Below are 266,849 nucleotides of genomic sequence, written 5' to 3' on the forward strand. Positions count from 1 at the left end.
TTCATGCACAAAATAAGAAGGGTCATGACATGATAAGACTGGAATTTCACAAAGACTGGGTGGTTTGACAGGGCATGTCAATAAAATTCTGCAGGGAGCTCTCGTTCTTTAAAACATATTACTAAGTATTTTACAGTAGGTAAGAACTTTGAGGCAGAGACTATCTTTTTGTTCTCTGTTGAACAGCACCTACTATAATAGGGTCCTGGTCCAAGACTAGAGATCTTAGCCATTTGTGCAAAACAAATTTAAAACTTTATTAATGAATGTTAAAAATTATAGTTATTTACATGCAGGAGCCTGTGTGTGCCAGCTGTATGAAAAACAGTTGGTATAAACTGATGCAATCCAGAAGGTGCAGTTGGTCATGTAGCCTACATTAGCCCAGAGTAAAAGGGGTGAAAATGTTTCCATGTGATAGTCTGTAGAGATGAGAGAACAAGATCCCATGCATGGCATTGGTACAATTGTAAGGTGGCAAAACATTCTTAGACAGCAGTTTAGCATGCAGTGGACAATTGATGGGGTGGGGAATACTCCAAGGTATAAGAAGTCTTTGTTATGTGATGGTGTGTGGGAAGGATCCAGTCTGTCCCCTTGGTCTTAATTCTGGCTGGTAGTCTCAGGCAGTTCTCTTCATGTTAGCGATGGCCTGTGATGTGCTCAGCATAGATGTTTTTCAACCATCAGATGGTATCAGATACTATGAGAATCCTCGTCAGTTTTGACAGTACTTTTCAGGCTCGTAGGATGTTTGTGTTGCTTGGGTCCCATGCTTCAAGGCCTACAGTGATTAGTACCTGCACCATCACACATGCATTTTCTCCCTCCGTGTATCAGTGTGTGGCCTGTATTTAGCCAGCTTGCACTTCTGGGTTTCGGTGAAATGGAATGGTCAAAAGAATACTGGTCCGAAACATGGTATCTTATGAAGGCAATAATATATAGTGTATTGATTACTTAAATATAGGACCATTTTAATGAACAGCCTTGCTTTTATGTTTTGTAAAGCTCAGGGTTACAGGTTTATAAATTATAATATACAATTTTATTGAACGGTTCAAGGAATGGTTTTAAATTTCACTCTCTTGGTGTTTTGAAAGTGCCCTATTATTTCCTTATTAGGATATTTTATCTGCTTTTATAGAAAACAAGTAGATTATGACAGCTCATAATGTTGAAACAAAAAGTTTCTAAGCTGCAAAACACAGTAAAAAAGTAGCAATATACTTAACAAAAATATATAGGGGGCAGAAAAATGCAGTCTAAAGGGACAGGACGCTACTGAATGATGTGAACCTTGAGCAGAGGGTAGGGCTGGGTGGCCCCAGTTCAACACTTAGAACCCTCTGAAGTCAGTGGGAGTAAAGCACATATTGAAGTAAGTTTTTAAAGCTGTGCTGAATTGATCTATCCGTCTTTGTGTTAGGGTTTCATACTGCTGACCATGGCATACATAGCTGAATGCCTTTACCAGGCACCTTCACTTCTAATAATTTAATGGAATAGCTGCTAGAAGCCACTGAAGCCTTGCCTGCCCTAGCACTCCCATTAATGCTCCCTCCAGTGGTAGCACTGATGGGAATTTTTTTGTAAAATTGCCAAGGATAGGCAGGGCTAGAAACTTTTGCCAGTTAGACGTTAGGGTTTATTTTTAATGTAACGTCTCTGGTTATTGCCAGGAAAAACACAAAAGTTGTTTTAAAAAGATCCTTTCAGACCCTATTTAAACAAAAAAAAAAAATCTCTTGTGTGTCATTTTTTAAATCATGTCACAAAGCCTAGATACTGTGGGGATTGGTGCATTACAAATATGTCTAATAATAATTGCCATTTTGCTGTATGATTAAGCATATCACTCCATAAAGACTTCGTTTAGAGAAACAATTCACAATACTGTCTCAAGAGGACATCTGTGACACAGATGCTGGGAGCAGATATCACCTCCAAATTCCAGAATGTCAAGTTGCTTTTCAGATGGGAGAACCTTTGCATCTGCTTTAGGTCCAGTACAATAAACAGCTGCTGGGTATTAAAAAATTGCTAGTCCTCCTACCTCTGGGGTCTCCAGATTAAGCCTTTTATACCATATGCCCACATTTTCGTGAGTCTCAGAATCAAGGAATGCTAAAAGATACCAGTCAAGCTGACCTGCGAATGCTTTCCAGACTTGGGAGCAGTCTGGTACAGATAATGCTAAATACCATCAGAAATGCATGGGTATCATTTTTAGTTCTCTGCACAGGAATTCTACCAAGCTATATCTTGACAAATGTTGTCGTTGTTATAGGAGAGTTTATTTGGCTCCATATTCTCATTCCCCCACAGCCTTTTTAAAGCTTTTTACTTAAAAGCTGCTTACTGTATCTAAACATAAACTCAGTTTTAGTGGACACTTAGAGAAACAAAAGCTCTAAGCCATCTGCCTTTTGTACCTTTGTCTTCTATTCCATTTCCTTCACTGGTCTTCTAAGTTGATTCATGATTGTTGTCACATCTACTAGAAAGATGATTTGAATGAGAGTGTAGATAATCTGTTTTTAGTTTCCTTGATGGTAAAATCCTCTTTTGACCAGATTTTCTTCTCACAGTAGTTAAGTCAGGCTTGCTTTAAAATCATCTCCAGAAGAAGGAAAGAACAGGAAAGAAAATGAGTGCTAATGTTGGTTAATCCCAGCCTGAGTAATGCTCAGAATCTGTCTTTAAAGGATTCTGGTAAAAATCACCCATTGTCAGTCATTCACAGAGATCTAAAATGGGGTTTGAAGCCCATATCTGCATTATCTTGCTGAATTACCTTTGATAGTCCTTAAGATTCTAAAGTAAAGGTACAGTAGGGTAGAAAGATTGAAATTTGTCTTGTGATCAGCTGCTTGGGACTCGTTATCCCATTAGCTATAAAAAATAAAGAATTAAAAATGATGCTCATTTTTTTGGTAGAACAGGGTTGTGTTTGGTCATTCTCTGTTCCTTCATTTTCTTTGTTGTACTATAAATATAAACATCATTTTTCCAAACTCATATTTGTAAAATCAATGGCCCATTTTTTCCAAAATTCATTTAGAAGCCAACATTTGCTTGTTGAAAAGTTAACTTTATTGATGTTTCATATATTGGATACCAAAACCTTCATAAATTAATATTTAAGCACCTGTGTGTACAAATGAGTAAGGCTACAGACATGATAACAGAATTAAAAAATAAATTACTTTCTAGTTACATTTGCTAGTTTGAATTCCACTGCAACTTGAGTGCCTATGAGCTTGAATTTTAACCAGTCAAAGGTATTTGTAGGACTAAACTCTGAAAACATACATTTACCAGTCCATTTTTTTGGATATGCTCATAGACTTGAGGGAATGGAGGAAGAGAGGGACCTAGGTGTATTTGTAGATCATAGGAAGACCACAAGCCATCAGTGTGATGGAGCTATAAAAAAGGCTAATGCAGTTCTAGGTATGTTATGCAGACTATTTTTAAGAGACTGAGAATTATTACTACTATTGTACATGGCATTATTACAGGCAGCTTAAGTTACCTATGTCTAAAAGAGATTAAATTATACTAAAACAGCTACAAAGAATGGTTAGGGGAAAGAAGGATCTATATTACTAGATTAAAAGAGTTTGGATTGTTTAGCTAAGCAAAACGAAGGTTGACGGGGGCTAGGATTATACACATATTCATGGGGTGAATATTAGGGAGAGAGAAAAAATACTGGCAGAAGATCAAAAGAACACAAACGGATCACAAACAAATTTAGACTGAAAATGGGAAGAAGTTTTCTAATGAACAGGGGAATTAAGTTTTGGAATGGCTTTCCAGATAGTGTGGGAAAGGAACCCGAATCATTTCAAGACGGACTTGACAAGTTAATGGAAGTGATAGTATGATAGGATATATTTTTTGAAGAATCAGAGTTTGTGATGCATAGATTCAAGAATCTCTATAAAAAATGTTTGTGTGGTAAGTGTCTGGTAATCCCATTCTTCAGTGCTTTTGATCACCTGTAAAGGCTGGATTTTTTTTTTCTTTCACCTCATTAATGCATTGTTTGACTTCCAGGGAGTTTGTTTGTTTGTCTTGAGTTTTAGTCTTTGTCTGAAGCAATGGGCGTTGACCACAGCTAGAGGAGGCAGTGCTGCACTGGTACTCTAGTCTAGAAAGTTTAGAAACCTCCTAGGTACCTGGCTGGAGGGTCTCATTCATGCATTCAGGATGAAGCCAATTGACAGATTTTGGGTCAGGAAGGAATTTTTCTCCCAGGTCAGACTGGCAATAATGGTAGGAGGCGTGCTAAATAATTGCTTTCCCCTGTAGCATGGGGTATGGTCCTCTTTCTAGCATCATTTTAACATATTTCAGCCAAGCAAATTCTCTGTCATGGCAGTGGCAGGCCATTGAGGATGTCCTTGTCCCACCTACTCTTTGCCTGTGACATATGGCAGGAGGGCTTCCTAGGGTGCTTTATGGCTGTGGTGGGTGGATGATCATGTGTATCCTTTTGAAAAAAAATGTTTGCCTGCAAACACAGGGAACAGCACTCAGTGACTCAGGAGGTCCCTTTCAGCCCTGCTTTCTTGTTTTATAAACCAAGTCCATGATATCCTACTACAGAAGGGACCAATCTTTTTGGCCTGCCACAAATTAGCTTTTTACCCTCTTGAGTACCACTACCCATCTCCTTTTCCTGTCCAATCTGTTGCTTTGCTTTCTGTTACTTGCACTATGTTCCCTACCCATCCTGTTGCTCTTCTTTCTGCCTCTTGCCCTATCTGCTACTGTGCTGCTTGTCCTCTTTCTGGATCTGCCATGTGCCACACTCACAGGCTGCCCACACCACTTGTAGCACACATGCCACAGATTGGCCATCTCTGCCCTGCTAAGTAATTCGAGACACAATTACAGTGAAATAAATTATTTTAATCTCCTGAAAAACTAAACTAGAAGTTAGGGAGATTAGGCTTGTACTTAAAAGCAGAAAGCCTGGAGTCAAGAAACCAGGAATGTACCCATGGTTCTGCCAAAGTCCTACAATGGGGCCTTTTGTAAGTTTTTTAATTTCTTTGTCTCTGTCACGGGGTGGGGCGCAGGGGCAGCCGTGATCCCGCTAGCGCCCCCTTGCCGTGCCAGTTAGAGTGATCCGGCACCCTCTACTTGCCTGCCTTGTCTTTGATGTTGAGGTTCAGAATGGGAGGCTGCCTCCTTACACCTATGACACCTTGCTGGTATCACCTCCGTTCCAAAGTGGGGTACTCTCACCCCAGCCTTATGGGCAGTGCGTGCCTCCAAACCTCCCCTTTAGCACGCCCCAAGCCTCGCAGCTGTTTGGGGACGATGTCTGGTCCTGGTGTCCCTATGCCCTGTCTGGTGCCTCTGGGCCTGTCTCCCCACCAGCGCCCCTAGCCTGGCGCTCCTGGGCTTGCCTTGCCCAGGTACTCTTTCCACACCTCACCCCCTCAGGGCCTTTCGGCCACCTCTGGGCTTTCCCGCCCCTCTCGGGGTCTCTGCCGCACCTCTAGTGCCTCTCGGGGTCTCTGGCCACACTCACCGCACTTGCTGCCCCTCTCGGGGTCTTTGGCCGTGCTCACTGCGCTTCACCCACTCTGGGGCCTTGCCTGCTCTGGGGCCTATACTGCGCCCCTCGCGCTGCGCCCACTCTGGGGCCTATACCGCGCCCCTCGCGCTGCGCGTTTCCCGTGCTTGGGGCTTTGGTGGCCATAGCCGTGCCTGGCCCCTTGACCCTTTCTTGGGTCGTTTGCCCCACCGGGCAAACTGCCGCCCTCATGGGCTGGGGTCCAAACCCCGTACCCCGTGCCACTCCAGCGCAACACCGCGCCTCTCCAGCACAAACAGTTGTGCCCCACTGGCACTGTGCCCCTGCTGGGCACTGGGAACCCCCAAGCTGCTGGGGAGCTCCTGTGAGGCCTCCTCTCACCCCTACAGCCTTACCCAGTCCTCCAGTGTAACTATAACACAAGCCAAGCCCAAACGGCTGTAACAAAACCAACAAAGAGCCTACCTGCTCGTAATGCAAACTCCAAGCCCCTCTAGGGCTCCCAACCCTACCTCTCATCAGGGTGTTCTCGTCCCTAGCATCATCGCAGCCGGTCAGCAAGGTAAGACTGCGACCACCAACTCTGGCCACTCAGCTCAGCCACAAAGCTCCTGCTCCTGCGGCTGCCAGAAGGGAACTGCTAGCTAGGCTTTGGCCTAGCTGTTTATAAGGGCCTGGCCCTGCCCCCTCCTGGCCACATGACCTGCTGGGTTGCCCTAGCAACCCCCATCCATGTTGCTCCACGCCGCTTCAGCAGCCCTATTCCTCCTGCTAGTAGCAGGCACCCTGGTGCCCTGCTACAGTCTCCCAATGTGTAAATAGACAAAATACCTCACAGACATGATGGAGCTAATTTAAGTAATATTTGAAAATGGGTCTGGTGATCCTCAGATGAAAGGCTCTTATTTTAGGTACTTTTATATTTGACCCCTAACTTCAGAGAATGTGTCATTTTATTTATGGTCCAATTTGGTAAATCACAATTCAGAAGATGAGAGATTTGTTCTATACCAGATTCTGAGAGCTTAAAGACCTAAGAACTTGTTCTTGACATATGAATTACAAAAACCAAGTGTCTAAACTAAAAGAAGTCCTATGTAAGGATGTGATCATACACACCCCTAATTTTGATGAACCATTTATGTTACAGATGGATGCCTCCAAAACCACTATCAGGGCTGTACTAACCCAATGAGACACGGGCATGGAATGACCTGTAGCCTACGCCAGTCGGAAATTACTGCCAGCAGAAACAAGGTATGTGATAATCGAAAGAGAATGACTTGCTATCCGGTGGGCAGTGGAACACTTTCGTTATTACTTACTAGGGAGGGAGTTTACACTCATCAATGATCATGCACCCCTCAAATGGCTCAGCTCTACCAAAACCATAATGTGCGAATAATGAGATGGGCATTGGCGTTACAGCCTTTCAAGTTCTGTATACTGAACCATTCAGGGAAAGACAATATAACGGCTGACTTTTTGTCTTGATGTGATGAGGGCTCGAGACGGGCCATCCATCAGTGAGAATGTCAGCCCACAGGTACGATTACAGGTAACGGAGGCATGAGCCTCATGGAACCGCCACAAGGCAGCTGGCGGGGGGGGCGGGGTTATGTCCCAGGAAAAGAGAGGGAAGAAGTAATGAGATGTGCTCACCAGCAACAGGAGACGCAGGACAGCAGGGGTGGAAAGAAGAGTCCACGTGGCTCGTCAGCCGCCTCTTTATTCAGTTAAGGTTGGCTGGTGACGTTAGCGCCGAACGCGGCCGGCGGGGATAAAAATGGCGGCTGATGCCACAGAGGAGTGAGGAGGAGAGAGCAGCAAGGAAAGGGGGCTGCAGCCGCCTTTGGGAGGGAAGAGGACCTTCCCCACGGGACCTGCAGATCCCGACGAGCCGGGGGCAGATCCAGACAGCGTGGGGCAGAGCACACATTGGGAGCACGGATGGAAAGGCGGATGAGTGGCAGGCACTCTGGGCCCAAAGACAGCCAGAGATGCAGCCGACGCTCAAGCAGATTCCAGAATTGGGACGACCAGGGTGAGAAGGGAGTCACACCAGAGGAAAAGACCCTGAGGAGAGCCCTGAGGGGGTTATAATCGGGGTGGGAATTGCCGCCAGTCCCAGCTGGGTCGATGAGAGAACGGAAGCAAATCTTGGAGGTGATGGGCAGTAAGAGGAGCGTCCCCAAGCGACAGTAAGGGGAAGAATAGTAAAGGGACAGGGAGTGGCCATGTCAGGAGGTGGCCCATCCCTTTAGTGTTTTGTTGACGAGTCTGTTTTGTTGCCCTGTGTGAAGGGGAGGAGTAGAGGGTATTACGAGTATCCCCGAGGAATGGGGCTAAGGGAGATCCTCAATGGGGTTTTTTTGTGTTTCCTTGAAAGAAGGCGTGGAGTCAGGGAAGGCAGAGGGAGCCCGGCGGCCACACCAAGTTTCAAAGAGAAAGGCAGTGTTGTCACCTTTTCCACGACAAAACAGAAGTTTATGTAGAAACCTTAATATTAAATTCTAGAGGTGCACCAATATATCAGTCCACATTGGATTGGCACCGATAAAAGGAAAATTTACATAATTGGCAATCAGCTTTTTTTGGCTGGTGTAGCTGCTGATGTCACCAATAAATGCCGTATGCATGCATGCAGCCGCAGCATGCATGCAGTCGGGAGTAAAGCTCAGCAGCTTGGAGAGCAGCATCTGGCTGGTAAGTCTGTGAGGAGGAAGGGATGTGGGGGAGGGAAGGGCCAGAGGGGGCAGATCAAGGCTCCCCACAGTAAGAGAGGGCAGGGGCAGGGCAGGAACAGAATAGAGCCGTGGGTATCTCGTCAGGGAGGGTACAGGGCGGTGGGAAGGGGGGCAGCTCCCCACCACTGTGTGCACCCCCAGGCAAAGCATAGGGGACATGTGCCCCCTGGATTTGTGTGCAGGGTGAGGATGGGCTCAGGGGCTGCACTGGCTTCTCCCTGGCAGGGGGGCTGGGCTGGGCTGGGGCTGCACTTGGGACAGACAGGCAGGGGTGGGGTGGGAAGTGGCAGCACTGTGGGGGCTATGACAAACTTTGGGGTGGCTGTAGCCACCTCTCCCAGGTCCATTGCTGCCCTCCCCACCCCCACTTGCCTGTCCCAAGTGCAGCCCCCCTGCTAGGAAGAGGCCAGCACAGCCTCTGGCACTGAACCTGCAGCCGGGCAACCTGCCCTCACCCTGCATGCCCCCCATGCCTCTCCCAGAGATGCGTGCAGTGGCAGGGAGCCACCCCCCCATCACCCCTGCCCCCCTGGACAAGCCACTTGCGACTTCTTCCTGTGCCTCCCTCTGCCCCAGATGGGCAGCACATGCCCCTGCCCCAGCCCCACTCCTTTCCTCACTGTGGTGGCCTCAATCTGGCTCCCCATGCCTCTTCGTCCCCACAGACTTACCGGCCAGACACTGCTCTCCAAGCTACCAGGCTGCATATTAGCTTTCAGTTCCGTATCGACCAATATGGCATGTTAATAATCACAGCAGTTTAGGGCTGGAAGGGACCTTGTGAGATCATTGGGTCCAGCCCCTCTACTCTGGGCAGGAAAAACTGCTGAGGTCAAATCAGGGTCATCTCTGGGGGGGGCCGAATCAGGGCAACCACTCTGGGTCCCATGCTTTGGGGGGCCGCACGGAGCTGAGGAAAGCAGCCATGGTGTTTCCACGCTGCCACCGGCTTCACATCTGGCCACTCGGCTTCCCCCCACCTCCTGCCTCCAAATTTGTCGCCAAATCCAGCGCATCCAGCCATGCACAGGTTGATTTGCCCCAGGCCCCGCACCCTGCTCGGGTCATCTCTGCGTCAAATAACTCCAGTATGGTTTGCGTACAGTCTCATTTTGAAGATCTCCAGGGTATCAGCCAAAATTGGCCGTTGGTATCGGCCAAAAAAGTCTTTATCAGTGCACCCCTATTAAATCCAAAAATCCCTGCTAAAATCCAGTTAGCTGCACACAGTCAATATCAATACTTGAGATCTGAGAGTTTATTCAGCAATTTATTTTTGTCTCCATCTGTCCAAAATGTTTTATAAGGATGTACTGTATTTTCAAGAACATTAAGGGACCAGGTGAAGACCATATGGCCCTTCAAAGACTGCTTTTATAAATCCAGGAAATGACAATCGGCCCACTCTACATCACATCAGTTTTACTCTACAGAGTGGCTAAGTCAGCTACTATATTCTCTTTCTCTCTTGATATGTGTCTGGCTCTCTCCTAAATGTATTTATACAACCAACTTCTGTTGCTGAGCTTGGCAGCTTGACTAATATTCAAATCATCTTCTTGGATATATTTTGAGCCTGATTTTTAAAAATCCAGGGAGCCCAGTGCTCCGTGAAGAATTTTGGCTACAATTATTATAGATACACTCTTAAATTAAGATTTGTATATGTAAATGGCTAGTTAGTTGTATTTAAATAATATAAATATAATTAAAATTGAATAACTTAAATATAATTATTATGTGTGTTACATGAAAAAATGTAATGCAATAGGTGATGGCATGTTTTATCAGGTACAAAATAACAATCGTAGGAATCCAGGCGAGAGAAACAGAAGGTCAGACTGGTTGGCAATCCCTTGGAACTGTGGAAAAGTTAATGTCTTTAGAAAGGAGTGTGAATGGCCATAGGTATGTGGCCCAGGGAGGGACGTGTGAATAAACACTCACCCACGACAGGAGGCACCGAGCAGCAGGGGCAGAAGGAAGAGCCCACGCGGCTCGTCAGCCGCTTGTTTATATAATTATGGCTGGCCGGTGATGTCAGCTCCAGACGCCGGCTGGCGAAAATAAAAATGGCGGCCGACACTGCAGGAAGGGAGGGAAGAAAGAAGAGAGAAAGAGAGGACCCCAGCCGGACCCAGGAAGGGAAGAGACCCCCACAGCTGGTCCCACTGGATCCCGTGGACCACTGGGAGCTGGAGACCAGAAGACGCCGGGCGACAGGGATCCTGGACCTGGACAAGGACTCAGGAGCAGACTGAAGGCTCAGCAGGATCACAGGTAGGAGAGGCAGAGTGACCAAGGTGAGTGGGGACTCACGCCAGCAGAAAGGACCCTGAGAGGAGCCCTGGGGTGGCCGCAGTTGAGGCGAGTATCGCTGCCTTTCCTGGCTGGGTCAGTGGAGGAGAGGGAAGAGCTCCCAGGAACACAAGGACATTCAGAATTAATATAAAAGAAATAGGAAAAGGGTAGGAGCTGGGTGCAGTTAAGCCTAAGAGCAGGCTTGAACGTAGGTTCTCTCAGGCGATTGGTTTCTTTTGTTTTCCCTGAGAGAAGAGGCTGAGGAGAGGTGGGTCTGTGAGATACCCCGAGTACTGGGGCTGAGGGGAGAGCCTTGGAGGTTTTTTCTTTTGTTTCCCCGAGAGAAAGGGCGAGAGGGAAGGAGGAAGGCAGGGTGGAGATAGAGCCGAGAGGGCTGATCCCACGTCGGGCAGTCACAACAGGCAACCAGCAGAAGGGGCCCAACCCCACAGAAGGGCTGAGGCCAATGGAGAATATCATACACATGGTGGAGTGAGACTGGGGTGTAGGGGTGGTGGAGCCCCGTGAAGGACTGTCAGGTGAACCGCGGGCCACCGAGCATGTCCGATGGTCATACCCGACCACTGAGTAACCAGCAAGTCATGGCAGGAGAGAGTGGGGAAGGCAAGTCATGGAAGGGACACCTGCTCAGCCAAAAGGGCAAGCCCAGAGAACACCCAACGTCCATCACACAGGCGAGGGCTGCCCAAGAGCAGATAGTCGAAGTCCAACGGCCACAGATTAGTGCATTAGCCAGGAAGGTCTTGGAGGGTTCAGGCTAAATAGGCTGGATGGAAATGCAAATTGCCGAGATGAGTCAAAACCTGCAGGCTCTGACCCAAATAGTGGAGTGGCAAGAAGACATGATGTGGCATGGCATGACTACCTTCAAAATGCCGAAAATGACAGTGGAAGATGACCCAGAGGCGTACATCGAGGCCTTTGAGCGCCAGGCGGTCATCACCGGCCTAAATGAAAGACACTGGGCCAGCCAGCTGGGGGCTTTGGTAGTAGGTAAGGCCCAGGTGGCCTACATGGCCTTGTCGTGGGAAGAGGCCCTGGACTACGAGGCCGTTAAAACTGCAATCCTCTACTGGCTGGAGGTTAGCCCTGAACATTACTGGCAGCTCTTTCAATCTAAGAAAGGTGCAGAAGAGAGGCGGCCACTGCTGTTGTTACAGCGACTACGAGATCTGTTTGGGAAATGGATTAATTTGGCAACGTGTACCCTGGTGATGCTCATGGACAAAGTCATATTGGAGCAGTTCTTGAATGATTTAGAGAGGGCACAACGCTGGGTGTGACAACATTCGCTGAGGTTATGTGAGGAGGCACTGAAGCTAGCTGAAGCTTTTGCAGCCTCAGAAGCATACTATCCATGGGAAAAATGCAGGACAGCAACCTTGACACTGGCGCCAAGAGAGCCAGAAAGACGGAAAATCGGCTACAGGCCCTAAGGGGGGGACATGGTATGTTATCATTGTGGCCAAACAGGGCATTTTGCATGGGAGTGTCCAACCTGTGCTTCTGAGAGATGGCGACTGCACAGTGCCCCACAGAGGGTGGCCAAAACACCTAGGGAGACAGCTCCGGTACAGCCGATGGATTGTAGTTTTGGAGCAGGGGGCGAGAGCCCAGTATGGGGGCACCCGGAAATGAGGGCCTGGGTCGAGGGCCACCCGGTGTAGGCCGTGTTAGATTCAGGCTGCGCCCAGTCACTGGTCAGGGCCACATTGTTGAAGGATCCCCTGGTTGTCAGGGAGAACCTGTGAAGATATCCTGCCTTCGTGGGGAGACACAGAAGATCCAACGAGTATGGGCGAGCCTTTGGGTCTTGGAGCATCAGCGGGAGCTATTAGTGGGTCTTGTGCCCCACCTAGCATGTGACATGCTCCTGGGGTGGGACTGGGCCCCGATATATGACATCCTGGATCGAGTGCAAGACATCATGACAGCTCGCAGGATGCTGCGAATGAAGGAAGGGTGGCTTGGAGACTCAACCGATCAAGAAGAGCCTGGTGAAAGAGATGAGGATACCCTTACAGACATACAGGACATCGCCAGCCGCCAGCAGTTCTGACAAGCTCAGGAAGAGGATCCTGGACTACAGGAGCTTTGGACGTGGGCCAAAGAAGATAACTTCCAGCGACCAGCTACAGCCTCCGACCCTGTAACTCACTTTGAGGTAAGGCAACGCCTCTTGTACCGGCTTCAGCCAGGCGGGGCGAGCGAAGAGGGTAGAGCACAACTGGTGGTGCCCTCTTGCTTCTGGAAGGCTGTATGGCAACTGGCACATGCCAGCCCTCTTGGGGGACATATGGAGAGGGATCGGACCCTTGATAAAATATCCCAGTTGTTCTTCTGGCCGGAAATGGGAGAGGACGTGGCGCGGGGATGCGCAGAGTGTCCCATATGCCAAAAGGCAACAGAGGACCAGCCACCTCGGGGCCCCGCTAAGGCCGATGCCTGTAATTGACCTCCCCTTCTCACGGATTGCCATGGACTTAGTTGGGCCACTGCCCCGCAGTAGTGCCAGGTACCAGTATATCTGGTGTTTGTTGATTACTCGACTCGGTACCCCAACACAGTGCCCTTGAGATCTGTGACGGCCCCTTGGATTGCGGAGGAGCTGGTAAAATGGATAGTGCATATGGGCATTTCGCATGAGATTCTAACAGACGAAGGGCGGAATTTTATATCCGGAGTACTGCAGGGCGTGTGCCAAACTTTATGAATCAAACAGCTTTGTACATCAGTTTGCCATCCACAGACCAATGGATTGGTTGAGTGATTTTCATAGATTTCATAGACATTAGGGCTGGAAGGGACCTCGGGAGATCATCGATTGAACGGGTCCCTCAAGAAAGTACTACAGCAATGTATACAGGGTGACCCACGACAATGGGACCTTATGCTCCCATTAGCCCTGTTCATCCTCCAAGATTCCCCGTCTGAATCTTTGGGGTACTCCCTTTTCGAGTTGGTGTTGGGCCATCGACCTCTGAGAGGATTGGGAACACCGCCCCGCTGACGTTTTAAATCCGTCAAGGTACCAACAGGCCTTCCAACATTGCATTGAAAATGAGAGGGAACTGGCTTCGGGTAGACTGCGACAGGGCCAACAACAACAGAAAAAGAGAGATATGACTCCCATGCTAAAGAATGGGAGTTCTGGCCAGGGCAGAAAGTGCTGGTCTTGTTGCTGACCTCACCCAGCAAGCTACTGACCCAATGGCAGGGACCATTTGAGATCCTTCGCAAGGCAGGCCCAGTCAATTATGAAGTCTACCACCCAGGGGACCAATGAACACAACAAATCTACCACGTTAATCTACTACGGGAGTGGCAGTAACCTGAAAGTTGGGCCACATTTGCAACGGAGACCGAGGATGACCTCGGACCCCAAGAGATCAGTACAGGCCCAAGAGTCCCAGAGCCATTGGATGAGATCCACGTGGACAGCGAGTTAACAGTGAGACACGAATCCTCCTCAAGGAGTTTAAGGAGGTATTCTCTGATGATCCCAGTTGGGTACGGGATATGTACCATGCTATTTGTATGCCCAAAAGCGCAATCATACGAGATTGGTGGTGGCCAATACTGCACCATCTAATGGGAAACACGGAAGGAGCTCGAAAAAATGTTGGCACTCAGCATCATCAAGCCCTCTTGAAGTCCCTGGAGAATTTCCCTAGTGCCGGTCCCAAAGCCAGACGATGGGACCTTATGGCTTTGTGTGGATTATTGAAAATTAAATGAAATAGCCACGTTTGATGCCTTCCCCATGCTGTGCGTGACAGAGTTAGTAGAGCGAATTGGAGTGGCTAGATTTATAACCACGTTGGATTTAGCCAAGGGGTACTGGCAGATCCCCATGCAGCCCTGTGACTGCCCCAAAACCGCCTTGGAACACCATGGGAGCTATATAGATTTATAAAGATGACGTTCGGACTGCATGGGGCTGCAGCTACATTCCAACGGCTGATGGAATGCCTTCTGGCACCGCACTCAGAATACGCAGCAGCATATATTGACGATATCGTCATATTCGCTCGATCATGGGACCAACACCAACAAGCCCTCAGAGTCATACTAACGGAGTTGAGGGGGGCCAGCTTAACTGCAGCTCCCCACAAATGCACGGTCGTGCAAAGACACACTAAATAACTAGGATTCCTCATCAGGCAAGGAACCATACGGCCTTTATGTGACAAGGTTGAAATCATTTGTAACTTTCAGGCCCCACAAACATCCAGACAACTGGGATCCTTCCTTGGCCTGGTAAACTATTATCGTAGGTTCCTCCCATGGTTTTCAGAAATAGCGCCGCTCTCAGAGGCCCTGAAAGGGCTGAACTGAAAAGGGATCAGGCGGACAGGGAAAATGTTACCAAGCTTTCAGGTATGAAAAAAAGTTCTATGTGAAGACATGGTCGTACACACCCATAACTTTGACAAACCATTCATATTACAGACTGATGCCTCCGAAACAGCTATTGGGGCCATCCTAGCGCAACAGGGTGCAGGCATGGGGTGACCCGTGGCCTACGCAAACCAGAAATTACTGCCAGCAGAAACATGGTATGTGACTATAGAAAAGGAGTGCCTTCCAATCCTGTAGGTGGTAGAGCATTTTTGCTATTATCTACTGGGGAGAGAGTTCACGCTTGTCACTTATCACGTGCCTTTCAAGTGGCTCAACTCAGCCAGGACCGATAATGCGTGTATAATGAGATGGGCGCTGACGTTACAACCTTTTAAGTTCAGCATAGTGTACCGCTCAGGGAACAACAATTTAACGGACGACCTTCAGTCCAGATATGGCGGTGACTCAGGACGGGACATCAACCACAAGAGTGCCTGACCTTACTTACGGTCTCAGGTAAGAGAATTGCAAATCCAATGAAACCGCCCCAAGGCAGCTTGCAGGGTGGGATTATGTCCCAGGGAGGGACATGCAAATAAACACTCACCCACAACAAGAGGCACAGAGCAGCAGGGGCAGAAGGAAGAGCCCGCGCGGCTCGTCAGCCACTTGTTTATACAATTATGGCCGGCCGGTGACGTCAGCTCCAGACGCCGGCCGGTGAAAATAAAAATGGCAGCCGATGCTGCAGGAGGGGAGGGAAGGAAGGGAGAAAAAGAGAGAGAGGACCCCAGCCAGACCCAGGAAGGGAAGAGACCCCCACTGCGGGTCCCACTAAACCCCTTGGACCACTGGGAGCCAGAGGCTGGAAGACGCCAGGTGACAGGGATCCCAGACCTGGACAAGGACTCAGGAGTAGACTGGAGGCTCAGCAGGATCACAGGTGGGAGAGGCAGAGTGACCAGGGCAAGCAGGGACTCACGCCGGCAGAAAGGACCCCAAGAGGAGCCTTGGGGTGGCCACAATTGAGGCTGGTATTGCTGCCTTTCCTGGCCGGGTCAATGGAGGAGGGGGAAGAGCTCCCAGGAATACAAGGGCATTCAGAATTAATATAAAAGGGAAATAGGAAAAGGGTAGGAGCCGGACACAGTTAAGCCTAGGAGCAAGCTTGAACGTATGGTCTCTCAGGCAATTGGTTTCTTTTGTTTTCCCCAAGAGAAGAGGCTGAGGAGGGGTGGGCCTGTGAGATACCCTGAGTACCGAGGCTGAGGGGAGAGCCTTGGAGGTTTTTCTTTTGTTTCCCCAAGAGAAAGGGCAAGAGGGAAGGAGGAAGGCAGAGTGGAAATAGAGCTGAGAGGGCTGATCCCACATTGTCAGGCAGTCACAACAGGCGGCCAGCAGAAGGGGCCCAACCCCACAGAAGGGCCGAGGCCAATGGAGAACATTGCACACAAGGTGGAGTGAGGCCGGGGTGTAGGGGTGGCGGAGTCCCGTGAAGGACCGTCAGGTAAACCGCGGGCCACCGAGCATGTCTGATGGTCATACCTGACCACTGAGTAACCAGCAAATCATGGCAGGAGAGAGTGGGGAAGGCAAGTCGTGGAAGGGACACCTGCTCGGCCAAAAGGGCAAGCCCAAAGAATGCCCAACGTCCATCACATGGGCGAGGGCTGCCCAAGAACAGATATTCGAAGCCTGATAGCCACAGTATGCTAATTTAGGAGGAAACAGGATAAATGTTGCCAGAATTATGTATCAGATATTAAGGAAGTCCAGAGAAAATTTCATCAAGAATGGGCAAGGGACATTTCATTGTTTTGTGGGAAGGGCAATATAAGCATGTGTGAAGTTTCCAGCTATTTCTGAGCTCAGGAGACTATAGTGTAATGACTGAGAGTTCAAGGGGATATAAGAGGATTTCTCTTTTCTAGTTCTCTTTCCTAGGGATTTGTTGCTAGTGTGAGTTGATCTGCTGGAGCCAACCAGCATGGTACATCTAAATTCTCCTTTGCTGATCTAGTTGCAAGTATTCTGATCCAAAGCTTGTAATACATGTTCATTTATTAGTAAGTGTTGTAACATTGCTATCTAAAGTACAGGCAATCCTCGGACTTACAACACAACTGGTTCCTGAAAACTGCGTCTTAAGTTGAAACATTGTAACTCGGAACCAATTTTCTCATAGGAAACAATAGGGGATTGGTTCCTGAATCAAGGCCTGATACCCTATTTTCACCCAAAATAACCCAGAATGTTTTACTCAATCAATTATAGACGAGTAATATACCTCATTCTACATTCATGTATATATATTGTAAATAGCAATCACATTAATTTGGAAGGACTTCTTTGAGGTGACTTTGCTGGACTTTTTGAAGGGCTCTTGGTTGCACTTTTTGAAGAGCTCTTGGTTGCACTTTTTGAAGGGCTCTTGGCTGCAGGTATTGCTGGAGTCTTGTCTGCTTTCTTAAAGAAAGTGTCTAAGGAAGTTTGGACAGATGTTCTCCAGGGAGATGGGCGATGCAGGAAACTTGTCCACTGGTGTCGCATTGCGTCGGATCAAGCATTGTAAAGCCAAAACTGACATCTGAAAGTTGAAACAGGGTGTCAATTTAGAAACATTGTAAGTGCAAAATGTTGTAACTTGAAACGTTGTTAAGTCAAGGACTGCCTATATAGTTAATACTTTCTTATGGTATTTTAGAGTGCTCTTTTAAAGTAACTGTGCAACTGCCATTGGCCTTTGGATTTAATAAAGGCATTTTAACTGAATTACTGACTCCATTTGTTGAATTCCAAAAACAATATAGAAAGCGCTAGGCCAATTCCATTCCTGTGGGGGGCACTTAACTCTGGCTATGTGCTGCAAAACAACTCTAAGAGGGGAGTTAAATCAGCAAATACCACCTTCATCAGTGAGAGGTGATTAATAGGATATCGGCCCTCACTTAATATGTGACTTTTTGTGTTGAACCATTCAAGTATAAATTAAGTGGCTTGAATGTGAATTTACGCATCTCTAAAAGAAAAAAAAAGAGTCAGCAAACATTTTATCCAAAGGCCCTTTTTGTGGTCATTCTTGGATTTTAATTACTGTGGTCAATATTACAATTTAAAAGGCCTGGAATGAATAGTTGAGTATCAGGCATGTAGTGAAAGCTAACTCATCATCACTCCGTGCATGTAGAGAAAAAGCACCTTTAATTAAATGATTCATATAATACAAAGTTAATAGCATCGTCTGAAAAATACTTTTGATTTCCTATTTATAGTATTTCCAAGAGCACCAAGCTGCATACTGGAATTTAAATTTGGATGTTAAGTCAATTTTTAAAAATATACAGGTTTTCAATTAATTCAACAGTTCAGTGTAAGTATTTGCAGTGTATAAGTCCCGCAATATTGGATTATCTCAAACCCATGAGTGATAATAAAATAAGATAAAAAAATGCAACTAGCATAGCCTCTAACTTCATCACCATATGAAAAGGGCATTCTGGCAGGGTTCCATAATGTAATGTTCACATTTTATTCCTGTCTTAATTTCATCTTAGTTTCTGTGAGGTTTTTTGACAGGATATGAGCCATTAAGCTAATGTCTTAAAAAACAGGGAGGTTAATTAGCAGCTCCAGGGAAGGGGTGATGTGGGCAATCAATATGCAACTGTGGGTGAGGTTTGAGAAGAGAAGAATGTGGAGTGTTGGATGAAATTAACTCTGTTGGTATGAGTCAGGAGATAATGCAGTTATTTTATATGTATATTCATTTTTCCTATTAATGAGACTAGCTAATGAATCAAGTAAACAAGAGAACTAAGCAATTTTAATTTAAAGCATGTGGAAGTGGCAGGTTATATTTTTGGGAAATGGGTAAACTAAGGATAGTCAGTGTACAAGAGCAGGGGAACTTACTAAAGAACAAGGGCCTGATTTATATGTAGCTGGAATATGTTTAGCATTGTTCTTAGCCTTTCCCTGAAGACTTCATTATTGATTCAATGTCAGTTTATAAAACACCTACCCATAACTATCGGGATGATTTTCAAAGGTGAAGTGGAGAGTGAAGCGACTAACTCATTCCAAAAGGCAACAGGAGTTGCCTACCTTAGGACTTTTGTGTTTTTGAAAATCTGCCTGAGTTTTTTTTTTGGCGCACACATTTGCACATGCAGTACCTCAAAGCTGTGGAAATTTTTGTCTGTACTATATATATCAAAACATCCTAAGAATCTATCTATGCATTTGTAATCGGTCTGTCACCATAGTAACTAGGCTCACTGTTGATGAGTGATGAAGAGATGAACCTTTATAGAAAACCTGGGGTTAAAAAGGTAAGAAAGCTGATGTATTTTGTATAGGACCACTGAGAGTGCCATGAAGTAATGGCAGAATACCCTTATAGACTAATTAATATTTTCTATGGATTTTCATCATGTGTGGTCACAGAGCTGAGCTCAAGCCTCCTACCCAGATAATCTCAGGCTGATCTTTGGCTTGCTTACATCCTATCTAATGACTAGGTACAACTCAATGTTGAAAACACATCTGTTTATTTCATGACACAATTATATGACCCATAGGGATTCATGTTTATCACATAGGGAGGAAAGAAGAAATACACTGAAGTCCCAAGTATAAAGCAGATTAGAAATATTGCTGAATATTTCATCTCATGTATTCTTTTTCTGTCTCTCACTCTTGCTTGTAACATTGCCAAAATGAAACCAGTAAAGGTAAAGAACACTAGTACATTAAAGGATCAATATCTAACTGAGTACTGCTAGCAAGCTTGACGTAATAGTTTTTGAGGACTGCAGAGCTGTGGAAACTAAGACACAAAGTACTGAACTTGGAAATAATTCCTAGGCAATGAATTTCTATTTCTTATTACGCTGGCGCCACTCATGCTGTTATCATTGAACTCAAGTCTATATTTCTATTGTGTTATAAAGAGGTTTTCACTTGTAGACCAAAAATATAGTCTAAAACTCACCACTGACATTTCATTCACCTCTGCATTTAGCGGTCAATATTTTTTATTCTCTAGAAAAATGCTGTGAAAGTTATTGATCCTCTGCAGCTTTTTTTCAGACCGCCTTGCTCTGCTCCTAAGTTTTTACTGATGACTGCTACCAAATGGATAAACTGAAGAAACTAGACAACAAAGCACAAACTTTTTAATTTAGAATTCTTGGCTATAATCACACAATTAAAAAATACTAATTTTCTTTATGTTAGTTGTAATAGTTCCTTATTGCCTAGTATAAATGCTGGCCCTGATCTACTGTAGACTCACTCTGTGTGAGCATGGGGGTCTGTCCATGGTGCACTTATGGTCAGACTGAAATTTCTAAAAGGGCTCACCTATATTGTGTTACCTGTCCTTTCTAAACCCTACTCTGCATTCACCATTGTGGATCAGACAGGGTTTTCCAGGCTGGTTTTGTAGACCTCAAGAAATTGTAGTCGCAAACTCAGTTTCAGTTTTCCCAGATTTAGGTAAGATTCCTTAAGAGAAAACTTGTGTGATACCATTCATCTTGCTTTCCTTAACCCATATTTACTAAACCACACGATATTTATACAGGCAGTCCTTGGACTGATGACACAATTGGTTCCTGAAAATGGCGTCTTAAGTCAAAACCTAACTTGGAACCAATTTTTCCCATAGGAAACAGTATTATAAATTGGGGGTTTGGTTCCTGAATCAAGGCCTGATACCCTTTTTTCACCAAAAATAACCCAGAATTTTGTAGTCAATCAATTATAGATGAGTAATATAGCTACATTAATGTATTTATATTGTAAATAGTAATCATATTGATTTGGAATGACTTCTTTGAGGTGGCCTTACCTGGACTTTTTGAAGGGCTCTTGGTTGGACTTTTTGACGGGTTCTTGGCTGGAGTCTTTTCAGAGTCTTGGCTGCAGGTTTTTTTGAAGCCTTGTCTTAAAGTGTCCAAGGAAGTTTGGACAGATGTTCTCCAGGGAGATGGGGGACACAGCGAATTGTTCACTGTCATGGTGTCACATCAGATCAAGCGTTATAAAGTCGAAACTGATGTCAGAAAGCTAAAACGGTGTTAATTTAGAAATGTAAGTGTGAAACATTGTAACTCAAAACGTTGTAAGTCGAGGACTGCCTGTAGTCTTATGTGCTCATTTGACAGAGAATGGACTTAGTCATTCTTATACTGTGCACAATGGCAGCATCAAACAAAGCTACTGGAAGTTGAATTCTGTTCGTAGCTTAAAAAAGATAAAATGGGAGTATATACATAGCTGTTAATGTTACTTCTCTAGCTTAATTCTTAAAAGACCATAGCTACAGGAGATAAAGATGAGGACTGAAGTCATTCTTAGAACTCTAGAAATTAAAAGTCTCTATGACAAATCTTTTTGCCTGAATTGATCCTGCCAGAACTGGGTAAATTCTTTTATATTCAAAGAATGCTGACCTGATTCAAGACAGCAAGTCTTTTGCCTTTAACAAGTTTGTGGTTGTTTATATCAGATTTGAATTAGCTAGGTTTCCCCAATTTTATTTAATTTACAGTTCAGACAATGGATGTTTTTTCAGTTGTGTTCCTGCTGCTATTCCGTTCTTAAATTTCTTTTAATCAAATTTCATGTGTCAGTTGATACCACCTCCAGGACTAATCTATAAAAGTCAGTTATTGAATTAGGTATCCAGGTTGTAACCATATTGGTCTAGAGGAAAAGGCAGTCAGGATTCATAGTAGAGTCCTTTAACTAATAATCTAATAACTAATAATTAATTATAATATAATAACTAATACTCAGTTATTGAATTAATAATTTATTTTAGAATTTTTTTTATCTCTTTAGTTACAATTTTATCAGTTTAAGATGTAGTTAAGGTACAGGCAGCCACTTAATCATCAGAGTTGATCTACCTGAATATTACCATGTTAGTGTCATACAGGATTGTCAACCATATGATCTGTGGGACAGATTTGGCCTGTGAAGATGTTTCATCCATCCTGCTGGTCAATCAGTGGGCTACTGGAAGCTGGGGCATGACCAGAGGGTTGCTGCAGAATGCAGGGCCCCCAGTTCCTGGCAGATATGGCTGTCTGGCAGCAAGTGGGTGAACTAGGGCTATGCTGACACAACCCTGCTCACCCTGGGGTCATTTGGCCCACTACCACTTCCCCTACCATGGCCAGTCCTGCTTTTGTCCCCACTGCAGCTGCTGCTGTTTCCATCACCATCATCCCTACTATCATTCCCACTGGTCTTACCACTCCTGCTGTCTCTGGTCCCATCCTCCCCACTGTCATCTATGCCAGTTCCAACACTGCCATCCTGTGCCCTGGGTTGGATCTGGCTGGTGACAAGCCCTGCAGTCTGGATCTGGCCTAGGGCATGTGGTGAGTCTGCTATAAACCAACTCTGAGAGGACTCATTCTTTTACTTAAGTGTGAAAGGCTAATATTCGTAAGCCTTTATACTCATTAAAGTTAATGACTCATTATATTTGAGGTTAAGCCGGATCTTTCTTGCTTTATTCATACATATAGTTCCATTTGACCCTATGCATTTACTAAATACCAACTGGGGAAAAGCTTTCAAATCATGGAAAGATCTCTACTGTGTTAATAGTAACTGTGCAATCTTATAGGAAAAAGTAAAAATAACTTTCACCAGATCTGTTTTGGACATATTTTACAATGTGAAATACAGAAAATGTTTAGAAATCAGCTGTCATGAAACCATATTTAAAATAGTATTTCATTTGGATCTTCACATTAGAAAGACAATGTGAATTTGAAAATGGTTTTCCATTTGAACATTTTGTATCAACTATTATTATAAATAATAGCAAACGCTCTGACTATATAAACACATATGCTTATCCAAAAGCATTTGTATGTAGTGAAGCACATGCATAAAGTATTTGCAGGATTAGAGACAAAGATTACTATAATGAAGAAATTAGAAAGAAAAATATTATTTTTTTGGTGTATTTAATATCATTATGTGTATGGCTAGTGCCAGTGTTCTGTTGACAGTCGACTTGCTCTTATTTCTAGTACAGTGTTGTCAAATGTATGACCCATGAATCTAGTCCCTTTATACATGCAAAGAGTATTAAATAGTCAGATTCTGTGGAATGTCAATTTTCATTTGAGTAAAGTATGTTTCTGACACTGTTATTTGAAAAAATAACCTCACAAATGTAAAACAAGCATAATCATGATGGTATTGTTTGCCTGAGTACATAGACAGCTTAAAACAATAACTTGGAGAAACATTAAATGGAACACTTATTATTCATCTCATTGATTATTGTTTTAACAGGTAGTTTGGTGAAATCAGTGGGAATAAAACCCGCAAGGGGGACGCTAGAGGTTGTTGCAGGAAAGGGTACAGAAAAAGGGAAAATTGGGGGAAAATAGAGACACAAAGGCAGGAGAGGAAGAAAAAAAGGAAGATGAAGAGGGAGAAAGGAAATAAAGGATAGAAAAAGCAGTGGTCCTAAAAGTGATTAACGTCGCAGTAAATGATGCTGACTGTGAGGATAAAGTAATAAGAGAAAAATTGTAAAAGGATCTAGGTCCCATTTTTAAGCCATCAGCTGTGCCTAAAGAGGCAGACAGAGGCTTAGAGTTACTTCAGCCCCAGAAGTAACTAGGTGCTGAACCCTCATGGGAAATTTTAAAATGTTTTTCTTTAAATGTTTTTTTTCACCCTAAAAAAATGTAGCTAACAATTTTATCCTTGATTTTGCAGCTACATTCTATTGACAGCTGTGGACATTCTGCTGAGGATTGGTGGTTGCTTGTTTGATCCAATCCACCATCATAATCAAAAGAGTATTTTCACTCATTAATTTTTAATGAGTTTTGCTCTCTACTGTTAGCATGAAGACATCCCTTTCATGTGCTTTTCTTGGGGAGTTCACATTCATAATTCCACTGGTATGGCAAGAGACTTTATGAGTTACAGCAGAAACTAAAAAGGAAGAGACAGCAGGAGGATAGGCACAGAAAGAGAGAGAAAGAGAGAGAGAGAGAGAGAGGTTTTAGGAAGATGAACCAACATGTACTTCAGGTCATTCAAGCCTGTCCCTAAAAGACCCTTCTAAACATCAGCAGAAAAGTAGAGATCTCCATATAAAGGAGCTTGTTTCAAAACCTTACCCACTACTAAAGAGTATTCTACAAAAAATGTATGTTGTTTGAAGTAGTCAATTTATTTTTAAAAAATCTGATAGTTTCTATTTAAATTAGTATAAGTATGTGTGTTTTATTTTTATTTTGCAGTGTACCATGTATTTGGCATTGTACTGAATGTAACAGTTAAAGACAAGCTCAGTGTCAAAGTTCTCATATTCTAAAAGCCAGGCAATGCAGAAAACAAGACAGCAGATGACCTAGTAATTTGTTGTTGTTATTTTTGTTTGTTTCTCTAAGTTAATACTCTTACATCATGTATGCACTATTGAAAAATGTTTTTTTTTTTCAGAAGGATTTCACTGAGGAACAGAAGAGAAGGAAAGTCAGGACTGAGCACTATTAGCAACTACAATAAAGAATTCCATAAATGGTTTTCTGATCTTCATTAAACATTTAGGAATTACTATAGGGAGCAGACAGACCATCTAAATATACAGAATGGGGTTCTAGTTCTAGTACATTGTAGGAAAGCGAATATAAAATTATTTGTTCAATGGAGTCACTGTAGATCGTTTTCTAAACACATCAGCTCAATGTGCAGCAGTGTCCAAAAAAGCCAATAAAATGTTGAACATCATTAAGAAGTGAATAGAAAACAAAACAGAGAACATCATCGTATCATAATACATATCTATGGTGCACTAACATCATGAATACCATGTGCAGTTCTGGTCTATAAATCTCAAAAATGGTGTAACAGATTTGGAAAAAGTATGGAGAAGGGCAACCAAAATGATCGAGGGTAATGGAGTAGTTGCCATGGAGAGATTAAAACGACTAGGACCCTTCAGTTTGGAAAGGAGAAGGCTGAGGGGGGATATGACAGACGTCTATAAAATCACGAAGAGTGCTGACCAAGTAGACAGGGAACTTGCTGTTCACCAAGTCCCAGAATACTAGAACTAGGGGGCACACACTGAAATTAGTAGGAGACAGGTTAAAACTAACAAGAGAAGTACTTTTTTATGCATCTCATAGTTAACTTGTGGAATTCATTACTACAGGAGTTGGTGGAAGCAGACAGCATAGCCAGGTTGAAAAAGGGTCTAAACAAATTAATGGATGATAGATCTATTAATAGCTGGATGGAACAGTTGGAGATGCTTCCTCTGGCATCTCTAAACCAAAAATGGTAGATGCCAAGGAGGATAATGGATAGGGGGGCTGATCACACTTGTTCTATCCAGTTCAATGTTCTTCCTCTAATATCTGCTTCTGTCACTGTCAAAGATAGTGAGATGAATCAGGGGTGCTTAATCCCTGGCCCATGGGCCAAATGTGGTCTGCAGAGGCTTAGAATCTGGCCTGCAGAGCTCCCCATGGGAAATTTGGCAGTGGGGAAGCAGTAGCAATTAACACTGCCCCCTCTCCACTGCCAAAATCCCAAGCCCCACGCTGGGCCATGACCCTCCTACCACATGGGCAAATCGGAGCCAGGCCACACCCCTTTCCTTCCATGTGTCCAGTCTGGGGTCAAGCTGTGCCCCCTTCTCCCTGTGAGGCTGGGCCATGTCCTTTTCTCCTTCCATGCAGGGCCATGTCCCCTTTCCCTCTGCCCAGCCAAGTTGGGACTGGGCCACACTCCTTTCCCTTGTGATGCTGGTGAGGGACCAAGCCAGGTGCCCCCAACCCTGCCCTGCCTGGCCACATTGAGAGTGGGCCATGCTCCGTTCCTCTTACGGGCAGAGCCACATGCCCTTCCCCTCAGGGTTGGATCAGGCCCCCTAGCAGGGCCAGTTTGGGGCTGCCTCCTCCCAGATCTGTGCAGCTGGATGGGGCCCTGCTGGATGTGGCCTGTGGAGGGATCAGGTGCTGCCCATCTAGCCCTTCAGCCAAATAGGTTGAGTATGTTATATCTGGGCTAGATGAAGCATTGGTCTGACCCAGACTGGCACTTCTTAAATTCTTATGTCCTTAACTGTTTGAGATGTCCTATACTAAATTGTACTATAGAAGTGGGGAGATTTCCTTTATGACTACACTTGGTGATCTACTTATGCTTTCCAAGAATGAAGACTGATAATTCTTTTAATTTTGATTGCTTTTTATGGGGCTCTTGTTCTCTGGGCTCTGCTTAGCTAGTATCCCCTAAGAGTCTGTAAAGCTCTCTTTTCCTTTCTTGAAGTTAGGATAAAAGGAAAAGTTAAATGGGATTAAAATGTTACAGTAATGACAACCACACACTAGTAGTAATAATTATTCTAGTTCTGTGTTGTCTTAATGTTGCAATTGTTGGGAAGAAGTGGTTAGTTATTTTGGAAAGCTTTAGCTTTTAATTGCCTCTCTGTTTTGATTTGTTTTTTGCTTTAAAGGAGAATTCTGTTTTCATTCTGCTGGATTAGACAGAAATATCCATGGGCTCTGACTTCTGTTCACATAATCAGAGAACTCAAAATTACAGGATGGAAAACTATAGAAATGCTGCCTGCTTTAAATCATTAATCCATTTCAGACCTTTAAAATATAAACCCACTGTGTTTCTAGTGGATCAACATTGAAAAAAACACAATGAGATTATATGACATGATATGATGTTAACAAGAAAAGGATAAATGTAAATAAAAACTTGGTTTTAGTTTCCAGTGGTTGCTGAAGGAAAGTTTTTCTGTTTCCTCCTGCTTACTTAATTGGCCCATTATAAAGGAAGCAATGTGTAGTATTCTGTAAGAAAAAAATTGCTAGACTACTGCTTTTGCAAAAACATAGGGATTAGGAAGGGCTGAATAGCTTTCTGGATCTATCTAATAGTATTGTATTATACTAATAAAAACCTTCTGGCTGTTTTTTTTGGGTTTCTTGAGGATTGTTTCTTGGTGTACATTTTAATACTTTTTTGCACTGTTTAACACATTATTATCCAGCCTATGGGAGTTACTACATTGACAATGTTAAACAGAACTATCTTTGGAAGAGGTGGCTACCCTCTAATTAATGATGAAGTTGCTAATAACATCGGTCATTCTTGCTACTGGTACCATGTTTGTGTGAATAACTGGTTTCTTAGTTTTTCTTGGCAAAACAAAAATTGACAAATAATTTTGGCATGACTGAACTATGTTGGTCATCCAGAAGCATTTCATTTTTTCAGGGATCTTTTTATTCATTGTTTTTATAATAAATAGGCACATTTTGAAACTATTTTTCTAAATAAAAATTAAATGTTTATGTTAAAAAGTTTAAATAAACAGTTTCTATGAATTTGCAATGTATGAAAAACTATGCCAAATTAAGCACAAATTCCTCACTAGTTTTGACTTACACAGAACTGCATGATTCAGTGAATAAACTGTTTGCCTGAAAAATATCACCCAGTTCTAACGGGTACCAATACAGTACTGAAGAGAGATCAGTGGAGGCCAAACAGTTGAAGTGACACTGGCAGAGTGAGTGGAGGAAGTTATTTTTGAACAACAGTAAGCAAAAAAGGGGAAAAAAAGTTTGGTCAGGAGAACCCTGCATTTTATAAACCAGTTAGCATTCTATGAATGCTGCTGATGTTTCATAGATTTCATAGATAGATTTCAGAGACATTAGGGCTGGAAGGGACCTCGGGAGATCATCGAGTCCAGCCCCCTGCCCAAAGGGCAGGAAGTCAGCTGGGGTCATAGGATCCCAGCAAGATAAGCATCCAATTTACTCTTGAAGGTGTTCAATGTAGATGCTTGAACCACCTCCACTGGCAGACTGTTCCAGACCTTGGGGGCTCGGACAGTAAAGAAATTCTTCCTTATGTTCAGCCTGAAACGGTCTTGCAGGAGTTTGTGACCGTTCGACCTCGTCATCCCTTGGGGCGCTCTGGTGAACAGATGTTCCCCCAGATCCTGGTGGTCACCCCTGATAAACTTATAGGTGGCCATCAGATCACCCCTGAGCCTGCGCTTTTCCAGGCAAAAGAGTCCCATGGCTCTCAGCCTGTCATCGTAAGATCTGTTTTCCTGACCTCTGATCATGCGCGTGGCTCTCCTCTGGACTCTCTCAAGCTTCTCCACATCCTTTTTGAATTGTGGAGCCCAAAACTGGACGCAGTACTCCAGCTGCAGCCTCACCAAGGCCGAGTTGTTTATAGAAACAAAAGTATGACTTTCTATGGTATTCACTCCATCTGTTTCTTATGGACAAAGTCTACCATGAAGGAGCTGGTATCGATCACACAAGTTTTTCAATATTTAGTTTTGAAAACTTGGAGAATGTGTCTAGGGCATGTAGGTAAAGATCCTACTTCCTTCCTTTCCCCACACCCATTGATGAAGTCAACAAATTCAATTCAACAAACTCAACAAAAATTCAGTGCATACAGCTTCATTCTTGGGATGCTGGTAACAACACAGGTGGGTGCCTGGGGCAGCTGACACACACCGGGCAGTAGCAAATTTCGATTGCTGCCATCACTGGCATGATTGTGCAACTGCAACAGCTGCCATTTTTTTCTGCCCTTCCCTGCCAAATCATCACCTGGGGCAGCTACCCCATTTGCCCCATTCTAATAAAGAAGGAAGGAAAGGTGGGGGTGTGGCGCTCTATGTCAAAGAGCAATACATATCCTCTGCTGGCAGAACGGGGTCAGAGGAGGGGCAAGCTGAAGTGCTCTGGGTCAAGTTACAAGGGGGCCGTGGGGAGAAGGATCTAACGGTGGTGGTCTACTACAGATCCCCCAACCAAGGGGAGGAGTTGGACCAGGAATTTTCGGGCCAGCTTGCACTTAAGGCAAGGGATGTAGTTGCCGTGGGTGATTTAAATTACCCAGACATCTGCTGGGAGGAATGTCAGCCAGGTCAGACTGTTCCAGGAGGTTCCTAGCCGAGATACAGGACCTCCACTTAATTCAGGAGGTGCACAGTCCCACCAGAGGAAATGCCCTGTTGGACCTGGTCCTGGCCACAGGCGACGACCTGGTAAGGGGCCTCCAGGTCCTTGACCACCTGGGTGATAGCGATCATCACTTGCTGGAATTCACCATCCAATGCAGGGAATCAAGGGCCTGCAGCAAGGCAGTAGTCCTTGACTTCAAGAGGGCCAACTTCAATGACTTGTGGAGATTAGCGGGAGAGGCACTGGGGTTCTCGAGAGCAGGGGAACTCAGTGCCCAAGATGAGTGGTCGTTCCTTAAGGAGACGATACTCAGGGCCCAAGGGGTGACCATCCCAACAAGAAGCAAGGGGGGCAGGAATACCCGAAAGCTCCTCTGGCTCACCAAGGGCATCCGGGAATGCCTGATTGCCAAAAAGGCGGCATACAACTGGTGGAATGGGGGTGCTATCTCCAAAGAGAAGTATACCTCCTCTGCTCGGGCCTGTAGGGGTACTGTCAGGAAAGCTAAGGCAGACATAGAGCTAGGACTAGCGTCCAAAATCAAAGATAATAAAAGTCCTTTTTCAAATATATAGGGGGGATGAAGAAGGCACTGGGAAATGTGGGGCCCCTGCAAGATTCTCTGGGCAATCTGGTGGTTGCGCCAGAGGAGCAAACAGACCTCTTTAACCAATTCTTCACCTTTGTTTTCTTGTGCAGGGACTGGGACTTCCCCACTGTGATGCAAGACGGACTCGAGGGGAACGCCTCCAGACCTCCGGCTGGGGAGGACCAGGTTAGAGAGCTTCTGGAGGGGCTGGACGTGTTCAAATCAGTGGCTCCAGATGCTCTCCACTCCAGGGTGTTGAGGGAGCTAGCAGGGGTTATTGCAGGGCCTTTGGCATGGCTTTACAAGCGCTCATGGTGTTCTGGCCAGGTGCCAGATGATTGGAAGATAGCCAATGTGGTCCCCATCTTTAAAAAAGGGAGGAGGGAGGACCTGGGCACCTATAGGCCCATCAGTCTTACCTCAATCCTAGGGAAACTCTTTGAGAAGATCATCAAAGAGCACATCTGCAATGGGCCGGCTTCAGGGATGATGCTCAAGGGCAACCAGCACGGTTTCATTAGGGGCAGGTCATGTCAGACCAACCTGATTGCCTTTTATGATCAGGTCACAAAAGCATGGGATGCAGGTGTTGCCGTGGATGTAGTCTTTCTGGACTTCAGCAAGGCCTTTGACACCGTCTCCCACCCCATCCTCATTAAAAAACTAGGCGACTGTGGCATTGATGCCTACACCGTCAGATGGACTGCAGATTGGCTGAAGGGTCATACTCAGAGGGTGGTGGTGAATGGGTCATATTCGACCTGGGGAGAAGTGGGCTTGGTCCTTGGGCCCATACTGTTCAATCTCTTTATCATCGATTTGGACAACGGGGTGAAAAGCAACCTGTTTAAATTTGCTGCTGATACCAAAATTTGGGGTGAGGTGAGCACGTTAGTATGGAGGGAAAGACTGCAGCAAGACCTGGATAAGTTACAGAGGTGGGCTAACAAAAACAGGATGCATTTCAATACTGACAAGTGCAGGGTGCTGCACTTGGGCAGTAGTAACCAGCAGTACACTTATAAGATGGGAAACTCCCTTTTTGAAGAGCACGAAGGCAGAAAGGGATCTTGGAGTCATTATTGACTCCAAGATGAACATGGGCCGACAATGCGAGGTCACGGTCGCCAGGGCTAACCGGACCTTGTCGTGCATCCATAGGTGCATCTCAAGCAGGGCCAAGGAGGTGATCCTCCCCCTCTACATGACACTGGCCAGGCCATAGCTGGAGTACTGCATCCAGTTCTGTGCACCCCATTTCAGGAGGGATGTGGACAACATTGAGAGGGTCCAGAGGAGAGCCACCCGCATGATCTGGGGACAACAGGGCAGACCCTACAATGAGAGACTGCAGGGCCTGAACCTGTTCAGCCTTCACAAGAGAAGGCTGAGGGGAGGCCTGGTGATGTCTATAAACTCACTAGGGGGGACCAAAAGGGTTTGAGAGAGACCTTGTTTCCCCTAGTGCCCCCTGGCATAACAAGGAATAATGGTCGTAAGTTGTTGGAGAGTAGGTTTAGATTAGACATCCGTAAGAACTACTTCACAGTTAGGGCGGCTAGGATCTGGAACCAACTTCCAAGGGAAGTGGTGCTGGCTTCTACCCTGGGGGTCTTTAAGAAGAGGCTTGAAGCCTACCTGGCTGGAGTCATTTGAGCCCAGTTTTTCTCCTGCCCAGGCAGGGGGTTGGACTTGAAGGTCTACAGGGTCCCTTCCGACCCTACTTCTATGATTCTATGATAATCATGCCACTGCCAGCTGGAAGTGAAAAGATACTTGTTTATCTTTTACAGCATAGGATGTTGGGAACACACACAGCACCTTGTGCCCAGAGGGGTCACAATGTGCCATCCATTTAAATACTTTGATATATGTAAAACAGGAATCAGGAAATTTCAATATGTTGAGACATGGTCACAGATTTATATTCAAGGCCTGCCCTTATGACACCTTTGCACTGCAGATGAAGTAATAGATAGCAGCTTTCAGCTTTCCATTAGCATTTCTCCCACACTAAAATGATAAGATATTATTTTCTGTACACCAACCACATGTTTCTGTGCAACAAGTTCAGCTGTCACATGACATCTGAATAAAAAGCAGGAACAGAATTTAAAGGAAAATGATTGTGGTACATTAACTTCCAATGTTCAATGTTATTGCTAATATCTATGATTTAATCATTGTAATGCTTTGCACCATTTTCATTCACAATGTGAAAAAACTTTGACTAATGCCTCCAAGAACTAGGTTAAATTGTTTGGAAGGTGAATTGTAGAAAACCATTTTTTGGGAGAATTTCCAGATGTTAAAGGTAAGCTTTTAAAGGGAATGTAGCTAAGTTCTAAAATGATGTTTGAAAAAGGATCCCAACAGTAGTGTAAAGTGCAACTTGTAGATGAATCAGAGTGTGAAAAGGGAATGGTGCTCTTCCAGCCTCATCCCAGAAAATATACTGAGTACTCAAAATTAAATACCATTCATATTCAATTGTACAAATGTTTAGAATATAATTATGTTTGCTTTCTGAGCTCCACTGAGACCTGTAGTTGGAGCTTGGCTCCCACTAAATGAGGCTGGAGTTTGCCCACAGGTTCTGCTAAGTAACTTGGGTTTGTGTGTTTAAGAAACAAGCTGTGCTATCAATTGCCATATTTGGGGTCAAGAAGGAATTTCTCCACAGATGAGATTGTAAAGGACCTTTGTTATGTATTTATGGCCTCCCTCTGTAGCATGGGGCATAAGTCCACTTCCAAGGATTATCTAGGATATTTGACTTAACAAATTCCCTACCACCACTGGAGTCCAAGGCAGACAGTGCTTTTTTTCTCACTTCTTCTTTTCCTGGCACACGGTAGCTTTTAAGGTGCTTGTCGCATACTTCTGTATATTGCACACATACTACCTAGCAGTTGTGTTAAGACAATGAGAAATCACACACAAAGCAAGTGACCTGTGATCATCCTTCTCTTCTCTTGTCTTCTCTTCTCTTCTCCTCTCCATAAAATAGATGAGAATGGTGGCACTTAAAATAACCATCCTTAGGTGTCTGAGTTAACAATTCATTAAGACAAATTCATCTTTCTCAGTGATTTTTCCAGGCTCTGTGCACATAGTTACTTCTCTTGGTCCATGTTCTTGAGGTTTTCTTTGCAATCAGATGCATAAAAAAAAATGAAAACAAGCAGATTTTGCAGAACAAGGCAGCAGCTTAAGAGACTGTTTGGCGAGATGTTTGTGCATGTGTGGCTATTTCCAAGCCCCACTTGCAGAGGTAGAGTAGACAAGGAAACGTTGCTCTCATGCCCCAGAGGTATTCCTGTCATCTCACAAGAGGCTATATTATGTTACAACACAATCATTCATGTTGTCAAGCCAGTCATGAGAGATCTCCAGCAGTGTGTCTGCTGACAAATAAAAAGGTCTGTCAAGGCCCCACAAGAAATGGTGTCTCCAGGTGAATGGTTGCATGCACTCATGCTGTGCTCATGCAGGAAGCATGAGAAGCACTTGATACTTTGAATAGTAATAATACAGGCACACCTTGTTTTATTGCGCTTTGCTTTATTGCGCTTTGCAGATATTGCGTTTTTTACAAATTGAAGGTTTGTGGCAACCCTGCGTCGAGCAAGTCTATCAGCGCCATTTTTCCAACAGCATTTGCTCACTTCGTGTCTCTGTGTCACGTTTTGGTAATTCTCGCAATATTTCAAACTTTTTCATTATTATTATATTTGTTATGGTGATCTGTGATCTTTGATGTTACTATTGTAATTGTTTTGGGGCGCCACGAACCGCGCCCATATAAGACGGCGAACTTAATCGATAAATGTTGTGTGCGTTCTGACTGCTCCACCGACCGGCCGTTTCCCCGTCTCTCTCCCTCTCTTCGGGCCTCCCTATTCCCTGAGACACAACAATATTGAAATTAGGCTAATTAATAATCCTACAATGGCCTCTAAGTGTTCAAGTGAAAGGAAGAGTAGCACATCTCTCACTTTAAATCAAAAGCTAGAAATGATTAAGTTTAGTGAGGAAGGCATGTCGAAAGCCGAGATTGGTGCAAGAGGCCTAGCTTTCGGCCTAACAGTTAGCCAAGTTGTGAATGCAAAGGAAAAGTTCTTGAAGAAAATTAAAAGTGCTACTCCAGTGAACACACGAATGATAAGAAAGCGAAACAGCCTGATTGCTGATATGGAGAAAGTTTTAGTGGTCTGGATAGAAGATCAAACCAGCCACAACATTCCCTTAAGCCAAAGCCTAATCCAGAGCAAGGCCCTAACTCTCTTCAATTCTGTGAAGGCTGAGAGAGGTGAGGAAGCTGCAGAAGAAAAGTTTGAAGCTAGCAGAGGTTGGTTCATGAGGTTTAAGGAAAGGAGCTGTCTCCATAACATAAAAGTGCAAGGTGAAGCAGCAAGTGCTGATGTAGAAGCTGCCGCAAGTTATCCAGAAGATCTAGCTAAGATAATTGATGAAGGTGGCTACACTAAACAACAGATTTTCAATGTAGACGAAACAGCCTTATATTGGAAGAAGATGCCATCTAGGACTTTCATAGCTAGAGAGGAGAAGTCAATGCCTGGCTTCAAAGCTTCAAAGGACAGGCTGACTCTCTTGTTAGGGGCTAATGCAGCTGGTGACTTTAAGTTGAAGCCAGTGCTCATTTACCATTCCGAAAATCCTAGGGCCCTTAAGAATTATGCTAAATCTACTCTGCCTGTGCTCTATAAATGGAACAACAAAGCCTGGATGACAGCACATCTGTTTACAACATGGTTTACTGAATATTTTAAGCCCACTGTTGAGACCTACTGCTCAGAAAAAAAGATTCCTTTCAAAATATTACTGCTCATTGACAATGCACCTGGTCACCCAAGAGCTCTGATGGAGATGTACAACGAGATTAATGTTGTTTTCATGCCTGCTAACACAACATCCATTCTGCAGCCCGTGGATCAAGGAGTAATTTCGACTTTCAAGTCTTATTATTTAAGAAATACATTTCGTAAGGCTATAGCTGCCATAGACAGTGATTCCTCTGATGGATCTGGGCAAAGTAAATTGAAAACCTTCTGGAAAGGATTCACCATTCTAGATGCCATTAAGAACATTCGTGATTCATGGGAGGAGGTCAAAATATCAACATTAACAGGAGTTTGGAAGAAATTGATTCCAACCCTCATGGATGACTTTGAGGGGTTCAAGACTTCAGTGGAGGAAGTAACTGCAGATGTCGTGGAAATAGGAAGAGAACTAGAATTAGAAGTGGAGCCTGAAGATGTGACTGCATTGCTGCAATCTCATGATAAAACTTTAACGGATGAGGAGTTGCTTCTTATGGATGAGCAAAGAAAGTGGTTTCTTGAGATGGAATCTACTCCTGGTGAAGATGCTGTGAACATTGTTGAAATGACAACAAAGGATTTAGAATATTACATAAACTTAGTTGATGAAGCAGCAGCAGGGTTTGAGAGGATTGACTCCAATTTTGAAAGAAGCTCTACTGTGGGTAAAATGCTATCAAACAGCATCACATGCTACAGAGCAATCTTTCGTGAAAGGAAGAGTCAATCGATGCCGCAAACTTCATTGTTGTCTTATTTTAAGAAATTGCCACAGCCACCCCAACCTTCAGCGACCACCACCCTGATCAGTCAGCAGCCATCAACATCGAGGCAAGACCCTCCACCAGCAAAAAGATTACGACTCGCTGAAGGCTCAGATGATGATTAGCATTTTTTAGCAATAAAGTATTTTTTAATTAAAGTATGTACATTGTTTTTTTAGACATAATGCTATTGCACACTTAATAGACTACAGTATAGTGTAAACATAACATTTATATGCACTGGGAAACCAAAAAATTCGTGTGACTCGCTTTATTGCAGTGGTCTGGAACCGAACCCACAATATCTCCGAGGTATGCCTGTACTTCTTTCTGAGTGGTGAGGTAGGAAGTGCAGTGTTGGCAACTAAGGGTCTTGTTGCACCTTACGCTGCAGGTTGCACAAATGTTGGTCGGCTTAGTGCTACCTTGAAATTAGGAGCAGCTACACCTTCAATTTGAGCAGCACATCTGTGGGGAGTTGCCACATCTTAATGGTCCGGGACTTGGGTAGCGCAGATCAGGAGAGAATCCTGCCCTGGAGCGGTATAACTTTGAGCCACATACTGAATGCTAATGTGAGGACAACCCCGGGATTAAGACGTCCAGGAGCCGCCCAAAATTACTGTGTAACAAGGCCCTAAGGCATGGAGGAGGAGAAGGGGGGGGCTATTGTTGCAGCTTCTCTCTGTGCCAATGGTGGATACCCTCAGCTCTGCAAGAGTAATGCCTTGTATGCCACTGCCATTGTCCTCTATGTAGCTAGAGCACGAGGGGCACTGATTGACCTTGCTGAACATACTATTGATGCCAGACTCAAAACTTCTTGGCTTTGGGGATCAGCTTGGGTAGCCAGGATGGGGCAAAAGGAATGATTATGGCTCTTGATAAGCCACACAGGGCCATGGGACCACCTCAGGGCAGTTTGGCAGGGACCAAGTGGCAGGGCTTGGTCCCACGTGGGATGCAAGGAGGGTGGACAAGGACAGGAGGTGCAGCAAAGGGCACGTGCTCTGCCTCCCTCCAGCCCTGTCACAGGGCAGTGGCCCCTCCTAGGGTGAAAGTGACCCCTAGCCAAAGCAGAATCCAGGCGGGCATCAGACCCCTGCCACTCGCGGCGCTGAAAAAGGACGAAGCCTGGGAAAGGGGGCGGGGCCAAACTCCCTTTTCCTCCAGCAGCCTGCTGGGACTTGCAGTCCCCACCACCTCAACAAAGGGGACGGACCCACGGGACTACAATTCCCAGCAGGCACCACGCGAGGAACAGCACCGGGAGACGGACCCGCGGGACTACAACTCCCGGCAGGCATTGGGCGGGGTGAGGGGGACACTCGGAGAGAGACCTACGGGACTACAACCCCCAGCAAGCATTGCGGGCCCTACTGGCCGGGCAGAGGCGGTGCCTGAGGGAGTCGGGCTGGTGGTTGGCCCCGCCCCCCGGCACGCGGCGACCGTTAGCACCTCCCAGCCGTGTCGGGTGGAGGGTTGGGCGGTCTCCGCCCGCGGAAGATGCAGAGGCGGCTGGAGCTGGAGCTGCTGTTGGAGCTGCCGAGTGCGGAGAGCTGGGACCGGAGCCACCCGCCGGCGCCCGCGTGTGGGATGCGGGGCCGGCCGCAGCGGGAGCCGCTGAGGCGCGGGAGTCGCAGCCCGCGGCGCTGAGGCAGAGGCGGCGATGCGGGAGGAGGTGGCGGCGGGGCCGCCCCGCTGCTGCTGCTGCTGCTGCCCGGGTCGGCGCGCGGCCCCTGCCGCCTAGAGGCCGCCGTGCCCCGCGGGGCGAAACTTGGGAGGCGAAAGGCAGCGGCAGCCCGCGATGACAGCCGGGGCTGGGCGGCCGTGAAGGGCGACTCGGGCGGGGGCTGCTCCGTGTTTGTCCCCCAGCTCTGCCCCGGGGGCCCGGCCCCCCGCGCCTGCAGCCCCCTTGATGAGTCCAGGCGGCGGCGGCGGGCCCATGAAAGACTGCGAGTACAGCCAGATCAGCACGCACAGCTCCTCCTCGCCCATGGAGTCGCCCCACAAGAAGAAGCAGGCGGGTCCCCAGAGGAAATGGGAGGTGTTCCCTGGCAGGAACAAATTCTTCTGCAACGGGCGCATCATGATGGCCCGGCAGACCGGCGTTTTCTACCTGACTCTGGTCCTCATCGTGGTCACCAGCGGACTCTTTTTTGCCTTTGAGTAAGTGACGCCAAAGCCACCTGCTTCTCCTCCCACCACCCACTCATGTTTCATTTTCCTAGAAAGAAACCGGCCAGGTTGCAGGATCTGTTGTTTCGTTTTCCCTCTGCTGTGCCTGGCTCCTGCATGCTAGGCATCAAGGGATGCAACCCTGTTTTGGTTAGCAGGTACTCTGGGTAATCGCAGGTGCATGCAATAAAACACTGCTGTCCCAGGTTTTGTGCCCCTGGCTGGAGGGCTGTGTGACAGCTGGGGTCAGGATGTGCACGAACGGCTGTCACTCTGTCAGGTCTGGTTTTTGACCAAGTAGAAAGCACCGAAATGCCATCCTTCCCTCAAAAAACTGACCACAGGAAAGGTGCCCTCTCTTTTTTTTCAGTGGTTTCTGGCAAGCATTATGGCTTAACTTTTGTGAAGGAGGGTTGCAGGCAGCAGTTGGGATGCCTCTGCTCTTGGTATGAAAGATGAAAGGAGGGAGTCTTCCTGTCACTGAAAGATGGGTGGCTCCGCAACTGTGGCTATAGAGTAGCATTTAATCCGTGTGCAGCTGGGTCACATCATCTGGTGTTGACTAAATGCACCATATCATGGGGAACTTAAATCACAATCTATTGTTTTGAAGCAAGATTTTTCTATGCCATTTTTTCTACTAGTCTTTAGGGTCTTATTCTCTATTGTCCTGAATCTAGCACTGTTGTCTTTCCATTCCTGAAAAGCCAGTGCACACAGCTGCCAAATCAGTGCTGCTCCGTCTGGAGTGGTGAAGCTAACTGCAGAAGGTGGAAGATGAAGAGGAATTGAGCAGCTAGGCCTACTTTGTTTACTCTTTTCAGTACAAATTTTACCATTAGGACTCTATCAGGTTTTTTAACTGAAAAAACAAGCGGCTGAACCTCTTAGTGTGTTTGCAACTGTCTAAGGATGTTTGTTGATGCATGTGATTCTTCTAATTCTTTGGGGATCACGTATTCCAGTATAAGAACCTCTTTAGGAAGAATTATCACCAGTATGTAGGAAGATGCCATATTGCTTTAACTGTGGTGGTGTCAAACTGACTGTTTATAAATGAAGAAATGGCATAGAGATCAGTCCGTTCTCCAAAACTTTATCCCACAGCTGCTGTCCAGTCTTCAAATTCTGTAGAAAACATTAAATCATACGGAAGTTTAGCTGTTGCTTCTAAAAATGCTATTCTATAATTTCAAAATAGACTAGTCAAGCAGTGCATGTTATTTTACTGCCTCAAGGAAACTTGGTAGTGGCTTTTAATTGTTTCTGAATTGAATCAGGTATGTGCAGAAACCCTAACTTACTCGTGGCAGTTAAGATGAAATCAAGGTAACCAGACTATATCTGAGCTTGCATAAAGGATTTTTGTGGGTTGTTGTTTTTTATGCTTTTTTTTCATCTCTTTCAGTTGATTAAAGGTGATTTCTTCCCCCTCCCCTCCACTGTTACTGCCTCTAGTTGCCCCCCAGGTTTGTTCACTCTGTCTTACTACAGGTGTGAAGCTTTTTGAACCTCTTGAAACTGAGCTAACACAGTGAATTATGATTATCTATTGGCAGTATGTCATCACGCTTCCTCTTCTAGTTCTAAGCAGGAATTTTATACATTTTGAATGTATATAAAAGAAAGTTGGTGCTACTCTGTTGTTGGCTCTGGTTAGTCCCACATTCTGTATTCTATTCCTTGGACCTCTGTGCAGCTTTGACTTCAATAGTTCTGTATTAGGTGCATATTGGCTTTTTGACAAAGAGCAAATTGCTTTCCATAAATTACTCCTTAATTAATTTTAAATGCATCTTTAAATGCTGTCTTCACAAGGGAAGCATGTCTTAATAAATAACATTTTTGTTTGGTTGCATGAATTAGAACAGTTGGGGCTAACTGTTTATTGCTATCCTGGTCTTTCATTATTGGTGTTCTGGTGATTAGTTTTTCTCTGGGACCCATTAAGTAATGTAAGCTGAATTGCATGTTTGAGCCTCAGTGATGTTTTACAGTAGGCAAGGTATACTGAAGATTTAAGTCTAAAACTAAGTTACATCCATTTTAAATAACCAGCTACATGTTATTGGGGCTTTGAAACTAGGAAAAAGGTTTGACTTATGCATGCAAGTATGTATTGTGCAGGTGCATATTGTGCGAATAGCTGTGTAATATAGGATACTGTGTGAGTCATTCTTGCATGACATTCACTGTCTTTTCCCTTGAAATACATACAAAGCTTGGTAAACTGTGAACAAATTCTAATTAAATTAACTTAAACCTTTTGCTGTCAAGGGGAGGGAGAGTTACAAAATGTTGTTCCTAACAAGTTGTTACAATTGTGTGGTAGATTATGTTCTTGTTCAGGAAAATGAATGTAGTCAAATTTAGTCACGAATCTGAAGCATTATTTATTGCTAGTTTACATCTGGCAAAACTTAGATGCTTGTAAGGCTGATAACATTTAAAAAGTAATTTTTTGTTTAAAAGTGTTGTTTTGGGGACAGATTCTAAATTGAAGGTCAAGTTTCTTGCCTGACATCTCTGCAAATAATTATCCTTTCCTTTTAAGAAATAATTGTTGCTCTCATGTGACCAGTAAGCAGCAACTGTGAAGAACAGAAATTAAAAATATTCATCTTCACTTTGATAAAGACACTGATTCTTTTAGAGGGGAGAAAAGGGTTACTGTCTGCAGAAAAGAGATTTAGAAATTGGTATTCTATCATGCTCTGTGTGCCTATTAAATCTCAGTGAGGTTTAGGTATTTCACACAGATTGGTATATGAATGCAGCTAAACTGAAAGTTTTAGAAACAATTAAAAGATAGCAAAATGTTACTTACTATTTTAGGAATTTTGTGGTCTTGGTATTGCATTGTCTTTTTTTAAACATGGAATGAACTTACATTTGCTCAGAGTAACAGACTTCATTTCAAAGAATTCAGCTGCCCATCCCAATTAAAGGAGATGTAGAGAAGAGGTAGTTTAGTAGCATGTTCCTGGACGCCCATATTGCTTCACTGTGGACACTTGTCCGTTATCCTTTTGATGTTATCTATTCCTCTTCACTTGTTACAGTACCAGGCATCTTTCTTTTTCCCATGATATTCCCTTTACTTGGAACAGACTCTTCTTCTTAGTTGTTCTGTAAATCCTTCTGCTGAAGTTCTGTGACTCCCAAATAGCTAAAACAGGGATGTCCAATTCATGCCAGGCCAGATCCACAGGCAGGTGGGAGTGGGGCCAAGTGTTTTAACTTAAAAAGACAAGGTTCCTTGGGTAAATCTGATATCGTTTATTAGACCAACTCAAATAGTTGGAAAAATTCTTCTTTGCAACCTTTCAGGTACAAATACCCTTCATCGGGTTAAGGAAGCATCTGTACCTGGTGTGTGCTCCTCCTGGATGGACTGAATAGTAAAGAAGCCAGAGGCTGATATGCATGCAAGAAAGGCAGTCGGTGAAGATGTAAACTGAGGAGTCAGTGGGTAAGAGACAGGGTGGGGATAGGGACTGACTGAATGTAGTTTGGTAAATAGTGCAGAGGTACTGGGGGAGTCAGATGTTAGGCAGGCTATAATCTGTCAAATCTAATATTTATATTTAGTCCATGATTTTTTGTATAAGTACATTGATAAAGTGAAGTTCATAGGCTTGTCTGTGAAAGGTGTTTTGTAAGTTCCCTTTGAGGATTAGAACTGAGAGATTGGAGAGAGAGAGTGATTTTTCTTAAGAACCAACTATTTTTGTGACAGAAAGGTCAAACTGTAGGGGACAGTAGTAGTTTTGACAGTATGACCGAGAAAAGTGAACAGGATGAAAGGGATATAAGCAGAAGGTAAAGGGGAAATGGGGCGGTATTGATTAAAACAAACCAACCAACCTCTCTCTACCCCCCACAAAAATGATCTGATTTGAATTCCTTTGGAAGGAAAGTAGAAAACCAAAACAAACATGTCCTTTTATTGTTGGACTGACAAAGTTCTTTGGGTAGTAGATGTGATATCTTCTATTAGACCAACTGAATAGTTGAAAAAAATTGTTCTTTACAAGCTTATGGGCATAAACACCCTTCTTCAGGCCCAGGGAGTGTCTGCTGGTGTTTTTGTACTCTCTTGGGTTCAACAGTAGAAGCTTACGCCAATATGCAAAATGCAGGTCTGTGAAAATGCAAACATGTGGCAGAGGAGATAGGAGTTAATGGGGAGGAGGGAGAGGGGAATGTTGACAGGTGATTACAGTGTAGCTGGTAAAATGTGGAGAGGTTAGCTGGGGTTATTGGATGGCAGGCAGGTTATAATGTGCCATAAATCCAATGACTAGTCCATGATTTTTTTTATTACCAATGGATTTATGAAGTGGAGTTTGGAGGCTCATTTAGAAAAGGTGTTGTATTGTTGTGGTTTTTGTTGTTGTAATTCTTGTCCATATAATTTTGTTCTGATTGTTGTGTTGTGACCTTGTGTGCAGCTGTGCCACCTCCATTATGGAAGCTGTTCTGCACAGGCAAATCTTTGTGTTCATGTGGCACCTTGCTGGTTTTTGTGGAGGTCCATACAGGTGAAAGGATGACTTTGCATGCAGTAGTTCTTATGATAGGAGGCCTAGACTGCCAGCCAGTAACATAAGGATGGGTGGGCAAGTGGGGCACAAACTGGGTGGTAAGGAGGGTGTGTGCCAGAATGGAACTGCAGACACCTCCACTCCCCCAAAAAACCTTTCCTGCAGCAGCCCTGCTGTTCTGCCCTCCTGTTGCCTGAGCCAGGTGATTCATGGCATGCATAACGTAGAAGCAGTGGCCAGAGGGTTGCTGCTGTGGTGTAGGGGTAGGCATGTTACTTCTGGGCTTTGCTGAAAATTAGTCTTTTAAAGGCTGCATGATGTGTGTGGGGCAAAAAATAAAAGGCGTGGGGAGATAGCATCTTTTTCTCCCTGACCCTGAGAACAACAAACCTCCAGAGGTGCTGCCCTGGCACCATTCACTGCTATGGCCAAGGTCACAGCATTGACCAGTTAAGGCCCTTGTGCCGTCCTTTTGAGGCACACATCTTGATCCACAGTCTTAACTACCTTTTGTTTTTTTGTGTAACACCTCTTGCCATCCTTCCTTCTCCTCCCCACCCCCAAGAACTATTTCAAAACCAAGACTCTTGAGGCGATTTGAGGCTAATCAGCTAATCAGCTGGTACCTTGAACCTTACTTCTTTATTTATATTTAAAACTACATGGGGTATTTTATTATAAAATTAGCCAGGAGAGGCCAGCCTGACGCACATGTGGCACAATCAGTCTCTGTGTGGCACCTGGCAGATTGGGGAGTGAGCAGTGAACACAGCAGCAGATATAGCAGAGAGCCTAAAGTAGAGTAACAGATCAACCCAGGGAAGGAGATCAGGGAGGGTATAGGTAGTGTTCTGCATTTTCAGTTTTTACTGAATTTCACTGGTAAATTACCAGAATATTTAAAAATTATTTGGGTTTTACTGATTTTTTTTTTTTTTTTTTTTTACACCCATTTTTCAGTGTAAATCAGTAAAAACTGAACGGGGGGGTGGTGGTGGCAGCCACACATGGAGCAGATGGGGCAAGGGGAGTGGTGGTGGCCACACAGAGGCCAGGGCAGGGTGGCTGGAGATGCTGCCTGGCGGCATGGGACTCCTGGCTCTGACCCTGGGTGAGGCAGGCCTCAGGAATTGCTCCTAGAACAGGCCACTGCTGTGTTGGGCTGGACCCATTGCTCTCCCCCCTCCACCCCCCCCCACCTGCATCAGGCCTGGTCCCACTCCCCTCCTTCTACCGCTGCTGCTCTCTCCTCCCCCCTCCGCTGCAGGGTTGGCCCTGCAGGCAGCGATGGCAGAAAGGGGTACCATGTTCTCACCCCCTCCCCCCCCCCGGCATCCCAACCTCCACTCCCCCCATGCCACCGACACTGCCATTACCTCCAAGGAGCAAGAGAGGAAGCGAGGCCAGCTTTGGTGGCCTTGCCCCCCCCCTCCCCCCATCGTCATCACCTGCAGGTTCTGTCCGTTCCATTGCCTCCAGGGAGCAGGGCTGGGCGGAGGCCAGCTGTGCTGGTCTTGCCACCCCACTCCATCCTCTGTGTCCCCACCATCATGGCAGTGCATTGCCACCTGTTCGAACACCTCTTCACATTCTGATTGGCTCTTTGTCAGCCAATTAGAACTCACATGTTCATGCCAGACAGATAGACTGAAGCTTTTATAACATTAGAATATTCAACTTAAGTGCCACTTATGAAGATGGTACTCAATATCTCTTCCAAGTCTGTCATGTTTGTTCCTTGACCTACTATAGCAACATTTTCAGTGTACGTTTATTGCCTTAAATTACCAGTTCCTGAACTGTGGGTTGTGACCTCAAATGCAGTTGCAACATGAGCAGGTGGGGTTGCAGGCGTGGTGGGGCTGTGGGTTGGGAGTGAGGGGCCATGGTGAGGAAATGGGGCTATAAATGGGATCATGCTGAGGGAACAATTTGGGAAGCACTGGCTTAGATGTTGTATGCAGGAAGTCTGAGGTGTCTCTATTGAAAAGTATTGGTAGTAGCACTGATCCTTGGCAAACTCCATTCTTCAGAGTTTGTACACTGCTTTTTTCTCCTTGTCTGGTTGTGAATTTGAATGAACAGCTGGCGATCATGTTCATAATGAAAGCACATAGCTTGTGGTCAGGTATCATAGTGTAGTTTATATTTGAGGCCTTGTGCCATATAGTGTCGTAGGCAGCTGTAAGGTTGCTTCACATAAGTCTCTTATAATTGGAGCAGACGCAGCCCTGAGCAGCCTAAGTGCAAGCTTCTTCACCATGACCTGCCAGTTGGTACCAAGGGTATTGCACATCTTTAAATTGATTTATTGGTGAAACTTCGGTAAACTAGGCTTAATAATGTGGTTTTAACTGGTTACATGCACAGAAAAAAAGGAAAGCAAACCCCTCTGCTTTAAACTTCATCATGGACAGTATAGTGCCTTTACAGAGGGAAGCTGAATTATGCATTTAAAAATAGCATCTTGTTACAAACTGGAGATCATTAGGCTTTGTCTAAATGCATGCTGTAGCAGTTTGACTAAATCTTCTTTTCATAGTCCAGTTGAACCTGTTCAAATGTCTTTATGAGCACACTTGGAAGTTGGGTATAAACTGATTTTTTTTTTTTTTTTTTTCCAAATGTGGCCATATATAAGATTTCATTTCCCTCTCACCCCCACCTCCACCCCCAAGATGTGTCTTTTTTTGGCTGCTTTAGGAATTTAAACTGATGCAACTTCTGGGTGTGCAGACAAGTCCCCATGTTTCAACTACTGTTGTAGTAGTTGTCAATTTGTTCTGTATCTTCTTACTCCAAGAACTAATGTAACTGGAAGAGTTTTCGTAACTCATGCCTGTTGGAATTTAGATTGTACAGTAAAAGCAGTGCTGCTTCATTACAGTGTGTTTAGTAATACTTTTGACACACATCAGAGCAAATATTTTGTGTATAAATACTCATGTTAGCAAGCTAAATGACTGCTCGATGAAATTGCTTAATCACTTTTTTGTGACAAATGCTTTCTACTATTTGGAAAGATGGAATCTTTGCATGTGATAATGTAGCATTGGTAAAATGATCGTAATATGTCTTCTCTGATGAACTTACTCATCTTAAAAGCAGGATAAAAGATAACTTGTTTACATTTCTAATTTTTAGTCAGTCCACACACAAAATATACTGTATTTTCCTGTCTACCTCAGTGATCTGGTTACCCTTTTGTGCTATTCCGTATATTTTAGGTAATCAAGGGAGGAGGGATATTGTCTTAAAGCTAATTTAATCCTAGTGGTGGGATCTTGTCTCAAAGCTAATTTATTAGTGTCCTGCACCCCTCGACCTCCCAACCCCAATTTACTGTCAGACCTTGCTCTTCTTGAGTTGCTGGAAGTGAGAGGTAAATTTGAGAATGCTGACCTTGAAATAAACATGCCTAGAGTAATTGATTTCATCCAGAATTGATGTCTTTTGTTTGTTTATTTATTTACTTCTCGAAACCTGCAAGTTTTAGCATAGTACTTTAACTTTCCCTAAGCCCAATGAAGGGTGTGTGAGCCTGAAAGCTTGAAGGAAAAAAAAAATATATTTTTGCAATTTCTTAGTTTTTCTAATAAAAGTTGTCATCTCTGGACCAAGAGTTCTAGATTTTTGCATTTCTTTTTGTACTCCAGAAACACACTTGTAAGCAGCATTTCAGCACCTACTTATATAGTACAAACTATGCATGTTATTAGTTCAAAGTTAGAAGGCTCATGATTTACTGTACATGTTCATTGGGCTGGGCCCCAGCAGAGTCAACGGTATTTCAACCCAGGGTGACCCCATAGCTCAGTATGTGTACTCCAGATTTCTGGCTCTGTCCCTCAAAAGAGCCATGTGTTAATTAGCCCTCTATGCATGATTGGAACTGGGTGTTCTTGTCATAAGTCCTGGGATCCTCCAAAATTTTATATGCAGGTAAAGCACAGGGCAACCTGATCTGACTCCACCTTATTATGGAAGGCAAGGCCACACTGATCGTATATGACAGGCTGAGAGAGAGGGCAACAGGGTTACTGGGTGAACTGTTTGGGCCCCCATTTTGTGATGTTTGCCAGATATTTAAGGCTGATGAAGAAACAGGAATAATTGGAAATGGCAAAGAAATGTGAAGCTCAGCTGTGGGACTGAAGAGGAAGCTGAAACGTATACAGTGTAGTTCCTCATTTGAAAAAGAGTTGGTGCTGGGGGGGGACCAAGCGTAACAGGCACATATATCTTATTCAGATAAGATGCACTAACCTATCCTTGTGGTAGGTCCCCATCAGTATGTTCACCCAATATAGGCCGTGCGTTTTATAGTCATGCTCAGTGTTGGCTGCATTTGATCAACTTCATAGTTGGTTTCCGTTACTGAGCACGTGGTGCTTTAGATAGTGTATTTAATGAGGTTTCCTTGTACGCTAATGTCAGATGAGTTTTTTTCCCTAAGCTAATGGGTATGTGTGTGTGGGGGGGGAGAACTTTGTCTTTTATTCAAGTAAATATTGAAATATATTATCCAAGCATGTGCCTACACATTTCTGCTGTTCACTAATATACTTTGCAACATAAAGCAATTGAAAAGTATATAGTAAACATTATGGCAGGCAAAGTTCTTTGGGTAGATTGGATATAGTTTATTAGAGTAAGTAGTTGGAAAAAAGTTCTTAGCAAGCTTTCGGGCACAAGTACCTTTCTTCAGGCATAAGGAGACTCTGCTTGCTGTCCTTAGACCAACACAACAGCAACTAAAAACCTAGTAAATGCTATGATATGCAAACTAAAAGGATTACATTACGTACCGCAGAAATGTGTCTTCTGCTATGTACAGTGTAGTAGCTGCTTAATAATGCATAACAAAGTGGTCACCTGCAATAATGTACTGAAGGGCCTTTCAGATCTCCATTCATCAGCTTAGTGGCAGAATTTTCAACAGAAGAAATAAATTAACTTAATAGTGGCAGGATAGACTCTAAAATCTGCTTTTTTGTCTCAGTCTGATTGCTATTTTTGTAATAAAAGGTTCAGGTTGGGGTTTATAGTGAAGCATGCTTCTTACATTTAGACTGTCAATTTGTGCCAGCTGTTGGGTGTTTTCCTTGTGGATGATATCCACCCAAGCATGCCCTTTTCTTTCTTTCATCTATTTATCAAATTATCCCTATTAAAAAATGTTAACCACCAAGAAGCTGAAGATAACTCTCTTTCTGGCATGAAGTATAGTTTGTGTTTTATTAAGCGAATTTCCCTTATCCCTCATTTGATGGGCTTTACTTGAACACATTAATGCATTTTATGTGTTCTCTCTACGCAAGCATGCATAGTGTAGTTTTCCATGGGCTGAAAGAGAATGACTTTGTATCTGGCTGATCTTTAAATTATTGGCAGTGCTTTACTAACTAGGTGTATATTCAAAATGTTTTGGAACATACTGTGGGTGCATTTTTATATGTATTTGTGCTTAGTGCATATGTGTACTTATGCAAATACTTTCCCATAGTATTTACAGTTAATGCACACACTCCTTTCATTCAGTGCTCTTAAAAAATGGGAGGGAGTATTCAGTGCAGACATTCACAGAAAGAAATAGTTCTTAGTAGCAAGGTAAGAGAGAAAATAAGGTTTTTAGACTCTTGCTGACTCTCCTTTCTACAGAATCTTAGCTGCTTTTCTTTTTTTTTTTCCCCTATAAATGTTTCACTCCTACTTTTTTCCATTACAAAGTGAGTTGCACTTTGTTGGTATTCACTGTGTGGTATTAGTTGAAGGGGCAAGTTTAGAGCATACTTTTAAATCTATCTTCTTTTATTTTGGTCCCATTTTCCTTCCTCTAGCTGTTAGTATTCCTTTTGGCTGCTGCCTTCTCCCCCTCCCCCCCACAACAATTGTGAGAGAGTGCTTATGCTAAGCAAGGCCTAGCATTAAAAAAAATGCACTAAAACTTCCAGAATGCTTCAAGGAGGTTGAGGAGTCAGCGATTGACATTCTGGTAATCACTTTCTGACCCTTAGATGAAAATACTGAACTTCTGACCTTTAAACAATGATAAAAATAGCAGACAGGCCGCTTACATTGTTAAGAATAGGAAACTGCATGGCTAAACCGCAATGACGAAAAAACAACCGCATATTATGTCAGTTTTGACATTTTAACCCTGCAAAAACCAGCAAAACATATAGATGAATAATGTATTTAGGTTATAGAAAATTAGCATAAGAAATATAAAGGTCATTAAGAATTAACATAAGAAGCGTAATGATTATAATACAAAGTGTATCACCTGATATTATAATATAGATAAGTTAACTAAATAACCAATAGAAGTAAGAATTAGAAAATGCATATGTATAAGTGTTATCATATATAACTAATAGTAAAGTTATGTTAGATGCCTCACTTCCACCATGGGGACAGTTTTGTATCTTTTGCCTAAAAAAAGATAAGGGACTCCTTTTAAATGAGCTGTTGACCAGTTCTGAGACTACTGAATCAGGCAGCCGCACCTAGCCTCCGGGTTAGAGAGCAAGGGCTTGATTTGGGAACCTCGTGAACCAACAGACCTCCTTTAGTTTATGACTTTGTGAAACAATAAAAGTTTTAAATTGAACAGGTCTGACCTGTGCTTAATTCAGTCCTATATAATTCGGCATCGAGCTCACACAACAATGAAGATAAAGGTTTTGTTATTATTCTTGGGGGAAGAAATCTTACTCTACATTTTTGGGAGTTGGCATGTGTACATGATGACATAGAAAATGTCAACTAACTGCTCAGCTATATATAAAAGAACTGTGGGGAAAAACTGAAATGTGGATTTAGGGGCCACAAATGTACAAAAGCCATACTAATAAAATGGAAAAGCCAGGCAGCTTCCTTTGCCTGGTGTCATTTCTCCTTTTTGGATATTTTTCTTGACCTATCCATTTTAATAAGGCCATAAACTAGCTTCCTTCCTGAAAAAAAAAATCTTTTCATTGGCAGAGAGAATCATTCTGACTACACTTCTGTTTGTTAAAATAACTGGAGTTCTAATAAAGAACTAGAGCTTTCTATTAAAAGTGTAACCATTAGTGTTTCTCAAGCCATAAACAGCATTCAGAATGCAAGAGAGTATGATGAACACTAGTAACTCAGTAGACTAATATAATTTTCTAACACAGACTGTAACAGAGGTTTGTAGTTTTATACTACATGTAAACATTTGCTCTCTGGGCCACTTACAATTTTAAATCCTATTTCCAAGACTGGGCACTAAATCCATTCAGCAAAAAAGGGACATATTCACTGCATTAATGAATCACAACCCAAGCTCCATCTAGTCCAATATCCTGTTGTGGCTACTGTCATGAATGCTTTAGCAGAAAGCAACTCTGTGGGATAGTCCGTTCCCATATTAAGACTTATCCTGATTATTATTTGTTAGAGATCAGTATTTGAGCCAAGAATTAATATTCCTTCCAAAATTTCTGTTAAAATTAATAAATGTGGCTGTTATCCAATGCCAATGGTCTTTTGCTTTCCTGATCAAAAGGTCTCACAAGTGCATTAATTCCTATTGCAGTGCTCTTTATCACACCCTCTGATTTTGTGTAGCAATATGTCTTGAGAGAGAGAGAAACTTTTCCAAGTACATTTCTTTTGCTCTATTTCTTTGGAATCCCCTCAAGTCACAGATGTAGATAAATTCCTATTTAATTCTTACCTTGTAATTGTCATGCTAGAAAAATAACAATTCTAGAAGACCAGTCATCACATGATTTATGACTCTTCATATTTTCAATTTTCTACAGAGTTAAGTGTGCACATGGTTTTTTTCCTTCATTACGGCAGGAGAAAAACACTCATTTACATAGGAGCTAGGCAAAAATAATGGTTTATATCAGAGACCAGTAACGTTTTTGAGCAGAGTGCCAGAAACACCTGCAACCTGGACTTGTAAGACAGTGGTTCCCAACCTTTTTTATACCGTGGCCAGACAGTGTGGGATGGGGCACATGGAGCCAGCTGCCTCCCTCCTGGGGCTGTCTCACTGTGTAGCTTTAGCCCTGGAAGTTCAGATTTAACCCAGGTAGCTTCTCGCTTGGGCAAACAGACGGGGGTTCAAGCAGGGGGCTCATGCCACGTCCTAGCAGCCAACCCTTTGCGGCCCGGGACTGGGCTGTGGCCTAGTGGTTGGGAACTTCTGTAAGATGTTGGCATGCCAGGGGCAGAAGGCAGGGGAGCTGTGAGGGGCCTGATCCTTTTTGTGGCAGTGAAGCCTCAGACCCTTCCCAGAAGTGCGAGTGCCAAGCAAAATGTCTTCACATGCCACACTCTGGCATGTGTGCTGGGAGTTGCCTAATCCTGGTTTATATTGTTTATGACACAACTTGATTGATAACACCCCCAAACCCGACTGTGGGAGTGGCCTCCCAGCTTCATGCGTGTTGCACAAGAACTGTAAGCCCAGGCAGTGAACTTTTTACACAACCTCCAGTAATGCTGCCCAGCCCTGAAGACTGGCTACCATTCACTGAAACGGAAGCAATGGGGGTGGAGGTGGCTGATTGCAAGCCTGTAGGCCACACTTTAACCCCTTGCAGGTTACATGTAGTCTGTGGGCTACCGGTTGGACAGCCCTGAGTTATCACATGAGAACAAGATAGTAAAACTTAATTAAAAAAAAAAAAAAAAGCTGGGAATATTTTATAATTGTATAAGCTGTGTGACATAAATAAAGGAATACAGTTAGAGGGAGAAATGTGGTTTTATTTTTAAATATTAAAAATGGCTCTGATAACATAGTTAAGGAAATGTCTTTTTTGTTAACCTGATAGTAGTCTTCTGTTAGCTGTCAGCACGTGTGTAGTTTTTTGAACCAGATGATAGAGAGGCGACAGATTTGCAGATGCAACAGTGCATGGTGTTTTTCTTATTCAAGGTAGTAATACTGAGGAAGAGTTCCAGTGACACTAGTGGTAGCTAACCATAAAAAGATAATAATATTGCAGCTCACTTTCTTTTAACTGAGCAGATGCAAAAGCTTATCAGTGAAACTAAGAAGTGGTAATTACAAAAGAAAGTGCTAGCTGAAAATCATATTTAATATCAAAATAAGTTTGTAATTATTCAGTTCTGGTCCTCAGCATACTTTTTTACTCCACAACAATATTTGTTTTCAAAATAAATTTTCAGATCTTTAGTCTAAACCTGTTTTCAAGGCAAAAAGGTTTGAAGTCAAAATGTGGCATTATAATGGAAACTAGTTACAATTTAATTATGTACAAGTTACTATTTTAGTAAGGCTAAATTAAAGGTTTTGAATGGTCTTCCTTTCCTTTAGTGGAGGGGGTGGGGAGATGGGGGTATTAGGAACTTTGGATGAAATCCACAACTTTTTGAAGAATGCCCATGACAGCTTTCCGTTTGATAAATGTGGTTTTGAATCTTTATGTATTTTAGTGATTTCCTTCTGATTAGTAACTGTAAAGTAGTTGCACATTGTGTCAAAGATGCTAATGAGATCTTTACATAATGAACTCTAAGTAATGAGATCGTATCTGCTTTTTCCACTCTTAATTCAAATTTCACATAGCAGTAAATATTGTAATCGGTATGCAGCATTCTCTTTTATCCTTTTATTAACACCCCCTCCCAATCCCCCAATTAAGGTTTGAGACAAAAATGACCAATTCAATATTGACAGTTTAAACTATATGTCACTTTATATGTGACCTGTGTGGCAGCATGTCTGTCCCCAAAAACTCTGCTATGTGACAATTTGGTTAATGTGGTCACTGCAGAGGGCAGACATTTCATCTCTTTAGGTAACCCTGAGTTATAACCTGAGCTGGATACATTCCTGAGGGAGGTGGGGGAAACTTGCTTCCTCTGCCTATGTGACTAGCATCATGTACCTGGGTGGGGGGCTTAGGTTCCCTATTGTTCTAAGGAATGCCAGTCTACCTGGCAACCAGTGATGCATTTCAAATTGGTTGGCTGGCAGCCAAAAGGTGCTGGCCTCCATTGGGCTAGGTAAATGAGGTCATAAGGTCAATATAAGTTAAGGACTGCCCAGGAGGAGAGGCAGTAGCCATGATGTAAAAACTTAGGGAGAAGCTGGACCATCTGAAACTTGCTCTCTCCCTTGAAACCCATGATCAATGAGCAGTCTGGGTCCAGAGGGACTCTCTACCTGCCTCTGGATGATACTCGTGAGTAAGCTACCTGAGATCTAAGTAGATATATAGCTTGCAGTAACTCAGGTGTGCGATCAAAAGCTACCCAGCCATGCCAGTTCACTCTGTGGGATTTCTCTGATATTGCTCAACCCTGTACCCTGTTCCAAACCTACTCCTTGTAACCAATAAAGTTTTTTGTACCTAGCGTGGGAGACTTATTGGGAGTGGGTCTAGATTATGCCTCAGGGTTGCCTTGGTTCAGTTGACTAAGGGAGACCACTATTTGTGCTACAGACTGAGGGAAGCACCCTAAGGTCTTGGAGTGGGTCGGGTATCCTCAAGGACTTCTAGGTCTGTGTTTCCCAGGGGGCACAGAGCCAGGATCAGTCCAGACCCAGTGGTGGTGGCATTAACTCAGGCTCGTGGGTGTGCTCCAGGAAGAGGGTCGGCCAGACATGACGTGCCCCCAGGGAGGCACTTGGAGCCTGGAAGGTGGTTGGGTGCAGTGAGGTAGGTGGCCCAGCACAGAAGCACCCCCTAGTGGCCCTCCACAACCCATGGAAGAGTACCTAATACCCAACTAAACAGTTTGTCCAATACAAATATTGTCCACAAAAGTCCTCACCCCTCACAGTTTTTCAGGATCATTATGGTTACAACATTATTCTAACCCTGCCACAACTTTGTTTTGAGTTATTTACACCATCTACAATTTGTAAATTCTGTACTTTGAATACTTAAATATAACATTGCATTAGTATATTTTTTTCCTACTGAATGCAGACTTTATATACTTGAATGGTTGAGTTGGCTATTCCAAAGTGAGAGGTACATTGTCCCCAGCTGACTTCCTGCCCCTGGGACAGGGGACTGGAGTCAATGATCTTCCGAGGTCCCTTCCAGCCCTAATGTCTATGAAGTCTGTTGTTGCCCTGTGGGGTGAGGCCAACTCTCAGGATCTCAATATTACACTGTTAGACAGGAGGGTATGACACAATTGCACATATACAAACACACAAATCAGTTAGGTGCATACACACACTACCAGCTCAGGCACATACACATCCAAACCAGCCTAGGCACATGCATACCTATCACCAATTCAAGCACATACACTATACACCCCAAAAGTTAGACACAAATCACCAATTCATATATCATACACACAGTAACATATACATACATACTCACCAGTTTGCAGACATACACCCCACCTACACATACACACAGGTGAGTTCCTAACTTGGATGGTACAGTATGTATGTGTGCACTTGGGGGAAGGTTCAAGTGAGAGAGAGAGTTAGTGTAGGGAGTGAAAGTTGGCAGAACCGGGATTAGAACCAGGGGACTTCAGAGAAGCTGGCTGAGGAACTAAGGTTTGGGTTTACTTAAGATAGACTGGGGCTGGAAACTGAGGTAGACAGCTGAGATACAGGCATACCTCGGAGATATTGCGGGTTCGGTTCCAGACCACTGCAATAAAGCAAGTATCACAAATAAAGCGAGTCACACGAATTTTTTGGTTTCCCAGTGCATATAAATGTTATGTTTACACTATACTGTAGTCAATTAAGTGTGCAATAGCATTATGTCTAAAAAAACAATGTACATACCTTAATTAAAAAATACTTTATTGCTAAAAAATGCTAACCATCATCTGAGCCTTCAGCAAGTCATAATCTTTTTGCTGGTGGAGGGTCTTGCCTCGATGTTGATGGCTGCTGACTGATCAGGGTGGTGGTCGCTGAAGGTTGGGGTGGCTGTGGCAGTTTCTTAAAATAAGACAACAATGAAGTTTGCGGCATCGATTGACTCTTCCTTTCACGAAAGATTGCTCTGTAGCATGTGATGCTGTTTGATAGCATTTTACCCACAGTAGAGCTTCTTTCAAAATTGGAGTCAATCCTCTCAAACCCTGCTGCTGCTTCATCAACTAAGTTTATGTAATATTCTAAATCCTTTGTTGTCATTTCAACAATGTTCACAGCATCTTCACCAGGAGTAGATTCCATCTCAAGAAACCACTTTCTTTGCTCATCCATAAGAAGCAACTCCTCATCCGTTAAAGTTTTATCATGAGATTGCAGCAATGCAGTCACATCTTCAGGCTCCACTTCTAATTCTAGTTCTCTTCCTATTTCCACGACATCTGCAGTTACTTCCTCCACTGAAGTCTTGAACCCCTCAAAGTCATCCATGAGGGTTGGAATCAATTTCTTCCAAACTCCTGTTAATGTTGATATTTTGACCTCCTCCCATGAATCACGAATGTTCTTAATGGCATCTAGAATGGTGAATCCTTTCCAGAAGGTTTTCAATTTACTTTGCCCAGATCCATCAGAGGAATCACTGTCTATGGCAGCTATAGCCTTACGAAATGTATTTCTTAAATAATAAGACTTGAAAGTCGAAATTACTCCTTGATCCACGGGCTGCAGAATGGATGTTGTGTTAGCAGGCATGAAAACAACATTAATCTCGTTGTACATCTCCATCAGAGCTCTTGGGTGACCAGGTGCATTGTCAATGAGCAGTAATATTTTGAAAGGAATCTTTTTTTCTGAGCAGTAGGTCTCAACAGTGGGCTTAAAATATTCAGTAAACCATGTTGTAAACAGATGTGCTGTCATCCAGGCTTTGTTGTTCCATTTATAGAGCACAGGCAGAGTAGATTTAGCATAATTCTTAAGGGCCCTAGGATTTTCGGAATGGTAAACGAGCACAAACCTTCAATTTGTAAACAAAAAACAAAAAACCACAGTATCTGTGAAGCACAATAAAGCGAGGCGCAATAAAACGAGGTATGCCTGTATTGGGGTGGGGGGCAGATAAGTAGTGGCAAGGAGGAGACAACCAGGAAAGAAATTGAGGCAGAAACCTGGTTGCTCAGGGGAAAAGGCAGCGGGTATAAGACAGTGGCAAAGAAACAGGGGGGTTGGAGGCAGAGAGGAGCTTAGGACAGGTGTTGGAGGTGGCAGTGAGCCAGAAGCAGGAGAGGGAGAAATGAGAGAAGTTAGAGGGGCAAGGAGCAGAGATTGGAGCAGGGCTGAACCATAGTAAAGGAAAACCCAACTCAGAGGTCCAAATAACAGGTTTATTAAACAGACAACATGCAGCACAGTCCCATGAAGTTATTGGTGCATGTATGCATGCACGTACGCACAATGGCAGCAGGAGAAAGCGACTCAGTGGAAGGGTTGGAGTCCAGGTGGGGAAGAGAAGCAGAGTCCAAATCCTTGGTTGAAGAGGGAGTGGGAGGTAATAGCTACCTATCCAGGCTGGAAAGGGGTCCTTGTCCAGTAGATGTTGTCCAGAGGGGGTTGCCGGCAGGGCCTCTGGGTGGATAGGTGGTGTGGCATGGTGCTGGTCCAGATAGAGAGGGTATCCAAGGAGTCAGCCTTCACTGCCCCTTTTATGGGGCAAACTACCTCTGATCTTCTATGGGGAGGGCATGTCCAGGCAAGGTCAGTCCTGTTCCAGAGGGTTCCAGCTGTTCTTATTGAGCATGTGCAGCCTTGGCCCAATGGTGGGTTGCCTTATCTTTTGTTTCTTGAATGCTGAGGGTGGTTCCAAGGGCTGGGTCTTTGGTCCAGGTATTGGTGTTGATGGTTTGGTCATTCAGAGAGAACTATTTTTAGACCTACTGCCATTGTCTCTCAAGCATCTTTATTTATCCCCATTCATTCAGGAGCCAAGTTACATAGGAGGGGTAGGTGTGAGTCATGGGTTACACAATTGGGCCTGGGGACAGGATGGAGGCTTGACAAACAAAATGGAAACTTGGCATGACTTATGCTAACTTACATATGTAGGCGTAAATCATATAGTACCAGTAAAACAGTAATATAGAACAGTAAAAATCAATATCAACATAATTATACAATATAAAGAAGGAGAAAAAGCAAAACAAATACAACTTGCTACCAAAATAAAATGCTAAAGCTTATTCTATGTCTTAGCTCACTTATACTTATCTATAGGGAATAGAGAGGGAGAGAACAAGTCAGAAATGGTTGGGGAAGGGGAGAGAATGCATTAAAAAAAGAAAAATAAAAACTGGGGGTTTTGCTACAACACTGCTACTTTATCATGTCAGTCGGTTGACAGAAAAGGAGTTTTGATCACTTCTAATGCTATTTGCCACATTCAGGAGCAGTCTATCTTTTATCTGAAAGAGGAAAAAACATGAATAGTGGAACCTGTCTTTTTTATGTGAACAGCAACAATTGTTGTTCAGATTGACTCATCTTAATAAGAAATGACCCATAAGGATAGAGACAGATATGGACACGGAGTGTTTTGGGTGAGGTGTATTGGTCAGAAGTGGCTAAAAACTTAGATATTCTGAGCACCTCCCAACCCCACCCCAGCGTCATTTGAATATATGCACTAAGCTGTTGTTTAGTGTACTCAATACATATTGTACTGGTGGCAATGATTCTACTTCATTGTTCAATGTGGTGAAATGACTCTAATGTTCACATAAGGGTGAGAAACTACTTAAGGCTATGTCAACACATTGTGCATGTGCATTATAGGCTTTAAAGATAGAGCTATGCCAGCAGTAGTCCTACTGCAGATGTTGTTGTTTGGCAAAAAAATATTTTATAATATGAAAACAAAACTGGAGACTAAATATCTTGCAAATATGAAACCATTTCACACAATTAAACCCACTCAAAGAAAAGAGAGAATTATATTGATAGTGACTTTTGTATAATTGTAGCATTAATATTGCAGGTGTATAATGGATCAAAGTAAGAACATTTGGTTTGTGGCTTTTTGAGGGGAGGAGGGTTGAAAATAAAGGAAGGATTATGAATTTGCACTGTTTTTGCCCATGTTTTGAACAAGACTTGAACTTTCTCCAAGGCAAAGGAAACTTTTTAGGTGTGGAACCTGTTAAGATAAACTTTTTAATCATTTTACTTGACAAGAGTAGTACATAAAAGCTCTTGTATAACAGTATATTATGTAAAAGGCTGGAACACACTGTATAACGTGTATCCATTCCTGTTTGGCTCAATGAATTCTAAGCATTTTCCCTCAACCCATCACCCCCAAGGCAATTATTATCTTCATGCTGCTGAGATGATTGTAGTGTTATGCTGGACACACAGAACCATTGGAGTGCTCATTTCTTAATGACAATGTTTGCTGTCTAATATTTCAACTATTTCAAATTGTATGAATTGAATTTTGATGAAAGTGTATCAGGAAAACTTTTAAAACTATTAAGCAATTTGTATGTGCACCGTTCATAGGAATTCGTGGAACTAATCTGTGGAATATTTTTAGTTCTGGAGAAATCAAGATACTTTTTATTAAAGTACCTTTTTCAGTTAAAGGCATCCTTGGCAAGACTTTGAGAATTCTCCCTATAACACTCACTACTTTTATGCATCGCTTCTCACCCTTGCATTTTTCTGCCATCCGCTGAAACATTAAATACAACTTACTTTAACCACCCTTCTCTCCCCCCCATGTTGCATTTTACCTGAATAATAGTAAACCCGGAAAATATATGTATAATAATAAATTGTGGAATGATGCCCATGTATTTATTTCAGAATTGCTCTATAATGGTATAGTTATTGTTCTATAGATGTACTCAGTTTTTCTGTTAGATAAACTCCTAATTTTTTTGGCCTTTCCTTTCTTCTTCTTTAACTTTCCTAGCCTCTTCAACCTGTTCCTGCTATAGCTCAGCAGAGCTCTTGTCTCCAGACTATACTGAAAGGATTTTAAAAACTTACTGCCTTTCCCTTTCAACAGGCTTACAATCTTGTGGCACACCCTACCCCTGGGTACAGCTGGGGTATGCCTCTGAGACATACTCCAAGGTGCTCTGGCACTTTCAGAGGTGTTCTTCTGCTCTATATCCCTCTCTGCTGTCCAGTGGTAAAGCATAAGAGGTGCACAGGAGTGCACTTGCACCCTCTGAGAGTGCTGGTGCACCTCCTGTCAGGCTGCACTCCCCACTCAGGTGACAGACAGAGGGGCAGGTGTGAGTGCCAGTTGCCCCCTTCCACAAGTGCCGGCCAGGGAATGCAAGTGCCAGATGTAAGTTGTGACTGCTTACCAGTTGGTAAATTTTGCTGTGGGGGGACCCCACTTCCCCTGGTTGTGCCCCTCGACTAAGGTGGCACCAGTTGCCCATGCTGCTGTCTGCTTGGTCTTTGGCACCTCAGCCTTACTGGTCTCCCAGGCCTTGCCAGCCTGGGGATTCTGCCAGATAGAAGAATCACAGCCTTGGCCAATGATGCACTCAGAAAGACGGATCCCTTTTTCTATAGAGTGGGCAAGCTTGTATGATCAAATGCTCCAAAATCAGTTATTACTGACCATAAGTGGGTTAAAAAGGATAACAAATGAATTTAGTAAGAGCTGGCATAAGTCAGTAACCATACAGTCTTTCTGCTCCATGGAGATAAAGTCAGGAATTTGCAGTCATCTATTATCCCACGATGTACTGCTGCCACCCTGCCCGCTTCCCTCCATTCCCTTTGCCCTCCCCTTCCCACTGCCTCCCCACAAGAGCACAGAGGGCACCCCCAAGTGTTGTGGCTTCTACCCATGCCACAGTTTACTAGACCTCTAGTGGCAAGTCACAGCTGTGTAGGCAAGAAACAGTAATAACTCTTAATGTACAACTGCTCACAGCATGTTCCAACTTCAGTAGTGCTTAAATGATACCTTTAGATAGAGACTACGCATGCCATATCAGTAAAACAAGGACAGGAAAACATGCAAGATGTCACATGACCTTGTTCGGTTTGTGACCAAGTCCATACTCTAGTGTTCTATCCCACTTGCATCATGTAATTTTTGGAATTTCAACTTGAATGGTAGAGCGGGAGAAACTTGGGTGGTATGTAGTGCTGGCAAACTCAGCAGTTTAAGTGCAGAAACCAGTTGGATGAGACTGCAGTATATAAGAGAATTAGTTTTTCAAAATGATTTTGTATCTTTGGGCACTACCATTAATTGCAGCACAAAACATTGTCTCCTGAGCGGGGTGTGGGGAAGGAGTTATTAATTAGGAAGTGTTCGGTCCCTGCATTCTAACACATCCATTTCCTTATAATGATCTGAAAGTAATTCCTTTTTATGAGGTACAAAATTTATGGGTTCTCTTTAGATAACAGCATTCAACAGATAGGTCTGGCAAATGTGTGTGTTTGTCTTAAGAAACAAAACATTTATTTTAATTTATTTGAAAATAAAAGCTCCTTGTTCCTTTTGAGGTCAAGCTGCATTATGCATTTTTTTTAATGACGATCCCTATGAAAATATTAGGTAAAAACTTGCATCTTTCATTCACTCTTGCATTAAAGTGGGGGAGGCATGGTGTATGGTTCTCAGCAAGAGTATGAAGGTTTGGTGGGCTAAAGCAGATTTTACTTGTTCCAACAACTGCCCCCCTATAAATGGCTGTAAGTAGAGAACCAGAAAAAGTCTGGCCTTAAAATAGCAACTGACACACTTTGATCTCTGGATGAAAACCTTCTGTGAGCTAGCTTTCAGCTTGATCGGAAGATAAACACAAGGGGTGCCTGTAGATGTACAGGGAAGCTACTCTGACACTAATTACAGCATGCTAATTAGTGCACCTCTGGCAGCCTCCATATCTCGTGTATCAGTGTCCCCACACTTTAAAATGGCAGCGGGGGGGGGAGGGTGGGAAGCTTAACTAAAAGTCATTGAATGAGATCTAGTTAAAGTGGCCCCATGACATTTTGAAGTATGGGGACACTGATACTGCAGCCCTGCTGAAGCACGTGAGCTATATAGATGCTGGAGAGCTGGATCAAACTCATGTGATTCCTTTTTCAGTAAAGCACTGGTTTTGGTTGCTTGCTTTGTTATTCTTCATATCTGCCAGCACGCACTGTGACCCTCCCCAGTAGATTACATTTTGCTAACCAACACTTAATGTTAATGATTTTAAAAACACACCCAAACAATTTTGCCTTCTGTGGGGGGGGAGGGGAGGGGTTATAATTTTTAAAAAAAAGAACAGCCCTTAAGAAGGTACATTTTCTATAGAAACTCTTTTTAAAATTTTCTTGTTAGTAGTCCTCATTAAAAGAAGAACATTACGTTTTATGCATAGGAAATTAATTTGGGCAACATTTACTGATCAAGTATTTGTATCTGTCGAAATAATTGTAGGCTTCTCAAGTGAGTGTTAGCACAGATATTTCATGGGCATTGATCCCTTCAGGTCCGAGTGTGGGCAGCTTTGCAGAGTAGCTGCTGTGTAGTTTGTGCTCTGTGAGAGAGAGGAGGACTTTCAGTTTTGCTCCCAGTGCTGCTAAATGTTTAAAGATTTTTTTTTAAATGTACACTAATGCATTTTCAAAATGCATATTATAGTAACTTTACTGCATTTTTTAAAAAGTCCTGGTTAAATAAAGGGCAACAATAAATACAGGAAGCAGGACTCTTTTTACAAATCTTTATTAAATTGGTGGGGTGGGGGGTGGGGCTGAGAGGGTGGGAGTTGAAATACCGTGGAATACAGAAAAGGGGAAAACTGGAATTATTAAAGGCAACCCTGACAGGTCAAATATTGCCCAACATTTTAAGTTGTGTAAAAGGTTGTTTTTTTGTTTGGGTTTGTTGTTGTTGTTGGGTTTTTCTGTTTTTGTTTTTTTGTACATGACCAATAGGAAGTGTTTGCAATCCAGATCTTGCAACATTGTCTGGGCGCATGAGTTGAAGATAAAAGCTTAGTTTCATTGTCTAAGCTGAAAGGAACATGCAAAATAGAATAAAACTGGCAACTCAAACAAAAAACCCTAATGCCTAGTGTAATAGGTTATTAGGGTCTGATACCATTCTTACAGAGGAAAGGATTAAGTGGATTTTGGGTAATTTATTGCATATCATGCTGGCTATATAGAGGATGGGAGTGTGGGGTATGAAGACAAGTGGGTGACTGGGGTGAGATGGACATATGTGAGGGTCTGCTCAGAGTTTGCAGTCTTAAGACTTGCCAAGTCTGAGGGGATGATCAGATGCAGTTTCTTAACCAAGCTAGAGAGCATGTGGACTTTGTTTTAGAGCATGTTGGTACAGGCAGCTGGTCAGAAGAGTAGCTTGCAGTGTTCTTTGAAAATACTTGGAAAAGTACAAAGTATGTACAGTTTTTTTTCTGCTCTGGTGCTCAGAAATTTCCTGTCAGGTCCTTTTGTTACCGAGCTCCCTTCTGAATGAGGAAAACTGCCTGGAGGGACTTGCTTACTCTGTTGTTGGGTAGCTGTGCAAATGGTCCCATAACTTTCTAGACTCTGCCTCCAATCATTGTCCCCTCTAATGTGAGACAATGACAGTGTACCTCTGTAGGATCCAAGGATAAAATATTGTCCTGGGGCAAACCAGTCATCTGTTTTTAGTTTTAGTGCTCCCCTTCATGGCAGGGGCTGATGGAAACCCAGAAACTTCTTGTTAACAAAAGTCCAACTTAATCAGTTAAACTATTATTGCCATACCTGAGTAATAGACACAGTTTGACCTTCTAAATTACTTTAAACTTAAAAAAAACCCCAAACCCTTCTCTTCTCTGCCATTTTGGCTATGCTTTCTTTTACTAGATTTCTCTAGCTCCCTTCAAAAGTTGTTGAATTTCTTTTGCTCCTGTACAATGATCATGATGGAATAGAACAGAAAACTAAGATTTGCATGAAGGAATAGAACCCTCCAAAATGTTATTCTCCAGAGACAGAGCACCACAAATCTCTCGCTTCTTCCTCCCTTCCCCCCCACTCTTAAGTGAAAAGTTCATTTCTCACCCTAAACATATCAAGAAAGCTGATATCCAGCCAAGCCCTCAGATACTACCGAATTTGCACTGAGAACACCTGTGATTGTCACCTTACAATTCTCAAAAAGACTCAACAAGGATGCTCCTCCAGAGGGATTGATCACACTTTTGAAAGTCATCCAGATACCATGTGAAGAATTGATGTAGTACAGAAGGAAAATCACCATGAATCACACACCACTAGTTAAGACATTACCCCTCCCTGGAACCTATACAGAAAATCCTCAAACAATTGCAGCTAGTACTAGAAGAAGACCCAATTCTTAAAGAGTTTGTTCCAGAACCATCCATCCTGGCCTTCAAACAAACACTGAACCTAGTTAACCTCATCACCAGGATCAAACTTCTTATGGCCCAAAACACACCAAATGGATCCAGACCATGCCATGACAAGAAATGTAAAACCTCCCAACACAGCTCCACCACTCCACAATTACTGCATCCCACAACAGAACCATCAGCATTCCTGGATCTTACCACAGCACCTCCAGAAATGCAATATATCTCATCCAATGCACCAAATTCTCTGATGGAAAATATGTAGGAGAGACCAAACAACAACTGGACACCAGAATGAACACACACCGGAAAGACAAGAATACCCAGTTACCTGTGGGGGCACATTTCTCACAAAAAAACATTTCTCCATCCAGTCTCTCAGTTCTAAACATCAAAGGGAATTTACAAAATGCCTCTCACAGAGGAGCCTATGAACTTCACTTCATCAACCTACTGGATACAAAAAAGCATTGGCTAAGTATAAACATTGGATTTATGACGCATGCAACCTGCCAAACATCTGACTCCCCAGGTACCTTTTCACTATTTGCCACAAGGGTGGCCAAAATGGCAGATCTGGCCAGCAGCCAGACTCCATTTCCTCTTTACCCCAAACTGTAGCATAACTAAGGGTGTGCAACTGGGAGAGAGACCTTAGAGGAAGCAGCTGCATAGATGTTTGAAAGTGGGCTGGGTGAAGGCTGGCTGCAGGAGAAAAAGTACTTCCATGGATAGAGGCATAAAAAGCAGGCTTTATGCCCTGGCAGCATCAAACACAGGGACAGTGGTGGTGGCTGCCATTCTCATACTTCTTTTGAGTCTGTGTCTGGGCCTGGTGTTCCAGTTGTACACTCTTAGTTATGCTGTGGTTTGGGTCAAAGAGGATTTCTGTAGAGGTTCTGCACACAACCAGGGAAGACCATCTTTCCATAAATAGTCTCAGTTTTTTGTCTTCTGCACAGTTCAGTATATCTCTGTGGTACAAGGCTGGGTGACTGCTACATAATCTAGGTAGAACATTTTACATGGTATGTGGAACCTGGGCAAATGGGGCTTGGATATTGCTTATTGAGTAACTGCTACAAATAAACTTCTTGTAGTGTTAAAAACCCAGTTTGTCTTTCCACTTAAAGATGTTGCATAGTGAAGGGCTACTTAATGGAAGGAACAGATAGATGTGTGGGCCATCAAAAGTTGTTGAGGCAGCAAAGTGACCTACAAAACTGATTGGATCTTAGAGAAATTGTAAATTTATGATCATCACAGTCCACAGGTTAAATATCAGTGTACTCAATATTCATTTAATGGTGACTTTAAATATTTGCTCTTTGCACACTTGCATTAAAGAATATTTATTTTGCATAGGACTAATCTTTATGGAACAGGATATTGAACGTTGCTTCTGGGAATTAATTTGCTAAAGTGCCTTCCTTGTTCTGTTTTGATGGCATTTATTTCTCTATTCTTGAGTTTCAGAATGCTATAGTATGTGACTATGACAGAGTGAAGTGATAACATGGAGAATATTCCATACCAATTTATAAGAGAAAATTACTTACTTCAACATGAACGCAAATTAATTTAAAGGATACTTCTGTGTTGATTACTATATCCTTATGTATATATCAAACAAGTTTATTTTCAGTGTTACTTCTTTAAGAGAAGATTACCTATTAAACATTTCCCTTTAACAGTAATAAGAGATTTGGTTGCTGCTGATTAACTGAATCATGAAACTAGAAGATTTAATATTTGTTAGTAGACAACAGGAGCTTCAAGTTGCTTGCAGCTTAGTCTATGGCATTTATTTTCTTAGACTTTTGATTTACAGTTATGAGAACAGTAAAAGCACATATGCTATGTAAGCAATATTTTTTAAAATTAATAAGATAACTTTTATGCAAATTTAAACTAGCTTGGATTTTCCTACCCCCTCAACAATTTCAAAATGTCGGTAAAGAAATATGTTAGAGATAATGAATGCAAGCACTTTTGTTCAACTAAATTAAAATTGAGATTCTTAATACTGCCCCATTGGCTTTGAACAAGAACTGTTATAAATCTGAATTTCCTTTAAATTTGAAAGGAGGCCTCCTCGCCTTCTGGGAGCTACGAAGGTCTATTTGGCTTCCGAATGTGTATATTGGAAAACTTTGGTGTTCTTATGGGAAACTATGTCTGTAATTGTTATAGCTAAAAGACTGAATGTTGATTGGAAAGCTGAGGGTACTTGAAAGGGGTTAGCCTTGGTATGCATTTGAGTGGCCATTTAAGATAGCCATTTGGTATGACAAGCTTTACTTTGGCCAAGACTCCTGGCAAATACAGGTCATTAGGAGGGATCCTGGTTTTCCCTGATAAAATCAGAGAATTTGTGACTTTTTAAACCGCCCCAAATCTGTGACTAATATTAAATGCCTCCCACAGCTCCCCTGGCCCTGCTGGTGCCTCTAACTCCCCCTTCCCCTTCCTCTCCCCCAAACCTGCTGGTGTCCTTCACCCCCCACCCACAGTCCCTGGCTCCCAGCTTCCAGGGCTACAGGGCCAGGGACCTGGGTCCGCAGCCCCCTGCCCTCAGCAGGAGGTGACAGCCACTGCAGTGGAGCAAAGCCCAGTTTCCCCCCTCCCCCCCAGCTGCCTGCTTGCTGCAGGTTTGGGCAGGGGAGGCCTGCCGGGGTGTGCACTCCCCAGAGGGCAGGGGGGACCTGCAACCCCGACATCTGTGCGCAGGGTGGCAGGCGCAGGCTGTGGGCTTGGGCTTCCACACTGCTGCCCTTCCCTGGGGCCTCTGCAGCTTAGCAGACATGATCCGGCACGGCAAGGAACAGTGGAGCCTCACGGAGAAGATTCCTGCCACTGCAAGCTCCATGCTGCCCTGGCAACGCACCCCTTGCATGCGTGGCAGATGTGCAGGGTTGCACCCCTCAAAGTTGCCACGCATGCAAGGAGCATGTCATGAGGGCAGCATGGAGCTTGAAGCAACAAGCATCTTCTCTGCATGGCTCTGCTGTTCTCTGATATGCTGGGTTGCAGAGGTCCCAAGGAAGGGCAGCGGGGCAGGGAGCCCAAACCTCAACGGGCAGCCCTTCCCCCACCCCTGCCCCATGCACAGATCTGGGGGGCAGGGGTTCCCCCTCGTCTCTGGGAGTGCATGCAGCGGTATGGAGCTGGCCCCAGCCCCCCAGACAAGCCACCTGTGGCCCCATCCCGCTCCCTGCTGGGGCCCTGTAGCTGTGCATTGCAGTCCTGGGCCCCAAACCCCATGCGCCTCCTAGCTAGGCAGCAGCCCCAGTCCCAACCCCAACCCTGCCCAAATTCCTCCCTCCTTCTTTTAAAGGGGCTCAGTTCCTCCCCTTTCTCCCGCCCCATTTCTTACCTGCGGGAGCTGCACTTGGAGAAGATTCAGATTTGGGCAATCCCCGCTCACTGTCACATGGAGCTGGACCTGGGCTCCGTGCCAGTAAGTAAGGAATGGGGGGGTTAGAGGAGGGGGGAGGGGATCATGGGGGGGACCCCTGCCTGCTCGCTGACCTCCGCCTGCTTCCGTAGCCCCATCAATGGCTGCCACAGCCGGCCTCAGCATCCCGGCACTTAAAAAACAAAAATAACAAAAAAACAAAAGCCTTGTCTGGGCCTCTCAGAGCTTGTGGCAGAGCCGGGCTTTTTTCTTTACTTCTCCATTTTTTTTTATTTTTTTTTAAGGTGTGGGGATGCTGAGGTAGGGCAGAGCCATTGACGGGGCTGGGAGAGAGGGTGGGGGATGGGGCCTATTTGATTTGGAGATTTGGCCAATTTGGCAGTGTCCGAATCTCCAAATCAGTTTTGGTCGAATCAGTTTGGGGTTATGATTCAAATCACTGTTCCCCAAATCAGCCAAATCTGAATCCAAAGCAAATACTACCCCGGGGCTATCATGAGCAACTTGGCACAGAGGTATAACAGCAGTTCTGTACCCTGAGCAGCATCTCAGTGGCATTGGCTGTCATGCTACCTGTGGTGGCTCTTTGTGCTCCCTTCTCCCTCAAAGGTGACAACTCAGGCATTTGTCCTAGTTGCTACCCCCACCCCCCATCTCCAGTTATGCTACTGGCTTGGAGGATGGACAGGGCAGAATCATTTTTGTTTCCCTGTTTAATTGCAGTCAGCAGGGAAGATTGGTACAGGCCACTTCCTCAGCATATTACCAAGGCTTCCTACCATCTCTGGTTTATTTTTCTTGCACAAAACCCTGGAACAGCCTGGGAAAATAAATGAGCCTTGACCTGAAGGTCACAATATCCAAGATTTCTATTTCTGACCAGTGAAAGGAGTGCTGCATTTCAAAGTTGTGCATATTCCTAACAATATACTCTGCCATTAGTTGCTCTAGTTTTAAACCAAAGAGCTGTAGGACCCCTAGATCATTCCTGTTATAGAATTCCTTGATGGCAGATAGTCTTTAAGGTAGCTGCAAACCAACCCATAATAATATTATCCAGTGCAGTCTAAATCTTTTAAAATAACCACCCAAAACCAAAATTCTCTGCTATGTAAAGAGGATAACATTTTTAAATGGTTATTTAGTTTTTATGGTATGGAATCTGCCCAATTCATTAAGTATAATGCTTTTTTTTTTTTTTAAACTGGAATTGAGGTTTTTGGAAAAATCTAAATCCCAGTCTTTTTTCCTTGGCCTTATGTTTAATTTACAGACAAAATTTGTATTTATATGCACACTATTGAGGCAAATGTTGTGGCAGAGGGGAAGCAGACAGATGGTTGAACACCATCACAAAGTTAAAAAAGGTCACTGTGGAGTACTTTTTAATATTTTTTTGGCAAAGAAAAAAGGATCCATGGTTTCTGAATTCTAGTCATGTTCTAGAAATGTGTTGGTATGCCACAGTCTGTATTGTAAATTAAGGTCCAAAACTGAAATGATCTTTATTACAATTGAAAACTCTTTTGAAATGCAGTATGTTTAAATAAAAGCTTATTAAATGTAGATGCATAGACTTCATCTTCCTGGTGCTGAATGTAGTATTAGGTATGCTTTTTTTATTGCTACTGTATTGCTAAGATAATATTTTTTTTTCTTATTTGCTAGGAAAACAAATGGACAGTGAGAGTCTGTGGTTTTTAATACTATAATCAATTCTATTTTAATGCATTGAGTAATTTAATACATTTAGATACATTAGATATTTGTAGTCCTCAATAGGGATACAGGCTTCTCTTGGTGTTCCACAAACTCTTTTTTTTTAATTCAGTAGTATTGAAAATACAGTCTTTGAAATTTGCCTTTAAGTAGTGGCTTGATGTATGCTTTTTTTTCTGTTTTATCTTTATCCTTCCTTTAATATGATATACTTATTTCTTTGGGGCTTGACAGTATTTTGTTGTCAGGAAGATTTTTGCAGTATTTTTCTCCTCTATCATCCATGCTAAGAGCCTCTTGTTTTGTTTTTAATTGGTTGTAGAATCTAACCATTACTCTACCTCTTAGGCTACGGTGTCCTTTTTCTGTTTGTGCCACTGTCAGTTTTTCTTTAGCACAAAACCTGACCCTTTCTATTGGGAGAAGACAGAGACTACAAAAGCTTTAACTACTGATTGAAGATACTTATTTCAGTAGAAAGTAAACAGCATGATGGGTTTAAAGAGTATTTTGTAATAATTTCATTAGGCAAGTGGTTCTCAATGTCTTTTGGCTCAAGGTACCCCTCATGGAGCTCAAGGAACCTCTCCATAACATCTGTGAATTGACTGGCACAACATATTAAAAATGTATTTATTATAGTGCTTAGCTTCTTGCAGATGGGCTGGACAGTAAGGGTGTGGGGGTAGGGAAAAGGCCAGGCATGGACTGAGCATGAATCTGCACTTATCTGATTATCTCCTTACACTTGGGTAACCAACTCTTTAAAGGATCTTGTGGCTCCACTGGGTGCCCTGGTATCCTGGTTGAGAATAATTGCATTAGAGTAACATTTTGACCTTTTAAGCATTTTCTTTATGATCTTCTTAATTTTTTTAACTCAGTCTACACAAAAGGAATGTAATCTCAACAGATGAAAAGGCAAAAGAAAATTAATTTCTTCTTTTAAAACAAAAACCCCTTGTCATACTTGAGAAATTAGAGCATGTTAACTACTTCCCATGAACACTCTATCAAGGTATTTGTAGTGTATGTTAAGTATAAAGCTTAAGCCTGTTCACATGGGAAGTTAGTGTGGAGTAGCTAGTGTGCTTTAAATTCACGTTCTGGCTTACTTGACATTTACTTATTAGGCCTGTGCAAAGCAGCAAGTATTCACTTTGGATTCAGGTTCAGCCTGTTCGGAGGGACAGTGATTCGATTTGGCCAATTCAGATCTGAAGATTCGGCGCCGATTTTGGAGATTTGGCCATAGACTAAATAGGCAGCAGTTCTCACCATGCTGGACACAGCTGCCTCTGGCTGGTAAATCTGTTGTGGTGGGCAGAGGTGGGAGGGAAGGGGTGTAGAGGGGAGATCAATGCCTCCTCAGAGGCAGAGGGATTGGGGCTGGGAAAAGCTGCCCAGCCGGGGCAGAAAAGTGCAGGACTTGGGGAGCAGGGCTACCGCCACTGTGCACCGCTGGTCCAGGATGGCATGTGAATGGGTGTGTGCCCCTGGATCTGTGTGGGATGGGCTGGACTGCACTCTGGATGGGTAGCGGAAGGCGCTGGGAGTGAGGGCTATGCTTGCCCAGCCTCCCCGTGCCTACCAGACAAGCCCTGGATCGGGGGGGGGGGCATGGCAGGGGCTCTGGGGAATTTTGGGGTGGCTGCAGTGAGGGTGAGGGCAGTGGCACCTCTCTGTGGGGCAGGGAAGCTTGCACATGGCAGTGGCTGTCACTACCACACACCAGCTCAGTAAGCTTCCCTGCCCTTCCCCTGTCCTGTTCCTGGGAGGCAGCAGCGCTTCATGCCCATGCACCATCCCTGCTCCATATCTGGCTCCACGCTATCTTCCCCCCCACACCTCCCTGCTCAGCATTCAGCCACGCACCACCTCCCCTCCCTGTCAGTCCCCCAGCGTTTGGGCACATGCTACCTCCCCCCGCCCCTCCCCCTGGCGTTCGGCGGTGTGCAAACCCCTCCCCCTGCTGCTCAACATCCAGCCACCAGGGGACTTGAACGAAAAAAGATTGGTAACCCCTACCTTAGACCAACACGGCTACAACCTACACCCCTGTACAGCACTGAGCATTCTCAAGTCTATCTCAGCTGGGCTCTCTAGGGGCTGCCATATAAACAAGCCAGATTCCACACACTTGTGTTAAAACTAACCTGAAAATTGCAACTATCCTGGCCACCTCCCTCATTCATTGTGGGATCTTCCATCAACTCCCAAAGAATAGCAAGGCAAAAATGCAGTGGGAGTGGTTGTGGAGCTGCAGCTGGAGGTGTCCTACAATAGTACTAGTTCAGTACTAGCAAACAGGTGATTGCGGCGGGGTGAAGGTTTTGTTATTGTTTACATCCAATTGTTGCTCGTTTTAATCCAGCACAAGTCCTACTGCTGTTTTCTGTGGAAAATCTTCAAATATGGAGGAACACCTGATTTGCAGTTGGATAGTAATTATGTTATCTGTGAATTCACACCTGAAATGTGTACATTAAAAAAGTAACTGAAATGCTTTCATTAAAAAGGGAATTTAAAAGGGCCGTCAAACAGGGAAAAAAAGCTCAGTTAGGCTCCGGAGCGGTGAGAGACGTGCGGGTGAAGCCCGCTGCGCCCCTGCTCCCCCGAAGCTCCCCAGACACCCCCTCAGCAACCGCAGAGCCCCCTGCCGACCCCCAGCACAGCCGGAGGTAAGCGGGCTCGTGGTGGGAAGGGGTTAACTCCTTGCTCCCTGGGAGGAAGCGGCTGCGTGGAGCCGGGCCAGGTCAAGCCTCCACCCATGCCCCTACTTGGCCCAACCCCCCAGGGAGCCGCGCGAACAGGCTGCGTAAACAGGCGCTCGAGTTAGCGCGGAGTTCGCGCAGGAGAGGGCGTGGGAGGGCACGAGACCCTGCCTGCGAACCCCCCAGAGTAGTCAGTCCCAGCCGTAGCCAGCCTATCAGAGGCGTGACATGGATGGGTATGCGCTGCACCCCGAGGGTCCCCTCGGGCTCTGCGGCCCCACCATTAGGTGCCTCAGAGACAGCCACCCAGACGGATCCCATGGTTCTGGGCTCCACGCAGATGGAGCCCCTGGCTCTTGGCTGCAGGGGCTGCCTGTCCCTTTTTCAGGCTCTGGGGCCCGGGAGCATGGCCACCACCCCTTGTGGGGTCTGCTCCCTACTGGGGACTCTGGTGCACCAGCTGGAGGAGCTTAGGGGCCTGGGAGCTCAGGTGGTGTTTTCGTCTATCCTCCCAGTCTCGGGCTATGGGCTGAGGAGGGAGAGGAGGATCCAAGCAGTGAACCAAAGACTGCGGAGCTGGTGTCATCGGGAAGGCTTTGGCTTCCATGACCATAGCCCGCCCTTTGGCGACAGAGGCAGCGAACTGCTGGGAAGAGATGGCCTCCACCTCTCCCCCCTGGGGAGAAGGCTCTTCTCAGCCAGGCTGGCTGACCTGCTCCACCGGGCTTTAAACTAAGCCTGCTGGGGGATGGGGGGGACTACTGCCACTGCTGGCCCGCTGAGCAACCCTTGCAAAGCCAGCAGACCAAGACACTTAAGGGAGCCCACCCCTGCCCCAGCCCTGGCACAATCTGTGGGCAAGGCAAGAGCCCCCAAGGGGACATTTGCCTGCCTCTACGCTAATAGCAAGAGGTTGGGCAACAAGCAGGAGGAGCTCATCCTCCTGCTCAGTGCAAAGAATTATGACTTCACTGGGATAACGGAGACGTGGTGGGACTCCACCCATGACTGAACCACGGGTATAGAGGGCTATACCCTGTACAGGAGGAATTGTGTTGACAAAAGGGGCGGGGGTGTAGCTCTCTATGTGAAGGAAAGCTACATGTCCCTGCGAGCTGATGTTGGCGACCGGCATGGACAGCTAGAGACCCTCTGGGTAAAAATTCGTGGGGAATACGGCACAGGGGACACAACGGTGGGAGTCTACTACAGACCTCCCACTCAAAGTCCTGAGCTGGACTAGGAGTTCGCCCGGGAACTGACTGAGGCCACTTGCTCCAGGACCTTGGTTGTCATGGGTGACTTCAATTACCCGGACATCTCGTGGGAAGATCACTCAGCAAAATCCGAGCGGTCGCAAAGCTTTCTCTCGTGCGTGGATGACCTCTACCTGACTCAAGAAGTCTGTGGGCCAACGAGAAGCAAAGCGCTGCTCAACCTGGTACTGGCTACGGGGGACAACCTAATTGGCGATCTAGTGATCGATGGAAGCTGGGTGACAGCGACCACGAGCTGATCACCTTCACCATCCGCCGTAAAGCTGGCAAGTCAGTCAGCAACACAGAAGTCCTTGACTTCAGAAAAGCTGACTTTGACAAGCTCAAGAGGCTTGTCGGTCAGGCCCTTAGGGACCATGACCCCAGGGAGATGGGAGTTCAAGAAGAGTGGTTGCTTCTCAAGGAAGCGATCCTCAATGCACAAGCTAAATTTGTTCCAACACGGAGGAAAGGCAGCAAGAAGGCACAGCAGCCCTCCTGGCTCTCCAGGGACCTAGTGGACCTCCTGCGGCTAAAAAGGAAAGCCTACAAAGGATGGAGGATGGGATTCACCTCCAAGGAGAATTATTCTGCACTGGTCCGGTCCTGCAGGGAGCAAACCAGGAAAACCAAGGCTGCAACTGAACTCCAACTAGCTTCAAGCATCAAGGACAACAAAAAGTCCTTTTTCAGATACGTGGGGAGCCGGAGGAAAAGCAAGGGCAATGTTGGACCCCTGCTAAACCAGATGGGGCAACTGACGCCCAGGAAAAAGCCAACCTATTAAATAGGTACTTTGCGTCAGTCTTTCATCAGTCCCATGGGACGCCCATGCCTGCTATGGGACAGGGAGATCCGGGTGATGGGGATCCCCTACCCTCCATAAATGCTGACCTCATGAAGGAACACCTTGAGGAGCTGGATACCTTCAAGTCAGCCGGCCCTGACAATCTGCACCCCAGGGTACTCAAGGAGCTGGTTAGCATCATAGCCCAGCCCCTGGCACGGATATTTGAAAACTCCTGGCACTCTGGTGTAGTGCCCGAAGACTGGAAGAAGGCCAATGTGGTGCCGATCTTCAAGAAAGGGAGGAGAGTGCATCCAGCTAACTATAGGCCCATTAGCCTGATTTCTATCCTGAGGACGATCTTAGAAAAGTTTATTAAGGAGGCCATCCTTGATGGACTGGTCCAGGCTAACATCCTAAGGGATAGCCAGCACGGGTCTGTTGCGGGTAGGTCTTGTTTGACCAATCTCATTTCCTTCTATGACCAGGTGACCTATCACCTGGACAAGGGAGAAGAGATTGATGTCATATATCTCGACTTCAAAAAAGCTTTTGATCTGGTATCCCATGATCACCTCTTGGCCAAACTGCCCAGTTGTGGCCTTGGCTCCAGCACGATCCGCTGGCTGGGAAATTGGCTCCATGGTCGGACCCAGAGGGTTGTAATTGCTGGCAGTCACTCATCGTGGTGCCCTGTGACCAGTGGGGTCCCTCAAGGCTCTGTCCTTGGACCCATACTGTTCAACATCTTCATTAATGATGTGGACTTTGGAGACAGGAGTGGACTGGCCAAGCTCGCCGATGACACCAAACTTTGGGGCAAAGCATCCACGCCAGAAGATAGGCGGGTGATCCAGGCTGACCTGGACAAGCCCAGCAAATGGGCAGATGAGAACCTGATGGTGTTTAACACCGAAAAATGCAAGGTTCTCCACCTTGGGAGGAAAGGTTCGGCAGTGCTACGTTGGATAGCACTACAGAAGAAAGCGACTTGGGGGTCATCATTGACCACAAGATGAACATGAGCCTGCAATACAATGCTGCGGCTAATAAAGCGACCAAAATGCTGGCTTGCATCCATAGATGCTTCTCGAGCAAATCCCGGGACGTCGTTCTCCCCTTGTACTCGGCCTTGGTGAGGCCGCAGCTGGAGTACTGCGTCCAGTTTTGGGCTCCACAATTCAAAAAGGATGTGGAGAAGCTTGAGAGAGTCCAGAGGAGAGCCACCGCATGATCAGAGGTCAGGAAAACAGATCTTACGATGATAGACTGAGAGCCATGGGACTCTTTAGCCTGGAAAAGCGTAGGCTCAGGGGTGATCTGATGGCCACCTATAAGTTTATCAAGGGTGACCACCAGGATCTGGGGGAACATCTGTTCACCAGAGCGCCCCAAGAGATGACGAGGTCGAACGGTCCCAAACTCCTGCAAGACCGTTTCAGGCTGGACATAAGGAAGAATTTCTTTACTGTCCGAGCCCCCAAGGTCTGGAACAGTCTGCCAGTGGAGGTGGTTCAAGCACCTACATTGAACACCTTCAAGAGTAAATTGGATGCTTATCTTGCTGGGATCCTATGACCCCAGCTGACTTCCTGCCCTTTGGGCAGGGGGCTGGACTCGATGATCTCCTGCGGTGCCTTCCAGCCCTGATGTCTATGAAATCTATGAAAAAAACAAACAGACAAGCACTTCTTGGCTTTAAACTTCATTCTGACATACTTGCCACCTAGGTTTTAGAATATAGTATTTCATAGTAGAGGCAAATGACTAACAACAGAAGCAGAATTAGTTTTATGCTTTTTGTTGTTCAGGCTGAATGAGAAGCTAAAAGGAAGCAAGTGAACTGATGGGAATGTTAAGTTTTTGCATTGTACATTTCTAAATCTGAGCTGCATTTTAAACCAACACAAATTCTTATCAGTTTTACTAACTAAAGATGGTTCTTAACTTGTCAGTGTTCCTTCAAAATATGATACTTTCTTTCTTCCAAATTTATAAACAAGAAAAAAAAAATACGTACAGTATGCCTCGTGATTTGGATAATTTAGATCTGAAACTTGATAGAAGCAGTTGTCACGAAGTGCCAAATAAAATTCTGTTGTTAGTTTAAGGGTGCCTTGGTAAAGGAAAAAAATTCTTTGCATGAAAATTACTTGTAAAAATTGGATTTCTGGAAACCATTATTCAGAGTAACACGGTCTAAGCTCTAATGCAGTGATTCTCTATCACTGTGCACGCTGCCAAAGGGTGCTGCAAGGTGTGGGGAGATAAGTAAGGTGTGAGGAGATATGCAGATAAACTAAGTAAATAAGGGCAGGCTCAGGCTTATCCCTACCTAAATAATCCCCCACCTGGGTTTCCCAGCCCCTCTGGAAGAAGGTAAATACCATAGTGTGCAATTTTTTAAAAATTGGGTGCCACAATTCAGAAAAGGTACAGAGATGCATCTTGGGTCCAAAAAGGTTGAGAACCCCATCAAAAATGTGTTAGCTTTTGGGAAGGGAGTGAGTAATGGAAATAGCAGCATGGTTATGAAATAGCTGCTTTAGGGAAATAGTACATTTGAATATAATGCATTTGCTAATAGAAACAGTAAACACACTTTTTATGTTGTGGGGCAGGGATCATAGCCTGTGAGTTGGATCTGGTCCATGGAACCACTGGATCCAACCTATAGACATGGGCTGTGAGCAGCATTCAGTGATGGGAGACTTCAGCTGCCAGCTTTTCTTCCTGCACTGCTGAGGGGAAAGGCACCAGCTGCAGGCAGGTTCCAGAGCCCCAAGGTGGGCCATTCCAGCCTGCATCCAGAAAAGGGTGCCTATCCCTGTTGTAGGAGTAATCACTGTTCTTTTATAGTTTGTGGCTTAACCTTTAATGGTGATAGGTATTTTTTATGAGGCTATACCTGCACTATGCAGATTGTTGTAGCCTTAACTGTTGTGGCCAGGCCCTTTTGTGTGGACACACCTCTGCTCGTTGGAGGAGATATTTGCTGCTGGTGCCACGCCAGATCACTTGAACAGCAGTAACTGTTGGTGGTACTGTGTCCATAACCTGGGTGCCCCGAGTTTTGCCAGCTGAGCTTTATCTGCCATAAGGTGCAAACTTCTTATGCCCTAGCTCAGGAGTAGGCAACGTTTTTTGGTTGGAGTGCCGAAAAACACCACAATGCCTACCTCGAAAGGTGCCAGAGTGGTGGCATGGCAGAAAACCAAAATGAGGGCAAGGGGTACATGGCAAGATGCCCTGCTTGTGCTCCCCACCCAAAGCCCCTGCCCCCCAGCCCAGGCTCTGTGGCTGTCAGCAGGTAACCCAGCTCTGGGTAGCTGCTGGAGCCTGGGGAGCTCCCAGCAGGGCTTGCAGCATCCCAGCTGCCTGCTGGGAGCATCCCAGGCTTCTGGCTGGCAGCAGCTCCCCAGAGCCAGGCCCGGCTGCAGCCAGGAGGCTCCAGACTCCGGCATCAGCTTCACACAGGCTCCTGCTGGGAGCTGCCCAGGTTCCGTTGCTGGGAGCAACTATCTAGAGCTGGGGCTGGCCATGGTGTGCCAAGCAAAATGGCCTCTCATGCCATGCTTGGCATACGTGCCGGAGGTTACCAACCCCTGCCCTAGCTGATGCATATCTGTTGACAGGACCTTGTAATGAAGACTGGACCTGTTGGGTGCCATCAGAGCTCGACTGTGTGAGACTGATGCTGCTCTAGGCTGCTTGAGACTGTTGGGATGCCCCCCTCGTGAAGGTCCCAGGGGTCACGGTGGAACGGGGTGGCAATGGGGAAACCGACGAATAGGTTGGGATTAATGGCGGTGGAGTTCTGAGCGGCACAGAGGTGTGTTGGTAAATAACAAGGTGGGTTTATTAACTTATGCTTTGTGGAGCGTAGACACGGTGTTTCTTCAGTTACAGTGATAAATGGACAAACAATGAAGGGATCTGCTGGCCCATGGGGTTCCCCAGCAAGCCCTTGCTATCTACCCCTGACGGGATAGGTGAGGCTGCCTGTTGGCTAGTCTCAGGGCTTGTCAACAGCTCATAACAGGGTTATAAACACACAACAACTGTAACACGTCGCGATGAAACACAACCGAGATGCAACTAGTTGAGGTGAGTAGAGATGAACCGTAGTTAGTGCACAGAACTGAGGTCAAATGGAAATCAGGTGAGTACTGTAATTGGCTGTATAATAATACACATCTAATATATTTTTTATTATCAGAAGGAAAAGTCACTCAGCACTAGTAAACATATTTATGATGTACTTATGTGATCTGCATAATGATAAATTAAGTTGTTCATAGGTTCATTTTGATATACATGAGAAAGTAAAAGTTACTCAAAGCATAAATTACTAGCCTGTCTGCTGGCTGACATGATAGCTCAGAGGTGTGAACTGTCCAGCTCCCCAAGTCAGGTCTTCAGTGGCACTGTAAAGTCCAAAGTTGCCACTTAAATTACAATATTAACTATTTTATTATTGTCTATTTTAGAACTGGCATGGAGGGGAATGAAGTTTTCAGAGCCAGGAATTTGAAATTTTCCCTTAAATTCCCTCCCTGGGAATTTAAGCAAAGTCAAAGATTTACAGTTGGCTAAAGACAGAGTGAGAAACATAAAGAAAGGAGTGCAGCAGTAGTGTCTGAAAGAGAAGAGATAGTCTTTCTCCCTCCATGCACTGTAGTTCAAGGGGATTATATAAATTTTTATTTAATCACTGATCTTCATCAAAACTTTCCCTAATGTCACTGGGAGGTCTGCTATCAGTTGAGGAAGGAATGAAGTCTTTGAGCATACAGAGTGGCCCACGGAGCATAAATACATGTGGATTGTTGCTTTCTTTAAAACGAATTAAATGCTTCCAATGAGATCTTCAGTGCTGAAGATCTGAATTATGCTCTAATACAACTTATAAATATTTTTTTTTAGCATGCTGCAGTAGTCTGATGATATACTTAGAGTGTGGAAATCTCAAATTAATGCACTTCCTTTGAATAATGAGTAGAATTACACTTTTGAAAGGAAATGCGTTAGCAGTAGATTTGTGTATGGTATGGAAGAATAGACTGGTTTAGGGTAGGGCTGTATATCTTTTAAACTACAAGAATATTTTTGTAGTTAAAGGCTACAGGGTTGGAGAATAATTTTTAAAGTCATGGGTGCAGCAACCTGACTACAGATGTAGTGAAAAGTTTAGGTTCTTGTGAGAGAGTTTACATACAAAACACTCCCTTTGGTACATTAAATCTGTGCATTTTGGATCATTAGACAGGTACCCATCAGTTGTTTTTTTTTTTATGTCATTTACTTGAATTTTTAGTAGTCCTCAGCAGCAGCATGAAGTAACATCAGTCATCTTTGACAAACTCATGATAAGTTTATTCCCATCAAATCAGATCACTTATGTTAAATTTTGTTATACTTGCCACCACACACAATCCCCACCACTACTCCACTATCTTATCACCCATCTTTTTTTGAGCAAAGAAGAAACTGGTAAATGTTTCTTCAAACACTTGAAGCTTAACAAATTGCTCAATACAGAGCAGGCTTGAGTGACTTCCAAAGGCTCATCTGGAGGACACTATGCCCAGGATCTATTCCTTGTAAATTTCATAGATTTCATAGACATTAGGGCTGGAAGGGACCTTGGAAGATCAAGTCCAGCCCCCCACCCGAAGGGCAGGAAGTCAGCTGGGGTCATAGGATCCCAGCAAGATAAGCATCCAATTTACTTTTGAAGGTGTTCAGTGTTGGTGTTTGAACCACCTCTGATGGCAGGCAATTCCAGACCTTGGGGGCTCGGACAGTAAAGAAATTCTTCCTTATGTCCAGCTTGAAACAGTCTTGCTGGAGTTTATAACCGTTCGACCTTGTCATCCCTTGGGGCGCTCTGGTGAACAACAGGTACTGGTGGTCATCCCGATAAACTTACGGGCGGCCATCAGATCACCCCTGAGCCTGCGCTTTTCCAGGCTAAAGAGCTCCATAGCTCTCAGCCTGTCATCGTAAGGTCTGTTTTCCTGACCTCTGATCATGTGTGTGGCTCTTCTCTGGACTCTCTCAAGCTTCTCCACTTCTTTTTTGAATTGTGGAGCCCAAAACTGGACACAGTACTCCAGTTGTGGCCTCACCAAGACCGAGTACAAGGAGAGAATGACGTCCCAGGATTTGCTTGAGAAGCATTTATGGATGCAAGTCAGTGTTTTGGTCACTTGACTAGCCACAGCATCGCATTGAAGGCTCATGTTCATCTTGTGGTCAGTGATGACCCCCAAATAGTAATGGGGTTTCTACCTGTGCATCTCTGCTAGTGCTAAATTCAACAATATACCTATCACAAGGGGAAAGGAAGTCTGGTGGAGACCAGGTTTAGGGCAAAAGCAACACTTTAAGATCATCCCAGGGACTAGTAAGGAGTGAGTGGAAGTCACAAAGCACAAATGTTTATAATTTTTTGGAAGTTTTGCATGCAAGCGATCACATTCATGCCACCTGTGGTTTCTGAATAGGCTTTAAGCTGTAGCCCCATGTAGAACTTGTTGCAGTCGTCTTATGTGGTTTGTGAAAAGCTTGGGTGATGCTTGTAAAAAAAATTATATATTTCTGCAAAGCTGGGGGATGGAAAATGTATGCTTTGTCCTGAATAACAGCATGATTGTTTTCTTCAGGTTTATGGTCATTTTCTGTTTTGGATATTTTGATATACTGACTTTTGAGTGCTGCATCTAATTAATGCCAACATTTCAGCCAATGGTCTAGTTGCCAGTGGGCAGAATAATTGATTTTTGGTAAAAACTGGGGAAAAGTGAAATGATTTTAAGGGGGGGACATACAGCCTGTAGCATTTGGCTAGCAGAACTAGAATCTTCAATTACCTATAGATATGGGGTACAGATGACAATAGCCATTAATGCAGGGAGGATGCAAAATATGTCCCATGGCAGGTCCCTCGGTCCTGCCTGTGGCAGATCCCTTGGTCCCACCTGGCCCAGGCACAGTCGGGCCCATGTGGCATCCTATTGCCCCCAGATGTGCAGCAGCTCTGCAGCCAGACTTCATTTCCCAACAGTCCCGATGGCAGTGGCCAGGGTTCAAATTACAGGAGAGCCTGGGGGAGCTAAACCCCCCCGCATACGAGATGACAGCCCATCTGTGGCCCAATCAGCCCCTGGCCCACCTCATGCCTTTCTAAGCAGCCCAGGTGGTAGTGATTCCTTCTCGCTGCCACTGCCACAGACCCTCCCCCAAGAGTCAGAATGATCATTTGAACCCTGGTGGCAGCTCCATAGAGACCCATAGGCAGGGCCCAAGCCCCAAGCTGAGCATGCAGGCCTGGCCCCAGCCCTGGCCTGCCATATGTGGGGGGGGGGGGGGGTCAGGGTGTCCCTGCAGCACCTGCTCTAGACCCACCCACCTTAACCATGGTGAGTGGTGACTGCAGCCCCAGCATGGACTCCAGGTCCTGCTTTTTCCCACTGTGACCGCTGCTTGTAGTGGCTGGTTTGGGTGGGTCCAGAGTGGGCACTGCAGGGACTCCAACCCCCTACATGGGGCAGGCCCGGCCCAGGGCTGGGGCCAAGCCCATGTGCTGAGCCTGGGGCTTGGGCCCTGCCTATGCTAGTCTCCATGGAGCCAGGGTCAGTGGTGATGGCAGCCAGAAGAAGCCCTGCCAAAGCCAGGGAGCAGTTCTCCCCTCCTCAGATTAGAAGGGCGGCCCAGAGGCAGTGCTGGTGGGGGGAGGGGCCTGGGAGTAGAGACAGCAACAGCTCGTTCCAGCTGCTGTCACCACCAGCCCCTGCACCACAGAGACTGGTACAGGCAGGTCCCAAGCCCTGGACTGAGTGCACAGCCCTGGCCCACCCTGCATCTGGGATTGAGGTCCCTACAGCACCTGCTCCAGACCTCCCTGCCCTGGCCACAATGACTGGTAGTGGCAGGAAAAAGCTGGACCCAGCACCTGTACCATTGGTGCCACCTCTGGGCTGCCATGGCACCCATGCCAGCTCCCCACCTGCCTGTAGCCCCATCTCACATAGGGAGATTTGATGAGCTGTTGCACAGGGAGGCAGGGTGCTGACCCAGCTTGTGACAGCCTCCCAAACCTCCCTATGTGGCCCACGGGCCCAAATAATTGCCCACCCCTGCATTAATGCATTTCAGTATAGCAGAACTGCTTTAATTCTTTCCATCTTCTCAATATAGTTCAAAATTGTGCTTTTAAAATGAGAAAAGAAGGCATAAAAATAGTATGAGTCAAGGGGGCAACAGAACCATGACTGCTGGTTATTTTCTCTAGTCTGTTTGCTGTTACCTTACTTGAATGGGATTGAGACTTGAACAGTATGCCACCCATGCTTCCATTTACCTAGGATACTAGGAGCACATGTCTACATGGAGCAATGCAGTGTAGTGATATGCAGGGGTGCATGAGTGATCTGCAGATGAAATTGCTCAGGTCCCAGAAGTGGTACTGGTATGGCAGTTCACCAGGGCTAATATAGCCTGCTTCTTAGTGAGTACAGCACTAACTAGCTTATACTGCTTCTAGCAGGTATTTCTGCACGTTGCTTCCTAATGCGGCTGTACACTTGGCTACTCCAACTGGGTCAGTAGAGAATTGGAGATGGCAGTATAAAGCCCCGCACATCTGCCTTAGGACACTTAGGAATTGTGTGTGTTTGTGTAATGGTGTGGGGAGGGGATTCTTTTAATCATAGGCTAGGCCAGCCAAGACCTGGGCCAGCAATCTGGGCTGGGTCTATGTGGCAGGGGGGCTCCCCCCTCCCATCCCACGGCATCAGCTTTGATGATCCCCAGCTGGTGGTGGGGTGGGGCTGGGAAGAGATCACTCTTTGGCAGCCTCCTGGGAAGCATGCAGGAACACCCCCTTGCTGCTGGCCTCAGCCAGTACAGGCAGGCTTCAAGCACCCCTCCCCCACCTCCTCACTGACTGGTAAACACGTGTTGAGTTCACTCCCATTCTAACTTATAGTGCTTTAAGTAAAGTATGATGGTTAGAGCGCATCTACCAGTGGCTTTTTGAATATCTGTGCTTAGCCATAATGATTAGAGATGCAAGATCACTCTGTTACACCTTAAATATCTTTAGGTTTCTTAATATCCATTTCTATATTACCTTGTGGTTCTAATGTACAATTTTGTATTTTTTATGAATATCAAAAGAGACTTATTTGGAATTCAATGGAATATACCGGAATTGCATAACTGCAATCTGAAACTATGTAAAACTTTTTAATTTAAGTAATGAATGTTGAACGATTGATGGTAGATCAAAATTACCCAACATCCTGGAATCCTCCCATGTAATAGATCTGAACTGCCTGTACTCACATCAGAGCGAAGCCTAAGTGGAAACTTTCTTATTTATTTTACTAGTATTTAAGAAGTATAAATTTTTAGAACTCCAACACTTCTCTTACAAACCCAGCTGAGAGCTCCAGACAGTGAACAAACAGCGAATCATCACTGTGACTAGCTTCAAATGAGATCCAGGTCCCTTTTCATTCCCTCATGTCATTCATAGTTGTGATAGGCAGATCTCCCAAATCTTTCATAACTTCTTTGGGCATGTCTACATGCGCATATTAATGTGATGTAATAAACTCTGGAATTTTTTGCACTAGAGCTTACGGGTCCCAGGCACCACATTTACACATGCACCCAGGATTGCCACATGTTGAGCTGGGTTAGAGCTGCCTCAGCTGGCAGGGAGCATGGAGTGGGGAGGGTCACCCTGCTAGCGTGGGGCTGCTCTGACTCAGCAGGCAGCCCTCACACTGAAGCACCTTGATGCCCCGGCCCAGTGTCTACACGTGCGGTGTGGTGAAGTAAAAAAAAAAAAAAAAAAAAAGCCCCAAAAAACAAAAAAACTCTGTAGCAGGTTGGTACTTGTATTTATAGTAAATACAAGTACTAACCTGCTGCCGAGTTTATTAGTTTACTCTAGCTTAGTAGCTCTGCACGTGTAGACACCAAAATGTTTACTGCGGAATTAGTTAGTCTACTCTGTAGTAAATGTCTCACGTAGACGTGCCCTTTGTGTCCTAAAATTTACCCGTCAGACTTAACTTCTAGACTGAGCTAGAACAGTTGTTTTGTGGCACTATAAAGAAATAAATTACCCATTGCTATGTCCTTCAAATGGGTAAACTTTTGTCATGCCTCTGTTCTTTTGAAAAATGTAGCCCAAATCAATAGTGTAATTATCTTTTAGATGTAGCTTGAAAATTAGCAAATGGAAGAACAGAGACCTGGTTCTTTATGCCTCTTACCTATGGTTCAGTTTACTGCTCATGAAAAATTCCATACGCATTAATATTAATTAGTGGAAAACTGTTCCCATTAGCCTGCCATTCTGGAAATAGTTCTGTGAACAAGAAAAAGAAATGTAAAGCACAGTTTATTTAATACAAGGATTTCTTATTTAGGTAGCTTGACTAGAAGCTTGGTTTTAATAAAGCTATATTAACATTAAGTTGGTTTACTTTTATACCAACCCAGAACATAATCTCAGTGCTCTATAATTGAATATCTTTCATTCTTGCTACCTGAAGGAGCTACCTTAATCAGTTTTGAACTTAGAAATTGCCCATTGGTTTCAATAGAACAAAAACAATTGCTTATGTATTAAAGACTATCTGACCATGAGAAATATTATCTTTAGTAAACAAAAAGAAGCAGCTAACTTATTACAGTCTGAAAAAACCCTTAGTAAGTTTCTAATGAAGCATTTTTAAATGCACAGCTTTAATATTTGATGGTAGGCTCTTTAATCCTTTCAAACCAAGACAAACAGAAATGAACAAATAGTCTTTTTAACCTACTATTTATATATTGTGCTTTTCATAATACAAGATTTAACTGTGGATCAAAACTAATGTTCTGGCCTGTATGTCAGCAAATATGACTTATGTACATTTGGCTCTTATTCAGAAGAATGCAAGAGTTCAAACCTAATTTATTTTTCTAGATAAACCATTGTTTCAACATGCTTCTTTGCAACATTAAATTTATTGCAGTCAGTGGGGGTGCTTTGTATCATTATTTAAATTTTGGTTCACTAGGCAAACTTGTTTTTTCTTCTCGTCGTTTTGTAGTGACTGAATGTTTACTTTTTGGTTACTTAAGGTTAAAATCTTTTGCTGCTGTGTTTTCAACCCCTCCTTTCACAATCTAAGTGGTTTGTTTTAGGGGGACAAACTAGCAAATAAAATGTACTTGTTTTCATTTTTGTTGTTGTTTGATTTAAGAAGCAACAAAAAATGTTAGCAGGTATTTTCTAAAGCCTTGCAATTTTTATTTTTGGTCTTTAATAACTGCAGTTTTTGGTTTTGAGGGAATGTTATACAATAATTGTTGCAATGTTTACACATCAGTTTTACTACTGTCAGATGTCACAATAGATTCACAAGTTATTTTTATGAGCATTAGTCATCTCAGAGTTTTGCAGTTGAAAAGAAACTGTGGTAACTCCTAAAACCAAGGTAATATGGTAGGTCATGAAACACTCTTCATAGTTTAAAAAAAAAATCTTGTCAGAAATTGTAAAGGGGCTGGGCAGGGAAGTGCATATAATGTGTAGTTGTCAGTAGCTACAGATTATGAAAAGCAGGACCGTGAACATTTGTGGACAGAGAGCTGTGGACTGTTTTCTTAGTTTGTTCCCTGCTCCTGGACAGGACTAATCTATATCTTGGCAAATAACCAGAAATAAACTTCTCAACTGGATCCATTCTAGCCTTACATTTTTTTTTATATTATCCTTTTCTCTTTACATGTTTCCTGAAAATCTTCTTTTGGATGCAAAAGAGCTTCTAATTTCTATCTGTAAACCAGTCCTTTTTAATATATTTCTGTTTTGCGCCTGTAACTTCTACAGTTTTAAAATGCTCTTTCTTACAATATTGTTGCAGCTTATTAAAGTGTTGCTTAAAAGTCCCACTCTATCCAAGATAATTATAACAGAAAGGAGAAAACCTACTTCCAGCCTTTCTTTTTGGTGTCATCCTACAAGACTGATTTTTAGGTGGTATCCAGTACAAATAAAGAGATGATTTGACTTCAATGTGCCTTGTTTACACTGTTTCTTGAGCTGAAATGAAGTTTCAGAAGTTGGAGGAATAAACCATCATGGACAAGTGATCATTTGCAGAAAGTGATAAACTTAATTTTTTCAAAATTTCTGTTCTTTGTTCTTTTTTGTATCTGCAGTCTGAATTGTTGTCATTCTTCTGAAGGTCTTGAGAAGTTTTGAGATGCATCTGCTCATTATTTTTATAGTCCAAGTCAAAGACTTGATTAATCTTACTTGGTTCTTGAGTGGCTGGAAAAATTTGTGCTGTGGGAGTGTTTTCATAACACTGCTGGCAAAGTAGGTCATCTTATTCAACAACCCTGCTTATACTGTATTTGGATACTGGTTAGCTATTATGGAAGTCCTTATTTTAAGGTCAGAGAACTTTGATAGGGTTGCTGTTAGATGCTGGATTTTTGAGGTGTATTTAGTGGACAGAGATCACTGTCTGCTATGCTCAGAGTTTATTTTGTCCACATGATACCCTCCATTTATGTCATGCCTTGCTTAATCTGGTTCCTGTCGCTTAAACACACATCCCTCACAGATGTTTCTAATGGTCAGTATGACATTAATCTCATTGACCTATCAGCAACATCCTTGTCCATACTCTTCTTAGACACTTATCCTCCCTTGGGTTTCGTGACTCTTAATTTCATCCTCCTTATTTTTTCTAAGGTGGGTATCCTAACTTTCTGGGGCTTCCACAAGGCTCAGTTCTTAATCATTGTCTTTTCTCCTTATATACCCAGTCTCTCAATTACCTCATCCATAAACACACAAATTCAACTACCATTTTTGTGATAACTTCGATGTCTACCTCTCTACCTCATACCCATCTCCTTCTGTGCAAACTAAAATCTCAGCATATCTCTCTCACTCTTCTTCATGGATGTCAAATTATCATCTTAAACTCAAAATGGATAAATCAGAACTGGTAGTGTTAGGGCAGAACAGCAGTAAATAATACAAGGAGCAGAAAGAGAACAGGGAAGCCAACAGAAAGCACAGCAGAAGATTAGGTAGAGTGGTAGGGCAAGGCTTAATTTGTGGCATGCTAGCCCAAAAGGTTGGTCTGTACTGCAGGAGTGACCAACCTGCAGCATACATGCCACAAATGGCATGGAAGGCCTTCGTGTGTGGCACATGGAGGATTGGGGAGTGACAGGCAGCACAGTGGCAGATATGGGAAGCAGAGCAGGTGGGGGAAAGGGATCAGAGTGACCCTTAAGGAGGGTCTGGGGCTAATTTCATAGACATTAGGACTGGAAGGGACCTGGGAAGATCGAGTCCAGCCCCCCCCCGCCCAGAGGGCAGGAAGTCAGCTGGGGTCATAGGATCCCAGCAAGATAAGCATCCAATTTGCTCTTGAAGGTGTTCAACGTAGGTGCTTGAACCACCTCCAATGGCAGGCTGTTCTTAGACCTTGGGGGCTCGGACAGTAAAGAAATTCTTCCTTATGTCCATCCTGAAACGGTCTTACAGTAGTTTGACTGTTCAACCTCGTCATTCCTTGGGGTGCTCTGGTGAACAAACGTTCCCCGGGATCCTGGTGGTCACCCCGATAAACTTAAAGGTGGCCATCAGGTCACCCCTGAGCCTTCGCTTTTCATGGCTCTCAGCCTGTCGTTGTAAGGTCTGTTTTCCTGACCTCTGATCATGCGTATGGCTCTTCTCTGGACTCTCTCAAGCTTTTCCACATCCTTTTTGAATTGTGGAGCCCAAAACTGGACACAGTACTCCAGCTGCAGCCTCACCAAGGCCGAGTACAAGGGGAAAATGATGTCCCAGGATTTGCTCGAGAAGCATCTATGGATGCAAACCAGCGTTTTGGTCGCTTTACTAGCTGCAGCATCGCATTGCAGGCTCATGTTCATCTTGTGGTCAATGATGACCCCCAAGTCGCTTTCTTCCCTAGTGCTAGCCAGCGTAGCACTGCCGAGCCTGTAAGGATGCTGCAGGTTTTTCTTCCCAAGGTGGAGAACCTTGCATTTTTCAGTGTTAAACACCATCAGGTTGTCGTCCGCCCATTTGCTGAGCCTGTCCAGGTCAGCCTGGATCACCCGCCTATCTCCTGGTGTGAATGCTTTGCCCCAAAGTTTGGTGTCATTGGCGAACTTGGCCAGTCCACTCCTGACTCCAATGTCCACATCATTAATGAAGATGTTGAACAGTATGGGTCCAAGGACAGAGCCTTGAGGGACCCCACTGGTCACAGGGCACCACGATGAGTGACTGCCAGCAATTACAACCCTCTGGGTCCGATCACGGAGCCAGTTTCCCAGCCAGTGTATCGTGGTGAACCCAAGGCTACAATTGGCCAGTTTTGCCAAGAGTTGATCATGGGATACTAGATCGAAGGCTTTTTTGAAGTCAGGATATATGACATCAATCTCTTCTCCCTTGTCCAGGTGATAGGTCACCTGGTTGTAGAAGGAAATGAGGTCGGTCAAGCAAGACCTACCCACAACAAACCCATGCTGGCTATCCCTTAGGATGTTGGCGTCAGCCAGTCCATTAAGGATGGCCTCTTTTTAATAAACTTTTCTAAGATCTGCCCCGGCATAGAAGTCAAACTAATGGGCCTATAGTTAGCCGGATCCACTTTCCTCTCTTTCTTGAAGGTAGGTACCACATTGGCCTTCTTCCAGTCTTTGGGTGCTACACCAGAGCTCCAGGAGTTTTTAAAGATCTGTTCCAGGGGCTGGGCTATGATGCTCGCCAGCTGCTTGATTACCCTGGGGTGTAGATTGTCAGGGCCGGCTGACTTGAAGGTATCCAGCTCCTCAAGGTGTTCCTTCACGAGGTCAGCATTTATGGAGGGCAGGGGGTCTCCCACACCCAGACCTCCCTGTCCTGTAGCGGGCATGGGCGTCCCATGGGTCTGATGAAAGACCAACACAAAGTACCCATTTAATAGGTTGGCTTTTTCCTGGGCGTCAGTAGTCAGTTGCCCCATCTGGTTCAGCAGGGGTCCAGTGTTACCCTTGCCTTTCTTCCGGCTCCCCACATATCTGAAAAAGGACTTTTTCTTGTCCTTGATGCTCAGAGCTAGTTGGAATTCAGTGCAGCCTTGGCTTTCCTGGTTTGCTCCCTGCAAGACCAGATCATTGCAGAATAATCCTCCTTGGAGGTGAATCCCATCCTCCATCCTTTGTAGGCTTTTCTTTTTAGCCTTAGGAGGTCTGCTAGGTCCCTGGAGAGCCAGGGGAGCTGCTGTGCCCTTTCCTTCAAGATGGAATAGAGTTAGCTTGTGCACTGAGGATCATTCCCTTGAGGAGCAACCACTCTTCTTGAACTCCCATCTCCCTGGGGTCATGGTCCCTTAGGGCCTGACTGACAAGCCTACTGAGCTTGTCAAAGTTGGCTTTTCTGAAGTCAAGGACTTCTGTGTTGCTGACTGACTTGCCAGCTTTACGGCAGATGGTGAAGGTGATCAGCTCGTGGTTGCTGTCACCCAGCTTCCCTCGATCACTAGGTCACCAGTTAGGTCATCCCCTGTAGCCAGTACCAGGTCAAGCAGCGCTTTGCCTCTTGTTGGCCCATAGACTTCTTGAGTCAGGTAGAGGTCATCCATGCACGAGAGGAAGCTTTGCGCCCGCTCGGATTTTGCTGAGTGATCCTCCCACGAGATGTCCGGGTAATTGAAGTCACCCATGACAACCATGGTCCTGGAGCATGCGGCCTCAGCCAGCTCCTGGGCAAACTCCTGGTCAAGCTCAGGACTTTGGGTAGGAGGTCTGTAGTAGACTCTCACCATTGTGTCCCCTGTGCCATGTTCCCAACAAATTTTAACCCAGAGGGTCTCTAGCTGTCCATGCTGGTCGCCAACATCAGCTTGCAGGGACATGTAGCTTTCCTTCACATAGAGAGCTACACCCCGTGCCCCTTTTATCTACACAGTCCCTCCTGTACAGGTAGCCATTTGTACCCATGGTCCAGTCATGGGTGGAGTCCCACCAGGTCTCCGTTATCCCAATGACATTTTAATTCTTGGCACTGAGCAGGAGGAGGAGCTCCTCCTGCTTGTTCCCCAACCTCCTGCTATTAGCGTAGAGGCAGGCAAATGTCCCCTTGGGGGCTCTTGCCTTGCCCACTGATTGTGCCAGGGCTGGGGCAGGGGTGGGTTCCCTCAAGTGCCTTGGTCTGCTGGCTTTGCAAGGGTTGCTCAGCAGGCCAGCAGTGGCAATAGTCCCCCCAGCCCCCAGTGGGCTCAGCCTGTCCAAAAAAAAAAGTTGCCCCCCACTGCTCTACTGCATCAAACAAGTTGCGTCTGATTGCTTCTCAGGCTTTTGACCTCTTGTCTCTAACGTGTTATCCCTCATTCACGATTAAAATATCTACTCCTACCCTGAGTTGGTCTATATGCCAGTCAGCATTTCTCACTTGTTCTGACAAGCACCTACATGCTCTTTTCTTTGGTGATGTTTGTACTTGGGAGAAGGTTGTTAAAAGGGCCATAAACCTAATTCATACATCTCCTTCAGGTGGATGGTAGGCAGGATGGCACTGCAGTTCAGATTTACATGAGGTTTCATAGGCTTACTTTTTCAGGTGCTATGAAACAGCATTTCCTTAAAATTTTTCGTAGCCATTAGGGCAAGTAAAGCTCCTGGATTCTCTTCAGAATTCTATGGTTATCAAACACAACTCAAAAGGTTGCCGTTGTTTATGGAAATAATTCTTTTGTTCCATTTGAGAACAAGCCTTAATATTGTAAAATCCCTACAAATCCCTTTTGCTAGAATGCAACAATTGTTTTTAGAGGAGAAAATAAAAAAATGCAGTTTTCTATTTCAGGATTCTGATCTAATCTTTGTGTCCTAATTTATGCCAGAAGGATGGAGTAAAAGAAACTGATCAAAACGTGAAAAGAGAGAAGAAAACATAATTTTACTTTTCTGAATTCCACCCAAATTGCTTTTATTAGTCTTTTATATGTGTCAATCAGTTCTTCTTTTCTACTATTGAAAGACTTTTCCTTGCACCATGCCAAAAAACACCTTATCTGATGACATGTTGCTTCTATAAGTGTATTTTTACAAAAGGGAGACCTTTTTATCTTCTGAGCTTTGCAAGGCAAAACATTAATTTTCTGAGCAGAAGAACAGTATTTGTAGAAGAGATTAGGCACTCTCCTTTTAGACTATCTAGTGTCTTTAACTAAATAGATCATTCAGAAATTATTTTAATACTGGATGCACATTTAGCTATATAAACAGATGTCTGTGTACACAATCAGTTTCCTTTGTGGTAAAGGTTATGCCTAATTTAGATAAAATGGTTTAATTGAAACAAAATCTCAATCTGTCCATTTTTGACAGTTTTTAAATATCCAAAATTATGTGTCTTTACTATATTTTTATGTAATAGATTGGGATTTAGAATCCATGAAAAGGGTTGATTATGTGGGACACATTTTTGGCTGGGATTATAGAGTTGTTAACTGCATAATTTTTTACTAAATTGGCATATCTTAACCTTGATTCTAAAATCACCATGTTTTGCTGAGGTAAAAGATTTTGTTGAATTCATGTGCACAAATTGTTACTGCAATGTTGCAAGCTATTTAAAAATTGAAACTCTACTCCTGTAATATAGACAACGTTAGCATTTTCTATGATATTACTATTCTGGAATTTTCTTTAAAAAAATCCTAGAAAAAGCAAACTGAATTTTTATTTGGCTTTTTAATGAAATAGTTTTTTCATTATTTGAAATTAATACTCTTTCATTTATCGGTGTACTTAATATTCTGCATCAGTTAGAAAACACTGCGTAACTGTTTTTCATGTCTTTCTCTTCCATGTTGCAGAGTCAAGACTAGTCAAGTAATTTTAATTTCAATGAGTGTTCTCTAGGTAATTCTTTAATAGGTAAATGACTGACTTACATTTTTTTTTTTAAGTTTCATATTTTTTTCTTCCAAAGATCTTTTGGATAGTTGTTTATAATATTGAAACACAAATGGAACTTTTAATTTTCTTTTCTTTTTGGAGATAACAGTACAATTATGATTTCAATCTCAACCTCTTGATTACTTATTCAAAGAGGCATGAGCTTGTGCAGGCAACAATCTGCTTTGTCTCATGCTGGGAATGGACAAGAAAGTGTTCCTAGCAGATTGTTGCTTGTAAAGCTCATGTTTCTTAACCAGCTAGTTCCTAAGGTGCCATCTTGCCTTATCTTCTGCCTGACTTCAGACTAAAGTGGCTAACCACTAGGGTTGTGTGAAATTTCGGCAGCTGTTTTGTTTTGGAGGTTTTTCAGCCCATTTTGGCGCCCAAAACACTGAATTTAAAATGAAACAGAAAGCTCCGAAGTATCTCTGAAATGAAGCCATCCAAAATGTTTCAGATGTTTCGGATCTAGGCTTGCAGGGAAACAGAAACTAAGAAGAAGGAGGGGGAAGAGGGGCAGAAGGACTGCTTTGATATTGATGTCAGTAGCTGGCCAGTGTCTGCGATCTGTCCCTGAGGTCCCTTCCAATCCCAGTGTTCTGGGGGAGGGACGGGAGCCTGCTGTCATCCCGCGCGCAGATCTGCAGGCCCATGCCCTCTAGGAGGAGTCTGGCACAGCCCCGCAGCCCTCCCGGGGGTCACGGACCCCCAGATTTGCATGTGGGATGACAGCATGCTGCTGCTGGCTAGGGCCAGCGCCAACACCTGGGTCTGCTTGGTGCAGCCTGTGCCGAGCACAGCCAGGAGAGAAGGCCCCATGGCTGCTCTGCCTGGCCCCATCCCCCACCCAGTCCAGCCTCTGGACACTTTAAAAACAAAAAAAACCTCCCTCCATACCAGCTGTGGTAGCAGGGATCAGAGCCTCTTGGAGCTTGCAACCACCTGGCTGTGCCTATGTTTCCCCAGCGCATCTGAAGCTACGAAACAGATTGGGCCAAATCAAAATGGAGCAGTGATCCGAAACACTGAAATGAATCACTGTCCTCTGAAACAGCCGACTGAAATTGAAATGAAACATAGCCATTTCACACAGCCCTGCTAACCATCTGTGTTCATTAACTGCTTGTGAAAGAAATAATTGTTGTATTTGGACCACTTGATTGCTGAACAAAACCAGCTAATTGAGGAGTTCTAAGTCTGTAACCACTTGGTTGTTGTAGCTGAAGATGATAGCGCTGCTATGAGGATGGTAAATGTAAGGGTGGGACTGTGTTATTAATGCTGTGATAAACATACAGGCAGCCTGCTGCAGGACTTCTGTCATCCGTCAGCTGGTTATATTGCCTCCCTTGGAATAGGGTGTGTCTGGTGGAAGTTTTCCCGGTGTTGAACATTCTTTCTATTCAGTATGCAAGTCTCATACCCACACAACAGTGTGATAAACACAACTGCTTTTTTCACCTTTTAATTTAGTGGAACACTTGACTGGCGCTCTCATGCTGACTCCATACTGGCTTTGTAAGTTGGACAAAGGCCAAGCTAGATTTCTGGATGCTGGGGACTGCTTCCTTTTCTATAAGAATAACATCATTCAACTACTTCCTAGGTAAGGGAACACACACAAGCCCAGAAGTTCACTTCCACCAATGATGACAAGGCTTGCTAAACTGTTTTCTAGGGACTGGTTGACGTACACCCTCAGTTTTCATCATACTGATGGTTAGCCTAAAGTTGATATCAGATGCAGCAAAACAGTCTACGAGCAACTGAAGAGCTTCACTACAGTGGGTCCACTCTTGCACAGCAAGGTTCCCTCTAAGCTGCATGCGTGCGCAGCTCTGCACAATAAAAAAATCTTGCCATGCAGTAACTTTCTAATGCTGCACACCGGGGCTGGCATGGGACACTTAGCACTCAGCTGTGCGGGGGGCTGCTCCACTCCACTCCTCACCACGCCAGCATCACCATGGGGAGAGAGAGTACAGCCTGCAGGGGGATGGGCTGCTGATCAGTGGGCAGTCATCGCCACCACCCCTTCCTCCTCCGTGCCCGTGGTGCGGGGCAGGCAGTGGCTCCTTCCTAAGGCAAGGCTGGGGCTGGGGCTGCTGGGCACCACTGGCTCCAGGGAACTGCTTTGCTCCCCAGCTCCTTCAGGTGAACTTTGCCCCAAGCCCCACTGGCTTCACCCTAATCCTAGCTTTCATCCCTGCGTTGCAAGCCCCACAGCTCCCATACTAAAGTCCAGCAGCCCCACTCATCTTCCGCGCTCTGCCTGCTCCCTGCCTCCGCGCCTTGCCTGCAGCCTTTGAAAATGATGCTATGTGCCTCATTGCCTGGTCTGCCCAGCAGCGGGATGCACGTGGAGCCATGCTGCTTTCAAAAGTGGTAGTGAGGCATGGAGGCGGGGAGCAGGCAGAGTGCAGCCTGCATGTGGGTCCAAGAGACATAACAGGGAGGTGGTGCACACATTTCATGTAACAAAGATTCGGGAGACAAAGTCAGCTCTTTGGTAACTGAAGACAGAGAACTCAAATGCTTGCCTAATTTTAAGTATTAAGTCTTAATCCTGACCACAGAGACATGGTTAAAAGGCAGCATGTGGGTATTACAGCTAGTTTCTTCTTTTATTTGCAACAGTGCAAATTAAAAACAATTGGGTTTTTTAAAGAAAAACAACTAACAAGATGATAAATAGATTGAGACTAATATTAAAGAATGCATTTGGTACACAGTATAATATTAAACATTAAAGGGGGAGGTGGGACCAATTCAGGAATGGACCGAAGCGGTGCGCTTATGGATTGCTACACCTTAGAGGGAACATTGGTGCACAGTCATTGGCATACAAGAATTCCTATGTAGGCTGTTTTGGCAACTTCAGTCTTAATGCAGTCTGGAAAGATTAACTAGCCCTGTTGCAGTTTGGAAATGAATCCTGATGCCTGTGTTAAGTTTCTAGTGTATCGTCTAGCACTGCTGCATAGAACAGTGTGAACAGGATTGGCCCTAAGATTCTTATTTGATGCTACTCACGCCCATCATGGAAGAAGTCAGATGGGATGCAGTCTAGACTGTTCTGCCATTCAGACAATCATGGAGCAGTTTCAGGTCCAACAAATTTATTTTTAAACAGCAGAGCTCTTGTAGGAGGCTCTAAAATCCAGGTTATTTCTCAGAAGTTTTGGTAATTTATTTGGTACTTTGATGAACTCAGTGTTTCCTAGTTAACATAGTATCTTGCTCTAAGGGTTACAGGCCCAAATTGATCTTAATACCACTGAAGGTAACATAAGACATTTTTCTTAGACATTTAGTATCTTCAGCCAAACATTTAGCAGATCATGCTTTTTTAAAGTTATTTAAGTTTGCACCTTGCTCAGATGACTTTGTACTGAGGGGGCTAGTGAGATGTCCATAATAAGAGACTGACAGGCTGTACATTAAGACTGACTGATGGGCTGTACAGTCAAATGATCTTTGACTGTGCCAGACATATCCAGGAGAGATGGGGATATGTACTGATTACTTCATTCTTAAAGTAAACTGAACAGTACAGTGTAGTATTTCCTAGTTTAATTTAAACCTTTTCAATTTGGAATCAAGGCCAATAATAAGGTTGGAATTTCCAAAGAAGTCTAGAGGAACTAGGAGCCACCATCCTAAGGAAATTTTAATGGGGTTTTAAGTGTCTTATACCTTTAGGCTACTGTCATTAATCCCAGTTTGACTCTATTCAGTGAGAAAGTAGTGTGCCAATGAATCTCCTTGCAGCCTGTACTTTTATGATGTATATGTTGAAGTGAGAGAGTGCTACTATATGGTGAAGGCTTTTTTAATTATGAAAATATTTTATTTATTTAGAAATGGTTTGTTTTTGTGGGTTAGTGTCTCAGTAGTATCCTTAATGCACAAAAAAACATGGATGATGGCCAACTGTTTCAGCCAAATATCGCATGAAAGTAGACATAAAAATAATGCATTAGTCTCAATAAACTCTATAAACACACCTTTGTGGTCGCAAGGTTTTTTGAAGTCTTCCTGTATAGCCTCTGAAACTGTTCAGTGCTTTTATTTTTGGCAGTGACACTACAGATTGATTAAATAGAAAACTTCTAATATATGCTTTCTAATTGCACAATTCTCTTAATTAGTAATGAGAAACAATATACTACCTTGCCACTGTGTGCGGATGGCTGACGCTCATCTCCCAAAGCAAGTTCCGTCTTCTCAACTTAGTCATGGTAAGAGGGCCTGCAGAGGAACACCCTGAAAGTATACCTTAAAAAGGGTATACTGACCCTGGCATTGACCCTACAAATGGAGAAGTGCTGGCTGGTAACAGGTCTCAGTGCTGCTGCACCATACATCAAGCTATATGAAGAAAGCAGTCTTGCTCAGGAAGCCAAGAAATGGCAGAGGAGGAAGGAAAGCGTACAGCATCCTGGCCAACAGTTGTCCTGTGTCCTCTTGCCCCTTCCCCCCCCCTACACTAGCACCACTTGTCATATCTGCTGAAAAATTTAGAGCATGCATGGATGGGACTCCTCAACCACCTTAAGACTCACCAGTAAAACCCCCTGGCAGACATCATCCTCGTATTGAGTGATAGCCAATGAGAGGTAGAAGACCGTTATAGTGAATCATAAACAACACTTAAAATTTGTTTTGTACTAATGGACTTTTAAAGGTGTGTATTTAAGCAGAGACCATCCTCTCTCTGCCTCTAAGGAAAATGTGCACGTGATTGAAACGGAAACTGTTTCCTGACTACCACATTGTTTGGTTTACATTAGAGCCACACGCCCATTTCTGACTAGAGCAGGTAGCAAAACATGGAGTGGCTGAACTTGCATGCATAACATCTCGTTGAAAACCTGATTGCATGAATAACACGTGCTCCTGGCAGCTGCGGGGGGCATGGTGGCAGCAGGAGTATGGCAGCGGTAAGCTGGTAGCTCCTGCAGACTCCACTGGCAGTATCGGCGGCAGGGGTGGCAGGTGCCTTTTTGTAGGGGTGGGCACCGCCACATTCAGGGGGTGCACATGCACCCGCATGCACCCCCTACACATTGCCAGTGCCTGATTGTACTGGAAGCTAAGTAACATGTAAAGGCTTTTGTTCCTTGGACTTAATAGCATTTTTTTTCTGTAGAGCACAAAATAGCATCAGTGGAAAAATTATTTTCAACAAATATTTTTGATTCTCAGTTCAGATGTGAGTCTCTGTTTACTAGTATGTTATCCTCTAGGTGCATATGTTGGGGTATTGAAACTCCTAGTTCAGATACATTAATGAGTTTGATTTAAAAGACAATCACTTAAACCAGGGTTGTCATAGATACAGCTCACAGAGCTGTGTCATTCTGCACCTCCAAGAGGTAAGGAATTTGGGAGCAGGTTTAGTGGGGATGGGGCCCACTGCCAAATTCTGTCATACAAAACTCTGTTGAGGACATGTTCCTTGACACCACTTGCCCTGCCACAAGAGGTAGGTTAAGATATGACCCACAAATCTCCTCTGATCTGGCTCACTGGTCAAAGGGAGTTTGACAACCTTGAGTTAAACTATGGTATTCAGGGGCAGATCCAGAGGGGGTGCAGCATCACTGTTGCACACTCTTTGGCTGTGTTGCATGTGATTTCTTCCCATTGGGTATGGTTGGAGCCCTTGCTTTTTCCTTGTTTCCCTTGCTGTTGAATTTAGTGGGGAAAGGCAGGAAGGGGAAGGGCAAACAGTAGCATCTCTGGTACCTGGGCTCTGGAGCCTCTCCAGCCAGACCCTGTCCAGATCACCTGACAAGCTCAGAATTTACTGCTGCTGCAGGAGTCTCTGCTGATTAGTCAGTAAACATGGCACTGGCTATGCAGCCTTGTTGTTAGATCTTGCCTTGTTGTTAGATCAGGTACTGATGGCATTACTGTTTTCATTTCATTTCCATAGCAGCAATATTTACTGCTGCATCCTGTTCTTCAGATTGATTTATAAGAAGCGGTGTATATACATAGGCCCAAATGCAAAGAAGTATTTCTCTTTGAAATCAATAGGGATTTGGGGTTGTATCCACAAGACTTTAGGCATCTTCAGTATTTTACAGCTGAAAAGATATGGTTTCTGCTTCAAGGTTTTTAACTCATTTTGACCCAAAAAGGCACTTTACAAGAGAGCAATCCATTTCCAGTAATGTTTCCATGTATTATGGTATATGTAGAGAACAACTTTTATGGCATATTTCATAATATCCTATATAATAGAGGCAACTACTATGTATGAGTGTTTTGCGCTTGCCCCTAGATTCAGTCTCTTTGTTAGTATGAAAAATGGCACATTTTCCCCTGAAAATGATAACTCAAATTCTTGCAGTATTGATGGAGTTTGCTGACAATTAACACACACATCCATTGATTTAATTGGAGTTTTGAAATGTTGATCATGTCAGACCAGAACAACTGGTTCAAATCAGTAATGCAACAGAAGGTTGGTGCACATAAAACACTTCCAAAATGACTGAAACCAGTTTAAGATAACCTAGATGGATGACTTAACTGATTTTGGCTTATTGAACTTCTGTCCCAGATCCCCTCTAGACTCAAGTTAACTTGGTCCTGCAGCATTCCAGGATGCTTTACATCACCCCTGCAAACCCCCTCCTACCTCACAGGGTGGGCGGGCTAGCTTTGGCCCAAGCTGTCTGTTCTAGCTGAGCAGGGAGGCATTCTCTAGTACCCTCCCCTTCACCCCCAGCTTCTGACCTGGGCCACTGCAGGCATATGGCTGCGTTTCCAGGATCAAAAGCGAATGTCTGTTCACTTGCTTATCAGTTCAATCTACACATCTTAGATTAACCTGCAAAGATTGAACTGATTCAGCTTGGTCTTTTTTAGTCTGTACTTAGCCTAGGTGACAGTGGCCATTTGGGCACATAAGCATAATTTGAGATGTAATGTTAGCAATCTGCTCACAGATATTGTCAGGTAATTAAGAGTAGTATCCTACCATTATCTATTTATTTTCAAGATTTGCATGTTTCATCTGACCTACTTGAGAGAGGGCAGACGGGAGGAGGAGGAGGAGGCAGAGGCTTTTGTAGGTAGCAGCAATCAAATCACTCTGCTTCTTCCACATTTTTATAGGGGTGCACAAAAATGTGGAGGAAGCAGAGTGAAGGGGATGTCTTGTTTTGTTTTTTTTCCTTCAGCAACATCATAGGAGGGAACAAAGAGTAATAAGTGTGCCTGATTTTGAGGACTGAAATACTTTATCATACTTGCATGGTTATTATGTGGGGTCAGTAGTGGACAGGGTTTTTTTTCATAGAGTTTAAAGTTAGAAGGAACAGTCATTTAATCTGACCTCCTGTAGATCATTCATTTTTTATGTTTCACTTAGATGAATGTAATATCAAGCCCAGCAACTTTTAGCAAGGTATCCAGGGCTGATCTGAAGACTGTACAAGATGGTTAATCTACCATATCCCTTCCAAGGTCATTCCAATGACTAATCAATCCTCCTCACTATTAAAATTTTAGTACATTAAATGCTTTTCTGTAATATAACGTTTCCTTTCATTTTCACTGTAACTTAATTTGCTGGGTATATAATTGTAATATCCCTGCAAAGGGGTTGCCCTATAACCTACTGATTTATATTCTCAGACTTAACCATCTTAAGATAATTTTTGCTTGGGAATTCAATTACATCTCTGGCACTTGCATTCAAAATATAAATCAAGAACAAAATTTATGAATAGATGGAAAACTTTACCTTGCATAAATCTACCAAAATAAAAATTTTATGAACTTCCAGAGATAAATGAATGGTGAGTTATTAATACTATACTTCAGGGCCTTCCTATTGCATTAGTTGCACTGATCTTTGCAGGCGCAGACCATCCCCAAATACAGAAGTGTGAGCTATCCCTTCTCCTTTCTGAAAACGCTTAAGATGTGAAGCTTAATCTACCCTATCATGTGCACTTTCCTTTTAAATCCAAGAAGACACTATATTAAAATCTGGGACTCCTAAGATCCTTTTAACCTAAACTTTCATAGTCTGATACTGTTTTCATCTTTGAAAAGCAGGGGTATGTATGAATAATATACTTTGTGGTCCTTAGCCTGCAAGTAGAGACCAATATGTTGCCTGTTAAGCCCTCTGATCTTGCTTTTGGCCAGAGAAAGATTTTCTTTTCACAGATATGTGTTTCCTGAGGTACACTGGGAAAGAGAAGTTTCTTGCAGTACATTATTTGCTCAATTGCCACTCTGCCAGCAAAAAATTGGGGACCCATGCTGTATCCATACCCAGGAAAAATACTCCATTGGTGTAGGTCTTGCATGTCTACATTTTATCCTAGGCTAGCTCTTTGTGTAACCAGGTTATCTTGCCACCTAGTGGTAAGACAATATAATAGTGTCTGCTGCTATAGCTACATGGGATGGAAGAGCTGCTAATTGAGCTGCTCTGGGTTCTAGTATAATTTATGTCAGTGTCTCTGTGTAAATTCCTCAATGTAAATGGCATCTGTAAAGGCCTTGAGCCTTGCCATTCATCCCGTGCCAACTAAAATCTGTGAAATCTGCTGGCAACTGTCTCATTCCCCTCTTAATGCTGGTCTATAGCAAGAACAATAGCTTACTGCTGCTGTCTGCTACTTTGCTAGTTCCAATAGAAGTCTGCATAGTAATTCTAAAAGGTTCCAACCCTGCTGATAATTCAGAGTGCAGTATGCTGCCATGCCATGCAGTTTGTTGTTTTAATTTAAGGAATTATAGACAAATTGTAAAAACCTTTTTGAGTGATTGTTTTTTGCAGCCTTGGAATATTAGATTTAAGATTTCCTGCACAACCTACATGTAGTTCTATTGTGTATATTCATTATGATGCAGTCTTTAGTTACCCGATATCATGCTACTATTTTATACAGGACTTCTGCCTCATTCAGTACATAAAATGCTCCTGTTTCCTGTATGAATCAAGGCTGTGCTGTACTGTAAAGAAGTCTGACTATAAAACTCATTTGCTGCAGAAACTGGAAGGTGTACAGTAGAGGGGACTTGGGGTGATTGGAAGAAGAGAAGGGAGTCTGCTGGTTAAAGCAACTGAAAGCTGGACTGGAGAATAGGTTTCTTCTTGCCTCTGTGTGTGATGCTAAACTGATCATTTAAACTGAATTTCCACTGGTGGTCACTAATAGTATGTCTTTTGATTTCTGAGTGCTTAGCTTCGGAAACTTCATATCTTTTTAAAGATACTTTGTGCATAATTGAGCAGAGTCCAAGAAACTCCAGGCTAAATTGTTAAGCTCTTGCCTTGGAATAAATTGTCTATATAACAACTTCATGAGCACTTCAAATTTTTTAGAAATGTTATCTTCACCTTGTTCTTGATGCATTAATAGATAAGATGGCCACCTTAATGGAATAACATCTATGCAAGAAAATGACCTCTAGCCTTTTTGAATCCAGAACAAATGTTTGTTACACCAGTATATTTGCGAAACAAATTAAAATCCAGCCAAAGGCAATCTCCTTAATTTAACTGCCATGTAGGGTAGGGGCAGGGGCAGGGGCATGACATTTCCTACTGAAAATTAGCAATCCAGTGTGGGAGCTGTTCATTATAGTCTGAAAGTCACAAAGGGTCATGGGAAGAGATTTGTAAAATTTTCATAATTCCAGAAATAACTCCTTCCACATCCAAAAGAGAACTTCTGTGTTTGGAAAGGAACCCCTGGTATGTCTTAACCTCCTGTGGAAGGGTGAGTGAGCTTCGTAGGGCATTGTGTTCATTTGCCTATGCACATTCACATTCTGCATGCTCTTGCTATGAAAGGGGAGAAGGAGAATACTAACCACCTGTTTCCTGTGTGTATGACCTTATTCCTGGTTTTCCTTCTGAAAAGTTCATGTTGCATGCCTCTGTAGATTCTGCAGGTCTATTCAGTTGAACAAAGATGAATTTTCAGCAGTCTGGCATTCTTTTAAGTTTTTATGTGCTTATGTCTAATATCAAAACTCAAAAGATTTCCCTTTGTCTTTTTAAATATTTTCTGCTTCTCCAAATAAAGATGGATTCCATTTTCAGTTCCTATATTACTTGCCTACTAGTTATTCCTAACTGTTGGGAAAATGTCTTTTGCGTTTATTAACTTAATATCCTCCCCATAAATTTCTGTTGATCAAAATGTCCTGTTAACCTACTCTAGTAGCTAAAGTAGAAGTTACTTACTTTTTCTTCACTATTTAGTATTTGAAAGCCCTTATGTTTCCCCCTCAAGCCTCTCTCTTTTAAACTGAATAGGCCTATCCTCTTTAGCCTTTCCTATGGAAGACCCTCCATATATCTAATCATCCTAGTTGCTCTTGCCTGTACCTTCTCTAAAACCTACAGCCAATAATCTACTTCTTAACAGCAAGTCTTCCAACATAGGGATTGGCAACTTATGGCCTGGGGGCCAGATATGGCCTTCAGAGCCACTGAATCCAGCTCATGGAGCTGGAAGGCTTTGCGGAGGCAGTCAGGTAGGAGGGACAACACACAGAAGGGAAGCAACAGCACTGTAGATGCTGCTGCAAGCTGCGCAGCCCCAGTTCGTCCCCACTGGCTGAAAGCTGCATCCCTGTGGAGGGGAGGAAACAGGACATGGAGAAGCAGCGGTGCCATAGGTATTGGATCAGAGCCGGGTTGTTCCAATCCATGGCTTGTACAGGTTGCCAGCCACTGTCCTGACAAATTACTGGTCATAATTGTCTAGCTTTCCCCACAAAAATCTTGTTTGACTCTTGGATGAATCTTATTAGTGACGTGATGCTCTGTAGGGGTGATGAAAGAAGGAAAGTGCAGGGTGGGGAAGTTCCTTCAGGAACATGATGGGATCCTCCCTCCTGCTCCTTGGAGATGGAAAGGAGCCATTGTAGATCTGAGGCACTTTGGTGTATTACAGATCAACATCTCTCCCTAGCTGCTGTGTGTAGTAGCACAGTGACTGGCTAAACGAAGTCAAATTGGACAGCTGTTTTGGGCCAAGGTACTTCTGAGACCAAGCTGAAATTGCATAGAAAGCAACTTGCCCAAGGTCACATAGGAGAGCTATGGTGGAGATCCCACAAGTCTGGAACCCAAATCTCCCACTCCCTTCCACTGACTTTCCTCTAATCTTTGTGCAGAATGCCTGCTGTTGAATAGATTTGTTTGTTGCATTTACGTTGTGTTTCGATTTCTAATGCAGTACAAGCTGGTGCATTTTTTTTTACCTCTTTGGGAGAGCTGCTTATGGTGAAGTTCTTAAGGTTTAATTAGAGTGTTCTTAAGTTTTAGTTGCATACAGGTTTATGCAGAGGCCAATTTTAATTTTAATAGTGTTTGGAGTTCTGCTCTTTATTTAATCATCGTAAAACGGAAATCCACAATTTTTTCAAAAGGTGTTACTGGAGCTTGTAAACGCCACATAATACGTGTATGTTACACTAGCATTTTATTGTTAATCAAAAGAAAACCAATACTTCACAACCTGTCCGCGTTTGAAAAACTACAGTAAAAAAGGAAATAAAGGGAGCATTTTAGGGTGCGGCATCCAGGGAACTGTTAAAACATCAGCTACAGGACTCTGGTCTGGCCCTCTAGGTTGGGGGTAGTGCGGGGGGTTGGTATCTCACCCACATCAAAAATTTCTATTATAGCCTACAAGAAGAAACCAGATGGAAATGATGGTCTGAAAGCTTTTGAAGTTGGAACAGGCAACTAAACATAAACCACAAAGTGAAGATGATAGTGATTATTATGGCAAAATATTATTTAAAAAAATCAAGTTTATCTTTTGCAGAGAAGCACAGGTTCAGTTAGTAGATCATGGAACATAGATCGCTAGACCTGCTGATTTGAGCAAAATTAGTGGCCCATGTCTGAGAGAGTGATCTGCTACTGACTTGTGTATACTGGTATTTTTCTGTTCTTTTTTCATACTGCAGTGGTAAATTTCCACAAAAAACCTATATCCAGGCCTTTCTGTCTTATCTGTGTTCTATGCCAGTCTCTCTTTAACATGAAGGCCTGTGTAGCCTAAAGTAACTTCCCTTCTCTGGAAATCAGGGAGATCTTCTCCTTGACCTCATTGGTCTCTTGCCTTTCTTAAGGCATCTGCACTTTAAAGGCCAGACTTCAGTTATGTTTCCCTGGTTGGTTCAGTGATTTGAAGTGTTACTTGGCATTGTAGTTGAGCTTCTCTACTTCTGGTTTCAAATGACACCTGGAATAAGCCTATTGTAACTCCTAAATCCTCTGTATGACTGGCTAAAAAGCTGTTGAAATCCTTAGTCTAAAGCTTTCCAAAGTACTATAATTTTCCACCTGAGCAGCAGATTGATTTTTTTTTTCTCTTCCATGTGTCAAACTTGGATTAGTATTGGTTTTCTATAAATTAAATAATCAGGTTAGGTAGAAGTAGTTCCGTTTGCTAAAGGCTTATATATTTGAAAAGTCAAATGACCAGTGATTTGCTTTTTGTTTGCTTGTAGAGACCATTTTTATTTTTGTCTTAACTACACAGCAGTTGTTATGTGTTCATTCTTACTTTTACACTGAGTCCGTAAATCTCTAGACAAGGGTAACCCCCCTCTCCCATGTATTTTGTAATTGTGTATTTTATTTATGAGAAATATTGGGCTTTAAATGTTTTAGGTGAATATGAGAGCTATCACTTTATTTTAAAATAATATTTTGTTTTAATTTGTTATATATTATGAATTGCTCACTAAAGTCTCAGTACCTTTCCATTCATAAGAGACTTCATCATTTTCTCAATATTGGATTAAAACAGCTGTTCATAGTGCTGTTAATGCACGTACCTGTTTAAATCAACCATTTCAAGGCAGAGCTGTGGATAATTAGGAGTATTTAGTGCCCCATCAGGGATTAGAAATCTATTCTGAGAATGTGTACTAATTTGGGAGCAAGTCATTTGAACATGGGTCAGGAATTTGCATTAGCTTATGATTTTGAAATAAAATAAATTAAAATTGCAGACTAGTAAAATTGTAACTAGAAAAGTAGTGGTCCTGCAGGCAAATCTATTGTAAAAAAGGCTTTGGGTGGGTAATCCTGTGCTGCTGAAGGAATGAAATCCCTCCAGAAAACCCTCAAAAGCTGTAAGCGGTTTTTTTTGTTTTTGTTTTTTTGTGTGTTTTTTAAGGGCTACCTTCCCACAAACATAATAGCTCACTGAATCAGACATGGATTATCCTGCTGAGTTGAGAGAACTCCCTCCATTTTATAGCTGGCTGTAAAACAGCTATGTACATCTTTACACACACTTTCCCAAGCAGTTGTACAAACAACCTGCAGTTTTTAGCTAACACATTTAATACAAGGGTGATACTTTCTCCAATTAGTTGCCATCCTTAATCTGCATGTGTAATTTACGTGAACCTAATTGCTTCTGTGGAGAGATTATTTAACTTTCATTGGTACACTTCAATGAGGCTGGTAAACAAGTAAAAATAGGGGGGTGGGGGGATGTGACCTACGTCCTTTGGAGTGTCTACCTTATTGTCCTACCCTTATATTGGTTGTGTTTACATGAATGCTGTTTTGAATGGTCACCTCCTTGTTTTGTTCTTTGTTCTATTTTGGTTCCCCTCCCATGCACATCACCCTGTTATCAGAGTGCCTAAATATTTTTAAGGCCAGTTAATGGGACTAGAACTTAAAGTGTCTTGGCTCTCAGCCCCCTGTCAAGTTCACAAAGCTGTGGGGCCTTTGTCCTTGCACACTCTGTACAAATATAAAAAACCAAACAAAGTTGTTTTTAATAGTCTAGCCAGTTATCATTTGTCACTGTCGTAATTGTTTATCAAGTTCCAGCTCTGGTCCTTATTATGGTTAGAGCTTTTGGAATGTTTCTTCGTGGCTGGTAGTTCTTCAGGAAGTAAACTGTTAGCTGTTGTCTCACAACCTGGGCTTTCTCATCAATAAGGCAGAGATAATGCTCTGTATTCAAAGACGCTTCAAATGGTGGGGGGAGAAGAGACCAATATGTAAATTATATTTCTCTGTGTGTATCTTTATAGCCACAACTCATCATGACTACACAGTTGCTGTTCAAAAGTGTATGGTGGGCTTGCTTTAAAGAGTGAACAGAGAAGAGGCCCTGCCCTGTCTTTTGGAATGCTACACTTGAATTATTTGTCCACCTGCTCAGAAGCACCAGTATATATAAAGAAAGAAACTGAATCTCTTGCATAGAAATTACCTTTGTAATCATTGTATAAATTAATAACATTGTTTTTCTTATAATAACAGGAAAAGTTTTACAAACATATCTACAGGGATTCCAGCATCTACTCTTTGCAAGTCCATTCACAGTATTTCACAAAGTATTCTACGATCTCTGAAAACATATGCTTCTCTAAACCAGTTTCTCTATGGCAGTGGTTCACAATTTGTTGTATGCTTACCACCATTGGTACGTAGACAGCCTGTCAGTGGTGCGCGTTAACGGATTTATTATAATTACTTTATATGACAAAAATTTGCTGGTTGTACATAAGGTTGTACTGTTTTAAATTGGTGGTGCGCAATCTGTCAAATTGGGAACTGCAGTTCTAGGATGCCACCCTACCCTGCCTTCTTCCTGACTGCAGACTAACATGGCTAACCATACCTCCCTTGTCTTCTGGAAATGTGTTGAAAAGCTATATTTCCTGTCCTAAGATGGAACATATTCTAAAAACAAAACAAAACAATTATGTTGGGTACAAAGGATAAAATTACATGTCTACTGAAATAATTATTTTATTAAATAAATGGTAAGGTCCTGTAATAGGGTTACCATATTTTCAGGTCCAAAAAAGGACACCCATGGGGCGGGGGCAGGGGGAATATGATGGGGGGGGCTGCTCTTTCTGTTGCTCCTCACTGACAAGCCACAACCCAGGGCCCTGTTGCTGCCCCTCACTCCTGACCCACTGATCCTAGCCCTGCCAGTGCACCTCACTCCCAAAAAGCAGTACCCCTCTCCCGACTTCCACTGCTCCCTGTTGGTGCCCCTCACTCCTGACCCGCAGCCCCCTGGTGCTGCCAGTGCCCTCCAAACCTAATCCACAGTCACCTGCCCTGCCCTCCCCTCCCCTGTGCCCCTCAATCCTGATCCACAACCCCCTGCCCCCCTTCCAGCTCTGCTGGTGCCCCTCACTCCCTACCTTCTGCGCTCCCTGCTGCCTCCAATCACCCTCCCCCTGCTCTCCCTGAGTTCACAGTTTTCGCAAAGCAAAATCATGAACTCGGCTCCTGATTGCACACATGCCACACTAGGTATTTTGGGAGCTAGTTCTACCTAGTGGCAACTATGTTAGAAATGGACCGGAGGAAGGAAATCCCAAACCTTTTGCTTGCATTTAAAAAACCTGCCCGGACACAGCACAACAGGCAAAAAAAGAGGACATGTTTGGGAAAACCCAGATGTATGGTAACCCTATGCTGTAAACCTAAAACACACAACAGGAAGACCTGTCAGCATGTGCCCTGCAGTTTTGATGCTTCCTGAATTCACAGTATTGTGCAAATGTTAATCTGTCATCTTAATGCTCAGAAATACTTCTTGACATAAGCCTTCTAGGTCTCTGTCTTTGAAAAATGTATAACACTAAAGGTGGCATACCTCAATTGCGTCTCAGTTTCATTTTGAAAACTTACATAAGCATTTGGATACCTGAGTGCCTTTGACTTTTTTTTTTAATGAGAATTAAGCATTGAAGTACCTACATTCCTTTTGAAAATATTACCCCGAATCACCTAACTTGTGTATATCTACCAAAGAAGTTATTTGTTAGGATTATCATAGGCAATTACTATCTGTCCCTTCTTAATTCTTGTATTCTGTTTGGCAAGGCATCTTGTTTAGACTTTTATCATATCATTTCTAGGGTTGCTATTCTGTCGATCCTCTAATCCCAGTTTGTTTCTTATGGAATGACAGTGTCTCCTCCCACCCCACCCTGTCTTTTGCAGTTGAACAAATAGACTTCTCCAAGTATTGCCCCATTCAGCTTTTCTATTCTTTTTTCCCCTCTGAAAATGCTTCACAGAAAATACAAAATTAATATTTAATTGGCTGGTCTTTTACTTACAAATTTTAAATCCTAGAAATGTTTTTACTACAAGTACTTGTTAAAACAAATGTATTGCTTTTCCATAAGTACAACATAAACACTCAAGTAATTTGCAAATGTATAGAAACTGGAAAATGAGACGTACTGTCTATATTAAAAGTTGCACTGATTTAACTATAAAAATTCGTTTTTGTACTAACATCCTCCTTTTGTTTAAATATGTCTTCTCCTTCCCTGATATTTTCCCCCTTTATTGCTGAATGGTGATCATATCCCCTCTTGTCTTTTTGTTGGTAAAATGCACAAGATAAGTTCTTGCATAGTCTCAATTTCCCTGATAATCCTAATACTCCTTCTGTGCACCTGTTCAGGCAGAAATTGATCTGTTTTGAACATGGATGATCAGACCTGTACATGGTACTTTGGAAGAAGCCTTACTATGCCTTATACAATGACATTGATTTTTACTTATCTCTGCTTAAAATATTTTTTTTCTGATGCATTGTAGGATTGCATTCCCCTTTTTCCTGTTGCCTCACGTTGATGGTTAATAGCCATGCTTTGATGCACAGTAGTTTCCAAAAGAAAAGCTTGCAGTTAATAGCAGAAATTGTTGCTATAAATCTGTAAATGTATGAATACTCACTTGGACCTATTAATTTAAATTTAATTTCTATTACTCCATTTCTTAAAGTTACAGTTATTATTCTAGTGTAATATTCTAAACCTCATCTGTATAGATGATGCTTCCCAACTGTCTTTTATGAGCAGATTTCATGAGCACACTTCTAAGGTTTTATACAAATAAGATTGGTCCTGAGATGAAGCCTGGAAGAATTCCACAGCCAACCTTACTCTAGTCTTACAATCTTCCTTTTACCTATTGTCATTTTCTGTTACAGCGTTTCCCAACCTTTTTTATCCCATTGCGCACTTACCTAAATAAAGCACCGCAGCACATGGGATGTGGGGGGCTGTGAGGCCAGCCTCCTGCCTGGCTGGAGCCACAGTCTGTCTGTATCCACAGGAGCAGGAGGCAGAGAGGGTGGCTCCAGCCCAAAATGCCTTGGCACACCTGGATGTGCCTGGTGGCACACCAGTTGGGAAATGCTGTTCTATTAGCCAGTTTCTTACCTGCTTTCTGCTTCCTGTACTAATCACCTCACCCAGCTTAGTGAATCTTCCTTGTGACACTATTCATATGGTTAATTGAATTCCAGGTTAGATCCACCAGGTTAGATTTCCTTTGCCTAGAAAATCTGATATTTCATCAAAAATAGATAATTCTTTCCTTTTTAAAAGCCTTGCATGTTACTAAGGTCAGTGTAACAGATTTGTATGTCTTTCTGTTGTTTCCCTTTCTTAAATTTAAGTACAGTGTTTTATATTCTCCAGTCATATAATGTGCCTATATCCAGCTGGATAACTTTATTAAAAATCCCTGCTACTGGACTTGATACTCCTGCCTTCCGCCAGTTTTTTCAGTATTCTGTGTTCTTGAACTCACTCCTAGACCTAGCACATCAAATTTGCACTTTTGTTTCCACATCAGATGCACTAGCTTCCATGAACTAATCCTGTCTTGGGCCATATGTTTATTATCATCATCCTTATTGAAAATAGAGGCAAAGTATGGTGTGAGGCCACACCTAGATTATCTGTAATTCACCTTTTAATCTCTACCCCATCCTCATTGTATTTATTTTTTTTGCACTTAAATACTTTTTTAAGTTTCTCAAACTAGTTCAAACTTGGGGCAGTCCTCATTTTATTTCCACCCTATTTAATGTCTAACATGCCCTTTTTGCACTTCTAGTTGGCCCTCTGCTTGCTTCTAGTAATTTCCAAGGTGATTATTCATTCAGTTAGGTCTGGCACCCTCTCTTTTAAGGATACATATTCTAGATCAGAAAGTGGCAACGTTTTTGGCAGGCATGCCACAGATTAAGTTCTCTCTGAGTGCCTCCCCAATTCTGTTTTTCCACTTCATCTGTTGCTCTGCTTTCTGCTTCCTGCCCTATGTGCTGCTGTGCCATCTGCCATGTCCCTGATCTGCTGTGTGTTATGTACAGAGGCTGCCCATGTATGCTGCAGTTTAGCCACCCCTGTTCTAGATAGTTTTGCACCTTTTGATTTGACCAAATTCCAATACTTCCTCTATATTTAAGTTAGCATTCTTCAGTTCAGCTGATTTCATTAGCTGGTTTCCATAATTTATCAAGGTTTGCCCTTTGAAATAAAGCCTTGTGTGTAACGCGTTTTTCTTCTTCTTTTTTTATCCTTTCAATTTAATTTAAATAACTTGTGAATACAGGATCTGTGGTTATTTTCTATGGGCACTTCTATAAAATAAGTTCTACTTGGCCAAACCATGTCTGAAATAGTTTTGCTTCTTGTTGATCCAGTGATTTGTTTGTTTTTTTTTGAGACAAAACAAATTAGCTAGCACATCCAGAAATATCAGGGCACTATCATTATAAGTAGCATTTGTTCTGCAATATATATATGGGAACATAGTTTTTTATAATGCCCCAGAACCTGGTATGACTTTATATTTTTGTAATTTTATTTGTTCATATCTAAATATGATTCTGGGAGTCTAAAGCAAATCTTTAACACTGCCCAAAGTGAAATATTTTATTGTAGGGTATTAAAATCAGTCATGAGGACTACTAGTCTCTAATTGCTTTTGCAAATAGGATGATAAATCACTTTACCACTTAACCTCCTGCCTCTCCCCCCCACAAAAAAAACCCAAAAAACAAAAACAAAGTTGCCAAGAGGTCTTCCTACATGTTCCTACACTCCCAGCCTTTGGGGAAGAAGGATGTGAAATCCCTGGGGCTGGGAGATCATCTGATGGCTTTCAGCTACAGGGGAGATCCTTTTACATGTCCAGTTTAAAGCTGGATGCCCTATACCAACTAGCTATAAAGTTAATGCACATTTTTTAGGTCTAATTTTGTAGTTTGGTTTGAGCTTTTTGGCTAAGTACAGACATTCAAAAAACCTGAGTCTGAATTGATTCACTCTTTGTAGGTTAGTATAATCTGTGTAAATTGAACTGATTTGCAGGTGAATAGACATTCACTTTTGATTCTGGAAATGCAGCCACATGCCTGCAGTGCCTCAGGCTAGAAGCTGGGGGTTGGTAGAGCAAATCCCTCCCTTCTCTATGGCAGCAGCCATAAGGCTGAAGGAAAGCAGACCTGCAGGGGGTAGGGTGGTGTGGCCAGGCCCTGGCAGGCTGCTGAGTATGATTGTGGAGGGGTTTAAACCCCCACCCAAGCAGGCTGTGCCTGAAGGGGGGAATGGGGAAGCAGCCCTTGCTGGGTTTGTCCCTCAGGTGGGGTGAAGTGGGGCAGGGGGATTTAACCCCCCACCTCCCCTGACTCTCCCACTAGCATGGTGCTGCCCAGGCAGGCTCTGGCTATGCCTCTCACTGTGTGAGTGGCCAGTGGGGTGGAAAGCCAGACAGACCCTGGCTTGGTGGGAGAGAGTCCCTTCTCCCTCTCCTCCTTTTTAATCTCTGTTCCTGCCTCCTTCACTTGAGGTGCTACCCAAGATGGCTCTGACTTTGCCCCCTGCCACATGGGGAGACTGGGGGTTTAATCCCCTTTCTTCTCCCCTGCCCCTTCCCTTGAGGCTGCTGCCAGGGTAAGGTCTGGTCATGTCCCCTGATGCTAGAGAGGTGAGCAGGGGGGAAAGCTGAGCAGATCCAGGCTGGGGTCCCATGTGGGTGGGAGCGGGGAGGCAGAGAGATTTAATCCCCCTCCTTCCCTCTGAGCCTGCTGGCCCACGCCCCTCCCCCTTTCCACGCCAGTGGGGAAAAGTCTGGGCAGACTGGGCTGTGCCAGCTGGTTTCTCACCATGACCCCCCTTGTCAGCCAGCCCTCACTGCTCTGGGGCCACCCCTGCTCTGCTCTAGCAGACAGCACAGCTTAGTCCAGGGCTGCAAAGCATTTTGGGATGCTGGGGGAGTGTTGTTTAACTTGAACCAGGAAGGGGTCTGGGACAGAAGTTACATAAACTGGTTACCTCAATCAGTTAAGTTGGATACTGTATTCACCCAGGTTTATCTTAAACCAGTTTCAGCTATTTTGAAAGTGGTTTATGTGAACTGAACTTTTGTTACAGGTTTAAACCAGTTTCTGATCACTTAACCTAGTTTTCATGTAAGTTCTGTCCCTAGCCCTTATGGCATGATGGGTACTTTGCACGTGTAGCTGGTATCAAGGTAATTGCACAATTAACCAGTTAATTGTGTGATACCTGTACCATGCAGAGGGGGCCTTATAAGGGTTATGTTTTAGTGTTAAATCAGGTTTAAAGCTAAGATTCTATACACGCCAGATTTAAATAGATTTAATTAAATCTGTTTAAATCCATACCTTTAATTAAGTTAGTGCAACTTTGATTTTTGTTCAGGACTTGTATATATTCATAGTGCAGTGAAGTAGTGTGTTTCCATTGTCTGGGTTTTTTAAAATGTGAAAAGTAAATAATAAAGTAAATTTGACTTAAATCCTTTCCGTTTTAGTAAACTGAAGCATTATGTGAAAGAACATATACCATTTTATGAAGCATATTTTTGCAGACTTTGACAGGGAAAAGTCCATGTCTGGTCACTCTTGATTTTTTTTTTTTTTTTTTTTTTTAATCTCATTTACTGAACATTGTATCACTTAACTTCCTATATTTCATCACCACTATTTTATCATTAAAGATACTAAAAAGTACAACATAAGTACAAAGGCCCTCTGTTCAGTGTTTGCATTTGTTCATAACAGTTTTTTGTAGCTTGAAGCTAGACAAGATCACTTTCCTTGTTAGGCACACATCATCATTCACTGTACTGCTTTTGTATTCCCCTCCTTCCTCTCCCCCCCACTCCCCATTTCTGCATACTTTCCCTCTCTCCGCATTTAGACCTTACCATCTTATTGCATAGTGACTGACGGAGCTTCAGGGCAGCTTAAGAAATGTACTTTTCTGTCACTCAGAATTTGCTTTCTATTGGAGAATGCAGTGATGCTGAGAGGAAAGAAAATGAAGCATTCAATACTACGTTGCAAATGTTTTTTTAGAAAGAAATACTCTTCTCTTCATTCTTCTGTAATATTCCTGATAGTAGGGTATAGTTCTTCCTTGCCACAGACTGATCACTTGAAGCCTTGAGTTATGACATTCCAAAGGGCCTCGCCGGCTCAAGCTCTTTCATTGTTTCTTTCCAGCAGATGGAACAACTCCCTGGTTGGCTGAAGGCTGCATTTCTGGAGGAATCCAACAGTTTCTCAAGTATTCAGTTGTCAAGTATCTTGAAAGAAAAAAGAAGCAGTTAGAGTTCTGTTTCAGGCTATCTTATCCTCAGGGTACTTCTATATGTAATTTTATAGCTAGACCTTACACCACGGAAGCCGCCATCTCAGGTTCTTGAGCCTATGTACTCTAAGCAGTGACACCTGTGGCCTGCACCTGTACTGAAACCCATGGCTTCTACATTCACAGGAGTAAAAGGGCAGTATCCAGGGTGCTCTAATGCTAATAAATCAGAGCTTATATTTTGTATATGAGCCAGTAAGTCAGAGCTATAAAGAGAACTACAAGTACAGGAAGCAATATCTAGTGATCAGTTTCAAGACTGGCTTCTGAACTTGAGTGATCATTTGGTTTCACAGCACATCAAGATACAGATTTTCTTTCTCAGCCTTCACCAGTATAACACAGTCCTTGATTCCATTCCATTTCTACAATGTCTTGGCCACTAAAGGCTGATATTGTCTCTGACAGGGTCCTCATTAGTAAGCTAAAGAAGTACAGTTTAGAGCAAGGGCAGGCAATTATTTTGGGTGGAGAGCTGCTTAGTGAGTTTTGGCAAGCTGTCGAGGGCTGCGTGGGTAGCCTCACCCCTTGACAGGAGCCCCACCCCCTGGTCACCATCTTGGATCTGGAAGTCCTGCCCCTGACCTCTGACCCTTGCCACTGGAAGTTCCTCCCCTTGTTCCTGGAAGTACTCCTTCAGGGAAAAGGGTTTGCTATCTTACAACCAGAAAAAAATCAAATTATATACTAAAAATCAGATACCCATAATATTATATTTTAATTCAATTAAAATATATATTTTGTCCTGATATGCATGTTTTTCCTTTTATATGTAGAAGTGATTGCATAATAGCTCAAAATGCAGTCTTACTCTTGTATAGTGTGTGTGGTGTGCTGTGGGATATGGATGGGTGGGTGGATGTGGGGTTTGTGGGGAGCTGTGTGTGTGTGGTATTTGTGGGATGTGTGGTTGTGTGTGGAGGAGGGTGTGGTTGTGGGGTATGCAGGAAGGGTTCGATGATATGAGGTGTGCATGGGAGCACACTCCCCACTGAGCTGGTCTGCACCCGCCCCAGCTCTGCAATAGCCCAGAGCCTGAGGGCAAGCTGCCAGTGGGCCACCGGGCCTCTGGTGTGCAGGGGGGCCCTTGCAGGACGCGATGGGAAACTTGGTCGTCGCACCAGATGGCAAAGCTAACATGTTTAATGATTTCTTTGCCTCCGTCTTCCTAAGTAGGGACCAGAACAGCCACCTCCCTGCTGGGCCCCCCTCAGGCCCCGGGGCAGGCACACCTGGGCCAAGGGTTAGCAAGGATTTAGTTAGGAAGCTTCTGGAGGGGCTGGACGTATTCAAGTCAGCCGGTCCAGATGATCTCCACCCTAGAGTTCTGAAGGAATTGGCCAAGGTCATTGCAAGACCCCTGGCATGGCTTTATGAGCACTCGTGGTGCTCAGGAGTGGTGCCGGAGGACTGGAAGAGGGCCAACGTGGTTCCCATCTTCAAAAAAGGAAGAAAGGAGGACCCGGGACACTATAGGCCCGTTAGTCTTATCTATAAATCCAGCTGTTTGAGCCTCTCTCATTTCACCTTTTACTCCTTTACCTTTCCTATTATATTTTTTTCCTTCTTGCCAATTCTCAGTAAACTTTTTATTGCAGGCTTGAGTTGTACAGGCTATTGTTATTCCTGACAGCAATAAACACTTAATATACAGTTACTTTAAGCCACAGATGCATTAGATGTTCACTGAGACTAGGATTCATCCTTATGAAAATATGCCCTTGAAATGATGGGATTATTATAGAACTTGAACACACCATAACAACATTCACTCTTACTCCTATTCTTTCAATCAAGTCCCTTAATAAAGTGGTAGATATTTTTCGTTCCCAGAACTTGAAAGTCATTTCCTGAGGAATATTGGCATAAATACATGATAGACAAGCATTGTCTACACTTGAAAAGTACTGTTGTTGAAAATGGTTTCTCATCATAGAGTTCCCATTAACTATTATTGAAAATTGTTGAAGTGCTTTTGTAAACCTGATTCAGTACCCTTTCACAAAATAATTCAGACCTGCAAAAATCAAGGGAGAAATGACTCATCTGTAAAGGTTTCATGTAATTCTTTTCATTTTTTGTATCCTGAAGTATTTCTTAGCTTTGTAAAACGTGGAGCTGCTATTTTAAAATCTCCCATATTTGTGTTTTCCTATCATTCTAATATTATAAAAGCCTTAGTCTGCCTGTCCAAAACGTTTTATTCACACTTTACAGTGCTCCAAGAGCATTCCAGACAGGAGGAGGTGGCAGTGGCATGGCGGGGTGTCACCATGATGGCAGCAACAGAGCAGATGGAACAGGGTAGCAAGGCTAGTACCACTGGCCTTGCAGCCCCCCCAGCCCTGCTCCCTGGAGGCAGTGGCAGCAAGGGGTGCTGGCTGAGGGGGACAGAGGGGACAGCTGGGCAAGCTTCCCCCCCCGCCGTGGGGCACTGAGTGTCAGCTGCAGATGCTGTATGTAAGCTTCGTCCCCTCTCCTGTGGCCGGGAGGCAGCAGGACAGTGGGGTGGAGTGACGGGGGGTGGCAGGGCTGGATGTGGGGGTGCACGGAACTGGAGGCAGAGCGGTGGCAGCACAGGCCAGTGGGTGGCGGCGCTCTGTCCCTGTTCCACTCAATCATTCTTGATGGGCAGTTGGCTAGTATTTTATAAGAGCTAATTGAAACTATTTGCTTACAGGTACATACCATGTTGTTAGCAATTATTTATATTGCATTTTACATATCTGTATATGCTATCTTTAGTGTATTGCTCGTTCTCTTACCTATAGTTATAACCCTCAGGCTAGGGACAGAAATTACACATAAACCAGTATAAGCAACTGGAAACCAGTTCAAATCTATAACATGGCAGAAGTTCAGTGGACATAAGCCACTTTCAAAATGGCTGAAACCAGTCTGAGAACCTGGATGAATGTATCAGACCTAACTAAGTTAAATTGCTTTATTGAACTTCTGTCCCAGTTCCCCCCCAGATTCAAGTTACCTCGCAGTCCTCACCATCCTAGTGCAAGCCCTTCTCCCCCCACTCCCTTCCACCCTCCAGGGTGGTCAGGCTAGCCTTGGCCCAAGCTGTCTGCTCCAGCCGAAAAGGGAGGTGTGCTCTGGCATCCTTGGTTTCTGGCTTGGGCCACTGTGGGCATATGGCTGCATTTCTGGAATCAAAAGTGAATGTCTGTTCTCTTCATAGATTCACAGAAGTAGGGTCAGAAGGGACTTTGTAGATCCTCTAGTCTGACCTCTTGGCCTGGGCAGGAGAGAAAACTGGGCTCAAACGACCCCGGGAAGGTAGATGTCAAGCCTCCTCTTAAAGACCCCCATGGTAAGAGCCATCATCACTTCCCTTGGAAGTTGGTTCCAAATCCTAGCCGCCCTGACTGTGAAGTAGTGCCTTCAGATGTCTAGTCTAAACCTACTGTCTAACAGCTTGTGGCCGTTATTCCTTATTAGCCCGGGGGGCGCTCGGAGGAGCAAGGTCTTTCCCAAACCCTCCTGGTCCCCCCCTAGTGAGTTTATAGATGGCCACTAGGTTCCCTCTTAGCCTTCTCTTGCAAATGCTGAACAGGTTAAGGTCCTGGAGCCTCTCTTTATAGGGTCTGCCCTGCTGTCCGGATCACACAGGTGGCCCTCCTTTGGACCCTCTCAGTGCTGTCCACATCCCTCCTGAAGTGCGGGGTCCAGCACTGGACACAGTATTCCAGGTGCAGCCTGACCAGTGTCACATAGAGGGGGAGGATCACCTCCTTGGTCCTGCTTGAGATGCATCTGTGGATGCATGACAAGGTATGGTTAGCCTTACTGACAGTGTTCTTGCATTGTCGGCCCATGTTCATCTTGGAGTCAGTAGTGACTCCAAGATCTTTCTGCCACCATGCTCTCGAGGAAGGAGTTTCCCAGGTTATAAATGTGCTGCTAGTTCCTACTGCCCAAGTGCAGCACCCTGCACTTGTTAGTATTGAAACCCATCCTATTTCCATTAGCCCACCCCTGTAACCTGTTCAGGTCCTGTTGTAATCTGTCCTTCGCTACTAGTGTGTAATCTGTCCTTCCCTACCACCTCCTCCCAAATCTTGGTGTCATCAGCGAATTTGAACAGGCTGCTTTTGACTCCTTTGTCCAAGTCACTAATAAAGAAATTGAACAGTGTGGGCCCAAGGACTGAGCCCTGGGGGACTCCACTGCTTACTTCCCTCCAGGTTGAAAATGACCCATCCACCACTACCCTCTGAGTATGACCCTTCAGCCAATTTGCAATCCATCTGACTGTGTAGGCATCAGTGCCACAGTCAGCTGGTTTTTTAATGAGAAAGGTGTGGGAGACCATGTCAAAGGCCTTGTTGAAGTCCAGAAAGACTACATCCACTGCGACACCTGCGTCCAGTGCTTTTGTGACCTGATCATAGAAGGCAATCAGGTTGATCTGACAGGAGCTGCCCCTAATGAAACCATGCTGGTTGCCCTTGAGCATCATCCCTGATACTGACCCATCACAGATGTGCTCCTTGATAATCTTCTCAAAGAGTTTCCCCAGGATTGAAGTTAGACTAACGGGCCTATAGTTGCCCAGGTCCTCCCTCTTCCCTTTTTTAAAGATGGGGACCACGTTGGCTTTCTTCCAGTCATCTGGCACCTGGCCAGAGCACCATGAGTGCTCATAAAACCATTTAAACTAACCAGTGAAGACTAAATCGATTCAGCCTCAGGCTTTTTGACAGTCTGTACTTAGCCTCAGTGACTTAATTCAAGTAGAAATTCCAGTTTTATTAGCTTTAATTGTTCTAACTGGCATCAGGCTTTATTTTCCTCTCCAGTGCAAGATTAGTCCCCTATAGGCATGTCTATACATTCATTAATGTGCCTTTGCACATTGTTTAGTACCGCTAATATGAGGTACTTGATAAAGTGCAGTATCTGCGCTAATGCGCAGTAGCAAAGGTGAATTTTTTTGTGACGCTTAATGTGCGGTAGGCTAATTCTACTATGCATTAGCACGGTTTTTGCTGTGATGCATTAACGCACAGTGGAATAATCTACTGCACTTTAGGACATCACATGTAGATCCGCTCTGAGCGTTTTTGTCAGATCAGGAAGTGCAGATCAGCTGTTTTAAGACAAATGGCATTGTCTATTGAATGTCAAGGAAAAAACTGAGCCCTCTAGTTCGTGTCTGAAATTCTGCTTGAAAGAATGATGCAAGTTAATTTTAAAGTATTTATTTTATTTGTTGTTCTTCATGACTATTTCTTGGAATCTCCAGGGAAGGCTGTTACAGATTTTTCTGTCAGTGTTGACCTCTGAACACATTTTTGGTTTCATGTCTTTAACATAACTGCCATTACATAGCTTTTTCTGTTTATTTCCTCCTTTGTATATTGACAATGCTTGCATAAATTGGTATACATTGGCCATCTTCTCCAGTAAAGAAAACATAAATTCTTCTGGCAGGACTTCCATATAATATGGCCCTTGTACATGTAACGGGGGTTTAGTCCTTAGGGTTGCATTCTGTGCCCCCTAAATTGAAACAGCAGGCTTTTAATTGAAACGGTAGGGTTTTATTTTTCCATCACTGTTACAGCGAGCGGCCAGATCATTTTCTTTTTCGGTAACGGGCCCAGTCTTTTTTGGCGGAGCCTACTCATTGCTGAGCTGCTGATGAGCTGAGCAGCCCCTAAGCTGTGAGAGGGCCCCAGTCCTTCCTTCCATGGTGGTGGGGTCACCTGGGCAGGCTGTTGGCAGGCCAGGTACTGCCCCAGCTTGGAGGCAGCACCCAGCCTCATCCAACTCTTCCCCGACCCCAAGCTGAACCAGCACCCGGCCCACTAGTAGCCCTCCTAAGCAACCCTGAGGAGTGCCACCACTGCAGAGGGACAAACTATGCCCTCCCCCCGCAGCTCACCCCCTGGGCCACAGGAAAGGCAGGCAGGCTCCACTGGGGAGAGAAAAGAAGAAAGGATCAGGTCCCCACTTCTTCCTTCAGCAGGTGCCTGCTGAAGGCAGAAGCAGTGAGGGGCTCAATCCCTTTTTTCTGCGGAGCCTGCCCGCCTCTCCCATGGCCAGGGGCCTGAGCTGACTAATAGCTGCACTGCATCATTGCAAACTAAACTACATTGAGATGTAGACTGAGATGTAGTTTAGTTTGCAGCGATGCAAACTCATTTTAAAACCCCCAGAATTCTTGCACGTGTATAGTGCAGTGCTGTTAAACCACACGGTGACAATTTCATCACTTGTAGATGGTAATAGTGTTGCGTGTAGAAATGACCATTGTCCTGTGTTTAGCATTCCACTTAATTTCATAAGTCAAATTGTGGGCTGGAACTTCTGGTGTGTTTTAATAATTTTTTTATTGTCATCATTATTCCCTCATTCCCCCCAGCTCCCTCCCCCTACAAACTCCTTAATAAAGATGCGTTCATTACCTAATCACCATGAGATGATTGCTGTCCTTGTTCTTGATTTCATTGTTCATCATTTGTGACTTTTCATGGTTTAGATACTAATGAAAAGCCTGAAGTCAATATGTGGTAATGATCTCTTACATACAGAGACATCACCCTTAAAAGTAGGCTTGGGAGGTCAAACAACCAATGGAAGGGTCAGGGAAAGGAACACAGCTATACTTACAACTTTGCTTAGTTTTCTAGAAATATAAATTCACCATTGCCCCCTTCTTCCTCCAACATAATCTGCAGGTGTCAGTAACCTATTTTGGTCATTGAAATAACTTTGCCACAGTAAAATGTACTGCTTAAGACTTTTTGGAGGGAGGGATGCTAATCATTAAAGGATTATTAAAGATTTTTGAATATACAAAAAAATTGAAATGATTCATTTGCACCAAGATCACATACAGTTGAAGACAGTGCCTTTTGTTTGTAAGCTGTGTTTCTTTGATTTTTTTTTGCCCTTCCAGACCAATCTTATTAGAACCATCTGTCTGCTAGTTAAGAAATAGCATTGACTGGAAAGGTAGAATGGAAGTGAACATGACAAAATGATGTCTAGCAAGAGCAGAATGGAAGTGGTCACTTGGCAACAGAACAAGGATATTTTAGTTTATTACCTTAAAGAGTCTTCATCAGAACATTGAGCTTAACTTTTTCAAAAGAAAAGGTCAATTAAGTATTTGGCACCGCTTTTGGTTTTTGATAAGCAGATTCTTCAGAATGAAATGATGAATTGGTTAGTAGGTTCTCTGTAGCAGTGAACCCTTCAGTGCTTTGATGTTTTAAAAGCTAGTGAGAAACAAAGTACTATGGTACTTTTTAATGGACACGCAATATTAAGCTTTGTTTTAGTGTCAGAGGGGATAAAATTACTATTGCAGGGAACTGGTATACATAATATATTCTTCTAAGCTCATAATGTCAAGTGCAGTAGACCTAAAATTAGACTTACAGCTGTGTTTTGGTTTCAGGGTGCTTATGATCTATTCCATCCATTCTTCCTCTGTTTTCTTATCAGAATAGACAGGGAATTGAAGTAAAGAATAGGGCTGTGTTTTGAATTTGAGTAGGATTTTACATATTTCAAAAGCCTTTGGGTCAGGATTAAGGTACATTGCTGAAGTGGAAAGCTATGCTGGTACTGCTGCTTGCACTGTAAGTGGTTTTTTGTAGATATAAAACATTTAATTCCCTGAGGTTGGAATTCACCATCCAGTGCAAGGTGGCAAAGGCATACAGTAAGGCAGCGGCCCTAGATTTTAGGAGGGCAGACTTCAACGAGCTAAGGAGGATAGTTGGAGAAGTGCTGAGGTCCCGGAGGGGAGGGGAGCCAGGTGTCCAAGGAGAGTGGTTGCTCCTTAAGGAGATGATCCTCCAAGCCCAAAGGAAGGTAATCCCAACGAGGATCAAAGGGAGCAGGAGAGCACACAAGCCTCCGTGGCTCACCAAAAGCATCCGGGAATGTCTCCTTGCTAAAAAGGAGGCTTACACCCAATGGAAAGAAGGGGTCATCACCAGGGAGGACTATTCTGTAGTTGTTCGGGGATGTAGGGGGGTAGTTAGGAAGGCCAAGGCAGAGATGGAACTGGGACTAGCTTCCCAGATTAAGGACAATAAGAAGTCCTTTTTTAAATACGTAGGGGGTAGAAAGAAGGTCCCGGGTAAAGTGGGGCCCTTGCAGGACGCGATGGGAAACTTGGTCGTCGCACCAGACGGCAAAGCTAACATGTTTAATGATTTCTTTGCCTCCGTCTTCCTAAGTAGGGACCAGAACAGCCACCTCCCTGCTGGGCCCCCCTCGGGCCCCGGGGGAGGCACACCTGGGCCATGGGTTAGTGAGGATTTAGTTAGGAAGCTTCTGGTGGGGCTGGACGTATTCAAGTCAGCCAGTCCAGATGATCTCCACCCTAGAGTTCTAAAGGAACTGGCCGAGGTCATTGCAAGACCCCTGGCACGGCTTTACGAGCGCTCGTGGTGCTCTGGTGAGGTACTGGAGGACTGGAAGAGGGCCAGTGTGGTCCCCATCTTCAAAAAAGGCAGGAGGGAGGACCTGGGAAACTAGGCCGGTTAGTCTTACCTCAATCCTAGGCAAGCTGTTTGAGAAAATTATGCTGGCACACATCCAGGAGGGGCCAGCAGGGAACTGCATGCTTAGGGGCAACCAACACGGGTTCATCAGTGGCAGGTCCTGTCAGACCAACCTGGTGGCCTTTTACGATCAGATCACCAGATCGTTAGATGCAGGGGTGGCAGTGGATATAGTCTTCCTGGACTTCCGGAAGGCTTTTGACACTGTCTCTCACCCTGTTCTCATTAAGAAATGGGGGGCTGTGGTATAGACACCCACACAGTCAAATGGGTTGCCAACTGGCTAGAGGGCCGCACCCAGAGGGTGGTAGTGGATGGGTCCTTCTCAACCTGGAAGGACGTGGGCAGTGGGGTCCTTGGGCCCGCACTGTTCAACATCTTCATCAGTGATTTGGACGAGGGGGTAGAAAGCACCTTGTTCAAATTTGCTGATGACACTAAGATGTGGGGGGATGTGGGCACACTGGAAGGATGCAACAGGCTACAATCAGACCTAGACAGATTACAAGTGCGGGCGGACAAGAATTGGATGGGTTTCAACACAGACAAGTGCAAGGTGATGCACCTCGGGAGGAACAACCGGCACCATACCTACAGGTTAGGGAACTCCCCTCTTGTCAGCACGGAGGCGGAAAAGGATCTGGGGGTCATCATTGACTCCAAGATGAACATAGGCCGGCAGCGCGGGGAGGCAGTTAGGAAGGCCTACTGCACCTTGTCATGCATCCACAGATGCATCTCGAGCAGGTCCAAAGAGGTGATCCTCTCCCTCTATGCGGCACTGGTCAGGCCACAGCTGGAGTACTGCGTCCAGTTCTGGGCGCCACACTTCAAGAGGGATGTGGACAGCATGGAGAGGGTCCAGAAGAGGGCCACTCACATGATCAGGGGACAACAGGGCAGGCCCTACGAGGAGAGGCTATGGGACCTGAACCTGTTCAGCCTCCAAAAGAGAAGGCTGAGGGGGGATCTAGTGGCCTGTTATAAACTAGTCAGGGGGGATCAGCAGGCATTGGGGGAGTCACTGTTCCCTCGAGCACCGCCAGGAGTGACCAGGAATAATGGTCACAAGCTGGCTGAGGGTAGATTTAGGTTAGATATCAGGAGGCGCTACTTCACTGTCAGGGTGGCTAGGGTCTGGAACCAGCTTCCAAGAGAAGTGGTGCAGGCTCCCACCCTGGGGGTGTTTAAGAGGAGGTTAGATGAACATCTTGCTGGTGTCGTTTGACCCCAGTATTCTTTCCTGCCATGGCAGGGGGTCAGACTAGATGATCTGCTCAGGTCCCTTCCAACCCTAGAAACTATGAAACTATATTTCCCCCTTCATACATTCCCACCCTTTTCTCAAAAGTACTTGTGCATTTAAAGTTGGTGCATACATGGTGAGAAGGATGGCAAGAGAATAGTGTGGACCCTGTTTTAGATGGTTATACTTTTGGCATGAGGGGTGGATACGTGTAAATTTTATCTAGATCCTTCTAACAGATATCAATAAAAGTATTTTATGCCACATTTACATGTAGCATGTACAGAACACACATGAAATTATTTTGAAATATTTTTAGAGAGTGTTCAATAGTTTTAAGGTTTAGGTACTTTGAGGTCAACTACATATGACTTAAAAGGAGAGAAGAATGGGGAACACTTCCAAAGACATTAAGCAGTTTTCTTTTTTTGATCCCTTTAAAGTTTTCAACATTTCATCCTTTTATATTCAGACTTTCTAGGGCTAGAAGCAAGTGCTGGGGTCTACCTAGGTACTGGGAATCTCTTCTTTCTAAATGGTTAAGTAGCTAACTCAGTAAGTCCCTAGCCAATCAAACTTTAAAGGGCTGGCACCTGGCAAACATTATACTTAAGAAGCAATTAGCCTGTTAACTGCCAGAAGTAGTAGCCCTGTTCAGGGAATTAGTGGTACAACAAAATGAGAAACTACCCACAAAAATGTTCCACAAAATATGTGGAATAGTTTTGTGGCTGGTTCCAGTTATATCCTAAATTGTACATATGGCAGGTTGGCCCCACCACGCAGCCCTGCCCCACAGCTCTGGGAGAAGGGAAGCCCTGAGCTGGGTCATGGTGAGCTGTGGAGCTCACTGTGGCCTGTCATCTAAACCTGCTTTGCTCCATAGCTTCTAAAAGGGCTGCAAGGGCAGGCAGACAACCAGCTGAGCTTGTCTGTGCCCAGCTGGCCTGCCAGATGCAGGGAGAAGATTCAGCTCCCTTGCAGAGGGAGCCCTTGGGCTTCCCCCTGACAGGAACCTTTCTAATCCCAGTTGGGTTGCAAAGGTCTCTCTAAAATAGTGGCAAATTTGGGCGCTTGTCTCTTCTCCTCCCACCCAGCAAGAAACAATAAGTTGTCTCTTTGTTCAGTGGTGAACAGGTGGGGAGGGGGGGGCACAGAAAGAAAGCAGAAAAAAATAGAAAATGAAGTAGGAGGGAGTTGTCGGGGGGAAAGGGAAAGGAGGATTAAAGAAAAGGGATGCTAGTGGCATATGCAGAGAAAAAGAAAATGAGCCCAAAGATAACAGCAGCCACGTTGGGACGTCACATATGAAAATGTGTGGGGCCCCCGACCTCACACACACACACTCCCCACCCCCATTTTGAAGGGAATCTTCACTGTGAATTTGGCTATGATACTAGTTACATTCTGTAGCGCTGCCCTTGGTTTCTCTTGATAGAAGTCTGTGATCCTGAAGTTATGACTGCTGTGTTCTTGTGGTCCAGGGTTACTTTAGCTCTTGTGGCATTGCTGATATGTACATGACATTTTCACTTATATTCCACAGCATTAAAAAAAGCAAACAAACTGCTGAACTGCAGACTAAAAATTGCAGTGGTATTTAACATGGCTGGGTGAATTATTTACTTTTTGCCATCTAATACTGGGAAAAAAACAGGTCTGGATTTTACACTGCAGTCTCATAACAAGAATCTCTTGCTGTAGTTCCATAGAGCACTGGTTTTCAACCTTTTTTTCATTTGCAAACCCCTAAATTTTTTTAAATGGAGGTGAGGACTCCTTTGGAAATTTCGAATGGAGGTGTACTTTGAATTGTAAGTGTGGGTATTCACATACTTTTGATGAATCCTAATAATCTTTGGCAGACCCCTTTAGACATAGTCTGTGGACCACCCCCCAGGGTTCTGCAGACCACAGGTTGAAAACTGCTGTCATAAAGGATACTCTGGGAAGCTAATACACTAACCAAACTTTGTCCTGTTTTCTAAGCCTGGCTTGCTTGAGTGGGGACTGAGATCGCATTATTTTACTTGTATAACCATATAGCAAAGTGTTAATATAGATAGTGAAAAGAGAAATCTCTTTGGCAAAATTTGGAAATAGTACCAGGCAGTCAATAAAATTACACTTTTTTTAAAAAAGGTTTTTAAAGTTCTAGTTAGGCAGGATATTGTTTCACCTTCTTGTGACACATTTTTTTTAGTTATGGCACCCTGACAAAACCAGAGACAGATGTTAAATTGAAGAAATAAATTACACTTTCTAGGAAAGAGAACTGTAATATCCTGCGTTCATTCACCACTACCTAAAGTATTGGTTCAATTTACATGGTATTTTGAGTTTCATGGTAATTACTGAGCAAAATTACAGTAATAACTCAATCATGAAAGGATTGGAAATTGTAATGAAATATGCAGTCTTTGCCTTCTGATATGAAATAGCTTAGGTATTTTACTCAATTGTGTAGGTTTTTTAAGTATCTTTTTTTTAGAAGATAGTGTGTGTATGAGCAAAGGGTTGGTTGAATAGGCATTTCTTATTTTCTTTAGGTTGTCATTCTCCCTTCCTTTCATGTTGTATATGTAGAATATCAGGTAAAATATTTAATCTGCCATGATTATTGAACCTGACTAATCTTTTGCAAGAGGCAAGGGGGTTTTGGGTGATGACTTTTATTAGACTGAGTGTTTAGTTGGGATAAAAATAAGAGAAGCTTTCAAATGCAAGAGATTCCTCTTCAAGTCTGAGGAGAGAAGGAAGCACAGTGATATATATATTTTTCTTTTTTAAAAAGAATAATGGGTAGAGCTGTGAAATTCAAGATGGAGAAATTTTCAGGGGTAGTAGACCAACAATTAGCAAAAGAAAAGAACCTTGATTACTGGGATATCAAGACCTATTGAAAGGGAGGAGGATCATTATTGTCTGTAGTGTGTAGAAAGAATTTCAGGAATAGGGTAGATTTTTTATTTTATGATGCAGTATATTGATGTTCAGTCTTTGGTTCCTAATGGCCAGCCAGCTTATGAATTTTTGTTCTCAAACTCTTTTGAAGGTATTTGGTTGATGTCTCTTGAGCAGGAGAGTAGTGAGATCAGAAAAGAAGTGATTGTTTTGTGAAAAATGTGCTCCTACTGATGTACGTCTCTCCTTTTTTTCTACGAGTTTATTCTGGTGTGTAGTTGCTGTAGCTTCACCCATGTAGTTACCTCAAAGGCATTTGGTATATTGGATCATATATATCACATTTTGGGAAAGGCATGTATGAGGTCTGTAGATTTTGATTGGTTCATTGTGGGCAGAGTGTAGATTGTAGCAGCAGTGAAGATATGTTGGCCAGTTCAACATCTGTTATTAAGGCAATATTACTTGATGTCTGTTGAGCAGCAGGGGGTTTTGCTTCTCATGATGAGCTGAGCAAGGTTAGGGGCTTATCTAAAAGCCAGGAGTAGAGAGGCTGAGAATATATTTCTCAGAGTTTGATTATTGTCAAGCTTCAGTTGTTTGAGGATTCTTCTGTGGTTCCAATATGGGGTGGTACATGACCACTAGGCCTGTGCAAGTAGGCAGCTATTCGATCCAGCTTCGGATGTCAGGGATCCAATTCAGAGCTCCAGACCAGGTTCCCGCTTCAATCTAGCCAAAGCAGCTCCGAAGGTTCAGAACTGCCTCCAAGATCCGGCCATAGGACATAATGGGGAATCAGTCAAATATCTGTAACTTTGTTGTTTTTTGTCTGATTTGGATGAAACTTACAGGGGAGGTAGTCTCTGCTGAGAGCAGGAAGCCTGCCAAGATTCAAGAAGATCAGTGCAGGGGTTTGTGGAGAACTGTACCCAAAATTCTTGAAAGCAAAACTCATGTCACATGCATGTGTTAAGGTGCGGTGGGATGAAAACTGCAGGGGTGGTGGCCCCTGCTGAGGTCACAAAGCCTGCCAAGTTTCAAGGTAATAGGTGCAGGAGTTTGGGGGGAACTGCATCTCAAGCTGCTGACAGGCAAAACTTGTGACATGGGTGCTTGTGCAACTGTGTCTGCTAAGTGGGCAACACAAGTTCTCAGAACATATGTGACAGTATCTGAGGGACTGATTGTAGATAACAACTTTTGGTATGTTTAGGATGACTGCTAGTCTTGGGGACGTAAGTATGGTGGTCTGCTTTTTGTATATGGTGTTTTGTAGAGTCCCATCACAGATGTGGGTCACCGTGCCTAAAAATTTTAATGTTGGCATAGGTATTCGCATTCAAAAACTTGTCTAACTGTATCCCAGCTATACACTTGTTCTAATAAAAGATATCGCCCAAAATCTTTACTTCTCGCATAATTTATGTTTCCAGGAATCATCGCTGCTACAATATTACTCAGTGCTTTGGGATATTACTTAAATTTAACTGAATATCAAGAACATGCTGCTCATGCATACCAGTTAACTCCCTTGGATATTATTGTTTCTTCTAACTGTCCTTGATTTCCCTGATTTAATATTCTCCATTATTCCTAACTTTTAACTATTATTAAGGTGGATTTCCATTTAAGATTTAACACCCCTAACATTAGAAAAGCTAAGTAGATGAGTAGTATCTATTTATGTAATGCATATGTCTTATGATAGTTGGGTCCACCATAAAATAGTACAGAACTGCTCTCTTTATTAAATAGGATGATTATAGAAAATAATAAAAAGTAGAGCTGGAAGGGACCTCAGTCTAGTCCAATCCCAAACGAGATTATCCCTGTGTAAACTATTTTAGACAAGCATTTGTCTACATTGATTAAGATTGGGTATAGTGAAAACAATTTTCAGTTGAAGATGCAAGTGTCTTATAGTGAAGAGGAAATTTGTCATTTCAGTCTTTTTTTCAAAGTGATAGTGACTGTTAGTGTTGTATTATTTGAATACTAGAGAATGATATCTTCATAAAAAACACCGATTGAAATGTCCATTCTCTTACCCAATACTATTTTAAAAATACTGCCTATTTGGATTTCAGTAAATGCATAGACAATACCTATCGTGAGCTTCTAAGCGACTTGCTGCTAAATGAAATTTACAGAGGTTTAAAGTATTGCAAAACTAAAATAGCACATTCTTCCTGTCCTCATCTCTCACAAGACACACTTGCAATATACTATTATATCCATCTATCTACCTATCTAGATGGTTAGACTGTCTACAAACATACAGATATAAATAAATTATTATGTATAATAATACTATATACACACTACCTATATATTTCTGTAATATGTATATATCGATATCTGGATAGTGTGTGTATAGTATTTTTATACATAATACTTTATTTATATCTATATGTCTGTAGATAGTATATCTATAGATAGATATCTATATCTATAATGAATATGGCTATAGAGAGATGTATGGGGTCATATATGTATAATTTCAACAGTTTGTATTACGGGAAAAGGCTCTGCAGAGTTTCCCATAAAAGTCAAGAAACTTTGGGTGGTTATGCACCAAGGAATGAAGTTCACAGGGAAGAAAACCTTGTGGAGAGCTGTCCACTTGAAAGGTGAATAAAGGAAAAGCTTTTTATCAGAATGTTGCAAATTGTTTTTGTTGGGTTTTTTAAATTTTTGAACGTGGTTCGACTTTGTTTGGCCCACCTCTTGCAATGAGTTTCTTTCTGGGAGAACAGTCTGCTCTCTAGCCTGGAATTCAACTGTCTAGTAGGTGGCTTGTTTCTGATGTTAGGATGAGTTAGTATCTAAGGCTCTTAGATTTTTTTTTTTTTAATTGATTTAATGCAGTTAAAAACACTCTTAGTTAAGAAGCAGGCTGAAACATTTGGAAGTTGCATTAGCTAATGATGGTGTATTCTGAGTGCAGGTACAGCACAACTAGAGAGGTGTTGATCAAGAATAAGAGGGTTCTTTTTTTAATTGTGTTCATTGAAAGAAAATAATCTTTAGATGATCAAGACCAGGCCTCAGGTGGTCAGATCCCAAACCTTGAAGACTTTATATTTAGATCTCAGATGATAAAGAAGCCAGCCTAGTTTGTGAATTGTGTTTTACTGTTGCAAACTCAAGATCTTTTATGCATTTTGCAATATATAGTAGTTTCTTAAAGCTGCAGTTCTTGGACTCCTGTATTGCACATTAGAATTTCAGGTTTTTAACTCAAGAAAAATGTACTAGTACTATCTAATTTCAAACATACTGCTAACCAAAATCCTTGTACCAGAAGTGTTTGGTGTAGACCAGGCACAAACTCTATAAAACAAATAAAGATCCCAAACTTGCGTGTTTGTTTATAATTTCCTGGTTCTGTCACTCATAATTTTTCAGAAACAGACTCATGATTTTGAGTATTTAGGGTTGTCAGTACTTTAGCACAGGAGTTAGCAACTGGCCCTACTAGATCCAGCCAGCACCAAGTCTAAGCAGCACAGAGCTGCAATTGGGCAAAGCAGTTTCCTAGCTGCTGCTGCTTCCTTCTCCCCCTTCCCCTTCACTCACAGTACAGCACAGCTTCCAGCTGAAGGGGAGGTGCACCAGGAATGGACAGCTGGAAGCTGCATCTATTCTGCTACCACTTCTCTCTTCCTCCCCTCCCCCTCCTTCTGTACCACAGCTGCGAGGAAGTGGCAGCAGTGTGGACACAGGTTCTAGCTGCCCAGCCCTGGCACAACCCCCCAGTGACTGGAAACTGTGCCTGTGCCACAACTGGGGAGTGGTGGCCTGGGAGAAGCAGCGGTGGTATGGACACAGCTCCCAGCTGTCTGGGCCCAGTGCAGGAAAAGCACTCCATGCTGCCAATGCACCCAGGCCACACTGGGCTGGAGCCATGTTGTTTCAGTCTGCACCTTGAAAAGGTTGCAAGCTGCTGCTTTAGCAGTTCCTGTTACCTTTCTGAAGCAGGCTTACAGTTGCAGTCTTCTTTTGCTCTCGTAATTGTTTATCCCCCAGGTAGAGAAGTTGCAGGAATTGGACCAGGCAGCAATAAGAGAGAGTGCTTGAGAATGCTGGGTACTCATTTTTGGCATAGATTTCTCAATATGTGTGGAGTCCCAAGCATGTAAAGTTACCAAAAACGTGTGGCCCAAGACTCTAGAGGAAGTGCCACTGATTTTTCTCTACTCCTTTTCTTGGGTAAAGGTTAAAGATCCATTTCACTTTTAAGCTCATCTCTGCCTCACAGCTGAGGAGTGCATACATCCCCTTAAGCTTTATTTCTGACAGTTAAATTTTTTAGGTGGTTAGTGTGCAGCAGGGGTAGGCAAAATACAGCCCATAGGCTGGATCTGGCCCGCAAAGCCATTCTATCCAGCCCACAGGGCCCCTAAAAAATTTAGAAAATGAATATTCATCTGTCCTTGGTTCCTGTCAAAAATGACAGGAATCAAGGGCAGTAGGACCCAGGGGAAGCCAGGCAGGTTCCCACAACAGCAGGGCCCACCTGCCCCACAGCTGGAAGACCTAGCCAGGGCTTGTGGCCTGTGACCACGTGGCTGTCCCACACTGGAACCACAGGTAAAGGGGGTGGGGGAGGGCAGAGGAGGACCCTGGGCAGGGAAGGAGCCTGGGAAAAAGTGGCCTGTTGCCTGCCCATGGCCGGCGCCCCACGCTGCAGCCGCTCGCAGCCCAACTGGGGCTGCCTGTTCCTGCTATGGACAGCCCCACATAGGCTGCGAGCGGCTGCAGCAGGGAGCACCAGCCGTGAGGTGGGGGAGGGCCCACTTTTTCCCATGCTCAGCTTTTCCCCAGGCTCCTTCCCCGCACAAAGGAAAATGGCCCCTTGCCTGCTCCATGGCCAGCAACCCATGCTGCAGCCGCTCGCAGCCCGTGTCCAGAGCACAGGCAGCCCCGGGTGGGTTGTGAGTGGCTGCGGGGTGGGGTGCTGGGCACAGAGCGGGCGAGGGGCCGCTTCCCCTTCCCCCCCCGTGTGTGCTCAGCACCACTTTGTAACCCGGTCCTACTGCCAGCCTGGGCCCTGCATTAGCTCCAGGCTCACCCGTCAGGGCTGCGACCCCCCTTACTTGCACCAGGCTGCCTGTAGGCTGCCCAGCTTATGAGCCCCGGGCAGGCTGCAGCAGCCAACACTGCCCAGTGCAGCAAGTGGGGGGGCCACAGCTGCTGCCATCAATAGGCGAGCCCGTAGCCAGCTTGGAGCCCAGGCTGGCAGCAGGGATGGGTTACAAGCTGGTGCTGAGCGTGAGGAAAAGCGGCTCTTCACTCGCCCCGTGACTGTGTCTACAATTAAAATGCAATTAATTAGAAGCAATAAACTAAAAATTTATTAGAAGCGAGGCCCAAAGCAGGGTCTGGGGGCAGGAAGCAGCGTGTTGGAAATGAGGGGCAGTGGGCCATGACTGGACATTGATGTTTACAGATGGGTCCAAAAAAGGTTGAGAACCACTGAATTAGCCTGTTCTGCTAATTGTGTAGACACGCCCAGTATGGACAAAATCTTTCAGTTCTTTAATTGAAACAGCTATAGGGAGTGATTTAGACATCATGTATAACTTTATACATGGTAAGTTTCACATATTGTATCACATGCTAAACATTTTATCTGGAACAGAGTGTTCAAAATTCCACTTACTTCAGTGGGACCACACATACTTAGGTTTATATTGTAATGGGCTCTTTGCAATTGTTGACATGATGATTTTTGAGTAAAAGTGGCTGAAATGTTTTATGTTTTAGACCTCTGAAGAGTTCTAAGATTCTTGGGGAAATATCCTGGAATGTGTTATCTCATAAAAATGAAATGAAAAATGAAAGAGCAGTTGCATTTTGCATTTATTTGGTCAAGTTTGCAGCCTCAGTGGGGCTTCAGGCACTGGAGACTTTATCTCAGAGCTCTTATTTACCAAGACTTCTTCAGGGGCTTGAGTTAACAGCATTAATTATTATTGTCCTAGGTCTCCTCTCTGTATTTATTTATTTATTTATTTTCAGGTCTCTGTAACTATTTAGGAATCATCTCATGTTTCCAATTTTGGAACAATTCCTGTGTTAACCTTCTAATAGGTAGCTATTTTCTGCATGCACAGTTTCAAGCAGTGCAAATTGTAGTTTTATGGGTATGGACGTACTCTTGATCAGTAAGCAGAGAGTATGAAAACCAGGTCTACTCATACAGTATGGAAAAAAAAGACTAAATATGTTTCTAGCTCCAGAAGTGAGTAAACATTGACTAAACAGTAATTGAATTCCAGCAATCAAAAGTGTAGATTATTTTCACGTTTTGTTAGATGAACTCTGTGAAAGCCTTTTGCTTTTCAAGGGTATGCCCTATCTCAGAGTTTCATGAGCCCTTGATTTGACAAGGCTCAAGTTCTTGATACAGAATGAATCAAAAGATTTCCTTGCTTATCTCCCACCTGACTCTGAAGTTTTCTACCAAAATAAATGACTTTATATAATCAACATTTTAAAAACTCTGCTTGGATTGGGTGGAGAGGAAGAATTTTTAAGTGTAGTGAGGTAGAATGTTTTTGCCAGTATGGAAGATGCAATAATAGTAACTGTTTTTTCAGACAGACTTTTTGCATTGCTTAATCCCATCTAACCACTGCTTTATGCTTTGACAGTTGACCATTAGCGCTTATTCTTGTAGCAATAGAAAAGAAGAGGTCATTCTGGGTTATTTTGATTGTAGCACATCTTCTACAGCAAACTTCAGAGAATATGTGTGGATTGTTGTGTCACATTCATATTCATGCTGCCTATGGCTTAATTCAGTTCCTAGGTCCAAAATCTCTTCCCAGTACAAATCAAACTTGGTGGTAGTACACCAATGTTGAATTTAGTTATTGGTTTTATGAGTTATACTGCACACAGTGGGTGGTCTGAGGAAAAACGACTATGTAGTCTTTTCTGCTTTGTATGGCCCTATGTTGATATCAACATTAGAAAGTCAGTCCCTGCCAAGTTTGTATATGGATTTTTGAAAGCTAGGCCTTAAGCTATTTCACTAGATTTGCACCTTGCCACTCAGAATGCTAATTGATAGCTAATGGTATTCTCTGCTGAATTTAAGACTTCTACTTACATGAAGTAATAGATTTTAAAGAATAATACTGCTACCCTTTACTGTGTGGTCCAAGGCTCCGCTTCCCTATCATCTGTAATCTTTTGTATAATAATCAAGCACTGAGAATGTGGGGATGTTTTTGTACAGAATGGGACTATGATGTGTTTATCTGTTTCCAGATAAACACTGAAGTAAACTGGTGTTAAGTTTGAATATTTTCCCAAAAGCAGCATAAACTCAGAAAATTCAGAGTTAAGACTCAACTTGAATTCAAGTATATTAATATTCACTTTAAAGTTGTTGAAGTACCTAAACTAGGGTTACCATATTTCCAGTTTCAAAAAAGGAGGATACCTGTCACTCCTGACCCACAGCCCCCTGACACTGCCTGCTCCTGACCCACAGTCCTCTGCCCCCCCCCAGCCCTGCCAGTGCCCCTCACTCCTGAGAGCCCTCTACCCCCCAGCCTTGCTTACTCCTGACGTGCACCCCCCCGCTCCCCCCTCCAGCCCTGCAGCATGTGCTGGCTGCCCCACCCCTGCAAGTATAGGCACGCAGCTCCCTGCTGCCCATGAAAGGTCCCGCTCACCCCATTGCCCCTCCAGGAGGGGTAGGCACCTCCACCGCCCTGCTGTAGTCCCTGGGGCTCGACAACTTTCCTGTCTCCTCCTACCCCCCATAGTCATACTGCATCCAGCTGCAGGGAATGCTCCTACCTCCCTGCCTGGCTGCATGCCAGCCACATGAATGTGCAGACATATATGATGCCTTCTGCCTCCAGTTGTTCTCCCCCTTGCCCAGAGGTGGGCAAAATGCAGCCTGGGGGCCAGATGCAGCCTGCCAGGCCATTCTATCTGGCCCATGGGGCCCCTAAAAAATTTAGAAAATTAATATTAATTTGCCCTGGGCTGCCTGTCATGTGGCCCGCAATGGCTTCCTGAAACTCAGTTAAGCGGCCCTCTGCCCAAAATAATTGCACGCCCCTGCCCTAGCCCCAAGCAGCTCCTTGCTAGCTGGGAAGTGCCAGGAAAAACACTTTGATGCTAAGCAGAGCAAAATCCTGGACATTTGCTGATGTTTTAAAAAATCACCCGGATGGATGTGGAAAGACCTCAAAAGAGGGCATGTCTGGGAAAACGCAGACATATAGTAACTCTAACCTAAACAACCTTATTTGCTACCTATAATGACACCATCCAGTAACTTTACAATCATACAGTAGTGCATGGTAGTGTTTATAAACTTGGATGATATTAAATTGATGTGTAGAAATACATTTTTTTATGTTTTTTCTTCAGGGTTGCCACTGTTGTGTTTGGGTGCCTCATTGTGTATTTCTGTAACCATAATACATTTGGATTTATTTCAAATGTAAACTACACTCTTTGTTTTTGTGGCCTGTCATACTTGTTTTGGGATATCTAGCAAGCAAACTTTTATTTCCCACCTAAGAGTTAACAGTAATCTTATTGACCTTGCTAAATATTCTGTTTTACACTAATAGCATCACTAATAACTAGGCCCCAACTGAGTGGAAGAAGATAATGAAATTCATTTAATCTGTAAAAACGCAAGGTAAGCAAGTGTTAAAACACATTAGAACTTCCAAAAGTGCCACGATAAATTTAATTTCTCTTCGCTTCCCCTCCAAAAAAACAAAGCATACTTATGAATAAATATAAAGTCTACCTTGGAGGCAGCTATAAAACTTATACTGGAAGACAACTGTATTATCTATTCAAACTAAAATTTGATTTTAAATCTAAAATTATATTTAATATAAGAGGTTAATGCTTGAAGAAATAGCCTTTCCATCACTATTGAAAATGAAGCCATAAGTAGTAACATTTACATTTTCATTTTTATGAAGTGACTATATGAGAGGATGTACCTAAAAGAATTCAAAAGTTTATACAGCTATTATTCAGAACTAAATATATATTATAAGGTAAGACTTTTTATTTTATTTTACGTTGCTATAGGCATGCATATAACTAACACACACACAGAGTACATTTTTAGACTTCATTGGAGGCTATTCTGAGCTTACTGAAAGTGAAGGAAATGGAAAATAGTATTAAAAGCTGAGGCTTGGATTTTCTATGGTAGTTAGATATTTAAAATCCATTACGAGCACCTATCTTCCTGCATGTCTCTTTAACATTTCCAATGTTAAAGGACAAAAAACCCCCAAAACTTTTCTAGATCTTATCTTCTCCCAGCATGCTAGGCAAGCTGTCCCCTCAAGTGCCAGCTGGGCTGCCTGGCAAGCTAAGATCAAGTGGCATTTGCCATGAGAAGAAGAAGAGCCTGCCTGGCACCCATGGAGCATCAGGCATTGGTTGAGGCTGCGACAAAATCTCCACTTCCTTTCTTCCTTAGCTCTTCAATTCAGCCTTGGTAAAGCTGCCTCAAGCTTAGGTGTACCATCTCCCCATCTCTCAAGAAACCCATGGGACCCCCGAGAAGGAGATAGCAGTTGCCCTCTGCGTTCACAGGTTGCCAGGAGAGAGTTAGTTTCTGTCCCTGTCTACAAGTGGGATAATGGACCAGTTCATTGTAAATAAATATATATTATTTTTATGCAGTGTAATAAATTCAATTTTGAAGTAGGGTGCTGAAAGACCAAAAATAAAAAGATATGGAGGCTACTTGAAGTTGAAAAAATCTGAGTACACTGATGTAGGTCATGCTTGGTAATCTAAGATGTACATGTGCACTCTTCTAGAGGTTGATTCCTTAGTACAGCTCTACGCTTTCCTTCTTGCAATGAAAATACTTTTGTTCAGGACCCTGTTTTTTTCTATTTTGTGGCTTGTCTCTTCACTTTAACCGTTTATCTATGACATGGAAAATTTTCATGTAATTCAAAGTGTATTACATCAGTTGAATTTCTGATATGGTAGCAGTAATATTTTGAAAAAAATCCAGAAGCAGAATGAAGCCTGACCTCCATGGCCTGAATCCATGCTGCTTCCCTTAATTAAATCATGCTTTTCTAAGTATCGCTATATCCATTAGGATGATACAGTTACCAAGAATTTTCTTACCATTGATGTTAAACTGAATGTTTGTGTGTTTTGGGGGTTTTTTTAACAGTGAAGTTACTTATCTCTGCTCCTTTGGTGTCATGTTTTTTAGGTTGATATCCTACCGTCTTCCTTTTCTTGTGGGCATCCTTCACCTTCTGTCTTTGGCTCCTTCCTTTACAAACATAGTTTTTGGTAGTTTTGTTATCCTGATAACTCACAAATCTACCTCTAATGAAATAATCCATATTCATCTAATCAAACATCTTAGCCTGTGTTGTGTTTTTTTTGTTGTTGTTTTTTTTGGGGGGGGGTTACATCTATTTCTGGGTGTCTAGTTCTCATCTTTAAACTAGGCATGGTCACAATTGAGCTTTTGATTATTTTCTTGGTCACCTCACAAAATTGGGAGTCAAATGTACCAGGTATGTAGGGAAAGGGAAATAAGGAGTTCCAGAGTTTTAGAATCCCTGCATTAAGTAGCACACCCTGTGCAGACAGTGAGCCATAACAGCTGGGAACAGCACACAGAAGTCCTAATGTCAGTCAACTTTCTCTTTTTTGTTTTTATCAGTAGACCGTACTTTATGCCAACAGCTATTGGTAAAGCAGCATATGTATGCTAAACGAACAGTATCTTGGGAATTGGAGATAAAGTAATACTTAGTGATGTAGATAAGAGAAATTATGAATGGTTCTGTTATATTATTTGGTTCCTCTCATTTATTATGCTGCTGTCTCTTACACCGTTTTGCCCATTTATCAGAGAAAACAGTGAAAAGCTGCTTGCACAAGTGTTTGCTTTAGGTAACACAATGCATGTACATGAGCTTGAATTTAAGATTCTGTAGATGGCTATATTTGTGGTTTATAGTGTTGTACATCTTGCATAAATCCAGGCTCTCTTGCATTATGGGTTTTTGTTCAAATTACAGATGCAGGTTAGGTGAAAGATTTAGGCAAAAAAATTTTCCAGTTGCTCAGAGATAGAAAACTTTTTCTTTGTTTTGTTTGTAGTTAGTTGCTGTACTTGTTTGCTGTTGCCAATTTCTTTATATCTCCAGAGGCAACCCTTTAACAGTCAACACTGGATTTGTCATTTCCTGTATCTCCCTACCAGAGAATAAGTGAACTCTGTTTAGAAAAGCCTTAATCTTTTTCGTGCAGGGGTAGGCAACTCCCAGCATGGGTGCCAGAGCATGGCACATAAAGGCATTTTGCTTTGCATGTCTTGGGAGGAGGGAAGGGGCTGGGATTGCACTGCCATGACAAGAATCGGACCCCTTGTGGCTCCCCCGCCATCCACCCCTGCATACCAACATCTTATAAGGGTGTTTTTGCCACTCTGCCTAAAAACGTTGCTAAATCCTGGTTTGCTGAAGAGCTCAAAGGTTGTAGGTTTCTTTCTGTGTCCTCTTTGCATTTTTTGTATGTGCCTTCTTTTCTACAGACCTTATTGCCCTATCTAAATGTAATTACACCATTTAAATGGTTATGAGGGGTTAAGGAGACTTGCTTTAGTATTCCTTAGGCATGCTTAGTTCATGGGGCAGTCCTTGATAATTATCTGTGTTCAGCACTAGTGTTTTATTTTTATCCAGCAGTGACAGACTAGTCCTCCAGCAGATTTCATTTTCCTCCTACGCTTACGCTAACCTTCAAACACAGCCTCAAAAAATGAACTCAACAACCAAGGGGAGAAAAAAAAGACAAGATTTTTGGAAAACCTAGTTTTTACGTTGAAATTCAGCCCGGCTTCTCTGGATTATGTTTGCAGAAATGTAGACTTAAGGTTGGTGCCAGCTGTAATAAAAATCAGTTCATCTATGACAATGTAGACTGGGATCTCCTGTGTAGCATGAGGTTTTAAAAAAAGTTCTTTAAAGATGAGCTTTCTTTTCTGCTCACCACCTTTTCAAAGCAGAGACCTACATGGGCTGAGAATAATCATACCACGGTTATATAGATTTGCTCTGAACATGCTGGCCTGCTTTTTCTTGTGTCAGCCTTTCTGTTCCTGTTAATAGAAAACATCCTCTTAAAAAGCCTGTGGCAGGATGTACACATGAGCTCTTCCCTCAGTGTCTGATGTATTGCTATCTTCATAAAGGTCCATGAGACAGGAAGTACCTCTGAATGAAATGGACTCCACAGAATGCTATCGAATACAAAAAGCAAACACAAGGCAGAAACAAGGAGGCATTTTTAAAAAAAAATTACTGTAATTTGAGGAAGGATTGCCTCCTTAAAGAAGAAGAATTTTTAAAGAATTACATGTATGTTGTAAGAGACATGCTATCGGGTCCTATGTAGGAGTAACTTGGTGAAATCTTTGCCCTACACTTTGTATAGATCAGACAAAGATGTAATGATTCCTCCTAGGCTTAAATTATATATTAAATAACAGACTGTCAGATGGAAATGATTTTTAAATTCATGAAGAATTGGGGCAGTTGAGCCCAAGTGTCATTATTGCTAATTAGCACTTACGTAGTGCTTGGCATCTTCCCATTTTTTATGAACATTAACTAACTTTGTTTCTTCCAGATCAGAATTGGTAACCTTAAGCTTGAAGTAGATGCACTGATGGTTGTGGTAGCTTAACTTTGCATCTATAAAGAGCAAGAACATCTTCAAATGAATCATTCCATCTTTCTTCAGAATTTGAGATTGTGATTTAGCTAAATATTTATCAAGAGTTTTTAATACTCTGATAGTTTTGTCACTTGCCCTGTAGCACAGGGCTTTTTTGGTCTTTCAATATGGGGAGTTGGATTTTTCTTTCCTTGCAATTTCATGTAATGTTAGCACAAACTTACTGCATATGATGCAGTAAATTATTTATGATGGCTGTTAGCATCTGTTCTTGGACAATCATTTCTAGAATGATTTTAGATAAAGTGGGTATCCAGATGTTATCTGCTGAGCTACTTTGACATCTGTCCTAAACGTTTCTCTCTTATGATTTCATGGTAGAGACGTGAAAGGTAACTTGAGCTGCATCTCCAGCCCTTATTTTCTCCATAGACCTGTAGTTTGTTACAGTTTCTTTGAGTATAGCTTTAAGTATGCATCAGAATGAATTATGCTATATTTAGTATTCATTATAATGCATATTCCTTACAATTTGGTCCATAATGCTTCATAGAACACATTAGCGTTATTGTTTGTCTAATACAATAATTTGGATTTTAATAATTCACCATGTGCAGGATATAATTGACCAGTATAATGGTTTGAGTTGTATAAAATACTCTGTTTGGTTGTTTCTGTCTGGTTTCTTTGATATTAAGGGAATATGGGCCAGAACCAGGAAAATGTTTTGGTGCCAAACCCCTCTTCATTTTAACGGCAATTAGTTACCTAACTATCTTTTTGTATCTGGGCATTGGTGACTGATGTTTAAAAGGGCCAATTGGAATAACATTCACCAGTGTTTGAATGTTTTAGGACTGTTCTTTCAACTAAGCCACAAGATTCATTTTCCCCCTTCTTGACTATCCCTTAATTCTTTAAATACTCTTTAAACTCTTTAAATGTTAGTTTAGGATAGGGGTATTCAATTCATTGTGCAAGTTAAAGGGAATTAAAGAATGTTTTATTGTTTCAGCATACTATGTGCATATCTGGAAATCTGTGTGTCGCAGTGATGGTTAGAAACATTCTTTAAATGAAATAAATGAATATTGTGAACATTTCATGTAGAGCTCATGTCAAGAGGGCTGGGTTTTTTGACCCTCCCTATTCTATTTTAGAGAGGGGTTGGTTCATTTCCATTAGTGCATATGCCAAGTTAATACTTGACAACCCAGCAGCATTTAACATGCTATTGACATTTAACAGTGTTATACTGCTTAGTGCCTAAGTACAGCACGCTGTAGCTTAAGACCTCACATTAGATGCCATTGTCTCCAGGGAACTAGTGAGATACAACATGGGCAATGCAGTGGTGGTAAAGCCAAGGAGATCCAGCTTTATGCTGACAAACATGACATGCATAGTTTTTTCCAGGCACCAACACTGAGTCCATCCCCCAACATGCAGAAAGGGGATCCCTCACTAACCTGTCTTAACCCTAGGAGAAGTCTGGCATGCCATCAAGGAAACGAAGAGCAACAAGGCTACTGGACCAGATGGCCTACCTGGTGAAATCTATAAGGCTGCTGGTGAGAAACTGGTACTGAGATTCTGTGAATTTATTCTATGAAATTGGAACGATTAAGAGATTCCAGGGGACCTGAGTAATGCCAACATCATGACTAGCTTTAATAAAGGAGATAAGTCTATGTGTGGGTACTATCAAGGTATCACCATCCTTTCCACAAAAGGGAAAATCCTTTCCCACACCCTTATAAACTGTCTTTTACCTCTTGCTGAGGAAGTCCTGCCAGAATTTCAGTGTGGTTTCAGACCTTCCTGTGGGACAACTGATATAAACTTTGTTGCCAACCACGTCCAAGAAAAGTGTTAGGAATATATGGCCTTCATCAACCTCACAAAGGCCTTTGATTCCATCAATTGCAAAGCCTTGTGAAAAGCACTAGCCAAAGTTGAATATCTTGAAAAGTACCTAAAAGGTTATGAGGTTTCTTCATGACTACGTGACTGTGACTATCCTATGTAGCAGATTGGAGATGGATCCGTTTCTCATCCAAGCAGAGGTCAAACAAGTATGTGTCATTGCCCAACTCTGTTCTCCATTTTTTTTATAGTAGTTTTGGTTCTCATTAAGGGCTACCTTCCTACTGGTATTGACATAGAATGCCAAACAGATGGAGAACTCTTCAATCTGGGATGTTTTCAGTCAAAAATCATCCTTGACCTTGAACCTGACAACTGTGCTATTCCTGTGCACAGAGGAAAACCTCAAGATCACATTGGATCTTTTCAGAGAAGCCTACCAAACTTTGGGCCTCTTGATATTGAGAAGACTGAAGTTCTTTTTCAGCTTGCTCCAAGCCATGACTGTGACTCCACCTGCCCCAAATTAACATAGAGATGAAGACCCTGGAGGTAGTCAAGCACTTCTCTTACCTCAGTAGCCACCTCTCTCAGAGTGAACATTGAGGTGGGGATTCAGCTCAGGATCTGATGCACAAGTACCTCCTTTGGGAAATTCCTTCAGCATGTCTTTATTAATTGTGATCTCTGGAAAAACACCAAGCAAGATCCAGGTCTACAATGTAGTCATCATCCCCACTCCCCTCTACAGATGTGGGTGGCCCACCATCATCTTCTCAAAAGCTTGGAGAGGTATCACCAATGATGCCTCTGGAAAATCCTCCACATCAAGTGGGAAGATCACTGCACAAATGCCAGCTTCCTTGCTGAAGCATTGGTTATCAGCATTGAGTCAGTGATCTTTGAGCATCAACTTTGCTGGACCAGGCATTGTCTGCAGGTGCTCAACTCCCGACACAAGTGCTCTACTCCACGTTTTTAGTAGTGGCCTGAGACTTTGCAGTGGCCAGAGGAAATACTACAAGGACACATTGAATGTATACCCGAAGAAAATGGATGCTGACATCAAGAGCTTGGAGGAGCTGGCTGTTGACCAACTCCAATGATGCTGCAACCCCAACCAAGTAACAGCATGTTTCGAGGTAAGCAGGTTGCCACTGAAGCAACGATGAGAGGAATGGAGGAAGGAAAAGGAAAGAAATCCTAATCTATGGCATACTCTCCTCTGCGGAAAGATCTGAATCTTCTGTGGGTGGGTCTGTAGCTCAAGGATTGGACTCTTAAGTCACCTCAAGACCCATAGATGTCCATAGTAGAGATCATCCTCAAATGGAGGGAATGCTGACGAGAAGGAACACATACCATTTACATACATCCTCATGCATCTCCTCTGCTGTAATTCATTTTGTAGAATTCATTTTAAGTTTTTTTCACTTTTTCATTATTATTTTATGCGCAGATTTATTTTCAGGCCTGTCCTGTCTCAGACTGTAAACAAGCTTTATTATAATACCCAATGCCAACCCCACAGAATCTAAGCAGTAATCTCAATCATTATAAAGCCTACTGCTCTCTGATGAGCAAAATATCAACTACATGCTGTGTAGTAAACGCATACTAGGTGATGGTGGTAGGGGATGGCTTTTTAAAGCCAACTTACTGCTTTAGTAAACATGAGCATAGCATTCTGCTGCAAGCAGTCTAGGCTCAAAATAATGTATAGTCTTGATAGTCTCCTTTAATTGCAAGTGACACTGAGTTTATTTTAGCATGTTCCTCACTATTTGATATTAGGGGCCTTAACATATTGTTTTGCCTTTTCCCCTTTTCTTTCAGTTGTCCATACTTGTCAGAGAAGATTACACCTGCTATTCCTGCAATAGGTGGAATTCTTTTCTTTTTCGTGATGGGCACCCTGCTGCGTACTAGTTTCAGTGATCCGGGCGTCCTCCCACGGGCAACACCAGATGAAGCAGCAGACCTGGAAAGGCAAATAGGTAACACGGAAGGTCTGTTGATCTCTTCACTTTCCTTCCAACTGTGGGGGAAGGGGTGCGTGCATGTGTGCATTGTCTGAATGTGGTGTGCTCAGCTCATTCAAGTAGTAACTTCCATCTCACAACAGTAACCACACTAGAATAGTGACACTGAGTAACAGAAGTAGTACTGACACATTCTCAAAGGCAATTGATTAATTCTGCCATCAGAAAATGCCAACAGTAGTATTGGGCCCAGACTATTAGTTGGTGCTGTAATGTATCACTTATCTACTTCGTAAATATGGAAGAAGGCTCGGGTGCACAGGAAAAGAATCTTGTACTTTTAAAAGTGTTTATAGTAGGAAAAGTAACTCAATATCAATGTACAAGTTCTTAAAATCCTTCAGTTTCTTAAGTAGCATATCTTTAGTGACAGGTCTTGTCTAATTATGATATTTTTATATTGTGATAGTATCTAAGTCTCTAGATAGGAACAGGATGATTTATGTGAAACACTGTACAAATATACACTAAGACGTAGTCCCAAGAAGACTGTACTATTTCAGCGATGACAATTAATTTTTTATTATGCTTTTATTCATGTAGAATCCATGCAACTATGACAAAAATTAGCTTTTACTGTGGTTAATTCAGCAAGAAAATTATATCTAAGGGTATTATTACACATGCTCTGGCATGTGGTGCTGGGTGCTTTTATTAGTGAGCTGTGCTAATTAAAAGCACTCACACGTCATGTGTATCAGTGTCTCTGCCCTGAAAACATGGTGGCATGGTGACAGGGCACTTTGAACTAAAGGTCATCAAATGTTTTATTTCAGAGTACCATTTTTTCAGCACGTGGACACTGATCTACACACAGCACTGCCGGAGTATGTCAGTTTCTGTGTTCCGGCAGAATCAATCAATCCAGTCCACTCCAATGTGCTGGATTTCTAGAGCGTCAGCAGGGTTCCTGCATGTCTATAGGAGTCCTTAGTTCCAATTATGGAATTTTTGTGCCTGTGAATCCCAGAGTGAAGATATAGTAGTTGTTAAAGTCCAAGCTAATTTGGTATAGCTGATGTTTTTAAAAAATACGGGCGCTCCTACCTCCCCCTTATCACTCCAACCCCCTGCGTAACTGAAAGGTTGAAACCCTAATTACTGTTGAAGATGGGTGGATCTATGATTTTGAAGAAAACTAAAGCTAGAGAGTTTCTATGGCTGTAAAACCGGAGGACAGAGAACAGGAACAGCTAGCAATCACCAAAATTGCCCTAAGAAAAGTTAGCTTGGTTAGTGGAACATAAGGATATTAAGGAGAGATGTTTGTGGAGTGAAGAGTAATGAACTGTTAAGTCCATTGATTCCCTTCGCTGCCTAAATAGTAAGAGAATAACTGCTACATTGTACAGCGTTTCTCAAAACCCGGTGCTTATATGACAGGCAGAAAATTAGCTTCCCCACTTCATTCAAGCACCTCAATTTTTGGAGGGGCTGAATTTTGGGGGAAAGATGAGTATTGTATTAAGAAAATATGGCCATTGCAATTGGAGGAATATTTGTTTTATTTTCTGGCGTTTGTTGTTGGCTGTTCAAATCTGTCCTTCTCTCAACTGGTTAACTCTTACTGTTATTCAGAGGCTTCCTTATTTCCTCTCCCTCAGCTGTCAAACCAAGCATCATCTCAGCTGCAAGCCCTCTTCCTATATCCTGCTCCCATGACAAATATTAGGTTCAAACACTTCCCAAAAGTATAATTGGACTTGTTACAAATTACTCACTTTTGAAAGAGAGCAATACATTTGTATTGCTGAGTAAAAGATGTTAAGAATGTCAAGGCCTTTTAAACATTTTATACATGTGTTCCTGGAGGGGTAGGGGGAGAGGCACTTTAATTAGGGCAGCTCCAAGAGCTACCCTAATTAAAGCACCCAAAGTGTCTTATGTATTAGCGTCCCCGTGCTGAAAAATGGCGGTGGGGGTGCTTTAACTAAATGAGCTTTAGTTAAAGCACCCTAGCCACTGTTTTTCAGTGTGGGGACGCTAATACATGAGACACTAGAGTCGTCTGGAGCACGCTAATTACCACACTCAAGTTTAATCTGATGCTCTGTAATTACAGCATGTTGGAGTAGCCTTGCTGCATATGTTTAAGTTCCCTAAGATAGCAATAGGAGTTGGATAGGGTGAATATTTCAGTTATTTTTTTAAGTTTTTATATTTATATGAATAAATGTTTATTTTTTCAACAAAAATTGCTATCTGACAATTATGTGAAAGTTCTTGTGAAATAAATTCGGCCTCGATTCAATTCGCGAGAGAGGAGAGAGAATTTACGTTACCTCATTTGATAATTGGCCCACTTGTTGACCTTTTCATAAGAGAGGCTTTGAATGGATACACTGGTCTGTGAGATCAGGAGGAGGTCTCTTCAGGTAAAGGTTAAAGCACATTAATACAACAGTGTCCCCTGCAAATTGTACTGTACCACATCTGGAAAGATGGAATATTTTTGTATTCAGGTTTTATTAATCTCCCTTCCTCCCTTAGCTCTATATTTGTACTTGCAAATTAGAAGCAAGTTAAAAACTATTCCAGGAAAATCATTTTCTTGGGATAAGTAAAATTTAGATAAGCTTGACTAACTTTTGCTCGTGCTAATAGGAAAAGGTTTGAATGGCTACTTTATACAGTATTTGTTAATTTTATTTATTTATTTATTTATTTTAAGTTGTAAGCCATCTTTGGAAACTGTGTGTGTGTAAATCAGTTTGATTGGAGCAGATATATCAACTACAAATTATTGATTTTTGGAATGTTCTAAAAGCGTTAGCTCACAGTTTCTACACGCAGACTGTGTTTTGGTAAGAGACAGTCTCTGCGGATGTTGATCGTGTATGCCTTAATTGGAGTTCTTCTCAGTTTCTCAAGCTGTGTTGCCTCAGAAATGAATTGAGAACATTCTAACATGCATACACCATTTGGACTTGTTCTTAAGATTTGAAACACGCCTTTTAGATGAATGCCAAATGACTTAATGTACTAATCAGGCATTTTAGATAGAATGATATCCAGTGTTCGATAGTTATTTAGGATCTTTACAAAAGTTTAAGAAACTGAAGCCTAATGTAAAGCTAAGGAACACATAGAAGTGATAGTAGGTAAGAACTTCAGTCCTAACAGCTGTTGCATTTATTGACTAATTTGGAAATTGATAGCATTTTGACTTTGAATTAGCTGCAGAATTCTTACCTTGCCAAGCACAGCATATTCTTCTTTAAGAGTGTTTTGAATATGAGTAAGTGCTGTTTCAGACAAGATGTAGAAATTACAGAAGTTGTCTTTCCTTGGTCTTTGATCAAATGAGCAACAGCCACCTGGGAAGGGAAGAAAAATGGGTAACCCTAACAAAATTATAGAATGTTTATGGGGCAGCTTCTTTATATTCAGAGGATACAGTTAGGGTACTGGTAGAATAGGACAAATAATCTATTTTCTTGGCTAAACCTGGGATTTCAAACTGAGCTGGAGGAAAAAATTTGCAGATACGTCCACATGATAGTTCCTAGTTCCACCCCCTTTCGCTTCCCTGCCCACTTCCTCTTTGGGGCTAAATAGGAGGGGTGGTAGTTGTCCAGGAGTCCAGAACTGTTTTCTTGTCTGTTGTAACCTGTAAACATTGCATGAAAAAAATTGAAAACTACTGGCTCAGAAGTAAGAGATCTCCAGTGAAGGAAGGAGATTTTTTCTTTACTGATTCAGGTAGGAAATATACTACAAAACCAAGAAGCAAATCACGGTTACATATGGTACAATAGCCAAGTGATCTTTCATTAAGAGGTAGGGAAGAGCTGGTTCTTAAAGAATATGCCAAATATGGTAGTCATTGATATTTCAACTCTGGAAGATTCTAGAAACGAGTCTTTGGACAATGTTTGAAAACTCCATACGTTCTAGAAACAAACCCTTCAAGGGGGGTTTCCTACCTCCATTTGGAAGAGGCTGCAGGAAAGTGTAAAATGAGATAGGGCAAAGTAATCCCACACGAGAAAAATTCCACATTGATTATGTAGTCCATGCCCCTAACAAAGACCATTTTCCATCTCTCACATTTGATTCTGAATCTTCCAAACCATTTAGGCAAAAAATGAAATAAAAATCTTGTTAACAGTGCTGCTGGAATTTACTAGGTAACCATGTACCAGTAACCATGCAGGTTGAAGAATTTATTGTAAGTAAAATCCATGTAATAAATAGCTACTTTTTAACTAAAAAGACTCCAAAGCCTACCTTTTTAATAGCTGTACATAAAGATGATACTGTTGCTAATCTGAAACAGATTGCAAGTGATTCACTGGGGTATAGATAGCTCCTACTAGCCAGTTCTCTTGCTGTGACAGATATTTTTCATCACTATCATCTGGATGTTTGGCAAGATGCATGAACAGGTATATTGGTCTGTATAGATTGCTGTGAAGTCATTCTGCAAACTATTACATTCAAAATTCCACTTTTTTGTAAGGACTTCTAATTTAATTAGAAACAAATGAGCTCCTTAATTTTGGAACCCAGTCTTTGCATATGGAATCTCAAGTTGTACCCTTGGTTTTTACATAGCCGTAAAGTGCAGAGAATGTCTTGTAATTTGATTGCCTTCAACCTTACCAGAGCAACAACATGAACAGCATTTGAATGTTAATGCAAGAAGCTGCTTACCCCTCCTACTAATTTCTAGTAATTGGGGTAGGAAGTGGCCTAACTTTCATTTGGATATTGCAAAATCCATTATGGATGCCCACCACATACTCTTGTGAGACAGGTTTTTTCAGTGCTTTATAACTGTTGTCCAACTATAGGTGTTTAGCTAGGCATTTTCCCTGTTGTATGTTTGTATCAGATGGAAAATAATATATCTGTATAATAAAGCTTTGCACCATAAAGCATATGCAGAATGGGTCAAATGAAATTGCACAGCCTCACTATAGGTTTGGCATTTCCTGGTTCTTGAATGCTTAACTTTGAAACCTGAATGGTTTTAACAATTGCTAGGTATTCTGGTTTTCTCTGTTTAAAAATGGCAAATTCTCTGATTAAAAATTTAACACCCGACTCCATAAATGCTCTGATTTTAAACCCCCAAATCCATGTTTTTTTGTACTTAAACTGAAACACCAATATATAGATATAGATATCTATATATATATAGGTATCAGTTGAACACAATATTTTAATTGATATCTAGATCTCTCTCTAAAGGAAACCCTTGCTATTCGCGGGTTTGGCATTCGCAGTTTCAGATATTCGCAAATGCCAAACCTACATCTTAAATACACTTAAAGGAGCTCCTCAGGAGCTCCACGCTTGCCGCCGCTGGGCTCCCACCACCACCAGCAAAGCTGTGCCCTCCCCCGCCCCCTCCCCCCCATGAATGATGAAGGTCTCCTGTATATCTAGATAGGTATCAGTTGAACACTATATATAAAGTATAAGTTGAACACAATATTTTATTGATATGTTTACAGTTTTAAAGCAGTTTGGAAGCCTACCAGTGCCTCAATCACTATAAAAGGTGTAGATTGTAGCCGTGTTGGTCTAAGGACATAAGCAGACAGGATTCTTTGGGTAAATCTCATATCTTTTATTAGACCAAGTCAACAAGTTGGAAAAATTCTTCTTTGCAAGCTTTTGGGTACAAATACCCTTCAGCAGGCTGAGGAAGTGTCTGCAGTTGGTCTTACCTCTTCCTGAATGAAATGAATAGTAAAGAAGCCAGAGGCTGGTATGCATGCAAGACAGCCAGACTGGCTTTTAGTTAGTCTAATAAAAGATATTGGTTTTACCCAACAAATCTTGTCAATCACTGTAATAAATTCTAAATGCCTATAAATTTTGGTGTTTGATTTTGGGTTTTTTATCATGGAAAATGAGAGCTCCCCCTGCTCCCTTCTGTCACCAGAATGTAGGACCAGTTGCGACTGTCCTTCCCCACTGCTTTGTGGTGCTGAGCAGCCCTAATATGCTGGTGCCCTCCCTATGCCATTGCCCCTCATTATTGACCCACAGCCCCCTGCCCCTCCCAGCCCTGCCAGAGGGGGACCCTTGCTGCCAGGGCTATGAGGCCAGGGACTTGGGTCTGCAGCCCACAGCAGTGCCCATGCCCCAGCTGCCACCCAAGTGGGGTAGTGGCTGCTGTGGCTTGAGCAGGGAGCAGAGTGCGGAGCTCAACTCCCCCTCCCCCGTGGGTGACACAGCTGGAGCAGAGGCCGTCAAAGGGGATAGATGCAGGCTCAAGGCTCCCTGCCCTGCTGTGGTCCTTCCAGGGCCTCCGTAGCCTACTTGGGAGGACCTAGCGTGGCAGGACAGAGGGGACCGGGTAGGGAAGCCCATTGCCACCCCTGGGAGTTCCACACTGCTATAGTGAGGCACCCCCTGCCTACCCAGCAGCAGCAGTGAGAGGCATAGCTCCATGCTACCACCCTGCTGCTGTGAGGCAGGCAGGGGGTATTTCACCATGGTGGTGCGGACCTCCCAGGGAGGCAGTGAGCTTCCCTGCCTGGTCCTGCTTTACCCTGCTGCACCAGGTCTCTCCCAGTAGGCTGCAATGGCCCCAGGGGGAGGGCAACAGGGTGGGGAGCCTGTCCCTGCCCTGTGCACAAATCTTGGTGGCATGTGCCCCACCATTCCACTCCCAAGAGTGCATGCAGTGGTGGGAAGCCAGCCCTACCCCTCCACATCTCCCAGACAAGCCGGCAGCAGCCCCAGCCCTGCCCGCCCAATTTCCTCCCTCCCTCACTATGGGGGCTTCAGTTCCCCTACCACACACACATGGTGCCCCCTGCTGATTGCCCTTCATCATTTCTTGCATTTTTCTCCTTTAAAAAAGAAAATTTCGGTTTTTCTCCTTAAAATGAGAAAATCCAGGTTTTACCACGTGTTTCCATGGCGAACAGAAATTCCAGATCCCTGACAATCACTTGCCATCCTTTCCCTCCACCCCCTAACTTTCTTGAGCCAGCAAGGTAAATGACAGCAGTAGTGTAATATTATGGGAACAGGGCTGGGGAGGGTTAACTTGGCTGTTGATGGCAAGACCTCCCCTCACAGCAGTGTGTCCAATTCTTACTCTGCTCTTTGTTGCCAGAACCTTGAGCCCCTTGCCTCCATTCCAGCACCCTAGGGCACAAACCCCATCAGGTATGCTTTTGCAGCTCCAGGATGCAAACTCTTACCAGCTATACCTATGTCCTGTCATGTGATTCCTGCTGCTTCTGCCAGGCCAGGCACTTTTTCTTTCCCTTATACCCCTCTAATTTTAATCCGTGCTCTGGCACATGCAGTGCTTATTCACATTACTTAAGCAGATGCTTCCTTTTCTCTTTCTAAGCATCATCAGGAAGGGCACTGAGATGCCAAAAACAGTCTCCCTACTCTCAGTTTTGGAGGTCAACACTACAGCAGTCTAATATCCCACAGCCTCCATAATGCAGAATGATCTGCCACTTTAGGGAGCATGTCACATCAGTAACTTGGTCACCCATAAGCTGGAGCAGGGTTGGTGCAGATGGAGCTAGTGCAGTGATACTAACACATCACTTAGATGATAGGCAAACTGTTTCCTCTCCCCCTCCCAAATTTGGGCACTTTTTACAAAGAGTAAAAGATGCACCCTTGGCACAAAGACCAACTTTTAGGACCCTGCTGTAAAGCCTGGAGGGGGCCAGAGTTACTGAAAATATTTTTTTCCCTAATCACATTTGAGTTCAGGATCCTGAGGGAAGGAAAGAGAACAGTAGAGTAAGGCCCCTGGACTTCAGAAAAAACAGACTTTGACTTGCTCAGGGAACTAATGGGCAGGATTAAGCCAGTCTGAGGGTGAGAGGAATCCAGGAGAGCTGTCCTTTAAAGAAATCTTACCGAAAGTTCAGGAACAAGCCATCTTGATGGTGCAGGAAGACTAGCAAGTATGACAGAAAACCAGCCTGACTTAGCAGGGAACTCTTCAGTAAGCTAAATGATGAAATGGAAACTTACAAGAAGTGGAAACTTGGACAAACAACTAGGGAGGAGTATAAGAGTATTGCATGGGCATGCAGGTGTGAAGTCGGGAAGGCCAAAGCACAATTGGTGTTGCAACTAGCAAGGGACATGAAAGGTAACAAGAACGGTTTTGACAAGTATGTCAGTAATAAGAAGAGGATCAGGGAAAGTGTGGGTCCTTTCCTGAATGCGGGAGGCAACCTAGTGACAGAGGATGCAGAAAAGGCTGAGGTACTCAATTCATTATTCACCTCAGTCTTTGCAGGCAAAGTCAGCTCCCAGACTACTGCACCTGGCAGCACAGTTTGGGAGAAGGTGAGCAGCCACCAGTGGTAAAAGAACAGATTAGGAGGTTAGGGACTAAGTTGGATGTGTACAAGCCCACAGGGCCAGATGGGATGTACCCGAGGGTGCTGAGGGAGTTAGCCAATGTGATTGTAGAGCCACTAGCCATCATCTTTGAAAACTCATGGCGATTGGGAGAGGTCATGGATGATTGGAAAAGGGCAAATATACTGCCCATATTTAAGAAAAAGGAGGAGGATCTACGGGACTACAGACCAGTCAGCTTCACTTCAGTCCCTTGAAAGATCATGGAGTAGGTCCTCAAGGAATCCATTTCTAAACACTTGAAGGGGAAGACGGTGATTAGGAACAGTCGGCATGGATTTACCGAGGATAACTCATGCCTGACCAACCTGATTGCCTTCTATGATGAGATGACTAACTCTGTGGATGCCGGGAGACCAGTGGATGTGGTATACTTTAGCAAGGCTTTTGATACCATCTCACACAACATTCTCACAGGCAAGCTAAGGAAGTATGGCTTCGATGAATGGACCATAAGGTGGATAGAAAACTAGGTAGATCATTGGGCTCAGAGAGTATTAGGCAATGGCTTGATGTGTAGTTGGCAGCATGAATCAAGTGGAGTACCCCAGGGGTCAGTCCTGGGTCCAGTTCTTTTCGATGTCTTCATCAAGGACCTGAAAGATTGCATAGAGTGCACCCTCAGCAAATTTACAGATGACACCAAGCTGGGGGAAGTAATACACTGGAGGGTAGGGTTAGGATTCAGAGTGACCTAGACAAATTGGAGGATTTGGACCAAAAGAAATTCATGAAGTTCATTAAGGACCAAGTGCAAAGTCCTGCAGTTAAGACAGAACAATCCCAAGCACCAGCAGTCCCATGCACCATGCTGTGCAGTACCTCTGCAGAAAAGGAGCTGAATATGAGCCAAGTGTGCCCTGTTGTGAGGAAGGCTGACATTGTACTGGGCTGCGTTAGTAGGAGCATTGCCAACAGGTCAAAGAAAGTGATTATTCCCCTCCTAAGCACTGGTGAGGCCATATCTGGAGTACCGTGACTAGTTTTGGGGTCCCTACTACAGAAAGTATGTGGACAAATTGGAGAGAGTCCAGCAGAGGGCAGTGAAAATGGTTAAGGGGCAGAGGCATGTGACTTATGAGGAGAGGCTTATTTAGCCTGGTTACTCTGTTTTGCTTCCAAATGTAAGGTGGCTGTCTACAGTGAAGGGAATGAAAAAGACATTCTTTAGATTGCTGATATCTTCACACAGATTCCCTCTGTCTTTCAATCTGCACGCCTCCTCCCAAGTTCTTCTCTGTGCTTCCCCATGTCTGTTCAAAGTAGTTGCTTCCTACAGCATTTCAAAAAGCCTCAAAGAACTCAAAATGTTATGCCACAACTGCAGTCCATCTCTGCCAATAATTGTTCCTGTCCTCATTTTCTAGTTCTCATTAAAAGTACATACAGACATTTGGGGAAGTTAGATCAAGTTAAAAATGGCCACCTGATCTAAGGTAAGTCAGGATTGGGGGCTAGCAGGGGGATTCAGGGTATCTGAGGGCAAGCTGGGTCTGCAGGGGGGGATCAGCGGCTATCAGGGTCTGTGAAGGGATGGGGGGCAAGTGGGTTCTGTGTGGGATATTGGGGGGGCTAGCACAATTTGCTGGGGGTGGGGGGGATTGGGGTGGTAAGCAGGGCTTGCGGGGGGGTTAGTAGGGTCCCTGAGGGTTTGGTGAGAGCAAGGGAACTTGGGGAGATGGCAGGGTTCTCTCCCGCAACCCCTGGAACCAGGGGCCAGTTTTAATCCCTGGTCTTAGGGGCCCCCACATAACATTGATTTGGTTCATGGAGGACCAGCTGAAAGTAGCACTCAGTTTTCCCAATGTGCTTTTGAAATGTTTCAAGCTTAAGCCAATCTTAAGAGGTCTCACAACTAGACACTTGGGGCACTTTTACACGTGCTCTGGAGGTTTGGGGAGCAGAGGTGCTGATACATGGGACACAGGAGGCTGCTAAAGCATGGTAATTACCACACTTGCAGACTCAATTAATTGATTAATTAAAACATGATTAATCAAGTCTGCTCCGACCCACTGTAGTTAGAGCACATCCAGCAGCCTCCACACTCATGTAGAGGTACCCATTGGGTTTAACGTGCATTGGGCTTAGCTGACTATCATTGTAATTATGTAACCTAGTTGTGTTCCCCTTCCTACTCCCATTCCTCTTATGTTAATCCCTTGCTTCAGCACTCTGTATTTCCCTTACGGCTTTGTCATTTTAGTTCTGTGATTCTTAACATTTTCTAATAAATTAAAGATGTTTTAAGCCAATGGTGCTGAACATTTTGGCCCTGTGAGCCAGATGAGTGGGGCAGGGCCAGTCCACGGGTTGCATTGAGCCCTGAGTCCCAAGATCAGGCTCCAAGGCAGGCGCCATCTCTTTCTACCCCTGTATGCCAGGATTCAGTCCTGACAGCCTGGCACCACTCCCTCCTGCCCTAGCATGTCAAGATTGGATACGAGGGGCCCAGTGCTTGACCTGCATGCCAAAATTGGTCCCATGCTGCACCCTTCTGCAGGGATTGGTCTCTGGGGACTTGGCTCCACCTCCTCCTGCCCCAGCAAGCCAGGGTTGTGTCTTGGGCCAGGTGCCACCTTCTTCCAGCCCCCCCCACTGGGATCAGGCCCTGGGGCCTGGCACTATCCCTGACTAGCCCTGTGCACAGAAACTGTGCACCTGAACCAGCATGCAGGACCCAGGGCTCCCCACTGCATGTAGCAGCAGTTTGACAGTGGGGGAATCAGAGCCACCGTTCTCCTGCTGCCAGATTTGCAGACCTATGAGGAGTCCCATGGGCTGGATCTGGCCTGCAGGCTGGGGGTTGAGCACCCCTGTTCTTAGCATTATTAGTATAATCTTCTAGGGCAGTAACCCTTGATAGACACCAGATTAAGAGTTAAGAGTGGAATGCAGTAAACAGCACTAGCTTAGTGTTTAAATCACATCCTCAGTGTTTTGTTAAAGTAGGATGCTGTGTTGGCCTCTGAGATTATTGACTGTAAACAAAGTAGTGCATCTCTGGTATAGGTTCCTGGCTATCTGGATACTGTGTTTTTCTTCTCTTAGACTGGTGTTTATAATTAAACATGCGGCATGACTTAAATGATTACGCAAAGAGATGACCTTCTGTAGTGTCGTAGGTTCAGCATTACATATTATTTAGTTTAATGCTCTTACAGATGCGAAAGGTCGTTCATGAAGAATTCTGGTTGCACAAGACTTTTACTGCAATAGAAAAAAATAAAGCAACAAATTAATTTCTTTTTCATTATATCTTCATTGTACTATATTTTGTTATCTTAGTCCCTTTTGAAATTGATGGCAAAACTGCTGCAACATGGTCTTTTAATGGGATCAGGCTTTTACACATTTTCCCCCAGCAAAACTTTTCTTTTTATGAGCATTTAAGGCTATTTGCAGGGAGAAGGGCAAGGAAATTCCATGCCTGTATTGAATCTACAATCCTAAGCCAAAGCAGAATATAGTAAAACAGCACAAGCACAAACCAGATATTTCTAGGTATTATGTGCTTGGTGCTTATGTTTTACGTATCTAGAGATAGTGAGAGATAGTAATATACTTAAATAGCTGCTAATATTCAAAGTTATAAATGCTGAATAATGAGTTGATCTGCTTATGGAAGGCCCCATGCCTGATATGGTTTGCATGATGACCAGTGCTCTTGTCAGACACAGTTCTCTTAGAATTGTACTTATCTGCTTAACGCAGTGGGTGTTCAGCAGTTCTTTTTTTAACCACCATGTTATACAGAAAGTCCTTCATTAAAAGCCACTGTGCAGACATGACCTAAGAGCATTGTCCAATAGAGCCTTGGCTAATTTGAAGAAGCTGACAGAGAAAATCAAAATGCCTGGAGTCACTGAGTGGGTAAGACAAGGACTGCTATTATGAATAGGCCTTGTGAAATCCCCTGAAAGTAGTTTTCAGTCAGCTGACTATATAACAATAAAAATGTTCCAGCCATTGGGGTTCTGCCTACATTGCAGCTTTGACTGATTTTAAAACAGGTTTAAATTACATGGAAGAATTTACATGGTGTATGTAAAATTAATATGCAAGGTGTTGGCATTTTGTGGAGGCAGCTGGGCTACTCTGTCCTCATTAGAAAACTGCATCTGCTTTCCTGTAACAGTGCAAGTGTGTTAAGTCCTAGATGAACTTTTCCAAACAGGGTGATAAAACTGCCTGAGCACCACTTTGCACTATAGTTAAAATGTTCCTAGAAAACTAGTACAAAATCCCAGAAGGCATCAGGAAAGAAGTCTACCTATTCCATAAAATGTGATTTATTATAGCACCAAAAACACTTATCTACAGTAGAAAATACAGCTGATTTCAGATAGGCTTAGTTGTGTAAAGTGACAGTAAAGGTTTATTTCTTTTAAGAGCTTGAACATAGGCACACTTCTTCCCCCAAGGGAAGTGTATTATCAGCACCCAAGTTCTCCTAGACAGCAGCTGCCTCAGCTGCACACTGTCAGGACATATTGAAAAATAACAGAGCTCTTTAATAATAACAATAACAACTAATCACAGGAGGGGAAACATTGTTTTTTTTATATGTCATATTTAAAAATATTATTCAGATACCTTTTTTCCAAATAGTTCACATTAATAACCTACAGTTTCTGCAATGATTATTCTGTTACACAGTAGTCAGTTTTTGAAAAAGGGAAGCCTTAATTTTTTTTAGCGTCATATTTGGGAATGAGATCCACCAAAATTTGTAAGTTGAGTAAATGATTGAGGCGTTCCAGAAGTGTCCGTTAAGTGTGTTACTCACTTGGGGCTTTAATACTTTTGTGCTTTATTTTAAGCAAGTTAATAGTTCCACTGAAGAATAGGTCTGTTCTTGTGCTTACAGTCTGGCAAGTGTTTAAATTGTATTAAAGCCAAATTAGGGCTAATACATTCTCTACCAGTCTATTTATCAGCCTGTCTTGACACTGAAAGCCAGGACTGTCTCTGTTCACAGGTACATCAACTTAAATGGAGTTCCACCAAGGACAACTTTGCTTCTCTATCAATAAACTATTGTGCAAACATATTGCTAGTAATGTCACTTAGAAGTATAGTACAGTAAAATATATTGAACTCTCTCAATATTAGTAATTAAAATAAACACTATAATACCTCTTACAACCAAAAGTATGCCTCAATGTCATCTTTTCTTCTGTAAATAAACTTATTTGGTCTCAAGTAAATCACTGCTTATTCTACTTTGTGGTAATGTTTCGTTGTTATTGACTCAGCAATAGCAATAATTATATGTGAACAAATAAGATATTATTCCCCTTATCAGCCCAAGTAATTGAATGTCTCACACTTCTTGAATTCTGTCTTCTGCCAAAACTCTTGAACCTGCACATTTTCTACATTCATAATTGAGAAATTAACCTGTTCTGTGCTGTCAAATCTTCTAAAAAAGTGTTACTGATTTAAAGACCATTTACACTGCCTTCCACTGGTGAACTCAGCTTCAGTGAGTCATGTTAGTTGCCAGTCAGGAGGGGAGAAAAGCCCGCGCAATGTCAGAATATGTTACAGTTTTAAATACTGTTCCTTAAGAATAAAACAAAATGAGAATGTCATAGGTATTAAAGCAAGACAACATTATTAGTTCTGTTAGAAAATAAATTAGTCTGAAAATAGCCATACTGTATTTGTTCACTTTATTTGTAAACCTGTCTTTTTAGCTGAAGATGCAAGTATTATAGTAACTATAGTTTTTGTGATCTTGAGAAGTGGCTTCTAAACCTTAGTTTGGTAGGGACGATATAAATACTCATAACTCTGCCCAGTAAGTGGATAGCATGTTGGTGACATTTTTAACTAATCTGTAAACAAGTCATAGTCTTTTTGTTGTTATTGTTAATACCATGGTTTTTTAGCTGATCATGTTCATCCAAGATGTAAGGAGTAGTATAAATTGAAGAGAGCCTGGTTGCATACATGGCTGTACGAGACTGGAACTTAATTCTGCTCGTGATGTAGAAATCAGGAAATAATCTATTTAATTTTCCTGTAGTTTTTTTGGTTCTGCTTGGTTGATGGTGATAAAAGCTTTTTGTCACTAAAGTAACAAGATTTGATTCTGAATACATAACAGGAGCAGATAAGCTGAGTGCCAGGGAATTGTTTTCAGAGTACAGCTTCACTTCAGAAGCATTTAAAGTACAAAACTGAACTTTAATTATTAATCTAGCCAGTTCTTTAGCTGCTGGAAGTAAAAATGCTAATGTCCTAAAATAATCTGTTATCACTTTACCAGATAAGGAAGGCAGAGACTTTTACAGTAATCAATTTCTTAACCCACAAGAGATGCATTCATATAACACTAAGGGTTTGATTTTTAAACTCACAAAAAGCAGGCTGAATGAAATGCTATGCTGAATGTACTCCATTGTATCATGGCATACCAAGGGTCTTAGAACAAAGAGTGATTTTTATTTGCTTTTGCCATGGCAAGTGCTCTAAATGACATAATGGTGATGGGCACTGCATATCTCACTTGACCTACATGCTGTATTTCTTCTTTTTTTTTGGTATGTTTGTTTTATTAAATAATTTATTTTAAAATAAAAAGTATTTCTAAAAACACTTTTAGAGTGGCAGATAGAGAGTCATTTTTAAATTAAAGGATTGCAGGGGAGGAAAGGGTAGAAGCCCAGTCGAGTTCTTTATGAATTTGATGTGTACATTACAGAAAGATTTTGAAGCACAAGCTTTTGTCAAAGGGCCAGCTGAATGGAGTCTGTGATTTGAAATTTTATTTTACGCTGTTTCAGTAATCTCATCTGTCATTCAGGTATTCTAGAACATGTGCCTGTGTGTGTGCATATCTTGGATTGGCTCAAGAGTGTGGGATTTTGCTTTTTGTGGTACAAGGCATGCAATGGCTAATTTTTAATGACTGTTTTGTGTTGAATCATTTGGCTGTTCATGAAATGCATGCCAAGGTACTTCATCTGACAGAAGTGAAAGGTGTTATAAATTCATAAAAATATAAACATATAAAGAAACTGGATTCAAAATGATGGAAAAGTGCTGCACCATGTCTGCTAAAAGCAAATTAAAATGCTGTATTATTTCTGTGCTTAGATCTTGCAAATGGTTCCAGTTCAGGAGGATACCGTCCACCTCCCAGAACAAAAGAAGTAATCATCAATGGACAGACAGTGAAACTAAAATACTGTTTCACTTGCAAGATTTTCCGCCCACCTCGTGCCTCACATTGCAGCCTTTGTGATAACTGTGTAGGTGAGTATAAAGAAATGACATGTTCAGTTTTAGTAACTTTTGCATGAAATGGCTTTTGGAAGGCAGGATAGTTCTCCTATGAATACATGTGGTATAAGGATAAAAAGTGCCAAACTCAGTTGGCTATAAAATCATCAGAGATGATACAGACAGGCTTAACTTTTAATCACTTTAGAATGAGAGGTGATGCTTCAACTTAGGACTTTGTATCAGCTTTTGTGATGCAACTGTTACATCTGTGAACTCCTATGGCAATTCAAGTGAGTTAAGTATTATAGAAATACAATTGAATGAAACAAGGTTAAAGCTACAGTCATTTTGCTCTGCCTGTGTTCTAGAAGGAGCATACTAATAAGTTACATTGTGACAGTTTATTGATGGGAAATGATACTAGTACTAGTAGACAACCCTGGCATGCCTGCCATTTTGCCTCAGGGAAGGGGCTGGAGCTGCACTGCCACAACAAGGACTGGGCCCCTTGCTGCTCCTGGGTGCTGTGTTTACATGTGCACCTGGGACCACAGCACATTGAACTGGGTTGGAGCAGCCCTGAGTGGCAGAGGACCCAGGGATATTAGTCTGCCAGCCTGGGGCTCCTCTGACCCAATGCAACATGCTGCAGAAGGGCTGGTTTGGGGCATGAGGGTACTCTAGTGTGGGATTAGCTAGCAGGTAGCCCCTTCACTGAAGCACCCTCGTGCTGCAGCCACCTGGGTCAGCGTCTATAAGTGCACTGCTGCACCCAAAAAAAGCTCCACAGCAGGAAAGTGCTTGTATTTATAAGTACTAACCTGCTGCAGAGTTTATTAGCTTCCTGCAGCCTAATCGGGCCACATATTAAGACATTTATTGCAGAGCTAATTGGGTAACTCCACAGTAAACATGTCATGTAGACATGTCCTAGGGGAAGAAACTGGGAAATTTCCTATTTCAGTCCCACATTAACTCTGTAGACTGCAACCCAGCTGCTCGAGATATATATTACATGGAGGATATGTTGAATAAGCTGTTGGGGTGGATCTCTATTTCCCTTTGTGCATCTAAATGGCAGAAAAAGGTTATTATTTGCTGTGGACAACTCAGAGCCTTTTGCTAGTTTAGAAGACTAAACTCTGAGAATAAGGACCTTATTTTTTGTCCGTTTTGTCTTTTTCTTGGGCACTGGTCAGTGAAGGGCTAATGAGGTGATTATCATTATTATTTTACCACTAATTGTTTTACCTCTGTAGCTTTCTAATTACTTGGATCACATTTGGAGTTTAGTGTGGCTGAATAGCATTTTGGTGAGGCTGGACCTTGTGTGCTCATGAAGAAAATGTAGAAAGCAGATGTTTCCAGCTGAAGAATGTAATTGCAGCATGCAACAGTGATATTTTTAGGTATAAAGCAGTCATTAGAAGAATTATATATTCACAGTTAGATAATATCCATATAGTGAGTTCTAAGCTGAACATGGAAAGTATAGCTTTTGGTCTTGCTGTAGTCAATATGTGTCTATATAACACTTCTTTGGTAAATACATCTGTCGTTTAGGTGTAATGGAAGAAATATACCCAGAAGTCAGGAAATTTTTTCATCTTTATTCAAACAGGAATCCCTAAAATGGCATAGGTTAAATGTATTCCTAAAATAGGAGTTTTGAACACTAACTTAAAGCAAACAGACATATTTCCATGTTTGTTTGTTTTTAATTTGAAATAGAAATATTTTTAGACCAGTGTTCCCTGTATATAGTAATATTTGCAGCTGGAACATTACAGGAGTATATCTCTGTATGCTGACCAGCTTATAATGCCAAATAAAAATAAATTGAACTAAAAAAAATATTAAGAGCATAAATTTGGAGAATAACATAGCCTTTTTATTAATTATTTTAGGTTTAAAATAACTTAAAGTGATCTTATCAGGTTATTTTCTAATTCAACAGAGGCCTTTTTTGCAAAATGTGGAAAATTTGCCATGTAAAATAATAGAGAGGTGCAAAATCTTGGTTTAAATTAATGCTCTGTCTCCCCATTACTTCTTTGCTGAAGGAACAGATATCAAATCGTTATATTTTCTTGAAGTGTAGCTAACTGATTCATATCAAATAATGAATAATTTTGTCCAAGAAATTTTTCCTGCTTCTAGAAGGTGTGTAAGAATACTGTAACTTTCTCTAACATGGTTTTCCATTTAAAAGGTTTGGTGGGGGGTTGTTAGCAATTTTAAAATAATTATACTGGTAGTTTTAAAATGTTTTTCTGGGCTTGTCTTCAATTTTGGTCCTGGGACCTTTGAAAAGCCATGGTTTTAGTAAGGTAAATTGTATGGTATTTTTTTGTTTCTTGATATGCAGTGTACACAAACATTTTTATACAGATATTCATCTACATGGTAAAAGTTGGCTTTCACAAATACTGGGCTTTCAATGAAAATTTGTGCCAGTAGAATTAGACAAGACCAAGAAAATATATTTTGCAATTTGTCAAGCTCTGTTAGTAAAAGGATGTGTCTACATGATAAATGAACTGAAATAACCTAATTGTTTGGAATTTGTACCTTAATTATTTTGGCTTACTTCTGTGTTTGTACATTTTTATTTGGCATGTGTGCCTTTATATCCCTGCAACTTGTCAGCTCCTTAATGGCATAATTAAATCATCACAAAAGCACAGTATGATTGTCCACAAACAGACTTGAAATGACCAACTGTGAATTACAACCAATATAATTTATGAATTCCATTTACCATGTAGACAAACCATTAAAATGTGATTGGTGAGTTTTTGCACCTTCTGCAGAGAGTGGGTGGCAAAGAAACTGAAGTTGTTTACAAAACAAAAACTTACTGTAGTTAAAAAAAGAAAGAGCAAGAATTTCAATATAAAGGTAGCTTTTTTTTCTTACAAAGCAAAGGAACAATTAAAAAAGATGTCAGTAGGTTTCTGCAAATCACTTTCTCATATGACTAAAATTTTCCTTAATCGTCTCCTACTCTTACATAAACTGGAACCTATCAAGGTAAAAATCAACAGAACTGGTTAAAAACTAGTGGGGAGGAGTTCAGGAATACACTTGCTTCCAAATAATCTTGTTTTTGTGATTTTTGTCTCAAAGTTAACAGCATACTTTTTTCATTTTAATAAATAAATCTGTTCTTAAGAAATAATAAAATAACAGCCATACAAAAAAAACACTTGGCTGTTTCTTCACAATTAATTAGTTCAGTTACATAATGAAAACCACCTAGAAGCACTAAATAATTATCAGGGATCTATTAAAAAAAATCCAAAATTCTCTGATTAAAAGCCTCAAAATCTGCATTTTTCTGCAATTTTAAAATACATACCACTATATATATAAACACTGAGTTCAGTCGATCTCTCTCTCTCTCTTTCTCTCTCTCTCTTCCCCCCCCCCCCAACCCAGCCCAACGCATGGAGCTGGGATTAGAGGTTTAATGGGTTCTTGGGATACAAGAAATATAAGAGAAGGTCTTGTTCAGAAAAGTGAAAGTCAGAACCAAAGCATTGCCAGAGGCAGGGTTCAAACCTACAACCTTTAAAAGTGTCAGACTCCAGCTCTACCACCTGAGGCTAATAGGCTAAAAGGGCAAGAAGCTGCTCCCTAAAGGATGGCTGGGTTCAAGGGTGTTTTCCAGCCGTAGGTGCCAAAAGGTCCCTCAGGGTATAGTGTGGGACCGTGAACATATGACCCATTAGCAGTCTGTTTCTGCCCAGTTTCAATCCAGGGAACTTTTGCGTGAGGAAGAGTTTTTAAACCCAAAAGCTTGCTAAGATGTATTTATCCAACTACTCAGGTGGTCTAATAAAAGATATCAGATTGACCCAAAGACTTGTCTTTCTATGTCCTTGAACCAACACGGCTACAACCTACACACACCTGTTAACATACACAAGTGTCACAAGTTTTGCTTTGAGCAGTCTGAGGTGCAGTTTCCCAAAAAACCCTGTTCCTATCTCCTTGAAACTTGGCCGGCTTCATGCCCTCAGAAGGGGCTACCATCCCTGCTGTTTTCATCCAAATCAGCCAAAAAATGGCAAGGCTATAGGTATTTTAATGATTCCCCATTATAGTCCGTGGCTGAATCTCCGAATTGGTGTCCAAATTTTTTAACGGATTTGGATGAATCGAATCAGGACAGTAATCCAAAACACTGAATCAAATCACTGCCCCTCCAAAATAGCTGAATCAGAATCTGAACGGAGTCGTTTCACAGAGCCCTGCTGTCTGTCTCCCATTCAAAGAGTTTTAGGGCAGTTGTACCCTTTTCAAAGTGAAGTGGAGGAGGCCATTGGTGGAGCAAAGAGCTATTTACACTGCTCCTGTTTTGTTTTGTTTAATTATTTATGTATTTATTTATTAATTTTTCTCAGCTAATTTAACACAGCAGAATTATCTTCATTGACAGTAATGGAAATGCTCCCTTTTTACTTTAGGAAACCCAGATTGAGCCCTAAAAAGTCATTAAACATACAAGGAGGCCCAGAAAGATTGAAGGATAAATAAAGCAGAGCTACATGCTAAGATGAAAGCTGTCAAAGGAAATACCTTTCTGTAGACCATCCTAATTGGTTTTGCCTGTTACCTTAATTTTCCTTTTATCTTTATAAACTAGCAGGGTGGTCTGTTATTTTTATGATTTCTAGGGTGAGAAGCAAATGGGAGAATTTGGAGAGTATAAATACTTCCTCTGGAATTAGAGAATATGTGCATATATTTCCTTTTCCTTGATAATTTTTTTTGTAATCTTGCTTCCTTTAGTATACAGTATTGATTTCCCCCCTCCCCCATCAGAGCTGTATCAGTACTTAATTTGCTTGGTTTGGGAAATAGGAATAATGGTTTTGGTTTTGTTAACACACACTTTTTATTAACAACAAAAAGCAGTGAGCAGTTTTATAGAAGTAAATACTACTACTTTTTTAGGGGGGGTGGGAAATAAATTTAGATTAGAGCAACAGGACAGTTCTTAAACAAAAGTATTCTGCAGAACGTCTTAGGTTATTTCTATAGCAGTAGATCCAACTTTTAGCCTGCATCATCTCTGCTGTAAAGAATTAGGCTGGGCAATCACAATACTCTTTTAATTAATCAAGTTCTTTTGTTTCCGAATTGGGCCATAGCCCTGTTGACATGCTTACATGTCACATTTTGAAAACATCTCCAACAGCTTGTAAGTGGTATAGTTCAGATTAAAGCATTCTTGTTTAAATAAATAATTTCCCAAATTGTTGACAACTGTTGTAAGTAGAGGGAAAGAAAATTGGGAGTATCTTAGTAAATAAAGGAAGGGAATAACTTGTGTTTTCCAGGGGGAGGGGGGGACCTGTCCCTAGACTGTCTCTGTAGTAGTGGGTGGTATGTCAGGTGTGTCTGATGGCATTGAGAACACAAGTTATTTAGTACAGATTCATTAAGTTTTTTATAAAGTTCTTAGGCTGTAGTTGTTCAGGACCAAGAAGTTATTTGGTACACTACAGTTAACACTCCTATATGTTACCTGTTATTTTCATTATGTCATATGACTGATATAATATCTGTAACTGGGTTATTTGCCTCATTGATGGAAAGGGCTAAGGGATATGTGAAATTAAATAAAAGCAGGGTTCTTTGCCAGTGTCTTTCTCAGCTGCTGTCCTCTGGGCTATAAATCGGTGGCCTGCTCTTGATTATACTTGAACTCCATGTAAAGGATTTGTTTTATTTAGTGATGGTTTCTTTACAAAAGGGAACTTTGGTTAATTTGCTTGTTACAATAACTGAGAGAATTTTTCTTTGGGAGCCAAATATTTTAGGATGTGGCTAACAAGGTCCTAACCTACTGAGATTTTGGTTCTAATTTTCCTTGTTTATTTCCCTGGACCATTCAGGGCGATGCATTATTATCTGTTACTTCCATCCTCTTTCCCTTCCCTCTCACCTCATTTCCTTGCTCTTTTCTCCCTATTTTCCCGGTTTTAGTTACAGCTGTGGGGGTGTCAAGATAAAATGAGTGAGTTTTCCACTAAATTTTGGAGGACTACTGTCCAAGCCCATGCCACATTTTCAGGTTTAATAAAGGTCTTGGGCTAGCTAATTTAAGCTTGAGCCCACCAGCAACGCTGCTCTTGTCAGAAATACAAAATGGCCATCTGATGATCACTTTTGTGTAAACAAGGTGCACAGTAGGCCATACGGCAGAAGGGTCTTAAGTGGATCTTAAAAAGTAAAGATGTAAGCAGCCTTGTAAACTGTCTCGGAAAATTTTTATTATGTACAGCAGGGACCTTCACGAAGAAAGAGTAGAGATGACAATGAGAGAAACTCCCAAATATGTAGATGAGGTTTGGAAATCAAGGGGTGTAATGATGCGGCTGGGTGCCTGGTCCAGTTGTCACACACATGGGCAGTAATGACTTCCAGTTGCCATCACTGCTGGTGTGCTTACACCAATGGTGGTGGCAGCCATTTTTTTCCTGTGTCCCTAGGTCAGGGGCCAGGGCAGCTACTCTGGTTGTCCCGCCTAGTTACACTACTGTTGGAAGGTTGGTCTGAGGAAAAGGCCAAGCAGGAGGAGGCAATACAATAAATACTCTGTAAGGAAGGTTAATGAGAGAAGTGCAGGGACTACTATAAAGCTTTGAAAGAGGTAAATCAGATGTAAATGTTTGATCACATTTGATACAGTAACAATTGGGGAAACATTCAGAGATGTTCAGAGATGCGGGGATCAGTGGTGGGTGTTAGAAGCTGTAGTTTGCATGGAGTGCAGGGGAAAAATACTCTTCATCTTTGAAGAGTCTACCATGGATGCTGAAGGGGATACCCAGCTTCCTCTGGCTTCCATCTTCCTTTTCCCAGTCTCTTCACACATGGGTCTGAGCTGGGAGCTGCATTGTGCATATCTGAGCTTGCAGTGCATTTTCATATAATATTTATGTATGTCCTACAAGGAGATATGTTTCCATAGGTACAAATGGCAGTGAGGCATTGAGCTCTCTTTGAACTCCTCCTGGTTTTCAGGAGGAGTCAGGCCTTCATTGCTACTGCTGCCTCTGAAAGTTTTCAGATGTTGTTGGTTGTGGGTATCTAGGTTAGTAATCAGGAGGCATTGATTAATGGAAGTCGTGTAGAAAATATGTAGTGTGTGATGTACTATACACTTATATAGTTTAATTACCATGGGATGGTCCAGAGCAACGGGCAGATTTTATCCCAATATGTTGATAAATACCTGTATTTATAACATTAAACACTGAGGCCCTTAGTTAATCCAATTATTTCAAAATAGCATTATTCTGTAAGGTATCTTATTACCATTCTGCATGGAAAACTGCTTAACTTTTGCAGGCAGTTGAGTTGCAAATAGTCTTATTATACCTGTGCATATTGCTTATCTCTGTCATATGTAGGCTGGCTTCTGAGTTGCTCCGGATTGTGAAATAATCTACTTGAACACGCTTGTTACTTTTCCTGAATGCCTTCTTGCTATCATTGTGCAGCACACAAATATTACTTTCTTAGACTTCCTTTTTCCACTAACAGACTTTATTTCAGTATAAGACTAAAACAAGACTTTGCATAGATGCATTTAATCAGAGGTATAATAAGCAAGGTTCAGGGTTTACAGTCTGAGAAAACCCTACAGGAGAACAGGAAGGGAGGGGACAGGTGCCACTGAGTGCTGGAGAGGAGGGGATGCTGAGAGCAAGGGGGAGGTAAATGCGGGGAGTGAAGAAGTCTCACCTGTTCCAGGGACTCAGAAACAGTCCCCAGCTGCTGCTGCTGCCCTCTTGATCTCCTCTGCCCAGCCCACTTGTTGCTCTTATAGCAGAAGTATGGTGTCTGGGCTGCAGCAGCAATGCCATGAGGCTACTTCTGCTGCCAGAATGTAGATGCCATTGGGGGGGTGCCATTCTAGGCACCATTGTACTAAGTTGGTGCCAGGTGCTGCTGCCCTACTTGCCCCCCACCTAAGTTCCACTACTGCATTTAATATTGCAGAAGATACTAGATTATTACAGATATTTATTTTGGTGTCCATTTTCTGAAGAATACTCTTGAGGTCAAAAGGCCATTTTCTGTGTGCAGGGCAAGCATGATGAAATGCCTGAACTCAGTAATTTAAACTAAGGATCCATTGTTGATCCCCTCACAGCTGTTAAGCAACGTCAACAGTAATAGAAATGTCATTAGAAATCACCCTTTTGTTTATTTATGATTGCTCTGTTTTCTTTTTTCCTTTCTACTTTCTCATGTCATTACAAAACTAATTGAGGGTATTGTCAAGGAAATGACTTTCATACAGGTTTATATTATAGACTTTTGCTATATTATATAGTATATAGTCAGCATTTTTCAATGAATGATATCAATAAAGGATTGAGTCTAGTCAGTCTTATTAATGTTGAGGAATTTTTTTTGTGTACAGTCATTATGAACTCTATAGGAATAATCACTTGAGGTAAGGATAACTTAAATGAATGAAGTATGAAGGCTCAACTGCAAACATCTTTTTAAATATTCTAAATTGTAAAAGGTTTTGAAATGATTAGATGGAATTTAATATGGTGGTTTATTTCTCTTTGTTTACATATACATTCATTTTGTTAGTGTCTATTGGAATTGAAATGTTTTCAAAGGAATTGATGTTTTGATGTTTCAAGAGGGAACAAAAGCCTCAATATACAAATTGCCACGCAGAATACAAAGTGAGGAGCTGTGAATAGATGTATTCTTGTATTATGACATGTGTCCTACAAAGAGCCGCAGTTGTAAATATTACAAAATATGTACCGATGTCATTGATTTCTATATAATTAGCCAGTCTCTATCCAAGACAATGGAGCCTATGTCCTAAGTCATATTGCAGCTGCCCAAAGTAACTCTGATCTCAGCTCAAAGAGCAGTGGTGGCAGCAGGCTGGCAGGGTTCCCCTTCCCTGCCTGCTCCTCTGCGGCAGCACAAGGGAGTGAGAAGCTGAGGGACATAGCAAGAGTGGAGGGTGAGCCCTGAGGAACTGGGATCACCTTCCACTTGTCACACCCCTGCTTGTGAGCCCTCCAGGGGCAGGTCACAGCAGTACATGTTAGAGAGGTATCTATGTGGCTGGGAGCAGTGCCTCCTAGGATGCTGAAGGACTGCCCCCAACTCGTCCTGCCCCTGCGGAATAGTCTAAGTCAGTGGTTCTCAAACTTTTTCTTTTTTTTCACAGACCACTTGAAAATTGCTGAGAGTCTTGGCGGACCACTTAAAAAAACCCTTTTTCATTCTACAAATCAAAGCACACAACTCATATTTTAATATCAGTAGTCTTACTTTACAAGTACAGATATTCTCGACTGTTCTGCAGCCATTCTTTGGACCACCTGAATGGACCTCACGGACCAGTGGTCGTCTGCAGACCACAGTCTTAGAACCTCTCGTCTAAGTTGTTTGCAGCATGAGCTGCCCAAGAACAGGGAAGAAGACTATCTCTGAGATACTCAGAGGGGAGTTAGCTCATTTTTTCCTGCCTTAGTGCACAGACACTCCCATCTTAACAGCCTTCAATGTGTCTGGAAGGTAACCTGTAACAACACTCTAACAGAAAAGGTCTGAGAAATAATAACTTTAAAAGAGAAATGTCTTCTTTAACCTTACACCTTCTTGTGGCCCCCCAGTGTGTATTTTACACTAGCCTTTACTCCTACACACTAACATACAGCCACTCTGAGACACATAACTTATTTAACACTTTGTATTCACTTTGAATTTGGTCCATCAAGACTTGTGGGCTTTCCCATGAAAAATACTAACAAACTCACTGAAGTTTTTATTTTTGCCTGAGATGACATTTGTTTTTCAGTGGCTGTGACTTTTGGTTCCATATATAATCAAAGCTATCTCAAAGGCTGTTATGATTAAAGCAAAGTAATTAAGGACTTTCCAAAATGCTGCATTTTTTGGATATTGATCTTAAAGTTACTTGTATATAGTAGAGAGGCAAAGATTTCCTTATAGTGATTTTTCTAAGGAGCTGACTACAGGAGATCAAGGCCTATCAAAAGGGAAGAGGGTCATTCTTATCTCCCTTGTGTGGAAACAATTCAGGAGTTAGATAAAATGTAATGTTCCATAAACCCAATATCAATGTCTAGTCCTTGGTTCTGAGTGTCCAGTCAGCTTATGAATTTTTGTTCCTGAGTTCACCTTTTAGAGGTATTAAGTAGACTTCCTTTGAGCATACGGAGGTCAGAAAGGGAGTGGTCATTCAGTGAGAATTGTGCTCGTAATTGTGTGTATATCTCTGTCCTTTATTTTTTCTGTGAGAGTTCATTCTGGTGCGTAGTTGCAATTTAGTTTCACCCACATAGATGCCATGAGGGCACTTGGTACATTGGGTCAGATACAACACATTTTGGGAACACATTTATAGGAACCATGGATTCTGATGGGTTTTTTTGTAGGTGTTGATAGTAGTGGCAGTGGAGATGTACTGACAGGTTAAGTGTTTCTTGCCAAGGCAAAGCTGTGTTTCATTGTTGGGCAGTGCTTTTGATGTTGAGCTGGGCAAAGTGAGGGGTTTGTTTGAAAGCCAAGCCAGGAATATTTTTCTTAAGGACCAATCTTTGTCAAGAGATGCTGTTTGATTATTCTTATTGGTTCCAGTATAGGGCGGTAGATGACCACCAGTGGTGTGCAGTCATAGGAGGTTTTCTTTTTGTACGGTAGCAGGTTACCGTGGGGTATTTGGAGAGCTCTTTCAAATGTATAGTCTGGTTTTTTTACTGAAGTGTCCTTGAGGCAGAATTGAGACTGGTTAGGTGAATGTTACGAGTGTTCTCCGAGCAGATGTGGTGGTATCTGAGGGCCTTTTTCTGGTGTGCTTAGGATGATTACTGATCTTGCAGACATAGATATGGTGGTGGTCTGTGGGTTTTCTGTATATAGTGGTTTGTAGGATGCCATCCTGGATATGGATTGTGGTATCTAGAAAGTTGATGATACATCACTCTTATACTACCTTTCTATAGTATGTGCATAAATATGCTACTTATACTCTGTTACACTAACCCATATTTTGAGACTGATGTAAATAATGCTGCAAGGATGTCTTTGACCCTTTATCCAAGTAAGAAAGACAACAATTTACTACTTCTAAAGGGCATATGAGGGGCTAAGCTTCAAAGCAAACCTTTAAAGAGGATATGGTCTTCTAAGGTAAAAGAGTTATGTCAGCTTGAGCTGGCTGCTTGCAATCTTGCTAGCTGCCATTTTCTTGCTTCTGTGGATATCCGTAAAATCTCAGTATGATCTCACAAATGTGAATGTGGACGCACTGGTGGTTCATTAATGCCTATTAGGCATTAGACATTACACTGTAGAGCAGGGGCAGGCAATTATTTTGGCTGGAGAGCCATTTAATGAGTTTTGGTGAGCTGTCAAGGGCCTCATGGGTAGCCCTGCCCCTTGACAGGTGTCCTTCCCACTGGTCTCCATATTGAAACACCCCAAGTCTCCATGAACACCCCCACCTGCTGCTGCTGGCAGCAAGGGCTACATGCTATGTGGGGGGGTCCCCACCCTCCTTCACACCCTGCCCAGCTGAACTCCATGCTCCTGCCACCCCCCTGGGTGTAGGTTCCATGCTGCTGCCAGTCCCAGCCCCCTACTCCCTGCTCCCACCCAGCTGCACCTCCCCCCCAACTCCTACTGCTTCTATACTTGCTGCCCGGAGTGAGCTGGATGCCAGGTAGGCCAAGCAGTTGCTCCCAGGGCCGCTGCAGCAGTGGCAGCAGAAGCCCTGCCCTTTCACTCATGAGGGTGGGAGTGAGGTACAAGAGGGTATGTTGGTGGGGGCGTATACATCGGTGCCTCGCTCCCACCGTCACGGGCTGAAGGGCTGGGCAGGGTACAATTCATTGGTGGGTGTTCACAGGGTACGTGAAATTGCCTGGCAGGCCAGGTTTGGTCCATGGGCCATATTTTGCCTACCCCTGCTGTAGAATAAGCAATGCCCTCACATTCTTCTCTTGCCTTCACCCTCTGATTGGTGGAATAGTCCTTCCATATTAGTAGTGTTTTTAGCACATTAGTGTCACATTCCATTATCTCTGTCTCAAAAAGAAAAGGGATGGGGACAACTTGTTTTTATTCATTTACTCCACGCCCTCGCATGCAGACTTCAGTGCTTCCCAATTTTCTATTAAACGTGGTTCAAATTTGAAGTTACAACAAAATTTCAGTATACATTTTTACTGTTTTTCAGTTTACTCTTTTTTTCATCAGTAAGTATGGATGGATTGCTATTTAACTGAAAGATAGTGCTTTTTTTCTTAAAAAGAATGGCATAGGATTAAAAGAAGGGAGGTAATAACTAAGCGAGATAAAAATGTTAGATGATACTTTGGCTAGGAATTCATGGTTTATTTGCTCAACTATCTGCTCCTAGATACCTAATCTAAGGTGTGGCATGCACACATTATGAAGCCCAAAGTTTAAGGTTTGATACATTATGACCACATAGCTATAAACTGGAACATTATGCCAATCAGTGGTATTGATCCTGTCATGTTGATATTTGAGAGCATGAAAATATATTTACAAAAGCCATCTTTCAGAGATGGTGCATGGAGTTTTTGTCTTTTAGAGAAAGTACTTTTAAAAATCTAAAATTTAAGATTGTGCCCTTAAGGTTTCAGACTTTTATATGCCAAACTACAAAATTATATTTTTCTTTGTGGTGTTAACTGCTCAAGTGCCTGCATAATGTGTCAGTTGTGTGAGGCAAAATGCATTGTTTTGAAGCACTGCTATTTCCATGGAGTGTCACCTCACTTCAGAAACATTGCTGAGTGGCACTGTAACACCACCCAACATCTGAGACTCCTGAAATACTTGTCAGTAGTTGGAAAGATAAAAGCACTACTTCTGATTCTCATCCCCAAGAAAGGTCAGTAATGCTACCTTAAATAGCCTCTCTGGAATTTGAAATAGATTTATAGCAGAAGTATAAAAAACAGCTGACTTGAAAAACCTTGAAAAAGCTAATAATTTAGTAAACTCAGAAATGTGGACCATATGTTGTTTAGCCTTCTTTAAAGCAAGATAATACTAAATACATTCTTCAAGAAAGACCTCTCATGTAGGTCTTTAGGGTAAAGTTGTGGACACTGATGTGTTTAGACAGATGGAATTTTGTTTTGTTTTTGTTTGGTTTTTTTTGTTTGGCGGGTTACTTTTTTTGAACACAGAATTTAAGCACTTCAGACTTATAACTTGCCTTTCCTATACAACTACAAATAGTCTGGTAGCTTACGTCAGTCGAGTCATAAAACTTTGAGAAGATACAGTGAGCTTTGGATAGGGATCAGAGTGCTCAGGGAGGAAACAGAAGCATCTGTCTTACGTTATGATCTTGGATTCCATTAAAATTTAAAATGTTGTCATTAACATCAGCATAATCTCACTGAAGCAGTTACAAAATGATTTTTCCTGACAATCTTTTTGTCATTATTAAAAACAACATTAAAACTCTGAAGTTACACAGTCCCAGAGGGAAACCTGGTTTGACATGGATGACTTCCAGAGTTCATACAGTTCCATTACAGTGGCCTTGGGAAACAACTTCAGCCTCTCTCTATCTCCCATGTTCTAACACAGTTCCAGCGCTGCCACAGAAGCTTGCCCCCTCCCCACCCCACCCCCGGTCCTCCCTCTTTTGTAATCCAATCCTTCCAGGACATAATCAAGAAGGACTTCTGACTTAGTGAGAAAAAAAAATGCAGCTAGAGTTAATGGTGCAATTTAGCGTTTAGACATCTACTGGTACCATGCTATTTACAAGAAAAATAAAGTCCCCAGGTTATTGCCCCCCACAAATAAAAGAAAAGGTTTGAAAAAAACAGGACTTAAGAAACATAAGGGGAAGAATGTGAAAGGAAATGTTACAAGTAGCTTCATCAGTCTGTTGCAGCTGCTTTGCTTGTAGATTTAGGTTAGGGACAGAAGTTGCACATAAACCTGGCAGGGATCCAGGTTTTCAGATTGCTGCAGAAAAACACAGATTTTCTTCTTTTAAAGAGAAAACTGTGGGAAACTGCTGGTTTTCCTGTGCAGACTAGCAGCCTTCCAGCCTGAAAGGAGCTGCTTGGGGCTGGGATAGGGTGTCTGGGAGATGCTGCCTGGGGTGGGGGGGTGTGGAGGGCCATATCCAGGCCACCTGATGTGGCACAGGAGCCCCAGGCCTGGGCAGGGGGTGCCATAGGCCTCCCCTCCTCCATTGTGTCGTGCACAAGTCAGAGCCCCCACACTCCAGCCTGGGTGGGATGGGGGCAGCTGGGAGCCCCATCTGGCAGGACTGGGGAATGGGCAGGGGGCTGCAGGTTGGGAGTGAGGAGCATCAGCAGGGCTGAGTGGGTTGTGGCTTGGCACCAGCATGGCCCTGGGTGGGAGGACTATGGATTGGCACTGTGGGGCACTGGCAGGGCCAGGAGGCTGTGAGTCAGAAGTGCAGGACACCAGCAGGGCAGGAGGTTGTGGATTGGGAGTGAGGAGCACCAGCATGACCTGGGGGGCCAGGGGTGCTGTGGATTGGGAGAGAGGGGCACCAGCAGGGCCAGGGAGATGTGAGTCGGGGGTGAAGGGCTGGGGGGGCAGGGCCTGTGGCTTAGGAGTGAAGGGCAATGGTATGGGCAGAGGCCGGGAACTGGCATACCAGGGCTGCTCAGCACCACAAAGCAGCTGGGGAACAGCCGCAGATGGACTTGCATCCTGGTGAACAAAGGGGGCAAGGCAAGCTCTGATTTTTCCATAATAAAACCCCAAATCAAATGCTAAAACATATAGGTGTTTAGAAATTATTTTAGTATAGTGATTGAGGCAGTAGTGGGCTTCCAAATTGTTTTAAAATAGTAAATATATCAATAAAACATCATGTTAAATTGATACCTATATATATAGCAGTGTTTCATTTTAATAGCAGAAAAATGCAGGTTTGGGGTTTTTTAATCAGAGAATTTGTGGGGGGGGCAGTATCAGAGAATTTGCAATGTTTAAATAGAAAACTAGAATCATTGGGATCAGAAACTAGTTCAGATTTGTAAGAAAAGAAGTTCAATACACATAAACCTCTTTCAAAATGGCCAAAACCAGTTTAAGATAAACCTGGATGGATGGACTTAGCTGATTTAGGTTAAATCGGTTTATTTAATTTCTTTCCCAGATCTCCTCCAGATTCAAGTTAACTTTGTCCCCCAGCATCCCAGGATCCTTTGTACCTCCCCTCTAAACTACATTTGCAATGTGGGCGGGCTAGGCTTGGCCCAAGCTATCTGCTCCAGCCAAGCAGGGAGGTGTGCTCTAGCCGCCCTGGCTTCTGGCCTGAGCCACTGCAGGCATGTAGGTGCATTTCCAGAATCAAAATGAATGTTTGTTCACTTGCTTATCAGTTCAGCCTACAGAGTTTAGACTAACCTGAGAAGATTGAATCGATTCAGTCTTGGGCTTTCTGATTGTCTGCACTTAACCTTAGTGTAGCAGTTTCAGTTCTAACTGGAAAACAGATCTGGGATAGAAAACATCACAAACAGGAACAAAAAAAGAAAAATATACCTTATCTTCCAGTATGGTAAGGTGGTGTGGTGAAGGACCCATGGAAGTCTCAAATACGTAATCCTGTCATATGCTAATAAAAACCCATAGCAATATGAGGGCTATAGTTTTAAATGCAAAAAAGAATGAATCGAAGAATAAAGGTAATAATTGGAACTGGCACCCTTTTATGTAAAATATATATATATATATATGTCTATATATATATGTGTGTATATATATAGACATATATATAGATATTTGTTCAGTTACGCTATACGCATAAATTCATGCAATTAACAGAAGACCATCTTAGTTGTGTGTTAGTATCTTAATTGTAATATTGCATTAAAACATTCTCATTTATTAAGGATATCTCTGCGATTAGTTTGCAAATACCAATTAAGTTGTGAAATTAGCAGTAGTAGTCAGGGGGTTTTTAAAGCAAAATAGTATATTATTAATTGTATTCCATTTTTTTTTTTTTTGCCTCTCATTTCAGAACGGTTTGATCACCACTGTCCCTGGGTAGGCAACTGTGTGGGGAAAAGAAACTACAGATTTTTTTATATGTTTATTTTATCTCTGTCCTTTCTGACAGTCTTTATATTTGCATTCGTTATCACCCACGTCATCCTTCGTAAGTATGCTGGTGAAATCAGATTATGTATGTAGCCATTTGCTTGAGTTTCTTTCTTTTTTTTTACTTTAATCTTTTGATCATTCAGGGTTTTTATTTTTTAACTCTTTCCCTGAAATTTCAGAGCCCCCACTGCTACAGTGTAACAATCTGAAATCCCTTGCCATGCTTCCTACAGCAGAACCCATTTGTTCTAATCGTTGATGCAACACTTTGCTTAATCTTAATGCAATGTTTAATTTTCTTTCTGCCTTCTGTCCTCTTATGAACAGTTCCTTTGAACAGTACCTCAAATGTTTTATATCCAGAATAATTTATTGCCAATAATGTCATTTGCACAAAGAAGAACTTTTTAGGTGTGTTCTCCCAACAATTAGAGTGATTCACCTGCCTTCGTCCAAACAAGATTAATTTACTGTCAGTAGAGTTGAACTATTTTTAGGGTTGAACTTTTGTTGTTCTCCTCTTTAGTTTTACATCTTCAGTCCTATTTTTAACATTAATATTTTGCTGTCATATGCATAGACATATTTCAAGAATCTCCCATGTATTACGGGATATGTTTGATAAACTACTCAGATTTATAATCATGGATTTTACAATTAATTTCATATTTGTATGCTGGATTGTTTGGCTGGGGGGTTGTTTTGTTTTTCTTTGGTTTGTTGGTTTTCCCCATATCTAATAAATCCTTTTAATCCTGGTATAACATGTTTGTCACAGTTTCTGGTGATAGAAGATGATATAACTTGGCTTTACGAGTCTTTCAAGCTCTCATGCACTTCCATTATGAATTTTTTTAACTAATGCTATATCTCGTTCATAATGATACAGGTTAACACTGAGCTGATGTCACTCCCAAAATTTAGGCTTTTGATGAGGTTTCTGTACACTGCTTACTATGCTTCAAAATGATACAAGGCATTAATTCCAGCTTTTGGTCCAACATGTTAAACAGTTGTTTTGTTAATTGCTGTGTTCAGAAATTGTTCTATTGAAAAATATGCTAGCCTTTTGTTTTTTTAGTTACTTGAACCTTAAAAAATAGTTGTTTTTTCTTTTAAAAAAGAAATAAGGAAGAAAGAAACAAAAGGAAATCCTGCTTGAGTCTGTGCTGTAGAGGAGGTATGGAGGTATTCCTTGGGGTTCCTTCTGTTTAGAAATTCAGAACACAGACTAGATCCAAGAGCAGTTTGAAATTTGGGGAGCCTGCATTAATAACCCATATGGAAATTCTAAAATTACCAAACATAATTGAGAATTTAAGTACAAAAGAAACATTTTATAAGCTTGAAATAGGAAAAATTATTTATTGGAACAAAGCTTTAGGTTGATGGTTGTAGTCATGTTGGTCTAAGGACACAGGCAGACAGGGTTCTTTGGGTAGATGTGATATCTTTTATTAGACTAACTAAATAGTTGGAAAAAATGTTCTTTGGAAGCTTTTGGTCACAAACACCCAGGCATATAGACAGTCTGCTGGTGAATTGTGTAGAATAGAAGCCCAAATGCAGGTCTGTAAAAATGCAAATACATGGAAGTGAGGATCAGAGGAATGGAAGATGATAGGTGAGAGACGGGGGGTGGGGGGAAAGGGAAACGTATGGGGCACTGGATTTTGCCATACTTGCGGAGATCGGCTGTCACTACATTCCCCTCTACCCCCCCACCTGTCTCTCACCTATTGTCTTCTACCCCTCTGATCCTCACTGCCACACATTTGCATTTTCACAGACCTACATTTTGGCTTCTGTTCTACCTGAAGAAGGGTGTTTGTGCCCGAAAGCTTGCAAAGAACAATTTTTCCAACTATTTAATTGATCTAATAAAAGATACCACATCTCCCCAAATAATCTTGTCTTCTCATTGAAACAGAGGCTTTATTTACTGTTTAGTATTACAACTTTTGAATCTTTACAGGTGCACAAGCATGTACGTGCATGCCTAGGTCCAGAAGGAGACATTTTTTGCCCTGCTCTAACTCTGGTTTGCCAATAATAAAAATACGTTGAAAATCCTAACCTGCCTGTCAGCGCAAATCCAGTGTTTATATGAACTAACTGCCTTCCCTCCCTAAAGAGTGCAGTGTTTTTTTGCATAGTTTCCAGCATGTAAAATTACTGAGTTTACTCCAGTATTTGATCTTTCTGCATGGCAAGTGAATTTAACACTTTACTATCATTTTACAGTGGTCACCATTGAAAGGTTAATATTTACTCCAGTTTGATAATTAGTTTAAGATCAGGGGAGATACTGTTTCTCAGTCTATGGTTGAACAGCACATAACACCTTGCATGTTGCAGATATTGTAGTAAATGTTAAATGCTGCCTGTTTTAAAGATGTCATCTGTGAAGCATTCATGCAGTGGGGGTCTCATTTACTTGACTGTGATAGTAAAACTTAATTCAACTGAAGCCTCAGCTCCCTCAGTGATTCTCCGTCAAGTACTCTTTCTATATTTCTTTCTCCTGTCATCCAGTAATTTCTGGTTGATTTTACTTTGGCAGCCCTGCAGCTCTTCAGCTGATACTTGGCCAATAAGGAAGAATAGGGAGTAGTTTCCTGGAACCTCAGTTCCCTAATCCCATTCTTTGTATTTGGCACAGAATCCTTCCGTATTTGGGTTCAGTGCATCTCTGCTTTAGAGTTCTCAAAGCCCCAACTCATTGCATTGGGATTTAGTCTTACTGCAGTGATTAGGAATCCATCAGCTCTAAGGCTAGTTCTGTTTCTTATGTAAAATGTCTTACACAAAGGAAGGCCACTCAGTGATGCTACAAAAAGACTTCTATCCAGGGACAAGATCCTGGACAATGCCAGTCTAGTAGAAAGGATGAGAGAGAGAAAGTGACAGCTTGGGCCATGCTACAGATGTTGGGTTTCATGACTATGACTATAACTGTAGTTTGCCTGATGTTCCAGGAACAGTCAAAATCCCAAACCAGTCTTTTCTAAATAGTAGTGACCATGGATATTCTCTGCAGAGGTCTTCTGTCCCTGGATGAGAAATATTAACTGCGCACCCATGCTCAGCAGAGTGGTCTTGAACTTGGTGATCATCTTCAGAGACTTGATACTCCAGAAGATTATTCTGATTTAAACAGTGAATCAGGCCACTGTTTTGTTTTTTTATATGAAACAGACATGAAAGCAGAAAATAAACTTCTTTCTTCAGGACACCCAGCTGCTGATGGTATAGACCAGTGGAGTCCCTGAGCCAGTCTACAGGCTGCATCCAGAGCATGTCATATGAACCATGGGGCTGGAATTTGGCAGTAACAGTTTTAATTTCTGTGGTTCTCAGACTTGCTGCAGGTGCTGCTCCTCGCACTGCCGAATATCTGGCCCCATGGGCCAGATGACACAGCTCCATCCCTGGATTCAGCTCACAGAACTCCCCAACAGTCCAGAAATTTTGTGGCAAGATAAGCATCAGCTGCATTAATTGTTGCAGCTCCATTAGCTGTGGTAATTAATGCTGCCATGACTTGCCATGCGGCCAAGTTTCCAGATCTGTGGAGAGCTCTGTGGACCCTATCTTGTTCATTCCTGGAGTAGGCTATGTCAACTACCTTGGGAAATCTATGATAAGAAGCCTCTTGTGTCCTATAGTGATGAACTGGACACAGCGATTCATTATTGATGATACAGCACAGTAGATGTGGTTCTCTATCATTCGTGCAAACAAGAACTGGCTCAATTTTCTGATCAAGGGGTTGTGAAAACCATGTTACAAAGAGGTTTTTTTCTTCATATGTGGAAGTAGGTTTCTGTATGTCTTTCAATAACCCTAGCAAAATTCAGATGAGATTATCATTGATTTTAGAAGGTTCATAATGACTTAGTCAGTTTTGGTTTGTAGATGTTTTCAAAATTGCCAAAGTTGTTCCCATCAGGACAAGGTAGGGTCTAGTTATTGAGCCATGACACCTAAATCCATCCCAGTCTGGAAGTGTAGCATTTTTTATATTGTCTGCTGACAAAAGCTAAGTAAAAACACTGTTTTTGAGTTGGTGGCTTAAGTTTTTCTGCTTTTAGCCTTATGGGAGGCGACTGACAGAAGATATGCATAAATTAACTGGCTACCACTTTCTCTTAAATGAGTCTGATATAAAAATAGAATCCACCTTGGTCCATTCTGTTATGTTCAGGCTGAGAACTAATCGATGGAGTCTCTAACCTTTTGTGTGGTACTTGGTGGATGGACCTTTGGTCTTTGAAACCTATAATTGAAGAATAGTAGTGTTACAGAATAATGATGTAGTCTTAGTACAGCTAATGAAAGCTCCTTTCTAAGCCACCCAGTACCAATAAGAGCAGGCTTCTCTCACTGAAGATCATTTTCGTAGTGAACTAGTTTTAAGGCTATGGTGATTTATCATACTTTACAAATTTTATAAGAATAAGGTGTTTATCTAAAAATAACTTACAAGAATAACTTATCTGAGATGCCCTCCAAAGGTACCATTGTATTTCTAGTTAACTGAGCCTGTCAGCCCCAGTTTTTCTGTCCTTTCCAGTCTCAATTGCCTGAACCATAGGATTTCATTCATAGGAGTGTACAAGGAAGTCACATGGGTCCTCTATATGTTTACTACGTAAGGGGCAAATTTGTTTGTCCTGTTAAACTGTTTTTAAAGAACAGAAGTCCAAGGTATTTTTGAGGACCTAGAGTGTTCTTAGTTTGGGTCAGATCTATGAAGCTTGTTTTTATACATCCTACAAGCAATCATCCATTATGTTTTTCAGAATTGTATCTTATGCTCATTTTTCTGTAAAAAACAATAACAACAGCAAAAAACCATGAGCATGAGCTTGATTCTTCCTGTCTGTTACAATAGTTTTCATAGTTTCTAGGGTCGGAAGGGACCTGAGTAGATCATCTAGTCCGACCCCCTGCCATGGCAGGAAAGAGTACTGGGGTCAAACGACCCCAGCAAGGGTGTTCATCTAACCTCCTCTTAAACACCCCCAGGGTAGGAGCCTGCACCACTTCTCTTGGAAGTTGGTTCCAGATCCTAGCTGCCCTGACCATGAAGTAGCGCCTCCTGATATCCAGCCTAAATCTACCCTCCGCCAGCTTGTGACTGTTATTCCTGGTCACTCCTGGCAGTGCTTGGGGGAACAGGGACTCCCCCAGTGCCTTCTGATCCCCTCAGACTAGTTTATAACAAGCCACTAGATCCCCTCTCAGCCTTCTCTTATGGAGGCTGAACAGGTTCGGGTCCCATAGCTTCTCCTCATAGGGCCTGCCCTGCTGTCCCCTGATCATGTGAGTGGCCCTCCTCTGGACCCTCTCCATGCTGTCCACATCCCTCTTGAAGTGCGGCGCCCAGAACTGGATGCAGTACTCCAACTGCGGCCTGACCAGTGCCGCATAGAGGGGGAGAATCACCTCCTTGGACCTGCTTGAGATGCATCTGTGGATGCATGACAAGGTATGGTTGGCCTTCCTGACTGCATTCCCACACTGCCGGCCCATGTTCATCTTGGAATCGATGACTCCAAGATCCTTTTCTGCCTCTGTGCTGACAAGAGGGGAGTTCCGCAACCTGTAGGTATGGTGCCGGTTGTTCCTCCCGAGGTGCATCACTTTGCACTTGTCTGTGTTGAATCCCATCCTATTCTCATCTGCCCACCCTTGTACCTGTCTAGGTCCAATTGTAGTCTGTTGCTTCCTTCTAGCGTGCCCACATCCCCCCACATATTAGTGTCATCAGCAAACTTGAACAGGGTGCTTTCCACCCCCTCGTCCAAGTCACTGATGAAGATGTTGAACAGTGCGGGCCTGAGAATCGAGCCCTGCGGAACCCCACTGCCCACGTCCTTCCAGGTCGAGAAGGACCCATCCACCACCACCCTCTGCGTGTGGCTCTCCAGCCAGTTGGCGACCCATTTGACTGTGTGGGCATCGGCACCATAGTCCCCCAGTTTCTTGATGAGAATGGCGTGAGAGACAGCGTCGGAAGTCCAGGAAGACTATGTCCACTGCTACCCCTGCATCTAATGATGGTCTCTTTCTTTTGGGGGCATCCTCCTGAGCTTTTTAATTCTCAAGAGCTAGAATCCTGCACAAATAGCATCTTTGGGGGAAAAAAGAGAACTGCTGTATACTTTAGTTTCTCTGAAAATGACATCTTGCCAAATTTTTCTCTTTCTAATCCCCACCAACCCAATTATCTTTGCTTGTTCTCAAAGCCTTCTCCACATTAGGATTTATTTTTATATTTATTAATCTCTTTTGGGGGGACCACTTGTTTCAACCATCTTGTTTTGGTGATTGGTTTATATAGTTTGATGAATCTTTCCTGGTAAAGCAACATATGACCACCACTACAATGTAGCTTTTACATTTTCTTGCCACCACTGTCTTTAAGGACCCCAAATCCGGGGAATTTAGGGGAATTTCACCAGTTTATACTGTGAATCTAAGACCCATGTGTGAGAATCCTGCAATAAATATAAAGAATCAGATATAAAATGGAAGTAAGTTTTCCCTTTTTAATGGCAACCACTGTAAAATACCATTCTGGCTTATGGCAAGACTGCCTATGTAAAAAAGCCAGTTTTGATGCATCTAGATTTCTTTTCTTCTCAGAAGCACAGATTAGGTTAGGAAGGGGAATTTTCTTCCTAGGGAGGTTAATAAGGTATTAAATATATCAGGATTGAATGATGCCATAAAAATGAGAGGTTCTGCAAAGACCAGTTTATTAAATGCACATCATCTGCATTATATACCTGAACCGCATAAGAGCAGTAAGAGGGCCTGATATACAGTGTGGACTCACCAATGGGTGAAGAGCTGATGTGGAACCTCTGGGCAAGGGTGTGGCCAAAGCATGCATCATCAGGTTTTTCACTGCCAGAGGTGCACAGACACATTGGTCCCATATTGCATCAGCACCAATAGAAGGAAAAACGACAGTATTGACAATCAGTGTTCTTTTTGGCTAACATGGCCAATTAATGTCATTGATACATGCCCTGTGCATGTGCACAGCCTCAGTGCAGCACACAGGTGGCCAGGAGCGCAGCCTAGCAGTGTGGAGAACAGCCAGGTCTGGCTGGTAAGTCTGTTGCAAAAGAAGGGGCTTGCGGGGGCTCAGATGAAGGCCCTAGTGGTGAGGGAGGGAGTGGGGCTGGGGCAGGGACAGGCATTGCACAGCTGGGATGGCGCATGGGACAGAGCTGCAAGTGGCTCATCTGGGGGCGTGGAGGGAGGGGGTGGTTCCCACTGCAGTGTGCACCCAGGAGAGCATGGGGGGGCATTTGCCTCTGGATCTATGTGGGGGGTGAAGGTGGGCTGCTGGGGCTGAGGCTGTGCTGAACTCTTCCCCACAGGGGGCTGGACCAGGCTGTGCTCAGGGCAGGCAGTGGTGGCACTGGGAGGAGGGGTTATGGGGGCAGGCTGCAGCCACCCCAAAATTCACTGTAGTCCCCTGACCCCCCCGCCCCCAGCATCACCTCCACCCAGCCCCCCACCAGGAAGAGCCTGGTGCTGCCCTTGCCCCATCTCACAGCAGCAGCCTGCCCTTGCCCCGCATGCAGATCCAGGAGTACACACTGCCCCCTCCCCGCGCCCCCTGGATGAGCCACTCACAGCTCTGCCTGCACCCCACTCCACTCCGCCCTGGCTGTGCAACCCCTGCCCCAACCACAGCCCCAGCCTCACTCCCTCCCTCACTGCAGGGGCCTCAATCTGCACCCCTCCACCCCTTCCCTCCCAACAGACTTAGTAGCCAGACGCTGCTCTCCATGCTACCTGGCTGCATATCATCAATCAGATCAGTATTGGCTGATTTGGCTCCTTAAAATTGGCCGTCAGCATCAGCCCAAAAAATCTCTGTCACTGCACCCCTAATTTCTGCTAGTGGACCTGTCCTAAGATGGACTGATTGTCAGTTTGCTCTAGATTAGATGGGGTTAGGAGGTGCTATTCAAGATGTCCCAAGACTAGAGAACTGTACTTGGTTCCTTGGCTCCTAGAGTAAACAAGGAGCCACTGAGAACCTGGGCTGTAGCACAGTGTTTATTTTTATCATGTTTCCAAGACCAAAGGTAACTTTGAAAAGAGCAGAGCCTTTCATAAGGAAAAAAATAGCTTCTGCAATCTTTTGTTTCCATAGCAGGATTGAAAAGAACACAGATGGATAATCAGAAATCTTATTCATGGGAAACTATGCAGACATCAATCTGGTATTACTTGGAAAATATCCTGCAGATGTGGCTGAGTTATAATCGGGTCTAACATTTTTGTTGAATAACAAAATCACAGCCTCATATTAGGGAACTGTATGCTATAATACATTCAAAATGTAATTATGCAATTGATCTTCAGGCTTCTATTGTGTTTAATCTATGGATGTGATCTGTGGTGCAATCAGTTTATAATAAAAAAGCTTACTCAGTTATTAAATGTCTTTTGTTTCCGCAGGATCACAACAGACAGGGTTCTTAAATGCCCTCAAGGACAGTCCTGCAAGATATCCTTTCACTGAAATGAATTGTAGGTTTTCTTGTGTTAATTTTAAGAAATAGATTGTAGCCTGGACATGATTTCATTTGCTGCAGTTTAGTACCTGGAGTTAGGACTTTCTCGAAAATGATTTCACCTCTTGATCTTGCATTTCTACACAGTGTTTCTCACTTTGCTGTTTATAGAGATTAGGGCAGGGGTGAGCAAAAAGTGGCCCGCTAGCTGGATGCAGCCTGCCAGGAGATTCTATCCAGCCCACGGAGCCCCTAAAAATTTAGAAAATTAATATTTATATGCCCCCGGCTGCTTGTTATGTGGCCCTCGATGGCTTCCCAAAATTCAGTAAGCGGCCGTCCGCCCAAAATAATTGCCCATGCCTGGATTAGGCAAATTTATTTTAACTATCTTGCATCTTTTGGAGATAGATCTTCTCTAGATAAAGATATATAATGCCTATTAACTGTTATAGAATTCTCAGAGCCAGTTCAAGAGAAAATTATGGATTATGCACCCACATTGAACACCTTCAAGAGCAAACTGGATGCTTATCTTGCTGGGATCCTATGACCCCAACTGATTTCCTGCCCTTTGGGCAGGGGGCTGGACTCGATGATCTTCCAAGGTCCCTTCCAGCCGTAATGTTTATGAAATATATTATTCTATTAAATGAATTATTTAGTTAAAAATGCTGTATACCAGTGGTTTTCAGCCTATGGTCTGTAGACTATGTTTAAGGGGTTTGCAAAAAGTGACTATGATCAATCAAAAGGGTCTGCACCTCCATTTGAAATTTTCAAAGGGGTTTGCACCTCCATTAGGAATGGGGGTCTGCAAATGAAAAAAGGTTGAAAACCGCTGCTCTATACTAATCAGGTCCTAGATGTACTGCACATTTTGCATCATTGTAACTTGTATCATTGTTGTATGTAAATTCAGATTGCACCAGAACAGACAGCTGTGCAGCTATGCCAAGGTAGCTGCTCGGGTATAACAGTGCCTTTCCCCTAGGTTGGGTTGGGAGGGGAAGCTAATAGAGTGTTTGCTTTGAGCAAACTGCTACCCTAGGATAAGCTGTGGATAGACCAAACACGTACTAGTACATTTTTACACACATTTTCCCCTGGATAATTTTACACCAGATTAAAGTAAATTACATCATCCTGTATCCACTCCTTTTTTTTTAAACAAGTATAAATGGACTTGTCCAGACTCTCAAGAAGAAAGTTCTATAGAACTCATTGACTCTTGGTGGTAAAATAGCAGAAGTCTATTATAAACCATCTAAAAACTTAAATTAAAATTGAACAATATAATCTTGCTGAAGTATTTTCCTGCTGATAATTTAGTCTGTTCTTTTGAATATATTTTACTGTGTCTAGAAATCATATTTTCAAGTACTTAGATTTTGCCCTACACTGCCTCTGTGTATATAGCTCAATATCACTGTTGCTTTTTAACACTTCTCAGCAGCTTCCTGCTAGTTTCACTAGTTATGTGTCAGGCATAGATTAGGGCGGCATAGATTAGGGCCTTGGTTCTTTCCTAACAAGAAGGAAAGATGTGGGGCTGCCAGCCTTACTCTTTGACTTCCTATTTAAACTTCTAATTCCCTGTTCCTATCTTTGGATCAGGTGTGAGCAACTATTTGTACCACTCACAAATTCAGTGTAAAAATCCTTTAATTTTTTCCTAAGAGAGGCCTCATACAGATATTCAGTTTATCCTGGTAGAGTCGCTGTTCTCCAAGGAGAAACCTCAAGTGTACAGTTGTTCAGGCTTTTTTTCCCAGAGAAAAAATGGCCACCCCAGAAGAAAAATAACCTGGGAACAATTAGAGTTAAATCACTCACAGGAGAGTTTCTTCTGGGAGCATGAATGCCTGTGCATGCTGTGGCTTCTCTCAGAAGAAAATATAGTCATCTAGCATTTCCCTTTTCCTTCCCCTGGGAGACCGTGTGTTGCTTGCTGGACTCTGCTGCTGCAGAATGAAACAAAACATGCCCCCTTCACAATCCTCACATTGCTGCAGGGAAATAAAGGCTGACCATGGGCAGTCTGAGTCAGCTAATCAAGGCTGCCCTATGCACTAGTGCCATCTGTTGCCAGGCAGACTAGGAGGATCTGTAGAGTATGCTGAGATGTATGCACAACACTCCCCTGCCTCCCCTCGCCCCCAGTTTTTAAGGAGGATAGAGAGAATGCTTATGAAAATATTCTGCAAAAAAAACGGTGGAAATTTCTTGACTTCAGTCTTAATTGTTTACCTTTCATCTTGGTGACAAGTAACACATTGATTTTTAAAAAGGTATTGTACATAAAGGAAGATTCTGCTCTCCACCTCTGTGTATTGCTAAGTGTCAAACTTTCTAATTTTTTCAGACCTAACTTCTGTCATGTTCCCAGATTTGTGTATTCATCTCTCAGAATCTCTGAAATACAAACTCCCTTTTTAAGCAAGGGCATTGTTTTTTATGAATCACAAACTATCCTAAAGAGCACAACAATAGCTTCCAATTAAAAGAATTTCAATCACTTCTAATAATGGATTAGTCTTTCAGTTATCTCAAAATGGAAAAGCTTCCATTTATTCTTAAATCAAAAGGTAATTGATTCAACATTTGTGGATCCTTGTACAGAAACAATAGGCTTTTTATTCATAATTTGCTTTCAAGGGCTTGCCAGTTTAAAAGGCTCAGTAGAGCATCTTGTAGAAACAGCCTGATTTTAATTTTGATGCATTAGACAGCTTAATGGGCTGGCTGATATTCCTGAAAATAAAAATATAAAATTGCCTAACAGTACCAGGAATTTTGCTTTGGGGCAAGGTAGTCGAATCATGAATGGTTAAAACCTTGGTGTTCAGCAGATAGCATTGTTCTTGAGCTATGTGACAAACTGAGTTGTTCAAGATACTAGCTGTCTTGCACAATATTACCATACTAAAGGACTGCAGTAACCGCTGTGTATTCAACAGACATGTATAAGTTATCTTTATTCAAAATAATTAATGGCCTTCCATCTTTTTATTTTCTCATTTTCATCTTTGTGAGCAGAGTGTAGAATAGCTTTCTGTGTACTAAGGAGACTATATTTTTTTTTATCACTTACCTATTTCCCCAGATGTTTACTTTGGTCTAAACTAAATGAGTATTTAACTCAGTACTTGGGTGATTTGCCTTTTTGTTCCTTTTAAGGACATTGAGACATATGCTTACCTTAAAAAAATACAAGAAAGCCCTCTTGTTCTTGATTGTTGTTTTTAATTGAAAGAAGTCTGGGAAAGCCCTACCTTCTTCACTTGAGGCATTATTATGTTCAGAGAAGGAAGGTCACCTACTAGGCCATCACCCATTAAAACCATTGCTCGTGGTAGATGAGGCATAAGCCTAAAGGAGCTCTTGATCTGTCCCTAGTTTAGGGCAGCATCTGCTAAGTGAAAGGACACAATAAACATTCTGTGGGGCATTTAGGCTGTAGTTGTAGGTCAGGAAACTCTTAGGAGACACCCTCCTGTGAATGCCATCAGCTTTGTGGTGAGGTTCCAGGAAGCTCCTATTTCCCATCTCCAGAATCTTCTTCCCTTTGTTCCACTTGGGTAGGGAGCATAGGGTGGCATGTTTCAGAGGGCTCCATATTGCAAATTCAGTGAGCACTTTTTGAATTACAGAAGGAGCAGGCTGTGCTGCAGCCTGTTGACTTGACCTAATGCTTCTCTCCCTTACCCGGAGTGTTGCGATACTAAATTCTTTAATATATTCATGTATCTCAGAAATTGTGGGTGATAATCTCAGAAGAGCTTATGCAGGAATACCACAATGTGACATGCTCTGAAACAGTTTGAATCATAGAAAAGTAGGGCTGGAAGATGTGGTGGAAAAGTTCAGTAGCTATTATATGTGACACTGTTTGTTTAAATGTCGTAATTTTGTGTGCCTCTCCAGGCACCATGTTTGCTTTGTTTGGCTCCTTGCTCAGAACAATAAAGTTACCAGTCATTATAGTTGTGTGTGCTGTCCTCTGGGCTAATCTAACTCCCAACTGCTATGGAGTCACAAAAATTTAACTAAGGGACCTCTCAAGATTCCCCAACCTTTCTAGTTGATCTGTTGCAGTGCTCAACCACCATTATAAGAAGAAAGTTTGTCCTAATATCTTTTCTTGCATAATTAATTAACACCATCAGTGTCCAGACCACAAAGGAATGTTCTGTAATGGTACCTCTTCAATCAGGTTGCTGTAAATGATGTAGTGCCCCAAATCTTTTTTGGACATTTGGTGTAGGACACTAGGTGAACCACTGTCTCAGGAGGTAGGTTTCATTGACAAATAAGCTACTAGGCCTTGTTGGTTTAAGCTTCTTATGTTTTCCTGAAAAATGTTTCTGTCAATAGGTAGAAGAAAGGGATAATTCACTAGGGCTGGCACAAAGGAAAAGTTGCAAATAGTGAGGTACAGTTTTCTAGTCAGTTACAATGAAAGATTAACATGGATCTGCCTAACTGTTCTGGTGGGGCAGTCCGAAAAGAGGGATAGAATCAGGTTTAGAAGGGACTTTCTGAAGTCATCTCATTCAACACTGCTCAGGCAGGATCATCCCTGACCCAACCACCCTGGCCAAGTCTATCTAACCTGCTCTTAAAAATGTCCAAGGTTGGAGATTCCACCACCTCTCTAAGCAGCCTGTCTTAATGCTTAACCACTGTCATAGTCAGAAAGTTCTTCCCAATATCCAACCCACGTATGCAAGTAACTGGCATTCATTCCTTAGACCTGCTTCATCTGTCTCTGAGAGCAGTTTGAAAATGGGCTCATAGGTTCTACTAGCCAGGGCTAAATTCCATCATTTGTGGCTTCATTTAGAGGCTCTGTCAAGCTATGCCAGCAGCCCAACTTCTGGGGTTGCCTTTTGCCTGCTGTTTGCAGACTGTTCCCCCCATACTCATTTGCTTCTCAGCCCCTGTCAGCACCAGTGTGCTTTCCTACCAGGTTTTCTGAATTTCCCTTAATCTACCTTTCCTGCCACAGAGGCTGTGCTGTTGTTATTCCTGCTTGATCCACAAAGCAAATTTTCTTTTTTTGCCCACCTGTGACCCTGCAAGTGTCTCCTGAGGGACAGAAACAAAAGTAGCACAACTGCTGCTCAGGAATCCATTTTGGTTTCATCCATTCCATTGCTGCAGGGGAATGTTTCAAGTTCAGTTGCTTATATCCTGAGCAAAACTATTCTTTATACACTGATATGTATTTATATTCTCATAAAAAACTAATAAATTGTTGGCTCATCTTCCATTTCTGCTTGAGTATGAAAATTTCTGCCATTTACACTATACTGCATTTGAGCAAAATTAGGTGGTGGGGGCCAAAAAGAGTTATAATTACTTTTTGGCAACAACAGAATAATGACAGATTAGATGCATGGCCCCCATTCATTGGAGCATAGCAGTGCTAAAGTGCAAAACTGTTTTATGACTCTTTGCCTTGCATACATTTGGATTTTGTTTTAATTTTTAAGGGATCAGGTCATCCATGATATTTCATTTTTAGAGTTTGTTCTTTTCATAGTGTGAGGGGAATTGTGCACCTTTGTCTTATGCAGAAGAGGTTAATAAATGAGGTTACAAGTTGTGCATGTGGAAACCTAAAATGTCCTTGTTCTTAAATATTTTGAGAAATGTTGTCGTGGAAACTGGTTTTAATTAATGCTTGTGTACAGAATAATTTTTATCCTATTCTCCCCTCCCCCCGAGAGTCACATGCTTTATTGATTTATCATACATTTTTGTAGAAGCCAAAGCCTTTTCTCCTCTTGGCTTATATTTCCTGGCTAAATCCTCCTATTAGCCTATCCCAGATAATATATTAACAGAAAGTAAGAGTTTTAAGTTCTTAGCTATAGCATGTAAAATATGTCAATAAATTATCAATAGAAAGCCTAGCTATAGTGGTTGCTTGCTTTAGGAGCAAAATGTGGCATCTTAATTGAGAAAATGTCATTTAGGCATAGTCAAAGGCATGTTATAATATGCTGTGTACTTACAGCACCCTATCAGCTGACTGATTTCAGGGTGACATAAATGTCTTAGGAAAAGCTAATTACTGATCATTTTGTCTGGTGGTCATCTCTGGGAAAAGGAGAGAGAGAAAGAAGGCATTTCAGAACTACAAAAAGGAGAATGACTAAGATCATCTCTAAAAACAGTGTTGAGCCATGATTGAGTGATTACCTTGTGTTTATCATAATGGAATCAATACATGTGGTGCTTTTCAGCTACATGCTTTACAATCAGAACATTTGAAAAGATTAAACACTGTAAATGAGCCCTGCAAATTCCACAGTTGCTTTATTTCGGGTGTTTCAGGTCTCAGATGGAACAGTAAAGTCTATTCCATCATCTTCATCATTTGGCAGGCTGGTAAAGGAGAGCAAGTGGATTTTTTGTTTTTGTTTTTTTCACTGCTTTTGGTCTGATCATAAAAATGTGGGACCCTTGGTCAGTATCTTGGCTTCAGGGACAGAAGAAAAGACAGCCTGATCTCCTAGTACACATGACTGGCAACAGGAAATCTCCTGAGATCGAATTTGTATTGCTTCAGCATCTATCAGGACTAGTTATAAACTAGTACAAACAATAGTTCCGGTTTTGTCTTTGCCACTGATTTAGCAAGTGGCCTAGGGCAGTCTGTGGCCTTGGCCTGTGCCTCTGTTTTTCACAGTCAGCATCCCTGCATAATATGGGTGTTGTGAGTGTTGCATAGATCGAAGTGCAGAACTTCACAGATCCAAAGGACTAGGTGAGTGCTCATAATTACTAGATGCCATGCAAATTTTGTGTTTGTTTATACTTCCTTGACTTTTACTCACTGTGCTGGAAGCTGTGGTATGCTTTTTCTCTGTTTGGTCCATTGTTGGTCTCTCAGGTTTTCACACATATTTGATCAGCTCCAATCAAACAACAAATGAAGATGTAAGTTCTTGATCTGCTTCATATAGTAAATATGAAAGTTGCATTTGTGCTAATTGTATATATTGTATGGTTTCACTCCTATTTAATGCAAAAAGGGAACTGTATATATGCATATTTATATGCATATATACCTCTAGTGAGGTAGAAACTCAGTAATATTTGATGCAGTGTATCAAAAGAAGCATCATGGACCACTACAGTGGTTTAAAAAATCATTACGTTTTTAGTATATCCAGTATGCCTTACACTAGTTAGATGCATGTCTTGAAACAGAAAATGAAAGAAAAGGATAGAAACAAAGCAACCAAGTAAGCCAATACTCATACTTCAAAAATCCTACATAATGCTTTTAAGTTTACTAGACAAATAACCAGCAATGTATAGTACCTCCTGGTTTTCTGCTGGACTCCTTAATTATTAATTTAAAAATATTTAAATTATTTGAATTTGAACAGCATTTTGAAAGATACCTGCCAATTTAGGTCTCAGAAGTTCCATAGTCTCTGTCTCTGACTTTTTCTGGCAACTTGAGGCCAGTTTTCCACTGTAAGACATAGATCTTTATCTTCTAGGTCAGCCTTATCTGTTTTCACAATCTGTTGCACATGTAATTTGGATTTTTCTGTTCTGTTGTTCCAGCTTTGTCTAACTAACTATGGAGATAGAAATGTGTTTCTCCTAAACAAATTATTGCTCTAAGAAATATGAGTTTAAAAAGGAGAAGCAGCTAACTAGTAAATGGTACAAGGGCTTGTGGTTTCAGCCTAGCTATTTAAACAAAATATAACAGCATGAAATTTTGAAAGCATTGCGTAAAACTTATGCTTATTTTTATTCATTTTATTATAGTCCTTTTCATAGTTGATTGATAACCTGAAACATAGCTCTGTGTTTGTTTGGATATATTTTGGTTATTACTTAAAAGCTTATTTGTGATTTCTGTATACTACAGAGGATAACAATGCAGGGTGTAGCACTCTTCAGAGATAAATATCTGGGCAAGTAGCCAGTGATCAAAGAAGTACACCTGTTTTTGTTCAGTAAGACAAGAAGGATAAAGTGAAGTAACAGTCCGTGGCTGTTTTGAATTGAGGCCAGCCTTGGCTTTCTAGACAAACTAATTTTCATTCATTTTGTCAAATAAAACTCTCTTCAGGAGTCTTGGCAAGCTCTCAGATAAAGAATAGTGACAGTGCAACATGCCTGTCTCCAAGTAAACTGCTTACTCATATTAAGTAAAGACATGAATTTTTCAAGGTATTACAGCAAGACTGCTTAGTTAGACTAAGGAGCTCACTAATTCACCTTTTGGGCACAGAAAGCTCAAATAATTAGGCTTTTCATGGCCAAAATAGAAATTACTGGTTTTACATCAGGGAATTTCATAAGAAAGGACATAGAATTTGTCCTCCCTCCTGGGGGCCTGGCTGCAGGATTGCAAAATACTCCTTACTAGCATCTACTCCAGATTTAGTAGGCTGAAAATGAAAGAATGGATAATAAACTTTGTTTGTTTGCTTCATGGAAGCTGAAGGGCTAAAGAATATGATGGACAAGTGTTCCTGTTGTTTATTTATAATTATACATTGCACTTCCAGTGTTTCTCCAGAGAATTTTGTAATCTTGATAAAATGGCTATCTTCTTAAAGTCACTTCTTTTATGCAAAAACCTGGTTATACGCTAATCTTCATACTTCAAGAGTCAGCATGGCCTGCCAAGCTTTGGGATCTGACAGACTGCAAGGAGCATCCCAAAGCACTGCACACTTTTGGATGTGTGGGGAGCCATAGTGGCCCATTCTGTACCACAAGCCAGGCAGCAGCAAGACCTGGGACAGAGGCAGAAGCAAGTCCACGACTAGCCTGGCATGCAGCACAGAACAGACCGCTTAGCTGCAGCAGTTTCTCTGTGTCCAGAAGCCATTTTGCACCGAGTTCCAGGCTGGCTGGGCACATGTTGATGCTTCTGTCCCAATCCCTGCTCTCACAGCTGTTGCCAACATGTGGTACAGAGTGGACATGTGATTAGTGCAGCTCTTGAATGTATCCAGAAGTGTGCTATGCTTTGGAATGCTCCTCATAGTCTGTTCGGACCCAGACTTTGGTGTACCACTTGCTGGGGACCAGCTGCAAAGGCTGAGACATGTACCAAATCAGACATGGACTGGCAGAGCAGTGAGATAATGATCAGTGTGGGGCTGTTCATGCTCAACTGAAGTAGGTAGGGGCACTCTACAGATAGGAATCTTTTGCTGGGGTATGAAGGGTGGAGGGGGCCTGCTTATGTCAATATAAGCAAGGGCTGCCTGCCTCCAACTCCCCTTGGGTTTACAGGGCTGGAGACCTGTCTCTCCCTAGGGTTTGGAGGGGACAGGAATTTCTCTGGTGGGTGCTCTGCACATCTTCCCCACTGTTGACAGACTGCAAGGAGCTTGAGTGAGTCCAATAGTCCTTGTACTCATGGTTTGTGAAGCAGCCATCCATTGTCATGTTGCTGTTGAAGGTCAACTCTATAATAAATCATGTGTTCCAGCCTTCCATATGGCCAACTGTGTTATTTGGCCCTCTGTTACTCAGTGGTTGCCAAACCATGTCATACTCTGAGTGTCATAGTCCTATTAGACTGCAGGGAGTCCATATACATTTGCACGTGTATATTTTTGTAGGATCAGAGCCATACATTCCAAATACTGGAGAACCCATGCAGCTACTCACCATATAACTTAAAACCTCTAGATTAATGTAAACACCACTTTTCTTTTCCTCTGGTTCTAAATTGTAAAACTTTGCTTTGATTATCCATAATGTCCTTCATGAGTTTACAAATGACATAATATATAATGCATTATTTTCCTCTCTCTTCAGATTAAAGGGTCTTGGTCAAATAAAAGAGGTAAAGAGAACTACAACCCGTACAGTTATGGTAACATCTTTACTAACTGTTGTGCTGCACTATGTGGGCCCCTCTCACCAAGGTAAGCATTAAGAAAAATATATTTAGTAGGCCTGTGCAAAGCAGCAGGTATTCTATTTGGCTTCGAATTCAGCTGATTGGGAGGGGCAGTGATTTGAATCACTGTCCTGATTTTGATTTGGCTGATTCTGATTCGGCTGCTGAATCACCTCTGAATTGAACAGGTGATGGTAGCAGTGTCCACGGCGGGGGCATGGTGGTGTTGAGTGGGGCCCTACTCCCCATTTGATTCCCCAGCCTTCCCACCCACCCCCCGCCGTGGCTGCTCCACCCAGCTCCAGCGTCCTGGCACTTAAAAAAAAAAAAAGCCCCACACTCATTGGCTGCAGTGCTCAGAGGCTCATGGCAGAGCCCCCCATGGGGCAGCAGACATGCCCCCCCTGCCTGGCCACCTGTGCAGCAGCTTTCGCATTGTGAGGGTGCAGCACGGCTCAGCAGGGTGCTTTGGGGCTCTGTGCACTGTCCAAGAGCTGAGGCTACTTGGGCTGAGTGCTACCGTGCTCTGGGTGACTGCTGGAGCCGCCCCAGCTCCAAGATGCGACAGCTGCGTGATGCGACAGCTGCTGCACGAGTGCCAGGCAGGGGACTGGGCAATCCCTGTTGCCCCCCACTGCCTAATACTGCATGGGGGCCTCTGCCACAAGCCCCCAGAGGCCCCAATCATCGTTGCTGCAGCCAGTAATTGCAGGGCTGCTTCTATTTTTTTTCTTTTTAAGTGCCAGGACACTGGGGCCAGCCAGGGCAGCCATGGGGGTGCCTGGGGGAGTGGCCCATGGATGGAGACCACTCGGGGAGGGGGGAGGAACTGAGAGAATTGGGGGAGGGAATGGGGCTGGAAGGGGCATCTTCCCATGGTCTCCCCACCCTGCTCCAGTCCCCCGCCCCCTACTTACTAGCATGGAACCCGGGTCCAGTTAGGAGGCTTCTGATTCAATTCAGACCTTTTAATGGATCTTTGGATTTGGAGATTTGGCCCCCAAATCGAGCTGAATCATCTCGGAATCGAACTGGCTATCAAAGCTTTGCACAGCCCTAATATTTAGCACATGGGGGACCATACCACTATTGATTTAAGAATGTTTGACTTCTGATGTCTGACTTCTTCAGTTTAGTCAACCTAAACTGGGCAGGACTTCATTATCATATGTTCATAGCTTTGGCAAAATCTTTCTTCTTAGGTGAAGGACAGAAACAAGTTGACAAGCTTTTTGTTTTGTGAGTCCATGATCAGATCTGGAAAAAGTTTCAAAATATATGTGAAACTAAAACTCATTTGATTTTTCTCAGAATGTTCAGTGTAGTAATAGTTGATAGTACAGAAATCTAAGTATATTTAATTATCTGCAGAAAGCAGAGCAATATAACTATTTCGTGTGAATTCTTTTTTTCCTTCTCACCTTCCCCTGAATTTTGGGTCTTTTAGATTGTTTTTGTCCAGAAAAAAAAAAGCTTACAATCTTCACAAGTGTCTATGAAACACCTTGCAAAGTGATTTTTCCAACATTGGTGCAAGCAGCATTAGTGGTTGGCAGCAGATGAGCTAGTCATGTGTTTCTAGACTCTCAGATGCTAAACTGTGCCCTGGGCTTTCAAATGCTAAATTGCATTTAAAGTCTGCTAAATGCTTTCCAAATATTAGTTTTATGTGTAAACAATTTTCTGTAGTTGGGTTAGGGATACTACATGCTTATAAGTTGTAGGGGAAGTATAACAATGTTTTTGGAAATAGGAGGAGAAATAGTGCACACGCGCACATGTGAACAATCTCTCCTAAAATGCTACACTGAAAATTTTTTAGATTTTGTAAATAAAGAATAAAATAACTAAAAGTAGAATGATGACTCTTAAAAGCACCAAAATGACTTCTGAACAGCAAATTAAATTGATTTTCAATAGAATTTAGCTCTATGGTCACTTGGTGCTTTTGAAGACATCACTCAAGTGATCTGGAATTTAAGATAGAAATCACTTGGGATCTGTGATTGCTCCAGTATCTAGTAATTGCAGTTCAAAACAAGTACAAGAATAGCCTTCATATTTTAGCAACATGGGAAAAGCGATCTAGTACTTATAGTAAAAAAAAATGAGATTGAGACATCTGGATGCTATTAGAAGCTCTTTGTTTGTCCTGCTGGGTGACTGGCTTAGCCCCTTAAGATGCCTGTCTTAATGCTGATATTGTAAAATTGCTACTATTGCAACTGGAATTCTGTGTTCAATTTTACCTGTCTGTAAATATAACAAATGCTTTATTTTCGCTTGTACCACAATCAGGCATGCTGGGGCAAACCTTGTAATGGGACTGCAAGTAAAAATGTGTATAAGAAATATGAAAGGTTTGGGGTTTTTTGAGGTTTTTTTAGGACTCCACAGGGTATACACCTCTATGAGGCACAATACCTGGTTTCCAGTCTCCGCTCTTGTGAATATTTATTTTATTGAAGTGGAATATCTTCAGTAGGAGAAATTGAGAGCAGCACACTCTGAAGCAGAGTGGTTAGGGCACTTTCCTGGGAGAGGGAAGTTAAGTGGGTTCTAGTCTCCCAGGGGAGAGGTAAGAATTGAGCCTGGGCCTCCACATCCTGGATGAGTGTCCCAACTGTTGAGTGTAAGGAAACAGACTGGTAACCTCACCACTATCTCCTCTTGTGCATGGGGCCAAGGCTAGCCCTTTTCTTCCACTGTACTGCTTTTGTTAAAAATGCCTGAAACGGGAAAAAAATATGTATACTATAACTGTAACATTCTGGTCATTTTCTGATGTTACAGGAACAATATCAGTTCCTGGAAAAAGATGTTATCCTGTTTGGTCTACAGTTCAAATATATACAATAGTATAATTAAATATAATACAGACACTTGCCTCATCCCAGGACAGATTCTTTGGAGGAATGACCTGTATTTTTTTCACACTTTCTATAGTTAAATAGTAGTTGATAAGACAATGTTTCCATTTAGAATTGAAAAAAGCTGACACATGCAGAATAGTATGTCTTAGGATGCAGATACACAATATGTTTACTACATAGTAAAATCAATTTATTATGTAATAAAAGAGGAGCAGGCATATGACTTTTATAGTACCACTTGAATTCTCAGGGTAACGTTATCCTATGAAAGGTTTGCCTAATAGGCAAGAGATGTAGAAGCTGAATAGCAAGAGAATATAATTTGAAATTTACCTAACTTTATACTAAGGGTCAACCTTTAAGATGCCGTAAAATGCATACCCACTAGCTAACGGTACTGTGAACCCCTTAGCAGCTCAGCTCAACCCCCAAAATATACAGTCCAGCATTGAAACTGAATGTCCAGGTATGAAGCTTACCTTGTCACTTCTCATTTCCTATGCCCTTCTTCTCCTCCTCTTACACTCTGTTTCAGTTTACCTATTTGCTGGAGGCCTCAAATGCAGGAAGTCCCCCGGTGGCAGTGCCACAATTCTCTGTATCTTCTTTCTGCCCATTTGTACCCCACTTATCTTTACTGTCTATAAATAGAAATGAACCCAGAGGAAGAGATTAGTCCACAGACCAGTTAGCAAGAACGTTCTGAAAGGGAACCTAAGGTTCATCTGTTGCCAGGTTCAAGTAGTAAAATGCACAAGGAACATGATTTTGATGATGGCTACAGTGGATGACTCGGGTTGTTTCAGAGTGATCTACATGATTACTATAAATAGTACTGCGAGCCCTCAAAATAGACCCCGGTAGGCTGTGGGAGCTTGCAGTCTTTTCCACTCTTGGGACTATTTAGAAGTCCTTGAATTTGCTATTCAGCTGCTAAAACATAGGCCCGTGGCTAAAGCTCAGAAGTGTCAGCTCTTATAACCACATGGAGGGAAAGAATTGCAAATAAATAACTGTTGGTTAGTAAAAATAAAATGAAATAAATTTTAAACATTTATCTGAACTATGGGACACATTTGAAAGTATTGATAATGTATTAAAGTATTGTAAATGTTTTTGTGTATCTGTAGAGTTAATGATCAGGAATATTTCTAATAATTTTTTTGTTTAATTCTGTAGCTTAATTGACAGAAGAGGATTTTTACAGCCAGATACACCACAGTTAGCAGCACCATCAAATGGCATTACAATGTATGGGGCAACACAGTCTCAGAGCAACATGGTAGGAATCATCCCATAGTGTTGTTCATCAAGATCCCTGTAAATGTTTCCCTTCTCTACTTTCATGTGAACTAATCAAGTAAAAACTAACTGGATTCACTGCCACCCTAGGTAGAATGACTCATTTTTAGCTATAGTGCAATAGTTTTGTGCAGTAGGAAATCAAGGTTTTATCTACTTCTATGCACTGATAGTTTTTACTCATGGAAAATAGAAAAAGTGTTTTTTCTATACATGAAATATATTTGATACTGAATATATATAGTGTCACTGTGACATGTACCTTTGACACTTGCCTTGTTTTCAACTGGAATAGTCAATTTTCTTGACAGCATCTGTATTCAACAGGTTTTCAGAATAGTTTTATCATTTAGCAGCACATGCTTTTCTTCCTTTGCCTGTGCAGTGCAGATTTTTCTTTACTGATGCACTTATAGAAACAGATGAGATGTTCAAGACGTGAGTGGGTTTGGGTGGGGGGGTGGACTTTGAACTTGTAATGAGAAAAAAATGGCAACCTCAGTATCATACTCAAAATGGTAAAATATCTTTTGAAGCTGTGCCAACTCCTGCTGGGCCCTGTGCTGGCAGTGGACCTCACATTAGAAAAAAATGACTTCAGTGCCAAAGAGAAAAGAGATCACGAGGAAAGGCAATGCTCTTAAGGCAAGCATCCTACAGGGATGCCTGTTTCAGAACTCATGTCTTTCCAGTATGTGCGTTCTGATGCTGTGTTAAAAATTTCATAGATTGATGAACCCCATGCACATCCTTTCCTCCCTAAAGGGAGTGGAATGTATATTCACTGCAACCTCCTTCATATAATTTCAGTCCTCATTTTGACCGAAGATTAGAAACACCCCTTCATGGTTGTGTGAACATTACTGTCATTTGTAAAGTTTCTAATATATATTTTTAGAACTAAGTTTCCAGCTCTTATCTCAAAGATTTAGGGGAGGGGTTGTCAGTAAACCTTAATTATATTTCTCTAAAGTTGATAGCCCCTTTCTTTAAATTTTGATAATAAACAGCTATGTGACTGAAGTGCAAACACACCATTCATCTTACACTTTTTGTCAGGTACGAATGGACAGGCCATCCTAGCCATCAGTGCAAGGTCTATGCAAATAGTTTTGTTTTGTTCAGGTTTGTTCTGGTGCATTTTGTTTTGGTTTGGTTTTCCAAACCCTCTTCACTAACCCCCTAAAAATAGCCTGAAATAGCCTGATATCTTTCAAGACTATTTATACAAGCTCCACATGTAATCTTAGTATCTCCTTTCCTCTTACTATATTGCAGAAGTTAGCCACAGTACTGCAAAGTAAGCCCCAGTCTTACTGCAAAGTCTCTTTGAAGCCCTTTGGGAGAGCTATCTGGATAGTACACAGTCTGTGACAACAGCTCCCTTTGATTGTTTCAGTCCATCTGGGTGTTTAGGCTTTGCTGTCAGCATTAAGCTCTCTTAGAACAGGATATATATGCCTATACTGTGTTTCAACTCATATGCCCAGTTAAATTGACTAATGCAGCCCTGCTTGTGTTTCTAGGACCTTTGATACAGGTGAAATCAATACTCTCATACAAGTTTTTATAAAAATGGAATGCTTTTCACTTACTAGATCTTTATGACCGAATGCAATTCAGCCTGTCAACAAAATGACCTCTTCTGCTTTGCTGGAGATAAGAGAGCAGTAGATTTTGCCAAGTTGATCATAATATATATGGTTACTGTCAGTCAAGCCAGTGATTAGCATGTAAAGGCTTACAGCAACATGGCTTTAGGTATTGAAATTAGATCAGCAGATGCAGTACTGCTAGAATGAATATCAATGAAACTGAGATGGAAAATACTTGCATTAAGAAATATAACAGAAGAGAGCAAAGTCATTTTGAGGCAACTGTCCAATCTGAAAATAATTTCACAGTGAACACTTACAAAATTGAATTGGACAGGTTTTCCATACAGACACATCTTTAGGATTCTGAGTGTTGGAACCTAGCACAATGCAGTGCCATGTATGGATAGATACTCCATTTGGCTAGGTCAGAGTTGAGTGAGTTACCAGACGCAGTTTCATTTTTAGGACAGCACCCTACCTAAGTTAATTAGCCCTGCTGTAAACACAGGGTATAGTAGTCTCTTCCCTTTCCATCTCTTCTACTTCTGGCCTCAGGTTCCCTGTTCACCAGTTTCAAGCTTCAAAAATGATATTTCCTTGTTCACAGGTAAGATCTTGGTTTCTTGCACACTGTAGGCCTTTCTCCTCCTGTCACCTCAAGGTAGCCTTGTTGCTAGGTATGTACTTATTTGCCCCTGCTTTCAGGGATCAGTTTTTCCAATCCCCTTCTAATTAGCACAGCTCTCCCTTTTTGTGACCTTAAAACCCTGTTTATTTCCAGTTAAGATTTTGATGGCCCCTTTCCAGGTTTTAAATCACCTTGTAAGTCCTGTTTTTCTCCCAGAAACAAATTCCTTTACACAAGCTACTGGCAAGTCCCTGGATTGATCTTGACACTGCAGATGACTCAGACCTCCTACCTGTTCATGATTGGGCAGGAAGCAGATGCTGTTCAGTATCATGGAATCATAAAAAATTAGGGTTGGAAGGTCATTAGGAGGTCATCTAGTCCAACCCCTTACTCAAAGCAGGACTATTATCAATTATATCTTCCTATATAGGCTTTATCTACACAGGTCTTAACCTCCAGGGATGGAGATTCCACAACCTCTCTGGGTAGCCTGTTTCAGTGTTTCACTACCCTCCTCATCAGAGTTTTTCTTAATATCTAACCTAAGCTTCCCTTGATGCAACTTGAGACCAATGCTCCTTGTTCTGTTATCTTCCACCACTGAGAACAGTCTAGCACCATCCTCTTTGTAACCACCCTTCAGGTAGTTGACAGCTGTTACTAAATCTTCCTATAGTCTTCTCTTCTCCAGACTAAATAAGCCCAGTTCCTTCAGCCTCTCCTCATGCTCCCCAGTCCGCTAACCATTTTTGTTGCCTTCAACTTGACTCTCTCCAATTTGTCCACATCCCTTCTGTACTGGGGGACCCAAAACTGGACACAGTACTCCATTTATATCCTCACCAGTGCCAAATAGAGGGGAATAACTGATTCCTTAGATCTACTGGCAGAACTCCTACTAATGTAGCCCAGTATTCTGTTAGCCTTCTTTGCAACAAGGGCACAGTGTTAGCTCATATTCAACTTATTAAAAAAATGGTAACCAACTATGAAGTTGAGTAAATGCAACCAACACTGAACATGACTATAAAACACATGGCCCATATTGGGAAACATACTGATGAGAACCTACCACAAGGATAGGTTAGTGCAGCCCATCTGAATAAGATAATACAAATTGAACGGAACTGTATGCATTTGGCAGGAGAAAACTAAAGGGCCTATTTAACTATTAATGATTTGAAGGTCTCGGAGGAGAAAATACAAGTAGGGATTTTGAGGTTGACCATACTCTCTAAGAATTCAGTTGTGTATGTGTAAACCTTTACAGGTCCTTTGTGGACTAGACAACTTATTGGCTCAAGTCCAAAACCCAAATATTAACAGAATTAGAAGTACTGGTGTTAGAGCAGCGCATGAAAAGTCTGCCTGGGAGGGTACAAGTTTAATTGTTAGCACTAGTTGTACAACCTCTGCCAGTGAGGACAACAGACAGATCATCTGAAGGCAACACCTTTGATAGATTCACCACAGATGTGACTGTATCCTAATTCTGTGACAGTTGCTCTTTAGGGAGCAAAGGCAGAAGTGGACCTGGAGAAAAGAGCAGAAGCTTAAGGACAAAGCTAGGCTGAGGATATTGTGTTAGAAAGTACAGATAAAACCAACCTCTGGGACTTGACCATGTGCATTGACACTAACCCTGCATCTACAGACTGTTCAGAAGAAAGCTAAGCAGACTTCCATCCAGCCATGGATCATTGCACTGTGCTAGAAGAACTGTGTGTTAAGTTGAGGAGTCCAGAACAGAATGCCTTAAGACAGGTTTTAATGCTACCTTCCTTCAAATTCTATTCCTCATTCTATCAATTATCATTGTCCCAAGATCTAATCTATTTCTTAATCTTGTGGCATTAATTCTAGTTAACCCATTAACTAGTCTCAGACATTTCTCGCTGTCCTTGAATACTTGTGGGTAATTTTTATGATTCACTTCATCCACACACTGTGCTCTCTGGTATCTTGATTCTGCAAAGAGATCAATGCATGTTTTTGTCTGTATGCTGTCTGAGTAGTCCCACTGAAGTCAGTAGGACAATCATTAGTGCCAGAAGTTAAGCCCATAAGTGTTTTTGCAGGATTGGGGCATAAACCTTTCCAAATTCCATCAAAATTGACAACCTCCTGGTAATTTTATTCCTCTGGATTTTTTCATCTTCCTGTTGAAGGTCCTAGAATAAATTGCAGAATTTCAGATTCTGTCTCAGCAAAGCCATGTAAAGAACAGCTATCACTTTCTTATGCTGTGCTATCATGAAGCACTTCTGTATTTGCAACACAGTCTCATTGGGCTTTTTCTGCCATTATGCATTAAATACTCATCTAGTTATCTTTTCAGCATCACCTCTACATCTCTTTCTGCATTATTTCTTTACCAGCTGACTATTTGAGAATGTCTTCCCCACTGGCTTGTATGCTCCCAAGCAGAATCTAGTTGTTTGTTTGTTTTTTTAATTTCAGCCCACATCTTTAGATCTTCTTAGGGTGTTTAGTTTTACATCTTTCCCCTTCATTTTTTACATCTTCTGGTTCAGTATCATTGTAAACTTAATATGGTATTATTTTCCCTCTATCTTCAAGATCATCAATGAAGATTTTTAATACAACTAAACCAAACACTAACCTCAGTGATAACCTGACAGATGCCTTTTTCCAGTACAATACATTACTTCTTATTACTGTCTTTATTTGTAGTCCAGGCTGTTTACAATCTGTGGCAAATGATCAAATCTTAAAATTGCACCTACTGTGTTCTTCGTTTACTTGCTTTACCATCCTTCCAATGTGCAAGCACTGTTATGTATAATTTTTTCTTTGTAGACCCATGGTTTCATTATTTTTGAGAGAGATTTTTAAGCAAGTAACTTAGCCATTATGGAAGCACTTCCTCACTTATTCCTGCTTCCTCTTTAGTTGCTTTTTCTTGTAGATCTGTTAAAACTCTTATTTCTTCTTATCCGTTGTAGCTACCTTAACTCATTCTGCATTTCTATAGTATTTATGTTTTGCTCACAAGACTTTAATTGGTTATTTGTATAGGATTTACACACAAGGTATTTTTATCTCGGTTTTGAGCAGTCCTTATTCTGTACATTTTTCTATATAAGAAGAAAATTTTAGTTTGGTGTGTTTGCTATGGGATCTCTTGCAATTCTCGACCAACTTACCAACTGGTAGATTTTAATAGTCAGAAGGTGGGGTAGATATGCTCCTTTATAGTCTTCATACATAAGATATATGGAGCATGAGTTTTCATCAACCCAAGTTCATTTTATCAGATTTGAATAGTGCCACCCTTTGCATCTTGATTGCTGCTTTTCTTAACTTCCATAAAATCTGCTTTTTGAGGTGGAGCACCATTGCTAGGCATCTGTTCCTTACTGCCTTTGTAGTTTATGCTTACCAGTGCCAAGCTTCCTAATTACTTCCACTTCTTCATATCCTGCCTTTCATAAATAGGCTGTAGTCTCTTTTCTGGATCATAAAATTGACCCTCCACAAACCTAGGAATCATTTTCAGACATGTAAAGCTGTTTATTACCCATTAGAGGTATAGGTAAATTCCTTCGTGAATGTCCTTTTGCATTTTTAGCATCTGAATTGATCTGGGAAATGTGCATTCTCACTGTCCTGAAATGTATTTTCTCCTTTGCTTTTCATTCTTGTCGTTACTGTAATTAGTAGTAAATAATTCAATTATGTTAATACCCAGAAGTCTCAATCAGAATTGGGATCCTTTCTCATTTAAAAAGTAACTTGTACCACTGTTGTTCAGTACAGTCAGACCACCTTGAGCCATTTATTATTGTTTGTTTGTATTTTACATGCAGATGATTCAACAATTTTGTTCAACTTTCTATTTGATACGTCAAGAACTGTAAAGTTTTCTTTAAAAATACCATTGCTGTCTAAAATTTTCCAAACATTAAGTTAATTTCATATTCAAAACAATAGAATCTCTGGTGGTGGTTTTAGGAATGTAAGAGCTATATTAACCTGTACAAGAGCTCTGTTTAATATGTATGTTTTATGGGAGATAAAAAAACCCCTTTGGAACATTTTAAAGGTCTATTTCCATACAGTTCTTTGTATCCATAATTTGCAAAATAAAATGTGGTGTTTTCATTTTTATGTTTTGTCTAATTTGCATTTAGTTTGTGCCTGCTTGTGTGGAAATAAATATCAAAATGGTTAAACTTCTCGCTATGTATATAGTTGAACTTGCACTCTTACTAGGACTTGATTCAGCACTTCCTTGGCCCAGAATATGCTATTCTACTACTAAGGGGGGGAACTGTATTTAGCAAATAAATCAGGCAACAGGACCTAGAGGAAAAAGAAGCCAAGGCATAAACTTGTATAATAGGTTGTGGTGTCTTGTTTTTTTGTTTGGTTCCACTGTTTGTGTGTGTGTGTGTGTGTGTGTGTGCATCTAAAACGTTGCTATTGAAAAATTCAGTGTAACTAATAGCTTTAAGGATGTTTATGTTAATTTCTTACCTGTACTGTTCATGTGCATCAGTGCATCATGTAATGAAAGAACATTGTGGAATTCTCTCTCTAGACAGTAACCTGAGGGGGTCACCAGGATACCAGCTCTGGGAGCTCTGACTGAGAGCGGGGATGGGGAATTGTGTAAAAACAGCTGCCCACTCCCAGCACTGCCCAATTATACCTGTATTTATAGACAAATCTCTTGATTAGCTTTGTGCATGTCACAATTTGAAGGCTGCCATACTTGCGTAAAAATCCTGTACACTGTGAGAGATATATTTAATACATCTACTTATAAAATAAATCTGCTATCATCCATTCTCAGAACAAATTTAAAACCTAGTGAGTTCCAAGACTTGATAGTTTAATTGGAGAAGGCTCTTTACTGGCTATGTTTTTTTACATAAGAAGTTGCCTTGTTTATCACTGTTCATCATATGCAGAATAATGGAAACCTAACAGTAAGATGATATTTTCAAATCCTCCCCAAATGGGAAAGCTACCATGTATAGGCTGGTTGGAAGGAACATCTTTCAAGGTGGTTCTTGAAAGAATAGGGAAGCATGGTTTGAAGGAGTGGGTTAGAGGCAAGGTGGGAAATGCGTGAGAGAGAGCGCAATGGAGGATACTTGCAGGCACAACAGCTCTAAAAAGCTGTAAGGCATCCTATTTAATAGAGCTTTATCTTTCAGAGGTCCAGCTAAAATAGAGCCCAGTAAAATCTAGTCTGTTACATGAACCAAATTAAAATATCTCCATACTATTTTAAAATTGTGCACTTATTGTGCTGGAACATTTCAAGCAGTGATTTGCCTTTGAAAATGAATCTTGAAGCAATAAATCAGATGCTAAAGCTTTTTGCTAAGAGGTATACTCCAGTGGTTGACATTCCTTTGTTCTGTATCAGAGTATAGCATTTTATTAATATCTCTCAGAAATGATGGACTTTGTTTTCCCTTTTGAAGTTCTAAACATGCTGTCACCCTATTTGTAAAGCATGTCCCCTCAGGTTGATATAGGGCACATGGACTAGCTTAATTGTGCAGGGATAAATAGCAATGGATTAGGAATGGACTCACAGTGAGTAGCCAATCAAGAGCTTGATCCTGCAAGGTGCTGACAACTGTGCCCTGCTGCAACGAAGCGCTTATGCACGTGTTCAGCTTTAAGCTTGTGAGTAATCCCTTTGAAGTCATATGGGAGTGCTTATGTACTTAAGTGCTTTGCTTGTTTGGGGCCAGAATGCTCTTCATCTTGCAGAAGCTGAATATGAGGATTGTGTGATGGTAAACTGTATAATGGAAGGTCAGCGTACACATCTTTCTGAAACATGCATATATGAGTGCATACACTACATGTAGGTAACAGTTTCAAAAGTGTTTTAAATCCTACTGAAAAGCATTGAGACACTTGGGCACTTTTTAAATTTTTACCCTAAATTTTTATACTTTAATTAAATAATTGCTTTGCTGCTTATTTTGGTGCAATTTTTGTGGGGTCATTTTGCTTTCTGGTGGGAGAAACTGAGTGGCCGAAAATGTTGTCCTGTCGTGTGTTATTCGAAGAAGAGAGCTTTGCTTTCCTGTGAGTTCACACTAAGTCTAGCACAGTGGGACCATAAACCTCATTGGGATGTTGGTAAACTGCTGTACTGCAAGCACCAGCTGATTCAGGATTTTCCTAATTATACTTCCTTCTGTATTTTAACTTATTGGAGTAATTTGATTGTTGGTTAAAAAAAAAAAAAGTCAAGGGGGCACTTAGAAGTGCAACACAGATCACCCCATTAATTTTTAATAAGGATTAGATTTACTTAGTATGTTTATTTATAAGGAAAACCATTATCCCAAGATCAAAGCATATACTTCATAAGGTGGGCTGAAGGGAGAGAGAAATATTATATGACTGATGAAACTGCCAAATACTAAGCTTTTCCATTTGGAAAAACATCCAAATGTTTAACTACTTAGAGACACTGTCCAATCCTCTTAGAACTATAATGTTAGGATGGAAGTCTTGCGAGGAGTAGCTCTCAGAGATTTTAAACTCCTTACATCTGGTCAGGCTGGAACACGACTTGGATTATGAAATATGTCCCTCTTCTTTTCCATTTTGTATTGCTTATATAATAATTTACACAGTATCAGAGCAGAATCAATAACCAACATAATAAAACAGTCTATATACCATATTTGGTGGAATATAAGATGACCTTGAATATAAGACAACCCCACAATAATTAGATTCTATATATGGAAAATATATAGGAATGTATATGAACAAGTGACCTTTTTTTATAATTTTCCAGGTGTAGAATCTAATTTTCAGAGGTTTGCAATGAATCTGTAAACTTCCCACTGCTACAGCAGGGGAAAATAAATCTGGAGGGCCAGGGAACCCTCTTGCCTTCTGCCCCCACAACTTCTTCCCCCTGCAGCCTTTTTCCTCTCTCCTTACTATCAAACCCTCCTCTCCCTGAGCACATGGAAGTGAGGGGCAAATTTGAAGCTAATCTTGAAATTAACATGCCTGTAGCAATTTGTATTTAGTTCACATAGACTTGGGGGTCCTTATATACGTGCATTGAAGCTGCTTTGACACACTATGATTACAGCACATCATAGCAGAATAGATTAATCAAGTATGCTGAAGTGTGGTAATTATTGTGCTCCAGCAGACTCCAGCATCACTTATATTAGCATCCCTGTGTGGAAACATGGCAGTGGGGCACTTTCACTAAAGTTCATTTTATGAGCTTTAGTTAAAGCACCCCTGCTCCCTTTTTTTCACCATGGGGATGCTAATACACATGATGCTCTTAGAGCCACTGTAATTAGATGCCTCCCCCTTGCCTCCTCTTGCATGTGTATAAGCATCCTTAGTTCATCCGGAATTGATGCATTTTACCTTTTATGAAAATGCTGCAAGTTGTAGCACCAGTACTCCAAAAACACACTTTTAAGAAGCACTTATGTACTTACTTTATATATAGTACAAACTATCCTTGCTATTAGTCTAAAGTCAAAAGGCCATATAGTTCATGGGCCTGGGCCCCAACAGAGTCAAAGCATTTCAAGCTATGGTGACCTTGCAGCTCAGCACTTCTCGGGGGGGCGGTATATGTACTCCAAATACCCTCGCTTCCCCCCAAAAGGATCCATGTGCCCCCAAGTCCTGACTGGAACCAGGTGTTCTTGTCACAAATCCTGGGATCCTCCAAAAAATTATATGCAGATGAGGCGCAGGGCAGCCTGGTCCAGCTTCACCTCATTGAGGATGGGGCCACACTAATCGCATGTGACAGGCTGAGAGAGGATGTGACCAGAGGATTCTGGGTGAACTGTTTAGGACCCCATTTGGTGATGTTTGCCAGACATTTAAGGTGGGTGAAGAAACAGGAATTATTGAAAAGGGGGAAGAAAAGGCCCAGCTCAGCTTTGGGAGTGAAAGAAGAAGTTGAAATGCATGCAGTGTAGTGGCTCACTATGGCTTGAAAAAGGTTGTCATTGGGGGGGGGGGGGGGGGGGGGGGGGGGGGGGGGGGGCGGGGCGGGGCTGTGCTTGGTGGGCATTACTATATACCTATTCAGGTGGACTGTAATAACTTACTTGGGTTCTTATTGGCATGTGTGCTTAATATAGGCCATGTGTTTTACAGTCATTCTCAGTGTTGGATGCATTTAATTAATTTTGCAGTTGTTTTCCATTACTGAGTACATGCTGCTGTTGGCAGTAGTTTAATGATGGACAGCATATTTAATGAGGTTTCCTTACATGTGAATGTAAAATGAGGAGCCTTTCGCCCCCATGCTTATTGGAAATGGAAGGCATCTGTCTTCTATTCAAGTAAATACAGTGATTTGGCATATCCATTTCTGAAGCTAGCTGAAATCCCAAACTTTATACATGTGTAGGAATAAGAAGTAATGGAAAGGATTTAAATTTTTGTTTTACTTTTTACCTGGGGTATGGGCAAGGGGATTTACTGTATTTTCTTGCACACAACACAACCCAAATATAATATGCACCTTGTTTTTGAAAGGCAAAATGAAATTTTTTCCCCCCCCAGGGTTATGGTTGTATAGAGTAGACAGCCTAATCTTCAGCTGATTCACTGTCTGTTTCCTGCATAACTAAAGCTAAAGCCCTAGCTGCTACTGAAGACTGGTCTCTGTAAGTAGATATATGATATTGAAAATAGCTGAAGAATCTGTGCTAAAGACTCTTGAACTAAAGAGGCTGTGGAAATAGAGAGACCAAGCGCAGCTAGAAGATGGCAATATTGTCCTTAGAAAGTTGGCTTGATTGGTGGAATCTCAAGACTGTAAGACAGATGGATGGTCATTAACACCTGTAGAGTGAAGACCAATGAGCCATTAGTTGACTCCCTCAACTGCCTGAACCGTAATATCACAGTCACTGTACTGTGGAGCAAGAAACAAATCAGAGTGTTCACAACACTAGACAGAAAATCAGCTTCCCAGCTCAATTCATACACCCCAATTTTGGGCTGGAGGTTGATTTTCAGGGGAAAGGTGCTTGTTGTATGTGAGAGAATGTAATCATTTATTGGATTAGTTTCTCCTACACTGTTATCTTTGTTTTAGAATAATTCTGTTATTAATGGCAATTAAAGGCCAATCAAACTGTTTTAAAAATAATTTTACATTATAAGTAAAACTGAATTCATGAAATGCCTACATTGCATAAACAGGTATCTGTCACACTGCCTTAACTATATATTTATCTTTCTGCTTTCAACTTTTGGATTGATGATAGAACACATTGTAACGCTTGCATTATATACAACAGAAGGGAATAACAGCAATATACCATCTGTCAGAGGAATCAAACAGTATTGAAAAAAGACAGACAGGAACCAGATATCTATAAATAAATATCTGGTGTCCTGGAAGCCTTGCTTGTAGCAAGTCAGGCACGCTAGCCAGTGTTAAAGGATCTGATTTTGGACATAGCCCTACAGATGAAGCATAAGCGCCAAGTCTAGAATTAAAACATATCTGCAATCAACTGAAAGTGGTTACTATTGGGAAACAGCTATTTTACTATGTTGCATGGAGCTCATTTCAGTTTTAGGTAGCTGGATGTATTTCAGCATTTCAGGCTGTAACTTTTGTCACCTTAAGTAGTGAATGATAATTTTGACTATGCTGTTCTTGCAATGGATAATATGTAAGACTTATCCCTGGTGTAACTTCTGGCTTAATTAAAATAGTATGCAACTGCATTTGGCCCATTCTGTTATAAAAATCTGGGATGACTGCCATAAATTACTATAGCTACATGTTGGTCCTCCATGCTGTCAAAATTAAACAAAGAGCAGCATAAAAAACCATGGGAGTGAACTTTTCTCTCAAGTCCTAGTCCACATGATCATGCCTTTGCCTGAAGAACATTTCAGAAACAGCCCAGAAAACAAGATCTTGGGAAAGGAGACTAATTGCCAGCCCTGTTTATATGGAAGTAGGCCTATGTTCAAAGGGATATTTAGCCTAAGCAAGCTTCTACAGCATAACAGTTCACAAGTTCCATGAAGACTTAAAAATAAAATTAAAAAAAGAATATGATGAGAGTCCTGTGTTCTTGAACTCACAGGCTAAGTACGGACAGTCAGAAAGCCTGAGGCTGAATCGATTTGGTCTTTGCAGGTTAGCCCTCGCTGTTGCAGCTAGGGAGTGGAGGGGCGGGGTCAGTCATGCTCTCTGGAGCAGACAGTGCAGCACAGCCCAGGCTGAAAAGCATGCTGGGATGCTGAGAGACTTTGAACTTGAAACAGGAAGGAGTCTGGTACAAAAGTTTCATAAACTGGTTTGACCCAAATCAGTTAAGTCTGATGCTGCATTCAACCAGGTTTATCGTGAACCAGTTTCAGCCATTTTGAAACTGGTTTACGTGCACTGAGCTTCTGTTCTGTTACAGGTTTAAACCAGGTTCTGATTGCTTAAACCAGATCACTTAGTGTAACTTCTGTCCCTAGCCACAGAGGCATTTGCGTTGTGGCTTCAGGCCTTTTCCAGATTTCTTTGACTTTATACGTCCTATGGAAAAAAAAGAGCAGCTTTAAAAGTTGTCCATCATCCTGTTTTAAATACTCTTTAGCGTTAGTGAAATTTTGAGTTGCCACTTTTTTCTCTGTGCAGTGAACCACCCAGGAAATCAATCAGTCAGGAGTTCAAAGACTTTTTTTCAAGAAAAAATAAATAAAAACAAACATCTAAGTCAAACTTGCTTACGAAGTACTACTCAGAAGTAACCAAGGGTACTTGACCCTTGCATACTGTAGATAAATAATTGTAAGAATTTACTCTGGCATTTATCCCAAGAATTAGCTGACTTAATTATGCATGCTTTTTTTTTGTCAGCATGGAATATTTTTTCCATTGGCTAACCCTGGAATGATACTAATGAATTCTTCTTTCTCCTCACATCCCATTCTCTTCCATATCTTTTGTCCACATCCTCCCTCTTTCCGTTTGTCCCATGTATGGTTTTGACTCTTCCATTCTACAGTGTGACCAAGATCAGTGCATTCAGAGCACTAAATTCGTTTTGCAGGCTGCTGCCACACCATTACTACAGAGTGAGCCCAGCATAACTAGCGAAGAACTACCTTTACCAGGGAAGACCACTATCAGTGCTCCTTGTGCCACGCTGACCCTAGGGCAGCCGACACCACCATCCTCCATGCCAAATCTCACCTCAGAAACAGGTTTGACAGACATGCTACCATTAAAGGAGGAGCACGAAGGTCATCAGTTCCTTACTCCTGAGGAAGCACCATCACCTCCTGGTATGTTGCCAACAGGAAGCCCTATTACACACAGCCATACCATGCATGTCCTGAGCCTAGCCAGCCAAGACTCATTGCATGAGGACTCAGTACGTGGTCTTGTGAAGCTTAGCTCAGTTTGACCAACTTGTACTGACTGCAGACACCACAAAATGGTGCAATGTTCAAATGTTTACTCGAGATGAAAGACTTTACTACCACTGTAAGACTTTTTAACATGCCTATAGTAATGCAAATTTTTCCATGTAATGGAGTCTACTAAATGGACAAGTTATTTTTTCAATGGAGCTATGGTTTTTGGGTTTTATTTTGACCAGGTTGTTAATGAGTATGTTTTGATGGCAACTGCTTTTATTTTTAAATAAAAAACAGAAATGGTCAGTAATCCTACTTACTGGAAATTGGGGTCCTGCAACTTGGAATTCTGCCTGTATGACAGTCTTTGTTACAGTATAAAAGAGAAAGATTGGATGTAAGTATCATGCTCTGTGTTTTATGCTCTTGTAATACACACTTGTTAAGGCTTACCACTCCTGTGGCCAGAATGATCTGCACTTACATGTTATGCTATTAATATTTGAAATAGAAAATTACCATTCCATTTGTTAATACAAAAAAAGACTGCAGATGTGGATTTGCATGCCACGCTACAGTATGTGTTACAGTGGTGTTGGTATTAAAAGAAAGTGCTGCTTTTTTATTTGTGAGGTTCGAGTGCTGTTTCATTTAAAGACAGTGCAACGAACAAAACTAATGGACAATATTATTTTTTCAGTTTATTAAACTTTATTATAAATTAATCAGTGGTGCCTGGAATATGGAGGGCTACTGATTTTAACATGTTACATATCATTTAACCTTCTGTTTTAAGTGTTTAGAATAAGGTATTGTGTTGTGCCATACCACGGATTTTTCCATTCCCTAATGTGATAAGATTACCTGTGGACATCCAATAAAAGGACAACTCTGTTTCTTTGGATACGTGTACAGTTATCCTTACACAGTTTCCTAGGGGGGGAAATATGTTTGGATGACAGTCTGCAAAGAGGTTGTTTGCATTTGGATGCATTTGCATAATGATACAGGAGCTATGGAATCTGTTTATGATTTGTTTTATTTTAATATTATGCGTGGTTTTGCATTAGCTGTATATGTGTGACACAGTATTTCTACAGGAAATCTGTATTCAGAAACAACATTGCTAAAATTACCTTGCGCCTATAATCCTGCTCTCTTATCCAGTTAAGTGCAGGATAATAGGCTTGGGGGAAGAAAAAAAGAAATGTCTGTGAGGTGACACAAAATGAAAAGTAATGTACAGTAGCTGCCAATTGGTCATACTTGTTCATCTATTATTTAAAACCGAAAGATTTATACTACAAAACTGTGCTGTACTGTAATTTGAGTTTAGGAGAACTTAAATTTTATGGTTTAAAGAAGGTCTTCACCTCATGAATAATTGAATAGAGGGAGTCGTGTGCCTAAGCTAAGAAAACCAAACTGTTGTAATTTACTGTATTTAACATGCTTTTCAGATTTTGGATTTTTATTTTCTCAGAACAAAATAAGCAGCATTTTACAGGAAACTCAAGATATTATTTCATTGCGAATTGCTGTTATGTAAAACGATTCGTTAACAGTTCAAGCATGACTCAGTTGCATCAGTGACATAGTTGTTTACTGATATCAGGTTAAAAACTGTCATTCTTTAAGAAAAACAAATAAGCCTTTTATAAAACTGTTATCTAGGCTATTTTAAATGTCAAGGGTCTTCTTACTTTGGTGAAATTGTTGTAACTATTTTTTCTAAATGGTTATATTTCATCTAGGTGTACATATATGTAAGACATCAAGAGTTGCCTTCTAAAACCGTCAACTGGTTCCTTGACTCCACAGAAAGTTATTGCCTTCCCACTATCCTCACTGAGGATGAGCCATTAAAATATTTGTAAACTTTCTCACAGGGCTCTCAGTTCCTTTTCCTGCTCAGCCTTACAGGGTGGCTCCAAAGCCCTCCTTTAACTGATCTGTCTTTCAAGCATGTCCACTTCAAAGAGCCTTCTTTATTCTGGTTTCTTCAGTGTCCCTTCTACATGCTGGATTCCTATGTATAGCTAGGTGCTCAGGTACAGTGTGGACCTATTGAAAAAACTTGGTAGATGGAGCCCTGAGCATCATCTAAACCAACAATCATAGCTTCAGTTTGGAGGAGGGAAGTTACTTTAACGCTGATTTTTTTTTCCTCAAGATAGCCTAAGGACATTATATGTTCAAGTCATGTTGACTTTCAATAATTTGGGCAACCAACTGCCACAGGCAACTTTGAAAATTGCAGCTTTTAATGATGTAGCACAGTCTAGTCTCCTGTTTTGGAAATGTTCCAAAATATGTGTTCTCAGTCTAGTTTACGGTTCAGTGCTTGTTACAAAACCATTACACACTTTGTCATTGTTTGTGTTCCCTTAGAGTTTAAAAACAGAAGGGAAGTTACAGCTCAAGATTCGAGTTTGGTTAAGCTGTGTTAAGAAGCAAAGCATTACAGCACCTTCTCTAATGTTATTTGGCTTTCGTTACCAGTACTTATCAGGCTTCCTTGTCATAAGGACTAAAATTTGGCTAAAATTCTAGAGAAATTATGTACATCTCTTCTTATGGCATTAAACTCATGTGAGAGTTTTCTGTTTTCTTAGGGGCAGCTAAGTTCAAAGAACTTTTCATCTGCACAGTTATTTTACGACAGTAGTTTGCAATTTGTTCTCCACTGGAGGCTGATCTAGGACCGTGACCCTCCATATGTCATAAGGACTGCACCCCTTCAGGACTATACAGTTCCCATTTTCTCCTGCCTGGCTATCAGTCTGCTCTGTTCCTCTCTCCTTTGGAACTGGAAGGTGCCAGATCACTCCCTTGCTCCTCGCTTGCACAATTCCACTTTCTCTCACTGACCTATTTCCCATTAATGCAACAATAGGAAGGCAAGGAGGGTATAAGCCCTGGGTGCTGCCTAAAGGAGGGAGGGCATCAGAATAGAGCTTGAGGAGCACCTCACTCTCCTGTTACTCTTGTCACTGCAGCCTACACCTTCCCTGTAATGGCTCTGTCTCTGACAGCAGAGCAGCAGGATGACACACGGTGTCCTGGGTGCAGGAGCAGCAGCCGGAGGTTTGCTGATGTGAGGAGAGATGTTGTCTCCTTTTTGCCACTGAATATTGGTTTTAAAGAGCTGCATTACACATGTTGGTGGCAAAAAAGGTAGTGACATCTCCCCCCACAGTAGAGAACCTCAAGTGCTCCTGCACTGTGTACTGCTGCCACCACCCCGCACACAGCTGGCCAGCTGCACCTCTGCTACTTCCCCTTATGCCAGAGACAGTCCTGCCCTTGCTCTCATCCTCTCCCTCTCCTTCTCTGCACTATCTCAGGGGACTTGAAATGATCACTGTTCTGAGTGCTCTTCCCAAGGGAGGGCATGAAGTCACCTAGTGGGAGCATCCCCATGAGCTAGATCAGGGGTTTTCAACCTTTTTTTTAACTAGTATACATACCCCTTCTAGTGGCAGCAGTAGCCATCCAGCTAGGGGGTTGGAGAAGGGAGTGGCAGCCTGCAGAGCGGCACATGCAACCGGCCATGGGAAAGCAGTGTGTAGCAGTGGTGTGGGGTGGTGGCAGCTGCCGTGTCTGAACTTTCCTCCCCCCCCCCCCCCCCCCCCGCCTCACCCCATGTCTGGCTAACTGGCCAGGCAGTTCCTGCGTGACCCTCACCCCCTGGCCCTCACCCCCTGGCCCTGCTCCTGGGAGGAGGTGGGTGGCAGCTGCAGCTGCCACATGTGAGCCCCCCATCTCATGTCTGTCCACAGAGAGGCGCCTCCTCCCTGTTGGCTATTGTTCAAGGGCAGTGGCCTGGTGGCCAATCAGGAGGCTGAGTTGGGGTGGAAGGTGGGGAGGCGCTGCAGTGTGCTGTGTGCAGCCAGCGGTGCCCAGCACTTCCCTCCAGTGGGTAAGAGGCAAAACATGGGAACACCCCAGCGGGGACGCTACTACTGCGCCCTGAGGCGTGCTCCATCCCTGCCTGCCCGCATGCCCCCTGTGACCTTTCCAAGTACCCCAAGGGGTACACATACCTCCGATTGACATCCCCTGAGCTAGATAATAGAGAGAAAGGGCTACAGATTATCAGTCATGTGGGCCATGGGTTAAAACCGTCTGTTTTGTGAGTTTCCCAAAGCAATGCTAATTAAAGCAATACATCTCTAGCTAAATATGACTTAATATTGCATTAATTTTGAAGATGTCATTGTGCCCATGATTCGGTGCCCACTTTGGTAGAGAAATAAGTAGAATCAATATTTTGCTGTTCTACTAAAACCTCGCAGTTACTGAGCTGACTGAGGATCATTGCTGCAAGCAAATCCATTTTTAAATGATTTCACAGCATTACCCATTCATGCTCAGAGAGATGTTCGGTGACAACCTTGGTATGTACTTACTGCTAAATAGTAGGCTAGGCAACATAACATCAATTGTCTATCCAAGCTAAGGCTACAGTGATACTTTTACCTGGGGGAAGGAAATATTGTGCAAGTTCTTATTCTTCTCCATCTAAAACATGATGTTCAGGCTTTCAGATTTAAATGTTTTAAATGATACCCCATACCGTTTAGATCCTTCTGTTTTGTTTAGTGCCAAATGGGAAAAATGCTCAACAATAAAACTGAAATACTGTAAATACCCATTTTAGACCCATATATCCATTCAAACTCCAGTGAGATGCCATTTGTTTGCCCTTTATTATCTTTCACGACTACATTTACAAATGATAAATTAAGTATTGCATTTTCTCATTTCCTTTTTATTTGCAGAGTGTTCTATTACTTTGATAAAATCTATTTCTTTCCCCACCCCACATTTATGTTACGGTGACATCTCTGGGCTCTCTGACACTATTGCCTTGTGAGGACATCTACTGGAAACTGTCAGAATTGAAATAATGACGTACTTGTGTTCCTATGCTTGCAGTTTTTGATAACAGTAGACAATGACTTTAATGTCAGGATGAAAGAAATCCCTGTGGAGGCATTCTTTTATCATCTCTTTACCCAGCAGTTACTGCTTTCTATTATATGAGCCTCTACACCTGAAACTCACATATATGGCACCAGTAAGCAAGCTCACAATTCACCTCAAATTGCAGAGGAATTGCTCTGGAATTTTTTTTTCTCTTGGTTATATTTTATTTGCATTGTAGAGCATGACTACTAAGGATCAAAATCAGTGTGGTGTTCTCTCCTTGCCTATTGTCCTTCTATTTTTGTTCTCTTTTGTTAAACACTTGTATAGAATTTAATATTACACATATTTTGAATAGTCTTATTAAGTGGTACCTTCCAAATTGTATATATACAGCATCTAAATGAAAAGTAATGTTTGCAAAGAGGCTAATACATGTTTCATTACAAATCTCTATGGATGTGTATACATGTGTATTCAGTATGCTGGTTTATCTGGCAGAAAATACTTTTTTTCTTGGGTTTTAAATGCATTTCCCCTAGGTTGGTATACAGTACAGTACTGCATACAATGGAATTCAGCATTTCATAAATAAGATCCATTTTAAAAGGCACCTTTTTCTTGAGTTTTCTCAAATAAATATCTTTTAAATTAATTTTATATTCATAAAAATTACACCCTGTGTTATCTTTTTAATAGATGTCAAAGATGATTGATTTTTTTTGTAAATCAAGGAGTCCTTTATCAACTTGTCCAGTGCCCTTGTTAATAAGATAGACGTATTTCCATATTTAAATGGTTGCTTTATTAATTAAATTAATTAATTAAATATGAGTGTATAAATAAAAGATTGGGGGAACAAGCAAATTGGGAGTTATAAGCTCTGAAAATAATTCCAAGGAATTACACACAGCAAAAATTATAAAGCAGATGACAGGTTTGTGGTCCTGGAAAGATCTTTCCTTCCATAAATCTGTGTTTTTACAATAGATGTACTGTACAATAGTTGAACCTGTAAACAAACATCTCTCTCTTGTTCTTGCTATACGTTACCAAGTGCAGAGACAGCGCCATCTTAACCTGTAAGATTGGGCTATTAAAAACAGCACTTATTACCTGTCACTATATTTTCAAGTCTCCAAATTCAGTACTGTTTGAATGGTGATTATAGGGAATTGTCCTAACTCTGCTTCTTTTTTTGGGATGCAGGAATGAGTTAATATTGGGGAAATGCTAGATCCTAAGGGTAAACATGCTATTTGGGGCTAAAACCCTGCCTGAGTGTCAGTTCTTAAAATTAGTTGTGGCACAAGTGGATAAAGAAGGGGAATTAACAGAAACATCTTTCACATTTTACATGTTTAACACCACTTCATGTAGTTGGGCTCTGATTACAAGATGCACATGCACACAAAATTATAATAAAATAGGTAGAATAAAGTCCTTGATATGTATCTATAAAACCCTCTCCAGGGAATGTCCCTTTTTAAGGTCCAGTCAATTTACAAAAATCATTTTCTCCAACAGTTTTTAACTTCCCCTCTATCCTCTGGCTGCTCCTTTAGTTTGGCTGTGATTGATAGATGGCTGACAATTCATGCACTGCTCAAGGACTAGCACCAGGCCAGTTGCATGTTACCAAATAACCCACCTGACATGAGTCCTCAAACTGTACAAAACCAAGTGCTTGTGGATTAAGGTTAGCTCCAACTCAAAACCACACAAGTTGTCAGCCAGTTCAGCCACATCATCAGATTATAGGCACAGCCTGTGGCAGACAGGAGCATGTATAATGCTACTTTCTATGTCTCTTGCTCCAGCAGTTAACAAGTGAGTAGGAAGGTATAAAGAAACAAAATGAGATCTTTCTTCTTAGGAACCTAATGCTCAGTAACCACCTCAAGAGTAGTCCCCTCTCTCTCTCCTTCTTACTTGTTTCCATTTTGAAAATCTGCTCACTTTGTTCATTGCAAAATGGACAAATGAAAATAACCTTCATGAAATAAAAGGAAAATAAGTGAATTCCTGGGTCCTTTAAAGTCAATAGGTGGTTTGCCAATATGCCTCATATTGGTATTGAGTTCTCTATATGCTATCAGTAGCACTGGGCAGAGATGGATACCAGGGTTACCAGCTGTGAGGTAGGCTGTCAGAGTTTGTAAAAAGCAAAGAATTAAATGGAATCCTGCACATCAGGGTATGAGACTGGTATAATATTTTGGAAATGGGGTGATGTTTCTCTGGAGTCTGCCCAGTGTCTGAGCATATGGTGGGTATAAGGAGGTCCTCCTATTCAACATGCTTCATCTAAATATAAGATTTGCTGTATCAAAAACAAGTTTTTGGACTGTGCCCTATAGTGACTGTGTATCCTATTCCCTGAATGTTTTACACTTTCTGTGAAGGCATTGTGCTACTGTGAACATTATGGGTATTTTGCATCATCACTTAAAGAAGGTCAGGTTTAACAAATGAGGTCGTCAGTTAATTTTTTGAGGTTTTTCAGCACAAACAGAAATTTTAGTTATAGGAGGCAACTATAATTTATGCAGGAACAGTGACTGATTATGCAGGAACAGGATGTTTTTTGCAGAGAGAGTGTTACTAGCTGAAGGTAAAATAAAGGAAGCTATGTGATTCCAAATTGGTACGCTCTTCTGCTCTTCACTTTGTTGTAATGCAGTGATAGATTATGATTGTTCCTCAGAATGGTTGGATAATATTGTTCCTGACAGGACAATGACAGCAAACACAATCACAGTTCTGTTTACAAAAAGCTGACTAGTTTTGTTACTGTAGGTTACTGCATGGTGTAGAAATGACCAAAACTTTTAATTGTTAATGGCATAAAATTTTCAACATGTTGACATCTGTTTTCAGTCGGCATAAAAAGGAAAACTAACATTGTCTTAGAATTCCCCTGAATTAGACACTCCAATTTTTTTCATTCTCAAACATTTGAAATGTTGCTTTTAATCAAAATATTTGTTGTCATTTGATTTTGTTTTATTATTTCTTGGCATATTGCCAACACAATATAACTTGTTATCCAGTCACATGATATATTCATCATATATCGGTGAAGCTCACCACAGGCCAATGTAGCTCAGCTGGGAGATCATTAGTTTGAATCTCTAATGGTCCCTGGTTCAATCCTGGACTTTTGCAGGCCCTGGCTCCTCTTTGAAGGAAGAATTGGAAGTCCTCGCACAGTCACAGAACTATGATATGATTAGAATAACAGGGACTTGGTGCCATAGCTGGCATGACTGGAGCGCTGTCATGGATACAGGTATAAACTGTTCAGGAAGGACAGGCAGGGAGAAGGAGGAGGAAGAGGAATTGTTCTTTTTATGTACGATTGTTTTGAGTCTTCAGTATGAAACTGGAGACAGGCTGTTTAAAGTCTATGGCTTAGGGTCAGAGGGGAGAGTAACAAGGTAATGTCATGGTGGCTATCTACTATAGACCAGGAGACCAGGAGGATGGGGTGAATGAGGCTTTCTTCAAACAGCTAGTACAAGTTTTCTGATCACAGACCCTGGTTCTCATGGGGAACTTTGGTCACCCTGACATCTGTTGGGAGGGCAAAACAGCAGTGCACAGGCAATTCAGGAAGTTTTTAAGTGCTGGGGACAACTTCCTGGTGCAAGTGTTGGAGAGGCCAACTAGATGCCATGCTCTTCTTGACTTGCTGCTCATAAACAGGGGAAAATTGGTGGAGAATGTAGTAGTAGATGGCTACTTGGGCAGCAGCAACCATGAGATGATCTGAGTTCAGGATCCTGAAGAAAGGCAGGACAGAGAGCAGCAGAGTATGGACCCTGGACTTCAGAAAAGCAGACTTCAACTTGGTCAGGGAACTGATGGGCATGATCCCCTGGGAGGCCAGTCTGAAGGGGAAAGGAGTCCAGGACAGCTAATTGTACCTTAAAGAAACCTTATGGATGGCACAGGAATGAACCATCCCAGTGGTTGGAAGACTAATAAGTATAGCAGGAAGACTAACAAGTATGACAGAAGACCAGCTTGACTTAGCAGGGAACTCTTCAGTAAGCTGAAACACAAGCAGGAAGCTTACAAGAAGTAGAATCTTGGACAAACAACTATGGCAGAGTGTAAGAGTATTGCTTGGGCATACAAGGATGGAATCAGGAAGGCCAAAGCACAAGTGGAGTTGCAGCTAGCCAGGGATGTGAAGGGTAACAAGAATGGTTTCTACAAGTATGTCAGCAACAAGAGGAAAATCCAGGAAAGTGTGGGTCCCTTATGAATGGGGGGAGGTACCCTAGTGACACATGATGCATAAAAGGCTGAAGTATTTAATGCCTCTTTCACCTGAGTTGTCACAGTCAAGGTCAGCTCCCAGACTACTGCACCTGGCAGCAAAGTTTGGGAAGGAGGTGAGCAGCCAACAGTGGTGAAAGAACAGGCTAGGGACAGATTAGAATATCTGGACTTTGTATGAGTTCATGGGGCCAAACATGATACACCCAAAGAAGTTGGCCAACGTGATTGCAGAGTCACGGGCCATCTGCTGGTTAACTTTGAAAACCCATAGCAATCAGGAGAGGTCCTGAATGATTGAAAAAGGACAAATATAGTGCCCATCTTTAAGAAAGGGGTGGAAGAGGATCCAGGGAACTACAGATTAGTTAGCCTCACCTCAGTCCCTAGAAAAATCATGGAGCGGGTCCTCAAGGAATCCATTTCTAAACAGTTGGAGGAGAAAGTGATTATGAACAATCAGCATGGATTCACTAAGGGCAAGGCATGCGTGATCCACCTGTTTGCCTTGTATGATGAGATGACTGGTTCTGTGGATACAGGGAGAGCAGTTGATGTGATATACCTTGACTTCAGTAAGGCTTTTGATATGGTCTTCCACAGCATTCCTACAAGTGAGGTGAGGAAGTATGGGTTGGATGAATGGACTGTAAGGTGGGTGAAAAGCTCCCTGGATCATTGGGCCAAAAGAATAGAAATCAGTAGCTCAATGTTTAGCTGGTGTCAAGTGGAGTGCCCCAAGGGTTGATCCTGGGGCTGGTTTTGTTCAGTATTTTCCTCAACAATCCTGGAGAAGGGTAGGAGTGCACCCTCAGCAAATTCGCAGATAACACCAAGCTGGCAGGCACAGTATATATGCTGCAGTGTAGGGCTAGGATTCAGAGAGCTCTAGATAAATTGGAGGATTGGGTCAAAAGAAATCTCATAAAGTTCAATAAAGACAAGTGCAAAATCCTGTTCTAAGAACAGAATGATTCCATGCACTAGTATAGAGCAGCAACTCTGCAGAAAAGGACCTGGGGGGTTGCAGTGGATCACAAGGTGAATACCAGTCAACAGTGTTCCCTTGTTGCAAAGAAGGCTAACTGCATACTGGGCTGCATTAGTAGGCTCATTACCCACAGATAGAGAGGACGTGATTATTCCCCTCTATTTGACACTGGTGAGGCCACATCTGTAGTACTGTGTTCAGTTTTATGCCCCCCCCGCCTCCCACCACAGAAAGGATGTGAGCAACCTGGAGAGTCCAGCAGTGTGCAGTGAAAATAGTTAGATGGCTGTGGAACATGAGGCGAGGCTGAGGGAACTGGTTTTATTTAATCTGGAGAAGAGAAGAATGAGAGGGGATTTAATAACAGCCTTCAACTACTTGAAGTGTAGTTACAAAGAGGATGGTACTAGACTAGTCTCGGTGGTAGCAGATAACAGAACAAGGAGCAGTGGTCTCAGGTTACAGCAAGGGAAGTTTAAGTCAGATGTTAGGAACATTTTCTCATGAGATTATCATGAGAAAGCAGTGGAACAGGCTACCCAGAGAGGTTATGGAATCTCCATCCTTAGATGTTTTTAAGATGCAGCTAGATCAGGGCGGGCAATTATTTTGAGCAGAGAGCTGTTTACAGAGTTTTGGCAAGCCATTGAGGGCCACATAACAGGCAGCCCAAGGCAGATCAATACTAATTTTCTAAATTTTTTAGGGGCCCCATAGGCCAGGTAGAATGGCCTGGTGGGCCACATTTTGCCCACCCCTGAGCTAGATAAAGCTTTGGCTGGGATGATATAATTGGGGATGGTCCTGCTTTGAGCAGGGGGTTGGACTAGATGACCCTGTGAGATACCTTCCAACCCTAATAATCTATGATTCTATGATAATAACTGAAATGCACATTTTTTTGTTTCAAGATTTTTAGTTTACATTTATATTACTCTTTAAAAGCATTTAAAACAGCTTTTTTAGTCATACTGAGAACTCTTCTGTTTTGTTCAAAGTGTCAAACATTTATTACAAATATAGGCAGTTGCTTTGAACAAGAAAATAAGATATAATGTTTAATTCAATACAAATTAAAGTAACAGCTGTTTTAAATAGTTTTGTACAACCTGGAATAATTTTTACAAGGCTATTTAAAACAATTGCTATTTGAATACTGAATGAAACTTTTTTTTTTCAAATTGTAATTTAATTGTTATAATGACACATTTTGAATGAAAGAATGAAAAAAGTACTTGATAGCACTTAGAACAGCAGCTGTCTTTAATGGCCTGAAATAATTCTTCTAGTATAAGAGATTGGTATTAAAGACAGTAGGTGCTGTATAAAATAAAATATAAATAACAAAATAAAATAATAAAAAATATAGTATACTGATGTGAGTTGTGATAATATGAGAAATGGTTGTCAGTTGTTATTGGCTGCCAATTTCATCTCCAAATTAGTTTTGATTATGAGTTGTCTTAACTGGAGGATCTAATTTTTGTAAGGAGTATTTTCCCACACAAGGGCAACAATTATTAGTTTGACCTAAGGGTTGTTCTTTCCTAGGTTTCCTTTGCACTTTCTTTTCTTCAGCTAGCTGGATGCAAATTTTCAAGCATAATTATATCATCTTTCTTTGTGACACATCATGCTCCCTTGTATCAGTGAAAACTCCATGTACTGTTAGGTTAAACTTTAGACTATACCGCTCAAGCTGACAACCAAGAGAGCATTTACCAAGTTTCAATTCACCAGCAAATGTCTGCTTCTTTAGTCCAGCATTAGACATTCAAACAAGGTAGCCAACCCATCAAGATGCACATTAGCTATCATTGTCTCTGTGGGCATGTCCACACGAGGCATTTTACTACGCGGTAGACTAATTTGTATAGTAAAGTGTTATTGTCTACATGTGCACAGCATTTACTGCACAGTAAATTAGCTAGTATTATTAACCGCAGTAGCACGTATAGACACTGACAAAGAGCAAATCTGCTCCTGGTCAGCCACACCAGCAGGGTCCAACCTCCTGCCTGGAGCAGAGCCACATGACTGGGACTTAGAACCATAGAAAGTTAGGGTTGGAAGGGACCTTAGGAGGTCATATAATCCAATCCCCTACTCAAAGCAGGACCAGCCCAACTAGATCATCCCAGCCAAGGTTTTGTCTTGTTGGGTCTTAAAAATCTCCAAGGATGGGTAACCTGTTTCGATGCTTTACTACTCTTTTTGTGAGTGAGTTTTTCCTAATATCTAACCTAAACTTGCATTGCTGCAACTTAAAACTGTTGCTCCTTGTTCTGTCATCCGTCACCACTGAGAGTAGTCTAGCTCCATCCTCTTTTGAACCCCACTTCAAGTAGTTGATGGCTGCTATTAAGTCCCCTCTCGGTCTCCTCTTCTCTAAACAAAGTAAGCCCAGTTCTCTCAGTCTTTCTTCATAAGTCATGTCCCCTAGCTTCCTCCAACCATGTGGCAGGGACACCTCTGTAGCTGGCCCAGGCTGGCCTCTAGACCCTTGGCCTGACCACTAGGGCCTGTGCCCCCAGCTGCCTGGCCCCTAGGCACTGTGCCTCTCTGCTGCAGGCACATGGCAAGCCTTGATAGCACCTGGAGTCCCTGCCTGAGCCCCCTGTCAGCACGTGCGATGGCAGTGTCCCCAACATCAGCTCAGGGCTCCGACTGGACAGAACGAGAGACCAGCGACCTTGTAGTGGTCTGTGGCGAGGTCAACATGCCACAGCAGCTTAGCTGGGGAACTTGGGCAAACACCCACATCTATGAGGTCATGGCGTCCTGGATGCCAGAGTATGTCCACGAGCAGTCTGGGCAGCAGCATTGCATCAAAATGAAGGCTCTGCAGGTTCAGTGGGTCCATTTTATGGACCACAACTGGTGGTCTGGGGCTGCCCACAGAACTATTTCCTTCATGCGGCAGTTGGACAGCATCTTGCTTGTGAGGGACCATGGGAAGGGCCAACATTTGTGCTCCCGCACAAGCAGGCTGCTGAAGCCAGCGCTGCAAGCCAATGCTGAATGAGGGCTTTCCAGAGCAGGGCCCAGCACACTCCCTGCCCTTGTTCTCAGCTGGCAACACAGGCAGCCTGGCCTGACGTCTGCCTTGCCAATTCCAGCCACTCACCCCAAGCAAGGAGGCTAGGCTGAGGATGGTGTCTGTGATAAGCAGCTTCAGCTCCTCCCAGGCGGGGACCACTGCCCAGGTGACCAGGTGTCATGCTGCTGTGCCCCAGGCAGCTGGACATCCTCACCACGACCAAGCCCAGGGCTGGACTGCCAGTACTGTCTGCCATGCCTGTCTGGTAAGCCTGACACAGGGAGGAGGGCTGGGTGGGGGGGAGCTCTGCAGCCATCTATGCCCATGCTAGCTCACCATTTGCCCCCAGGCTGCACTCCTGGAGCCAAAGACCCTGCAGGGGGGTATGGCCCTCCCCTCCTTGCCCTGCCCAGCTGAGCTCTGCCCCGGCCCCCAGACTTTCCCACCCCAACATGCAGGGAGGTGGGAAGCAGTTCAGAACTTGAGTGGCCAGCGGCCTCCCAGCTAGGAAGCCACATGCAGAAAAACTCATTGATGGCAGTGATGATCTCTTTCTCAGCTACAAGACTAAAGGAGTCATAGCATAAGCAGAAGTATTCCTCCAGGCAGTGGTGCACATTGTGGGGAAGCATAGGCTTGCCTGGGGCACTGTCAAAGCTGAGAGCCCCAGATTCTCAGCTGGGCCTGAGGCACCATGGCAATCAGCAGCAGGGCATAGTAGGTCAGGAACCCCTCAGTGCACTCAAACAGCTCATTATGGTGCACGCAGAGGACTCAGCGGGGGCATGTTTGGGGCACAGGCCATGCACAATGGGGGTCCTGGCCTGGAACATCCCTCTGGAGAGGGCTGCTGGGGAGCAGGGGGGTGGTGGAGGGGAATAGGCAGAGGGCTTGGGCATCACCAGCTCTAGCCCAACCCCTTACCTCCCTCCCACCCTCATCCCAGGCACCACAGGTCTGGTAGCACAGGAGAAAACTGCCTGCCCTGTAGAAAAGAGAAGGAGGGGGGTTTGGTCTGGAGCTGTGCCATGCCAGCTGCTGGCAGGAGCCAGCCCTGGTTCAGCCTGGGTAGGGGGTGGCAAGCAGCCTACCTGGCCCTGCAGAGGGAATGGGATTGGCTGGCAGCCTTTGGTGGCAGGGCCCACCTGTCCAGTTTATCATGGTTCCTGAGCACCTGTGTGTACATGACCCCCAATCTGAAACTGGGTTTTGCACAGCCTCTCTGTACAGTGCATGTTATTTCTGAGATGTTGCAAACACTCACAAAGAGCCTCTATGTCCCTGTTCTGCAGGTTCAGCAGCTGAACACAAGAGGAACACCAGCTGCCAGTAAGGATGCCCCTGCAAGGACACTGCTACTGTCAGACAGTGCCCTCCGCATATAGTGCCTCTGCCAGTGGCGCACACAGACTGCACCCTCCTGCTGGACTGGTTTGTCACAGTGGCAGAGGAACAGCCTGGTGAGGCCAGGACCTGGAAAGAGAGCAAGAGAGGGACTGGGAGGACTGCATTTTCTGGAACAGGCTCCTTGTGCTCGAAGGGAGGCACATCATGCTCCTTGAGAGGATGTTCAAGGCTCAGGACCAGCAGGCCACCATGATGGCCCGGGCAGTGGAGGAAATGGAAGACTTCTGGGAGCTGGACACCATCCTGGCCCCTGGCAGCTGTCTGTGACTCAGTCCCCAGCCCTGACCTTCCTGCCCACCCCCTGACATTCACTCACAGCCCAACATCAAGCCTTGCAGTGGGCTTGGGATGAGGGCCAGTGCCCCCTGCCCCTGAGCCAGGTCCCCCAGTGTCTTGGCTCCCCACTTTGGCTGCTTCTCACCCAGCTGCTATGCAGTCCCTGAGTGGAATTGCCTGCAGGTGTGCCAGCTCCACATGTGGGCCCTGCTGGCTCTGGTCCTGTGGTGAAGGAGGGGGAGCAGGCTGGACAGTGCCTGCCCTCACCCCTGGGCGAACCCTGAGCCTGCTGGCCTTACTGTGGCATCCACACCCATGGTATAGTGCCTCCAGAGGCCAGGGTGTCCACCAATAATAAAGTTTGGTGTTTGTTGCAAAACTGTCTGTAGTGTGCATGGTCTTGGGGTTGCCCTGTAGGCCTGGGGTGTATAGGCAGCAGCCCAGGCACCCTACTGTATGGGGTGGAGGAGGAGGTCCATGAGCACCTTGCTGACCTGGTGTTCTGTCTGCTACTGCCGGAGGGGAGGTCAGGGAGCATCCATGGCACACTGGCCATAAGCTCCCAGGACAGCATCCCCTACCAGGCAGTGCCTGTGCCCCTGGAACTCCCTGTTAGGCTGCACCTGTCCTCTTGGAGCCCACTGTTAGCCTGAGTCTGCCCCTTGAGCCATTTGCCAAGCTGTGCCTGCCACAGAGCCCCCTGGGCAGCTGGGCAACTGCAGCTGGAGCCTGAAGCTCCCCCTGGCTGCTGCAAGGCAGGAAGAGACCTGAATCTGCCTACTCCCATAAAGAGTAAATCTGTACCTAAGACAGCGCATGTGTAGACACATTCCTGGGGAAGGCTTACTGTGCCTTATTTTACTGCACAGTCAAGCTAAATCACAATAGCATATGTAGACATGCCCTGTGTCTGCATATTTCCTCTTTTAGGACTTTGGTGTCTGGTTCCTTTTGCCACCAGTGAATTTTCATGATCTTCCTCAAGCAACTTATGTGGAAATGTCTGAGTTTCCTAACGCTGTAACCAGAAGTGTTCCAGCTCTCATAAAGGTGATGTAACTTATCTTACTTTTGTTGCAAATGTAATGCTCGTTTTCTCCCCCTTCCTCACCCAAAAGCACAACTGGCTTTGGACAATCTGTGGTTTATTTTATCATCTAAGAGTATCTTGTGATGTGGAGATTTCTAGGTAGATTAGTGTTTGCTCTGCAGACAATGAGGACCCATCAATAGCAACGTTAAGCAGTACGTAAATTTGCAGAAGATTGGTGGGTGACTTCCCATCTTCTTGAAGCTAATACACTAACATTTTTACAAGACCTGTAAAATAGCCTGTGTGTGGGCAAAGAGGGCATAATCATCAAACAAGCTCCTGAACCAGTTCTAAAAAAAGTCTTCATTTTGAACTATGGGCAGCAAAAATACACAGTTTACCATCTATCCTAAAATATGCAAATATCCAAGTTCCTGAGGGCACAGGAATAAAAGCAAGGCATTTGTATAAAAGAAACATGGTACTAAACAAAATAGGCGCTAGAACACAGCCCTATTTTACCATATTTGAGACAGGAGAATGGTGAAAGAAACACCCATCTTATAACTCCAGGGTCCCCAGTATGCATTACACAAAGACATGATTAACCAGTTAAGTAATGACCTGGCCACACGTTCATTCAATTAATGGTGTGATAAAACCAGGAATAAGTGCTGGTTCCTAGTATATCTTTAATTGAACATGTTGCCAGTGCTCCCAGCCTCCAGAGCACACTTCTATGTGCTCTGGAGATTGGGAGCATTGATCAGCTGATCATGTCTCTCCTGCACCAACGATATGGCATGATGGGACCTGATGCTCCCACAAGCACACCTCCTGCCATGCACATGTGACATCAGATCCTATTGCCCCTTCTTTTTAACATTTATGAGTGTCCCTGTTAAAAGTTTGCCATAAGACTGGCATAACGTCTGGATACGTTCTTCAGGACAACCTACTCTGGCTAATAATTTCCAAAGTCCTTCTCTGACTATTGTTCCAAGAGCCTTGGAGAGATCAATGAAGGCACTTCAAAGGTTCATCCATGTTTTACTCTTGACTTGCTTTACTTGAAATTTGCTTGGTTGTGAAAACTTAATCAGTAGTATTTCTGTAAATCCTCACTGACCATCAGTCAATCGTGTCTCGGATTTATGCTTGACAATAACAGTTTTAAATAATTCAAGTAACAATTTAAAATAAGTCACATAAGAATTTTCCCAGCAACAAGCAGGGAAATTCCTCTCTGGTTGTCACATACATATCTGCTGCCTTTTGTGTTTAAAGAGCTGGATGATGGATGAATTTCTAGACTCTTTCTGCCACATTGGTTGGAAAAGCTGTGTCAGTATCTGAGCAAAATAGTCCTCCAGTTTGGGATATCTCAAAAGAACTGCATTGGACCTCGTGCCTTATTACTAGAGAAAGACTTTACAACCTTAAGAGTCTCTGGCAATGAAGGCTCTTTAGGAAGAGAGATTCCATGATTACCCCTGCAGTCATTGGCATGTGACCTTTTTTATGGTGGATTGGTTCTTAAAATGATTAACCCATTTAAACAAGATTTGTGTTTATCAGTTAGCAAGGTAGAATTGTTGCTACTCATTACTAGAGCAGAGCCGTCAGACTAAGGTCTATAGAGTATTTGTAGTGTCTCAAAACCTATTCATATCATGCTTATCAGGGGTGTTGGTTGTAGCAGTGTTGCTCTAAGGGCACAGGCAGACAGCATTCTTAGGGTAAATGTGATATCTTTTACTAGACCAACTAAATAGTTAGAAAAATTATTCTTTGCAAACTTTTGAGCACAGATACCCTTCTTCAGGCATAGGGAGAGTCTGCTGCTGTTTTGTGTAGGAGAAATGTAGGTGCCACCAAACAACGCTTCTCACAAGTTAACCCCTCTCTCTCTGGTCTCTCAGTTCTAATGCTCAAAGAGAATTTACAAAATAACTTTTCCAGATGAGCCTACAAACTTCATTTTGATAAATCTACTGGATACAAAAAATTATGGACTAAATATTTAACCGATTTTTTTTTTTTTTAATGAAATCATTATTTCACAAGGAGGAAGTATCTTTGTCCACCTGAAACCTGAGATTTTGTTCAAGGTAATTTGCATCATCACAGAGCCTCACAACAGAGCTCAGAGACACCTTACCAGCCAAGAAATGTCTGCCCAGAGTATTCCCTCTATTGACTCCTCTACGAAATCCTATGAAATATGAGCTTCCATTTTTACCCAGGAGAATTTTTACAATCTTTTCTCTGATGCCTGATGAAGGGTGTTTGTGCCTGCAAGCTTGCAATTAAAGAATTTTTTTTTGCAAAAATCTAGTTGGTCTAATAAAAGATATCACCTCTACTACAAGTCCTGAATTAAATATAGACATCGGATTTATGGCACATTATAACCTGCCTGGCATCCAATAAGCCCACGTAACCTGTCTACATTTTACCAGCTACATTCTGTCACCAGGTCAACATTCATAAATTGCTACGGACTGGAAGGGACCTCGCAGACCTTTGGGTCCAGCCCCTCACTCTAAGCAGCAAGACAACTGGGGTCAAGTGACCCCAACGAGGTGACTGTCCAGTCTCTTCTTGAAAATTTCCAGGGTACAAGACTGCACCACCTCTGGAGGAAGTTAATTCCACAGTCTGAACACCCTGACTGAGTTCCCCTCTTTGCCCCCTACCTCCCACCTATTTCACACCTATAGTCTCCCATGGCCTCTGATCCTCACTGTCATGCATTTCACAGACCTACATTTTGCATATTGGTTTCTTTTACATCCGGGAGAATGCAAAACACCAGCAGAATCTCCCTATGCCTAAAAAGGGTGTTTGGGCCCTAAAGCTTGCAAAGAACAATTTTTCCAACTTTGACAAAGAAGGGGTACAAGGACACCCTAAAGTTGTCCCTAAAGAGTTTCTATATTAACCCAGAGTCATGGGAGCAAATCACTCACGACCATCTATCCTGGAGGTCATCGTGGCAAAGTGGGGGTCCCTGACTAGCCAGAGGGCATGCTGCCCACCTGTCTCACCTGCCATGAGACAGGATGGAATATAATAGAGTGTTAATTAGGCAGGAAGCTGCCCATTGTACAGCCTGAAACTATCTTCCAGGAGTTTGTGGCCATTTGTTTCTAGTTTTTCCCCAGGGTGCCCTGGTGTACAGTTGGTCCCCGAGCCCCTGCTGTACGCCTCTGATATAGCAGTAAGCTGTAATCAGGTCCCCTCTGAACCTTTTTTTTTTTTTTTTAGGCTGAGAGATCCCTCAGCCTGCTCACATATGGCTTGCCTTGCAAGTTCCTGATCAGTCGGGTGGCTCTTCTCTGGACCCTCTCAAGTTTTAGCACATCCTTATTGAAGTGTGGCACCCAGAACCAGACACAATACTCTAGCTGTGGCTTCACCAATGTTGAGTAAAGTGGGAGAATCACTTCTTTGGATTTACTGGAGATGTGTTGATGGATGCATGCCAGAGTTTTATTGGCCCTAGCGGCTACTATGTTGCATTGCTGGCTCATATTCATTCTGGGGTCTATTGTTACCCCCAGATACCTTTCATTTGTAGTGCTTGTGAGGTTAACGATGCTCAGCCTGTAGGTGTGCTGGGGGTTCTTCCTTCCCAGATGCAGCACTTTGCACTTCTCTATGTTGAACCTTATCTGGTTCTGTTCTGCCCAACATGGCAGCCTGTCTAAGTCTGCTTGTATCTGCAGGTGTGTCTGCACAACCCCATATCTTGGTGTCATCCACGAACTTGGCCACTGGGCTTTTCACCCCCTCATCCAGGTTGTTGATGAAGATATTGAACAGCACTGGGCCAAGTACCAACCCCTGGGGTATGCTGCTGCCCACATCTCACCAGGACAACACTGATCCATTCATTTGGACTCTCTGTGTCCTACCCGGAACCAGTTTCACACCCACTTTATCATCCTGCAGTTGAGCCCGCTATCTTCCAGTTTTCTGATCTGTGGAATACCAGGTCAAAGGCTTTCTGGAAGTTGAGGTATATGATGTCAACCACTTTTCTCTCATCCAGGTGATGAGTCACCTGATCATAGAAAGAAATGAGGTTGGTCAAACAAGACCTGCCCGCAATGAAGCCATGCTGGCTGTCATTCAGTATCATGCCTTCTGCAAGTTTGTCACATATAGCTTCTTTGAGTAATGTTTTTAGCATTTTCCCTGGAATAGAAGTTAAGCTAATTGGCCTGTAATTTCCCGGGTCTTCACACTTCCCATTCTTGAAGATGGGCACAACATTGGCCCTCTTCTGGTCCTCTGGAATTTCTCCAGAGGCCCATGATTTTTGAAAGACCTTTGCCAGGGGCTCTGCGATTGCTTTAGCCAACTCTTGCAGCACTCTTGGGTGGATCCTTCTGATTTATATACATCTAATTTCTTTAATTGATCATACACCAGTTCTATGGCAATGGTGGGAATGGTGTCAATCCCTCCCTGCTCGTTCTGTGCTGTACCTGGCATGTTGTTCCCCTTTGTCTTGTGAAAGACCGAGGTAAAGTAGTCATTTCAGAGTTCTGTTTTTTCCTGAGTGGTATCCTGAGAGATTGAGCAGTTGGCCCCACACTCCCATTAGTTTTCCTTTTACTCCCTATGTTACTAAAGAAGGACTTCTTGTTGTCCTTGATTCTTGTAGCTAGTTTTAGTTCGGTTTCTGCCTTAGCTTGCCTAATCTGTTTTCTACAAGTGCCGGCCATTGTCAAGTAGTCTTCCTTAGACACTGTCCCAAGCTTCCATTGTTTGTATGCCTTTTTCTTTTTCTGTAGGAGGGCTGCAACTTCCCTGCTTAGCCAAGAGGGTTTTTTGACCCTTCTGCTACTTTTTCTCCATAAGGAAATGGATTTTCTTTGAGTCTTAAGGATTGTATCCTTAAGAAACAACCATTCTTCTCATGCTCCCTTTACCTGTGGTCCTTGGTCTCTCAGGGCATTCTCTACTAGTGACCTGAGCTTATTAAAATTTGCATTTTTGAAGTCTAAGACTTTGAGCTTGGTATCTGTTTTGTCAGGCTTGTGATGGACTGTGAACGTAATGATTTCATGGTCACTATCACCTAGGCTGCCCTCTATGTTTAAGTTGGTCACCAGGTAATCCCCTTTGGCCAGGACCAGTCAAGAACTGCATTGCCTCTAGTTGGCCTGTGCACCTCCTGAGTCAAAAAAAAGCTCTTCAGTGCTGGTCAGGAAGGATCATGATCAATCCGAGCTGGCCAGGCACTCCTCCCAGGAGATGTCTGGGTAGTTGAAGTCACCCATGACAACCACATCCTGTGCACGCACAGCCTCCATTAGTTCAGTCATGCTCCAGTCATGAGAGGAGTCCCACCAGGTCTCCATGATTCTTACTAGATCGTACTGCCCAAGAACAAGCAGGAGGACGATTTCCTCCTGCTTGTTCCTCCTGCTTCTGGCATTGGTGTACAGGCACTTAAGTCCTTCTACTGAGGTCACTGGCCGCCTGTTGCATTGAAGGGGAGCTGTTTTCTCAGCTCCCATAAGAGTGGCTTACTTGGTTTAATTATTGATGGAGCTTTCCTGTATATTGGTCCCTGGGTAGGCTCCAGTTAGTGTTGCCCCATCCCCTTGCGATCTTCGCTTAAAGCTCTGTCTAAGATTGGCCATTGTGGCCGAGAAAAGGGACTTACCTTTCCACGTGAGGTGGATGCTGTCTCTCCCCAGGAGTCCTCTGTCCTAGAAGTGGGTGCCATTGTCATGGAAGCAGAAGCCTTCTTGGTGGCACCACCGTTGGAGACAATTTAGGAGTTGCTGCCTTGTGGTCTTTGAAGTGAAGATTACTGGAGATCAATTTTGGTCAGATAAGTCTATGATAATTTGGTCAGATAAGTCCCAGGGGAAAGACAGGATAATATTCCATTCCTCTCATGGCTTGGGTAATCTTAATGCATCATGTCTGACATTTTTCCAGTAAGCCAATGTTAATGTCAATTAAATGTCAATGTTTTTAAAGCAAGAGTATGTCTATGAGGCCTTGTATATATTTGGAAGCTTAAGGAGTGTGGTAGCAATGGTCATCTGATACTCTGAGTGCAATTTATAGAGTTAAATTGTATTGCTGTTATTCTTTCTTATATCTTACAATGACTTGTTTCCAGCACTGACAGTCAGCTCTGCTATGGGCAGTAAAGTGTCCTATGATGATGAGCTTGTCTCTTTTCAGGACCTGTGAAACAAAACTCTTTAGATAGTAGGATATGGGTTTTTTTTAATTTCATTGGGATTTGTTGTGTTGGGAGCAGGGTATTAATAATGATGGCATACTACTTACTAGTCAAGGAGAGTCTCGTCATCAGTTGTTCACTGATTCTTAGGTAAACTTTCAAGCTTGGACACCAAGTTTGAATTCACAGCAAAACTGATTCCTTCTGTACATTCCTCCTTAGCAAGACCAATCCAAACAAGATGTACCCTGCACCACCTGCATTTAGCTGCACTTCTTCAAATAAATACATTTCACTAATAGCAGTGATGTTGATGCCCTACTACTGTGGTTCATTACTAATCAATGCAGTACTCCTATCAGGCCTTTTCTAGCCCATCCTCATGATGAGATGAGCAGTGGGTTCCTAAACAAGACTGCTCAGTACCTCCTGAGGGCCGCAGATTTCCATTGCTGCTTCAGTCCAAGAGAAAACAACCCTGTGTCCTTAACTGCCTGTATATCAGTAGCATAACTTGGGGGGGAGGAGAACCAAAAAGTTGGTAGGTGGTGCCTTACCTCAAGGCTGCTCACTGTAGCCTACCTCATTGCTGTCTGCATCTTACAAAGTAGGCTGTTGCCTACTAAAGCTTATGTCTTTCTGAACAAGTTAACTTCTAAGGGCTTCTTACACCTGCTCCGGGAGGCCTGGGAGGGAGGGCACCTTAATTAGTGAGCTGCACTAATTAAAAGTGGCCGAGAATCACGTGTATCAGCGTCGCCATGCTGAAAAATGGGTGTGGCACTGTGAACTAAAGCTCAATGAACAAGCACCCTCGGCATCATGTGGATCAGCTCTAGCTACATGGAATTTGGAGATCATTGCTATGCTACATTAGGTAGCATGGGCCCTCCACTGCAGTAAACTGGCAGTGGGGTGCTTTGAAGTGTGGGGATGCTGATCCACATGACACTAGAGTCTGCTAGCTCATTCCCACACTGCAGCAGACTCAATTAATAGAGTCTGTTCCAACGTGCTAGATTTCCAGCACATTGGAGCAGGCTCTGTGCACGTTTACAGGAGCCTTAAGGGGCCACCCTGCCCTGCCTTCTGTGTCTCAGCTTCATTCTTCTGAACCCAGGGGAAAGACAAGATCAGAATGCTGGAGATGAAGTTTACTGCAGTGGATGGCCCATGCTGCCTAATGTACCATAGCAAGGATCTCCAAATTGGCTATATCAGGGTGCAGTGCCTAGCTTTACAAGTAGTCCCACTGTCAGGTGTCAACTACATCATTTAAGAATTGACCCCTGTCTCTGTTCCCAAGTGCTGCGCAAAGCTTTCACCCATGGCTCCTAGTAGTCACCGAAGCACAGCAACAGCAAATGACCGACACAGCCTGCACAACTGCATTAATTCTCAAGCTGAACTAAGTTGAGGGTAGCTCTTGAATACTTATTGTTGAGTGCTGAAGAGAGATCCATCTCTCATTCTCAGGCATTAAATTTACTCTGCCAAAACCAGTAGATACACAACTTTTCTGTCATAGAAATTAGGATGATTATCTTCCATGATTGTTTAAAATGTGCGTCCAGCTGCTGATGAGGCCTATCCAGGATTGACAGACTTTGCTGCAGCTCAGACATACGTTTCCATGTGGGATGGGTAGCGCTGGATTCTTGATTTCGTCCACAACACTGTTTATGCCACTCCTGCTTTTCTATCTCCTATTGTTGTTTCAAAGTACTGAGACTCCCGCAGCACTCTACCTCCATTTGGGGCAGTCCTGGGCAATAGTCTTCCATGAGCTGACATTGATGTTGCTTTTTTTTTTCAAGTTGATCTTATGGACATCTTTGAAGTGCTTTCTCTGCCCTCCTCTTGAGCATCAACAATTGCCTGAAGGTCTGCTTCCAAGTGAGCACACGCTATAGCATCATCATTGTACTGGAACGCAATGATTGAGATCAAGATAGTCTTGGTTTGGTCCCAGAGCCAGCTAAAGTTAAACAGCTTATAATCCATTCAGTAGTTCAGCTCCACTCTGGCTGGAAGCTTGTAGGTGATCAGATGTAGCATCGTAGCAAAGAATATTGAGAAGTGTGTTGGAGCAATGACGCAGCCTTGCTTAACTCCCCAAAGGGATCTGTGATAGGCCTGTTCCTGAGAATCACCACTCACATAGCATCATGGAGCGGGCAGAGAATGGTGACAAATTATGATGGGTATCTGTACTTCAGAAGGATCCTCCATAGTGCTTATCAACTGACACCATAAAGCTTTCATGAGGTCAAAGAAGGTCACATAGAGAAGCTTATGTTGTTCCTGGCATTTCTCCTGCAGCTGGCAAGCTGTAAAGATCATGTCAGTTGTGCCTCTTGATGCCTTAAACCCACACTGAGATTATGGGAGGAGTTCTTCATTAAGTGGAAGTAGACGCTTCAGGAGGGTTCCCACAATGATCTTTCCTGTGATGGACAGCAAGGTGATCCCTCTGTTGTTTCCACAGTCAGACTTTTCTCCATTCTTGAAGATTGCCACAGTCATGGTGTCCCTGAGGTTGTCTGGGTTTTCCTTAAGATGAAAGCATGACCCTACCACGCACACAGGGAAGCATGGGAAACTCAGGCTTCTATCATGGCAAGAACTGCCCTCTCCTATTCCAGTGCATGGTGGGGGACAAAGTTCACAGATCGATCTGATATGCATCTCACCACTCCTTCCTTTCATCCTTTGCCACCAACTCCTCCTCCCTCCTAATTGCCATATGCCCAAAATTGACACCCTCCTGTTTCTCCTTAGTATTCCAACCTCCCACCATGTATACCTTAATTTTACACTAGAGAGCATTACAATAATCTTAAAATGTTATGCGTATCTTATTTAAGGAGACCATGTAACAGGCACTGCTTGACCAAATGATCTCCTTTCTTTTGATAAGAGACAATTCCATATTTCAGGAGTCCCTTCTATGTTAGCAGGACACATTTGCTAAATGACATCAGCAGGCAGTAGTAATATGCCTACAGATTGTTCTCAGATTTTTGTAAAGGGTAGGATTAGAAATTAAAGTGTATGGGTGTAGCTCAAATCTAATGGCCGTAGTATACAGACATCGCTTACTGTGACAATAGGCTGGTTGGAGACCATCTCACTTGAGCTTGCTTTTAGGTATGCATTTTAATTTTTTGGCTGATGATTTTGAACCGGTATGGTTTTCGAGAGCTAAACTTGTCTGTTAGCATTTCTTTTTCAGCACCGCCTCTCCCAAAGGGACAATGGATGTCATGTCCTAGCTGAGAGAAATGCCAAGCAACTGAAATCATGTGATGGATGATGAAAAGCATGCCCTGAACCCCAGGGAAGCAAAACAAAAAATGGTGACTTTGTAAAATACAGGTTTGGTGGGAAGGGAGCAGCTGAATCTTGAGAACTGCTTACTCATATGACTCCAAATTTGGATTAATAATGCCATTCAGTCTGCCCACAAGGCATAGCAAATTAGAAGACAACCTGAGTTAGCATGTTGCACTTAGTGCACTGTAGAGAACTGTCCTTTAAAAAAGCGCTGTTGTCCTATAAGTGCAGTGAACTGGCATTGCTCTGTAGTAGTTGGATCTCTTTTAGACTTAAGGGGTGCATCCACAAATGGAGGCACATGTGCTTGCAGCAGCTCAAATAGAAGTGGTGCAAAATTTAAGCCAGGGCTTTTTGCCTCAGCACACATGCCTGGACATGCACTTTGGTGTGGTGCATGTTGTGCCACTTGATACAAAATAACCCGACCTGGCTCCTCCCAGATCTGCACCCAGAGGGAGCTAGAGCCTGGGGCCAGCACCTGTGCTGGCCTCAGCAGTATAAAAAGCTGCCCTGTCCTGGCCCCATCAGTACAAAAAGCCGCCCTGGCAAATAGCTCAGGGCTACTTGCTCTCAGGAGCTTCTGGGGGAAGAGCCTCTGGGAGGAAGTTGGCTATGCCCCTTCCTGTCCCAGGCTGCTACTGCTGTGGCTGGTTGCTGCAACCTTGGTCTCAGGAGCTTCTAGGGAGAAGATGGCCAGGCTCTTTCCTGCCTCTGGCTACTATTAGCTGCTGGCTTGGTCTCCGAGCTTTTGGAGTAAGTTGGTCGCACCCCTTCCTGTCTTGTGTGGCTGTTGCTGCTGCTGCCCCCCCCCCAGGGGGGGCGTCCTCTGCTGCACACTGCTTCCCCCCTCAGGGAGGGGCCCACTGCACCACACCCCAGCCTCTGCACCCCTGTTCTGGCCTGCTGCCTCCCTTACCCCACCTGGGGTAACTTTCCATATGCCAGTGCACGCGTGGCATGGACTTTCCCTGGGGACATCTAGCTGCAGCACAAGATGCACTGCTGCAAGTTGTTTCCAGGGAACCAAACATCCACATGTCTGGATGCAGCCAGAGAGGCCAAAACAAACATTTCACAGACTCCCACAAGTCATCCTTGATCTTGGAAAAATCTCACACATGATTGCTCCACCTGGCCAAGCCTCATCCAAACTGGAGCTACAGTCTGAGCAGGGGAGAACTGATGAGGCAGAGCAGAAGTGCAAACAGTGTAAATCTCACAACAGCAGCACATCCAAACAACCCAAAGTAGCATCTCTCGCTCAGTGTGCCACAGACAGTACAAAGCACAAATTGGCCTGATCAGCCACTCACGTGCTCACAGAAACCAAACCAAGCAGTGATATCATGGTCAGCTTTGAATTCAAAGGATGAACAACAACAACTGATACGATTTTAAAGGGAAAATCCCTATACAGAATCTAGCAACCCTGACAATAAATTATGCTTATACACCTCACATTTCTGTAAATAATAGATAATGGGATTTCCAGCCACAAACAGCACAGGTACCTCTGAAGAGCAACCTGGCCTCTGCTTTCTGGTTTGTGGTAATACAGGCATTTGTGCCTTCTGCTAATGGGTGTAAAAGGAAGCTAAACCTGGCAACACCCAGGCTGGGTGGATTGTAGAGTGGGAGCAGCAGTGGGGTCCCTCTTCTCCCAGTTCTGCAGAAGAACTTCCTCCTTCCCCACAGTCACAGGGCTTGGGCTCTGGGAAGTTAATGCCAAGACCATTAAATGAACCTGCCCTGTCATCCCCCTTCTCCTTGCCATACAGAAACTGTCTTGGAGTAATTGTTGTCCTATTAGCTTCCAGGCTGATCTTCTCCTCACCCTTATGGGTCCTTGTAGCTGTTGCAAGTAGAATTAAATTTTCAGTACTGGGACTCCATGCCCTCACTGTTGATACCCTCACTCTCTGCAGATGTGTTAATCTATATAGTCGCTTCCCCCAGATTTTAGGGAAGCTTACAAACTATTTGGGAGTCACCCCAACAGTCAATCACAAAGTTGCCTAATGATTTACCCTCTTCAGGAAGGCATGGTGGAAACTCCACAACTTCAGACTCTCAGAGTTTGCTTCCTTGCATGGTCCTTTTCTGTGTAGAAGGGATCATATCAAGAAAGATTTTAAAACCATCTGTATTTTCAGTACAAACTTTTATTTTTTCATGATGCTTCAGGGGAACCCATTTTGGGGTCCCTTAAATTAAAGTTCTATATACATGAGAATTTTTGCTGTCTCTTCTCTGACAACAAGTTCTATATACATGAGAAAAATGTATGGAGCAGAAACACTACATCTAATCTACAATCTGTGACATGTTGAGTAATAGAGTTTCTTAGAGAAAGAAAAAAAAACAGGTATCACAGAATCTAAATTCAGAAAATGCATCCCTGCAGATTCTCAATGCCTCAGTGTTTCAACAGTCCTTCCTTCTAATTTAAAAATCTGCTGAAAGCTCAAAATGAGCAAATAACTCTTCTGTAAATGGCTTGGTGAACAGCTTAGGTCTATAAATGATTCACTGCCTAGATTCATGGAGGGGGTGAATTTGGGTTATGCATTCTATAATTCAGGGAACATTTAACACTAGAGTGAACAGATAGATACAGCAAATCAGAACAGCGTTCACCCAGGATTAAAATGAATGAGTCCCTTGCAATTGTTTGTTTCACCACTGCTGTGCTTAATAACCTCAAAAATGAAGGATTAAACTGCAAGAAGTAAAGAGTAGTGGAGAGAAAAAGAATAAAACCTTGTTCAACTGTACTGTTGCTAGTGGAACAGTAAAAGCCTAAATGCAAAATCTGTTGGAGGAAACCTGCCTTCCTCTGTGTGGCTGATTTTTTTTTTTTCAGCACAACTGCCTGTTGTAGAGTGATCATGTTTAATAGTATGTACAGTGCTTGCTTTATCTCCCCAGCAACCTAGCAGTTCTTTCCTTATTGAAAAATATTACATATATCATGACTCTGAGCAGTCTATGTGGCAGTCAAATGCATTTATCAAACCACTTAATGTACTTTGTGCGTATGCTCATGCACCTATTTTAAGCCAAGAATTACAAATTTCTTATGGGGAAAAAAGTTCCTAGTCAGCAGCAACTTACATCTGTGATAGTATATGAGGCTTCCGCTGTAACAGTAGCCCAGTGGAGCCTCTTCAAGACACTCTGTCAGTTTTTGCTGTCTCTTCTCTGACAACAAGCCATTTCAGTGGGAATTTGATATGAGTGAGATCTGCATGTTGGCTCCCTCTAAAATGAAAATTGGTTCCCAATGGGGTTGATGGTAGGCAGCTTATGTCTTAGGGGTTTTAGTTATGCTGGAGGGTAGAATTCCTGTCCGTTGTAGAGGACCACACAAAGCCCAATCAGGCTCTAGGTGCTTAGGCCTTGTATTGGCAGGAGTCATTTGACTGTGAGAGAGAATATCCTTTTGTCACTATATTGGGAATAAAAATAGTTTTCAGTTTCAATGTTTCATACAGATAGTTCTGTGGAGAAATGTGTCAGAGAAACACAGAAGTAAACTAGACCACAAAGAATTCACTTCCCTCATTCAAAATCAGTATTCATGGCAAAGGATTACTGCTAGGGCTGTAATTCATCCCATGACAACATCATGTCCCCTTTGGAACATACAATGTGTCCTTGGATTGACAAGCTCACCATCTACAAAAATGCATTCAGGCAGAAATAGAACAACTAGAGAATATAGATTTCATAGACATCAGGGCTGGAAGGGACCTCGGGAGATCATCGAGTCCAGCCCCCTGCCCAAAGGGCAGGAAGTCAGCTGGGGTCATAGGATCCCAGCAAGATAAGCATCCAGTTTACTCTTGGAGGTGCTCAATGTAGGTGCTTGAACCACCTCCGCTGGCAGGCTGTTCCAGACCTTGGGGGCTCGGACAGTGAAGAAATTTTTCCTTATGTCCAGCCTGAAACGGTCTTGCAGGAGTTTGTGACCGTTCGACCTAGTCATCCCTTGGGGCGCTCTGGTGAACAAACGTTCCCCCAGATCCTGGTGGTCACCCCTGATAAACTTACAGGCGGCCATCAGATCACCCCTGAGCCTGCGCTTTTCCAGGCTAAAGAGTCCCATGTCTCTCAGTCTATCATCGTAAGATCTGTTTTCCTGACCTCTGATCATGCGCGTGGCTCTCCTCTGGACTCTCTCAAGCTTCTCCACATCCTTTTTGAATTGTGGAGCCCAAAACTGGACGCAGTACTCCAGCTGCGGCCTGACCAAGGCTGAGTACCAGGGGAGAATGATGTCCCGGGATTTGCTCGAGAAGCATCTATGGATGCAAGCCAGTGTTTTGGTCGCTTTATTAGCCGCAGCATTGCAGGCTCATGTTCATCTTGTGGTGAATGATGACCCCCAAGTCTCTTTCTTCTGTAGTGCTATCCAACGTAGCACTGCCGAGCCTATAAGGATGCTGCAGGTTTTTCCTCCCAAGGCGGAGAACCTTGCATTTTACGGTGTTAAACACCATCAGGTTCTCGTCTGCCCAATATGTGTCCCTTAAACACCTTAGCAAAAATGTTATTTGAGTTGCTTTGCAATTTAAGCAGGAAATTAGGGGGGGAGGGAAATAAAGTCAATTCAATTTCAATCTAGCATGTAACACAGAGATAGTTTAATATCCAATTCTATAGAAGAAAACAAAAATAAAATTGCATTCGCAGCCAAGGTTTTATAAAAGAATTCCTCCAACCTACCTATAACAATACAAAATGAATTAGGTCCATTGTGTTTTTACCCTATGTCCTCCTGATGAAATAGGTATTGAATGCTACCAGGGGCAACAAGCCAGGCTTCATCGCCTAGACATCTGATTAAGTATAATTAATCCAATGTTGTTATGTCCCTGCAAGTACATGTTGGTACCAGTGATTAAGAGGAAAACACCCACTTTCCCAAGATGAGCTGAGCCATCTACCATTGCACATACCAAGATTCAAATCACAAGAAGCTGACCTAAATCTTTTATGAGAGGAATGAAAAAAGTGTTTTTCCACCAGGGCTACATTTTAGTCTTAATATTTAAAATTAATACTGTTCAGTACTACAGGTCAGGCCTCTTTTGTTACATATATTGTGATAACCAGAATAGGTTTTATTGTCCTTTCACATTTGTTTGTTCTTCTTAGTAATTGTGGAGTTTAGGATTTTTTCCATGTCAGTGAAAGAACAGGATGATGCCCGTTATTTCTGCTTGAGGCCTCCCTAGCTCAAAATTTGGATCATTGTTCCAACTACATTCTCACCTCACTTGGAAGAGAGCATGTTTGGCTCTATCTGTATCCTTAGATTTTTCTTTTCTCTTGTATTTACCCTAAGAAAACTGGGTCAGAGCTTGCTCATATATTGCAAAGATTAAACTGCTATTTGTCACTGTATTAAAAAAGACTTTTTTTTCAACTTTTACTGCAGTCTCTGACAGAAAGTAAAAACTACAGTTTATGGGTTAAAGCACAAGTTAGTCGGGAAATGGTTCTGCAATTTTCCCCTTGTTACTATGAGACATTTAACCCACCTGTACGCCTCATTCTGTAAAAAAGGGGAAAGGATAATTTTCTATCCTAACCATATTGTGCATCTTGATTAACTGTGTTTCCTTGGATGGAAATTTTGATAGTGCAGAATATTATTGTGATTAAATTATTAATGTTTTTAAATCTCAGTAAAACTGCAGCAATTGTACATAAATGGTAGAGTTTCCCATCTGAAAATTAAGCTACCAGGAAAATAATTTTTAGTTTTCATGGGACAAATTGTGCTACTTTCCATTTCTGACAGGTGTTTACTACTCATAACAACAATCATAGCCTGGTTTTGCAGAAAAAGAAGTAATTTTCTACTGCATATCATACTGATAAACCATCATTTCCTTGTGGCCTGGATATTTATTATTTGCTACCAGGCAACAGCCAATGTGGGGAGCTATAACTACAAGAGGCTTTCACAAAGCTAGTAGGGAATGGTTATGTTGTGCAGGGCCTCATATTACGTAGGAGTCAGATGCTGGGCAAGATGACCACTCCTTAGCTCTTTGTGATTTCTGAACATTGCATGATATCCAGGGTAAAACAAAATTTAAAAAATGCCCCAAGTTAAAGAAGGGAGCAGTTCATCAGAGGTGAACGTCTAGAAATGTGAAGGACAACAGGAGGAGGTTTGAACAGCACAATGCTTCTTATCTGCAAGAAAAGAGTATCAGCACAAAGACAGAAAGACAGGAAGTAGCACTATTTTTTTATACTGGTTCCGAAAAACTTATTGCGTTTCCTACCTTTCATTTAACTCAAATTAAGGAGACTAAATATAAAACTGTAATACAGAATTTGAGGAGTACTACCCTCCACATAAAAAAAAATGATGCTTTTAAACAAGAAATGCACAAAGAAGGTAAAAACAGAAGAGTATGTGCCTGGTCTTAGGCTGAACATCCAATATTACAATTTTGGAAGACTGATTTAAACAACAAAAAATCTATTGGGCCAGGGATCAGAGATAAAACATTCAGAGAGTGATTACTGGCAAAAAAAAAAAAAACATTCACAAAAGAATTAGAATTTGCCAAGCACAAGAAGTCACTTGGTGCAGAATGAAACTAGTGAAGGATGGAAAGGGTTCCAGAATGGCAAACTGATCTTCCAAAATATTCCAAGAGACATGAGGCAGACAGAGGAAAACACTGAGTTTGCAAAGAAACAGCACAGAAAACTGCACATGCTATAGTGAATAATGCAAAAGGTAAGACAATGCCTGGTATTTGAAATTACATCCCATTTGCAAGAGACTGCAGCCACCAGCGAAGTGTGCAGCATGGGTAAGGAGGATAACGCCAGCACTGCTAGCTCAGAGGAAAGCTTTGCAACAGCAATGAAAAGCAGAAGAGGTATGGACTATGAACTTGAAAGCAAATGAGGCACTTTATCAGTTTTAAGTTTTAAGGACACAGGTGCACAAGCTAATGTGTTGCCAGAAACAGGGCTGAAACAGAAAAACCACACACAAAAATAGAAGGGAAAAGGTCAAAATTCAGGACTTGGCTAGTGGCCTTAACCCAGTAAGGGAATTTGTGGACTGCATGTATTGATAAATAACAAATGTGAAAAGATACAGTTTGTAAAAGTACCCAAATGAATGACCTGTAATTGTGTTAAACGTGTGAGTCCTTTGCCCTTATAAAAAGGGTGTGCTCAACTGAGGGGCTGAAGAACAAAGGTATTGAGAAAGTTTAAGCAGATCTACCAAGGGATAGGAAAGCTTTCAAGGGAGTTCAGGATACAAATGGAAATTCCTCAGTACCCTGGGGAAGCTGCTTCCAGGAAAGATCCTCTTGCCACAAAGCAGAAGCTAAAATGGGAGCTGGAAGCCTCTGGGAACTACAGCACCAGAAAAAGGACCAGCAGGATGGACCACTTACTGGCCAATCCAGGGCATCCAGCCTGCAAGAGATTAACATACTGCTCTTAGTCTTGTGTCCAGCTTCCACTCCCACTAGCTCCTGCTGCCAAGGTGGCCTGGGCAGGGCAGCATGACAGAAGGGGGCTCAAGGAGCCTGCTTCCCAAAGAAGCTGGCAGCCATTGTTTATGAAACTTGACACTGCACATATTTTTCAGTGTTGGATGACTGGTGGCATTTCTGGGATGTGGCAGGAGCTTTGGGAGAGAGGATGCAGTTGTAGAAGTCACTCATAGACTGAGCAGCACACAGGCTGAGTAGACCAGCTCATATTACACGATCATGACAACTTGGGTGATTTTTAAAGTACAGAAGCATACACTGACCACAGGAGAAGGGGGGTAAAAGGTTAACTGAACCAGTGAACATGTCATTGGTGATAAAGATGTAGTAGTTTGCAGTATAAAGACCATAATTCAAAAAGGATGTGGAGAAACTTGAGAGAGTCCAGTGAAGAGCCATGCGCATGATCACAGGTCAGGAAAACAGACCTTACGACGACAGGCTGAGAGCCATAGGGCTCTTTAGCCTGGAAAAGCGCAGGCTCAGGGGTGATCTGATGGCCACCAATAAGTTTATCAGGGGTGACCACCAGGCTCTGGGGGAAAGATCATTCACCAGAGCGCCCCAAGGGATGATGAGGTCGAACGGTTATAAACTCCAGCAAGACCATTTCAGGCTGGACATAAGGAAAAATTTCTTTACTGTCCAAGCCCCCAAGGTCTGGAACAGCCTGCCATTAGAGGTGGTTCAAGCACCTACTTTGAACACCTTCAAGAGCAAATTGGATGCTTATCTTGCTGGGATCCTATGACCCAGCTGACTTCCTGCCCTTTGGGCGGGGGGCTGGACTCGATGATCTTCCGAGGTCCCTTCCAGCCCTAATGCCTATGAAATCTATGAAATTTATGGTATGTCTGCACCACAGCCTTACCCCAGGCTCCTGTATGTTTTTGCCCAATCTTCACTACTATTCACACTCATAGATTTCATACTCACAACATTCAAGCATGTGTTTATAAGAGCTTTGAATCTAAGAATTTAATGTGGGAGTATGATTGGAGTACTGCGATTTCTCCAGCACCCTTACCTTACCACTGGTCCCCGAGGGGCTGAAAAAGCAGTTTATGCACTTGGCTAGGCACAAATTAAAAAACCAAAACAAGCCTAGTGAGGACACAGCAATGTGGGCAAGGCTTTGCTGTGAGGATATCTGAAGCAGGCAAAGCCAGTTGCAGTTCCCAGACCCCAATGCCCAGACTCACTGTTTGTTGTAGACATGCTCTCCCAGATTAGACCATAAGACCATGGATGGTAAACCTCTAACCATCACTGATTTGACATGGGACCATGGGCAAGTTAGGTTATGTTATTCCTTTTGTGATTCCTTTGTGTTCTGCAGTCTAGTTTAGCTCCCTGTGCTCTCATTTCCTCATGTGTAAAATAGAAAATTATTTACCCATCTCTGAGAGGTGCTGTGAAGCTCAATACTTTCAGATTAGTGCTTTGGGGTCACATCTTGATAGAATGGAACAAACCTGCCTTGGCAGGGAGGTAGGTTTGATAGTGGACAAGGCACTTCCCATTTCCACCTTCTGTGAGTTCGTGGAAGCGCTTTAAAAATAAATAATTAGTTTTAACAAACCAGGTGCCAGGGTTCAGCCCTGCAGCAGCTGGTGAATACAAGTGTGAGAGCTGTTTTCCAAGCAGCCCTTGGCAAAGTTAAGTTTTAAAAAGTGAAGGAACGATGATGACCTGTTGCTTTTAGACCATTCTGAGAGCCATTGGATAAACAGTCCAACAAAAGCTGCTTTAGGAACAGGTGTCCTTTACAAGCCATTTTAGAAACAATGCTTAAAAGATTGTGCTCGTCTCTGAGGTTGTGATCTTTTAATGCCATGATGAAACCCTTTTTAAACCACCAGTCTGAGCCTGTCTCGCTAGGCTTACAGGGGCTAGATGGGATGCAGAAGCATTACAGTCTAGGGATGCACACAATATACTTGTTGGCATGTTCATACCAATATCCTAAGTTCCTTCTGGCAGAGTGGTATCCTTTGTGAGCCAAGGAAACAGCTTGCTGGAAATCACTGTCTAAACAGCTGCCTCTGACCTGATCATGTCCCTTCTTCACCAAATTCCTAAAATTGGGAAAGATCCCGGAGCAGACAGAGATTAAATTCTGATAATCGCTTTGTTATTTAAGAAGGAAAGGATTATCCACCCCTTAGTCTTTGTAATTCTGAAAGAGCAAATTCCCTGCTTCAGGGTTTCCTAATACTTCCTAGTTTAAAAAGTCTTTTAAAAACATTCCATTATTGAGCTGTGAGCTAGATTGTGAGACCTGAATGTCTTGTTTTGATTGTACAGTACTCAGGTTTCTGCACCACAGAGTGCCAGCGAAGGTCTAAATATTCATTATTTGCTTCTTTCTGTTTCACTGAATTTCTGTCTATTTCACACGTGACAGAACATGATTTTGTTCCTGTAGCAGGGCACTAGGGTGCCTGCTACTGAATGGTAGTGAATGGGCTAAGCTGCCACTCAGCAGGGCAGCAGGTGAGAGTTACCATGGAAATAGAGTGGGTCAGCTGACCACCAGGGGGCAGGGCCTGGCCTTTATAAACAGAGAAGACTAAGGTCAGGGCCAGTTTCCTCCTGGCAGCCGCAGGAGCAGGAGCTCGGTGGGAGAGCTGATCAGACAGAGTCCAGGGTTACAGCCTGACTGGCCTCATGATAAGATGGGGTCTGGTGAAGAGCTGAGTGAGTGCAGACTTTGGGTTACAAGCCAGGAGGCTTCTTGTGTTTGTGTTATAGCCGTTTGGCTCATGGTTTAGTTATGGTTATACTGGAGGACCGGGTGAGGCTGTAGGGGAGTGAGGAGGCCTCACGAGGGCTCCCCAGTAGTTTGGGGGTTCCTGGTGCCCATTAGGGGCACAGCAAGCGGTGTCAGGGTGGCACGGCGGGAGAGCACCGGAGAAGCACTGGGCGTGTGGGGTTGGGACCCCAGCCCGCAAGGGCGGTTGCCCAGTAGGGCGCATGACCCGAAGGAAGGGTCAGGGGGCCAGGCAAGGCTACGGGCCACCTGAGCCCCGAGAGGGCGAGGGAGCGTGCGAGGCATGGCATAGGCCCCGAGAGGGCGAGGGAGCGTGCGAGGCGTGGCATAGGCCCCGAGAGGGCGAGGGAGCACGCGAGGTGTGGCACAAATGCGAAAAGCATGACACAGGCCTCAGAGGGGGCGAGAAGTGTGGGAAGCACAGTACAGGCCCAGAGGGCACGCAGCACAAGCGCGAGAGGAGCGGCATAGGCCCAGAGGGGGTGAGAGACCCCAGAGAGGAGAAAGAGCGTGGGAAGCGCAAGACAGGGCCCAGCAGGGGGCGTTGCCAGGTGCATGACCAGCCCAGAGGCGCCGGTAAAGGGGCGCAGGTTGCACAGCAAGCCCGGAGCCACCAAAAAGGGGCACCAGCGAGGAGCCCTGGAGCCAGGGGGCAGTGAGGAGCTCCGGAGTTAGGGGGGGTCGTGAGGCGCTCAGAGTGAGGAGGGGCGATGAGGAGCCCCGAGAGGGAGAAGGGGTGGCAAGGGGCCCCGAAGGCAGACAACGGGCCATGGCATAATAACATGGCCCAGGACAGATTTACACCAGCACCATTGGCGAGGCTTGGGCTGCAGTGCAGGGGGTGGAAAAGGAGCCGCAGACCGCGCCCCCCATCATCGGGGCGCACATGAATGGGCAGCTTCCTGCTAATTCCAATTATCCATCATTTATAAATAAGACCAAGGCGTGGCAGGAAAGAGTAGGCGGGCGGGCGGCCCATTACAGGGGGGCGGAGCTGCGCGTCCAGAGAGGCTCTGAAAGTGGCACCCCTGTCACAGTTCCCTTACTTTTGGAAAGTAAATTTCCAGCTTAAAATATGCTTGGATGATAACCCATATCCAAAATGTGAACTTTCATCCTGAAGTGATTAAAGAAATGCATGTAGCATTGCTGAAGTGTAGCCATATATAGAGCAAGGCAGTGCTTCCTCTTATGGAATGAGCTCTGGGGGCTCTTAAAAGTCCCATGAAGCTGGGAGGAACACAGCTTTTTGTGAGTTATGTGAAAGGTGCACACAGAGGTGAATTGCTTGTAGCAACCATTAAAGCTCTGGTTACAAGAACTGTAGGTATTTAACCCTGGCTCCTTGACCACATAATTCACCTTCTCTGGCATATGTACTTATTGAAGGTGCTCTTCTGGGAGACTTATTTCACTGAATAACATTCCTCCAGAGTTTGCTAAAAGAATTAAACACCTAGTACGTACATGAGAGAGAAAACACTTGTGAGTACAGCACCCTAAATTCATCCCTGGAGCAGAAGCATGTCCCATGATTAGGATATTAGCTTGGAACTTCATTTCCTAGTTTTACTGCTGATTTCCTTGTGACCTCAGGCAATTTGCTTAGGGCTAAGCCCAGTTGCATTTTATGCACCTGAATGGCACGAACACGGGTACATAACTGCAGTTTTGGGCACTACACACAGTTTCAGATTCTGTTGCATCACAGGGCTGGAAAATAGGAACAGAAGATGCAGGTTCTCACTTCCAGCTGGGGAGGGCATAAAACCTGTCTCCCATTTCCTGGGCAAGTGCCCTGAACACACTAGGCGGGTAGGCTAAAGCATAGGAAATCCAACCCCCTCAAGGCAGGATCATGTCTGTCTAAACTGAGCCTTTCTAGATAGGGCCGGGTATAAGTCTAAATAACAGTAGTAACGATGATGATTCATAGATTTTAAGGGGCTGGAAGGGACCTCATAAGATCATTGGGTCCAGCCCCCCTGCACTAGGCAGGAAAGACGATGATGATTTATTCCAAAGAAGTAATTGTCTAACCTGCTCTTAAAAACTCCCAAAGAAGACCATTCCATGATCTCTCTAGATCAGTGGTTCTCAACCTTTTGAGACTTAAGGCTCCATAACTATTCTGAATTAGTGGCACCTGATTTAAACAAGTTGAATGTATTTATTAGTATGTTTTACAAAAAAAAGAAAAGAAAAACATGATGGGAAACATATTTTTTAAAACAAACTAGAAAAAACATGCATGAATAGTATTATAATGAATGTAGCACTTGAACTTCATGGTGTCCTAGTTGAGAATCACTGCTCTAGAAAGATACTGTTATGGCTTCTGTCACCGTGTTGCCTGAACACTCCAAATATTTAATGTATCTATCCCTGAAGCAATATTGTGAGGCACAAAGAGTAACGGTCAGATTCCACCTCACTGGGTTTCTATACATGCAATTAGTGCACATGAATAAACTCTGGGGCTTATTGCTCCAGAGTATTTTGCTTCCAGGCACACCACTTGAATGTGCTCCCAGGAGAAAATAACTCAGAGCAATTAGCTCTGGAGTTTATTCATGTGCAGCACATGGAACCCAGTCAGAGCAGCCCAAGCTGGCAGAGAGGGTCAGCTTGCTAACCTGGAGCTACTCCAACTGGGCTCAGTGTGCTGCCGAGGGGCTGGCTAAGGCACAAGGGTGCTTCAGTGTGGGGCTAACTGGCAGGCAGCCTTGTGCCCCAGCCAGCTTGTCAGTGTCTATATGTGCACTGCTGTGCACAAAAAGACTCTGGAGCTGTGAAGTTTATTAGTTTTGTGCACCCTAGTAGGGGTGCATGTATAGACACTGAGATGTTTACTGCACAGTTAATTAGGCAACTGCACAGTAAATGGCTCATGTAGACACGCCCACTCTGAAGGTATCTAATGGTACTTAGGAGTTTAAGTGTGAGATCTAGAAATTAGATTTTTAATACAAAATATGATCCCTTCTAGGAGCGAGAGCCTTGTGCTAAACAACATTCATTAAGATTATTTATTAAGATTCACAATAAAACTGCAAATTTCCCATTTGGTGGAAACTGGCCATTTCTAAAGAGGGAGAGTAGGGAGGAATGTAAAAGTGAAGTGGCAGCCTTATAAAACAGGGAGAGGCAAGGCTGTCCCCATAAGAAGGAGATGCCTTTGCAGAGTGACTACATCCCTGCCATAGGAAGGTACAGCCAGCATGGCATGGTACTGTGCTATGCAGTGCAGCACAACTGATAGTGGCTCTCAGCTTAGTTACAGTTTCCCTTCAGGAAAGACCTCCCAGAGCAGTGCCTTTTCTGAGGGGCAATGGAGAAGAGGCCAGAGCTTCCCCTAGCCAAGGGTTCCTGCTTGGCTCTTACATTCACATTCACAGTTTTAGCCTGTTACCAGGAAGGAAGAGAGACAATTAACTCCCCTGCGTCCAAAAAGGCCAGGATCCTGTTCCCAGAATTGCATCAATTTATGCTACAGCCACTTCCAGGTTTAGTTCTGCATGGCATCTCCTAGAAATACAGTGTGACCTGGCAATAGGACAGTGCAGTACCCCCTGCAAGGATCTCAGGGCACCCTGGTTGAGAATCACCAGGGTGACGACAATCATCAATCTAGATGACTGTCTGTTTCAATGCTTAATCCAGTGATCTAATAATTAGAAACTTCATCCTAATATCCAATTTAAATATAATTTGTTTCAATCTCAGACAGTTCCTCCTTTTCCTGTCCCCTGTGCCCACAGTGAATAGCTTATCACTCTTCTCTTTATAACCACCCTTTAGGTATTTGAAGACTCGTCTCAAATCCCCCCTCAGTCTTCTGTCCTCCATATTGCATAATCCCAGTTCTTGCAACCTTCCCTCATATTTCTTGGACCTCTAACTGCTTTTCTTACTGAGTCTGCTAAACTCTTTCCAATGTCTCTACATCTGTCTTGAAGTGCAGTGCTTAAAACTGGACAGAATACTTTCAAATGAGGCCTCACCAGTGCTGAATACAGTGGAGGAATTACTTCCCATGACTTGCAGATGGGTCTCCTGTTAATGCAGCCCAGAATGCTATTGGCTTTTTTTTTTTTTTCCCAATTATCGTAACTCCCGAGTCCTTTTCTTCAGTACTTCAGTCTAGCTTTACCATAGCAGAGCAGTTAAGGTGTCTCACTTTGGTTTCAGGACTGTAAGCTTTGGCTTTGCTCTGGATTCTTGTTAATGGCAGGCTCTAATCAATCCACCTGGAAATGGCTTCCTGGTCACTTGGGCTGAGATGTCGAAGGCAGCCAGATGTGATGCTAGCCACATCACTCCTTTGTTTGCCAGTGGGTATAGAAACTGTGTTGCCAGCCTTGGCCATTTTCAAGGGGCCTAGGTTAAGCTGCAGAAGTGTGGCAGAAGACCCAAATACCTGTTTCTGAGTGATCATAGAGTGAACCTTTCCAGATGTGCCAACGAGGTTGCGCTGCAAAGTAGAAGAAGTAATCAATGCATCCAGCTTAAACTATTAATGAAATCCAGTCAGACAGAGCTCAAGGTCTCAAAGGAAACATTATAAGGGACAGCCATATATAAAGTAATCCAAATATCATTTTTCAAAATTTTAATAGTAGTGATTGATGTAACCAAATGTATTAGATGATATTTTGCAATCATAGATATATTTTTGTCAAGATTCTTAGATAAATTGTAAAAATAAAAGCAGTCTTATTTATAGAGGACCATAAATCTTGGGGAAGAGAGAAAGGATGTTGGCAAGCAGTATTTCATAAGGATAAAGAAAGGAGATAAGGAATCCTTCCTTCCAGGAGTGTAACCTTCACAGGAACTATAAATCCCAATTAATTGACACATTTCATGCCCACAAGAAAACTGATTCAGTCCAGTTCCAAAGGTTTCAATGAAAGAACTTTAAATACAACCAATCATAGAACACTTATTAGAATATTAGAATAAGCCATCTATAAATAAAGGGTACATGCTGAAAGGAAATTTGGAAAACTCTGCAAAATTTAAAAAGACCTGCTGCCTATCTGTATACCATCATCCTCCCGCCTCTTGAGTCTCTCCAGTTGATACAGGTAAGAGTCTTTCTCTGTTGTGCTACCATGGATAGTCTGATGGGTTTTGCGATAACTGTTTTTGTATGCGTAAGCGGGGGGGCAGATGTAGACCTGTTTTTTGCCCATTTGATCAGTTACTGGCCTGAAAGTTTAGCTTTAATTCAAGTAACAACTGCTGTGCCTTTACCAGGCCATCCCAGTAGCCAGCCAACTCTAGGAAACTGCCTAGATTCCCCGGCCTTCATTATCAGACATCCCTGGCTATGCTGAGAGTCTTTATGTAATTCTCCAGCCTACTGTATGCATTTTATCTTTCAGCTGAGTAAAAATACATGATGGGAAGCGGTACCAAGCTTTTATCTTCCTGAGTTTACTCATGGATGGTAAGAAGCCATCTAAAAAAGTACTAACAGACCTTTACAAGCCACCACACTATGCTTTATTCTGAAGTTGATGCATTAATTTTTTTAAAGTTTTATATATATATGTTAGGAAGTTTTTAAATTATTATTAGTGCTGTTCTTTGTGCTGCTCTGAAAGAGAGAATGAAAGAATCATAAACGTCTCTAAAACAAGGGTCGACAACCTGTGGCCCGCGGGCCAGATCTAACCCCTGGGGCCTTTGGATCCAGCCTGCTGGGCCATGGCTTGAGTGGCATTTGGCAAAGGCGGAGCTCTGCGTGTGAATATAAAACTATAAATTAGTTGCCATCACCAGATTCAACAAACAGAAGTTAAACTTTGATTGTCATGTGCACATTCAACTAATATATTCAACTATTTCACAGTTCCTTCAAGTAATTTTTCTCTAACACTTATACTATGGGGCACTTCAGTACTAAAATCGCCTCCTCAGTCTCAGTGGAAATCTAGCGTGGAAATGACCTACAGTAATATGTATCAAACTCCTCACTGGTGTAGGACTTAAGCATGCTTATCCAAGGCTTTGGGCCATGCTATTTGGAAATAGGAGATGGGGATCTTTGAGGGAAAGAACAAACCATGTCTCTGGCTGGCTGATTATTATTTTTTAAAGTAAGCTGTTTGCAGATGTTCCAAGGTTCGGAACATTAGATAAGCCCCAGAGGAGATGGATTAGTATGTGGAGTACAGATGATGCCTTCAAAGTGGATGCATACATGCATGCACACAAATGAAAATCCTGTACCCACGTTCTATAATGATATATAAGTATATGACATATATATTTGTACATGTATAATAACAGCTTGCAGTCCCAAAAAAGGAAAATCACTTCCCTAAATAGCTGCATTTTTAGTCTCAATTTACTGTCCCTCTTATGAAAGGCTTTCTTTTATTAGAAAAGTTGATAGTGTTCACTTTACTAATCTAACATGGTATTACACTCCTAAAATAGAATACATTTCCTTAAGTTCACTGGTGGAGGGGATCACGTGATTCGCTATGGCATGACATTTTAAATGTAATACCGTGACCTAGGCCAGTGCACAGTGGCTAGTATTTGCTTCGGAGTAAGATTTGGCCAATTCAGGGGACAGTGATTCGATTTGTTGATTCGAATCACTGTCCCAAATTGATTCGGCCAAATCTGATCTGGAGATTCTGCTGCTGCTGAGTCTCAGAATCAGCCAGGCCCATCCCCCACCTGCTCTCCAAGCCCAGCAATGGCCGCCCCTCCCACCCCAGCTCCCGGCACTTCGAAAAAAACATACCAGCACTCACCAGGTGCTGCCAGGCAGGGGGTGATCCCTGCTCCCCCCATTGCCCCACACTATGTGGGAGGCTCTGCATGAGCCCTCTGACCCCCCCCACTCCCCCAGCCCCCCATGGATGCCCTGCCCACCACGACTCCGGTCCTTTAAGAAAAAAAACCTGAGAGAACCCCTGCACTCACTGCTCCTGCCAAACGGGGGGTGATTTCTACTGCCTCCCACCATGTGGGGGGCTCTTCATGAGCCCCCTGAAGCCCTGGGGCCACTGCAGGAGTGGTGAGTCCAGGGGGTTTCTCTGTTTTTTTTTTTCTTAAAGGGCTGGAGCTGCAGCAGGCGGGGCAGCTGTGGGGGGGTTGAGGGAATGGGGAGGGGGCATCAAAGGGTTCCTGCAGAGCCCCCCATGCAGTGTGGGGCAGTAGAGATCACCCCCTGCCTGGCAGCACCCAGTGAGCACCAGGGCTTTTCTTTAAAGTGCTGGGAGCTGGGGCAGGCGGAGCAGCCATGGGGGAGCTGGGGGAGCGGGCGGGGGTTGGGGGCTGGCAGGAGTCCCCCCCATTGTCCTCTCCCTCACCCCTTGTACTTACCAGCTTGGAGTCCAGCTACAGTTCCCTGCTGCAGCCATCAGGGACTGCCCAAATCACCAAAGCTCTCCAAATCTTCAGAAAAGATTTGGAGAGCTTTGAATCAATTCAGACCTTTTAATTGGTCCGGATTCGATTCAGATTCAGAGATTCAGCCACCAAATCGGGCCGAATCACCATCCAAAGCTTTGCACAGCCCTAATATCTAAAATATCAAAAGAGTGATGAATTCCCTGGTTTTCACATTGTATTTGTGGTCTGCCATTGGTTTGTAAACCACATGCTGATGGTTTGTGGAGAGCTGGCTGGTCATGTGGGGCTGACTCTTCTTTCTATTTTCAATGGCTACATTATATTTGAAAGTACAAATATTCTAAATGCTTTCCTGATAATGCTGTTTCTAGATAAGGAGTGGCTGTAATTTCCAAGATGTAGCTCGGCTAGTTCCTTGAGGCACACTAGCATGAATTAAGGTTTAAAGGCATTTGGCATTAAGCCTTAAGGCATTTGAATGGAGGTCTTATTAGCTCAAGTAAAACAAAGAAATAAAGACTTGAGATCTAGGCTGAAGCCAGGGAGCATACAGTGCAAATCTGGAAAGGTATGCAAAGGTCACTTCAGCCTTCACAAATAGGGGCCATTACCAACTGATGAGTCCAGTTGGCAACTGTTTTATACTTCACTTCAGTTAGAGTGCCGTAAGCACAAAGTTTAACACCCAGCCCCTCCCACAAGCTTGGAAAAGGTGCAAAAACAGCTTACCCTTTTGACGTCGGGGGACCGGGGGGAGGAGAAAGGGGAAGTCTTTAAAAGCTGCGGCAAGTCCACACCACAGCAGAAGCCATTTTGGGACCCAGCAGATCAGTTCCTTCTGCTGCGGTCTGGCCAACAGCGTCAGCACTTCTCCACCATCGACTGTCCCGGCATACTCCTTCCCCATGCACCAACCCGATTTGTGAACCAAACTGCAAGTAGAGAGAAAGAGAGTGAGTCGTTAATTTGTTTTGTAACCAAAATGCGTTTAATCAAGCTGCTGTACCTACGCACCTCATTCATTGGCGTGTAAGTAAACAAATAAAAGTTTTCTTGATTACAATTTATAAACTCATGCCCTGTTCTATGATCAGGAGGCTCCGTGATCTGCAAACAGAGAAAAAACCTTAACGGCAGAATGAACCACCTTAGTATGCCTCAGGTCCTGACCCTGCAGAGCGCACAACAGCAACAAAGGTAGGGAAGGAGACAAACAGCGTAGAGCAGTAGAAGAACAGGTTAGGAATTATTTAGAAAAGCTACGTTTTTCTGGTAGGCAGTGTTGGATGGCATGCATCCAGGGTACTGTAGCAATTGGGTGAGCTTATTTCAGAGTTGTTAGATCTAGGTGAGGTCCCAGATGATTGGAAAATGACAAATATAGTGCCCATCTTTAAGAAACAGAAAGAGGAAGATCCAGGAAATGACAGACCTGTCAGCCTCACCTTAATGCCTGGAAAGATCATGGAGCCAGTTCTCACAGAACCTATTGTGAAGCACCTAGAAAAGAACAAGGTGATCAGGAACAGTCACAAGTCATGTCTGACTAACCCAATTTCTTTCACTGATAAGGTGAAAAGCTCTGTGGATGCAGGGAGAGTGGTAGGTATGATATATCTTAACTTTAGCAAGGCTTTTGACACTTGTCTGTCATGACAGTCTCATTAACAAGCTAAGAAAATGCAGACTAGATAAAAATACCGTAAGGTGGTTGGATCACTACCTTAAAGTTATGATCCACAACTGATTGGATCATCATACTCAGTGAATGGTCCTCAATGGCTCAATGCACATAGGGCTTCCCTGGGGTCTCTCCCAGGTCCAGTATTATTTAATATAGTTTCATAGTTTCTAGGGTCGGAAGGGACCTGAGTAGATCATCTAGTCCGACCCCCCCCCCCGCCATGGCAGGAAAGATTACTGGGGTCAAACGACCCCAGCAAGGTGTACATCTAACCTCCTCTTAAAGACCCCCAGGGTAGGAGCCAGCACCACTTCTCTTGGAAGTTGGTTCCAGATCCCAGCCGCCCTGACTGTGAAGTAGCACCTCCTGATATCTAGCCTAAATCTACCCTCTGCCAGCTTGTGACCGTTATTCCTGGTCACTCCTGGCAGTGCTCGGGGGAACAGGGACTCCCCCAATGCCTGCTGATCCCCTCTAGCTAGTTTGTAACAGGCCACTAGATCCCCTGTCAGCCTTCTCTTGTGGATGCTGAACAGGTTCAGGTCCCATAGCCTCTCCTCGTAGGGCCTGCCCTGCTGTCCCCTGATCATGCGAGTGGCCCTCCTCTGGACCCTCTTTATGCTGTCCACATCCCTCTTGAAGTGCGGCACCCAGAACTGGATGCAGTACTCCAGCTGCGGCCTGACCAGTGCTGCATAGAGGGGGAGGATCACCTCGTTGGACCTGCTCGAGATGCATCTGTGGATGCATGACAAGGTGCAGTTGGCCTTCCTAACTGCCTCCCCACACTGCTGGCCCATGTTCATCTTGGAGTCAATGATGACTCCAAGATCTTTTTCTGCCTCTGTAGTGACAAGAAGGGAGTTCCCCAGCCTGTAGGTATGGTGCCAGTAGTTCCTCCCCAGGTGCATCACTTTGCACTTGTCTGTGTTGAATCCCATCCTATTCTCATCCACCCACCCCTGTAACCTGTCTAGGTCTGATTGTAGCCTATTCCTCCATTCTAAGATGTGGGGGTGACACTTTCATGCATTCAGAAAAGATGGTCCCCCTTTCTATAGAATGAGTAAGCCTGTTTAGTCAAATGCTCTGAACTCATAAGTATCACTGACAAGTGGTTTGTAGACAAATTTTTTAATAATGATGAAAATAAGAACAAGCAGAAGAAATTAATAACTATTTTTGAGATACAGACAATGTAGGAGAATAAACACAAAAAGGAGCTATCAGAACAATACCCTGTTCTCACCTGGTATCTTAAATCCAAAATGTAGTCTCTACCCATCTCCCTAGCTGGGGGGGAATCCATCTTGTCCCTACATCCAAGGAAAACTTACCCTGCTCTCAAAGCAAACTTAAGTATAGTTTCCTACCTGGCTATTTACATGCATCACCTCAAAGAGGCCAACCTTCTGCATATAAGTTCCTGTCACCCACAAAGTTTTATATTTGCTGGAGCAGAAAATGTTCCTGGTCTAATTAAGGCCAGGAGACTACGTGCATCCTTTCAAGCATGGAGATTCAGTAATCTAACTGGCTGTCTCTTTCCCTCAATAGTTTTACTGACCAGGTGTCATTCTTATTGTCCTTTCTTTTGAAATGTAAATTCATCTTTGTTTGGCAAATCCTGGCCCCTGTACTTAGAGAAGTGGTTCTCAACCTTTTTTGTACCAGGACCTATTTGTGCAATGGCCAGTCCCAACCCAGTGTCCCCAACCCCAGCCCCCAAGTGTGTGGGACACAGGGAGCCCCAGGCAGCCCATTTCAGACTGACAGAACTCTGCCAGGGAAGGGAAAAGCCATGGTTTTCCATTTTTTCTCCTTTAAAGGAAAAGCCAATTTTTAGGGATTTTGATCCATTTTTAAAGTTTGTTCGCAACACTTTCATATATTCTTGTGACCCATAGGTTAAGAAACACTGCCTTAGAGCACATTTGCAATTTGCAAATGCCTTACAGCACATTTGCATTTGCAAATGACTCAAATCAAATACTAATTCCATTTACTGCTTAGAGTGAGGTCTTTCCCAGGTGTCAAAGATACTTTTGAAAGTCATTTTCATTTTGTGCCATCATGGCCTTATTATAACATAAAAGAAATACATTTTATATCAAAGACGATCCCTCTTGGTCAAGGGTGATCACTCCCACAGGTCAAATAAAGTGTTGTAAATGTTGATATCTAAGAAGGGCAGTCCCAGAGCTACAGAATCTCTGGCAAATGCCACAGGTGGTGGTTAAAGGGAGGGTCAGATCACAGATTTCTCAGTCTTGTTTCCTTTGCTTCCATTTCTGTCATTTTTCTGCCTCCAGATCAAGGCAGTTTTCCTCAAAGCAAGATGTACCTTTTGTCAGAAAATGTTGCCATGTAGCCCTGTCCTGGGCTTAGTTCTTTCCCATTTGTCATGTCAGTGCCACACTTTTTAATCTGTGAGGCTCTATGGAAGATCTTATCAAAGTCTGGCTACTCAAGAAAACGTATCACCATCCTAAGACTCCTTCAAAACCAGGTGACTGCCTGCATCCTATGCAGTGGTTTCACTACAGAACCCTTATTCATTCAAACTGGTGTCAAGCAGGGCTGAGTGATCATACCAATTTTTCCCCCATCTTTCTTGTGGTCATCAAGATGCTCATCTGTGACCATCTGCCACATGGAATTGGTAGTGAGTACAGGATGAATAGGAACCTTTTCAATCTCTTCCACCTCTGTTTCTGCCAAAAACCAAAGTTACTTCTGCCTCGATTGTGGAACTTAAGTACACCAATGATTGTACTGTCATTACACATACAGAGGAGGACCTACAAATGGCCCTTAACTGCTTCTATCAAGCATACCAGCGCCTGTGACTGACCCTTAACATCAAAAAAACAAGCGTTTCATCAAGCTGTTCTGGGCCAATCGACTCCCGCAGCAAAGATCCTCATCAAATACCACAATGCACTTAAACATAAGGAAGATAAAGTTCAATGCCGCTTGACCAATACCTTCACATAGAGACTACATATGCCATATTAGTAAAACTCAAGAAACCATACAACAAACTCCATGACCCCTTAGGTTTGTAACAGCTAGGATGGTTTAGCCAGGGATGATCCTGCCTTGAACAGGGGGCTGGACTAAATATTCTTGTGAGGTCCCTTCCATCTCTGCTTTCCTATGATCCTGTGATTAAGCAGATTTGTATCCTCCTGCCCTGTGATACCAGGATACTCTATTCTTCTATGGGTATGAGGTCCAGGGCTTTTTATGTACTCAACCTAATGCTACCTGTTGGTACCTTCAAGAGCCTGAGACAGCAGCACAAGACTGGTGGGGTATTGAGAATACCTGTTTCTAGGAAGGGGAGAATGGTTACGAGACACTACAGCGTTAGAATGCCATGAGAGGATGACTTCCGTGTGGATATCCCCTGGTGACCAATTGCACTCGTCCTCCTGCTTTTTGGCACTGGCAGTGTAGCTCAAAGCAGCTCCAGTACAGAACAAGATCTGGGCCAACTGTTATCAGTGACCCAGAGGAGGGGGGCGGGGACTACAAGCTGCAAAAGTGGGAATGTTTTAATACTGAAGGTCAAATAAATCTCAACTCTGCCATAAGGCAGCAACCCTTTCCATTACATTTGCTGTTGGCTGGCAGGGGAGAGTGCTGAAGGCATCTCTAAGTTGCCAGCAGCAGTCAGGTGTTATTGATATTCCTGTATTGTCCTCACTGAGCTGGAAATGAGATAAAGAAGACATTTTTAAGTCTTTTTACTTGAAGTGTTTTGATCATGTCTTTCCTATGAAGCAGGTTAAGAAACTCCAAAGTCTGTTATAGATTAAGCTAGGTTGTCCCTTCAAGAAGAATCAGCTTTCATCCTTCTATATCAGTGAGTCTTAACCAGGGTGCCAGGAGATCCTTTTAAGGGTGCCATGGGGTGCAGTGCAATATTAGCACTGTTAGGTGGGCAAACATCTACACACGAGTCACAGGATAAACCAGTGGAATCCATAGTGTTAAAAACATTCTGCCCTGCTGTGGTCTGTCTGAGTTCTTTGCAACAGAAGAATTGCTCTAGAGTTTTTCTGAGGTGAAAAAACAAAAGAAAGTGAAGAGTTGTCATTTTTCAAGGCATGCCTTCAGTCGAAAATGATTGAGAGCCACTATTCTAGATCCTTCTCTAGTACCAGTATAAAAACTGAAATTTGCTGTCATTCAGAGAAATGTGAGGGATCCTATAGGTATGCTTCCCTTAGTAATCAGCTAATGGATCTGATTCTTTTGTAGGAAACCTGGTTTAAAGCTTTATTCCTTTTAATTCATTCCCTCAGAGCCAGGAGGGCAGCATTCAAATTTGGCAAAATCCATTGCTTGGGCTCATTTAATGAGGTCTGGCTCCAAGCATGCTGGAGGTGGCAGAGAGTGGTTTCTAGGAACTGGTTAATTTCTTTATTTGCAGAATAAAATGATCAGTAGGCTTTTAATTTCATTTTCATTTGAAATCTCTCAGTACATGTTATAAAACAAAATTAGAGCAAAGAGCTTGCAAGTGGTATTTCAAATGCTAGAGGTGTAAAAAGTGCCTACTTTTTGATATCATTACAAATATATCACAGTAGCACAGAAATGACCAAACTAAGATCATGTCAGCGATACATCTAATCTAGTATGCTGTGTCCACTAGTGGCCAGAAGCTCAGAAGCTTTAGAGGAAGGAGTTTGAAACCCTGCTATAGGCAGCTCTGACATAACCTGCCCTAGCAAAACCAGTTAATTCCAGTAGGTGGAGGTTGGCTGAAAGCCTGAAGCACAGAGATTTATGATCCACCCACAACTGTTTAGTTGTGTATTTCATCTGGCTGTTTTGTGTTTTCAGTTATAACACTAGACCTTCTTGTTATTCCCCCAAAATTTCTAGTCTGATGAACTCTTTCCAAAGTTTCTACATCTCTCTTGAAGTGCAGTGCCTAAAATTGGACAGAATGCTTCAAGTGAGGCCTCACCAGTGCTGAATACAGTGGAGGAATTGTTTCCCTTGATTTGAAGATGGGTCTCCTGTTAATGCAGCCCAGAATGCTATTAACTTTTTTTATTATTATTATTATTATTATTATTACTGTAACTCTTGGGTCCTTTTCTTCAGTAAGTTTTTCTAATTCTTTTCTAAATCCTGCTAAGCCACTGGTTTCAGCATGTCTTGTGGCAGGAAGTTCCACAGAATAATTTTAAATTGTGCAGAAAAAGAACATTCCCTTCATCAGTTCAAATTGGCTTCTTTTCAGTTTCTTCTTGTCATTAGCGATCCCTGAGGATGATCACTCCTACAGGTCAAGTAAAGGGTTCTGGATGAGTCTGTTGATGGCTAAGTTGGACAATCCTAGAGTCACAAACTCTCTGGCAGATGCCGTGTGTAACAGGAGCAGGGAATTCCTCCTTCTTAGGCAGCTTGTCTCATTCTCGCCTGCCATGTCTTGCTGTAATACTTGTTTGGAAAACAAAAAGGTATGAGAGGCTGCCTTATTTGTGGGGCCCCAATATCTGGGGCAAGGTATGCAGCTCCAACTGCCCCTACACCTATGTCCACCCTTGGATCTTAACCACACAAGCCAGTTACTGGAACCCTTAGTAGGGCTCACAAAGTTCTTACTTCTGATCTGTGCTTCAGTGTTCAGTTGATAATATTATCAGTCCTTTAGCTAGTTTCTCAAATTATAGTGATCAACAAACAAAACCAATAATGTAGAGCGGGGAGCTGGTCCTCTACATCAAGCCTCCTCTTCCTTGAGGCTTTCCATTCAGGGTGGACCTTTGCCAGGCCATCTGCAATGTGTGAGGGGCATGCCAGTAGCAGCCTGGTTTGCCAGCTCGAAAGGGCTTCAAGCCATTGGTGGGACATTCCCGCCAATCAGGTGGTGGTAGGAAAGGCTGCCTCACCCCTGCTCAGGGTGAGGCAGAGAGCCTGGACCTGGTTGAGGGCTATACTTCCCCTCACCTTGATTGGTCCTCTTGCAGTCTGGGGGCGGAGCCTCCAAAGGGTACCTCTTGCAATCTGGGGGGTGGCACACGGGCATGCTGCATTGAGGAAAGAAGAAGAGAGCAAGACTAAGAGGAGCTGGGAAGAGCTGCCCAGCATGGCGTAGCAGTAGCCCTGAAGAGCCTGAAGACCTCCGTAGCTATACCGCTGAGAAGCATGATGGCAGTGCATAGTTTGGTGCATGGAGTCAGACCCTGCGAGCTGTATGAGGCAGCTCAGGTCTGCAACCCTTGTGTGCAGCCAGAGGCACAGTGCACAAGTGGCCCATGGAGCAGGGACCCTGGGAGCCACACAAGGCAGCTTGGGTCCACAACCCCTGGCATGAGGCCAGGGGCTTGGTGCAGGTGGTGCTGCGCAGTGGGTCCAAGAGGGACCAGAACCCTGGGAGGGGCAAGAGGGAGCTTGGGTCCCCAACCCCTGGTAAGCGGCCAGGATCTTGGTGCATAGATGGTGCACAGCATGGTTCAAGGGGGATCAAGACCCTGGAGCCATATGGGGTGGCTCGGGTCTCCAACCCCTGGCATAAAGCCAGGAAGACTTGATGCAGGCAGCACTGCACAGAGTGTCCAGGAGTGGACCCAGGCCCTGGGGGGTCACACAGGTTGGCTGAAGACTACCACCCCCTCCCCCAGCATGAGGCCAAGCATCTAAAGCTGAACCTTTGCACAGAGGGCCCCAGTCAAAACCGAGGCCCTGGAACATTGCAAGGTGGCTTGGGGCCCCAGCCCCAAGCAGAAGAGTAAAGCCCTCAGTGCACACCACAGTGCACAGGGCCACCAGCAGCTGGTAGGCCCAGAAGGAGCCAGAGACAGCTGAAGCCTCAGCAAGAGAGGCGGCAACTCACTGGGAGAAAAACCAGGACCCTCCAACCGGCTCCCTGGAGTTGTGAGCTCCCAGGGAAGGGGATTGTTATAGGGGAGGGGGAATCCACATGGGTCAGGGAAGCTGACCACTGAAGGGAAAACCCAGAAGGACAGGGCTTCCCAAGTTTGAACTTTTATTTTGGGTTAAAGAATATTTTGGCTGGGCTGAGGAAAGCCTGAAGGGCACCAGGGGAGCTTCTCCTCCCCCTCCCCCCACCCCACCCTCTTGCAGCCACAGAAACACAGCCAGGGCTCCAGAATGTCCTGAGCCTTGTGGTTCATAGACGAGTTAATTAGATTCAAGGGTGTTACACTTCTATATTTTGTGAGACGTCACCAGATATTGTGTGGTTTATATTTCATGTTTTATATGTGTAAGTTGATAAAGTCTAAAATTATTGTGAATTATTGTGTTATATTGAAATCTTTAATCTGATATTATGAGGCTAAGTATTTGATAGAGTGTGTGTGTGTGTGTGTGTATAGATTTATATTTAATGTCTAAGTAGATTTAAATTTTGATAGTTTAAGGTTATAAAACACTTGTTGAAACTTTGGTTAGAATTTTATTATAGTAGTAAACTGTATCCTGAGAGAGGTATAGAAGTGTGTAAATATTGCCTATAATTCTTGTTATTGTTAATGTGTATGTGTGTGTGTGTGTATAATTTTAATCTTTTTCTTATTTATATTGTAATATTAATAAACTTGTATATAGCTAAGTTATGGAGTGTGTTGGTCTGCCTCTCTACAGGGGAAAGGAAGGAAACTGCATGCAGCCAGCAGTTGTTCCCCCACAACACACCTGCCCTGCTGACATTTCTCTTGAATTGGAGAAGGGAGTACATACCTGAATACAGGGTTACAAATGTATTTTGGGTCTTCTCTCTATGGTCCCCATTGCAGTAAACAAAAAGTAATAGGCGAAACTTTGCCAATTTACAGTCCCTCACAACGGTTTCACTTTCCTTCAGGGTTTCACCACGGGTTATTGATGATCATAGATCATGCCCACGCTCCACCTTCCACAGCAGTTGGGCTGCTCCTTCACCTGAGTCTAACTGCCACCCAGCCATCAGCCTTCCCTAGCTGGGATGCTCACACCAAAACTGAGCCCCTCCCTTAGTCTAGAGCTTTGCTCCTTACTCACAGTCTTGGTTCAGAAGGTTTCTCTCTCTCTCTCTCTCTCTCTCTCTCTTGCAGGTCCAGGCCACCTTCAGCTTCTCAGTATCCTGAGTAATACCAGTATGGCCATCTCTGCTCAGTGTTGCCATCTCCAAATTACCTCTCCTGTGTCTGTTTCACCTGTGCCTCCACACTGGCCCAGGTAAGTTTCTACCTCCTGGTTCAGACCCCTTTCCAGGGGTAAGCATTTACTTTCTGTGGCCTGGAATCTTCCTCCCTTCATCCGGAGCTCCAGAGTCTTTTAACTTCCATGCACGCCTATGTCACGATCATGTGATAAGTTTAAAGGGACTGCATTTATTATTGAGTCTGTCCACTGTATCTCCAGCATTGACCCATCCATAGGCGAGTGTAGCAGGGGTGCACTCTGACTCCTTGCTACACCGTGATAAGTTGCAGCTGCTAAATCACCCTTATGTCCCATAATAAGGGTGAAACAACTATCACCCAACTGCTGTCTCCATGTGAATCAGTGACTAGGGACTCCCTGCGATCCCTTTGTCTGTCCCAATTGCCACCCATCCATCAGCGTAAGACTTCATAGAAGTTATGGGTATTGGTATTGGTTATTGTAGTAGATGTTGGACTAGTGGGAGAAGCCTGCACGTGACTTGTTTTCATCAAGGAGGCTGTTGCGCATTGACAACCACATGGATCTTGGTGGGGGAGAAACTTGTGTCTAGTGGCAAGGAGATCCAAGACAACTGGGATTACTCTTCCACTGCAGCCTTCATCCACCTTCACAGCCATTGAGAAGCATGCTTTCTGCATCTGCCTGCTCCATTGTTGAGGTCTGTGTGTTGTTGGACTACTCTTTGTCTGATACCACACCTTTGGCCTAACCACCATGGGTGACCCTACCAGAAGTACAAGGCTCTTGACGGTGCTGCTCTTAGGGTCTTCTAAAGGACCCTTGGTTCCTGAAGCAGGTGCTATGGTTTCTTTTGAGGTATTTTCCCCAGTTCACATATGACTTAATTTCACAATGGAAACTAGGCTCCAAACCATATAATTTGAGTTTACCCTGAAACTTTTTGGAATTGGTTTCACTTGTGCCAACTGAATTCAGTAATCAGAGTGAAGTATTTATCCTGCCATATGTGCTGGTGGGAATACATCTGATTAATTGATTTGATGGGGTTGCAGCACCCTTCTGTGTTGACTTTCCCACATAGCATAATATATAGTTTACTAGCCAATTGCCCATCAAGAATGATGGGGGTGGGGCGGGGGGAGGGAGCTGGGATGGAGTACTGCCACCTAACAGTGGGAGGGAGGGGGCTGGGATGGAGTACTGCCGCTGTTCTGCCTCTTGCAGGGAGCAAGGTGGGGCAGCCAAGGCCAGCAGCTCCCCCACCCTTTGTCCAGTCCTTGGCATGGCTTTGGAATCATGGTGGTGCTCCTCCATGCTTGGAGCACTCTGATTGCCTGTTTCCGTCAGCCAACCAGCGTGTGAATAAAGCGTTACAGACTTAGGCTTTTATAATATTAGAATTGCTAAGCCAAGTCTTCTGCTACCGGTATTGTTATATTAGCAGTGGATTACCCAGTCCTACAAAACTGAACTGCTTGGAAAGAAGCTGGATACAATTGGGTCCATAATTAACTGGATCAGCTAGTACCTAATGGTCAGTGACACGAGTCAGCCATATTATGGAGTAATTTGCTTATGTCCAAGATATTGGCAGGTGCTGCTCCATAGAGCTGCAGTGCTAGCAGACTGCATACAAGGAACGTTCTTCCTTTGCTGAAACTGCAAAGATGTTACCTGATAAGCAGCTGTTTGGGATCTGTCTCTCTCTAAGATTTACAACATTCATACTTACCAGAACAGTTTTCCCTCCCTGCCCCATCCCAGCCCTGGAGCTTTACATCTGAGAAACCCCTCAGAATTCCACGGGGCCTTCAAAGTTGACTTTTGATATCCACTTCCTTTTCTGTAGCTGATCTGCAGTAGTACAAAGAAATGTCAGAGATTTATCATCCCCAAATGGGGACACTTAAATCTAAGCTGTTTCCTTAAGCAGGTCCTTGGAGTTTGTACAGCAAGACCTCTAGTGGGCATCTTTCAATATAACAAAGACAGATTATTCCTTTATTCTATATTTTTACAGTGCCCAGCACAATGGGATTACAAGCCTGTTTGAGATCTGAAGGCACAGCATTAATAAATCCACCACCATGACTGCCACTAACCAAATAATTTTATGAGTCTCAGCAGAAAGGACAGGGATGGAATGGTCCAGGAGACATAAACTGTCCTTTCATCTCTACAAGTAAAACTTCCCAAATGCAGTACTGTAGGAGCAGCATGTGCTGCTTGTTATGTCCTGGTTTCATGACTTAATACTCCAAGCTGTCCATTTAAACAGATTTTAAGGCCCGATGAATTGACTTTATTTAAAAAAAGGGAAGCTTGAGATGCTCTTTGTTTTTTCCTTTTCCCGTTCCTGCTTTCAAAAGGTTCTTATACAAAAGTAGCACCATGACTGCTTTCTTCCAAAGGAACAAGAAACAAGATAAGATTATGCTCAGTTTTTTTGAAAGATCGACTGTATAACTGGCATAATTATGTTCCTCTAAGCTATAAGCTTAGGTCTAAGCTAAATCATACAATTGTTTAGATAAGTTTTGATATAAAGAACTGCATTTCATAGGACAGACTGTTATTTTAGACTGTCTTGGCCTTGATCAAGACTTTGGTTTTTTGCACACCCACCTTTCAAACAGCAGCAGAAATGAATGTACACAGGTTGAGCGTAAGTCGGTACATACGTGTGCGCACATAGAACAAGACTAAGGTAAAAAAACAAGGGTAAGTTCTCTGTGGTAACCAGAGCGAACGCCTTTCAGGAAACAGATGCAAAGGTGGCAAAAAGGTCACCTTCATTCCCCACCTTTGTCCTCCCTCCACCCCACTGCAATCCTGAACCAGCTATGTGCCAGCCCAGCTCCTCCTTGCTGCTCACAAAAACATACTAATGACTTCAATGTTGTTTAAATTTTTAAAAAATTGTATGAAAATTTTGGGTAGGTTAGTTTTATAAATTAAATATCTGAATGTTCTACTTTGGGAAACCAAAACCAATTTAAAACAATGACTTTGTTCAACATTAAGAGACTTGTTCCATTTAAAAGCCAGGTTGTTTTCTGTTCTTTCTTTTCTAGATGTTCTTATTATGAAGGATGTTTGTATGGAAACAGGATATTATTCGCCTCTTCAGAATTGGTCTCTGTTTGTTCCTGTTGTTCATTCTCCCTCTTAGAGATGAGGTCTGTAATCTAGACAGGGGGTGCTCCACCTCTGGCCTGCAGGCCAAGTGCAGTCCACTGGCACCCTGTCTTGCCTGCAAGGCTCCCCACAGACCAGGAAATTTGGCACTGCGGGAGTGGTGGCCATTCCCTCAGTGCCAAATTCCCAAACTCCACATGACAGGGCCAGCTTATGGTCAGATCAAGCCCCCTTCACAACCCCACAGGGCTGGTTTGTGGCTGGTTCAAGTTTCCTTATCCCTGCTGCAGAGCCAGGTTGGGGTTGGGTTTCCCCTGCCCCCCTCTGCATGGCCAGATGAGGCCTGCTACAGCCACCCAGGGCACTTGATTGGGGGCACCAACTGGATCTGGCCTGTGGATGGACTGGACACTGCCTATCCAGCCCACTGGACAAAAAGATTGGGCATCACTGGTCTAGATTGTTCCCCCAACCATGGCTCATGTAGCAGAACTAGTAGCAGTGAGGACACAGTGGTGAATGATCTCTTCCCTCCTCATTCACAGATCTGAGAGCAAATGTTCCAGAAGTATTTCTGTAAATTGGTCAATCAGACCAGAGATATCACAGGATGGACGGATGAAGAAATGAATGAATGTCACTTTGTTATTTGATTTTGCACTTTTTAAAATATCGACAGGGCTCAAAAAATTCTGTTTACAGGATGACCTGGTTCAGTGGTCCCTCTAGGACCATGAGGTAACGGGATGAGATTTTTGCCTTGTGACATGTCTTCTTCCTATATTGGTGCATATATGTAAAAATATGTAAATAAACAGTAGCACTCCCTGTGTACCAAGCACATATTTAGTTCAGCGTTTTTCTGTGTTGATTTTTATCAGTCAGAAGGCAGGGTAGATTTGTACAGAGACTAACTAAATGGGAAATATATTTGTCAGTGCCATAGACACAAATAACATCAAATAACATGTGTGTGTACAAGCTGTGTGCACACACCCCTACATCCCCCCGCCCAGATATGTATAAATATATTATATGGTAAATGGCATGCTAAAAGCAAAGGAGTTTTTTCCTCTTGGAATGAAAGTATCTTCCCCTGGGTTTTAAGCTGCATAAAGAGAGACTGCTGGGTACATCCGGACTGCCTTCCGGTAACCAGGGTGCTTTCTAGAGAACATTGTTGTGGAGGATGCCGATGTATGTTTTATTATTTTGGGTTTACTGCTGTTAGACATTCCATGCTGCTGTAGCGATGCCCAAAGGGAAAAATAATACCAGGCTGCTGTAACTGAGTTGCAATCAACAGCCCTCTCTGGGTCTGCTGAACCAGCATCTTACACACTCGGGCGACTCTAGAACGGATAGAATTTCTTATGTTCCTACATTTATGTTGATGATCTTTCATCCCTGCCTGTTACTGCTAACAAAATCCTCAAACTAATCCATGCCCTGGTACCAGAGAGAAGCTGGCAGTGGTCATCCACAGTTCTGTGAACTAGCAGGTCTTCATGCCTTGCCTTTTGACTTGGGGCTCTCTCCTATTTGTACTATTACAAGGGAAACCAGTACGTGTCATGGAAGTCCTATGTTTTTGGTTGAATGCCTACATGTAATATTCCCCCCCACCCGAAGGTATTTATGTGAAATCCAGGCCAATTACAAACAGATTCCTGATCATCTCCAAAGCTTTCTTTCCCATATATTTAGTTCTTCCCTGAGTTACAGTAATCCTGAAAAGTTTATTTTAGTTTGAGGACAAGTAGGGT

General features: G+C 43.0%; 1 protein-coding gene across 5 annotated transcripts; it reads left to right on the forward strand.

The window, feature by feature from the left end:
- Positions 1–36,615: 36,615 nt before the first annotated feature.
- Positions 36,616–209,787, forward strand: ZDHHC14 (zDHHC palmitoyltransferase 14). Of its 5 annotated transcripts, none has more exons than XM_090041975.1 (9): positions 36,616–37,348; positions 140,671–140,831; positions 156,351–156,509; positions 172,570–172,707; positions 181,146–181,194; positions 188,050–188,152; positions 191,018–191,127; positions 195,155–195,257; positions 208,531–209,787. In XM_090041975.1, the coding sequence occupies exons 1-9, from the start codon at positions 37,098–37,100 to the stop codon at positions 208,930–208,932; spliced, it is 1,476 nt and encodes a 491-aa protein (XP_089898101.1). In that variant the 5' UTR covers positions 36,616–37,097; the 3' UTR covers positions 208,933–209,787. The 5 variants fall into 5 exon arrangements, with proteins under 5 accessions (XP_089898101.1, XP_089898130.1, XP_089898118.1 ...); XM_090041992.1 differs by having other exon boundaries at positions 36,617–37,348; positions 208,576–209,787; XM_090041967.1 differs by having other exon boundaries at positions 36,618–37,348; positions 140,671–140,843.
- The last annotated feature ends 57,062 nt before the right edge of the window (positions 209,788–266,849 follow it).

The sequence above is a fragment of the Crocodylus siamensis genome, chromosome 1, assembly GCF_052110815.1.
Source record: "Crocodylus siamensis isolate JL-2025a chromosome 1, ASM5211081v1, whole genome shotgun sequence".
Classification (NCBI taxonomy): domain Eukaryota; kingdom Metazoa; phylum Chordata; order Crocodylia; family Crocodylidae; genus Crocodylus; species Crocodylus siamensis.

Bases quoted from the DNA above. Each gene is read 5' to 3' on its own strand.
- ZDHHC14 (XM_090041967.1), top strand. From the start codon at position 37,098: ATGAGTCCAGGCGGCGGCGGCGGGCCCATGAAAGACTGCGAGTACAGC. The intron at 37,349-140,670 runs GTAAGTGACGCC...CTTTTCTTTCAG, and splicing joins GGACTCTTTTTTGCCTTTGA to TTGTCCATACTTGTCAGAGA. The intron at 140,844-156,350 runs GTCTGTTGATCT...TTCTGTGCTTAG, and splicing joins GCAAATAGGTAACACGGAAG to ATCTTGCAAATGGTTCCAGT.